Here is a 277724-nt window from a genome sequence, read left to right as displayed (position 1 = left end):
CATCTCTTCGGGCAGCAGCAGCCAGGTGGGGAAGAGCTTCAGCACCAGGAACTCGCGGCACGCCGGGCACAGGCTCTCGTAGTACAGGCTCAGCTCCACGGGCGCGGCCGCGGGGCGCGGGAGGCGGGGGCAGCGGCTCTCCACCTGCACACGGGAGGGTTTCGGGGTGCACGGGGGGGTAATGGCTGCACCCCCTTATCCCAGTAGGGATGAGGCACCGCTCCGGGATGCAGGGAAGAAGGGGGATGAGGGTGCGCAGGGCTAGGGGGAAGTGAGAGCGGCCGGGAGCTTTCGGCTGCCGCAGGATCCTGCACGGGGCTGGCACCCAGCGCTGGGGCTTTCCACCAGAACTTCCCCAAAACATTTCAGGGGAAAACAAATTTAGACCAGGATGTGCCTGGGTGGGGGCAAGGCCCAGCACCCAGTGCCAGGGGGCAGCTGCAGCCCCGTGGGGCTCACAGGGCGCTGTCACCCCCCGGCTCTCTTTGGGGCAGAATAAGCGAAAAAGCGGTTTTACACATAAAAGCAGAAGTGCCAGCGGTGGCCGGGGAGGGGCCGCGGGCAGGGTCCGGCTGGACCACCGCCGTTCCCCAGGGCTGCCGGGGAATGCCGTAGTGCCCGTGTGGCACCGGAGGCTCTGAGCATCCCTGCAGATGTGACAGCCTGTGCTCGCAGCTGGCACTCGCTCCAGGCGCGGCCCCGACCCTGTCCCCGCGTCCCTGGGCAGGCGGGAGGTGGCCCCGCGTGCCGGTGACCCTGCCCTTGTCCCCAGCCCCGGCAGCAGCGGCGGCTCTGACCTGGCAGGCGACGGCGGCGTCCCGAGAGCTGCACCAGCGGTGGGCAGGGTAATCACAGCCGGGGCCCGCGGCGAGCCCCGGGGCCACCAGGGCCACCAGCGCCAGCACAGCCAGCGGCACCGCGGGGGCCATGAGGACGCCGGGGTGACGCGGAAATGAGCCCGTCCCAGCGGGGACTTTTAAAGCCGGGCCGGGCCCGCCTCCCGCGCCCTCGCTGCCCTTCCTGCCGCCCCGGCCGCGCCTCCCGTGACGCCGCCGCCCCCCGAACGCTCCGGGCCCGAGCTGGGGCTCGATTCCCCGCGGGCTGTGACAGCCCCGGGAGCGGAAGCCAGCCCGGAGCAGCCCCGCGCGGAGCTCCCCGAGCAGGAGACGGGGCTGGCTGCCGGCACAGCCCGCGGTGGGCGCGGGGGCCGGGGCGGCTCCGGGTGCGGGACGGGGACGCAGCCCAGGACATCCCGAGTTCTATCGCAGGGCCGAGCGCGGAGGGAGCTCGTCGTTCCCCCGTTTGTAGCCGCTGTTTCCGGCCGTTTCTCAGCCCTCGTCCCGAGTGCCCCAGCCCTACAAACCCGCGGAGCACAATCCTGGCACGATGGGTCACATCCTGCACCCAGCCCAGGAACTGGGGCACAGCCCCACCACTCTCCTGCCCCCGCACAACCTCCCACAGCAATCCAGCAGCCTGGTTCATTAACTCTGTTTATTTCTTTCTTTTTTTCTTTTCTTTTTTTTTTTTTTTGGTTGTTTTTGTGGGTTTTTTCGAAGTACCGTACAAAAAAAAAATCCTCTTACAGTAACAAATACTGGGTTTACATTAGTAAACATCAACAGAAAGAGCAGAGAGCACTACTGCTGGTAACGGACAGCTCGGGGGGCAGGTTATTCTTTATTGCATATACCTAGAAACTAAAACCTCACACAGCCACCACGTCCTCTCCGAGCACAAAGCCTCCACTGGCACCTTGGGGGTTACACGGGGGAGCCTGGGGCCCCCCCAGAACAGGGACACGGAGGGACAAGCCCCAAACTGTGCCCCAGGGAGCAGGAACAGCCATGTGGCACCCACGGGACGCGGGTGTGTGGCTCGGCTGGGGGACGTGGGCGTCACAAGCAGCAAAGCACAGCCTCAAAACACGGCCGGGATCAGAACGAGCCAAAGCAGCAAAGGACAAATCACAACGAGCTTATGCCGGGGAAGCTCCGGGGTGGAAGCCCAGCCCGGGGAGAGCAGGGGAAAGCTGCTGTTCAAGGAGCTGAGTGAAGCACCGTCAGGGAAAGGCAGCCCTGGGGAAGGGCATCTTCCTCCTCGTCGTACACAGGACGTGAGCAGTGCCCTGTCAAGGACAGGCTGCCAGCGGGCAGGGAAGGCAGTGCTGCAAGAGGGGTGACTGTGACCCCCCCTTGGGCTGTGGCTGGACAGCAGGAAGGGACAGCACGGGGAGAACAACAGAAATTCAGCCAAAAGGAGAAAAACACAGGATAAAGTGAAGCTGGAATTTCCCTGGGCAGCAAAAAGCCAGGTGAGCACCAAGCGAGTGTTGACAGGTGACAGCTTCAAGCTGAGACTCTTCCAGATGCTCAGCAGGTCCTGGCATGAGCAGGGAGCAATCCCCCCAGGCAGGACTGGTCCCAAGCTCACGTTTAGGGGTGGTGGAGGAACGTGGAGCCCATGGGATGAGAGGCTGAGGATCCCATCTGCCTGCAGCCTGTCCTGTGAAGTGGGGATGTGCTGGAAGTGCAGGGACAAGCACAGGACCAGCAGAGTCCGCAGGCTGAAAAGGTGTGGAACACTATCAAAGCTTTGGAGTGCTGGTGCAGCCCCCTGGTCACTCCACAGGCCCAGGAGGCCTCTGGATAGAGCTGTGAGGACTGAGCCTCCCTGCCCCAGTCCCACGTGCCCTCATCTCTCACGTGCCCGAGTCCAAATTATTCCCTTACTCATCCCTGGCAGCTTTTCCCAAGTGATCCCCGAAACCAACCACAGCCTCTCCTGGGCTGTGCCCCCACAGCTCCCCTGAGCCACTGCCTGCACCTGAGCACCAAACACTGACAAACCAGACCCAAAAACCAGGACCCAGGGCCTGGAGAGAACATGCAGAGCAGGGAATAGGGCTGTACAGCTGAGCACAGGAGAGCTGCCACAAGCAACAGGAACGGGATGTTTGCTCCAGCAGCCCCAGCTCCAGAAGGATCTGGGGACAAGCCCAGAGCAAGGTGAGCAGCACAGCTAGCCAGGGAGGGAGGGACAGTGCAGTCCCCAATGCAGGTGGCACATGAAGGACAGGATGCAGGCACAGCATGAGCACAGAGCACCCCATGGATCCAGCAGAACCCAAGCTGCAACGGGAAACAGAAGTGCCAAAGTCCACAGCATCCACCTGCCTGTCCCAAGGAGGAGCCTCCGAGAGGGAATGAGCCACTCTGGCAAACAAAGAGGATCAAGAATGCTCTCCTCCAGCCAGGCAGCTGAGATAACCCAGGAAAGCAAATGCCACCCTGGCTTCAACTCTCAGCTCAGCTTTTAAAGCTCTTCCAGGCCCACCTGGCCTGCCCTGGGGCCCTCTGAGCTCGGACACAGCGCCCTGCCTGCAGCAGCCAGCTGTGGTGGGCAGCCCTGCCCCGGTCCCATACAGTACCCATGATTTAAGTGCTTTGCATACGTAGTTCACCATCATGCAAATACATTTCAGCATGCCCCGGGCCCCACAGACGTGTCCTCCTGCAGCAGAGAAGTCCTTCATTCCAGGGAGGGCTTGTAGTGTGCGTTGGACTCCAGCCCTCTCCTGCTTCAGCTGCAGGGCCCGGGGCTGTGGCAGCCTGGCAGCTGCTGCCCACGCTGGGGGTGGCACTGGGGGCTCAGCAAACACCAGCACCAGGGGAGCAGCTGGTCGCAAAAAGAACCATATTTACAGAGCTACAGTCAGCTTGAATGGGTTGCGTGTGCAGAGAGTCACCGAAACCGGCCGGAAACAACGAGCTGTGCATCCCACAGATCCTGCCAGGAAAACACGGGTACCAACACGGATTTCACAGCTTCGCTGGCACAACTAATGCGGGAGATTCACGGCTAAGCAGATCCTCCCTGCCCAGGCAGCAACACTCCAGAGGTGGTTATGACAAGAGGGAACGGTGGCCAGGTAGGGCACAGCACGGAGAGAAGATCTCAGCCAGGGAGTCCCACTGAGGATGAGGTTTCTCCTTCCTAAATGTGTCTCTGCATGCAAGAGCAGCACCCCTCGTACCAGACACCATCACAGCCTGCGAGGCCACCGAGGGAAGCGAGAGTGAAGGAAGCACACACTCAGTGGAGCCTCCTCCTCCTCTGCCTCCTCCGGTGCCCAGGCAGGGAACCCCTCGGTCACAGCACCGAGGAATCAAGAACCAAAGCTCTACAGTGATGCGTAGCGGGGCGACCTGCCAGCAAGAAGGGGATCTGACCTGCTTATCAGGGAAGGGGAGGGGGCTGTGCTCACCCCCAGCAATTCAATCACACATGGATCCCACCTCCTAGAGGCTGGAGCCCACTGCGAATCTACAGCCCAGCCTTTCTGTCCCATCAGCCAACACAGGTTTCAGCTACTGACCAAGAGGGACATCAGAAACGGTCACAGACATCTCAGAGGCTCTGAAGGAGCAGGAGCACAGAGACTCAACTATACAGGGTGCAAGAGTCCAGAGCCAGAAAGCAGCGCCCTGGGGAGAAGCTGAAGGCAGCTGTTGTGTTGTGCATGGGCTGCTCATCTGGCTGGTGGCTGGGAAAGGACCGGGTGAGCCAGCGTGACATTCAGGGAGTCATTGTGCTGCACCAGGGACGTGTGCTTGTAGTGCAAGACCAGGTCCTTGAGGGAGGCGTAGAGGTTGTAGGGTTCAGCAAACCCATAGCCCGTCGCCGTCTTGTAGATCACGCAGTGCTTGGTGTCACCATCCACCCTGCCAGGGAGACACAGGAGCCTGGGTCAGCAGTGGGACAGAGGAGCACAAGCAGAGCCACCAAAGCAGCATAAACACCTGGCCCTGGCAGGAGAAGCCAAGGCAGATGGGAGCTGTCACCTCCAGCATCTGGCAAGGGGAGGGTGGAGCAATGCAGGAACACAACCTGGGCCAGCCCCATCCCATCCCATCCCATCCCATCCCATCCCATCGCATCCCATCCCATCCCATCCCATCCCATCCCATCCCATCCCATCCCATCCCATCCCATCCCATCCCATCCCATCCCATCCCATGGATCCCATCCCACCCGCACAGGGATACTCACACCACGGAGCAGGCGTAGCACCCCTTCTGGCTGCTCTCCCGGATCAGGAAGGTGCCGTCCCGTTTCCCACAGAGCATCTCCTCTGCCTGCACACGGTTGATCTTCCCCACGTACCACGTCCGCTCCTCGTGGTGGGGCAGCTCCTCCTCGTCATCCATCATGGAGTACTGACTGCAATCGAGCACAGGCAGGGTCAGATTCCCTAAATTTGGGGGTGTGGCCCCCACATCTCCCCACACTGCTAGCTGCCATCGCCCATCTGGCAGGGAAGACATCCTCAGCCTCCAGGCAGGGAGCTGGGATTTGCCCACGGGCAGCACCAGCCGCACAGCCTGTGCTGCCACATCCCCCAAATCCAACAGCACGCCAGCAGGACACTCACTCCTCTGTCTCGTTCTTGATGCCCAGCCACTCGTTGATCTTCTTCTGCCGGGCACCCTTCTGCGTCAGCCACCTGGGGGAGGAGGGCAGAGCTGAGCGCGGCTGCAGCGAGCCCCGGGCGCGGCCATCACCAGAGGGCAGCAGCCGCCGCTGCCGGGGACGGCCGAGCCCCGAGGCCGCGCTGCGGGAGCGGCTCCTGCCCACAGCGGGCTGCGAGCCGGTCCGACGAGCCCCGGAGCCCCGGGGGAGGCAGCCGGCTGGCTCCCGGGCCGCGCTGCAGGGGCACTACGTACACCAAGTACTGGTCCCGCAGCTTGCGCAGCTGCATCAGGTCTGGCTTGAGGCTGTTCATGCGCTTGTCGATCTCCCGGTTCTCCGAGGCTTGTTTCTTCAGGTCCTGCTCCAGCTTCATCTTGCTGTCGTGGATCTCTGTGATGCGGGACTTGAGCTTCTCTGAGTTCATGAGGATCCTGGGAGAAAGGGGGGGCGGTTGAGGCTGTGAGCCAGAGTGGGGGAGGCGGAGGAGGCAGCCTGCCAGCTCCAGCCCACAGCATGCTGCTGGAGAGACAAGGAGTCCACGTGCCTCGGCTCTGTGCTGAGCCAGGAGGATCCTTGCAGCCCCTGGGGCCCTTCTCCAGGCAGGGCAGGCCACCACCACCCCCATCCTCACCGTTGCACCTCCTTCTCGTTGCCCTCCCTCCGGAAGCGCTCGATGTACTCCTTGCTGCACTTCTCCTGTGTCTGACACTGCTCCTCAAAGATCTTGATCGTCTCATTGAAGGCCTCGATTGCCGTCCTCTTCATCTGCAGCTCCTGGGGACAAGGGAGGGGAAAGCTGAGGAACATTTCTGCACATTTGCATCCCCTCTTTCAATTTCCCCAAAGCAGTTCTCTCCTTGCTGCAGGCAAAATATCCCCCTCTTCAAAGCCCTTCCTCCAAGGACTCCCTGTCCATGAGCTGACAAATGAGGCAACAGGTGCCCCATCTCTGGTCTCCCCTGTGCACAGCAGGGTGGCTGCCAGCACTCAGGGGTGACAGAGCAGCCCTTGGGGGCCTCAGGCAGCCCGTGGGGAAGGCAGTGCCCACATACCTGGGACGTACGCGTGTACTCCTCATAGAGCAGGTCGTACTCCCAGCTCTTGTCCTGGTACTGCTGGTGATAAACCTTCAGCTGCTCCCCCACAGCTTCCACGCTGTCCTCCTTCACCACCTGGTCCTGCCATAGGCACAGCCTCAGTCAGGACCTGCTCCAGCTGGTCCCACAAAACCCCACAACAAAACATTCCGGCACACAGGGAGAGGGATGGGACATTGTCATCTACCAAAGGGGCAGGGATGGATGAACAAATGGGACATGCTTGCCAGCCATGGCCCTGCAGCACAGGCCTCACCTGCTGGTACTTGGAGATGGGGTAGAGCAGCCTGGTGTCCAGCTTGGCGTTGTACTGGGCGAGTGACTCGTGCCGGTAGTGGGTGATGAGCTCCACCACCGAGCCAAAGGTCAGGGGCTCCGAGAAGCCGTACTTGCCTTCCCGATGGAAGATCTTGATCAGCTTGTTATTGCCTCCCTTCCTGTAGTGCAGGGGAGAGGAGAGGGCACTTAGCACCACCACAGCACCCAGCCAGAGATCCTGGTATCCCTGCAGCTGGCAGCACAGGGACGTGTCCCAAGAGGCCCCTGAGGCTCCCAGGGGATCCCAAAGCCCTACCTGAGCGTGAGCGTGTATTCCCCCTGGATCTTGCTGGAGGCATCACGCACCAAGAAGGTCCCATCTGGTGTGTCCCGGAGCTTCTCATTCACCTCCTCCCTGTGAGGAACAGGATTGTCAGGATTGTCACAGCCCGGGAGGTGGCCCCAAGGCTCACCTGATGAGACAGGGCACCCCAGGTGTGAGCTGCCAGTCACCCCCTTACCGAGAAATGTCCCCCCAGTACCACTCGGCGTCCTGCAAGGGCGCGTTGTTCCCGTTGGCCAGGCTGGCTGCGCTGGGCTTCGACTTCGGCGGTTTGGGAGGCAGGGCTGTGAGAGGAGGAGGGATGAAACAGGGTGAGCCCAAATCCCAGCTCCTCGCTGGCAATGCCTCTGAGTGCTGAGTCCCCCACCCTGCAGTGACTGGCTCAGGAAGGGCCCTTGGCCACCACGTTTCCTGGAGCTGCTCCAGGCACATCTCCAGCAGCTGAACACCTTGAGCCGGCCTCCAGGCTATCAAAACACCCTCGGCAACCCAATCATGGGGGCAGAGAGTCCACACCCACAAATGCCTGTGCCTCAGGCCCCAAGGAAGGGGTATCTCAGTACCTGGAGGCAATTGTTCTGGCTCCAGCTCCTTCGTCTGCAGAAGTGTCTCCAGAAACAGCACAGAGAAGTCAGGGCTCAGCTCTGGGCTGCAGGGAGAGAAGGGACAAGTTAAGAACAGCAGTTGTGGGGTACAACATGGCACTGCTGCCACATCCCCTGGGATCAGCTGGTTCACCCCAGCTGCTAGACCAGGCTGTCAGGGCAGCAAGGGCTCTGTCCCGGCTCTGAGTCCCACCTCTGTGTGCTGCCAGCAGTTTAATTCCACGTGCAGCCCAGCAGGGGCTGGACTCCTTGACCTGGCAGGCACAGTGGCCGGAGCTGGGAACACTGCTGGGACCAAAAGCCTGACGTACCTGGCGCCAGGCAGCCGGAGGAGAAGGGGGCCGAAGATCTCTCCCAGGGCCCGAGGGTGGAGGCTGTTGCTCTCGGCCTGCTGCGATACCTTCCCCAGATGCCGGAGCAGGAACTGCAGGGTGAGCGTGTTCTGGAGCGGGACCGCAGGCGACTCCAGGGCCAGCAGCAGCTGCTTCCGGCAATTCTCTGGCTGGGGGATCTCTGGGGAGAGAAGAAGACACGAGGGAAGAGCTGGGACAGCCGGCACCACTCTCCACGCTCCGGCTGCGTCACAGCACAGGAGCGCTGTCAGCAGCGCCAGGCCCCACAGGGACAGGGCTTATTTTAACATCCCACATGTGTCCACCCCACCCAGCCACCCATTCCCAAGGCAGCCAGGGAGGCCCTTACCCTGCAGGATGCGAAGGATATCTCCATGCACTGACACTGGCACCACGGGGGAGGGCAGGTCCTGCAGGTAACCTCGCAGTGCCTCGCCCAGGGAGTGCACATCCAGGGGCTCCAGGTCACCCAGGGTCCAATCTGTCAGGGCACAGATTTCCCATGGGAGGGTGGACACAGCACTGGGCACCCAGCTGGCAGCTCTGGTGCTGCCAACACCCATCCCAGAAACCATCACACAGCAGCGAGCTATCATGAGAGCTCACCAGCACCACGAGGGAGCTCAGGCAGCCCTCAGGCAGCTCATGTGACAGAGGATGTGCACCCCAGAAATAATCTGGCTCTGGGAACCCCAGCAGTTCCCCTTGGGAGGGGGAAGAGGTCATTCTGGGTACCCACAACCTTTGCCCTGAGCCCCAACACAAGAATTCTGGGCAGGCATAGCTCAGGTGAGAGTTTTGCTCCCCGCTGCCAGCAAGAGTCAAGCACAGACTGAACAGCCACACACTGAACCCGACAGAGCAAACACCCCCCTCGAACACAGGATTTTGGGAAGCACAAAAAGCCTGTCCCAAGAGCACAGCCTGACAGCACTGTGTGGTTGGGGTTTGCAGGAACGTCTGCGGGAGGGGACTCGCCAGCGTGGTGCCGGATGAGGCCCCAGGCCAGCTGAGAGGCAGACAGCTCCCAGGGCTCGCCAGCAGAAAAATCGGCTGCAGCCACCAAGCTGAGCTCAAAGATCCTCCCCTGCTTATTAGTGGCATGACAGAGCCAGAGAAGCCTCCACCAGCCCATCAGCAGAGCACCCCAAAGACAGCAGGGGACAAGCACAGGGGTTCTCCTGTTTGCCTGGGTGTCTCTGAGCCAGCACCACATCCCTTTGTTGCCCCCCACGGATGGTGCCAGGGATCCCCCCTGTCCCATCCCTTCCACGCAGGACAAGGACGTGTTGGGATAGGGACAGCCCAGCCCCAGAGGCAGCGTGCTGGGAGTCAGGAACTGCCGGGGACAGGCGAGCCTGGCCTGGATTGCATTACTGCTGGCGCTGTCACATCCACTAATCTCCTCCATCTGAGCCGATTCGCCTCCACCGCGCGGAGCTGGTTCTTACCGGTTCTCAGCGCCTGCCTCAGTTCGGAGCCAGATGTCCTGTACAACATCTCGCTGTCCAACCCTGCAGAAGGGGGGACACTGCTGTCAGCTCCAGCACAGGCACTGTTTCGGTGCCAGCTGGGCCACGGTTGTGGCGTGGCCAGGCCTGGACGGTGTCCAAGCCAACCCCCTGCTGCAGCCCCCCTGGCCCCCAGGACACCCTGTGCAGTGGCCCCATTTCTCCACCACGGCACAGATCCAGGCTGGAAGCGCTTCCCAAACCCCAGCACCCACCCAGTGCATGCAGGTACCCAACTCAAACACCCTCACAAGCCTCAGCAGCTCAACCCAGGAAGAGACATGAGAGCAGCTGTGTCCTGCGTGTCCCACAGAGCTCAGGTCTCGCTGTGGGGTTTTGGGGTGTATCAGCATCCCCAGAGCTCAGCATTGCCCCCTTACCTTTCTTCTCAATAGCTTCCACCAGCTTCACCAGGAGCGGCGGAGCAATCTCGGGAGGGCTGAACTGCTCCTGCAAGTCCGGGAGAGGAGACCCTGGGGCAGAGGGAGGGAGAGAAGGGCTCAGCACCAGCTCAGCCTTCAGCAGCTGAACTGGGCCAGGGCACAACCCAGGCAACTCCCAGCAGGAGCAAGGAAAGCCGTGGCCCCCGCTGTGAGGCTGTGATCCAGGCAAACACAGCATGCAGCCTGCAAGGAACCTGCCCAGGAGCCAGCCCAGCACTTGTTGAGCTCCAGCCCTGACTGGGTGTGCACAGGGTGATATCTACTGCTCTGTGCAGAGGCCTGGAGACAGAGCCCACCCCCCTAGGGACCCGTGCCCCCCGGGCAGGCAGCACAGGGGTTACCAGGGCTCCTGGAGCTCAGGGCTGGGTCCCTGCCCAGCACAGGGGCTGCGTAGGGCTGGCAGCGGAGCGGGGCCAGGGAGCTCGCTCTGCTCGTCGTGGTGAGCTGTGATTAATCCAGCGATTCAGACAGAACGCCATGTCAGCAAATTCCTGCCCTTGATTGCTCGTTTAACATGGAAACCGGCCCTGTGCCTCCCCCTCCCCGTGAGCCCACAGCCTCTGTGCAAGCTGCTACAGGGCACAGACAGCCCGTGGCACGGGACCAGGGTCCCCCCATTCCTGGGGGATCTGCAGCCCCATGTCAGGTGGTATTTCATTGCCACTTCCAGAAAATCTTGAGGTTCTGGCTGCAGGCACCCCCCTCCCCTGTGCATGCCGGGGCAGGAGCACACAGGCCTGGCTGAGGAGCTGCCAGCAGGAGGTTTGCCGAAGGACGAGCGGTGCCAGGCTCCATCCCGCTTCCAAAGGAGCACCAGCCGGAGCAGGAGGTTCCTCCAGGCCGGCCCACAGCACCTGGCAGACCCTGGGGAGCCCGCAGTGGGTGAGGACACCCAGCACACTCCACTCTGCAGAGGCAGAGCCAAGAGGCTGCTCCCGGTTGCGAAACAGCTCCGTTGTCATGGATCTGACCCGAACTCGCCTGGTGTGGTCTCACCACAAGGCGCAGCAAGCTGGAACTGCGCACCCAGCTCAGCCTCCTGCACCCACGGCCTCGAGGGGAGACACAACAGCCATGGGAAGGGAAGCACACGGGTCAGGCACCCAGCAGCTCTGCAAAGGCCTGTGCTGCTGGGAGGGGGGGACAATCCCCCACTGGAGCGAGCTCCTGGGCAGGGGAAGGGGCCCAGCGTGGTGCGGGTCGGTGTGGGGAAGCTGCAGGCAAGCTTCCAGGCTGGCAGCTCCCTGCCTGACCCTTGGGAAGGACTGAAGGGAGAGTAAATACTGGCGCTGCCCACGTGGCCCGGCCGGGAATGTGCTGCTTCAGCAGGCAGCAGCTTGTCTTTTTTTGTCAGGCACAGAGCGGGAGCCAGCAGCAACTCCTGAGCCTGCCGGGCCTCCGGGCCGGGCTGCCGCGAACAAGGCTGCTCACAGCACGGCCCGGGCAGCTGCGGAAATATTCCCGAGCCGCATTTTCCGCTCGTGTTCTCTGCGGAAGGCAAACACCAGCAGCTCGTAAATCCACTGGCAGAACGCGCCGGGGCTCGCTGCTCCGCGGGGCCGGCCCCGCTGCCGGGACAGCTGTGGCGCTGGCCCTGCTCCACGAGTGACACTGAGGGGCTAAGGGGTCCCTGCCAGCCGGGGCAGGACCTGGGAAGCAGGGAAGGAGCTTCGTGGGGCTGCCAGGAGACGGTTCTGCACCTCCTAAAGTGCACACCATGAAGAAATAAGACAGGCTTGGCTCGAATTCGGTTTTTCCATTGCAAAAATGTGTCTCCCCAGCAGAATACAGAAATAAAGTATCACAGAATATCCTGAGCTGGAAGGGAACCACAAGGATCTTCAAGTCCAGCTCTTAAGTGAATGGCCCATACAGGGATCAAACCTGCAGGCTGAGTGCAAAATGGCTCTGGGAGTTTGAACTGCCTCCCTGCAGGCCCTGCCTATACTCTGAGTGGAGGTTGGCTCTGGGGATTGCCCCACAGGGGACAGGGACAGGGTTGGCACTGCTCTCATGCACCCTGGTACCCCACCCTTCATCCCTGGGCATGATGCAGAGAGGCTGGCTTTTGTTTCCTTCCCAAATTTGTCTTTGCTGTGTTTCAGGAGCTTTGGCACGTATCTTGTTCCACCTCCCAGAGACCCCACTAGTGGCTTTGACCATCCAGACACGTCTCCACCAAGCCCCCTTGAGAAGAGGAGAGAGCCGAGGAGGGCAGAAATCCAGCCCCCGAGGGAGCACCATGCAGACAAGGCCAGCACATCCAGCACAGAGCACATCCCAGGCTCCTGAGAGGAGCAGCTTTCTTGGAAAGGCAGGTTGCAAGCGGATGACTCAGGTCAGGCTCTCCTGCCAACCCAAACGCACGCAGGGCCCGGCCGCATTCCCACCCTGCGGAGATGTTTCCTGGGGCCGCCCCTCCGGCTTCGGGAGCAGCAGGCAGCTGCAGGGAGCTGCACCAGCCCCACAACCCCGGTTTCGTAAGACCCCAGAGGTGTTTTCACACAGCCAGAAGCATCTGCTGGGGTAGCCGTGGCTCCCAGGCAGAGAGGGATGGGGAGGACGCAGCCCTGCCAGCTGGGAGCGTTCCCTGGCACTCTCCAGCTCCTGCTGCTGACCCCGCTCCTCCCAGGCACACCAGCACGAGATCTTCTGTAAGGCATGGGAAGGCCAAGTATGGCTGTCACCCCCCAGAGGATCACAGAATGGTTCGGATTGAAGGAACCTTAAAAGATCACCCAGTTAAAACCCCCCTGCCTTGTGCAGGGACATGCTCCACTAGATCAGGTTGCTCCAAACCCCATCCAGCTTGACCTGGAACACTTCCAGGGATGGGGCAGCCACAGCTGCTCTGGGAAACCTGTGCCAGGGCCTCACCACCCTCACAGTCAGGAATTTCTTCATAACATCTAATCTAAATCTCTCCCTCTTTTAATTTAAAACTTCCCCCTTGTCCTATCACTATCTGCCTGTATAAGAAGCCTCTCTCTATTTTATATAAGCTCCCTTAAAGTACTGGAAGGCCACAATAAGGTCACCCAGAGCCTTCTCTTCTCCAGGTGAGCACCCCCAGCTCTTTCAGCCTGGCTCCAGAGCAGAGGGGCTCCAGCCCTAGAAGCATTTCTGTGGCTCCCCTGGATTCACTCTAACAGGCCCACATCTTTCATGCCTTGTCCAGACCCAGATTCAGCACTGCAGGTGGGGGTCTCACAAAGGAAGAGTAGAAAGGGGAAACCCGGGGGCTGCTGAGCCCTGGCTACAGGGTTTATGTGCCTGCGAGCTAAATAAACAGGCTAAAAGCAGGCAGCTGCCACGGCTCCACAGGCAGGGCTGAGGCACGTTGGCTCTCCCGGGCCGGGTCCGTGCCAAGGCCAGGCGGGCTGGGAGGCAGCTGCAGGTGCAGGACAGCCCATGCCCAGCCCCAGGGTGGCTGCCTGGGCCCAGCGAGGGCTCTGCGACCCACGGGGTGGGCTGGCTGCCAGGCAGACAAGCAATTAGCTCCAGTTCTCAGAAGCACTCTTTTAGACCCTGACTTTTCTCCTCTTGCCCAGAGACAAGTAATTGTGTCTCTCAGCAGGGCTGAGCAGCTCTTGGCAGGGAGCACTGCCCCAGGCGCTGCAGGGGCGGGGAGGTGGTGGTTGGGAGAGGTCAGGACTTATCCTGAAGGGAGGGAGCCTGGCAAAACTCAGTGGAGCAGGGAGAGGGACCATGGGGATCCTGGCTGGTTGCGGAACAGAGGAGGAGAAGGATCTTGGAGATGTAAGAGTGGGACAAAGCTTGCCCCAGGAAGCTCTGCTGAGCAGATTGACAAGCTGGAGGAACAAAGTGCCTTCCTCTGGGCCGGGCTGGCTTTTGGTTGCGACTCAACTGTACGGCTGCTGCTGGGGCAAGCCAGTGCTGCCGAGCTGAGGGCTTCACCGCTGTCCTATGAAGCCAGTCACACACTCTCATCTGTCACACAGCAAGACTGTGGAGGTGTCCCAGGGCAACAGGGCACACAGCAGGGCTTACCTTGTTCCAGAGCCTCGGGCAGCCGGCAGCCGCTGGCCCCCGGTGTGGCAGGCAGGGGTCTCTGCACTCGGGGCCGATGTGAAGGGACAGCAATTTTCACTGGCCCCACATACTCCACGTAGGTGCCAGGAAAGTCCCCCTTCTGCTTGGTGCGCTCGTTGACACCCAGGATCCACCCGATCTGATTGGGGGTCTGCTCATCTCCATCTTTGAAGCCCAAGGCTTGCAGGGCCCCCTTGCTCACGACCAGGATGTCCCCGGGCAGCAGGTCAATGTCCTCCTCGCGCTCCTTGCGGTAGGGGTAGAGCGCGCGGTACTGGAAGCCGTCGGTGCTGCCCATCCTCTCTGCTGGGGGAGAAGGGCTCTGAAGGGTGAGGCAGCACGTTCCAGGTGGGAGAGGAGGGCCCTCAGAGGCAGCTCTCCCCCATCAGCACTCTGAACTGTCTCTGTGTGAAACGGCACCCCAGGAGCCTGGTCTGGGTGCCCAGGAGCGCTTAGGTGCAGCCCCTTTTCCTCAGCTTGAAACCACGATTCAACCAAATTATGGAGCAAAGGGAGAAGGAGACGAACATAATCCAGCACTGGTGAGCGGGCATGCAGCAAAGAAACCCAAGATCAGGGTCTGCTTCACCAAAAAAGCCAGTCTCTTGGAGTCTGGGGAGGAAAAGCACAGTAGGCCTCCAGCCTGGAACAGCGTGGCACGCTATGTTCCCCTTTCCAGTGCCTGCAAAGAGAAGAAGAATTGTCACTTCACAGTCAGGCACCCCACACCCTCCCAACACACCAACATTCAAACCAGGGGTTCACCTGAGAGAGGCAGGACTTGTTTCTCTCCCACCTAGCAGCTGATGCTGAGCCCTGGTTCCAAGCAGGGCATGCTAATCCCGATTTACACTCCCAAAAGCAAGTGAGGAGCCAGTGGCTGCGGGCAGGAATGCTACCTCCTCTCTGCTACAGCCAGGCACCAGCTCTGCATCTTAAAGAGGTTCACCCCTGCTTCTTCAGCTTACCCTCCTCGCAGCACTCATGCAAACAAGGAGACAACAAGTGGGACAAAACAGCCTTTATGCAGGATAACTTTTGCATACAGAAAAGGGTGACCCTGCACCCACCAGCTGCAGGCCCTGAATAGGAGCAGAACAAACAGATTTAACCTTCCCTTGTTAAATCGATTAAATTTCACGGTTCACCTTTACATCTTGCCATGCAATCCCCCACAAAGGCATTTTCTGAAGGGAGCTGCCCACAAATGTAGGTTAACCACGCTCTCAGCAAAAGGCTTTCGAGATGCGCTGCCATTCCCACAGAACAGCACTTCAAAGCCTTGCTCTGAGCAAAAAGTCAATTTTTGAACTTTTCAAAAGCAGCAGCAGCATCAAGTGCAGGCACAGGTTCTTTTCGCAGAGATGGAGGCAAAAGGAGTTAAAATAATCTTTAGAAGACTTCAAGTCTACTTAGAGCTCCTAACTGCCTTTCAGCTATTCAGAGAGAAATTGAATATGCTGCCTGCCCTGCCCAGAAATCCACCAAAAAGAATAAACCTGGGTTATAACATGTTGCTGAAGAGATGTACGAGCTGGGACATTCCCACCAGCCAGGCACGTCCTCTTTTCCCATCCCCTCCTGGCTGCACAGGCCAGTTTTCCACTTCCCTCAGGCAAATCCCAGAGTTCTGCTTCCCGCAGAAATGGCGTGCGGCCGAGGACCGGACCTACAAGGCACCGGGGCAGCCAGAACCCAGCCTTCCCAGGGACACCCTGGGCCTGCTCAAATGCTGCAGGTCCTGTTAAAGGCTTGAGCTGCTCTGGCCCAGAAACCACCAAACCCAGCTCAAACTCTTGAGTCTCATCTGAAAACTATTACCGAGCAGCAAGGTGCTTCTCAGGGCTGTGGGAGCCCGGGCAGAGGGAGGCGAGGAGGCAAAGGGAGCCAGGACACCCTTCCCAGAGGAGTCAGTGAACAACCAAGCATGGCACGAAGCCAGGGCTGCTCTGTCTGCTGGTTGGACTCTGTGATAGGCACCAACGGTGGTGATCTGCAGGATTTCAAAATAACCCTTCCGGGCCAGTAACACTTCACAGTTCATATCAGCTACAAATCCCTCTTTCCTCCTGCACGTGGTATATCACCCCTGCACGTGTCACCACATCTGCACGTGCTGCCACAAAGTCTGGGATCGGGGTGAGTCCCCCGAGAGCAGCCAGCCCCACCTCTCAGCCAGGCTCCCCAGCCCAGCACCAGGGCTCCTTCCCTTGACAAGGACAAAAGGCACAAAGAGGCCATGGCACAGGAAACCTGTGCAGCAGCCAGAGCCCGCACCGCCTGCCTGAGCTCGGGCAGGCGTCCCAGCCGGGCTGTCTTTGCCATGAATGAACAGGCACTGCCCGCGGGGAGGTGAGGCACTTGCGGCCAGAGGCGGGTGGGGAACAGGATTGAGCCTGATCCAACTTGCTGGAGAGCTTCTCCAGAACTCCAGGAGCAACACCAGACTGCAGAATTCATGGAGAGACCCTACGGAGGTTTCTGATGTTCACAGGGGAAGCAGCACAACCCGGCCGCTGTGAAAGCTCCCACCACGCTGGGATAGTGGCTGCAGGGAGCTCGCAGCAGAGCCCGCATTTCCCCAATCCAACCAGCCCCAGCCAGGAAAATATTACTTCATAATCCAGAGCATAAAGAGAGATTTATGACCAGGCTCACTGGCTGCCCCTCTGAGTGCTGCCTGTCAGGGTCCCCCAGAGCGGAGTCGCCGTGCCGGGGGCACTGTCTGAATGCCAAGGGCCCGAGTGGCCGCTGCCCGGCACGGCGCTGCCAGCTCCCCCTCCTCCCGGGGAGGACAGACCCCAGAGTGGCTCCTCCCGGGGAGGACAGACTCCAGAGTGCACCCAAAGGCAGCAGAGCCCAACCCCAGCAGGGTCGACGCTCCCCCACAGGCACCCCCCCAGCTTCCACCCGCAGATCCCAGCCCCAACTCCAGGCGTCTCCGACAAGCCGGTGCAGCTGAAGAGGCTGGAAGGACAAAACGCTCAGGCCTGGCAAACTTGTTCAGTAGCTTTTAAAAGCAGATCTGCGTGGAGGGGTGGGAAGAGGAGAGTGACTCTGGAGCACCGAGTCTCCAAAGAGCAGGTCCCGCAGCTTCTTCCAACCGACTCCTTCCACAACCTTCTTCCCTGGGGTGGGAACGCAGGCACAGCTCCGTGCCACCGCACTCTCCACGCCCCAGTGGGTCACTGAACACGTGAAAAATCCAGAGAACTCAGAGCCAGGCTATTCCTGGAGAAGCCTCACCTGCTTTCCCCACACTCGGCTCAGGTGGGCACTGAGTGCTCATGAACATGAGTGAGGAGCCCCCCAGGAGACCAAATCCTCATGGCTAATGCCAGCACCGTCCTCTCCAGGGGCAACAGTTGTCCTCTGTCCCGCCACGGACCCGGCCAGAGGCTTCCCTGGCTGAGCTGCAGGAAGGCTCTGCACCCTCGGAGAGCAGCTGGCAGAGTCTCAGGGGATTGGGAACACGCACTTCCCAAAGCCCTGGAACAGCTCTTTGGAGGGAAGGCAGCACCGAGAGGCCGGGACACGCTCGAGCCTGTCGGCTGGAAGCACACCTCCGAGCAGGAGAGAGGCAGCACCTGGCCAAAAGATTTCTGCTGGGCCCAGCTCCAGGTTTGCTCAGCTCTCAGAGAGGAACCTCGTGTGTCTGTGCTGGCGAGCACTTGCTTAGGCTGCTCTGAAAATCCCATGCATCAGACAGCTAAATACCTTTGGTAAATCTATCTCAGCGCCCAGAAACAATCCCGCGATTCATTAACTGCTGTCAATACTTTCTTTGTTTAATACATTGGTTTGAAACAAAAAACACATTACAAGTCTTTTTGTCTGTGCCCGGCACATAAATAAAAGCATCTTAACGTTTTAAATGTGGTTCCTGTGCTTCTTAACCCAGTTCCAAATGCAGTTCAAAGTGCAGCTTGACTTGAAGCGAGACTGAGTTACTCTCCTTCCAGAGAGGGGAAAGAATGCATAAAAATATTTAAAAGAAGGATATGCTCACAACAGTATACGCAGCTCCAACATCTCCAAGTTACATCAGATCCTCAGCGAGCAAAACAAACACCATATCAAGTTTGAACTGCAAGTTACAGACAAAAAGAACAAACTTTTCCTTTAATAAAAAGAGAAAATAGAACAATGCAATGATGGATGGCAATAAAAATGGACAGGGAATTGCCTGCCACGGTGACATCTGCTGCTGCATCACATCCTTCTGACCCATGCAGCCAGGGCAGCTCTGATGGCCTCAGCTCCTGAAGCTGGCAATGGCAAGCACATCACGGGTCACCCTGTGCCCACCAGTACCCACAACACCGAGCGGCAGAGAGGGCAAGAGCTTGGCAACCCCTGATTTATAGTCAGGACAAACAGCACAGCAAATCCCTGTGCTCCCAGGCGGCTTTCCGGGCCCGCTGCCTCCCCAGCAGGAACAATGACTGGAGAAACGTCTGGCGAGGCCGGAGCCATGAGCCAGGCTGTGGAAGAGGCAGCAGTGCCACGAGGAGCTGTGGGGGAAGGAGCCGGGAGAGCCTGCAGGGAGCTGGGGCGGGCGGGAAGCGGAGCTGGACACGCTCCAGCAGCTGCCCCTGGGGAAGCGGCCAGCGGGGCAGGGAGAGCTGGAGCCCGGGCTGGCCACGGCGCTGCCAAGCCAGCTGGTATTTCCTTCCAAACAGGGAAAAGCTGCAGGGGAGGAGGGGAGCTATGCCTGAGCCGTGCCCCAGCCAGGCACGGGACAGCCAAGGCCGTTTTCACCTCTTCTTTTCCCCAGAAATGCTTCCCAGCCAGGCGGCAGCAGCTCCCCAGGAGCAGCAGCTCCTGCCCACAGCCACAAGCCACCCTTTGCCAGGGACACAGAGCATCTCCTGCTCATGCCTGAGTTTCGTTAAATATTTTGCTTTATTCGCCAAAGCCCGAGGAAGTGAAGGAATATCTGAAATATTTCACTTGAAAAGGTCAATGTTATGATTAGCAGGGACACGAGGAGCTGAATAAATCAGGGTGACCAACACCTTCCTCACTTTTGGGAGACCACTGGAGGTCCCAGAGACCTCCTGCTCAAAGGCTGGACGGCGTGAGAGCACCTCAGGCAGTCTGCACACCTACTCCAAGACTTCTCATACTGTCCAGAGGCTTCTCCTGACACTGAACTTCCTTGCTCCAGCTGAAGCTTGTTCTTTTTTAACCACCTCATAAACTTTCTCCTCCTGCCTACAAGACCTTTTTACGTGGCCAGAGACTTTTATTTGCTGGCAGTGGGCAGAGAAGGACCCAGCACCCAACACCAGCCCCATCACCTCACTCCAGGCTGCTCTTACACCATCCCCCACACAGCAAGAACACTCTAATTCCATTTTAGGAGCATTTATGGAGCTGGCTTTAGGGATATAGAAACCCAGGAGCTGTATTTTGGCAAAAAAATTACAGTTCTAAAAAAAACCTGAGTACATGAAAAAAAAAAACAAAAAAACCAACTGCTCTTGCTAACTTATCTGCTTAAAATCACATTCCCCGGGGTATTTGGAATTTATATGATTTATTAGCAGCTCTGCACAGCTCAGCAATCACATGAAGTAACCGACGAGGTAAGAAGCACCCAAGTTAATAGACCAGCATGATTTGGGTATCGGTGAGAGAGCCAAGACCTTCCAACTTGAGAAATCCACCATCCCTTCCTCTGTCTGCTTTTCATCTTCCATTACCCAGCTACTTTAGCTCCAAGCTGCGGCTCCAGAGATTCCCAGAGGAATTAAAAGAGCCCTCGATATTATAAATACTCTTTTTCATTGTAAACACACCCCGGCACTCAGAGCTCTGACACGGCTCCAAACTGGCTCCGCAAACCACTCTGCTCCTCGCCACATTCCAGCTGAGCCGCGCTCTCCCTTCCAACCCAGCGCCTTTGTCCAAGCGAGACCCAACTGCAGGCAGAGAGGATTTTCCTGTGTGCTCAAATCCTCGTTCCAGCGAGGTGGGAACGCTGGGTTTTGGGGCAGAGATCAGCTTTAGGAGGAACGAGGCCCTGCCACGAACCACGCGGGCAGATGGAAGCACGAGCTGCCCACGTCAAAGAGACTCACCAAAGAAACCAAACCGTGCCTTGGACTTTCCCACATGGTGGAAGGCTAGAGCAGAGCCCAGTCCAGCCTCGGGGACACACCAGCCCTTGGCATGTCAGGGAAGGGTGGGGGAATGGCCAGGAAAGCAGTGATTTAGGCTATATTTACTCAGCTGTCTCCATTCTCTGCTCTCACAGAGAAAGTCACAGGGCCAGTTCCCCAGCGGCTCCAAGAGCTGCTTGGGAAATCAAAGCCGTGCATTAATGGGAGGAGAGGCAGCCTCGGCTCCATTGAAAGGCAACGCTGGGGCAACTCCAGCTCTTCACAGCTCGCATTTCTCGACAGCTTTGCCCGCTGGCTTTATCCCCCACCGATCACAGACCCCCAGTTTAGGAGGTACACGACCATAGGAACCTTCCTCCTCAGATCACAGACCCCCAGTTTAGGAGGTACACGACCATAGGAACCTTCCTCCTCAGGGGACTGAGAAAACCCCAAGAAGAGAAGAAATGCAATGGCCAACCTCCCTGGTTAGCAGTGGGGGGCTCAGGCCAGAGGCAGGGCTCAGGGGATGCCCTGCAAAGCCACCCCTGGGCTGAACTCGGTACATCCCTGGGGCACCAGCTCCAGCCTGGGAACTGCTGGGTCCCAACTGCCCCGGGCAGGGGGAACAGAGCCGGCACCCACGGGAGCCCCAGGACTCTCGGGGATGGGAATGGACCGTGCTGGGGGATCCCTGCACTGTCACCTCTGTGGGGACAGTGGCACGGGGGGCATCTGTGATGGCACTGCTGGGCTGCAGACAGCACGGAGGGATCGGGGCCACAGCCCCGGCAATGGGGGACAGGGACAGCTCGGGGGAAATGGGGGGTACAGCCCCGGCAATGGGGGACAGGAACAGCGCGGGGGAAATGGGGGGGCACAGCCCCGGCAATGGGGGGACAGGAACAGCGCGGGGGAAATGGGGGGGCACAGCCCCGGCAATGGGGGGGACACAGAGACTGCCCTGGGGGGGACAGGGAGGCATAGCCCCCGCATCACGGCGAAGCCACACGGCAGTGGCAGTGTCCTGGCAGTGGGACAACCTGCGTCGGGTGTCCCGGGGGGTCCGCGGACATCGTCGAGGCTGCCCCGTGAGGGACAGCGCCAAGCCCCGGGGCGCCTCACGCTGAGGGGGTCCCGACGCCCACCCTGGGCCTGGTTCTGATCCGGGCCCGCTCTCCCCGATCCCGATGCCCCCGATCCCGATGGCCCCGGGCCCGATCCCGCCGCTCCCGGCCCCACCGCACCTCTCCGCCGGCCCCATCCGCCGCCGCTCGCCTCCAGCCCGCTGCTGCCTCCGGCCCGGCGCAGCCTCGGACAGGCCCGAGCGCCGCCGGAACGGCCCGAACCCGCCCCGGAAACAGCCGACAGCAGACGAGAGAGAACGGAACTGCCCGAATCTATCCCGGAAATAACCGAGAGCAGACGACAGAGGACGGAGCTGACCGAAGACTCTGGCTCCGCCCCTCCCCTGGCCCGATCGCTATCGGGGCCCCGCCCCTTGCGCGAGGCTCTCCGGAAGGAGCCGAGGGGGCCCGGGGGGAGCGCGCGGCGGCGCCCCCTGGTGGCGAGTGGAGCAGGCAACACATCGGGCACCGGGATTGAACCGGGATTGAACCGGGATTGAACCGGGACTGAACCGGGATTGAACGGGGATTGAACCGGGATTGAACCGGGACTGAACGGGGATTGAACCGGGATTGAACGGGGATTGAACCGGGATTGAACCGGGATTGAACGGGGATTGAACCGGGATGGCACCGAGATTCTACCGGGATTGAACGGGGATTGAAAGGGGATTGAACCGAGATTGTACCGGGATTGAACAGGGATTCTACCGAGATTCTACTGGGATTGAACCGGAATTGCACCGAGATTGAACTGGGATTGAACCGGGATTGCACCGGGAACGGGGCACAGCACCGGCACTGCCCAGGCACTGAACATGGGCGCTGCACCGGGACTGCGCCGGGCACGAGGCACCGGGCACGGCATGGGGACAGAGCGTGGGGCATGGATTTGGAAACGGGGCATAGATTTGGGAATGGGGCATAGATTTGGGAATGGGGCATGGATTTGGGAACGGGGCATGGATTTGGGAATGGGGCATGGATTTGGGAACGGGGCATGGATTTGGGAATGGGGCATACCTGGAGTGGGGCAGGGCACCAAGCATGGGGCACTACCCTGGGCACAGGTCACTGGGGTGTGGGACCCTGCTCCGGGCACCAGCACCACGCCGAGCACTCACACCGGGACCCAGCCAGAGCCAGGGTGGGCACCGGCCACCCCGGTGCCACTGCAGGGCCACCTCCCCATCCCCTCCCACCCGTGCTGGCACCTCCCGCAACCCGTTCACCCCTTGCCATCGCCCCCGGAGCGGGCACTCGCTGCCCTGCACGCTCCAGTGCCACCGGACACCACACTCAGCGCAAGGGACAATTTTAATCCAACATAAAACTTCCCGAAGGTACGAACAGAGCCGGGCACCGGGCAGGAAGACACAGTCCCCTTGGCTTTAAAGACATTTCCCATTTAAAAAAATCCTCCTCCCACCCTATCCACGCCGCCGGTGCGCAGCCAAGCCCCCCCATGCCACCGTGCCAGTGGGCAGGGGGTGCCCGGTGTCTCCCCAAAACCCCGCTGCCTTTCCAAGACCTTCATACAGAGAGTGGAGGGAGAAGCAAAGGAAACGCGGAGCAGCTCTGGTTGCTCGTTTTTGGGGGGGGGTTTAACAGCACCAGTTGAACGGGAGAAGCGGGATACGGAGCCTGGCACAAACCACACGTGCACAAAAGAATCCAACACGCAGCCCAAAAATCCACCGGGGGTACGGCGGTACCTGATGGCAGCGGGGTTGGCCAACCAGGGATGTCCCCCTGTCACCACCACGGCACCAAACCACGGCGGGGGGGGAAGCCAGAACATGCATCAACAAATGGAAACGTTTATAGCCCAGAAAACGGTAGAAATGGGGGAGAAAGGCTGGGCTGAGCTGTGGTTAGTTGGAGAAAGAGCAACGAGGGGGGAAAGAAAGGGGTGAAATTCCCAAATTACAAGTGAAGCCACACAGGTGCTTGCTGGGTTGGGGAGATTTTAAAAAAAAAAAGATAAATTGGGATTTTTTAGGTGTCTGTGCACTGACCAACCAACACCACGAGATTTTGTCGGTTTTCTGAAAGGGCAAAAACTGATCCTAAAAATCCCATTAATATTCCCATCTGGAGAATGTCTCAGTTTTCCCCACCTGGAAGGGCCAATGGAGCCAGGTGGCTATAAAATCTCCAAATAAAACAATTAAACCCTTTTTATATCTCCTATAAACTTATAAAGTGATCCATATGCTCATCATCTGATGATCCCAATGCAAGGAATATCCCCCCCTCTGGATCCCAGCCTGGAGCACCAGCATTTCAGGGATGTTGCTGTGGATTTGGGGTTTTGTTTTAATTTTAAATATTAGAATTATGGGGTTCTTAGGAGATCTGGGGTGTTTCCAGCTAGAATTGAAGTTTAAAAGTAGGGAAAAGCGAGTGGGTTAGAAAACAGTGGGCTGGGAGCTGGGAGACGCATGGGAAAGGCTGGGACTCCCAGAGCTGGGTTGGCCCCTGCGACAGTCCTGCACTGCCCGTTTAGCTTATAAAAAGTAATAAATTAATTAAGGAATATTTGCATCGAGTCCTTTCTGTACACAGAGGTTGGGGCCCAGCTGGGGAAACGCCGCTGCCAGAAAAGCTCCTGCGTCTCTATAAAAATATGAGCATCTTTCAGGGAGTACAAAAAGCCTTCCAGGGGGGCGAAGTGCCGGGGCACAGCCGGCCCGGCCAGGGTCCAGAGTGGCTCCGGGGACATTTTTCTCATGGATTTGCCGCACAGGACAAGGTGCTGGGGAGGCACTGGGATGCCGCAGGGAGCCCGAACCATCCCTGGTGCCGGCGTGGGGCTCAGGCGTGCTTGGCCCCGCTCCACGCGCCCCGGGGAGCCGGGAGATGAGCGCCCGTCGGCTCCTGGCCCTGCGCTGGCACCTGCCAGTGGCCGGGTGATCCCTGCCCGCAGTTCCGCTGCTGCTGGGAGCCACGGTCCCGGTGCTCACACCCATCCCACCACGGCAAGGAGATGCTGCTGCTTGGCTGCTCCGTGCTGCCGATGGGGTAGGAGCCCTGGCATTCCCACTCGGCCACCGCCGGCTCCTGCTCGTCGCTCTCCGAGCCCTGCACCGCGATCTGCGGCACCGTGCCGGGCTTCGGCTTCGGCGGCGGCTCCGCGCCGCCCTGGGCGGCCGTGCCCTGCCCTTCCTCGCTCTTGCCACCATCTTCGCTTCCTGCCGCCGTCTCCTGCTCGTCAAAACTCACTTCTTGAACCGCCTCTTGCTTCTTGAAGGAGTCCCTGCGCTCCGACAGGTTCAGGCGCCGCATCACCACCATCTCCTGGTCCCGGTCGTGGCGCTCCGCCAGGCGGGAGCTGCCGGGGTGGTAGCCGTGCTCCCCGGGGTAGGGCAGCGCGTCGCCCTCCGCGATGGCCTCCCCATCCAGCGTGGACATCTCCAGCCCCAGCTTGCGGCCGCCGCCCGTTTTCTTCTCGGCCAGGATGGTGACGATCTTCTCGGCCGACTGCACGCGCTTGAGCAGGGGGGAGCGGGGGCAGTCGGCGCTGCGGGGCCGCGAGCTCTGCCGCACGATGGTGGGGGGGGACAGGGTCTTGCCCTGGAAGGAATGGGGGGTTTTGGGGTACCCGGGGAGCGGAGACGGGGAGCGCTGGGGGGAAGGCGGGCGCTGGGCCGAGGAAGGGGTGCAGGCCAGGGGCGAGGGGGGGATGCTGCTGGTGGATTTGCGACGTCCCACTTTGTAGCGCGGCCCACCCAGTTTGGGGGCCAGCCCGTGCAGGGAGCTGGGGCGCACGTGGCCGGCGGGTGACGTTGGGGTGCTGGAGGAGGGAGAGGTGCTCTGAGGGGACACAGCATCTGCCGTACAAAGAGAAAAGGTCACTGTAGGGGTGGAGGGACACGGCCTCCCCAAGGGACACGCAGCATCCTGCCCTGCCCCGAGCCAATATCCCCCCCTGGGGTACCTGAGGGCAGGTCGGGAGCGGGGCTGCGGCACGGCGTCGTGGGACCTGGGGACAGGCTGTGCGTGGGGGACTCCGGGAGGCTCTCGCTGGAGGACAGCGAGTGATGGAGACCGGAGGAGAAGCTGCGGCTGGTGTGCAGGACCGACGACTGCTTGGAGATCTTCTTGAACAGGGATTTTCTCCTACTGGGGGGACAGGAACAACTTTGGCTTCTCCTTAAAGCTGTTAGTCTCAAGTCTGCTGACCTTGTGGCAGCAGGACTTGACCCCATTGGACATCCCAGTATGGCAGATCCAGAGCATCCAACCCAGTGCAGGCAGGACCAGACCCCACTGGACATCCCAGTATGGCAGAGCATTCTCCCACACACTCTGGGACAAAATGCCATTTTATCCCGGTTTTACCTACCTGTCTTGGCCATCCCTTTTCCTGCTCTTTTTACTCCTCCGTGCCATCCTTGTCTTGGAGCTGTTTTTCCTTGCAGGACCGATTTTAATGGAGGTGTTTTCCAGGGCAGTGGTCCGCAGGGCCACTTTATTCCCACTCTGGGGGATGGAAAACAAATCTTTGCAGCGCCAGATCTGAGGCAGCTCCTGCCTCAGCTGCCAGCAAAGGCAATGCCAGGGAGCTGCTGAATTGATGTCCTAGGAGAGCAGAGTGGCTGTGGCCACCCACCTTCAGCAGCAGCTCCACAACGTCCCGATGGACCAAACCCAGCACGGACTCTCCGTTCACGTGTGTGATGAGATCTCCTGCCCTCAGCCCAGCCTCCTGCGCAGGGCTCCCCTCCTCCACGCTCTGCAACCCAAACAGAGAGGTTTTACTTGGATGCAAGCTTCCTCCTGGGGTTTCCCACTGGGAAAGGCACCACTAGACCCCAGGGCACGTACCCAGACCATGTGGTGGACGGTGTAGACGTCGCTGTCGCCCATGTAGACGCGGATGGCTCGCAGGGTGAAGCCGTACTTCTTCCCCGAGCTGTGGATGATGATGGGCGGCCGCAGGCTGGCGATGGCCAGCGAGGAGTCTCGGCTCGGGGAGGAGTCCCGGGAAGAGGGGTTGGACGAGAGGGAGTGAGGGGAGATGGGACTCATCAGGGCGCTGCCACCGAAGTCATCTGCAAGCAGAAGGAGCCACCTCAGTCCGGCAAAACTGCGTGACAGTGGCCATCCAGCAGGGTAAATCACACAGCACGCTGACCTGAGGTGATGATGAGGGACAGGGCTGAGACGGAGGCAGATTTGGGCACACGGCTGCCCAGGGAGGCTCTCTGCCTCTCCGGCACATCCTTCTGGGTGCTCAGCCGACGGCCCCCGCTCGGCTCCAGGCTCCGGGGAGTCGAGTTCTTGGTGCCGGTGCTGTTGCTCCGCAGGCGGATGCGGTTCAGGCTGACCAGATCGGCTGCACAGACGGGAAGAAAGAGAGTTTGGGGATGTGGGGAAGCCACCCCGTGCCATGCAGGACCCTGGCTGTCCCCAGAGAACCCCACAATGGCGCCCAGAGCCCACGCACCGGATAACGCCGACTGCTTCACCGCGCCGCCAGTCCCCGCGTCCGAGTCTCCCACCACAAACTTGGGTCTCTCTGGCTTGGATGCCACACAAGGGCTCTCATCCTCCGAGGAGAAGGCAAACTTGGGCATGGTGTCCAGGCTGAGGGTGCTGGGCAGCGCCGTGGGGCTGTGGCTCCGCTCGTGCCGGGAGGTGTACGGCGTGGAGCTGCCGGACGTCCAGGAGCGGAGGCTGCGTGGGAAGAGCAGGAGGGCTCAGGACAACGCAAGGCGGGCAAGGCAGATGGCACTGAGCCACTGCAGCATCCCCAGGGCACGTCCCACGGACCCCTCAGAAATAACAGAAACCCTTCAGTGCCATCACAAACCCGTGATGTCAGCACAAATCCTTGGTCCCGGCACAAACCCTCAGTGCTGGTGCAAACTCTTGGTCCTGACACAAACCCTCAGTGCTGGTGCAAACTCTTGGTCCTGACACAAACCCTCAGGGCTGGCACAAGCCCTGGGCGCTGGCAAGAGCCCACACCAGCAGTGCAGCCCCCCTGACCACGCACCGGGGCTCAGTGCCCGCTGGCCGGCTCCTGTCCTCGTCTCCCGAGTGCCGGTCCCAGCGCTCCTCTTTGTCATCGCAGTGACTCCGGTCAGAGGAGGAGAGGCTCAGGGTGGAGTTGACCGCCAGGAATTCTGAGCTGCTGTACACCTGAGAAGGAGAGGAGCCATCAGCAAGGAGCAGAAATTTGGGAGTTTGGGTGCTGTGGTGTCAGCCAGGACAGCGATGCTCAGCACAGCCACGCTGTTTGTGGTGCCAAAGCATTCTGGATGCTGCAGGAGGGGCTGGAGCACCTTGCTGAAGCGGTGGGAGCAGGAGGAGAACTGCCCGATCTCCACCGACGATTCCTCGTCGTTGGTTTCCTCATCCTCCGAATCCAGGTGACGATACCTCTCGGAGCGAGCTGAAAGCCAGAGCCAGAGGGGAAGGGATGTCACCCTGCCTGCAGCACCCCACATCCTGCCTGCAGCAGGGCCAGGTGGGACCTACACCCAAAGGGTGACAGCCCAGCCCCAAATCCCAGGGGAGTTCTGGGGGAGGAAGCAGGTAAGGGTGAGCAGCCTGCAAAGAGGGTTGTATTTGTTTTGTGACTTGGCTTGTAAAGCGACCAGCTTCACCCAGGAGATTTTCATCCCCCACGTGAGCATCCAAAGTGCAGCTGGGATAATGGATTGGCAGAGGTGGAAGAGGGATGGATTTGGCCTCACTGTCAAAGTAGCTGGTGTCATCCTCCGACTCCAGCTGGGGGATGAACTCAGCCTTCTGCCGCAGCAGCCCGTTCCAGTCCAGATGGAGGAAGAAGGAATGGTGCTTCACCTCATGTGCACCTCCTGCCAGGCAGAGAAACCCATGTCAGGGGCATGGGGCAGCATCCAGGGCGCTCCCACTCCCACCCCAAAGAGCACAGTCTCCTCCACACAGAGCAAACAGCTTAAAAAAGATGGACAGGAGCCCTGTGCAGCCTTCCTGGGGAGAGCCCCAAGCAAGAGACCTCCTCTGAGCACCCTCAGCATGGTAGGACATGCTTTGGACTCATAGCCACACCAATTTGTTGGGAATCAAGGTGCCAGGTCGGCCCCTGAGGGGGCTGATGTGCTTACCAGTGCCCAGGCGCTCGAGGGGACACTGCCTCAGCAACCGTGTGATCAGGTCCTGGGCATCTGCAGGGAGAGCCTCGTCCCCTTCTGGCCACATAATTTCATCTGCAAGGAAAAAGGAAAAGGGGGTTGGGGTGGCTGAAAGGGTTTGGTCACTTCTGGGCAACAGGAAAGTCACTCGGGAGCTGCAGCAGGGGAAGGGCCCTCCCAAAGTGGGAAGTCAAAGCTTGAGGAGCCTCCTCACTGTTCAGCGAGGGTGACAGGAAGGAATGGAGCTCCCCACGTGTTAAAGGAGGAGCCTTGGCTGCTGGGAACACAGACTGTCCCTGGCACTCACCGCTGATGACCTGCCCGAAGAGCTCCTCGGGGGTGTCTCCGAAGAAGGGGACGCAGCCCACCAGGAACTCGTAGAGGATGATGCCCATGGCCCACCAGTCCACGGGCTTCCCGTAGCCCTGGATGAGGATGACTTCGGGGGCAATGTACTCCGGAGTGCCACACACCTGCGTGGGAAGCAGGGGCTGACACCTCTGCGGTGACCTTTGCAACAAATCCCGAGGTTATCTGGGCCCCCCGTGACGGCAGGTCAGCCACGTGGAGCACGTACCTGCTTGTCCATGAACTCCCGCGTGTCCTTCTCCATGTGCCCTTCGTAGAGGTTCGTGGTCATGTTCATCAGGCCAATCTTTGACAGACCAAAGTCTGTCAGCTTTATGTGGCCCATGGAGGTGATGAGCAAACTGCAAGAGAAGACACACACCCCACAGTGCTGCTGTTTGCTTCTGGGGAGACCTGAGATGGACCAGCCACACCCCAGGGCCTCTGGTCCTGATGCAACAGCACAGAACCAGTCTCTGGGGAACAAAACCCATTCTGCCCTTCCCTCTTGGCTTTCCCTTCCCCATTCAAAGCCCCACCCTTGCTCAGACCTGACCCACACCCTCACTTGTCAGGTTTGAGGTCCCGGTGGACGATGCCGTAGTTGTGGAGATACTCCAGTGCAAGAACGGTCTCAGCAAAGTACATCTTGGCCATGTCGACGGGCAGCGGGCCCATGTTCTTCAGCAGCGTGGCACAATCCCCCCCTGTGGGAACACGGGGGGCTCAGGGGAGGCAGCGAGGTCAGCAGGACCAGCAGGCTCCAGCCAGCCCCTCTGAGCAGCTGATCCCCAGGCATAGGGCACAAAGGCTCCCCTAGGTGACCACGGTCACCACCTTCATCAAGGAGATCAGGATCACAAGATCATCTCCTTGTGCTTCCCTCTGCTCCCTGGAGCAAAGCAGGGCGGGAGATGTCCAGGTTGTGTCCTTGATGCTCAGGCGTTGATATCCTCCCCTCCTCCCTGCACCGTCCAGCCCCGAGTCCTGCTCTCACCTTCCACGTACTCCATGACCATGCAGAGGTGTCGCTTGGTCTCGAAGGAGCAGAACATGCTGACCACGAAGGGGTTCTCAGCGAAGGTCAGGATGTCCCTCTCCACGAACACCTGCTGGATCTGGTTCCTCAGGATAAGGTTCTGCTTGTTGATTTTCTTCAGGGCGAAGCGCTGCCGCGTCTCCCTGTGCCTTACCAGGTACACGGCCCTGGAGGAACGGCTGGACCTCAACACAAGTCCTCCAGCCACCAGCACTGACCATCCCACACCGTGGGGCATGGACAAAGAAGGGCTCTGGACTCCTTTACAGATGGAAACAACTGATAGGAGCTCCCCAACTCACCCGTAAGCCCCATTGCTGATCAGCTTGATGGTCTCGAAGTCCCCCTCGCAGGGTTTCCTCCGCGGGACGGGGACTGAAGGCTGGCTCTGAGGAACACACAGGGTTTAAATGAAGCAGGAATTCACCCAGCACCATCATGTTCCACCTCCAAAAGCTTCTTTCTGCCAGAGCCCTCTCCAGTCACACACCCCAAACCGGAAGCCCGAGATGCTCTGCAGATCAAGAGCCCACTCTGAGCTCTGTCCACTCAAGAAGCCAAATGAGGGCCTGTGAAATCTTCCCCTCGAATACATCAATCACCCTTGGGGACAATCCAAAATGAACAGCTCCCAGCCTAGGACAGCTGCAAGGAGTTCTGGTGTGGGGTGAGGTGGGAGGAAGCTGGAGGCAGCAGGTGGGACAGGCAGGTAGGACCACACTCACCTCACAGGTGTCATCGTTCTCTGGTGTGATGGTGTTCCCACTGTCAAAGTGATCCATCTGCCCCATTTCTGCAGATGACAGGGATGGCTTTCACTTTCCCCATGCTCAACACCCACCAAAATCACCCCCTGTCCAACCACTCTCCCCCCAAACTCAGAGACCCCGCGGGGATTTGGCCACATGCTTTGCTCGAGCTGTCGTATGGAGAAATTCAGGTCATGACGTTAAGAGGTTCAACATGAGGTTAAACATTTATATAATTCTTTTTTTTTTTTTCTATAGTCATTCCTGCGTTCTCCAGGGATTATGATTTCCCCCCCAGGGCCATGGATTAAGTGTTTTTGAGCTTAATCTGCTTTGCTGAACGTGTTGGAAGCAATAATAAGGGATGTGGGGCTGGCCAGAAGGACTTGGCCATCGTCCTGGTCCTGCTGTGACCTCCCTGCCATGACACCAGCTCAGCCCTGCAGGGCTCCCTGACACCTCCCAGTGCTCAGTTGTGATCACCAGTGGCCAATTTGGGAGTCCACATCCTGCTGCAGACCTCAGAGCCCCCAGCCCAAGTGCTTCCCTACCCTCCAGTGGGTCCTTGACGAGCCCCAGTTGGCTGATGATGTATCGGGGAATATCAGTCTTTATTCCCTGCCCAACTTTGGCATGTCCTTCTGCAGCTTCCAGGAGATGGTAAAACTCCTCTGGGTCGAACTCCTGGATGGGGAAAACCAAGCACAGTTGAGGAGAGAGATTTTGCAAAGTTAAACTTTTCCTCTAAGCCTTGCAGGTGACACCTGTAACTGGGGACAGGCCCCCGATGCACCGTTCCCCCATCATTCCCCAGGTCAAGGGGGATGGAAAAAAAAATGTAGCCCTGTGAGTTGGCCTTGGAAGGAAAACTAAGGGAGATGAAAATTTCATCAGGAACCCCAGCACAAGGTCACTGCTTTAGAAATTCAGCAAATCAACCAAAAAAGATAAAAAAACCTGAAAACCAGAGAGTCACAGAATGGTTTGGGCTGGAAGGAAACTTAAAGATAATCTCATTCCAACACTCTGCCATGGGCAGGGACAGCTTCCACCGTCCCAGGCTGCTTCAAGCCCCACCCAACCTGGCCCTGGACACTTCCAGGGATCCAGGGGCATCCTGGAGGCTTTGCCTCCTCTCTGGGCTGGCACAGACCATGAAAGACAAGACAGGAGCTTCCACGTCTTACCAGGCACTCCAGAAGTCGGGCAGGCCGGGAGATGATGATCAGCAGCTTCCTCACCAGCTGATCAATGAACTTCACTTCCTCGCTCTCAGAACGCTCCTGAGCCTGTTGGGAATGGAGACAGAAGCCAGGTGTCTCTTGGTGGCCTCACAAGGTGGCACCAGGCAGGGAACTGCCCCGTACTCACGTCTCGGAGCATCTTCTCCAGTTTCTCCTGCAGCTCCATGAAGTAGCGGGAGGTGATGAGAGCTCCCTGGGACTTGGCCAGGCAGTCTCGGGCCAGCTCGATGATCTGGTGGTGGATGAAGCCCAGCACCCCATCAGCCAGGGGCAGGGTGCTGCTCGGGGAGAAGTTTGTGATGGTGTCCTGCAGCCGCTCCTCCATCTGGGCTGTGGCCTGCAAGGCAGAGTGGATGGTGATGGCCAGGAACACACGTCCCCATGCCATGGCTTTGGCCAGCCAGGATCTCATCCTACATCCTGGACTGGGTTTGGCCAGCCAGGACCTCAACCCACCACCTCCTGCACTGGTTTTTATCAGTCAGGGTCTCATCCCACCACCTCCTGTACTGGTTTTTATCAGTCAGGATCTCATCCTACCACCTTCTGCACTGGTTTTTATCAGTCAGGATCTCATCCTACCACCTTCTGCACTGGTTTTTAACAGTCAGGATCTCATCCTACCACCTTCTGCACTGGTTTTTACCAGCCAGGATCTCAACCCACCACCTCCTGCACTGGGTTTTACCAGTCAGGATCTCATCCTACCACCTCCTGCACTGGTTTTTACCAGTCAGGATCTCATCCTACCACCTCCTGCATTCGATTTGACCATCCACGATCTCATCCTACCTCCTGCACTGGGTTTGACCATCCAGAATCTCATCCCACCACCTCCTGCAGCCCAAATATCCACATCTATATCAAGGCTCCCCCCGGGAACCAGCTTCCAACAGATTGCAAAAGCTCCACCAAAGTCTCCAAAGACCTCTGCCTGCTTGTGTGACAGGGCACTTGTGTGGATAACAAACCACAGGTCTGTTGTGTCTCCAGTGTCCCCAACACCCCCCAATGATCTACCCATGCATTCCATACTCCCACAGGGAGGAGAAGGCGCTGCCAGGATGCCATGGAGGCACCAACACGCTCATCCCCCAAGTCCTGGCCCTTACCTTGGGGAACCTCTCCTTGTAGACATGGTTCATCATCACCACCTCATTATCAAACGTTCCGCTCGTCCGTCCAGGGCTGCAGAGGGAGGAGAAGGGCGGCGTTACGAGGGTCAAGGCGTCCACAACTGTGCAAATAGCCACGACACCTGGAGAGCAATTTGGTCCCTCCTCCTAACGCCTGGTTCCAAGTGGTTCAAACTCATCCAAGTGGAGCCACCAGCCCTGGGCCAGCACTCCCAGCAGCATCCCAGACACTGGAGGTGCCTGGGATGTGGTCTAGGGAGGCTTAACCCAGGCCCCCAAATGCAAGTCACTTGGAAATCCAGAACTGAGGGGTTTTGGATGTTCCATCATCTACCCAGCTTTGAAGAACGAGCTCATCTTTCCCTTCCTCGGGATTCCACAATTTCTTGCCATCGTTGCCATTTTTGCAGCTCACCAGCAAACAAAAAATGCAACCAAACCTCGTGGTGGACACAGCAACCTTCATTAAACACAGTTTTCCTCCTTCCCTCACCCAACACTGCCCCTCTCAGGGCTCTGCTTGGTGATCCCGTTATGCAAAGCAAGTTGCAGGAGCAGCCAGCAACTCATTAACCACTATAAAATAATAAACGTTGTGATTAAAACCAGCCCCAGCTCTGCCCCAGTCTTTGCTGTGCAGAACTGGCATCTCCTTGGTGAAAATCTCACCACCTACAAACCCCTGTCAGATAATTAATCTGATTTTAATGAAATTTCAGCCAGCAACACACAAGGCTGTGGTTCTGCCTCTGGTAGCAAAGAGGGTCAGAGATTTTTCAGAGGGAAAAGAGGATTTAACCAAAACATCCCCGGCAAAAAGCACGAGCCTCTGGTGCTGGGCAATGTGGGGGGCTCAGCAAGGTGGAGCTCAGCAGGTACAACTGAGGGTCAGCTCACACAACGCTATGGCCACTGGCTCAATGCCTTCTCCAAATTTTCCTCTCTCCAGCCCACAAATGCCCAGTGCATTTGTCTTAGGTTGGAAACGGGGGTCTGTGTTCTGTTGCCATCTGTCAGAGCTGGGGCAGTTCTCTCTGTCCATGGGGCAGTTTTCTTTATCTCTCCCACAGCCAACCCTCCCTCCAGGAGATCTCTGCTGTCCATGGCCACTGAGTGTCCCTGCATGGCTGATCAAATTCCATCATCCATGGGGAGATGCTCTGCCCAGGGCAGGAGCCAAGCATTCCCACCTGGATCCAATCTGAGCCTGGAACAGCACAGCAGCCTTTGCCACTGCATTGCCAGAGGAGCAGCTTTCTCCTGCCCTGCATTCCCACAGGAGCAGCTTTCTCCTGCCCTGCATTCCCAGAGGAGCAGCTTTCTCCTGCCCTGCATTCCCAGAGGAATTCCAGGCCCATCTCCAGCAGCCCTGGAGCTTCAGAGGAAAACTCCCCCCTTGTGCAGGATCCCTGCTCCAGCAGAAGCACAGTTGGCCCTGCAGGAGGGCTGAGCCACCATGGAATGGCACTGCTGCCACCCCCCTGACACACAGGGGGTCAGGGCCTGTTCTGACTCTGGCAGTGCTTCGGGTTTTTTTGTTTTTGTTTGTTTGTACTATTGCATTTGTATTTTTAGTTTTCCTAGTAAAGAACTGCTATTCCTATTCCCATATCCTTGCCTGAGAGCCCCTTAATTTCAAAATTCTAATAATTCAGAGGGAGGGGGTTTACATTTTCCATTTCAGGGGAGGCTCCTGCCTTCCTCAAGCAACCACCTGTCTTTCCAAACCAGGACAGCATTGTCTGGGAGCTCGCTCCCACCTGAGGCTGCGGGATCGGGGGCGCAGGCAGGGCGAGTGCCTGCCCTCCTCGTCCGTGACGCTCTCCGTACTGCGGAAATGCTTAGAAAGGAAATGCAGCTCGTCGGCGGTGGGCTGGTACGGCAGCTGGTGCAGGCGCTCCTGGGAGGATGAAGATGACTGGGGAGAGAGAGAGGGATGAAGGAGATCAGTGACGGGGCCGTGCCTCCCGGCGGTGAGCGAGCCCGTGAGGGAATTATCCTCTTAGGAGGCTGGAAACACTGGCAGGCAGCATGGGGTGGGCTTGGGAGTGTGAAATGTGGACAGGAGCAGACTGGGGAGGTCTGCACTGCTCACTGCCAGCCCAAAATCCCCCATTCTCCCACTCAGTTCAGCTCCACTGAGCCCCATCCCTTGTAACTCCAGCATCCCAGGACGCTCAGTCCTGTCACACCCAGGGATGCTGTAACCCCAGAGATGCTCTGATGTCCTGGGATGCTGTAACCCCAGGAATACTGTAACCCTAGGACACAATAACTCCCAGGGGTGCTGTAACTCCCAGGGATGCTGTGATGTCATGGGATGCTGTAACTCCCAGGGATGCATTAACCCCAGGGATGCTGTAACCCCAGGGATGCTGTGATGTCATGGGATGCTCTAACTCCCAGGGATGCTGTAAATCCCAGGGATGCTGTAACTCCCAGGGATGCTCCGATGCCCAGGGATGCTGTAACTGCCAGGAACACTGTAACCCTAGGACACAGTAACTCCCAGGGATGCTGTAACCCCAGGGATGAAGTTAACCCAGAGATGCTCTGATGGGACACTGTAACCCCCAGGGGTGCTGCAAGCCCACAGCCAAGCCTTATGACTTTCTTAAAAGCTCATTTGGGAAGCAGGGTGCAGCTAAAGCACATGGCCCTTTAGAGCCCAGCACCATGGAGCTTGGGAGGCATTCCACCAAAAATCAGGGGGTTTAGGATCTTATCATCTGCAACCATGAGAAAGCAAATGTTACCGAGACCGTGGAGCTGGGGGTGTTGGTCCCATAGCCAGAGGAGGGTAACGAAGCCAGTGACCACCTTCTGCCATCAGCCCTGCCAGTGCAAACACAGCAATCACACCCAGGGGAAAAACCCAACAGCTAAATGCAAATCAACAACATCAGAGCCAAAAGCTGGGCAACAGGACACAGGCGTGGCTTGAGGAATAAAGCCCTGAAACCCCTTTCCAGAATGGACTGAAATGGGGTGAAAGAAGGGGTTTGCAGGTGAGGGGGGCTGTTGCAGGGACAGTGGCAGGCAGCAGGGTCACTGCAAAGGGACAGAGCTGGGGCTCTATTGAATCCATTTCACACAGGGCAAAACAAAAAAAAAAAAAGCCTGCAAGAGTCTGATTTTTAATTAGAGCAAAATTCAGCCTGCTGGGAGTTTTCTTGGTGAGAAACTGGGATTCCCAAAGACTCATCCTGAGACAGCAGGCGCCGGGGAGCAGAGCCTGGCCATAAACAGGAAGGGAACTGCTCATACGCAGGCCAATGCTTCCTCCTGGGGATGTGTCCAAGGGATGGGGACACGTCCAGGTCAAGACAAGGCCCTTCACCTCCCACTGCCATTTCCCTTGTGGGGTCAAGGACAGCAGGAGCTGGCAGGGAGCCACATCCAGCTCCAGCACTCGCAAACTCCTGACCCCACAGCCTGGCTGCTCCCTCTGTTACAAGTGTGCAAACCCCCCGGGAGCCTCGGGCTTGTTTCCACGCGAGGATCGATGGGTTAAAATCAGCCACCCGCCCTCCAGGGGTGCAATTAATTAATTAGTTAAACAGGGCATGGGCCGGGGAGGGGATGCAGCAAAATCTGCCTCTGTGGGGACCTGGATGAGCATCCATCCCTGGACATCTTCTGAAAACCCATCAGGAGTCTGAGATGGGGCTGAACACACGGCCAGGGGTGGTGTGATGGGAACAGAGACATTTCTGGTCCCAGGGCTGCAGGGAGCCCAGTTCTGGTGCAAAATTCCCCACACAGGGATGCAAACAGAGAATCACAGAGTCCCAGATGGGCTTGCATTGGAAAGGACCTCAAAGACCCAGTCCCACTCCCTGCCATGTGCAGACACCTTCCCCTTCACCAGGTTGCTCCAAGTCCTGTCCAGCTTGGCCTTGAACACTTAGAAAAAAAGGTCCCTGATGATGTGGAGCAAACACCCCCCCAAAATGCAGCCCATGCCCTTCCCTGGTACTTGCCTGTCAGTCCGAGGAGCATGGCTGGGGTGTTGGGAGGAACCAGTCATGGCAGAGGAAACACCACCAGGCCAGAAAGCAGGCAGAAGAAAAGCAAAAATAAAAGCAAAACAAGTCACTTGAGATCAACAGAACAGTTCCCTGGAGGGGGAATGACCTTTACAAGTGAATATTTGCTGCTCTGGGGCTGGGGTTGCGAGCTCACCTGCGAGCGAAGGGGAAGTTGATGGAGGTGCTGGCAGAGAAGTTCCGTGGGCTGTCCAAGGGACTGCTCCCAGCTGCAGGGAGAAAGGGGGAAAATTCATCCCAAAACCCACCCCAGTACAATGTCCAGAGTGCTTCGGGCTGCTCCTTCAAGGGAAAGTGTTTCAGGCACTTCCCAACCTATTTCTCCCCTGGAGGAGGCACCTGGAGCCAGTCCACTGCTGCTAACAGGGTGCTGAAGCCCTGCAAAATATTTGGGTAATTTTGGGAGATGCTGAACCATCCACTGGGATAATCCCTTACCTGTTGGCACGGAGAGGGGGGAGAGAGGCCGTGAGAGGGTCGGAGAGGGGGTGCCCACCACTAAACTCTTCCTGTTGCTGCTTCGGCAACTGGGGAAGAAAGAGAGGGAATTAATTTAGGGAATCCACAACAGCCAGAGCTGGATAGGCTCAGGCACATAAATATCTGCTTGCACATGAATTCCTGTGCCAGGGAACACGGCTGCTGTCACCCCACTGATTACAGATCTCCTGCCACAGGGAAGATCCATTCCCCAGCCCAGCACTGCTGGAGATGGGCAGACAGGGCTATTTTTAACAAAGAACTGTCCCAGCAAAGTCCCACTTCTGGTTTTGGCTCGCTGGAGAGGTCAGAGGCAGGAGGCCCCTTGGGCAATAGCCCCAGCAGGAATAGAAAAAGGGATGTAAAAGGAGGAAGCAGTGGAGATGCGAAGCAGCCACAACCTGACCTGCTCCAGTGCATGGAAAATGCCCCCAGTTCCTATAAATCTCCCTGCCCTTGGTGGTCCCCATGTCACAGCAGAGAGGACAGTCCCAACCCCCTGAGACTGCAGTGTCACCAGGAATTTGTGGGAATTTTGCCCCAGCTGGGCTGTGCTCTGTCTGGCAGCAGGAGGGAGCCACGTGCACCAGCACCAGGTGAAAAGCAGCACCAGCACCCTGACACCCCAAAATTCCCCAAAAATCCCATCCTGGTGCCACAGCCCAGCATCCCACAGAACACCTCTGCAAGGCCACATCCACAAGTGCTGGATCTTCACATCCCCATCTCCACTCCCACCCTCCCAGCTCACAAGGCTTCCATCCTCACAGGAATTTTGGTTTTCCTTTCCTTTCAGCCCTGAGTCCAAGGCTGCTTTGCAAGAGTGGCTCAGCCTCAAAAATTCCCGCTGCTGCTCCCCACTCCTGTCGTACCCCACTCCCACATTTCAACCCCGTTTAAAACACCATGGGCTCAGTTGAGTTCTCCCTCACTCTGCCAAGAGGAAACTGCAGATATCCACGGCACAGAGCAGAGGCTCAGGCACGAGGACAGCCCTCCCCTTCCCCTGTTTCCGCTTCCTCAGGCTGCAGATTCCGCAGAGACACCGAGTTTCCTCACCGAGCTGGGAACAGGAACCCACACAGATGCTACCAATGAAAGGACAGCTTTCAACATCACACCACGGTCACGAACACCCACAGCACCCAGGGGGTGAGCTGGAAGAGAAGGGATTCTCCACGGATCCCGAAAACAGAGGGAAGTGGCAGATGTGGCATCCAGGGTGTAAAGGACAGTGACTCACAACAGGTACCTCCAGGTGGGTGTACAAGACACTGATGGACAGCCAAGGTGCAGTCAGAGCTGCACACATGTGGACAGAGCTCCAGATCCATGGACTGAGCTCTACATGCATGGACAGAGCTCCAGACACATGGACAGAGCTCCAGATACATGGACAGAGCTTTACACAGATGGACAGAGCTGCACACATGTGGACAGAGCTCCAGACACATGGACAGAGTTTTACACAGATGGACAGAGCTGCACACATGTGGACAGAGCTCCAGACACATGGACAGAGCTCTGTCCATGCATGGACACAGCTGCACACACATGGACAGAGCTCTGTACAGATGGAGAGAGCTCCAGATCCATGGACAGAGCTCTACACAGATGGACAGAGCTGCACACACATGGACAGAGCTCCAGACACATGGACAGAGCTCCAGATCCATGGACAGAGCTCTACATGCATGGACAGAGCTGCACACATATGGACAGAGCTCCAGACACATGGACAGAGCTGCACACACATGAAGAAAGCTGCACACACATGAAGAAAGCTGTACACGCATGGACAGAGCTGCACACACATGGACAGAGCTACACACACACGGACAGAGCTGCACACCCGACATCCAGCACCCCTCACTTCCCTTTGGCATCTCTCCCCTTCGGGGCTCCTCCTGCTCTGGTTTTAGTGGAGCTCAGACCAGGAGCCCCCACTCTTTTGAAGGTCTCTGCCACCAGGGAAGCTGCTTGGGGCCCCCCAAACCCCTCCTCTGCACCTCCCTGCATCCTGGATGCGGGGTCTCTGGGTGTCCCCCAGGACAGTCATCCTGTGTGTCTGAGCTCACCTGGAGCTGCGGTGACCCTGGAGGGCTGAGGTTCCCTCTCAGCACCTGGGCTGAGCCCGATGTTGGGGGGAGACAGAAACCTTCCCTTCCCTGACCATCTGCCCCTTCCTGGAATCACAGAACCCCAGAATGGTTGGGGTTGGGAAGGAACTTTAAGATCACTTCATCCTGCCATGGGCACGGATGCCTGCCACCATCCCAGGTTACTCCAAGCCCTGTCCAGCCTGGCCTTGGGCACTGCCAGGGATCCAGGGGCAGCCCCAGCTGCTCTGGGCACCCTGTGCCAGGGCCTCACTGCCCTCCCAGGGAACAATTCCTGCCCAACACCCAACACCCCATCTAACCCTACTCTCTTTCCTGCCTCCAGTGTTTGATTTTCTCACATAAACACAGGCTTGAACCCCAAGCAGAGCTGCAAACTCTCAGCCAGAACCCACAGCCTCGGCTGCTGCCAGCCCCGTGCGCCGGATGGGAAACTGAGGCAGCGTGAGCAGCCCTGCCCCGGCACCGCAGCGGCGCAGGAAGAGGTTGGGGAGCCAGGAGGGCTGCAGAGAGCTGCCAGCTCTGACACCGCTCCCCTGGCAGCCCTGCCACAGGGACCACCTCTGTGTCCTGCAGAGGGGACAGCCCAGGCTCTCACCTCTCCTCCCTCGCTTTCATTTTGGAAGTGAAAACAAACCTTTAGTGAAGCAAGTTGCAGTAACGGTGCCACAGAGCGAGGCCGAGGTTTCCTGTTTCCGCGCTCCACCCTCGCTCCCACAACCATCTTGCGCCACTGCGACCCCCCTGCGCCTGACACATCATCTCCAGCTGCTTCCCATCCTTCCCGCACGGAAACCTCGGGCTAGAAACCAGCTCCAGGGCACAGACAGCTGCCGAGCCCCATGGCAGGCACCGGGGCCGCTGCCCGCTCTGCCTCCATCGCCTAATTGCACGTTTGTACCAAAAATGGAGTGGAAAATCGCTGTCAGCAGCTCCCGCGCTGCTCGGGCTGAGGCTGCCTTGGCCGTGGCGCTGCTGCCGCCATCCAGAACTCGTTTCAAGGGATATGGAAAGCGTGTGACAGCCTGCGTGACCCCAAAGCCTGGAGCAAAATTGTGTGTCAGCCTTCGGGAGGGGGAACTGGCACCGCAGCAGCACCCGGCCTCGGCACGGGATGTCCAGGGGCAGGAGCTGGAGCAGAACCTGGCAGCTCCACTGAAGCCCAGAGTGTCCTGAAGTTGGAAGGGATCCACAAGGATCATCGAGTCCAACTCCTGGCCCTGCACGCTGGGCCTGAGAGCGTTGTCCCAGCACTCCTTGAGCTGGGGCTGGGTACCGTGAGCAGCTCCCGGGGAGCTCCCAGGATGCGGCTGCACGGCACGACGCTCCCCTGGCAGACGGCTCTGCCAGGATCCGGGCGAGCAGGGATGGGTGGCTCGGGGCCAGGGCTGTGGAACACCGAGGGCCAGGCAGGGAAGAGCACAAAGGGGCTGCAGGTCCCGCTGCTCTCCCACAGGATCCGTCCCTAAATCTTGCCAGGACATCCGAGCGCCGTGGGGCAGATGCCAGCGTGGTGCTGGGCACTGCAGGCAGGTGAATCCCAGGAGGAAAAGAGCAGGTTTGGGACAAAGTGGGTGCGGGGTGGAGGGAGCAGGGCGGGGTGGGACGGTGATAAGGGAGCAGGCACAATCTCAAAGGGCAGAGCAGGCGGCTCCGCTCCTGCTGCGTGACTGAGAGCACGTGTCTGTGCTCCCAGCTCCCTTCCCTGCTGGCTCCATATCCCCCAACAGCTCCAATGCGCCTGGAGATTTGGGGAAGTGCCATGGATCACCACATCCTGGGAAAAAAAATTGCTTTCCAGTGGGATAAATTCATGTTTAACTTTGAAACCCGCTGAACCAAGCAGCTGCATCCCAAGTTTCTTCATGACATGTGTCCTCCATGACTTGTGACAGCACGGAACTCAGCTGCCCCCAGGGATGGGGCTGGGACAGGGCTGGAATGGGGCTGGGATGAGGACCAGGGTCTGGACAGTGAAATGCAACACGCTGCCTGGCACAGACCCCGCCACACCCTCATCCCACCCCAGCCTAAAGCACTGTGGGTGCTCCTATGAACCCACCCTGGAGCACCAAGCAACACATCAGGCACCTCCCAAGAGCAAAATCCTAAATCCTCAAAGGGAATCACAGGGTAACAAGTTGCGAATAGACTTATTTATTTCTTTGCACTGCAAAAAAAGCCTCAAGAACCTGCCCAGCACCCTGGGGTGCGTCCCTGCACGTCCCTGCTCCGCGGGTTCCCGGTGGTGGGTAGGAAATTGTACCTGTTAGGTTTGCTGGGCTGTGTTCCTGTGCTGTTTGAGGTGTGAACAGCCATCCATGGAGAAGGAGAACCCTGTCAGCATCGAACCACCGCCTCCTCTGCCCTGCACTGGCCATCTCCACATCCCCCACGGGAAATTAGGATCCCTCCAACCTCTTAATCCCACTAAATAACATCATATGCTTTCTGTTAAATAGGCCAGACCAGTCCTCACCGTGGATTCTAGGAATACCAATGAAAGAAGAGCAAATCCTCTGCCCTTCACGAGAATTACAGCCTCATCACGCTCAGCTGGAGACAGATGACTGCCTAGATCATCTTTCCAATTACACATCTCCCCCAGACCCCCCCGGCTTGGCCACCCCAGATTGGAAAACCCCATCCAACGTCTTTTCTTAATTATTAAAGGCCCTCCTTGCCCATCCTCCTGCTCTGGGAGCGGGAATTCCCACAACCCAGGTGAGCCTTCCCAGGCTGGGATGGGATGGATACCTTTGCTAAGCAACCGTGTTGCTTTGTGCCAGCTCACACTGACACTGAGAGACAGCAACAATGGGAATCTCTCTGCTCTGCCTCCGCACCCATTAAACACCTCAGTCACACAAAGCCCTGCCAGGGTTTGATGCCTGGGCCAGCTACAGCACCCCAAACCTGCTGGAGGGAGGTCCCAGCCTCCACCACCCACACCCGGGGGGCTCAGCAGATGTTCTGCACCTCCTGTCCCCCTCCTTGGGGACGTGTCCCACCAGCCTGCCTGGGTCAGGCCTGGCCTTGCAGCTGGAGAGGCAGGGCAGCCCCACTGCACCCCATTTATGCACCCCCCAGCCCTGCTAACAAAGAGGGTGGGAGTTCTGGCCCCTTCCCACCCCTCCAGGCACCCTGGGGATCCTCACTGGCTCAGGCCATGTGCCACATGGGATCTATCCCATCAGCAGTGTCCACCTTGGCTCAGGGGGTCACAAGGGTGTGTGTCCCCCCCTCTAACACGTAAGACACCCCTGCCAAACCCACACACACCAAGGACAGGTACAGAGCACCCCAAAACATCCCCTAATGCCCTGGAATGCTAAACCCCACATCCCCTGTGGCACTGGGGTCCCAACCAACCCACCCAACGCTGCACAGCCCACCCCACCCCGCCACACTCGGCATCTGGAGGGTGCCCCAAAAAGATGCAGCTGTGGTGCATAGCCCCTCCAAATCCCCCAGACTGAGACTCCCCCAAAAACCACACGCCCTAGTGCACAGCCCCCCCACATCACACAGCCTGGCGCCCACCTCCCCATGCATTGCTGCCCCTCCCAAACCAAGCATCCCACGATGCACACAGACCCCCCAAACCACACACCCCATTGTGCCTCCCAGGTGCCAAAACGCCACCCCAAACCCCACACTCCAGACCACACGTTCTGGACCCCCAAAAACCCACACCCAGGGAGCCCCCGCCGTGTAAGGACCCCCAAACCCACACACCACGTGTGCAAAGACACATCCCCCCACCCAGTCACGCACAGCGCTGCCCACCGCCCGTGCACGGTGGCGTGTCCTGTCACCCCCAAACCACGCACCCCGATCATCCCCGCTGAACCCCCCCAAACCACGCACCCCGATCACCCCCGCTGAACCCCCCCAAACCCCCCAAACCACGCACCCTGCTGCATTCCCCGGTGAACCCCCCAAACCACACACCCCGATCACCCCCGCTGACCCCCCCAAACCACGGACCCCGATCACCCCCGCTGACCCCCCCAAACCACACACCCCGATCATCCCCGCTGACCCCCCCCCCCAAACCACGCACCCCGCTCCCCACCCCGAGCCCCTCCCGCCGGTGCCCCCGGTGCCGGTGGCGGTCGCCGGTACCTCTTGGAGCGCTGGAGGAGGGCGCCGGCCGCCCGCTGGCCCCGGTAACCGGGCGGGGCGGCTCCCCAGCAGCTCGGGTCCGACATCGCGGCCCGGCCGCGTCCTCCGGCACCCAGCGGCTGCCCCGGCACCGAGCGGCGCCCCCGGGACCGTGCGGGGCCGCGCCGGGGGCCCGGAGCGGGGCCGGGAGCGGGGCCGGGAGCGGGGCCGGGAGCGGGGCCGCGCTCCCGCCGCCTCCCGCCGCCTCCCGCCGCCGCCGCCTCCCGCTGCCGCCCGCCCCTTCCCGCCCGGCGGCGACGGGGTTACCATGGGAACGGGCAGCGCCCCGAAACGGGGTCGGGGTTTCCATGGAGATGGGGGGATCACCCCCAAAAGGACAGGAAGTGGGGGCGGGGGGGTTACCACGGAAAGGAGGCAGCGGCACAAAACGGGGTCGGGGTTACGGTAGGGATGGGGCATCGCCCCAAAATAAGGTCAGGGTTGGCCTGGAGGTCGGGCAGCACCCCAAGAGGAGATCGGGATTGCCATAGAGGCAGGGCAGCACCCCAAAATGGGGTCAGGGTTAGCCCAGAGATGGGGCAGCACCCCAAAATGGGCTTCAGGTTACCATAGAGGCAGGGCAGCACCCCAAAATGGGGTCAGGTTTGAATCATGGAGATTCAACAACTGCTACTGATGCCTGCCAGGGGCACAAACATCAGCCCCTAAGTCAGCAGGGGCAGCCCCAAAGCCTGGGGCTTCCTGGGAGCCTTCTGCCAGCCATGGGGTGTGTCCTCTGAGGGCACCCACAGAGTCCTGGCAACCTCCTGCCCACAGTGACTTTCCCATTCAGCCGGGGAGATCCCAGCTCAGAGCCAGTGACACCCACCCTCCTGCGTGGTGGCACACCAGGGCCACCAGAACCTCCCGAGCTGTGTGGGATGGCGCTGCCACACTCACTGGGCCAGTGCCACAGCCAGAAATCCTGGTCCGGCTGGGTTGGGCAGGGCTTCAGCACCTTTCCCCTTAGCTCCTGCCCAGCAGCCATGAGACACCAGCACAGGCTGCCTGTCCTCGTCCACATCCTCATCCCCTTCCTTGTCACCATCAGCATCCCAAAAACTCCCTCCTCAAGGCCTCAGCTGAGCACTCACAAGGCCACGCTGGTTTTCCCACACGCTGCTGTCACCATGGGCCAAGCGGTGGCCAGGCAGGGCTGGCAGAGAGTGCCAGCAGGCAGGGCCCCGTGTGCAGGCAGGGCACAGGCAGGGCACAGGCAGGGTCCCCAGGCACAGGCAGGGCGCAGGCAGGGCCCCGTGTGCAGGCAGGGCACAGGGAGGGCACAGGCAGGGCACAGGCAGGGCACGGGCAGGGCCCCGTGTGCAGGCAGGGCACAGGCAGGGCACAGGCAGGGTCCCCAGGCACAGGCAGGGCACAGGCAGGGCACAGGCAGGGTCCCCAGGCACAGGCAGGGCACAGGCAGGGCCCCGTGTGCAGGCAGGGCACAGGGAGGGCACAGGCAGGGCACAGGCAGGGCACAGGCAGGGCACAGGCAGGGCACAGGGAGGGCACGGGCAGGGCACAGGCAGGGCCCCCCGGGCACAGGCAGGGCACAGGCAGAGCACAGGCAGGGCCCCGTGTGCAGGCAGGGCACAGGCAGGGCACAGACAGGGCACAGGCAGGGCACGGGCAGGGCCCCGTGTGAAGGCAGGGCACAGGCAGGGCACAGGCAGGGCGCAGGCAGGGCACAGGCAGGGCACAGGCAGAGCACAGGCAGGGCTCAGACAGGGCACAGGCAGCCCCGGGCTCCTGCCCTCCTGCCCACAAACGGCTCTGCCTGTTGCTGAGCAGCGGCTGAGCCGCCACCGGCTCCCGCTCTGCCGCCACCAGCTGCTCTCCCCGGCAGAGGGACAGACGGACGGTGGCACTGGGTGCTGGGCAGGTGCAGCTTGGTGCCGCGGGTGCCACGAGGCACAGGGCGGGCTGTGACCGCTGGTGCCAGCACAGCTGGTGCACCTTGTCCCCAGGGCAGAGCGCAGCTGGCACAGGGCACAGGGCCCGGCCACCGCCTCCAGCGGCGGGGCACCACAAGGGGCTTGGGGCACCACAAGGGGCTTGGGGCACCACAAGGGGCTTGTGATATTCTGGGGGAGGGTAGAGGGGGGAGTAGAGGGGAGAACTCAGCCCCCTGGAGCAGCCCCTCCTCACCTTCAACCCACAGCAGAGCAGAAAAGGTGACAAAGGAGGTGCCACCCCCAGTCCCACCCTGCTCTATTACAGTGCCCTGCTCCATTCTCGAAGTCCCCCTTCACAGCAGGGGTGCTCAGAGCCTGAGCTTGAGCGGCTGTCACAATGTCCCCACTGGGGCTCCCCAGGACGGACCAGTCAAACAGAACAAAGCCAGCAGCACAGCCAGGCTGGTTTTGGGGTGTGCAGGGGTTGGCACAGACCCCAGCCACATCACTCCGTGTGTCCCACCAGAGACAGTCGTGCCCTTTTGGGGTGCCCCAGGACATCCCTGGTGGAGGGGACCCACCTGTCTGTCCCCATCTCCACCTCTCCCCCCTCATTCCCTGGAGCAGGCGGCCACGGTTCCCAGGGAGGGTTTGGGGGGTCTTACCTCCAGGGGTGCAGGGTTAGTAAGGGGCTGCAGGGGCTGCAGGGGCTGCAGGGGCTCAGCAGCGTCGGGCTCTGGCTGCTCGGAGACAAGCTGCAAGGCAAGACGTGCCGGGCGGTGTCAGCGGCTGATGGATGGCGCCGGTGGCCCCTCGGTGGCACCGCGCTCTGGGGCTGGAGGGGGCCGGGGGCCCAGAGCGGAGGGCTCAGGGGCTGGGGGGGTCAGGCGAGGAACGTGAGGCAGAGCTGGAGGGGAGCGCAGAGGACAGCGGGGACACTGCAGGGTCTGCTGTGGCTGGGAAAGACGGCGGGTGGTCTGGCGCTGCCGCGGGGGCTGTCCCCGGCAGGGTCCGGGGCTGCGACTGCAGGAGGAAGGACCGGGACCTGCGGCCCGGGGGTGGGCACGCAGCGGGACGGGAGTGGAGCGGGATGGGGCACGCGTCGGGACAGGGGAGCAGCGGGAGGGGGATGGCCCAGGGTCCTGCCGCCCTCCCCCGGGGCCGGTACCAACGCGCCCCGCCTCGGCTCCGACTCACTCCAAGGTCAGCGAGGGGATCTTCAGCCTGTCCCGACGCGACTTCATGCCGCCGCCGCCGCCGCCGCCCCGCTCCGCTCCCGCCGCACCGGCGGCCCCCGCGCTGGGCGGCTCCCGCGGGCGGGCGGCACCGGCGGCCCCGACGGGGATCCCTGCTCGGCCCGCCGGGCCCGGGCCCGCCCCCCGGCACGGCACGGCACGGCACGGCACGGCACGGCACGGCACGGCACGGCAGCCCCCGGCCCCCCGCGCACTCGACCCGGCCCGCCCGGTCCAGCGGCGGCCCCGATCCGGAGCGCACCCGGGATGTGCCGCTGCTGAGGCACCGCAATGCCGGCACAGCCCCGGTGCAGCCCCGGTACAGCCCCGGTACAGCCCCGGTGCACCCCTAACCGTGCCGGTATGGCTGCAGTGCATCCCAAACACCGCCCCGGTGCTCCTGCCGTGCATCCCCGGCACAGCCCCGGTACAAACACCCAGGGCAGCTCTGCAGCAGCCCCCCACCACACCCCATTGTACCCCAGTACACCCCAGGACTACTCAGAACACCCCAACACACCTCAATACACCCCAGTGTACCCCAGTACTGCTTAGAACACCTCAACACACCCCATTGTACCCCAGTACACCCCAGGACTGCTCAGAACACTCCAACACACCCCAGTGTACCCCAGTATTGCTTAGAACACCCCAGTACACCCCAGTACACTCTAATCATGCTTAGAACCCCAGCACACCTACAGCAGAGCACAAACACCCAGTACACCCCAGTTAACCCCAGCACATCCCAGTACACCCCAGCACATCCCAGTACACCCCAGCAGACCCCAGTTAACCCCAGCACATCCCAGTACACCCCTGCACATCCCAGTACACCCCAGCAGATGCACAATCAGGTCCCTCCAGTGCCAGAAAACATGATGATGCCACTCCAGATTTGGGAACAAGCCCTGGTGCCATTCAACAGCCATCCTTGCTGCCACCCCCGGCGGCAGTGCTGTGTCCCCAGGTGTGGCCCTCCCGGTGACACCCACTCCTGCCCTGGGTGGCCCAGCTCGGGGACTTACGCTCTTCCTCGGCGCGGCAGGCTCAGCTCCTTCTGCAACAAGACAAGCACGAGGTGGGGTCAGAGTGTGGCCCTGGGACTCGGGGGTGCCACCTGCCACTCCTGCCAGCCCCACCCACACACCTGGCAGCACCCCCACTGCCACACCCAGCTGTCACCGCAGGATCGACCCCTGCTCACAGCGCCCAGGGTGAGGGTGACCAATCACCCACCCCAGCCAGCACAAGGGGACATCTCCCAGTGTCCCAGGGCTGCTGGTCCCACGGCCAGACCCAGGAGCGATGGCACGAGGGCGGTGCAGTGGGAGCAGCACCCATGTGCCCAGCTGGAGCATGGCCACAGGATGGTGGCTTCCCCCTGTCCCCCACCTCGTCCCCCCGGCCCGGGAGTGGGAAGCAGCCAGCAGCCCATAGGTTATTTATTTTTCCAGCCTCTGGGAATGTTTCTTGTGAGAACTGTTTGCTCACAGGTGGTGCAAAGGGCCAAAGGGCAGCTGGGGACAGGAACCCATGCCAGTGCCATCTTCCTGGTGTGCTGGGCACCATCCAGCTCCAGCACTGCCCTGGTCGCCACCGTGTGCCACCTGTCACCCCACAGAGTGCCACAGATTCCGCCAGCACACTGTGAGTGGCACAACATGGACAGGCTGATGTGCGTCCTGGCACACCATGGGATGCAGGGACATGTGGCAGCTGCAGGTGCTGGTTAATGCCCCGTCATTGCCCTGATCCTCTGCCCACTGGTCCTGTACCCCTGAGCAGCCCAGACCCATTTTTGGCACAGGCACAGAGCTCCCTGCGGGCTGGAGCTGCTGCCACCCCTGTGGGGGGCCCCAGCAGCATCCATCCACCCCCCAAACCCCGGGGTGGCCATGCCCCATCCTGCTGCCCACGCCACGCAGCCCCTGTGGAAATCCCGGGATTGGGGCGCGCTGCAACGCAGTGATGCAGCAGCATCGCCATGGCAACGGGTGACATCATGCCTGGGTGCACAGGGACTCGGCAGCCCCGGGGCCCACGGGTGCACGTCTGCCCCGGGCTGGCATGGGACGTGTCTGTGGGTGCGGGGACAGGGGACAGGGCAGGGCTGCGGGTGTCCCTGTGCACCCAGCACAGGCTGACCCCGGGCCCGGGCAGGGCGAGGGGATGCGGGGTCCTTACACGGAGCGGGAGCCCCCAGCACCCTCAGCCAGCCCTGCTGTCACCCAGCCTGATCCCCAGCCACACCTGGAGCTGTGCCACTGGCCACCAGCCCCTGTGCAGGGCAGGGGGGGGGGTCACGCTGGGGGTTTTACTGCTCAGATGTGTGCAGGTGGAACAGTGGGACAGAGGACTGTCCCCCGTGCTCACCCACACCCATCTACGGGTGCCAGTGCTCACAGAACCCAATACCCTTCACTGCCAGGGGCTCTCTGGCCACTCTGTGTCCCCAGGGACACCCAGAGCATCCCCCGATGGCCCTGAGGACCCCTGTGGGGCTAGTGTCACAGAGCCAGCACCCATGGGGTGCCTGACACACCAGCACTGTCCAGCACTGTGCCTGTCCCTTCAGCAGGTCCCAGTGGGAGCCGGGATTAACCATCAGCTGATCCTGTGAGGACAGCATTAGGGACAGCACCGAGGATGGCATCAGGGACAGCAGTAGGGATGGCATTGGGACAGCATCGGAGATGGCATTGGGACAGCATTGGAGATGGCATTGCAGCTCAGCACTTTGGGATTAAGTCCCTGGTGGGAGCCCCTTCCCACCCCTCCTGCCACGGGCATGTGGGCACTCAGCCGGGTCCCGCGGCTCTGCCCTTCCCGGGACTGCCAGGAACGACACCCAGAGCCCCGAAGCCCATGGCCATGGCTCCGTCCATCGCATCCGCGGGGAGGCGGCTCCCGCACAGGGCTCCCTCCCGGGCTGAGCGTGCAGCGGAGCGCAGCTGCCCGCGGAGCTGCCAGCTCGGATGAAGGCAGCGCCGTGCCATCCTCCAACCGTGCCGACAGCTCCGCCCGGGCCCCCCGGATACTGCAGATGGGGATGGAGGCGTCAGTTCAGCCGGAAAATCCGGCTCAGCACTCAGCTCTGCCAGCCGGGGGGTCCCCGGTCATCACCCCCCCGAGCGTGGCAGCGAGCGCCGGGGTTCCTGCGGGAGCGGCCGCAGGGTGGGCAGGAGGATGAGTGTCCCTCTGCCTAAGGCACGCCAGGCAAGACAGGGGCTCAGAGAGGGGCTGGCACAGCGGCTCGGCACGAACCGGCTTCGGGAGCTGGGCTGGAGGGACCACGGTGCTCCCACGGGAGCCCCCACACGGCTGGGTACCCCCCGCCGACATCCCATGGCATGGCTGGGGCTCAGACCCTGTCAGGCTCCCCGCTGGGTGCCCGGCTCCTGTCCCACCTGTCCCACACTGCTCACACGCAGCACCCACCTCTGGCCCCCTCAGCACCCACCTGGCACCCACAGCCCCCACCTCTCACACCCCCACGCGAGCCCCCCGCTCCCGCACGCAGCACCCGCTCCTCGCACACTCCCGCAGAGCACCCAACTCCCACCCGCAGCACCCACCTCTCGCACACGCAGAGCACCCCCCTCTCACCCGCAGCACCCACCTCTCGCACACGCAGCACCCGCTTCACACGCACCCAGAGCACCCACAGCTCCCCTCCAGCGCCCACCCTCTGCACACCCACCCCCGGAGCGCCCACCTCCCAACTTACAGCACCCACCCCTCGCAGAGCCGCATCCGGAACACCCACCTGTCACCCCCGGCACCCACCTCCCACCCGGAGCACCCACCTCTCACTCGCAGCGCCCACCTCTCACCCCCAGCGCCCGCCCCCCGCGCCCCCGCAGCGCCCACCCCTCGCAGACCCGCACCCCCAGCCCAGGCTCCCCGGAGCGGGCTCCCCGCGCTCCCTGCCGCCCCCGCCCCGCCGGCCTGCGCTGCCGGTGCCCGGTGCTCACCTGGAGGCCCCGGCGCCGCAGGATGCTGGGCTCGTCCATCCCGCCGCGCCGCCGCCGCCGCCGCCTCCCGCTGCGCCCGCTCCGCCCGGTGCGCCCGGTCCGCCCCGCCGGTGCGCCCGGGGCGCCGCCCAGCGGCCCCGCCGCGTCACCGGACGCGCATCAGCACCGAGCCCGGGGCTGGCACGGCGCGGCTCGGGGCTGGCACAGCATGGGGCTGGCATAGCATGGGGCTGGCAAGGCACAGCTCGGGGCTGGCACGGCACAGCTCGGGGCTGGCACGGCACGGCATGGGGATGACATGGCATGGGGCTGGCGTGGCACGGGGCTGGCACGGCACAGCTCGGGGCTGGCACGGCACTCGGCTGGCATGGCACGGCACTCGGCTGACATGGCATGGGGCTGGCATGGCACGGGGCTGGCACGGCACAGCTCGGGGCTGGCACGGCACTCGGCTGGCATGGCACGGCACTCGGCTGACATGGCATGGGGCTGGCGTGGCACGGGGCTGGCACGGCACAGCTCGGGGCTGGCACGGCACTCGGCTGGCATGGCACGGCACTCGGCTGACATGGCATGGGGCTGGCATGGCACGGGACTGGCACAGCATAGGGCCGGCACGGCACCGCATGGGGCTGGCATGGCATGGGGCTGGTGTGGCATGGCATGGCATGGCATGGCATGGCATGGGGCTGGCATGGCATGGCATGGGACTGGCGTGGCACAGGGCTGGCACAGCACAGCATGGGGGTGGCACGGCATGGCTTGAGGCTGGCACAGCACGGGGCTGACATGGCATGGGGCTGGCATGGCACGGGACTGGCACAGCATAGGGCCGGCATGGCACCGCATGGGGCTGGCATGGCATGGGGCTGGCATGGCATGGCATGGGGCTGGTGTGGCACGGGGCTGGCATGGCATGGCATGGCATGGCATGGGGCTGGCATGGCATGGCATGGGACTGGCGTGGCACAGGGCTGGCACAGCACAGCATGGGGGTGGCACGGCATGGCTTGAGGCTGGCACAGCACGGGGCTGACATGGCATGGGGCTGGCGTGGCATGGGACTGGTGCGACATAGGGCTGGCACGGCACAGAACTGGCATGGCATGGCACTGACACAACATGGGGCTGGCACAACACAGCATGCGGCTAACATGGCATGGGACTGGCACAGCATGGGGCTGGCACGGCCTGGGCATGGCACAGCAGAAGGCTGGCATGGCCTGGGGATGGCACAACATGCCATGAGACCCACATGGCACAGGGCTGGAATGACACAGCACAACATCAGATAGGAAGGCCTGAGGCTGACATGGCATGGGGCTGAAATGGCATGAGGCTGGCACAACATGGGCCTGGCACGGCATATAGCACGGGGCTGGCATGGCATGGGGCTGGCATGGCACGGCAGGGTGTGGGCAGACAGGGCATGGTACATTCTGGGTTTGGCACAGGCTGCCTGCCTCAGTACAGGCCAGAGTGGCACAGTCTGGCATGGCATGGCACAGTATAGCACATCATGGGGCATGGGACAGCCCAGGCCTGGCACAGTCCTTCTGGCTTGACACAGACCAACACAACAGCTCTGGCACACACATAGGCTGGCACAGTGTGCCTAGCATGGTACAGCCCAGCATGGCACGGCCTGGGGCTGGCACAGCAGGGGTGGGGTTGGGAGCTTGGTGTGGTCCAGCCCAGGTCTGGTCGCCACAGAGCAGCACAGAGCGTGTGCCTGGGGCAGCACTGCCCAGTACAGCCCAGCATGGCATGGCACAGCATGGTCCAGCATGGCACAGCCCAGTCCAGCCCAGTCCTGCTCTCTGCTGTGGCACAGCAAAGCCCAGCACGGTCCAGTCTGGCACGGCACGGCTGGGTGTGTACCCCCACCCCGGGCAGGACAGGGGGACACACAGGGAGGGCACACGGAGGTGCCAGGGGACTCTCTGTGCCCCCAGCCCGGCCATGCCCACGCTGTCCCAGCACAGGGACACTCCCGCCACCGCCGCCCTCCGGCCCCGAGCGAGGGCCACACAAGGGGCCGCTTTCTGCGGGAACAAGGGCACTCTGTGCGCGGCCCTCGGTGCCACCCGGCTCCACCGTCCCGGGTCACCCGCCCCGTCACACGGCTCTGGCGTCCCGGTGCCACCGCGCTCTCCTGCCTCACTGGGGCTTTGTTCTCGCGGCGCACGGAAGGAGAGCTCTGGGGACAAACACAACAGATCCCCCCCCAAAAAAAAAATAAACAGAGAACTCCAACCTGGAGATTCACCCCGTCACGGGCAGAGCACCAGAAACACGCTGTGTGGGGAAAAAAAAAAAAAAAAAAAAAAAAAAAAAAAAAAAAAAAAAAAAAAAAAAAAAAAAGGAAAAAAAAAAAAAACCAACCAAAACCCCAAGAGTCCTCTCTGGCTGTTTCGCTTACCTGGCGCTTCTGCCGTGCCGGGGCACGTGGTGCGGCCGGGACATGCGGGGCGGCCGCAGGGCAGGGCCGGCCTCATCCCGGCAGCCGTGCCGGCAAAAAAGGGGGATATTTTGGTCTCTTTCTCTTTTGGTTTTGGTAAAAGTGGGGCATGCACTCACGTCTAGGGCTCTGCTCCGCCTGGGAACGGCACGCTCTCAGCAGAAGAGGAAACCCCAAGCGCGGGAAGCTGCGCTGAGCACCGGGGCTGCCGCCACGCCCGAGAGGGGCACCGAGGGGTGCGGGGGGATCGGGCAGCCGGGCCGGGCGGCGGAGCCCCGGATCCGGGGGACAGCCCGGGTGGGCCATGCTGCGCTGGCTGCTGGCGGCGCTGGCGGCGCTGGCGGCGGGCGGTAAGTGCTCCTGCGGTGCTGGGAGATGAGAGATAACTTCAGAAGACTTTCAATGAATGATTCGGGGGCGATAAGACCTGGGGAGCTCCCGGAGAGAGATGGAGATACTCACCCAAAACCACAGGGACGGAGTTAAGATGGTGAATCCCCGCTGGCAGCGGGCAGGAGCCGGGGCGAGCGGCACCGGCATCAGCGGGAAGGGGGAACACGGGGGGCTTGGGGTGACAATCGCTGGTGCCGCTGCTCTGATTCCCCATTTGAGCAACATGGCAAGCAGGCAACAGCCACACCACCGCTCCCCCCATGCACGCGATGGAGTTGGGATGCAGGAGCTCCCAGCCACTGCCCTGTCCCGCAGGCACCCGGGCAGCCCACGACGTCTCCTGCTGGAAGAAATGCGACACCTCCAGGCTTTTCTACTGCTCCTGGCAGCCCCTCGGCCCCGCCGGCAACACCTCCTACACCCTGAACCTCTGGTGAGTTGGGCAGCGCGGCGGGGAGGGGAAGCCCATGGGATGAGTCCCGGGTGCCACCCTGTGCCCGCTCCCTCCCCAGCTTTGAGAAGCGCAGCCTGTGCCGCTGGTTTAAGGCCGGCACGGCGACCAGCTACAGCCTCTTGGGTAGCCAAGTGTACATCTTCGACAACACCACGGCCTGGGTGGAGGCACGCTGGGGGGACCAAGTCCGCAGGACCCCCAACCACACCTTTCACCTCAACAAGGCTGGTGAGTGCCCCAGGGACCGGGCTGGCAGCCAGCACCGGCACTGAAAACTGCCAGACCACCCAAAACTGCCTCATCCTTCCAGTCAAACTGGATCCTCCTACTGGGATGTCCTTCTCCAAGGCCGGCAGCCAGCTGAGGGTGCGGGTGCCACAGCCACAGTGCAAGGGCCTGGAGCAGCCACCACAGCACGAGGCTCGCGTCTGGAGGCTGGGAGACAGTGGCTGGACACAGGTAAAAATGCTGTTTGCTGGAGCTGGCAGTGACTGACAGCACAGTCAGGAGCATCACAGCAGCCCAGGGAGTGTGGAGGCTCAGTGATGCCACTGTCCCCCCCCAAACCCGGCTGCGTCCCATCTGTTTTCCTGGGTTATCAGCTCTGCCTTGTCCTCTGGCCATGGGATCCTGCTGCTGCCCATAACAGGATTCTTAGGGATTACACAGACAAAACCCCAGATTATAGTAATGACGACAGTGGATCAAATCCAGATGCTTGTCCCCAGTGAAGTGTCACAGCTGGGGACCCCTCATCCCTCTCAGCTGCTGCCAGGAGGGTCCCAGGATTCCACCTTGTCGCCTGCACTGTTTGGCTCTCCCAGCCCCTGGGGTGTTTGGGGATCACAGGGCAGCACTGATGTCCCAGTAAAATACTGGTTTTACTGGGAGGGTGTCTCCATGCCTGGTTCTCTCTGCAGGTGACATGTGAGACAGTGATGGTGACAGCTGCAGAAAACTCAGGTTGGTTTATCCTGTGGGTTACTGGGGACAAGCATCTCCTGCGGGTGTTACCCACCCAGCAGCCTGTGATGGCCAAAAGCTGGGGAAAAGAGGGGTCACTCCCAGCTGACCCTGCCGCCCCTCCCTAGTGACCTGTGCCCTGGGGGACAATGGCACCTTCGTGGTCCAGCTCCGGCACAAGCCTCCCCACTGGAGCAGCTCCTGGAGTGACTGGAGCAGCAACACCTCTGAGGGTGAGGAAGAGGAGAGGAGCCTGCTGAGCTCCCAACAGCTCCCAAAAATATTGGTGGCTCAGTGAGGCCTGTTCCTCCTGCAGAAATCCTGAGGAGGCCGGTGCTGAGCCATCAACTGGGCAAACTGGGGAGAGACGGGCAGCGGGTGCTGAGGCTGAGCTGGCAGGTACAGCGGCATCTCTGGGGCCTTCCTGGCTGTCCCCCACCATCTCACCCCCCGAGTCACCCCCTTTTCCTCCCCAGCCAGTCCTCAAGGAGCAAAAGAATGTCACCTACAAGGTCAACATGTTGGCGTGTGGCTGTGCAGAGCCAGAGGAGCACACGGTGGTGCTGGGCGGGGAGGTGACAGAGCACAACATCCCCCTGTCCGGGGCGGAATACGAAATCCTGCTGACCGCCGTCAATGCCGCGGGGCGGGGGCCGGGGCAGCGGCTCCGTGTGCCGGCAGAGCAGCGCGCAGGTACCGGCCCCTCTAGAAATGCCGAGCTCCCCCGGCAGCCCTCAGGGCGTTATTTTTTTCCAGCTGCCTCTAAAATCCGCCGTTTCACCCCAGATCTCAGCTTCAAGGAGATCAGCGTGGCCGGCAGCACCGTGACTGCGCGGTGGGAAGCGCCGGTGCCCGGCGATGCCTTCTGCTTCGAGCAGCAGACCCTGCCAGAGCCTCCGAAACAGGGAGTCTGCATCCAGCGGGAATTCCCTGCCAACAGCACCCACGTGGAGAGAGGCGAGGGAGCGCCCCAAGACCCCGCTGTCCCCCCAGCCGGGGTCAGAGGGTCTAAGCAGCGGCCGCGGTTCCTCCCCAGGAGCGCTGGGAGCGCCGGGCTGTCACCGCCTCGCCGTGCACGGCAGGGACGAGGAGCGCGGCTGGGCCACCTTCGCCCTGGGGCACCGCTACGCCGGCAACGGTGCGTGAGCGAGCGCGGAGCATCCGAGCACGGAGCATCCCAGAAGGGAGCATCCGAGCGCGGAGCATCCCAGAAGGGAGCATCCGAGCGCGGAGCATCCCAGCGCGGAGCATCCCAGCACGGAGCACCCGCACCCGGCTGCGCTCCAGAAGGGGCAATGGTGAAATCATCCCTCGGGTTTTTGCGTGCAGATTCGCTGGATGTGCCCTTCAACATCAGCATCGGGGATGGCGCGGCTGTGCTCCGCTGGGAGCCGTCCCCACGGGCCGCCTGTCCCGGCGCGCTGGCCAAGTACCTCATCTGCCACGTGGCCGAGGGGGACAACGTGACCTGTGAGTGGGACCCTGCGACGCCGTGGGGCAGGAGGAGGGTGCCAGCCTGCCCCACATTCGGTTTTGTTTGCCCAGACAGTGAAGTGGATGCCACGGCATCGAACTACACCCTCCGAAACCTCCAGCCTGGCACGGGCTACAGGGTGGGTGTTTGGGAGGTGACAGAGGACAGCGAGAGGACCTGCAGGGCTTGGTGGCCCTTCCAGACCAAGGCGCTGGGTAATGGCTGAGACCCCGTGGCCTCCCCACTCCCCGCGGGGTGCTCTCTCCACCGTGTGCTCGTCCTCACCCCAAAACGTCTCCTGTGTCCCCGTTGGGGCAGGAATGCCACCACCCAGCCATGTCTACCCTCAGGTCCCCAGGGAGCACCGTGGAGAGGCAACCTGAGCTACCTGGGCATCTGGCTTGGTCTCCCCGCTGCAGCTGCCATCTACCACCTGAGCAAAAGGAGGTGACAGAGTCCCCTCGTGCCCAAAGCCGCTCCGGCCACCCCCCCATTACTCACCCCCTCACCAACCATTCCCTCCCCAGGGCTCGCCGCCTCCTCTTCCCACCCCTTCCCAAGCCCGTGGGCACCAAAGCCATCCAGTTCTCGGCCGGCGAGATGAGCCAGGTGAGGTGGAAGGTGCAGGAGGGGGCAGATCCCACATCCCCAAACGCCCATGCACAGCCCTGGCACGGGATGTTCCACCCCAAACCCACCCAACCCCTAGGGCCAGCCCCGGACAGGCCTCCTGGAGCCCTCGGAGAGGTTCAGCCCGGCCGAGCTGCTGCTGACGGAGCCGAATCCCAGCGAGGAGACGACTGACACGGGCGGCCAGACTGCGGTGCCACACCCGGACGTGTCGCAGCCCGGCCCCGCGCTGGAAAAGCCGGCGGCACTGGTGATGTCCCCGGCGGGCTGTGGGGAGGAGCTGCCCTTCGCCTACCGCAGGCAGGAGATGCTGATCCCGGTGGGATCTCCACCCTCCGGCAGCACCGGCTGCACCGGGCACCCACCCGGAGAGGAGGAGGAGGAAGAGGAGGAGGAAGAGGAGGGAAGGCAGGGGCTGCATCAGCCGCTGGTCCCCATTGCCCTGCTCATCTCCGACAAGCCCATCATCATCAGGGATGAGGGAGGATGGGATCCCCCGCCGGAGAAGTCGGTGCCGCAGCCATCGGCGGGCTGGAGCGGCGGGGGTGGGCACGGGGCGTCCCCCGGAATGCCGAGTGTCTGTGTGGGACGCTGAGTGCCCAGTCCGTGGCTGGCACCGGCACTTTCAGGGGGGTTTCTGGTTCCCAGGGCACGGAAGGCGATGCCTCTGGGTGCGGCATTGCACCGGGACAGGTTTTGGCCAAGGAATTTCCAGGGTCAACCTCTCGCCGGTGATAAAACCCCAGCAAGGGCGGCTGCAGGGTCTGGCCAGGACCGAGGGTGTTTCCATGCCTGGAACTGGGAGGAGAGGCAGAACTTCATCCCAGCCGGCTGCTACCTCTGGAACCAGTATCCTGGTGGGGATGCAAAAAAGCCCCAGGACTAAACACCAGCTACCTGCAAAAACAACAACAACAAAAACCAGAAAAAAAAAATAAACACAAACATTAAAAAATTAAAATAACTGCACAAAGCAGCAGGGCTCAGATGGTTTTTCCTCGCCTGAACCGAGCAGATTGCAGCAAGGATTTAGAGCCGAGGTTCAATCCACGGGGCTGGGGAGGACACAGCCAGGCAGCCGGGACGGGGGTGATCCATGGGGGCCCCCCCAGCCCCTTCTCGTGGGGCCACGCCGCCGCCTCGGGCCTTATCTGGGACAGAACAGGAGATGAAAAGCGATGTGTGGTTTTCTGTGCCTGGTGCGGCGGTGTTTACTTGCTGAGAGGGCAAAAAAAACCCTTAAAAACCTAAAAGCTACGTGGGTTTAGTAACACGGGGAAATCCAGGTGCACAGCCGCGGTGTCTGAGCCACTGACACTCGGCCTCCTCGCTGCTGCTCTCGGCTCCACTCGTGTTTCGCAAAGTATTTCGCTCAAATTGCGCTGAGAGCAGCGGCACCCACGGGCGGAAACCGCGGCGATGCCGAGCGGAGACAGCGCCCGGGGCGGCTCCTCCGGCCGGACCTCGGCCAGGGACGGCTGCGCTCGGCTTTGCGGCCGTGCCCAGCGGCCCGGGGATGAGGCGGCGGCGGGGCTGCCGCTCCCATGCCTGGGGGTCTCATCCAGATGGGACCCCCATCACCATGCCACCATCGCAGTGCCACCAGCGCAGTGCCACCAGCCCCGTGCCACCAGCCCCGTGCCACCAGCGCCGTGCCAGCAGCCCCGTGCCACCAGCGCCGTGCCACCATCGCCGCGCCACCAGCCCCGTGCCACCAGCCCCGTGCCACCAGCGCCGTGCCACCATCGCCGCGCCACCAGTGCCGCGCCACCAGCGCAGTGCCACCAGCGCAGTGCCACCATCGCCGTGCCCCCAGCGCCGTGCCACCAGCGCAGTGCCACCAGCCCCGTGCCACCAGCCCCGTGCCACCATCGCCGTGCCACCATCGCCGCGCCCCCAGCGCCGTGCCACCATCGCAGCGCCACCAGCGCCGTGCCACCAGCCCCGTGCCACCAGCCCTGTGCCACCAGCGCAGCGCCACCAGCCCCGTGCCACCAGCCCCGTGCCCCCAGCGCCGCGCCACCAGCCCCGTGCCACCATCGCCGTGCCACCATTGCCGCGCCACCAGCCCCGCGCCACCGCTGCCCGGCCCCGCGCGTCCAGCCCGGCTCAGCTGCTGGCGGAGCCACGAGGTGGCACCAGCCCCACGTCCCCACGGCGATTCCCAACCTCCTGGCTGAGCAAAGCCATCGCTCCCTCCCTGCGTGCGGCAGGAGGCTGGGGCAGGCCCCTGGGCCTCTCCAGCCCCCCAAATCCCTGGCGATCGGCTGGAGGGGCATGATCTGGCATCCTGCCGGAGAGCCCGGGGACTCATTTGGAAACCAGTCCTGTGAAATTCAAACTAATTAGCAAGTCCTGAGCTGCTCTCTAGCACTAATTGGCAAGCCTGGCTTGATTAGTTTTCCCCGGCACGTCCCTGGCTCCACATGGCACCCTGTTCCTGGCAGGGCACTGGCCAGCTTGGGACACTTGTGGGGAAAAATGCACAGGGCCGCTGGTGGGGACAGAGCCACTGGTGGCTTCTCTCAGAAGCCCGGCTCAGAGATCAAATTTAGGGATTTTGTTGGGATTTGGGCGATGCCAGGCTACTCTTCAGAGCACACCAGGCTCATGTGGAGGAAGTATCTGGTTACAGGCACAGAGGCACGCTCAGGTTTCAGCCCCAGCCCCTGTTTACAGACGGTTTTGGGGGTCAGAGTGAAGAGAGAAAGAGCTGAGGGTCACTGGAAGCTCAGCACGCTCGGGTGGCAGCAGTAAACACACGGCCAGGCTCAGGGCCAGCAATGCCAGTTAATCATTCCAGCCCATGGAACGAGTTCACAGCAGGACAGCCAGGCCTGGCCACTGCATGAAAACACCCTGGGCAGGAGGGGACACGAGACCCCACTCACAGGGTCACTCCCCAGGGATCCATCCCATCCATGGTGCCACTCACATCCCCTCTGACACCTCCAGGGATGGCCCTGTCCCCACCAGCATTTTTCCCCACAAGTGTCCCAAGCTGGCCAGTGTCCTGCCAGGAACACGGTGCCATGTGGAGCCACGGACGTGCCAGGGAAAACTAATCAAGCCAGGCTTGCTAATTAGTGCTAGAGAGCAGCTCAGGACTTGCTAATTAGTTTAAATTTCACAGGACTGGTTTCCAAATGAGTCCCCAGGCGCCACACTGAGCTTGGTGACCCAAGGCCAGCTTTTGCAGGCAGGATGTGACTTTGCCTGCTCCTCTATCCCAGCACAGCACCCAGACGTGCCACAGGGCATTGGTTAGGCCTGGCAAGAGCCACTGCCACCCACAGCCAGGGGACAGCTCATTACACCCAGCAGGGGACTCATTACACCAAGGGGGGACTCCTTCCAGGACAGCTCTGGGATAAGCAGCCAAAATCCATCCCAGCAGGGAAGACAGAAGTCAGCCCAGTGCCATTGCAATGCATCAACCCCAAAGTCACTCCATGGGGTCCCCTGTTCACACCCAACAGAGCCAGCACTGCCCACACACCACTGGTGACAATGTCATTTGCTGGCACAAGCACCCCTGCCCTAAAAGGGAAAAACCCCTTTTCTCCCTGCTCCCACAGGGTCCCTGTGCTGTGTCCCCAAAAGCAAATGGCACTGGGGACGTGCACACAGATTGACCTGGCTCCGTTTGCTCCTGCAGAGTGGAAACTCAGCACTGCATCCCAAGGAAGCAGGTGGGGCAGCCTGGGGATTTGCTCTTGGCTCCCTGATTTTATAGAATCACAGGATCATTAAGGTTGGAAAAGCCCTCTGAGGTCATCGAGTCCAACTACTGATCCAGCACTGCCCAGCCCACCATTTACCCACTTCCCCAAGTGCCACAGCCACACAGCTTTTAAATCCCCCCAGGGCTGGTGACTCCACCACTGCCCAGGGCAGCCTGTGCCAGTGCTTGACAACCATTTCCATGAAGAAATTTTTCCTAATATCCAGCCTAAACCTTCCCTGGTGTGACTTGAAGCCATTTCCTCTTGATTTTGGGGGATGTGATCTCAGAGATAGAACACAAAACAGCCAGAGGGGTTTGCTGAGGCCCCATCAACATCAGCTCTTGGGGATCTGAGCCTTCCTGGAAGGAGAGCTCCATCCCTGCAGGCCCAGACTGATATTTTAACACCAGATTAAGTTGTTTTGCTCCCAGGTTGAGAAGTCTAACCTGTTTTCCAGCCTCGGGGAAACAGCCCTGTGGAGCCACAGCCTGGCTTGAACAGGGGCAGAGGAGAAGGTCACAACCCTGCAACCCCCTCCCTCATTCATCCATCCCTTTCCCAGCCCCTTCCCTCATCCATACATCCCTCTCCCAACCCTTTCCCTGTACCCAGCAGCATTTCCTGCTTCCCGAACCCCATCCTGGAGAAGTGCTGATGCCAGGGAGAAGTTTGAGCCCAGCCTGCCCACCAGCCATGGCCGGGGGCAGGATTATTTGCCGGGCAAAAAGCCATCGCTGCCACCACCTCCACAATGCCACCCGCTGCCAGGCAGATTAGGTGACTTAATCCCTAAGCAAACAAACTGATCCCTGGGATTTTTTTTTTAATTATTTTATTTTAAGCAGAATTCAAAGGCTGCAGACAGCTCATCTCATCCGCCCCCCAAGCTCTGCAAAGCCCCCCTGGGCAGGATATCCAGCCCTGTGGTAGGAAACCTCTGCTGCTGGGGAATTTGGGCTTTTCCTGCCTAAAAAAATGCTTCTGGGATTCTTCTCCCCCTCAAAGAAAAAAAAACCCAAGCATTGCTGGTACAGGCACCCCTGCGGGGAAGGGGCTGCAGGGCCCACAGCTGGACAGATGGACACATGTGGACAGAGAGCCGCCGGCCGCAGCTGGGCTCAGCTTGTTTTGAAAGTCACGGGGGTTTCAGCGGCGGCGTTTTGCAACCGTTCGGTGTCACAACAACAACAACAACTCGGTTCTGCTTCGCAAACAGGCCCCGGGGCCGCCCCGGCTCTTTCCTGCTCACGTCAGCTGCAGCAGCCTCACCCGAGCCGCGGCTATTTCCAAACGCGGCCACGGAAAAGGACTTGAAGCAGCAGCGAAAGTGAATATTCCATCTTCCCCCCCAGCCGGAGGGGCTCGGAGCTGCCCTCGGGGCGGCACTGGGATCACTGAACACCCCGGCGGGATGCTGCGAGCCCCAGCATGCCAGCCGGGAGAAGTGGTTAAAAACCATCTTCTCCTCCCTGCCCGGCGCGGCCGCCCATGGCAGGAAGCGTTTTCTTCCCTGCAGTTTCAATGCTCTCGGATGGCTGCTCGCAGCCCCAGGGCCAGCTCAGCCCCTGGCACGGCCGGAGCTTTCCAGGCTTTGGCAGCCGCAAAGCGACAGCTATTGAATTACGGGATATTTTTTTTTTCGTTTTGTTTTTTATTTCAGCGGAAACTTTGCAATAATAGTAAAAGAAATCATAAACTCAGGGTGCCAGGAGGCGGGCGGCCGCCTCCGTGCGCTGCCCCGGTATCGGGTGATCGGGAAGGGGAGGACGCTGCGCCCTTATCGGCACACGCGTTCCCTGCCCCCTTGGCAGCGGGGCCGGCCGGAGGTTTCGCAGCACAAACATATTTTGCTCAAGCAGACGGCCAGAGTTGAGCTAAGGACAACTCGATAACCAGAGAGCCCCCCCAAAAATCGCCTTTTGCAGCAGTCTCCCCCATCTGTCTCATCCCAGCGAGCCGCCCAGCCCGGCTTTGCGGAGATAAACACAGGACCAAGAGCAACCCCCCTTCTCGCAGATCCGCTCCCAGGGTGTTTACCAGCTCTTTGCAGTCAGATTCGCTCTCCCTCATTTTTTTTTTCACACACCAAAACCGCCGGGAAAGCGGAGGGAACCGGCTGGAGCCCCTCCGGGTCCGTCCGTCCCCAGCGGCACTGCCCGGCGCAGCCACCTCCAACCGGCCCGGACCCCCCGGGCTATCGCTGCTCCATCGCGGGCCGGGATGCGGCGGCATTTACACAGCTGCTCAGCAAGAAAATCCCTCTCCCTGCTCGCATAACCCCTCGCATTGAGAGATAACCGCCTTGAGGTGGCTGGGAAATGGGGAGGGGGCTCATTGCAGGCTGCTGGAGATGTGTGGGCATCCCTGCGAGCGGGTTGGACCCTTCTCCCCCAAACCGAGCTTGGGCTGAGGTGGTTTTTTGTTTGTTGTTGAAATCAGCTCAAATTTGCTGCTTCTTGCGGGTGATGGGGAAGAATAAAGGAGCACAAAACGGTTTCTGAAGAGTTTGAGGTTGGGGCGTGGGAGGAAGGATCAGAGGCGTGGGGTTTGACAAGGCTGCCCCCGTCACTGCTGAGGTGACAGGGAGCAGTGAGGGTGACAGCCCCGCACTCCTGGCCTCTCAGCTGGGGACAGCCGTGTCCCCACTGACACCCAGAGCAGTGAGTCTGGTGCCCCTGGTGCCACACGCCACACGGACAGGGTTTTATCTGCGGGGTCAGGGCAGGGATGTCACCGTGCCACATCCCCCTGGACATGGTGGGGGATGTCACCGTGCCACATCCACCTGGACATGGTGGGGGATGTCACCGTGCCACATCCACCTGGGCACAGCAGGGAATGTCACCGTGCCACATCCACCTGGGCACAGCAGGGAATGTCACCGTGCCACATCCACCTGGGCACAGCAGGGAATGTCACCGTGCCACATCCACCTGGGTACGGCGTGGGGTGTCACCGTGCCACATCCATCTGGACACGGTGGGGGATGTCACTGTGCCACATCCAGCTGGGCACAGCAGGGAATGTCACCGTGCCACGTCCCCCCGGGCATGGCAACCCACCCGGGGCTGCACGGGGACTTCTCTCCGGTTTGTGAAGCGGCGCCTGGGAGTGACGGCAGCCGCAGCCGGGGTGTGGAGCGGCGCCGGGAGCAAAGTCCATGGTGCCACATCCCTGGCACAGGGCACGGCCGTGCCACCCGCGCGTGGCGTGGGAGCCGTGTCCCGTCCCCAGCCGTGCGGGCGCTGTCCCCGAGCTCCCTGTTTGTGTGCCAACACATCACGTGCCGCCGCTGGATGATCCCGGAGGGGGGGATTTTTTTTTTCCTTTAAGTGTTGTTGTTGTTTTGGTTTTTTTTTAACAAAGCCAAAATATTTGCGTCCCCACGGGGACGGCTCTGGGTCACTGAGCATGGAACGCCGCACTGGGGTCCCGGCAGGAGAGGGGACACCCGGCTCCGTGGGGAGGGTCCGGTGCCGGCAGCTCCGTCCCTGGCACGGTCCCCAGTGTTTATACATAGACATGTTTGTGCGCGGCACCGGCCCCTTCCTCGCTCCCAAACAACTGGAGGAAAGTCAAAAAGTCACAAAAATTTTCCATTGCCCGAGGGAGGGAGGGAGCGAGGAGTGACTGCGCAAGGGGCCGGGCAGTGCCAACAGCGAGGGACCCCAAATGAGGGGTCAGACCCAAAAAAGCAAGGGGTTGGTTTTGATAAAGTGAATAAAAGTGGCGGTTTGCTGTAAAGACAACACCGGCAGCACCGGCCACCGTCGGGGTTTGTGGAGTGTCCCGGTGATGTCACCATGCTGCTGGCACGATGCTCACAGGGGACGGGACGTGTGGCACATGCAACACGGCCACTCGGCCGCTCCAGACCCCGTTTTTTGGCATTAAAAAACCGGTTTGAAATAAAAAAAAAATCCTGCGGTTTCTCTGCAGTTTTTCCCCGCAGCCGGAGGGCCTCTCTGCCCGCACCAGGCTGGGGAAAAGCTGCGATTCCTGTCGAGCCGGCGGGAAAAGCCCCGGCGCAAGGATGCGGGGACTTTGCCTGCGGTTTCCGTGGGCGGGAGCAGCTCCGGCAAACAGCGGCTGAGTCAGCGGGCGGAGGGCGGCCGCGATGCCGCCCCGGCATGTCGGGGTGCGCGGCTGCTTCCCGGAGCCCTGGCAGAGCCCTGCCGCATGAAGGGGAGCCTCTGAGTCCCCGACCCCAAAGATGCTGCCAGGGCCGAGCCGTGCCGTCCTCAGCCCTGTGTTTCTGCAGCGCCGGAGGCTGGAGCGAACCCAAAGCAAGGCCTGGTGCTGCTGGGGTCTGTGCGAGTCCCGGCGGTGCTCAGGGACCCCGTAACCCGGGCTGGGCAGGTCCCAGTGCTCCTGAGCCTCCTGCTGCTCCGCAGGGTGCGAGTGCTGTCAGCCCGGCATCCCTGATGCTGAATTCGGGCAGGGCCTGAACTCCGACCCCAGCGCAGGGACGGAGGGGGCATTCCACGTCAGCCAAAATCTAGATTTATCATCACCGCGCGAACAGACCAGCCCCCGGTGGGTGCCCCTCGGCAGGTTCTGGGGTGAGCTGCACCCCGCAGGGCTCAGCCCAGCCGCGATGGGGGAAGGCGGTGCTTGTTTTGGGAGCTGGACGGGAGCCCGGGCCGGAGGCAGCGGCGCAGCTAATCCCGGCCCTCGCAGGGCTGCGCCGGCCGCGGCACATTCTGTCCCTGCCAGCGCCGGGACGGCCACCGGCTTCGCGTGTCACCGTCCCCGCGGCACGGCCGCGCTGGCCCCCGCCACCGACCCCCCGCCACCGGACAGCAGCCTCAGCTGCAGGCTGGGCCACCGTGATGGCACCGAGCATCGTCCGGGCACGGGCAGGGCTGGGGGAAGGGGGAGCCCCCCAAATGCTGCAGGATCGCGGTGTCTCCGCGCCCCGCAGAGCCGTGAGCTGCACTGGGGAGGGGATTCCCAGCAGACGCAAAGCGGTCCCACAATTTTGGGACTGAAAGGCAAAAATGACAGGGTAGAGGAGCAGAGCAGGGGCGGGGGGTGGGTTTCCGTGCCCCTCGTAAGGAGCGGGTTCTGACGGATGGTCTGGGCAGCATTTTCCAGCGCACGCACGGGGCCAAGAGCTATAAATAATCCCGGCACTGTAATTGCATCACGCGCCTCCCGGCCGGGGTCGGGGCTCGGCGCTGCCGCGCAGGGCACGGGGCCGCTGCGGCTCAGCAGCCCCCCGGGGAGCCCCAGCCCCCCAGGCCAATACAGCTGGACCAGCCCGGGCTGTTCAATCAGGACTTTGGAGCCGGGGCAGATAAACAACAGAAGGTTGGAGGGAGCACCGGCAGCGCTGCCAGCAGTTGTGAAAGCGCTGCCTGGAAGGGTCTGCACCGTGCCCTGGCTCCAAATGTCCAGACGAGGTATTTTTAGCCCCTCCAGGGTTCAGGATTCAGGAGTGCAGCCCTTTCCTGGCGGGAGCCCCGGCTTGGCCATGGCCCCCCAACCTCGCTGCGCTACTGCCCGACTGTACGAGAAAAACCTGGAGGCGTTGACAAGAATCCCTGCCGGAGAGATCGCTGCCACAGGGCACCGGGAGCGCTGCCCACCGGCGTTGGGTTCCCCGGGCCGGCGTGGTGGCCTGTCCCCGTCACCGTGTGACGCAGTTTCACAGAAAGACGCAGCAGGACAGACACGGGGGGCTGGGCGCTCGCCTCCCCCCCGGGCCGGGGAGTAAACAAACAGCCCCTTGTGCAGCCGGGGCAGATGATCCGGGGCTGACCAGCAGCCCCCGGCCAGCCCCGCTGATGGCACAGAATGGCTCCCTTGTGGCAGGCTGGAGCTGGCTGGGATCAGCCTGGTCACAGGGCTGCCTTCGGGGCCATCTTCACCTGCGGGGTGCAGCGCTGTGCTTCATGTCCCCTTTGATGTCACCAAGAAAGCCCCAAGAGGCCGCAGCACACCGGGCACCGCTGCTGCTGCTGCCAGAGGCAGATCCAGACACGATCCCCCCAAACGGGGATGCAAATTCCCTGCGAGGCTGGTTAATCCTCCCCCGGGAAAAATTAATCAGAGCACCAGGGATGCCAAATAAAAAGCAGATTTGAATAAAGGTTGCAGGAGCACCAGGTTCTCACAGGCAAACACAGGAACAAGTTCTCTGCTCTGGCCCAGGGCAGGAGCACGTGCTCTGATGCAGCTGCGGGGCTGAGCAGCTCAGCAAACAAAAAAAAATAAATAAAAGTGGGGGGGGAAATCACATTCCAGTGGCAGTGTTTTTACGCAGCACAATCTGTGGAAGAGAAAACTAAAGCCCTGATTCAAACCCTGCCTTGCATGCACCAAGATCTGCCCTGCCCAGCGGAGATGTGGAGCACAGAAATGCTGTGAAAAACCAAATTCCAGCCCAAGGAAGCAGGTGAAGGAGCCTCCCTGCTCTTCTCACACAGCAGCAGCTCCCAGCCAGCACAGCAGGGAGCTGATCCCAACCCTCCTTGGGACTGGCTGAGCCAATGCAGGAGTGTCCCAGCTCCCAGCTGGACCTGCTGGGTCCCTGCCAGGCTTCCAGGACGGAGGAGAATGTGTCTGTCCTCCCGGAGCCTGGACATAAACAGGAAGCAAGTGTGGAAAAATACAACAGGTTTGCTCATAGCTCTACATCCCAGGTAAGGGGAAAAGTGCCCAAACTGCCCAGATGTGGAGGAGCTGGAGGCTCAAGGGAACAAACCTGTGGGGAGCAGTGCTGGCTGAGTGACCCAGTTAATCCCAGTGCAGGACTGGGCACAGGGTGGAGCTGGGTGCCTGCAGGGCAATCAAGAGAAAGCAGGGAGCATTCCCAAATCCCAACAGCCACAGCATGGCTCTAGACAACGGGAAGCAGAAAGAGGAACAGAATACTATCCAGGCAACAGTTTGGTTGAAAGATTTTATTTCAGACAAAAAATTCCCCACCAAAAAGTTGTACAAAAAGAGTAGAGACAAAGAGTGGTCATTACAAAAGTGTTCACAGATAGAAAAGACTCAACTGAGCAACCCCAGCACAGAGCCCAAGGCACGCTGGCATTGGTTGTGCACGGCCAGGGATTGTCTCAGTGAGGGAATGCAAAGGTCCTCAGCCCCCAAACTCTGCTCAGGTCCTCCTGCAGTGAGCAGGATCAGCCCCTGGCTCCTGACCACAACATCCAGCTCACTCTTCCCACACTGGTTCCCACCCAGTGAGCACAGGTCGCTGCTGTGTCCTCACCCCACCAGGGCCTCCAACACCTCAAGAACACCCAGCCTTGAAGGATTCATCCCAACTCCACACTTCCCACCAGCACCTGTGGCCACCACCAGCCTTACACTGGGCCTCCCTCTCTCCTCCTTGGCCACCAGACACAGCCCCAGCCCCCTGTGCTGGTACCACAGTTTGAGGGTTGGTTTCAGCCCCATCTTGGGGGAGGCACCAGCACACTGTGCAGGTTTGGTGCTGACACTCACAAACCAGCTTTCCTGTTCTTAGTAAATGGCACCAAAACACTGCCACAGATCGTAAATTCATCCCCCAAGTCCTTGTATCAGCCCTTGGAGGCCTTTAGAGTTTGGTTAAGTGGCTCAAACCATTCCCCCCGCAGGTACCCACAGGCTGTGGCTGAGCCCTGTTTCATCCAGCCAGGAAGGGACCTTTCACTGCCTTGGGGACCTGCAGTCCTGGTGAGCCACAGGCAAAGGGCTGCACCTGCATCGCCCCGGGGCCCAACCCTGAGCACCATCCAAACAAACACTCTCCAGTAATCCTGAGAAACGCCTCCAAGCTCCTGTTTTCCACACCAGGAGCTGACAGAAGTTTTCAGAGCGCAGCACTGCAGGCAAGGGGAGAGCAATCTGGGCTCGAATTCCCTGTTCTAACCCCAAAATCCCAGGGCAGTTCTGAACCCTGCGTGTCCTGCCTGGCTCCGCACCTCCAGCCCCTCGTGTTCTCCTACCCGTGCTGGGGCCACGGCACCGCGCTGGCTCTGGGCACGGGGACAGTCACGACAGGAGTGGCCGAGAGCTGTGAGCAGGGTCGGGGTCTCACGTGCCCGTTTCCAGACCCCAGTGCTGTGAGGCTGCAAGCTGCCATCCCCAGGGATCGTCACGCTGCCACGCGCAGCCGGTGCGCCTCTCTCAGCAGGTCATGCAGCGCGGGCGGATGCTGTCTGGCGTGGGGTTTGGATCCACCTGCAGAGACAAGGCCACAGTCAAAAACCTCAGCAGTGGCACGTGCCAGCCTCCAGCAGCCTCCCAGCCCAGCGGGATGAATCACCTCTGAGTAGAGTGGAGGTGGTCGGAAGCGGAATTCCTGGATGTAGGCGAAGAAGGGACCCTCCAGGATGTCCCCGAGCTCGCTGCGGCACGGAGGAGCCAGGCTCTGCTCGGCCTCTGGGCTGGACACGACTGCTGAGTACTCAGGGGGGGCTGCAGAGAAAGGAGAACCATCAGGGAATAGCAAACACTCTCCATAAATGCACGCAGGTAAAAGGGCTTCAAACCCACTATTTCCCAAAGCCTCTCAGTTCCCTGAGGAAGGAACCCAGGAGATTCAGCACCACAACCAAAAAATTAGGTTAAGAAAAAGCAAAACTGGCCCAGTTGAGAACTTTGTGTCTCACTCTCCTGACCAGGGGGTTTACCCCAGGGAGAAGGAGCTGCTCACCCTCCAGCTGCTCCGGGATGGTGCTGAGCCAGTCCAGGTTGACGCTGTACTGGCTGCTGACGCTGGAGGTGCGGCTCCCAAAGGGATGCAGCGGGATGGTCCCGATGACAAGAGGCAGTTCAAGGAGCAGCTTGGACGTCCCAGGAATATCCACACAAACCTGCCGAGACAGAGAGCAGCAGGGAAGCTCAGCTCGGTGGTGTTTTCCCAGTCTGGAGGGGCAGGTATCTCCCCTGAGCTGGGCAGGAGGGGATTCCTGCAGAGCTCCCTCACCTTCAGGGAGTATTCCACCTGGATGATGCGGCACTGGAGGATGGACGGCCCCACGGGCGGGATCTTCAGCGCCCGGCCGTGCCACACCTCCCTCTTCCCGGCCGGAATGGGGTCCCCAGTGATGCTGGTCACCACCGACTTCTTCTGCTTCTTGGTGCCCCGGGCAATGAAGGTCTGGGTCTGGATGATGGCGGCCTTGGGCACCACAGCCCGGCTCGTGCAGTTGTCGATCTCGGCAAAGATGGGGATGACCTCACCTGCCAAAACAGACATACACACGCTGGAGGAGGGGAGGCAGAGCGCAGTCCTGCCTCCAGGAATTGCTGCACTGGCAACCAAGGGTTGGCCACGCTGTCTGACAGGGCAGGCACGAGGGTTCATCCAGCAGGAGCGTCCCAAGGATGCTGCCCGCATCAGCTGCACACACTAAAGCTCTCTGATTTCCTGCCAGCTCACAGTGATCCAAACCCCTTCCTCTGGTCTCACTGAGGGTCAAGGGTCCCAGCACCTGGTCTCACCTGGGGTGTAGCCTTTTCGGTCAATCTTGGCAGTCACAGACACTTGGCCACGGTTGCAGTACCAGGCACGAGCCAGTTTCTCCTTAGCACCCGCCTGGGGAGCCTGGAGAAAGGGAAATATTTAGGCTATTTAGTAACTAAGGATGAAACTCACAGCAATCACCTCCCTGGCACCAAGAACCTGCCAGGGAGCATCAGCAACTTCTCAGGTATCTGATGCAAGAAGCTGTTGCAATGCATTAAAGTTTCCAAAACCAAAGAGGCACAGCTGACCTCTGCCCAGCCCAGGTAATGCTGGAGGGCACAAGCTGCAGGGGGGAAATATTCCCTCTGGAAACCAGGCCTGCATTGTAGTGCTGAAGGGGAGGCAGACACCTTCCCCGTGGGCTTCCTTGGGTAAATTTTGGATGCCAGAGCCCTGGGATGGAGCAGAGGGAGCTCACCAGCAGTGCAGGGGTGTTTATGTCGATGGGTTCAATCACAGTGAACTCCTTCTTTGCTTTCTTCACTGTTGACCAGGGTCTGTGCAGCTTGGCCTTCACCCAGTAGCGCACACTGCCGTGCTTCCCCTCAAAGGAGGTGGCCAGGGTCCTGGGCATGAGCAACAAACAATTTTAGAAGGGTTTTGCTCAAAAACTCATTTTCAAGATGTCTTCTCCCCCCAAAAATGCCAACTTACTCTGGAAGCTGGAAGGTGAAGGGGAACTCGTGCTTTCCTGCCTGCAGGACAGTGGCCTCGCCATTGTCTGTGGGCAAAACAGACAGAGGAGGATTAGCTCCCTCCTACAGAACCTCCCCAGGCAGGTCACAGAGGTGTGCAGCACCCAGCAAGGAGCAGCACGAGGGCACAGCAGTTTCTGCCAGGGCTGAGCTGCAGCAGCTGTGACACAAGAGCTGGGCACTGTCTGCATTCCATGTGTCTGCAGACAGGCACAGCCCAGGGGCACCTCCTGGAAGAGCCGGGCAGCTTCCCCAGGTGGGCTCTGCTTCAGCCTGCAGCCACATCGCTCCACAGCTTTGGAGGAAGAGCCCAAGATGCCCAGCCAGAGGGAGAGTGGCCAGCCAAGCCCCCATGCCCCTCAAGAGCTTGTACCCCAGGGCTGAAGGGTTCATTAAGGCCAACCCCTGCTGCTCAAAACAAGCTCCCGAACTCCCACAGTTTTCCAACGCTGCTTCCCTGCCAGGAATAGCTCAGAGAAAAGGAGGACTATTGTCCCCAGCCGAGGTGCCCTGCACAGCAGCAGCGTCCAGCTGAGCACGCCAAGATTTCGGGGTGCACCCAGAACACAAAGTGTCCGCAGGGACCTCCACAGCCGATTCCCAGAGCGCTCAGTCCCTAAGGCACCCAGATTCCAGCTTGTAGGTGTGCCATGCCCTCAGCAGCCAAGCTGTCCCCGGCACCCAGATTCCTGCAGTTTCGGGGCACCAGCATCAGTGCTTACCCACAGGCACCCCGATTCCAGCCGGCTGGGGTGTCTGGAGCACCCAAGAGCCCAGGCTGCCCCACAGCCGCCCGGGGGTGCCCGGAGCCCCCACCCGAGCGGGGGGCGCCGCACGCCGGGGTTCGCCCTGGGGCAGGGGATGCCGTACCTGGCGGTGCCATCAGCGTGTCGCGGTGGCTCAGAAACTCCACCTGGTCGCTGTAGCTCTGCGTGTAGGCGGTGCTGGAGCCGGCGCTGCGGGACTCGGTCCAGTGGACGCGGGCGGCGCCCATGGCCCTCAGGCGCAGCGCCCCGAGCCGCGCGGCCGCCGCCAGCTCCAGCACCACGCGGCCCGACACCGCCTGCCCGGGGCTGAAGGCGGCCGGGCCGTCCCGCTCCGCGCCCTCCAGCACGATCGAGAAGCGTTTGAGGCGATCGAAAATCATGGCGCTGCTCGGCCCCAACCGGCGCGATGCGGCTCAGCCCGGCTGGGCTCGGCTGAGCCCGGCTTTTAGCGGCCGCCGCGGCCGGGGGCGGCCCCGGCGGGGCGGGACGGGCCGGGACGGGCCGGCCCCGCCGGGCTCTGCAAAACAAGGCAGGGAGCATGTGCGGATCGGCCCCTCGGCACGGAGCGGCTGGCCCCGGCTGCCCGGGGGGGTTGGACCGTGCGGTGCCGGGTCCGGTCCCAGCCGGGTTCCCCGACTTGTCCCGGGGCCGCACCGAGACACCGCCGCGGAGCCGGGGGCCGGGCAGGGGGTGAGCACTGCTCGGGGGGAGACTCCCTGTCTGCTGCCCGGCTGTTCAGTGACCCCCCAAGACTCCCTGCAGCTCCCATGCTTGCCCCAAGCCCTTCTCTAGCTTCTGTACTTGCCCCACAAATTTTCCTACCAGCTCCATCTTTGCCCCCCGCCAATTTCCCCTCCAACTCAATCCTCGCCCCCCCAAAACTCCCTTCCAGCTCCTATTTTAGACCACCAAAATCCCCTTCCAGCTCCCATCCTTGCCTCTCAAACTCCTTTCCATCTCCTCCCTCAAAATCCCCCGTCCTTGTCCATCAAAATCCCCGTCCTTGACCTCCAAGCCCTCCTTTAATTTCTATCCTTGCCCCCTAAATTTTCCCTGCTGCTCCATCCTTGTCCCCCAAATCTCCTTTCCAGCTCCCATCCTTGCTCCTCAAGCTCCCTCAAGCTTCTATCCTTGCCCCCCAAAATCCCCATCCTTTATCCCTAAAATCCCCATCCTTGCCCCTCAAGCTCCCTCAAGCTTCTATCCTTGCTCCCCAAAATCCCCATCCTTCCTCCCCAAAATCCCCATCCTTGTCCCTCAAACTCCCCCTGCAGCTCCAATCCTGACATCCCAGCCCATCTTCATCCAGAATCTCCATTCCCAGGGTCACAGCCGTGGGTTGTGGCAAGAGGGGATTCCTCACTCCTTCCAATGCCCCCAGGCCAGAGCCGAGGGCCACACCCCACACTGACCCACATCCTTCCCTCCCCAAGAGCCATTCCCAGGGCTCGGAACCGGCCACAGCTGGATCTGGGCTCCTGACACACACGCGGGGATGTCTGGGACATCACTCAGTTCTAAGAAATCAAGAACTGGCTGGGGTTCAGCTTGTGCAACGACAGGGTGAGCAATCCTCTTCCCTGTGCTTGTTAACCAGGCGAGCGCCAGTTTTCCACCAGATCCTGCTGGGATCGGTGTCCCAAACCCAGTGACAAATCCCACCTGCACGGACAGGAGGAGCCCAGGGACTCGCTCCATGCCAGCTGCTCCGCTGGGGTGAAAGTGTGGAAACTGGGAACTGGTGATTCCATCAACATCAGCAGCACCCCAAGATGTTGTAAAAGGGAGGGGAAAGGAATCTGTGCCCCCCAAAAGGGTTTAATAAGCCTTAGAAACTTCCACTTTGGTGATGACTGTCATGTTTGTGGAGCACCAGAGCCCTGCACCCCCAGCAGGGGCGGGGGATAAGACAGAACAGGCATTAAAACGTTACTCAGCATTTGGCTGCCTGAGTTTCGGGGATTTTTGAGTTGCTCCCAGCCATGCCGGGCAGGACCTGCTGTGCTGAACTCAGCTGATCACAGCCACTAAAAAATGAAGCTGGGCTGAAGCCTGGCACTGCTTTAGCTGTTTCCAAGGCCGGACTGGAATTGTCTGTCTCCCTCCCCAGGGGAAGGGGACTGTGGTTTATTTTATGTGCACGGCCATTTGCTGCCACGGGCAAACATGAATCATAGCAAAAGCTCAGAGGGAGAGGGAAAGGAGGAAGGAAGGCACGTCACAGCACGAGTGAACTGGTGACACCGGCTCTGGGAAGGCGCCTGGTGTCCCTGCAGTGACATGAGAGGGGGGGGAGGCTCTTGAGAGGGGCTGGAGCCTTGGCCGGGCCCCTCTCTTTGCTTGGCATCCTGCTCCTCCTCCTCCCGGCACACACCCCTGGGCCGTGACTCAGCCCTCGCCCACGGGATGCGGATCCCTGCAAACCAAACCCAACCAAACCAAACCGAACCAAACCACACCAAACCTCCCTCCCGTGGCAGCGCACGCGATGCCCTCGGCTGTGCCACGTGGGGAGGGAGGACAACCCCTCTGGGACCCCTCTGGGACCCCTCTGGGACACCCAGAGAGGGTCTCTCCCCTCTCCTGCCATCCCCAGGTGGGGAGCACAGCCGAGGGCTTTCCTTTCAGGATGGGCCCTGGGTGCCCAAGGCAAGCCCAGCCAGGCCGGGCACAGCACTCAGGGCACCATCTCCAACTCTTCAGCCCCATCTAGAGTCTGGCCAGGCTGGAGCCGCTCCCAGCAGGAGCTGACACCCTGCCCGGCTCATGGGGGGCTGCGCCTTCCCTGACCCGCTGCTGCGACCTGGTGGCTTCTCCCCGCCGAGCCCGGAGCCACACGAGGAACGCTGGAGAGAAGGGAATGCAGCAGGTAAACAGGTGAGGCAGCAGCCCAGTATGGGGGTGAGATGGGACAACGCAGAGCTTGGCACAAGCATGTGCCCCCAGGCTGAGGAACCAGCCCCATCCCTGCCAGATTTGGGACTGCTGTGTATGGACAAGGATTAACGTGCTGATTGAGGCCGCCCCACAAAGGAAGGAGAGCCCTGATGCCATAACTCTCCTGGATGGCTTCATGAAAATAAAATGGCTTCTGGATGTTTGCCTCTCACCAGGGCAGGAACTACACTTTGGGAAGTGCTGCAGGATCCTCGGAGAAAAAAGGTCACTGCACAACAATTATTTATGTTTCCTATCCTCCCATCATCTCACGCAGAAGAGTCCAGGGCTCTCCTTGTGCTGCCTTTGCCCATTAACCCCCTGTCTTGTCCTCTCCTCCTGCTCCCTCTCTCAGATGATTACACAACACACGTTTAAAGGCCCTGCCTGAACATCCTTCTTGCACACTTTTTCCTTGTCTCTCAGCACAGCACCCCAGTGCCAGCACTCACCACCCTGCCAGGAAACTGCAGATAAACTCAGCTGAGGGGAGAGCAGAAGGGAGGGCGCTTATCTGTGCCTGGCTTCCCTCCTCTGCACTGCCTTGTTACCATGACAAAACCTGCATTTTTAAAACACCACGCAGACACAGCTGATCTCGTGGAGAAGCAACAAGAAAGGAGCAGTCACAGGGACTGACTGTCGGATGGTGGCACGTTTCTCACCAGCTGACATCAGGAAGGCCCTCACGCTGCTGTTGGGGACAGAACAGGGGACATCAGGATCCAAGCAGGACACCCCCTCTGTGCTGTTCATTCCTGTAAAACGCCCCGGTGATCACACGTGTCCGTGTCCCTCTCACAAGGCAGAAAAGGAGCCTGTGTACGGACAGAGACAATAAAATCCAAGTTCTGGTGAGGCTCTCTGCCCTCCAGGCAGTCCCTGTGCAGTCAGGCTCTGCTCTCTGCTCAGCACTCCCTGTGCAGTCAGGGAGGGCCAGGAACCATCAGCTCCGAGCTGCAGGTGTGCAGGGTGCCTGTGAGGCCGAGCAGCTCCTGCAATTCCTGCAGCCCTGGGCCAAGTGCCCTTCCCCAGATGGCTCCGGGGGCTCCTGGAGCACACAGTCCCAGCAGCAGAATCCAAACGTGCTGGCAGCAGCTCGTGGCTTCCCTGCAGACATTCCCTGCAGGGATAAGGGGGGATAAAACTCACCCTGTCATCTCACAGCTAATGGGACACGGACCAAGTACTGCATGACCAAGAGCTCAGGACCTTCACTTCAGGGCAAGGGCTTAATTGTGATTTGGACACTTTGTAGAGGTCCCACTGCCAAGGGGACATCCTTAGGCACAGCATGGAAGAGCTGCTGCCAAAAGACAGAAACTCCAGAGCAGTGCAGGTGTTTGGAGCAGATGGCAGGGCACAGTTGTCCAGAAATAGAGAAAATTACCTTCCCAGTACAGTCCAGAGACAGGAAAACCTCCAGGAAGCCAATTCAGGTCCTCTTTCCATCCCGCCAGTTTATTCCTGCAATGTCTACATTTGCCAGATTGGGCTGGCACCACTCTCTGGGTTGCACTTGGCCACTGACACATTGAAATGCCCTCAGCGTAACTCCTACAGCCATCTCCAGGGCAGGGCAACCAGGCCACAGGTAGTAACAATGCCATGAGAAACAGGGAAAGGAGGAGGAGAGGAATGGCTGTGACACTGTTATTGGAGGGGAGGATAAAAGACATGCATGTTCCTAAGAAAAGCCAGAGTTAATGAGTGGATGGATGGTTGAGACATCCCATATCCCTCAGCTCTGGATCATTTCATCCCAAGCACACAAAGAATGGCTTGTGGCATGCAAGTGGCTTGTCCTTTTGCAGCAGATCTAAGCAACGTGCCAGCTGGGCACGCGGTCCCAGCATCAGGGACCTGAAAACAAACATTGGCTGAAGCACTAAGTGCTCTTTCCACACTTGTGAACAGACACTCGTGTTTGCTCTTCCCTGTGCAAACACAACAAAAGCCACAAATCCCTGGTGGCTCCCCAGCCCTGGCTTTGCCGGCAGCCTCCTGGAAACCAGCAGCAGAGAGAGAAAGCCTCGGCCAGGGTGAGAAGAGGGGCAAACAGCCCTGTGTGGGGCAGCAGCACCCACAAGGGCAGAGTATCCTCTGAAGGGACACCTGCAGCCTGAAGGGTCCCAACCCAACACCCTGGCACACAGACCCATCCAAGACCCACCCAAGAGGGTTCCAATCCCCTGTCCCGGCACACAGACCCATCCAAGAGGGTTCCAATCCCACACCCTGGCACACAGACCCATCCAAGAGGGTTCCAATCCCACACCCTGGCACACAGACCTACCCAAGAGGGTTCCAATCCCACACCCTAGAACACACACCCATCCAAGGCAGTTCCAGTCCATGCCCTGGCACACAGACCCATCCAAGGCAGTTCCAGTCCCATGCCCTGGCACACAGACCCATCCAAGGCAGTTCCAGTTCCCATACCCTGGCACACAAACCCATCCAAGGCAGTTCTAGTCCATGCCCTGGCACACAGACCCATCCAAGGCAGTTCCAGTCCCATGCCCTGGCACACAGACCCATCCAAGGCAGTTCCAGTCCCATACCCTGGCACACAGACCCATCCAAGGCAGTTCCAGTCCCATACCCTGGCACACAGACCCATCCAAGGCAGTTCCAGTCCATACTCTGGCACACAGACCCATCCAAGGCAGTTCCAGTCCCATGCCCTGGCACACAGACCCATCTAAGGCAGTTCCAGTCCATGCCCTGGCACACAGACCCATCCAAGGCAGTTCCAGTCCATACCCTGGCACACAGACCCACCCAAGGGGATCCCAACCCCACAGCCCGGCTCATACACGGTCCCTGTTCCCCGGCCTTACCGGAGATGAGCTGCCGGCGGCGGTACAGGAAGGTCTGGTAGGCTGTGTAGTCCCGGTAGACGATGTTGAGGCCGATGCTGTGGCTCTCCAGCCAGTGCACGGTGGCCAGGCCCCGGGCACACACCTCCAGCGCCCGCACCCGCAGCGGCCCGCGCAGCTCCAGCTGCACCCGGCCGCGCAGCAGCTGCCCGCCGCCATGGGCCGCGCCGCGCTCCAGCCGCACCGCCAGCCTCCGCACCCGCCCCGGCGGCTGCATGCCTGCTGCCCACGCCGCCCCGCAGCTCCAGGAGGCTGGGGCCCGCCTGGAGCTTTCCAGGGAAAGGAGCAACGGCGAAGGCTACACCAAAATGCCTGAATTTATCGCGGTTCCTGGCTGGCCCCACCCTGCAGGCCTTCCCGGGGGTTGGACCGAGCCCCTGTTTTGCAGCGACGCTTCAGCGCCGGCCTCGTGTGCGTGAGGCTGAGGATGTCCCGTGGTGACGAGGGACATGTTTTTAAACTGAAAAAAAAACCGTGCCTCCATCTTATCTCTGAGTCACAGACACCGGCGACGTGACACCGGGACGTGCTGGTGGCGGCGCTGGCAGGGAGGGGTGACACTGGCAGATGTCACACAGCGGGCAGTCACTGAAAGCCGGCTTGGCCTTCCTGCTTCAGGCACTCCTGGGGCACTGCTGGAATGGGACGGGAGCTCAGAAAGCACAGGGCCTCACTCCAAAAACCGGCTTTGCTTTCCGTGTCTGAAGTTGCACTAAAATCCACGTGAAAAGGAATGTGAATAATCACAGGGACTCCCAGCAACAGCTCTCCCAGCCAGCTGGTGCCTCCAAGGGTGATTCCAGCACTTATCCCCGTGGCTGTTCCTGCAGCGGCACAGGTGGCAATGCCACCTCAGGGTCACATCAAAGTAATGGGGCAGAGCTGGAGCAGATGCCAGTCCCTGTTACTCCACCAAATGTTGCAACTGAGGTGTTTGACTGGAGGTGTTTAACAACGTGCTGGCATGAGGGACTGATGGGAGTGCCTGTGTGCACTTGGAAGATGTGAGTGCACGGCTCCTTTGAAGCACGTGTGGAGCAGAGATTGTCTCATTCCTGAAAAATAAAGAGTCAAATCCATAAAGGAAAGCACGAGGCTCGTGGGCCCAGGCACTGCTCACACACAGAGTGAAGCAGTTGTGAAACTTCACTGGCCCCGTGCTCACAGGGTCCTGAGGAGTCAAAGCCATGTGCATGAAAAGGCTGAGAAGAGCTTCTCAAGTGGCAGCCGTGCCACCCTGCTCGCTCAGCCCCCAGGGGAGAGGGCTGGCCAGCCCCCGCTGATCCCTCTGGAACACACCTCGATCCCAAACAGAGTTAGTGCAAGCTCAGCAGTCAGGAAGCCCATGTGAGTGACCAGCTCAACAAAAACACAGGGCTCACCTCTAGGAAAACAGCCTGCTCATCACAAGCTGGCCAGGGCTGCCTCGCTGTCCTACTGTTCACTGACCTTTGGTTGCAGGCCTTGACACCAAAATCCAAACAGATAATAAGGGAATATCCCATCCCCCACGCAGCCCCGGCGGTGCCTCTCGCTCTGTTTGATCTCCTCTGTGCCTCCCCCTACCCCACCTGCTCCATTCCACCCCGGGGCCTGCCCAGAGGCTCTCCGTGGGTCCTGCCATGCTGAGGGATGTGGCACCCACGCCTTTGGGCTAATCTCCTTGTGTTTATTCTTGCTGTCACAACACCTCCTTGTGTCCTCATTCAATCTGAGAAATAGATGTTCCCTGTGACAACACACAGCCGGGCCAAGAGCAGAGCACAGGGATGGCTCTGAGATCCCACGCCGTGTAGGCAGCTCAGAGTGCGTCAGCAGTCGCTGGAGGAGGGAGGACATCACCTTCCTCTGGGGACAGGGCCCTTCCAGGGTCCCCATGGGGACACGGCTCCCTTAGGAGTTTGCCTTTTGGATTTCAGTGGGCTTGTGGGCTGGGGTGTGAACTCGCCTCTCTGCTCGGCCCTGCAGAGGTTCTGTGCCCTCCTGGGCAGCCCCGGGATGAGCATTTCATCTGAGGAGACAAAACAGCTCTCAGCTCACTGGGATGGGGCTGAGAAAGGGGCAGGTGGCACCACTGAGCCTGGCAGCCCCAAGATCTGAGTGTTGTTACCTACAGGGTCACCCCACCCGGGCAGCTGCAGCATCCTCTGTCTGCGGTACCTGGCAGATGCTCAGATTCTGTGCAGGTGGTGCAGAGGCGTTTACCCTGCCTGGACACCTCCAGCCATGACAATTATCCTCCTCTGACCCTCTGTGGGGGACTTCAGTCACCTTCTACCTCCCTCCAATGCTCCCTGGATTAGGGATTTGGTTGCCTATCCTTCCTCTCCCTTCAAAATATTTCTCATCTACGACTCTGCTCCCACCTGAGGCTGGAGCAGACAGGGTTTGGTGCTCACTGGTCCACCTCAAGTAGCTCAGGAGCACACTCCAAGGAGAGTTCAAGGGAGGCTGGAGCTTTTCTGGGTATAAACCCACTTCCCCTGTGGTTAATCCAAGCCCATTAAGGCTGGGCCTGCTGTGGCACGTCTTTGGGTGCCCCTTTACAGCTTGTGTGGCACCAGCATGGCTGGCGTGGTTCTGACAGAACTTTCATCTGCTGACAGATGGGATCAAAATAAAAATTAAATTGGAGGCAGTAAATGAGGAGGCAGCACCAGGAAAGCTCTGCAGTCACAGATACCTGTGTGCATTTCCCCTGATGACAGGAAAAGGCCAGCTCTGCCGTCAGCACTTTGCTCAAAACCCTCGCCCAAACAGAAAACAACTCTCAGGGTGAGGAGGCAAATGAAGAAATTCACATGGCAGTTATGGGAATATCACTCCATATGGTAGTTATGGAGCTGTTCCAGAAGTTTAGGGCCAAGGAAAAGACCAATTCAGCTATGATCTGTTCCACATTTAGCAAATTCAAATGGCTTAAACACAGATCCATGGCATGAAGGGACCTCTCTCTGAACTGCTGGACAAACAGGAGGCAGCGTCAGAGGAGGATTTTCTTAATGCCTTCCATGACCAGCTCTAACCACATCCCTTCCTGAGGTTGCATAAGCCCAGCTTTTGATCAAAATCCTTTCCTTCCTCCCAAAAATAAATGTAAAACAACTTTTAAAAACAAACGTAGCGATGAAGAAAGATCAAGACACTGCTTCACGTCCCAGAAATAATTCATTTTATTCATTTTACGTAATGAAGTAGCAAAGGGATTGACAGCAGATTGCAGTGAGGTGAGTCACGAGACTGTGGGACAAGGATGTGGTGCATCAGGTGAGATAACTGCAGCACCGGAGGATACAGCAAGTGTGGAACAACCAGAATCACTGAAGATCCCAAGTGGGAAGGGACCCACAAGGATCTCAAGTCCAGCAGCAAAAGCTTGGCTGGGAGTGCCTCTGCTTAGTGCTATGAACCCGTTTGATAAAATCAGATTGATTTACCCCAAGGATGATTTACTCAGAAGGTTCTTCCCCCTGAGGGTGCGGGGAACAGCCCCAAGGCTGCCAGAGCTCCAGGAGCTCGCAGGGATGCTCAGGGTGGGGTTGTTGGGGTGGCTGTGCAGGGACAGGAGTTGGACTGATCATCCTTGAGGATGATCCCCTTCCCACTCAGGATATTCTGGGATTCTGTGATACTCAGCTGTAAAAATATCCAAGTAGTTCTTAAAGCTTTAATTAGCAGCAGTGTGAGTGGGACTCTGTGCCCAGCCTCTGGACCCACTGGAGCCCAGAGGAAGCGGGTGGGATCCACGTGCTGAGTACGGAAGGTGTAGGAGGATGGAGAGACATTTCTGTCTCCACACAGAATGTTCCACTCCTGCCTCCCGGGGCCTGGGAGGTCTCTACCGGTGGCACAGGGGAAGATCTCCCTGTCTCCAGGTGATGTGGAGATCTGTGTGCATGTGAACTCAGGAACCGTCGGGGCACAACGGGGACCGCCGTCCGCAGGGGCCTCTTCAAGTTGGGTTTCCCAGATTTCTGAACCAACCCCGGCCCGGCCCAGCGGGTGGAACGGGGAAACTGGGGGTGAGAAGAGGGCTGGTGGAGGATTCGCCGGAGGGCTGCGGAGGCCGTGAGGGGCACGGAGAGCGGGACCAGCCCCGGTCGGGCACCGGCCCCGGGCAGGGCCCGGCTGGGCCGCGGGGCAGCCAGGCCGCGTTGCCATGGCGACAGCCCCGCCTCCTTCCCGCCGTGCCCCGCGTCCGCACGTGACTTCACACCCGGAAGTGTTGCCATGGCGGCGGGCGCGCTCTGGGGGCTCGTGGCCGCGCTGGAGACGCACCGGGGCCGCGACCGGGCGGTGAGTGAGGAGGGGGCTCCGAGCCCGTCGGTACCGGGCGGTGAGCGAGGAGGGGGCTCCGAGCCCTCCGGTACCGGGCGGTGAGCGAGGAGGGGGCTCCGAGCCCGCCGGTACCGGGCGGTGAGCGAGGAGAGGGCTCCGAGCCCTTCGGTACCGGGCGGTGAGCGAGGAGGGGGCTCCGAGCCCGCCGGTACCGGGCGGTGAGCGAGGAGGGGGCTCCGAGCCCGCCGGTACCGGGCGGTGAGCGAGGAGGGGGCTCCGAGCCCGCCGGTACCGGGCGGTGAACGACGGGACCCGACTCTGCTGTAGCGACCCATCCTTAAGGGGAAGGAAGCACCTGAGGGATTCGTGAGTGCTCGGTGGTGGAAAGGAACGACAAAGGGCGGAGGGGACACAAAAATCCGAGTTTTAGCGGTAAATGACGGGATGGAACCGGGAATGGGAGTCCCGGAGCACAGGGCAGTGGGGTTTGGGTAAAGGGAAGAGAAGTTGATGAGGGAGAGGTGAATTAAAGGAAGAAGAGGAGAGAGAGAAAGAGGGAGAAAAAGAGAGGACAAAGGGAGGGAAAAGATCCCCAGCCCCGGCTCCAGCCCCGGCTCCCGGGCTGCGCTGAGCGGGCCGTGCCCGCAGGTCCGGGCGCTGTCCTACGGCTGCCAGCTGGCGGGGGCAGCGCTGCCCGGCCCCGGGGGGCTGCCCGGGGGGCTCCTGGCCGCCTCCGCCCAGCTCAGCTCCTGCCGCACCGCCCTGCGCCTCTTCGACGACCTGGCCATGCTCCGGCACAGCTGCAGCTACGGGCTGGGCCCCGAGGTGAGCGCGGCCCCGGGCAGCCCCCGCGGCCCCGGGCAGCCCCCCGGCTCCGGGCAGCCCCCGGCTCCAGGCAGCCCCCCCGGCTCCGTGCCCCATGTGCCGCTCTGTGCCCTCCCCGCAGGGCGAGGACGCGCTGGTGCGGGGGCTCTCGGTGCTCTGCAACGTGGCCAACCAGCTCTACTACCCCTGCGAGCACCTGGCGTGGGCCGCGGATGTCGGCATCGTCCGCGCCGCCTCGCAGAAGTGGTGGACGCGCAGCACGGCGCTGTGGGGCTGTGCCCTGCTCCTGGGCATCCTGCGGTACGGCCGGGATGGGCACGGGGATGGTCCTGCCCTGGCAGCGGGGTACGACAGGGCCGGGGAGGTGTTCTTCCTCGCTGGAGCTGTTAGTGCAAGAGGGGAAAAAAAAAAAAAACACCTCCTTCGGTTTGGTGCTGTTGGAGAAATAACTCTGTTCTTTTCAGATCCCTGAGAATCTTGTTCCAGTTAAGAAGAAAACTGAGCCAGCACAAGTGGTATGGTTTCCCTCCGTGGCTGTAGAGCTGATCATGTAATCCCAGACTGGTTGGGTTGGAAGGGACCTTAAAGCCCATCCAGTGCCACCCCTGCCATGGCAGGGACACCTTCCACTGGCCCAGGCTGCTCCAAGCCCTGTCCACCCTGGCCTTGGGCACTGCCAGGGATCCAGGGGCAGCCCCAGCTGCTCTGGGAATTCCATCCCAGCCCCTCCCCACCCTGCCAGGGAACAATTCCAGCCCAATATCCCATCCAGCTCTGCCCTCTGGCAGTGGAAGCCATTCCCTATGTCCTGTCCCTGCATGCCCTTTTCCAAAGTCCCTCTCCATCCTTCCTGTAACTCACCCACACCTGTCAGTTCTCATCTGTAGCCATCACAGCTCTGAGGACATGCTGGACTGATGTGGGAAATGGATTTGTAGGGAATTCTCAAAGTTTGACAGAAGGCTCAAAGTTTGACAGAAGGCTCACCCAGTGTGCATCTGTGTGCAAACCTTGAGATAAGAAATGCTGACTTAGAAATGCCATGGGATAGGACAGACATTGCTGAGAGAGAAATGGAACCAGAAACAAGTTTCAAAGGATGGTTTTTTAAATAAGACTGGGTGCTTTAGAGAAACAGAACTGTGAAAGATGCATTGTGGTGGGACCCACGAGGGGTAATTTTAGATGATTGGCTTTAAGGGATTTACAGCACGGTGTGGCTAAAGCTGACAGGCCAAGAAACACTTAAAATGTATTGCAATTAGGAAATAGTTAACTTCTGATGGGGATGGTGTGAATTATAACATCTGTATTGTCTCACCCTTCTCATGAGACTGAAAATGGAATAAAAGTTGTTAAAACAGCTCTCAGTTGCCCCATCTCTGGGTCAGAAAAGGATTGAATCTGACAGACTGTCACTAACACCACCTTTTCTTCCAGCAGCACTTCACCTCAGAGGCAGCAGAAGCTGAGAGCCCAGGTGAAGGCTGAACTTCTGAGCATCCTCATGGACACAGCAGATCTCTCCAACGCAATCCATTGGCTGCCTCCAGGATTCCTCTGGGCAGGAAGGTTCCCTCCATGGCTAGTGGGACTCCTGGGGACCATCTCCTCCCTGATTGGAATCTACCAGGCATCGAGAGGAGCAAATTCTGAAGCTGCCTAAGCCAGAACTGAGCTTCACAAGCCCAGTTTTCACATGGTAAAAGTGCCTTTAGTGAGGCAGGGTGTATTTTAACTTTCCTGGGTCGATGATTGTCCTTCCAAATATCCCATAATTGGGACTGGAATCCAGATGCCTGTTGCAGAGGGGATTGTTTGCAGCTGATCATTCTTATCACTCTTCATCAGAGAAATAATTCAGATGAATCATCTGAAAATCAAGAATCTCCTACAATGGGTAAAACTGAGGGGGAAAGGGTTGCCTCCATCTGTCCCACAAGATAAATGCAACCTCCCAGTGTTTTGTGCCACTTAAAGGAGCACAGTGGCCACGGTTCTGTCTCAGAGAACTGGAAAGGGATGGATCCTGGGGGCTCACACTCTGGGCTCGGGGCTGCACCTGAGCCAGGATGGAACCCCTGTCCTGGGAGCTCTCCAGGTGTTTGGGCTTTGGGCTCAGACAGGAGGCAGCAGGGGTGTTGTTTGTGACCCTGTGTTTCCTCAAGGTGAGAGGGAAATTCCAGGGAATTGCCGCTGGAAGCAGCGTGGACCTTCCTCAGCTGCCTTGCCCGTTTAAGGAGAAATGTTGGGAGTGGAGACTTCCCCCAGAGCTGAGGCTGCAGCTGTGCCTTTGTGGAATGCCACCGGGTGGAGCTCTTCCACCAGGCTCCGGCAGCCGCCAACGGAACTTTTGTTTTTATTAAAAAGAAGAAAAAAAAAAAAAAAAAAAAAAAAGCAGGAAATTTATTAATCACCTTTCAAAGGAGCAGTCAAACCAGTGCCGAGGTGGGGTTTGCACTTACAGTTCTGGGCGTTGCCAACAATAAAGGACACAAATGCTTCAAAGGTGGCCTCGAGTGATCATTCCTCCTGATAACAGGGAGAAGTTCTTCATCGTTGGTTCTGGAAAGCTCCAAAGCATTAGTGCTGTGTGAGCTGCAGCTGCACATGTGTCACCAGCCTTCCTCCTGCTGCAGCAATTGCCAGCCCCTGCCCGCCTGCCATGGAAATGCATCCTTTGAACAGAGTTCTGCTTACTCTGCGTGTCCCTGCCCCCAGCACGGCACAGGCTGCACTTCCAGGAGCTTTGACCTTGCTTTGTGGGGTTGTTTTTGGCCTGGACGCGGGGAGCTGTGTCCTGCCTGTGTTCAAAGAGCAGAGGGAGGCCTGGATACTCTTTACCCTTTGCCCTGTCCTCGGTGTTTATCTGGATCACCCTGCAGTGTCCTGAGCGTGTGGCTGCGCTGGGGATTTGCTGCCAGACTGGCAGGATTTGGTACAACTCAGGGCTCACCTAGAGGAGTAAGGTTTATTCTCTTGTTTATTCTCTCCTTTCCTCAGTCCTGTGCCTGAACAGGGGCAGCACCCGAGTCCTCTGGTCCTGTCACCCACTGTGGTGGCTCCTCCTGCTGTTCAGTGGTTTTAATATTAAATCAGATTTCTTTTGTGTTGTTAACCCCGTTGAGTCATTCCTCCAGGACTCACTGTACTGCTCAGCACAGGACAATACTTTCAGCTATTCATATACTATAGTATGAATACTAATTCTATACAGGACAAATGGAGCTCTGCCAATTTAAAAAAACAAATCAAGAAACTTTGCATAACCTCTGATGCCCAATTAATAAGCATCTTAACCATGCATTAATTTTAATGTAGAGAAAAGAAACTGTAAACTGCTCTAAGTGCATTTGCTTCATCAATTCCTCAACAAATGACCTTAATTTGCAGCTGGTAAAACTGGAACGCGCAGAGATAAATGAAAATTGGGTGATTCAGAATTTCTGGAATTTGTATTTCTTTCTTGAGGTGGTTTTGATCCCTGCTGCCACACCGTGTTTAAACACCTGTGGTGGCTGCTGCTGCCTCTCCAGAGCAGCACTCGCTCACTTTTAGCACAAGGACTGGTGCAGGCAGACCCGATCCTCCCAAAACTTGGTGGTTTTCTCCTCTTTTCTGATGTGGCCTCTGAGAGAGGCGACAGTTCCTTCCCTTGGCCAGGAAAGCAGCCTGCCCCGCTGTCGGTGGTGCCCATGACGGGCCGGGCTCCACGCTCTGAGGGGGGCTCCGAGCAGAAAACACTTGCAGAGCAGGGCTGGCCGGTTCGGCCGCGATTGTCTTTGTCAGCAGCCTTTGTCAGCAGCCGGGATCCAAAGGCCGCGGGCAGGCGCTGCCGGTCCCAGCGCGGCTGCCCCGTTTATGGCCCTTTATGGCGGCGTGGCTCCGTCCGCAGAGCTCGGCAGCCCCACATCCCCCCTCCCGGCCCCGTGGCGCGGCCGGGCCCGGGCCGTGCCGCGATGCTGGGGCCGGGGGACAGCGGGGGACACCCGGGGACAGCGGGGGACGCGGCGGGACCCCCGCGCACGTGGGGAGGGGACACGGCCACGCCGCCCGCGGGCAGGGCGCGGGCAACGCGCGGCGCATGCGCGCGGCCGGCCCCGCCTGCCATTCACAAAGGGAGAGAGCCGCGCGCCGCGGCCGCTGATTGGCTGTGGGGCGGGAGGGGGCGGGGCCGGCGCGGGGCGGCCACGCGGCGGCGGCGGCGGCGGGGCGGCGGCAGAGCCGGAGCGGAGCGGGACCGGGCACGGAACCGGGCACGGGATAGCGGGCAGCGGGCACAGAACTGGGTACGGGAACCGGGCACGAGATAACGGGGACCGGGTACGGAACCGGGTATGGGATAGTGGGGACCGGGCGGGACCGGGCACGGAACCGGGCACGGAACCGGGTACGGGATAGCGGGGACCGGGCACAGAACTGGGTACGGGATAGCGGGTACCGTGTGGGACCGGGTACGGCGCTGGGTATGGAACCGGGTGCGGACCTGGATACGGGACCGGGTGCGGGATAGCGGCGACCGTGCGGGACCGAGTAAAGAACCGGGCGCGGGACCGGGTACGAAACCGGGCGCGGGATAACGGGGACACTGCGGAACCGGGTACGGCATAGGGGAGACCGTGCGGGACAGCTGGACCAGGTGTGGGACCCGGGGGCAGGTGCGGGACCAGCTGAGGAACCGCGGGGCCGGGCAGAATAACCGAGCCAGGTGCGGGACAGCGGAGCCGGGTGCGGGACCTCTGAGCCGGGTGCGGGACCGCGGGGCGGGCTGGGCGCGGGCATCACCGGGAGCGCTCATCTCCCCCTGCCCGGTACTACGTGAGGCCCGGCGGAGTCGTGCGCTGCACGGGTGTTTGGCCCGGGAGCTCCCGGTGCCCGTTTCAGTCGGTGCCCCGTGGCTGACCGGTGCTCCCGGTGCCCGTTTCTGTCGATGCCCCGTGGCTGACCGGTGCTCCCGGTGCCCGTTTCGGTCGGTGCCCCCGGCTGCGGGACGGCCGCACCGCGCTCCCGTTACCGGCCGGTGCCGCGCTCCTCCCGGCGGCCGCCGTCCCGCCGCAGCCCCGGCCGTGCCGTGCCGGGCCCGGGCTGCCCGTGCTGACTCGCCGGTTTTGCCTCGCAGAGCAGCCTCAGCACTATGTCCGTCAGCAGCCACGAGAACCGGAAATCCCGCTCGAGCTCCGGCTCCATGAACATCCACCTCTTCCACAAACCGGGCCACGCCGACAGCCTCCTCACCCAACTGAACCTGCTCCGCCAGCAGAACCTCTTCACCGACGTGGTGCTGCGGGCGGGGAACCGGAGCTTCCCCTGCCACCGCGCCGTCCTGGCCGCCTGCAGCCGCTACTTCAACGCCATGTTCAGCGGGGGCCTGAAGGAGAGCAGAGATGGCGAGGTCAACTTCCACGACTCGGTGCACCCCGAGGTGCTGGAGCTGCTGCTGGACTACGCTTACTCAGCCCGGGTGCTGATCAACGAGGAGAACGCCGAGTCCCTGCTGGAGGCCGGGGACATGCTGCAGTTCCAGGATATCCGGGACGCTTCGGCTGACTTTCTGGAGAAGAATCTCTACCCTGGGAATTGCCTGAACATGCTGCTGCTGTCCGATGCCCACTGCTGCGAGCGGCTGCTGGAGCTGTCCTGGAGGATGGCCTTGGCCAACTTCACCTCGCTCTGCAAGACCGAAGATTTCCTCCGGCTGCCCAAAGACAAGCTGCTGGAGCTGGTGGAGAGCGAGGAGCTGGAGGTAGAGGACGAGACGCTGGTCTATGAAGCCGTTATGGGCTGGATCCGCTACGATTTGCCCCGGCGCCACGAAGTTCTGCCCGAGCTGCTGCGCTCCGTCCGCCTGGCCCTGCTGCCCGAGTCCTACCTGCGGAAGCAGGTGGCCTGCGAGAAGCTGGTGACCAGCCACAAGCTGGGGGAGGAGATCGTGGCCGACGCCGTGCGCTGCAAAATGAAGATCCTGCAGAACGACGGCCTGGTGACGGGGTGCTGCGCCCGGCCCCGCAAGGTCAGCCAGGCCCTGCTGCTGCTCGGGGGCCAGACCTTCATGTGCGACAAGATTTACATGCTGGACCAGAAAACCAGCGAGATCATCCCTCGTGCCGACATCCCCAGCCCCCGCAAGGAGTGCAGCGCCTGCGCCATCGGCTGCAAGGTCTACATCACCGGCGGCAAGGGCTCCGAGAACGGCGCTTCCAGGGACGTCTGGGTGTACGACACCCTCCACGACGAGTGGGCCAAAGCCGCTCCCATGCTGGTGGCGCGGTTTGGCCACGGCTCCGCCGAGCTGGACCACTGCCTGTACGTGGTGGGGGGTCACACGGCCATGAGCGGGGCCTTCCCGGCCTCTCCCTCCGTGTCCCTCAAGCAGGTGGAGCACTATGACCCTCAGCTGGACAAGTGGTCGCTGGTGGCTCCTCTCCGGGAAGGCGTGAGCAACGCCGCCGTGGTGGGAGCCAAGATGAAGCTGTTTGTTTTCGGGGGCACCAGCGCCAACCAGAACAAGCTGCCCAAGGTGCAGTGCTTCGACCCCTGCCAGAACCGCTGGACGGTGCCCACCAGCTGCCCCCAGCCCTGGCGCTACACGGCCGCCGCCGTGGTGGGCAGCCACGTCATCGTCATCGGCGGGGACACGGAGTTCTCCGCCAGCTCCGCTTACCGCTTCCACAGCGACACCTTCCAGTGGTCCAGGTTTGGGGATGTCACGGCCAAGTGCATCAGCTGCCGCGCTGTCACCTCAGGGAACAGGCTCTACGTGGTGGGGGGCTACTGCGGGGCTCAGCGCTGCAAAACCCTGGACTGCTACGACCCCTCGTCCGACACGTGGAGCAGCGTCACCACGGTGCCCTACTCCCTCATCCCCACCGCCTTCGTCAGCACCTGGAAGTACCTGTCAGCCTGAGCGTGGCCAGGCACCTGGAAGGTAAATAGCTGTTGGTCGAGCAGAGCTCCTCTGTATGGGGTTAAAACTTGAGGGGCACGTGGTTCTGGACTGGAGTTGTCCTAAAGAACAGCTTTGTGTGTCAGCTCCAAAACTTCAGGCTGGGAGTGTGGGATCTGAAAGCCCTGCAGGAGAGAGAAGGTCTCTCTAGGTGCTGAAACGCCGCAGGGAGGAGATCAGTAGAAATAACAAGACTCTTAACCTGGCATCTTGGCCCGTGCAAAGATTTTGGGGAATGCCGTGTGCGGGGATTGGGTGTCGTGCCTGGGTCAGGAGGCTGGAGGAGCTGATGTTTGTGCAGGCAGGCTGTCTGCAGGAGCTGGGACAGACCCGCTGGTGCCACCGGCTCCGGCTGCTGCTTTTAGCACGGCCTCCTCCTCCTGGTGCCACGCTTAATCTGCCAGTGGCACCCAAATGTCTTGTGGGACGCCAGGGCTGTGAGCTGGTGCCAGAACAAGATTATAGCTGGGATTTAGTCCCAGAATGGTGGGTAATTGCATTTATAAGACAAGCCTTGTCTATGTATAAACACAGGGTTTCTCTGCTTCTAATTATTCCCTGGTGTCCCTTTCATGCCATTGCTTTTCTGCTACACAGAGATTGACTTTCAACATTTGCAACTGGAATTAAATCTTTCTAAAGGCTTTTGGCAGAAACTATGCCAGTGAATCACAGACCCTGCAGGGTTTTCCTTTTCTCCTTGCAAGAGTCGTGCTGTCTAAATGAAATTATTTACTGTAATAAAATATCCAGTGATACCTTTAGAAAATTCCTGGCTGTAGAGGGGAATCGGCAGGCATTGCTGGGATTTCTCTGGGATTTGAGGCCTGAGGAGAGGGGTTGGGGTTGCTGTGCCCTGGTCTCACAGTACTCTGCTCTGCACCACAGGCTTCACACCTGATTTTGCCAAGTGCCTCCCTTGACTGAGGATCCAGATGGAACACACGGGCAGCAGGAGCACCTCCTCCCACCTGGCGACTCCGTGAGCTGGCTGCCATCAGCACCAGCAGGGCTCAAGGCAACTCGGTTTTGGCTTTGAATTGCTTCTGCAAATCCAAACCCTTGGTCAGGCCAGGGAGGGGACAGGCACGGAGGGACCTCCTTGGGCTGGCAGCTTGTGCTGTCCCTTGAGACAGCAAAAGGTTTCCAAGTGTTCTCCTAACCTGTGTGATCTCAGAGCAGGAACCAGAGGGAGTATTTTGGTTTCGGTGATGCTAGAAAGGAGAAAGGACACTCCTGAGCAGCTGCAGGACTGCACTGCTGGGACTCACAGCACCCAAGCAGTAGCCTGGAATGTCAGAACATGTGACAGTACTTTGCCCAAGGGCTAGTTCTGCACATTTATTTCTTTTTTATACAGCAGTTTTGTGTGTTTATTACTCAGCCTGGAGCTGCTTCAATAAATCTGAATAAAATCCACCGTGTCCCTTGCCTGTTCTGTGTGCTTAAGGTGCAGGTTTTCCCAGCCCACACTGCAGACCGTGTTTAGTAGAACAGTGAGGAGCATTCCCTGCTGCAGTCCAAATCCAGGGCTCAGATCTTCCTGTGTCTTTGTGACTTGGGACTGAGGAAAGCTCAGATCTCACACTACCTTCTAGCTTTGAAGGAGACACAAATCTCTCCACAACTTCAAAGATTAAAGTATTCTCTGCCCTTTCCTGGTCACTCTCTACAGAGTGGGGTTTCCTCACTATCCTAAAGAATGGGAGAAGGTGCTGCCCCTTCTGTCCCAAAGGGCTGTGTGCTCCAGGAGGCAGTGCCTGGGAAAGAAAAGCTCTGCTAAGGGGAGGAGGTGAGACAGGAACCAGCATGGTCAGAGGAAACAGGCACCAAAGGTACAACCAACTGTCTCACCACAGAAGCATGGTTTGGGTGTGATCCATTATTTCAGAATTAAATAAATCAATGTCACAACTCTTCCGAGCTGCTTGCACAGGCAAGAGCTGGCAGGATGGGAAGGAAGGGAGCTGCCCTGCTGCTGGGGGCTGGAGCAGATGCATCAGCTTCATTTCCACCCCTTTTCTGATTCTTTTGCCATTTTCAGCCCCCAGGCTGGGCCTTTTCTCCTGGCCCCTCGTGCCTCCTCTCCATCGCTCCAACAGGAGCTTGTCAGGCTGCAGGGAGAGGAGCCCACAACCCACCTGGAGCACACAGGCAGCACCAGGGACACAGACTCATTTCGATGAGAAAAGGCTGTAAGATCATGGGATCCAACCATCCAGCAGCTCCCAGCTTGGCTGTGCCTTGCAGGAGGGGAAAATCACAGCGCAGGACTCCGCTGGAGTGTCTCCAGCCCTGTTATCCAGCCAGGAGCTGCCTCACCTTTGTTACATCTCCAGCTACTCCTGAGGGCTGGACAGAGTCCGAGCGTGCTCAGCGAGCCGGAGGAGCGGAGCTTTCTTTCATTCATGGCCGTTCGAGCAGCAGCAGCAGCTGTTCTGTTTATGCTGCCAAGCAATGAACGCTGGCTCCCCGCCACATCCGCCTCCCGCTCCGGGCATGGAGCAGCCTCCAGCGGCACGGATCCGTCTGCCTGGGCGTCATCTGAGCCAGGCTCGGCTCTTCTCAGCTGGGGGAGCGAGCCCCAGCTCTGCTGCTGCTGTTCCCTCCTTTCAGTCCAGCCCCTTCTCGGGGAAAACCCTCCAAGCGCTCCCGGGCTGGGCTGCCCCGCCGAGCCTCCTGCTGCGGGCAGCAAAGCCAGCCCGGGCTGCACGGCTTCGGTTCATCCTCCTTCCCCTGGCGGAGAGCCCCGTCCTGTCCCTCCAGCTCCACCTCCTCCCGGCAGGAACCAGCTCCCAGCTCCCGGAGTACCCTGGGGAAAACGAGGGAGCTTCACTGGTGCGTGCCTGAGTCGTCCCACCAGACCTGTTTCCCCAGTTTGACATTTCCATGCGTGGATCTGCTTCAGTGCCAGCTGAGCTGGAGGTGAATTCGGTTTAGAGGTGGATTTGGTTGCTGGGTAGAAATCCTCGTGAATTAACAGAATTCATTTGGACTATCAGCATACCTCAAACCTAGACCTCTCCTAGCTCAGATCCCCACTTTGTGTCTGCACCTCCAGCTGCAGGAGTTGGACCCCAGCCCAAAGCCACACCTGGAAGATGTGATGCCACAAGGGCATTACTAGGCTCAAAGGCAAGACAGTCCAAGTGGGACATCACTGTCCCATGGGATGTTCCTCTTCTCACACAAAGCTTAGAAGCCACCACAGCCAGAGAAGTTTGGGATCACACTGACCCACCTCCCTCCTGGCCACCAGACAGACAGACAGACAGGGCTGATTTTAAGGGAGTTGCTGCCTGGGTTTGTAGGTGCCTCCTGCTGCCAGAGCACCAGGACAGCATTGTGGCCTTTCTCCCTTCCAAGCACAGCAGTGGCTGAGAAATTCCCCTTCCTGGTTAAGATGGGATATGGATCATGGAAATGTTCTGCAGCACACCCACCTCACATCTAGCAAGGAACTGTCACAATGATCATTCATGGCAGCCCAGGAAAAACAAAATTTTAATTACACACAGTGTGGTTTTGTTCATGACTTCCAGTGTTCCAGAAAGGAAAAGAGACATCGCACACCTGAAATTCCCTGGCAGATCTGCATTTCATGTGTAGTCATCTGGGAATGCTTCAGGTCTAGCAAGACACTGTGCTCCACACAGAGAAATGCCAGCAGCTGCTGCTCTGACACTGGGAGAGGCACATCCACACTGTGCTGTCAGCAAGGAGTTTTCATGGTCCTGTGCACAGGGAATCATGGATTGGTTTGGGTTGGAAGGGCCCTCAAAGCCCATCCAGTGCCAGCCCTGCCATGGCAGGGACACCTTCCACTGTCCCAGGCTGCTCCAAGCCCTGTCCAGCCTGGCCTTGGGCACTGCCAGGGATCCAGGGGCAGCCCCAGCTGCTCTGGGCACCCTGTGCCAGGGCCTGCCCACCCTGCCAGGGGACAATTCCTGCCCAATATCCATCTAACGCTGCCCTTCTTCAGCTTAAAGCCATTCCCTGTGTCCTGTCCCTCCAGGCCTTTGTGCAGAGTCAAGGAGCCCCAAACAGGTGATGCTGCCCTGCCTGAGCCTCCAGTGCCTGGGACAGTCCCAGAGCTGGGCACCCTGTGACCCTGACCTCCAGCTCCAGGAGGGTTTGGCTTTTATCCTCTGCCAGATCCCACGGGCACAGCAGCAGCAAACAATGCAGGACAGGCCCCACATCCCTCATCTGCTGAGCCTTGGGCTGGCCCCATCGCTGGGGTGAGAAATGAAACCGGATTTGAGTCACAGGGCCGAGGAAAGGGAAAGGCAGCAAGCAGCACATTCCCACTGCTGGAGCACACTGTGGAGCCAACATCCTTTGTGCATGTTTGTCCTCGAGCATCTGGCTCACAGATGAATCCCAGATGCACGTATGGGAACCATCAGCCTTGTCTCAGCCACATGAAAGAGGAAGGTTTAGCATAAAGCTGGTCATTGCCGATGGCCTCGGCATGATTCATCCACAGAAAGAATGTGGTTTGGGTTTCGGGTTAATTAGCTACAGATTGGAGAGGGAGACAAGGCAGGGCGGAGCTGCTGGAATATCGGTGCGAGCGAGTTAGCAGCTCTGAAGGCACCGCCAGTGTGTCCTGAAGTCACACCCTGCCTGAAATCACACCCTCCGTGTGTCACACAGGAGTGACAGCCTTACCAGTGCCACTGCCAGGCAAGGTGTTTGCAATCCCCAAGGAATGTCTGCCTTGCTGTTGTGGCAAAAACTGAACACAGCAACACCTACACACCTTTGAACACGGATGGCTGCAGCAGCACCAAACTTCTAACACATGCAAATTCTGCCCAGGATTTAAACTTGCCTCTGCTGAGCTCTGGGCTGCTGCAGCTGGGCAGTTCCCAGTGGGAATCTGTGCCTCAGGGATCCCTCCTGGCCATGTTAACCCTGGATCTCCCTGATCCAGGCTCTTCTCGTCTTCCTGGAAACAATACCTACAGGTCTGACGTGAAAACAGCTGCACAAGAGCCAAGTGCAGCTCCTCTTAGCTTCTCTCCTAGACTCTCCCTCTCTGCAGTCCCCCACAAAACCACTTTGATTCCACTTCTTGCTGCCAAAAAGTATTTAGAAATGGCCACGGAGTGGCTGGCCTTGCTGTGGTGGCACAGACACGAGGTCTGGAAGCACAGAGGCAGTGACTGATCTCCAGCGGGCACTGTGGCTCAGCTCCCAGGAGCTGCACAGATGGAAGAAATATTTTCCTAAAAAGAGCACAAGCAAAAGCTTCTACACACACTCACTTTGAGACGTCATTCTCTCACATGACAGCCTGTTAGCTCCCATAAAGACCAAATTTTAAACACTGGTCTGTCTAGAAGTCTTTGATTATTTATGCATGTGGAAAAGTAGAAAAAATTTTGTTTTTCCAGTGAAGTTCCAGTTTGCGTCACAAGCCAGATGTCACATGCACTTCAGAGGCTGACAAATGCTGGCTTGTTTTACTGCCTCCTGCACACGAGGGCCCAGGGACCCCCAAAGCTGCTTTGATAAGCCCCAAAGGCAGTGACAGGCAGACCACAGCGCTGGCACTGCCACCAACCCCGGCTCAGGGTTTTCTCAGCCCTGGCTGCAGTGCAGGGTGCTGCCGGTTAACCCCTCCCTCCTCCTCGAGAGCGCCAATCCAAGGCCCGGTTCTCCCCTTGTCTCCCTGGTTTCGCATCTGTTCTGCTCTCTAGAAACGATTGGAGGTTGCAGCTCTTGGATTCGCTTGCCAGCTGTGCCACCAGAGGGGATTTCACCAGGAAACTCAGGCTGCTGCAGCGCTGGGAAGAGCAGCCCCAGGCAGAGGCGATGGGATGTGCTGGCAGCAAGGGCTGCCAAACTGGCACGAGCACTAGGCAGAAAGTTTCTATTTTTGTTATCCTTGTTCCAAGTGGGAACCGATACTGCCTGGGACAGAGCCAGGCATGTCTCAGGCTGGCACCATGCAAAGCACCTCCACGCTAATGTAAGCAACTTAACCAAGTTCTCTCTCTCTCTCTCCAGCAGGGTTCAGATGTTTGGGAGCAGCTGATCTTTCCCTCAGGTGTTCACCTCACTGCCAAGGGCTGCAGCCATTTGTGTTTCTGCACTGAATAGCTCCTGTGCTCTGTCCTCTCCTTTGGAAAAACGTCACAGTTTTGTTCCTGTGGCACATTATTTCTGTCCGGGGTGGAAAATGAGAAGCATGTGAGAAGTGGCAGCTGCTTTGATCTTCATTCAAACAGAAAACAATAAATAATTATACAGATATAAAGGCAGACGGTTTTTAAATGTTCTTTTTTTTATTGCTAGAAGTTGGTTTCAGTCCTATTGCAGCTCTGAAATCCTTCAGTGGAGAAACATTGCAATCATTGTAAAAATCATCATTTGGTGTGCTAAGATCATGTTTACAATTAATCAAGAGTGCACAATTCAACAGAATATTAACATTTAACCATCAACTTTACAAATAAAATAAAGACTACAAAGATGTTGCTACTGCAGTATCAACAGTAAAGGAAATATTTACAATGTTTACACCCTAACGAAAAAACAAAACCAAACTCTTCCCCAACAAAATGGTCAATTTAACCATGGACCATGATTATTTATTAAATCTTTACAGTGCAAGGTGGGCCTAGAAACCAGACCTAAGACTAAAGAGTGTCAAGAGAGTTCACAGCTCTGAGTGAGATGCACGCAGTTATGCCAACAGGATCTACACCCATGAGAGATCTCCTTCCGGCTACAGACAGAAATGGAATTTGAAATCAACTTTTCTAAAGTGCTCCAATTTCTTTCAGTACAAAAATATAAAAAACTGATTTATAAACATGGCACAAATGTTATGAACCAGAGCTCACACGTGCTGTTTGAAGAGGAACGTGCTGATGGAGGATGATGAAGTCGCCAGTGGTTACGAAGATGTTGGGTCTGGTCTCGAAGAGAGAGCAGGGGAAAGGCTTTGCTTTGCCTACAGCACTTGTGTAACCTGGCATGCAGATCTGTTTCCTGGTAAATGTGAGAACTGCTGGGGAAGACAACAAAATCTCCAAACTCCCTTGCATGGGGGGCACAACACACAGGGACTCCACTGAGCAGCACCGGGGAGCCTCGGCTCCCATTCCGCAGAGTTAGAAGTAAAATGAAATAAGTATTTTTAACCCTTTCCTAGTTTAAGTTTCGACTCTCATTGTAAATGCAAATGACAAACACCAAGCTCCATGTATGCAGAATCATCTGACCACTACTCAGAAAGACTAAACTGCCTGCAAATTATTTAGAATGACTCCTAGCTGTGCAGGAAGGCGAGTACCTGGATGAGCAAGCGTCTCTAGGAACACCAATTCTTCTGCCTCACGCTGGGGGATGATCAGCGATCTCAATTCGTGGGACATGCCACAGCTACAATCCACAGACAGCACAGTTAAAAACTAGGGAAGCATCCACAACACACACAGGGCAGCTGTGCTCAGCACTAGTGGCCATGGAGGCATCCTCAGCCTGGAACACGGAACCTCCACGTTCCAGATGGGAAGAGGAAGAGGAAGCCTCCTTAACAGCAGAGTTCAAATTGAAATCAGAACCACAGGAACAGCCTCTACATTGCAACATCACAATATTGAAGGACAAACATGCTGATAATTTTAAGGCTGTGACACCAAGCGAACAGGGCGGCAGTTCAAAGCTCGTGCTGGCATTTCCTCCACACCCCAGCTCAGAAAGAAGCCAAAAGGCACCTGGGAGGCAGGGAATTTTGAACTGTCTAATCCTCAGAAATCACTTAAAAGGAAAGTTTTAGCTGAAGTGATCAAAAAGTCCAATAGGAAGGATGTAACTCAGAATCAATAGCAGGTTACTTAGCCCAGGACACAGCAGTACTTTGCAAACTAATTCACCTAGAAGAGTTCTTTATCTAGGAAGAAGATTTGAGTGAAGAGTCCAAAACCAGTTCACTCAGCTGGAGTGGTTTGTTAACAATTTCACAGATTCGGTTTTGCACAAGTGAAGAGACCCATGATCCATTTAAAGACAGTCATATTCATTTAAAGAAAATAATTCACTTGCTTCCCTCAGCCTTCCACGGATCCCCTGCCCACACTGGCAGCAACGAGCTATCACAGCACCTGCTAATTCCCAAACCTTCTCCAGGCTGACCCAAGTGACAGAAGACACCTCTCTGCTCAGGGTGCAAACAGGTTTCACAAAGGCAGCTGCAGCCAGACACGTGCACTGAGGACAGAATGACTTCTAAGGTCATTTCTCAGCTACAGACTGAAGACCCATATTCCAAGGAGCTTTTGGGGTTTGAGCCAACAGCCTGGTCTGTCACAGGCCTGGGTCCATGTGTTAACAGCCAAAACTTATTTCAAGCACTGCTGACAAGAAGTATTCGAAAAGTTAATGTTAAAGATAAAACATTAAAATAAATAGGGCCTCACTGCAGACTTCATTTTGCACATGTCACTGTTCTATATTCAAATTTATCCATTGCACAGAAGGAAGCAGCCAATGAGCTGCTCCAGCCCTTCCAACACTCCCTCCCATACTTTTGGACAGGCACAAAATAAACCTAAATAAATGTTTCCAAAATTTGCTTCCAAGCACCCAAACTGACATCCCTTTTTGGCTGAGGTGATTTACTCCACTAATGCAACTTAGCCTTGGGCTAGAACTCCTAAAAACCTGGTAATTTAAGGCAGTGAGGGCATCGAGTTTTCACTAGGAGTGGCCCAAACCACAGCACGATGGAGAGAACATCCTGTGCATTCCTGCTGCTTCCCTGTCTGCTTCCAGGGGAGATTACAGGGGGCCAGAGTCTGCACATTACCCAGCAGAAGAATCAGTGCCAGTCCTACAGAGCTGCTGGATCCCACACTGCTGCACGGATCAGGAGTTACACTGATTGTAGGAATTCCCCTCCATTCCAAAATAACTTTTTGGAATGCAAAAACTGAATATGGAGTGGAACTCTGCTCTAATCACCAAAGACACGGTATCCCAAAACCCTCAAATCACCAGTGGAGCAGTCGCGCTGTTTCCTGCTGACAATCACTCCAGGTTCTGCAATGCTGCTGATTTACCAAGCAGTCCTTTGGTATTAAAGCCAAGAGTGTGCAATCTCACTTGCTGGGGGCTGGGGGAGCATCCCCAGTCTGGTCATGAGCCATTCAGTTTGGAGTTTGCTCTCACTGAACTCAGTGCCACTGCCTCAGGTTTGTACCAGCACCGCTCAGCTAAGAAAAAGACCCTTAAATCCAAGAGCTGTTCCAGCAGGAATGCTCATCCCCTAAGTCCCTATTCAGTAGTTTGTAGCTTATCTTTCCCCCTTCTTCAATTTCTTCTCTGAAGGCAATAACCCAAATTATCACCACTTGAAAATATAAACTGCTGCTGTTTTCTGCTGAAAATTGATAAAGTTTCTTGCACGGTAACTACTGAAATAATTTTTAAACTCTCAAGCAAAGAGAAGTTATGGCCTTAAAGACATCACTAACATCACACAGGGCCTAATCACAGGGACAGCTCAGTGATTTCAGGAGACTGGCAAACACCACTGGATCCACTGCCATGAGACTGGATGGAGAACTGACGAGACCTTCCATCCACTGCTGCTAAAATCACTTTAAATCAGTTAAAAGTATTTTTAAAAGCTATTATCAATCATGTCCTGAAAGGTATTAATCCAGGATTTTAAGCTTTGAGATCCTGATTCCTTTTATTCTGTAACAATACCCCTAAACAATCTCTCCTGTGCATCATTATCTGACCAGTCACACTCAACACACAGCAGAACACACATCCTTGGGTGAGGGTGGGAAAAGAATCCGGGACACAGAGTGAAAAACACAACACAAAATGACTGTGCAAATTACTACAAAGGGAAATAATGCCTTTTTGAGCAGAACACTTAATGTCACCACCATTCCATGATCAAGAACTGACCCATTTCACAAGAGGTATCAAAGCTGGTTTAGCTGAAAGCAGCTAAACACAGGTTTAGCTAAGAATTTTTTTTAATTATAATTATTTTTAATTCTAAAACCAAACAGGTCTTATTCCCTTCATTCCTAACACGATGCTGCAGAGAAGTCTCTGCAGTAACAGCAGCTTTGATATCTTCTGGTACTGGGAGTAAAGTCCCAACAAATTAACAGACAAACAAAGGATGCAGAAAACAGGATTAAACAAGACAATAAATTACTGCATTCGAACACTTCTTAGACATGTCTTCAGCAAAGAACAAAATCCAAGTCTCTAAGTTCGTTCTGAACCAACTCAGGAGTTTGCCTGGGAACCTGTACTGCTGTCCCCAACAGGGAGACAGGGTCCCAGTGACGCTGGTGGCCAATGAAATGTGCATTCAGTCCAACTCTTCATCATCATTGTGAATTGTCACACGTCCAACCCTTCTTCTCCACAAGCAGGTGGAGCTCCTGCCCCTTGAAGACGCTGTCAGAAGCTCACCTTACCTTCTCTTCCACTGTACCTGGCCACAGGGCTTGTGCCACAGGGTTCACAGTGCCTGGCACACCTGGCTGGGAGGGGACTGGCTTGCTGTCACCTGGTTACCAACACACAACCCATTACTGACCTGGACCTGGGAAAACAGATTTAAAAATTTGCAGCCATTTTGGGGCCTACTACTAAAACTTTTTACATAAAAATCTGGGTGGTTCAACATCACCAATAACAATTTACAAGATGGTGCCCATGAACAGTTACATTCTCCAAAAAGAGTACATTACAATAAATGTCAGAATTTGAACATGCTCTGAATTGATACAGCCATGCCATGTGTCAACACGCTGGAGAATTTAAAAGCAAATTGTTACTACTGTGCCCTCATTCTGAGCTGCTGGCAGAGAAGCCAACAAAGCAGGACAGTAATCCTGGTCTGGTCCTTGCTTTGTAGTAACTGGGCAGGGATCAGAAGACATCCACGTCGGGTCTCCATCACCGTGCACACTGGGGCCTGAGTTCTTGAAACAGTGTGTCAGGTGATTCATCTTCACATGCAAACAATTAGAAGAAAATGACATCTTCTTTGCTGGTATCATCTTGCACATTCAAGAGACTGGGCTGAGAGGGCACCAGGGGCTGAACCTGAACGTTATTGGGCTTGAAGAGAGTTGCTGAGGCAGATGAAAGTGCTTCTGGCTGAGCATCTGTAGGGCCATACAGTTCTAGAGGGAAAAAATGGAAGAAGACACATTCATGACAGTGCAGAGAGAGCCTGAGGCACTTCCATGGACAGGCAAGTTGGCCAAGGCATACCTGGCTGGAATGCAGTGGTCTGGCTGCTTGGGAGGGAGGGGCTCGCTGACCGCCTGCCTCTCAGGACAGCCTCCTCTCGTCCAGCAAGCCTGGGGGGAAGCAGCTGCTTCTGATCAACAGAGGCTGAAGAAAATATTTCATAAATTAGTGTTTGAGGCAGCAGCACTTCACAAATGTCACTGCTTCATGCTGGGGCCACTGCACTGACACATTTACACACCCAAGAAAGCTGCAAAACCACAAAGAGCTGGTCCTACTTAAATTTTCTCTTCAGCTATTTAAACTATGAATACTCTTCTTGAGACTTCTAGTTCAGTTACTGGCAGACCCTGACAATCTCAGATTTAAAATCCAGAATCACCAAGCACAGCAGAGAGAGAAAAAAACCTTTGTCTGTAGAATTCAAATAGCAAATGGCCATTTGTGCTACTTCTAACACGCAGAGCTGTGATGAACTTTTGTCTCTGCTCTCCATCTGTCTCACAGCTGCTCAGCAGCACAGCCCACTGATTCTGGTGTTACAGCCTCCCAGTTTCTTAGTTTCAACAAAGAAAGCAGTTCATGAAATAGCTATTCTGGATCTAAAGAACTTCTCTCTTTCAGTACACATTCCTTACATGTCACAAAACCCAAATTCAATACACAGCATTTTGCCTCTGGTACAGAAAGTTTTGTTCCGTTTTATTCTAAGATCAACACATGGGCATAACAAGCATGAAGCCCACTAATGCTCACAAGAGAATAGAGACCAATATATTAGTGGTTTATACCTTTCATATAAATTACAGAAAAACACCATTAAGTCCATTTCCACTGCAGAGACCATTATGTAAGAGCTATTAGAAATAAACTGGGGAGATGTGGCATTAGAACTTCGTATTACCAGCATTTGGTATGCAGGGTAAGAGGATACAGGCTGCATTTATGTGCAAAACCATAAGCAAGTTTGCAAAGGCACTAAACTTTATGCACGACAGAGACAGATGTTTCTGCAATGTGCCAAAACCACTCCGCCTGAGCCTTCTCTCTGTCAGGTTTGGCCCCGAGTCCTCTGTGGCAGTGCAGAGTGATGGACAAGCTTGCCAAGACTGAATCTGGCACAATGCTAAAAAGATAATTTTGTAACTTAAAATTACAGGCCATTCCCCTAAGCTGGCAGTGGGGCTACTTTAAGTGGTAGAAATAAAATGGTTTTTAGTGTGTCTGTCATTGGCAAAGATCACTACTCCAGTACCCAGCAGTTAGAAGCAGAAATTACACCAGGACAGGGTGACTGCATTTTTACTTGCTTCTATTCGTGACAAAATTAGCCCCTTTCAACTCTACAACACACACAGCATCTCAATTTTGGCCTGGAGATCTGTATTTAATGACTGACTGGTGCTAAGAAAAGCCCTGCATTCGATGTCACTACAACTCTGGACAGACAGCAAGAAAAGGCTAAGCCAGCCTCAAAACATTTGACTCTTGCACAACAGCTTCCTTTCTTTTTTTTTCCTTTTTTTTAAATTTTTTTTTTTTATTTTGCTCTTTTTCTTTCTTTTTCTTTAACATTACAGTTAGGCAAGAAGATTTTACATCCAGGTTTACAACTTCTCACCACCATTCTGCTGGGCTGGAATACACAACTCTGTTTTCAGCATTATCCCTTTGGGTTATATTTCCAATTCAAATAGTATAGACATGGAACTCCTAACAGGATTTTAGGAGGTTAAGAGATTTTAACTGCAGCAAACACACTAATAACTTGTAGCATATTAATTTCTGGGTTTCATACAGAGGTTCAACTGCAGGGTTCTGTCTCCCTGTGATCCTGGTGGAGCTCAGAAACGCATTTAAACGGACTTAAAACCACACATACCTGAACTGTCTGTCCTATGAGATGCTTTGCTCTTGCCACCTTTCTCCTTGCTTCCTTTTGTGAAGGTGGCCAGCTTGGTGGGGATCTGCTGCTGGACTGCAGCTGGTTTCTGGATCTGGTTGGTTGCACTCAGGAGATGAATTGGCACTTCGTTCTTGAGCGAGGGCCGGTTCTCCAGGGTGGCGCTGTCCCTGCGCGCCAGCTCCGGCCGCTCCAGGTACTCCAGCCCGGCCACCGAGCTCACTCTCACTGAGGACTTGGAGCAAGCTGCAGATGGTTCCACCCCTTCTCCGTTGAAGCTGATGGAATGACTGATCATCTGGCTCTGCAAGAGGAAAAAGGCGCTCTAAGTCAAACAGGGATTTTCAGCCTCTCCAGCATGAGGAGGAGAGACCATCCCCAGCCCCAAGGGCACGAAGCTCTTCCTAGTGCAAAGCAGAACAGGGCAGACAGAGCCTAAAGGCTCCTGGGGAACAGAAAGAAGGGCAAGGTGTAAGTCCTTGGACACTGAAAAGAACACCAGCAGCTCCAAACTGCTTAACAGTGCACCTAGGAAAGAGCAGACTGCACGGGATGGTGACAGAGCAGAGAGAAAGCAGGACTTTCAGAATGTTTCAATGAACCAATTCAATCGGACTTCCAAATTTCTGTTTAAAGCACAAGAAATGCTTTTTGAAAACAACCATACAAAATGCTGTTGACGTAGCACAGCTTCTGCAATCATTTGCCTACAAGTTCCTGAATTTGAAAACTACTCAGTCAGCCACAACTGAAAATAACTTATTCTTTATTTCTATCTTTTTAAAATATATTCTCATTGCCAGACATCTGGGTGGAATTTCACAGACATTGGGAAACTGCCAAGCTCTGATCTCTCTGAGAGTAGCCATCACCAGCTACTTCAGGTGATGGTTCGAGGAGCCCAGCAAAAGGCAAAAACAGGCTAGTACTGCAGCAAGTGCAACCTTCATCCAGAAGCAAGCAGGTTAACAGGAATAAAACCGAGAAAACCAATCCCTCACCTGGCCCATTTCTGGGGAGAAGGTGCCCGACACCGTGTTCTGCTTCTTCAGCTTCTTTTGCTGATCCAGGCGCTCCCTCTCCTTCTCCACAGCTCTCTGGGCTTCCCTCAGCCTCTCCAGGTCGTGCTGGTAGGCCTCCCTCTGCCTCTCCAGCTCTTCCCTCTCCTGGCTCAGCCTCTCCCGCAGCTGCCGCATCTCCTCGGCGCTCTCCTGCAGCTGCGCTTCCTTGAGCGCAAATTCCCTCTGCTGCCGGCTCCTCTCCCGCTCCAGGCGCTGCTGCTCCAGCTTCAGCTGGCTCTGGAGTTTCTGGACGTTCATCAGCTCTTCCCTCTGCTTTTCGAAGTTGCGCTGCTTCTCCTGCTCCAGCAGCAGATTCCCCCGGGTGGACTGCAGCCGGTACTGCTTCTCCCGGTCTGCCATGGTGGCTCGCTGCACCTCGATGTAGCTGTCCTGCTGAGATATCACAGCCTGGAGGGGATAAAGAGCAGCATGAGGCAGCCAGGTTCAAAAACCAGGCACAGCTAAACAGGAGACAACAGCATCTAGTAGGTGAGGTTACAGAGTCTTTTTCTTCCAGAGCATATCTTAATTCCAGCTCCTACAGCCCATGGTGATTGACATGACATTGAAGATGGCCAAGCAAATAAATTATGCTTATGTGTGTCTAACTGGTTATTTCCTGCACCTAGAACTGTTACTCTGAATCAAACCAGTCAAAATATTGCTGACTACAAGGTAACAGTAAAAACAACTAATTCATACACACTTGTACAAACAATGAGCACAGAGAGCAGACAGAGCTCAAAGCAGGAAAATAATTAAGTGAGCAGGAAAAAGGAAATAATTGCTTAAGACAATAGCTCTAACACTTCCTCCAAAATACCAGGCACAGTTTCCTTGAATTTCAGGACTAAATTCTGCACTTCACTCCAGCTTTAAGAGATAAGGTAGCTCCTCTCCACACCTGCATAAATTTTATTACATCTAGTGCTTAACAAATCTCTTGGATAGTAAATAGTGGTTTACCTGAAGACTGAAGAGCAACTGCAACAGCGTCTGTATCCTATGGACAAGCTGAAGAGGAGGAGAAAACATTAGGCACTTGAGCAGAACTCTGTTTTGAGGCTTTAGATTTTTAAAATTTTTTTTAGCAGTGAAAATAATCCATGGTATCTATACAAAAAGATACACAATGGAAGCATGGCCACCAAAGTACTCTAGCATAGCAAAAGCCAATATGCAGGCACAAGGAATTTCAGTTTATTATCCTTGTGCTGATGTGAATCAGTGCCCAGCAAATCTCCCTGGGATTCCACAGAGACATCTTCATCATCTCTTCACCTGAACTCTTTAACCATCACTTCCTCCCGTGCCCCAGCACTGAATCACTGCACAGGTACAGACCTCCCAGGGAATCAGAGGCAAGTTTGGCCAGTGAGCTCTTAATGTGCTGGGTTCCACAGACATTACAAACACTGAGTTTTGGAGGTGGTTTGGTTTGATTTTACATGCTATTATTACACTATGGCTATTTGCCACTGGATTTCTTCCCAGCAGAAATAACATACCTGAGACTCCACGGTGGGCTGAACACCACTGCTGTCATCCAGCCTCGTCCCATCACTCTGTAAGGGAGACAAAACCAACATTCGTGCTAGGGACACTTGCTGGGCACTGGCAGTGCTGCCAGAAAGGGCTGGGATTGCTCCCATGCACTGAAGGACATACATCAAAAATACTGAGTTTGTAAGTTCACTGCTGTTTCAGTTCATAAACTGAAACAGCAGTGTGGTGATTAAAGCCTGTGTTAATGGGACAGCGTCAAACGAGCAAATGGAAAGCTGAATTATCTTGCCTCTCAAGTGCTGAGCTACCAAGTTGCCCCACAAAACATCCTTATTAGAGTCAAGTAATTTTACAGACAAAGCTGCTCCAGTCCAGCCCTGCCAGCTATAACAACTTTATCTTTGTGAGGTTTGTTCTGCACCACTGTCACGATGAGAAACACAAGGAAAAGCATTTAAATCCCTCATAAGCTCAACATACAGTTTGAGATCCTTCTTCTGCATCAGAAGAGGGGTCATGGAGTTGCACATTTGAACTCAGTGCAGGGCCTCTCCAGTCCCAGTGCCTCTGGTCACCACCACTGTTCTTCCTGCCACCTGAAAGAGGAGAGGAGTATGAGGAGCTCACACCAGCGCATGGCCTGGGATAACTCAGTGAGTGCCAGAACAAGCAGAAAAACATGGTGACTTTGAACCTAAATGCAACTGCATGGCTTCTCCATGCTGATCCCAAGTGGAAGATCAGGCAACAGTGACACACAGGGCTGCTCAGAAAAGTGTAAAAACTTGAGAAGACCGGGTTAAGATAAATAGGGAGGGTAAGTTCAAATTACGTTACACTATTTTAAGTGAAGCAACCACAATGTCTGCATGAAAATAATCAGCTCCCAGAATTGCAAGTTCACGACATGGAATACTGGTCAGCAGGAATATTGCAGTCAGTGCAGCACCACTGTGAGTGTGGAAGGAGGTAAGGGGAGATGCACCCCCTCTTGTAAAAAAGTACATGACAGCTGTATGGAGCCTTTCAGAGACATCAGAAAATGTTCTAGAGATTAACAACCAGTGAAATAAGGGCCATCCACTTTTTCAATTAATGCATGAAGCAAAAATGAAGATAAATAGTATCTGGTCTTTCCTCTTATTTCATTAATTAACTGATAAATCATCTGTGTCAAAAGAACAATTTATACTATCTAAGGATTCAGCAAACCTCTAGTGACTGTGCAGATACAAAGTGGAAAAAGGTGCTCATGACACAATGAAAGCAGACAGCTGAACTCAAATTTTCTAGGTTTTCAGGCCAGGCTTATGTTTTTTGAACAAAATTAAAGTTCTGCGTGGAATTGTGGTAATTATAAAGAATGGGTTGCAGTAATGCCCTTAGCATAACACTGAGAGCCCTACTCTGCTCTCTAGTGTTGGTATCAGGAGCAAAGGATCCAGCATGCTGGAGATTTGCTCTGATCTTCCTTTTCAGAGCCTGGTGAAGCTTCCTTGTATGAGAGCCTCAATTCCTTGTTCTTATTCTCTGTACAGTAATCACAGTAAAAAGATCAGAAAAAATTCTGAGTGTTCCCTTTCTTACTTTTACTTGAAATTGAGGGACTACTGTCATATCCTCCAAAGGTCTCTGCTCTCCGGGGGTGTCCTGAGCCCTCCTCAGGCTGACAGGATGCACTGCCAAAGTGAGTGAAGATAAAGTCCTGGAGATTTTCAGCTGGGGAAGAGGAGAACATGTCATGTAAACAGCCATGTCTATGCAGCAATACAAGTTATCATGCTAATGAGTCCACTGTAAGTGCAGGCAATCTGAGATGTCCTCCAGTACAGATGAATTTTCCTTTGTGAGTAGCTCTGCATGACAGGCTCTTCATATGAACATGAGCTCTTCCTTAATTGCAAGTTAAGATTATCAGGCCTTGAATGTTTGTTTTTTCTTTTTTTTTTTCAGCTCTTCCTTAATTGCAAGTTAAGGTTATCAGGCCTCAAGTGTTTGTTTTTTCTTTTTTTTTTTATCCTTTAAATAGAAACTCTGTTTGGGCTTATTTTCTTTCTAAACATACTATCTTTAGACAGGCTGTTTTTAACAGATAGCCCTCCTATAATATTACATTTCAGGACTGTGTGTTACTAGAGCACTGTTACCCTTTCTGAACAGACTCGTCCTAAGATTCCGCTGGTTGATCCTTAAAAATAAAACAATCCAAGCTGTGCAGGTCTTCTACCTAAACCCAGAAATGCACTTCACCTTTCCTTGCAGACTGGTTCTGAGAATGAGGAAGTCCAAACCGTGTTACATAAAAGCATTATGTTATTACAGGATGATTTTCAGGGCCTGTACTTAGATCCTGGGTGCTTATCCCCACCCCAGCACCTGAGTGAATGCCCACACATTCCCACATTCCATTCACCTTCAGTCACTGCAGACTTCAGAATTGCCTCTCCTTGCAGATTCTCTGAGATATCCCCCCGAAGAAGCAGCCGGGCTCGGGATCCTTGGGAATGGTCTTCAAAGCCATTCACCTCAGACATTTCCAGATAAATCTGTTGCTTCTCAGTGAGACTTTGCAGAATCAGGTCATCTTTCATGTTCAAACGCTCTGAAGGAAGAAACAAATTCAGTCCTGCCTTCCCTGTCACTGTCACAGGACCGTGTTCAATGTGGGAGATTATCTTTGATTTTATGGCCAGAGCATCAAACACAGAGATATAATTAACAGTTAAGGAGAAAACTTATGGAGCAGACAAAGCTTATTAGACTTCTTTAGCCACTATTTCTACAGAATCTTACACCACCTTGAAAGACATATGAAGGAGAAACTTGATCTTGATAAAGAATTAGGCAGCCATAAATCACAAATAATGCTGAGAAGCAGCTTGTAGAATATATAAGTAAGTCATTACCTTGAAAATCTCTTAACTTTGCAGCTCTTGCTTCAGCCAGCCTCCTCTCTGCTTCAGGTTCATTAAATGTACCTCCTTCCTCATCAGGACAGCTGTCCAAAGGGAAAGACAGATTTATGTTTGATTTGCACCTGAGATAATTTAAAACCATCTCAGGATTCAACTTCAAGCTTTTGCCTCAGTTGTGGTTTATCCTGGTTGTCAATCTTCCTCTCTTTTCCAAAGCCCTGTTGCATTTGACATCAGTGAGCCTTTTTTTTTTTTAAATAAAAGCAAGATAAAGTCTTTGACTAGTTTTTATTTCATCTTTATCAGTGTTTTTTTCCCAATGAACACAAACAGAATTGCACACTGAAGTATTACAAAGAAAGTTTGTGGAGAGTCAAATAGATTTTAAAGATAAATTTACTCCTGTGAGTAGAAGACAAGCAAGAAATCAGGCTCCTGCTTTTCCCTGTCCCTTACCTCTCCACAGCCCTGCGGATGTGTGCCATCCAGGAATTCCTCTCCTCTTTGGAGCTGGTGTGAATTTCATACATTTCTGGTCCTTTTAAGGAAGCACTAATTAAGAACATTGCCTTTTCCTCATTAGCAACCTCTCTCACAATCAATTTTTGCAGTGAGATAACTGGTGGCTTAGAGTCCTGTAAAATAAAATACAGTGCATTAGATGTGTTCTTTAGGAATTGTGATTCCTAGCTGCTCCCCTTCCTGTTTATCCAGAGCCACCAGGAGCTGTGACATCATGAAATAACTCTGACCTTTTGACATGACACTTCTGATGTTGTCATTTGAGCAATGAAAACACGGAATGCATAACATGCATGTCAGAAACAAGAGCTCTTGATACCTGCTTGAACATCAAAGCCTGTGTCAATGTAAAGATTCCCACTGAGCCCCAGGAGTCAAGAACAGGCTCAAAAAATTTTGCTCAAAAAGAGGCAACCCCAAAATTTGAAAAAGAAAACAAAAACCTTAGTGGCACATTGTGAAGTGAAAGGAGAGAACAGGAGGAAGTGTTAGAGATTTTAAGTTGGCTACAAAAGAAATAAAACAGAGGTGTTGGAGGGCATCAGGCCCTGATAAAAATGATCCCAGGTGACAGGTAGTGTATTGTATAATGAGGATTAACTGGATTAGCTGTCAGCCTTCGCAGTGAAAACACATTTCCAGGAGGGATATTAGTTACTAAAAACCTGTCTGGGCTTCCTACAGCATAGCTCCAACATATGCAGCCTAGAAAGTTCCTTCCCAGGACAAAGCAGCTCTTTGTGACTGCTGAACCTTCACAGAATAATCTAGAGGCATGCTAAGAGAACTGAAGTGTGAAGCAAACACCAGGAACACCAGCTTCTGCCAGCTTCTCTGAGCAGCTGTACTGCAATTCCAGCCACAAACAGAGGTCACTGGAAAAACAGAATCACTGAGCGGATCCATTTGCTCCCTCACTTGATTTATTTATGGAGAACTGATATTAAATTTCAAATGAACTGTATACATACAGAGATGCAAAAAAAATGGTCAGACTCTAAGTGTAGAGCACGTTTCCAGAGGGAAAAAAAAATCCACCACACAGCACCCTGTTCTGTGCATTAGGAGAAGGGTAATTGAAAAGCAGTTGTTTGTACAGCCCTGAGGTCACCAAAATAGCTTTTGCCATTAGAATTCAGCTCTAATGTTAATGTCTTGAAAAAAAAATACATCCAAGAAAACAATTACATAAAAGAATTTCTCTGTTACAGGTTCTACAACAGCCATCAGTGAACTAGATCAGGACAAAATGTACAAATAACTTCTCTGAGGACACCTGTGGAAACACCCTAGAAAAGCAAGTGAATTCACTGAATATTCTGGAGTGCTGCAGTAATCTGCAGCATCTGCATTTAGTGCTTATTCCATGTATTTCAGGAAAGTTCTCTGCTCCTAGTAAGTCTCAGGGCACGAAGACCACAGTGACCATGTCCTCAACTGAGATGGCAGATTCTTTCCCTGCACACTGAACAGAAGCAGGATTTATCTGCAAGTTTTTCAAAGCACAGTTCTAGCACGTGCAATGTCCACGGCATTGTGTACAAAATCTCAGCCTAACAAAGTTCACTGAAAGGGAAATTCAGAGCACAAGAAGAGGACCAGTGAAAACCATGGGAGATGTGGCAGCTGCAACTGGCCAATGCAAGGAAATACTGATTTGCACTGGGAGAGTGGGGAAAGGATTCAACAAGTACCTGAACTGCTTCAGAAAAAGTGATTCCATAATACCTGGCTGGTTTATTCACTTAATTTTCTTCCTGAACCTCCTATAACAAGTATCTAACATCCCTAATTGTGTTTCTTCTGTAGTTACTGTCACTTTCATAAAGTCCTCTAAGTGCATGTATTAAATAAAGAGAACAATACCTACCACGGATGCAAACGTGTATTTTTGGTCCTTTTCTTGTAAGAGCAACAGTACATCAGTGAGCAGGACTGCCAGAATATCTACAGTAACAAGAGAGACAAAAAAGGGAAAGAAAGTGGTATTTCAAAGCAGAAAGACCAGTCCAGACTCAAAAATCACTTAACTTATATTTCCTGCAGGCCAGGGAATAGCATGCTGTTACTGCCTTCCGCTTGGGCTGGCCCAGCCAGGCTGCACCACGCAGCACCAGCTGATTTAAACAGAGCCCATTTAAAGCTTCACACCCACACACAAATCCTACACATGGACTCCAGCACTCCAGAGGGAACACATCTCTCTCACCAGCAGATTCTTCTGGAACTGCAGCCTCTCAGGGCCCACCTACTCCTGGCTTCACTTTCTGTGCCACTGAAGCTTCTCCTTGAACACTTGAGCAATGAAGCTGCTCAAATATTCCCTGATGGCCACTGCTTTGATTTTCTGGCAAATGCAGAATGAAGTGTCACGCGGCTGACATGACACAGGTTTTGCAAAGTGTGAAGCAGAGCTCGCACAAGATAATGCCTTTCCACAGGAGACTAAGTCAGGATGACTCAAAGCTTTGTCATCCATCTGAAGACTTCCCTCTTGAATTGGGAAGCAGACCAGCAAGATAATAAGCAAGCAACATAAGGAACTTATCATGCACCATTACAGAGATGCTTATTGGACAAGCCAAGAATAGAACAAGTGCTATTTCCTCCAATATCCTATTAAACAAGCAGGTTATTGTCATCTTATTTTATACCCAATCGATCAGTAATAAACAGTTACTAAAAAAAAACCCCAACATAAATCTTGTTTCCCAGTTGTGTTTTTGCCCTTGCTGGTGCTGTACCTTTGAGCCGCCCTGATGCAGCTTTCCAGTACAGCATCCCATCCAGGAGGAGCCGCCTCTGGCCCATGTCATCCTTCCTGAACAAAAGCCCATTCTTGCATTTCCCAGATGATTTCAGCTCCATTTTGTGCATGATCTCCTTGAGTCGCTGCCCCTTCTCGCACTCGTTTACCATGGCATCTACATGGGTGATGGTGTCCTTAATGAAACCAAGGGCCTGGGTCAGCTCTTCGTAATCTCTAGTTCCAGCTAAGGGAAAAGAGAAGCAGTCAGCCACATTTTCAACTCTGGAATACAAGACACGAGCCATCCAAGTGTATTTTAGCATACTGGACACCTAACAGTATTTTCTAAGAAAAAAAAAATTATTATTTAAAATTTTATTTTTGTTTTATTATTTAAAATGTTATTTTTATTTTACTATAAAATTTTATTTTATTGTATGAAAATTTTTATTTATTTTGAAATAAAATATAATAACCCAAAGCTCTGAAAAGCTGAACTAACAGGTTTAACTACTATGGGTTTGTGGCTGCAGACTTTAAATGCTTCTCATCTCCTCTGAGGAGAGGCTGGGAGAATTGGGATTGTTCAGCCTGGAGAAGAGAAATTTCAGAGTGATCTAAGTGTGGCCTGAAGGTAGCCTACAGGAAAGATGGAGAGAGAGTCTTTAACAAGGGCCTGGAGTGACAGGACAAGGGGGATTGGCTTTAAGCTGAAGAAGGGCAGGGTTAGATGGGATACTGGGAAGAAATTCCCCACTGTGCAGGGGGTAGAATGAGATGAACTTCAAGATCCCTTCCAACCCAAACCATTCTGTGATTCTCTTGACCCTCTGAGGTGAGACTGATCTGGCATCATCAGCCAACAGAGAAGTGAGCAAGCAGGTAACAGCCTGTCTGAGGTGAAAACATGCAAAACATGGCAGAAAAAGGACCAACAGACAACTGTGAGGCTGCCAGGAACCATCCCACCTTCTGTGTTCTGAATGATCCGCTCCACCAGGACGGGGTACTTGGTGATGCGCTGGGTGACCAGGAGGATGCACTCCTGAACACCCAACCTCCTCACGATGGAACAGTTCCCAATTTTCTAGAAAACAAGAGAAACTCGTCACACCCACTGTGCGGGGTGCTCTTCCAACTCCCTCTCCACTCACATGCCTTCTGCCCCAAAACACTTCTGCACATTAGACACAGCGCCATGAAATTAGCTGCACTCTTCTACTAAAGCAAAACTCCTGATAGCATTCAAAAAATTGCCTTTATTACTGGAAAGTATCTTAGGTACTGTTTTCAACTACTGTTAACTAAATGTGGAGTCAATTAGGGAAACTTCCAGATCTGAACTGTCTGACTGCCTGTTGCTAACTGATCACACTTTATAACAGGGCCAAACCTTAAATACATAGAAAAGTTCAGTGGTTTTAAAACCAGACTCAACCACCCACCAGTCAAATTAGATCACTGATGAAGGAATTAAGTGTTTATTTTACCACTGTATGCTCCCCAATAGCCTGACCTACAGAAACACATTCCTGTTTAGAAAGGGAGGACTGTAAAGCACCAGCTCATCTGACTGCAGGTACAGCACACACCTGGCAGCTGGAGAACACAGTACCAAGATCTTTCTCCACAAGGACTGAAGCTGCATGTTTTTAAACCCTGCTCACTCATTTAGCTCCTTGGAAGTGAAGGGCTCTCACTTTAAAGGCGCCTGGCTAAGACAAGCTGTAAGTACAGAGCTAAGCTGGAAAGTTCACAGGGTATCACTTACTGGTGACTGGAAAATGAGAATATTTAGGCCTCTGCAAAGCCACCTGAGATTCAGGTTACAGCTTCCACTTGGGCTGTGTCTCTTCAGCCCTTCCTATTAACTGCACGTTAGAGTGTGCAGCAAACCACCCTGGAGCCAATCTTCTGGCTTTGGAAAGATGATGGCGTGAGCAAAACCTGACTTAGAGTCCATGCTTTTTCTACAGCAGCTCATCAACAGCATTCATCATTGATTTAATTTATTAACAAACCAATTTATCCTGATGGCCACACAGCAGGACAGAGCCCTGAACTGAACAAATACTCTATTCCCCAGTCCTGGGTGCTCTCAAGAGCCTGCCTCAAATGTAACACTTCCTAATTGTGGTTTTGGCTCCAAGTAGCTCAAAAGATCTAAAATACAAGAAGCTCACAACCCACTAAATAATGAGAATATGCCTTTAACCCTGCTCATTCACATTTGAGGGATGTTCAAGTACAAAACAAAGCTCAAAGCAGTGAAGTATATTTTGCATAGTCAGAATAGGAGACTTCTGGTTACTGTTTACCTTTATTAAGTTTTGGAACTTCTTATTGCTTTGGAGCAGGTCTTTGTAATGGCTAACAGCTTCATTGTGTCCACAACAGAACACACCATATTTTTCTTTCATTCTCTCCCCATTTTCACCTGAAAACTAATTGGAAATAAAAGAATGAAAGAGATGAATCATTCAGAGTAAACCTACATCCACTATAAACTCCAGGTCTAACATGGTTTCTAAAACATTTCTCCTGTATTTCAATTTCTTCTGTACCAGAAATGAGACATATATGCAGTGTGACATGTGAGGGCTTGGAATACCAAAAGATAACCAAATATTAAATTATGGTTGTAATTATGAGAATTTTTAAAATGATTTCTGGACCTCTGCACTTAAAAAGTCTGTGAACTGTAAAAGTTGAAGTGCAAAAAAAAATGGTCATGATATATGATAGAAATTGTTGCATCCACTCCATGCCAGAATGGTGCTAAAGCTGCCATGAGTTCAAAGGATCCTGACTGTATTTTTAAAAGATCAGAATGAAGAAGTTTGGCTTTATCTGAAGGATAGCCAAGTCTGGAATGGACACTAGGAATATGTTACTTTACTCTTGGAATAGATGAAAAATAAACCAAACAAGTCACATATCCCACAAGGTATATATGTGCATGCCCAAAGAACATTTGATGACCATTTCATGTTATTTGTGACTGATATATTCCTGGGAGTCATGCTCCCACATTAACTGGGAAGAGCACCATAAACCCAGGATGAAATCAAGCTTTGCATCACACAACTTTACCCTCACAGGTAGCTTTTTAGGAAGCTTTACAGTGCAAACATCATTGGTAGGATTTAATTCACACCTGTTTGACCAAGAGGTCTCCAATGTTCTGGATGATATAATTTCGGTCACTGCCTTCTTCCAAGGATTCCTTTCGTCTCTCCTTCAGCTGGAGCAGGAATTGCCCGTGCATCTCCAGCAGCTCATCCACACAGGGAAAGAGCTTGTTGATGACTGCATTTGTGAACTGCAGCTCCTCTCTCATGGCTTTGGAGTACACCTTCAGCATTATTTTCAGTGTCCTAACGTGGTGCATTTCAGTCTGCATTAGTTCTGGGCAAGGCAAAATACAGAAATAAAATCAGAAGTCATTTATACGCTGTGCAGTGAGCAGGGAGACACAAGAGCAGGCTCTGAAAGCCACAAGCATCTTCTCCACTACAGTCTTTGCATCACTCATGTGAAGCTCTTAAATTTGCCTTGCTAATGTCCCAACCCAGCAGTGACTGACCCTACTTATTTAAGGACATCTCCCAGTGGCAGTTGGGCTGTTCCCTAATTGTACAGCTGGGCTTTGCTGCTTACAGAGCCCTGCTGAAACCCAAGGGATGCTTAAAGGCATTCACACAAGGAATTACACACATTAATGCAGGTAACAGACTCGAAAACCTTCACTCAGTTTTAGTTTTCAAGCATGAGTCAAAATGGGAACCAACAAAAATGATTTCTGCTTTGTGTCACAACGGTGGCGCTATGAAATAGAAAAAGTTTTAAGAATAACAAATACTCTTACCATAAATGACATCTTGCCTTTTTATAACGTCTTTCCTTTGCCTTTTTGCATAAGGCTGTTCCACTGCAACACTCCAAGACTCTGCCTCAAACTCATGAGCATCTGTTTCTATCTCACTCCGGAGGGACACAGAATATGCATCTAGACCAAAAGCACATTCAATTTCAATTATTATTAAACTATTTCTCACCATATCCCTGTTTACCATCAGTAACAACAACAAGAGGAAAAACACCTCGGTGCTGCTTTCAAACCCACGGGAGAAGTTGCATAACAATCCTGAAAAGCACAGAAATTCCATACCTTCCAGAAAAATGGAGTCTGCTGTTGAAGGTGCAAGCGAGATAACGTCATCTGCAGTCTGCTTAAATTTTACAAAGCCTGAATCCCCTTCATCCATGTCTCCTGAAATTAGCCTAAATGGCCAAAGAAATTAGACCAGAACAATTAAAATAAAATTTTAAAAATCCAACTTCTTCAACAAGCATCTTCCCTAAACTGTAGTGCAATTATCTTGCAATAAATAAATAAAAGATATCACTGCACTCTTTAAGCAGTTAAATTAATTTAGCAACTCCAACGCTGAAATACTGCAGTTTAATTAGAGCAGCATGAGCAAAGCTTGTAACTTCTGGTATGACAGTTTACAAGGACATCACCTGGTGACAAGCCACAGCCAGTTCAGAGTACAAAGGGCACTTTCACTGGGAAGGGAGTATAACTGGGGCACATCAAAAGTAAATAGCTACTTAAAACAGCAGATAGCCTTGAGTTTGCCTGCTATTTTAATGAAGGTATTCAGCAATTTAAAACACTGCTGCCTCCTACACCAGCCAGCACCAGCCCAACCTAGAATAGCTGAACTCAGACAAGATCACTGAATTTCACAGCAGCTCTCAAGACAAATACATCCATGAAAACCATAATCTAGACAGAAACACTCCAATACTGCATTATTTTACACAATGTCTTTTGTGACGCAGGACAGAGGGACTAAAGACAAAAAAAAAAAAAAAGCATTGGTCAGGGAAAAAACTTTCAGAATTAAAAGCTCAATAAAACTCCTTTGAGCTTGAAAACACAAGGTGAGTTCTTGCTTTTATTCTCACACTGGGGAGGTGGGGGGCACGTGAAGCCAGTGGATTAGAAGAGAAGCATTTTACTCACCCAAATTTATTAACAGCTCCAGCAGTGCTCAGTGAAGGCTGGGAATGTCCTCTTTGGGCGATAGTCATCCCGAGGTTCCGGGACAGTGCTGGGGTGCCATCCGCTCCCAGGAGAAGACTTCGGGGCTGCTCCTTCAGAGAAGTGGCTAAAGAGGCAAAAATGGAATTGGTGCTCAGAAAATGAGGCGTGCACTGCAGCTCGCCTGCTCTCAGCCCTCGCTCGGAATGCGGACGGAGAACTGACAGGATCTTGGATGTCAGGAGCTCGTTGTCCAAAAAAACATTCTCATTCCATTTTCTTGAAAAGGAACCACAAAAAGACAGCTCGGGGTGAGCTGGAATCGCATTGCTTCTGCCGCTGCTTTTTGAATTTGTATTCCCCATGCTCACCACTGGCTGCCCTCAGACCTGGCACAGTAAAGTGGCCCCAGAGATGCTCTGTTTTTATACTACCTGTGATCCTTCTAGAAATGTAAAGCTGCCACTTAACTTACTGTATTGGCTAAATCAGCAGGTCTGAAGTGCAGGAAATTGGTCCCTACTGTGCCCATTTAGTGTGGAAATTGCAAAGTATCTTCTCCTTTAGTAAAACACCAGAACCTACACACAATTATTCACACCCCACCGTATAAGGGCACAGAACATTTCATGGCAAACAAGAAAAATCAGAGATCGCAGAAAAAAACCCCACAAGTTCTTTGCAATGCTTACTGCTCACAGCAATTTATATCTGCATGCACACACACTGCACATAACAGATACCTGAGCTAAATTTAATTTTAATAGTGCAGCTTTTTAATGCTTTTTAAATCTAGACAGACTGTGAACTGGAAAGATATTTGAAACTTTAATCACTATTACACAATATGTGGAAGCCTGTAATAGACTTATAAAAAATGGATACAATTATTTAGTACTAATGTCTGTAATAAATGGTAAGGAACGGGAGACAAAATACATTCTTTTAAAAAAGGAACTTCAGGGAAGTCAAAGACGAAGACTCAGCCAGACAATCTTTAGAATTGATCCTTCACAAGGTCTGTGGCTGCCCTTTTTCAAAGAGCTTTTAAGGACATGGGAGTGGGATCTCACAGATCCCTGAAGCCAGGGCTCTGTCACTGCAGGGACAGACCCAGCTCCTCTCCCAGTCCCGTGTCCAGGAGGCTGCTCCAGGACCAGGGGCTGCTGCTGCAGCAGTTCAAGGGGGTCTCCAGTTCCCAGATAAGGCTTATGCATCACTTTTCTAGTAAAAACACTCGTGTCCACCCAGCCCTAAAAGTTCCCCTTTTTCAGCCTGCCCTCCTTAGTGTACCTTCATTGGTAATTCTCTCTCCCACTTCTTCCTTGTCACTGAAGCACAGTTAAATCAAGGTATTTGTGGTTCATGTCATGAAACAGGTTTTTCCACATTTTTTCATATCCCTGCTCTATACCTGCTTCTCCCTCATTTCATCTTCATTGACAGAAGAATTGTTTTGGGGCTGCAGGAGAGGTCTCATCAATGACATTTAATAGGAATTATATCACCACATCTTTTCCTGCTGGAAATACTTTTCCCAAAACCAGTTTGGGTTTGAAACCTCCTACACACACAGTACGTTGTCAGTCTACAACAAACGGTAAACTGAGTCCTTTCCATCCCCTCCAGCCCCAAAAGGAGACTAATTAAATACCTGAAAGATTTGTCCAGTCAGATTTCTTAAACAAAGGCTTAATAACCAATGTCCCTGTGTTTCCATTTGGGAAAGTATTGAAATTATTTGCCATCAAGTCCTCTTTCTGTGCTCCACAAGCCAGGAACAAAAAGTTCTGTTACACAAGGACAGGCCAGACCTAATAATCTCCAGAGGCAAAACAAGGGGACAGGGATGGGGACACACAACACAGTTTATACCTCTCTTAAAATGAATTTTTCTGTTACATTGAGACAATATCTTTGGGGTTTTTTGCTGGGCACTGCAGTCTGCAGGGTTATGCTGTGGCTAACAACATACAATACCCAGGCTATTAGCTGTTCCTTTAATTTCCAGCTTCTGCTTTTGTCTAAGGAAAATGAGGAAAAGGAAAATGAGTACTGTCTGCCTAGCAGAGCCTGCACAGCCCACAAGCCATTTTCTGAGTTCAATTAGCACTGTCTGCACACTGCTGTGCCCCACATCGATCGCTGCTCCCCTCACACAGACCAGCCCTACAGACAACTTCTCCCATTTTCATCAGCCCTCGCTTCCTATTTTAGCCTCTGCACTTTCTCCTAAATGCACAGACCCATTCTGGGTAATGCAAACAGCCACTTATCTCTTACAACAATTATCCCCCGCGCTGCCTCTTGGGAAGAATCACTTAATGAAGAGGACACCTTGCAATGCAAATGGCACCTGAAAACACCCAGAGTGATGCTCAGAGAGCCAAGTCAGCTGTGTTTGACACTCACCTCCTCTATTAATGCAGACCTTGTAACATCTTGTAAAATTAAAATGCCATTTAATACACCTGTGACTGGGATGGTCTTTTCCAGGAGCAAAAAGATATCTCAAAGCCTATGCTGCAGTACAGATGCTCTTTCTTCTTGGTTTTTTTTTTTCCTCCCAGATTCTTTTTCCTCATTTTGTTTCAACAAAGATTTATGTTTAGACCATTAGTGCTAGCTTGTCTTAGAGATTTCTAGCAACCACTAGCTGCAGGCAAGTTTTAAATAGACAATTATGAAAATCTGATGTAAAACAAAGTTCACAGTTCTAGTCTTTTCAGAGGCCAGAGAATAGACAATCAATGAAAAACGAGCTTATTGATCCCTTTTCACCATGATATTTTGAGGTTACACAGCAAGAAGGTATAAAGAAAAATAAAAAGATAAAAAGATAAAAACACACAGGAGATTGCTAGGAGCCTCTAAGCCATTCCCAATAGAAAAAAAAATGAAACCGTCTTATTAAAAGAGACCTTCTCTATACTTCAATAACACACCGTGTATGGCCTTTAAAACATATTAAAGAAAAAAAATGCAATTGAACAGATAAGCCTTGAGCACAGAAATCATTCTTTAGTACAAACCTGGGGAAATGCACTGGGGCGAACTTTGTGGAGATCCAGAAGGTCTGTGCTGCAAATCTTTCTGCTATAGGAAAAAAATACAATATTCTTACACATCCAGACCAAACTTTCAGTCCAAAATAAATCAGATTTTTCCCATCCTATAGCATTAACTGTAAGTGAAGATGTTCACTGAGAATATAAAAGATTTAACACAATAACAGCTTTGATTTTTTCATGTGTCAGATGAATGACATAGAGACATTAACACTTTGTATTAAATTCTACAAAGTATAAATCAGGCTGAAATAGAACCAAAACTGACACTACAGCTGAATTAAAGCTATGATAATTAATTAATGAGATGAAAGCAACCCCTCCATGTTGATAGCCTTCACTTTGCTGTAGTTTATTTCCCAGCAATACTGATTAAACTAATCCAGCCACTTTCAACCAAAATTCAGACTGTCCATTTCAAACTGCATTTTTGGTAATCTTTGCTAAACTTTGTCCTTCTCGCAACATTAGGATATTAAAAACCATTGAGATACAAGTTATCAAAGATGCAAAGAAATCAAATAATACAGTCTGTAACAAATGGCTTTTGGGCAGCTTCCCTTTGGGGTTCCCATTTCTGACTGAATTCCTCACCCCATTTTGTGCCACCACTCCCTCTCTGCTCTCTTCAGGAGTGGTCTGTCAGGGCTGATTCAAGCATGAAGTTTTGGGTGGTGGTGAAGAGTGGAAATGAAAGCATCAGAGCAAGTGAAGTTTTCATTTTAAAAGGAAAATTCACAATGCCCCGAGATGTTTAAAATTATGTATCAAAACCTCCACAAGAACATTTCTGCCCTCAGAAGAGTTACATTCTATATCAGCAATGGCTGAACACATTTCCTCTAACCTCTAATTGCTCAGCTCTGAGCTGCTCTGCTCTCTCTTTTCCCCCCTCACAGTACTCCCTAATCTGCTATCAGTCTCTGAAACCATCAGCACTTGCAGGTTAAAACAAACTAAAACTCCCTCAAGTATTATTAGTTATAAGGAGGAGGAAATGATTTTCAAAACCAATACCAGAACAAAAAAACCCAACAGATAGACATCTATGTGAAACAACCTGTGACCTTACATGCAATCACAGGCACCATGGTGACAGAGAGAAAAAAATCAACAGCATAGCAAGACCAAATTCATCACAGTTCCCAAATGAAATCACTTATTCTGCATTTTCCAGCTTAGAAATAAAATGCAACTGTAACAACCAAATTCCCCTCCACCGTTCATGCGCTCCCATCAGCTTTGAGATGGCACAACCTTCAAAGGCACCACATAATTCAATTATGTTCCCCAAAAAGTTTGAGGACTCTTAGGGTTAGTCACAGTTCTGGGATACAGGCTAAGGAATTTACAGGATAGCAGTAAAATGTTTCACTTTAATTTCCCTCCACACACTGTCATTAATTACTATAATAACAAGTTAATAACTACTCAATGCCTCGAAGACGTAAGGCAAGATCCTGTACTATGTAAATAAACCACTGACATAAATTAAACTTATCACGTCAAGCCTTGTTATTATAAAAGAACAAACATTAAAGCCCACCTTGGGTCTGATGCTGCTGCATTCAGTCAGCAAACTCTTGCAGTTCTTGTGGACATTCACTGCACAATCTGAAATGCACGCACACACAAAAAAGTCTTAATTATTCTTCTTTTCTGTCTAGGGAAAGGAATAATGGCACACAGAGGATTGTAATTTTGGAAGAGGTGCAGAGTAAGCTCAGGTGCTGTGGCAAGCATCCTTGTGGTGCATGCTCTGGTCTTGATTTTATACCAAACCCGTGAGTTTTTCAGTAGGACTGCACCACTGAGTGCAATTCACACGTGCAGGAGCCCAGAGCCACTCTGGAATGCAAGAGCAGCTTTCTGCCCCACCTCCACTCAGTGGAGCACAGCTTTGCTCATCTTGGCAAAGGCCATTTCCATGTCTCTCCATCCAGAGCTGATACCAATCAAGGGGGCAGCAATTCTTTGGCTCCACAGGAATAGCTGCCTTTCTGCACGGACTATTGCTGGGAGCTGCAGTAACGACAGTAAATTAAAGATCAAAACACCCTCCAGAGTCATCAGAGCGCTACCAGCACCATGGCATCACCACCCTTCCAGCTGCACAAAGGAATTGTCCCCAGATACAGGAACCAAAGCAGCCCTCTCACCCAAAAGCCATAAAACTATTATTACTAGTAGAATAAAATCCAATCTCCTTTTTTTTTTCCCCTCCTGATAACTACTTATTGAGAAAACAGGAAGGGAAACTGATAGTGCTAAATATTTTCTGCAGCCTTTCTGCCCATCTATAAAACAAGCTTTCATCAAAAGCAAAGCAGGACACCAACAACTCAGTAAAGGAGACCAGGATTTGCCTTTTGCCAGACACGCCTGGTAAAACAGAAAGAGAACAAAACTGGAAAGATGAACACCATATCTGCTAGAGAAAAGCCAGTTTATGTTTAAAGCAAAGAGGAAAAACTATTTAAGGTCCCTTCAGAACCACCCCCGCCTGGCGCCAGGACTGGGGAATCTGCTTTAAGACTCCTGGCTAACCTAGAGAGATGCTCACTTGTGTTTTCCATAATTTCAGCAAAAGCCAGAGAACAGGACCAAAATTTTTACTTGGCTTTAAACACAAATAAATTAATAAAGATATAAAAACAACACTGAAAGAAAGACTGAGTGCACAGACCTGCAAGATGCTCACATGTTCTACAACTTCCCCAAGTGTGGGAAATGAAGGGCAGAGCTCTGCTCCCAAGTGCCTGCCACACACACAAAAAAACCTCCACAAAAACTACCACCTCCCACAACTTCTCTTATTTGGGATATTCCTACTGCTACCACACCCCACGCCACAAACCAAAAGGCACCACATCTAATTTCAAATGTATGTGCCTCTGCAAATGCACGAGATACATGTATCAAAATTATCACTTATTTAAACTGTAGAGAAAAACAAATATATTCATTATTTCAGCAATGATAAGGCCTCCACCTACCATGAGGGAATGAAGAGCTTGTAAAAAGACATGCCTCAACAACAAACAAGTAGCTGACAATGGAAATCCCTTTTCTCCTGAGACAAAGAAACGAACTGTAGGACAAAAATCACCACACAAAAGGAAATAGAGAAAATTCTCCATGACGTCAGGCTGGGTTGGCTTCAAGAGCTGCCCACAGATGGGTTCCCTTCAGGGCAGAACAGGCAGCCCCATGGATGCCCGAGGTTCCTACAGCCACTGCCTTCCCACACGGTCCTGAAATCCACAGAACTCATCCAGAATTCTGTGATATAATCATCTAGAAACATCAAATTTCAACTAGATATTAACATTCCCCAACATTTACCTGTTTTCAGTGATCACATTCAGTAATTCTTTTCCTATCAATGATTAGTAGGACCAATTCCACTTGAAAAGCTCGGGTTCCTTGTTAAGGTAATTGTAAAAGGGATCTCACTTAAAAACATATTTGAATTTTAAAATCATGCCCTTGCTCTGTTACAGATAACAGCTTGTGGCACTCTCAGTAGGCATTTTTCACTTAATCAGCTGACATATCTAACAGTGCTGTGTATGACTTCCCTCCACTGCTGAAAGGTTCTTTACACAACAGTGGAGAACATACTAGAAAACAGGAAAATGCCACAGAAAAGCCGCAGGAAACTGCAGCTGAATCCAAGGACCTGATTCTCCCTGAGACTATGTGAAATGCATTTACCTAATGGTTTCAAAGTGGCATTATTTTTGCCCACATAAGAGAAATCTGAAACCTGCCAGAAGACTGTTTTATAAGCATACTTCATTTTCTAAAACATGCTCCAACTTCCTCTATCCAACATTTCTGCAGTGCTGAAGGGAGGCCACTCTAATTCAGGATGAGAAGGAGCTTCTGAATACCAGTGGCTGTGGTCTCCTTTTTATATATGGAAGATTTCTGCATTTATTATTATTATTACTTTGCATTCTTATTAAGCCTCTCTGAAAATGGTATCAGAGAACTGCAGGGGTGAAAAAAACAGCAAAGAGAAGAATGAGGGACATGAGGGACAGGGGACAGCAAAGAAGGGACAGGAACCTGCACACATGGAGGCTGATGTCTAAGAGCAGAGATACACATGAAGGCTTGTTTACAGGTTAGAGAAATAACTGATCTCAGGTGTACAGAAATACCAGATTTCGATCTTTTCCAGTCATCCAGAGTAAAGCAGCATCAGTAAACTCAAACTGACAAAAAAAAATTGTTTTTGCATTTACCATCAGTAGAATTCCGTCTCATTCAGATCAAGAATTTGGGAAGGTTCAAAAAAAAAATTAAAAAAATTAAAAAGAACAGTTCTGTCAGCAAGCTCTTCCCAAACTGGAGAGGCACAGAAGATATTCCAGAGAAAGGCAAAGATAAAAACAGAGGACTGCAGCCAGGCTCTTCCTTGTCTTCTCCTCCCTCAATCACTCACTGAACAGCAAGAAGATGAATTTGGCAGGGAAAAACAGACCCTCCAAATGATTTCATCTTGCTACAGACTGTGCAGAAGGGCTGCAGCTCCGGCCAGTGCTGCCAGCACCAAAGTGCCAACACACCGAGAAGGTCCAAGGATTTGGGTCACCCTGACTGGATGGGGACAGGAGCACCACTGCAGCTGAGGGTACCGGAGCACTGGAACCACACAGCGTGGAAACTCAGCAAACCCACCAGGCTTGTTCCTGGGCTTTAATCAGCAGGTTTGGAATTATGGCTGAGAATTTTGGGAGCATCCCATTATCCCAGATCTGCTTACTACAGCGACTGTCACTCACTTGAAGCATCTTGCAGGGGCCTGTGCCAAAGATGACCTAATGACTGACTAAAGCAAGGACCAACCAGAAAAGAAATATTTAAGACTAAAAGGCTCATAAACATCAGAAAAGATCCTGTTCATGGCTGAGGGTAACGAACTTATAACGTGGTATAATAAAAAACATTTCCCTTATTAATGAGATGTTTTCCCAATGGCTCACAGAAAGTAATTTACAGCCCAGGAGCATTTTATTGGACATCCATTACAACACCCAAAAGCATAACCCTGTTCACAGTAGGAGAGGGCAACAAGCCTGGCTGGAAAGGGGCAGGCAAATACATTTCTTTCCCCCAGCTGGAATATCTTCCCGGGGATCAGACACTGCCAATGTCCTATAAATGTCTTCCAGAATTGGATTCCAGGACAAATCTCTGACTCATCAGACATTATGAGCACTATGACCCTGACCTTTGGTCTAGAACGGTACTGCCCAATAAAATAACTCTTAACAGACCATTTGCAAACAACAACTCACAGACAAAAATGCTGTGATTAATCTAAAATTCAACTATTGACTTTCTTTATCTCAAAGATTATTTTTTAAATGACAGATTAAAAACAAACCACTTTAAAGCAGCTAAGGTCAAACAGGGACAGACTTTAACAGTGCTTCTAATGATATAAGGAGTTCAAGGATATTCACCACCTATGAAATCCAACCAGATGAAAAGAGCCAAGGACAAAACAGCTTCCTTGTGAAATTAGTAATTTTAATATTTCATTCCTCTTTTTAACTGTCCAATGCTTCGGGGATCAAAAAGAATCTCTTCCCTCCCTCCTCACCCTTACACCACACAGGGAACTCCTCCCTCTTGAACTGACAAAGGAAACAACCCTCATATGAATGATTAACACTGAACATAAACTCTGCATTTATAAACAGAGATGCACAACACAACGGCCAAGAAACATCTCAAACCACCACAGCATTCCAGAAAAAGCAGAGTGACTGTGATAAAACTTCTCAGGAAAGAGGAGGAGTTTCAGTGGAACACGAGGAAGTTTCTGCATTGGGTAAATCCAGGTCAGGTACCCTGAGGAACTCGGAGCAGATTTAACTTTGTCCTAGTGGCTCCAGTGGTCGGTGTTTACTTGTTTTCTCACTTGTCTAATTACGCAGAGGCAGAAACCAAAAACTGGAAGGGTACAGGAAGATGAGATACTTCACATTCTGAAACAGAGACAGTCCATGCCAGAGAGCAACAGCACTAAATTATCAAGTTTCAGCCTCCCTGTTAGAGCACTCCTCTTTGTCTCCAAAACAACCTATAATTACTTGCTCACTGTATCTGGCTTTATTGTCAAAATATCAGTTGGATGAAGCAGAGAGAGGGGTTCTGTGATTCCCAACGGTACAAATTCTGGTGGCCACAGGGTTTTCTTTAGGCACAGAAACACATAAACAAACGATACTTCTGGTTTTTAAACACTGCCGAGTAAAATCTGCATGTTATCCTAAAAGAAAGAGGAGTCTCAATTCAATTGTCTCACGCTGAACCCTTCCCCCAGTCTACGCTACAGAACTGAAGCAGCAACTATGACAATCATAAAAGGTATTTAAAATATTTCATAGGTAAACAGTAGGTGGAACTACAACACACAATGTCCGATGGCTCCTGTCTGAGAGCCATGTATCACAGGCTTCTTTTATTTTACTGTGCCAAAGAGAAACCATTACTTTTATAAAATTAAACAAAAAGGGCCAAATAAAAAAAGCCTGCCATAAAACTCTCTTAAGAAAAGCAACTAAGAAGCAGCCCTTTTTTCTCTTAGTGACACACCAAATCTTCAAATAATATTAAGAAATTATGCTTATTTATTAGAGCAGCAAAACCAAACATAGCACCAGAAACATTCAGCAAGCTGTTTGTTCGAATCACTGCCCGTTTCCCTGCTCCTCCTCCAAAATCCATCACCACTCCTAGCTCCTGCTGGCATTTCCTTTCAGCACACAAAAGCTAAGCTGATACCATCTCCCGCTCCTCTCCCCAAGGAGCCAGAGATGTGGAATATTTAAAATGGGTCAGTCTTCGCAATTGTGGACGAACGAAGTTTTCAGCACTTTTCCCCTAACGCATTTAAGGTCTCTTCAGGCAAATCCCAGACTTTTCTCGCTGCTGCAGCACCAGTACACACAACGTGTGTAATAACCGAGAGGACGAGGTGCGGGATATAACGATCACAAGGATGCTCAGACTCAAGCTGTGGCATAAAGAGAGCCGGTTTCACACAGGCTACGGCCGCTCGCCTCCCTACCGCACACAGCAACATTTTTCACTCCTTCCGCAGCCCTCGAAAGAGATTTCTACTATAAACACTGCATTTTTCAAGCTGCGTCCCGTCCCTGAAGCCCTGAGCTGCACAGGTCGGTACTGCTGTAAACCTGCGGGACTGGGACAAAGCGAAGATCAAGCCATGCCCCGGCCAAACGCCGGGAGCCCCTGGAGCCGTCTGAGCCCCCGCTGCCCGCACAGGGACCGGGGCCGGGCGGTCCCCGCGCCGCGGCCCCGGAGAGGGGGAGCCGGTGCTCGGGGGCTCGCTAGGGCCGGGGGAGCGGAGCCAGGGGCCGGCGGGCGCGCTGACAGCCCGGTCTCTTACCGGACTCCCCGGGGAGCCGCCGGTTCCCTCTCGGTCCCGGGAGCCACCGCCACAGCAACAGGAAACGCCCCCGTGTCCCGGAAGGAAAAATGGGAATGAGGGTGCGCCTGCGCGGCGCGGCACGGCCGGGCAGGGTCCCGGCCCCTCAGGGACAGCGCAGGGACAGCCTGGGGCCGTGCCTTCCCCTCAGGGAGCGCACACGGACACCTTTAGCCCGCGCTTTCCCCTCGGGGACAGCACCCGCAGCCCGCACGTTCCTCTCAGGGAGGGCACACGGACACCCTTCACCCGTGTTTTCCTCTCAGGAAGGGCACACGGACACCCTTCACCCGTGTTTTCCTCTGAGGGAGGGCACACGGACGCCCTTCACCCGTGTTTTCCTCTCAGGGAGGGCACACGGACGCCCTTCACCCGTGTTTTCCTCTCAGGGAGGGCACACGGACGCCCTTCACCCGTGTTTTCCTCTCAGGGAGGGCACACGGACACCCTTCACCCGTGTTTTCCTCTCAGGAAGGGCACACGGACACCCTTCACCCGTGTTTTCCTCTGAGGGAGGGCACACGGACACCCTTAATCCGTGTTTTCCTCTCAGGGAGGGCACACGGACACCCTTCACTCATGTTTTCCTCTCAGGGAGGGCACACGGACACCCTTCACCCGTGTTTTCCTCTCAGGGAGGGCACACGGACACCCTTAATCCGTGTTTTCCTCTCAGGGAGGGCACACGGACACCCTTCACCCGTGTTTTCCTCTTAGGAAGGGCACACGGACGCCCTTAATCCGTGTTTTCCTCTCAGGGAGGGCACACGGATACCCTTAATCCGTGTTTTCCTCTTAGGAAGGGCACACGGACGCCCTTAACCTGCACTTTTCCCTCAAGGAAGGCACTGGCCATCCATATCCCGCTCTTAGCCCTCAGGGAGGGCATGAGCATCCTTAGCCCACAATTTTCTCTCAAGGAGGGCACACAGACATCTGTGTTTTCCCTTCAGGGTCGCCATGAGCACCCGCAGCCTATGCCTACTCCCCAGGGAGAGCACACGGCCACCCTTAGCCTGCTCCTTTCTTCGGGAAGTGCACAGCCCTGACCCACGCTTTTCCCTCAGGGAGGATACACGGCCACCCTTAGCTTGCGTTTTCCTTCGGGAAGGGTAGGACTACCCACAGCCTCCGCCTTCCATGAGGGAGGGCATTCCTCAGGGTAGAGCAGGGCCCTCCATGCCATCCTTTGACCCCCTCGTTCCCCGCATTTAGGAGACAGCCATTCCAGCTGCTCCTGCCCCTCAAAGAGGGCAGAGCCTCTCACAGCTCTTGCTTTCCCCTCAGGGAAGGCACATGTCTCCCTTGACCTGCCCTTTTCCCTCATGGAGGGCATGCAGTCCTTCCAGCCCCGTGCTTTCCATCAGGGGAAGGAGAGACACCCACAACCCACACTTTCCTTCAGGGAGAGCACATGGCCACCCATAGCCTGCTCCTTTCTCCTGCAGAGAGGGTACAGGGCTCCCAACACATCTCCCTCACAGAGGGCATGAGCATCCTCAGCCTGTGCTTCATCCTCAGGGAGGGCACACGACCATCCATTGCCTGCTCCTTCCTCCTGCAAGGCCAGCATGGCCACCCATAGCCTGCGCTTTCCCTCAGGAAGGGCACAGGGCCCCCAACCTGCATGTCCCCCTCAGGGACACCATGAGCATCCTCAGCCTGCACTTTCCCCTCAGGGAGGACACACGGCTGCCCAGAACCCATGACTTCTCTGAGGGAAGACACATGGCCTCCCCCAGCCTACACTTTCCCCTCAGGGAGGGCACACGGTTCCTCCCAGACTAAGGAGGCCCTCAACAGATGGGATGTGGCACCCCAGTGATGCTGTCAGCATGGCACGTCATATGTTTTTGCACATCGCCTGCCACTTGTAATACATAATTTGTTATTAAAAGCCTGGTGGGATTTACCATCCCAACGTGCTGGAGTTTTTATGAACACCCTGCCAAGGCAAGGCTGCAGTGCCCGGAGGGTTGGCAGGTGCTGGCTTCCCTATCTGCCTCTCAACAGCCAGTGCCTGCCCAGGCCTTTGTCAGTGACCCCTGCACAGACAAATGACAAGAGGAAAGGGGAATTATCTTCCCTAGCAGGAGATCCATGCACTGACTCATAGAACCAAACTGCTTGCTGGAAAAAACACCTTTTCCCTGACACCAATAAGGTAGCACGGGGCTGCTGGAGTACTCAGTGCAGGCAGAAAAACTGGGAAGAGCTCACCACCCAACCTCCCCTCCTGATTTCACTCTGAGGATTTACAATACTGATTGAAAGTTTGTCATATTTTAAATCACACATATCCTACTTGCCTGTTGAGCTTGAATACACAATATACACGATTACAAAACAAACTTCCCTCCCAAAATCCACCCTGCAGCCTTCCTCATGCTGCTTTGAAAGAACCTGCCACTTTTTGGGCTGGAGATGTGATGAAATCCTGCCATGGGGCCAATGTGATCTCTGATTTCCACGCTGCCACCTATTTAATCAATTTTATTTTTATCTTCATCTCATAGTTGCAAGCTTTTCCGAAATGTTCCCTTTTGTGCTGCTTCTCTACAGGACTGAGTACACTGCAGTCCCAATTGTTTATTGGGGCCTGTCACCACTACAGAGAAATGATCATTACACAAAGCAGTCTGGGGGTAAACAGCTGGCTGTCACTTGGTGACTGATTAATCCTTAGGCACTTCAAACTTCGTGCTTTGCTGTAATATAAAAGTAAAGGATTGCAGATTGCCCAACTGCATCTGTCATGGAGAGAACGTGCTGTGCTTGTGCAGCCTTAGGGCATCGCCACAAAATCAGTGCAAAATCTGGCACAGCAGCCAGCTCCAAGACTCTGTAGCTTAGAGCTAGGGTTTAGATTGCAAAGAGAAGGGTACCAGCTGTCTAATCCTGTGTAATTCTGTAATAGAAAAAGATTTTTTGCTGAATGTGTCTCAGGTTGATTACTGTCCTTATGCATTTGTCAGCCCGAGTGTACAAGATCTTGAGGTTTTATCAGTGAATGGAAGGAGCAGCATTTGGAGATGTTCCAGATCAATGTACTACTGCCCAGAAAGAAAAAGAAAGTGAAAAGCAGAAAAGGAGAAGCACTGAGAAGAGGATGTACTTTGGTTTCCTTTTCTAAGCCCTCTCGAGCTGGCTGAGCCAGCTCTGTGTCAGGACGCTCAGCTCAGTCAGTGTTTCCTTTGCAACCAGCGCTGCAGCCGCTTTCACATTTGCTTCAGATCCTGCTCCCTGGGCTCAGAATCACCTTAACCCACAGCCCAACGCAGCCGCTCTGGTTTTGCCTCTGTTTATTTGGACTCCTGTCAGTAATAGTTTATTCCAAGTGGGACTACCAGTCTATTTATCACTGTCATCATGTTACAGCAGCCAAACCGTCTTTTCCCCCCCAAAATAGAAGATTTTTGGCAGCTGTGCCTCTCTACGGAAATGCAAAGTTCCAGGTTGTCTGCTGCTTTTCCGATTTCTCAGGACTCTTTGGGGGCTGTGAACAGAAATTCCAGGATAGAAAATCAAGTGATTCCTCCTTACCATAAGCCAAAACTATCCTTCACCTATTAGCTTATTGGTACTGCACTGGGGATCCAAAAGCAAAATCCTGCAGGCACAAGTGCCAAGTGAAAGGTGAATTTCACCCCAAATTTCAGGTCTAAACCAAAAGCTATTCTGGCCTCTCCTTGGCTATGGGTGGAGGATGTTTGCCTGACAAACTGCAGAAATCTGTGTCCTCTCCCTTTCTTGTTCTGAGAAAGGAAATGGTTTTCCAAACGTCTTTCACAATGTGCCTTAAATAAATCCTGGAGACCAGTTGTTACAGCAACCAGTTAGAGATCAGCCAGTGCACTGAAGCAGCCAGCAAGGGTCAGCCTAGGACAGGTGGACAGTCCAGCACAGCCTGTATTGTTCAGGAAGATTCATTAAACTGAGCACCTTCCCTTAAAGAAGAGGAGTTTGTCTGAAGCCTGCTAAACTTTGGTCACAGCTATAGGTTTCCTTGGAAGAGGATGGTCAATCTGTGACCCCCGTGGGGGCCTGGGCTCTGTCTTTCCCATGAAGTAATAGAGATTGATTCTCAGCTAAAGATGTAGAAGTCCCACCTCTACTCCAGTGCTCAAGCTCAAGAGAAGCAATCCTCCTTCCATTTGTATTCCACAGCATATCCCTGGCTCTCCTCCATGGCACAGCCTGCTTGGAGAGCTCTCCTCCTGTCAGGGCTTCCCTGGGACTCATCTAACTCTTGTTGCATAAACTCTGGAAGCATGTTTATAAGAGAGGATTAATTTAGGCACAGAACCTTCTCCACCCATGATAGCAAAGGCTTAAGAGGAGCTTTCCCATTTCCAGGTGAACAATAAACCTTGGGACTCACAGCTCATAGTTCACGTAATGGCTGAGTTTGGGTGGCCACTGCTGTTGAGATCCCTGTGACTGCAATCATTCCTCTTTGTTTTTCATCTCTACCAGGCTCCTAACTGCACATCTGTGGGGTGCAGAGACTCTCCTGAATTGCTACTCTCAGCACACAGCACAGCCTTCTTCTCCCCTGGGAGACTCTGTGTGTGTGGGGTGAGGATAGATGGGAGGAATCAGTGGGAGAGAGAAATGAGTTACCATGTACCAGGCTATCTGAGCTGCCCACTTCCTTCACAGCTCACACACATGTTTGTAGCAGAACAATGGTTTTTTGTTCAGACCTAAATGCAGAATTCCTCCTACTGTTAGTATCTCTAATAGGAAGAGCTCTCGCTCATCCAGCTCATCACAGCCGTGGAAGTTACCAGACCTTTTTGTGTCTACTGGACGAAGACTTCAGGCTTGCAATCATTCTCCCATCCTTCCTCCTCCTTCAGCTTATCCCTTTCTTTAACCACCATCTTTTCCCGTGTTTTCCACGAGCCCGTTTTGCCTTGGACCACGTGGTGGTGCTGCAGTTAAAAATACCACGGAGACAACAACAGCAACAGCAGCACCTGACCAGCGATGGGCCGAGGGCTGGCCGGGGGCCAAGGCGCGGGGATGGTCAAATGTGAGTCCACCAGGAGAAAACAAGAGGCGCTGCCAATGCCCTCACATCCTGGCAGCAGCCACGGCTCAGGCTGAGCCTGACAGAGCTGCTCACACTTCTGAAAAGTAGGCCTGCTGCTCCGGCTTCCCGGTGGCCACGGAGCTCGCTGTCCCAGAGCTCTGTCAGGGGCTAGTCAGGAGACCACACACTGCTCCGAGCTGCAGTAACGGGAGCTGCTGATATCAACTACCAGCTCAGCAGCAGCTCGCAAAGGTTTCAGCTCAGCATCATCCAAATATAGGCACTCTCAGGCCATCAGCTGTCACAGCACAAGTCCCAGCCCATCTCTCACCACAGACAGGCCATTAATTTTAACAGACATCTCAGAACTTTGCCCGATTGTTCAGCCTCAGTTCAAGACACTGCAAAGGGAACATTACAAAACAAGCTGTGCTGCCCTGCTGCCTGCGTGAGCCTGGGCAGCCAAGAGCCAAAGGAGATGTCACAGAGTCCCAAACACAAACCAGGGCCTCAGCCACCTCAGAGTTTTTCTCCTGAATGTTCACAAGACAGAACACAGAATCCTTATGGAAGGGCTGGAAAACAAGGTGAAAGTTGCCATAACTCATGTACAGTCCCTGTGTATTTGTGATGGACAAGCCATGCTGAGCCACACTCTCATTTCAACAGCTAGCTCCATCTCCAGGTCTCAGATCTCCATAGGGTTGTCCAGAGGAGAATCACTCACACTAAATGCCCTCAGAGTTCCCAAGACCATACAGAGCATGGCTCCATGCTCACGGGTATCAAGGGCTGTCTGTATATTCCCAGGTTAAGGTATTTTTGTAAAGCAGCATGCAGGACTGCAAACAGAGCCTCTGGCTGGGAGATTCCTCACACAGGAATGACAAGGCACCACTCTGCCTCCTCCCATTAAATTTCTGTTCTCTCTAAATAGCCACAAAACTTTATTTGGCTCTCTGCTTCTGACTTTTTGCTGTGATGCCTGAAAAATGCTCACTAATAGCCAGCTCTGTGCCCCTTTTCAGTTTCGCTCCAGCTACCCTGAAGGGAAAATATATTTCTCACCACACATGTCCGAGGGCAATCAGTCCCTTTATGCCCCAGAAAGGTTTTACTGACCTTAAGAGCCTCTGAGAGAGCAAGCATTGCTTGAGGGTACAGGCTAGAGAGAGAGAGAAATCCTTTTATTTCCAGAAAATTTTCTCTGCCCAGAGATAATCCCTTGGGAATTAAAACATTCTTCAGTGCCCTGAGTACCTGCCCCAAAGAGGAAGGACAGGGTTTGTCAGCCAAAGCCATGCCACTGTGGATGCAGTGGGAGTACAGAGGCCCATGCATGCTGGCACTACTTAGAGCTGAAAAGCACCAGTCTCGCCCATGCACGTCCTGGGAGGCAACATTTGACTTTTTGTTAGGTAATAAAATTTTGGATGCACTAGAAATCCCTGTGCCCATGCAAAAGGCAGATGCTGAGCTGAGACATCTCTGCGGCTGTGAAAAACAGCCTAAAAGATCCAGCTGTATTCAGGCAGATGGGATATTTGTTCAGGCAAAGCAGAACTTTGTGATAAAATAAAATTAGTAAAAGAAAAGTTGACCTAGATCCTCCTTGGGGAAAACGGGCAGGAAATGGTCAAGTGGCCAAAGAAAATGAGGATAAATTATTGCCAGGCAAGATTCAGAGATCATTTAGACTATTTGGAGAAACAACCAAGCCAGGGCAAGCAGAGTGGTGGGGTAGAATCGAGGCAGGCAGAGAAGAGAAGCAATCCAGGGGGTGGTTTAGGCAGGAGCACGGCCTGGGCGAGGGCAGGTGGGGAGCATGGGCTGGGGCAGAGCCAGGCAGTGACAGCCATACTCACTCAGGCACTGAAGACCACTTTTATTCCCAAGAGGTTTGGCACAAAGTGAGCAGCTGGTGCAACTGGAGAAAACCCCTGGCACAAGCTGGTGCCCATTGATATCTTTACACCTCTCTTTTGTCTCCTTTGTCTCTTTCTCCTTCTCTCTCTCCTTGAGTTGTTCTTTGTTCTTACCCTGGAAGGAGAGAAGAACACAGCTCAGTCACAGGCCTTGCACTGCCCACATGTTCCTTTCCCCACTGTACAAACAAGCAGAGAGCTGGTGGGCAGCAGGTACAGTGGGGTGGCAGTGTTTTTCCCAAATGCCTTCCCAAGGCTCAGGCCAGTCCCTCTAGTCTAAGTCCATTTGTGATGAAGGGCAGGACGCACTTGGCTGTCCCTGTGCAGGCTTCTCCTTCCACAAAGAGTGATCCAGGCAGTCACCCAGGCAAGGCACTCTTCTTGCTGTGCACAACAGTGCCAAGGCAGCATAAGAGCCTCCAGAACATGCCCTGGAGGAAGGAGGGCTGGAATTCAGGGATCACTCAGTCCCACGCACTACTACCACTTTAGGGGTCACAGTGCATCTGCTGACCAAGATAGAGGCCTCAGCCATCCCAAAGCAATCCAGCTAACTGTTCCCTATGATCAGATACCCTTTTCTACTTGAAGAATGTAACAATTTCTTCCACAAATTCAAAATCTCTCTCTCACCTTATCCTTCTGCCAGGATCCAGTGACTCGGCTCCGCAGGGAACTCAGACGTCGCATCACCTTTGTGCCTTTCTCTGCTTTATCGCTCTTCCCACTGTCCTCATTTCTGAAAGGAGACCAAAATACCTTAAAAAGGGGGAAATTCACTAACTAAGCCCAGCTTAGGGAGATCACTGATGAAGTTCATTGAAGCATTACTTTAGGACCCCAAGTGTGAACTTTCCATCTCCTGGAGGATCTGGTTTGGCATCAGCCATGTCACTTATTAATGAGACCCTTGCAAATAAGGAGCTGAACCTTCAAGCTATATCTGCAGGTTTTGTTCAGTGCCACACTCCTGGCTGAACCCCTGCAGACACCAGTGTCCTGCACACAGGATTATGCAGGGCAGTAGAGCTTAGATGGACAGGACTCAAAATCAGTCTGCTCTCAGAACACAAAGTGTGTGTCACCCACTGTCTCACTTACTCATTAGACAGGAACTCAAACCAAGTGAGGTTCTGCTGGGAAGAATCGCTGCCTTCTTGCACACAAGCTCTCTGCTTCACCCTGGGCAGGGAAAAGGCATCAGACACAGCAAAGAACACAAGAGCAGAACTTCTGGGTCAGCTGAAACTCTTATTTTCTGAATGGGGCAGGAGCATTTCTAGAGTTACTGAGGAGGCACATGAAACGCCCCTTTTCCTTGCAATTCTACTCTGGTTTCACTGGAATAAATCAGTCATTCTGGTACCCTGGGGATTTGCCCCTCAAGGGACCAAATGTCCTTTTCCAGGTGTGTCTTAGGCAGACCTGTGACCTCCCCACTCATCCCAAACACACTTACCCATGGTAATGTTTCAGCTCCTGAAGTACCTTCTGGACAATAAGCCTGCCAAGGATGGGGCAAAAGAGAAGCAAGGGATTAGAAAATATCCTTGTACAGACATTCTGCTCCCCACAAAGCCTCAGGTGCTGGTTTATGGCCAACTGCTCAGCTGTGGCCCAACACAGAGTGGGATCTCCTTTGCTGTTGCATCCCCAGTAGCTCAGATACACTCAAAAATCTCCCTTATCTCAAACCAGCCAGGACTGACAATACCTACACGTGGTCTGGGGACACGTGGTCCTTCTCCAGCATCTCCAGAGCAGGGGGTTCAACACCTGGAACACAAAACGCTCTCAACAGGGATCCTGGTTTGCTTTTGCAGAGCACCACCTTGCAATCTATGCAGCTGGACCCTGTTAATTGTGCTGGGCTCCCACTCTGCCTCGATTGGTGAGGAAGAAGTGCCAGGAGCAGTTAGGGAAGGAGATTCTGCTCTACATTTCTGTGAGGGAAGTGAAGGCTAGATCACTTTTCTGTGTTACTCCTCCCCTCCCCAGTGTGTATATTTGCTGCTGAGGGTCCTGCTTGCAGTAGGGGAGGAGCTGGTACCACCCCAGAGCCCTTCCCCTTGGTAGCCAGCCTCCCCTCCACTTCCCAGGCTCTGAAATCACCACATTTTTCTCTGGGGCAGTCTTCACAGGTGGGACTTGAGTAGGGAGTGACCGATGTACTGGCCAGAGGGAGGTTATGTGGCAATGTGTCACTGGGGATGGGCATGTCTGAGCTGAGACTGTGCTGCTGGCCAGGGCCAGACTCAGAACCAGCTTGGCTTTGTATTTCAGGAGCTCCTGGGACCATGTGGAAGGGAAAGCAGAGGCTGTCCACACTTCCAGAGGCTACTGCTCCAGTTTTTTATCTTCTTAATCACACCTTGAACCCGTTTAGTGGCATAAAATCTATACCAACCTTCCACAGCTGGAAGAGAAGCATTGAAACTGTGAGGTATCTGGGGGGAGGCAATGGTCTCACAGGCTGATGGGACAGACTTGGACCTCAGTCTCTTCCCGTTGCCGACACATTTCTGGGGAAGTAAAAAGTCACAGAAATCTTTTGTGCTTTCTGCACCAAGGGAGCCTCCATCACGGCTGATTCCTCACCCTTTCCCTCTTGTTTTGTCAGAGTTATGATGCAGGAGACCATTAGGCCCAGCTGTTTGTTGGCTCCAGGAAGGCTGGAGCAAGTGACACTCGTGCCTGAAGCCTTCTTAGTCACTTCTCACTTTTACTGGACGTGTAGCATCGTGATGCAATCATCCTTTTAATATTAATTGAATCTAAAAGTATTCCCCAGAGCAAAGCAGTGTGTAAGGGGTGTATGTGTCAGTGTGTGACACTGCTGTCTTCAACTACCTGACAGAGGATTAGAGAGAAGATAGGGCCAGGCTCTTCTTAGAGCTGCAGTGACAGGACAAGGGAAGGGAAATTCCAGCTAAATATATGGGAAAAGAGAGCTGTACTACAGGTAGCTCCCAGGGCCTTTATCCCACAGGATGGGGCAGTTTATCTGAAAAAGCCCATCCTTGCTGAGATTCCTGCAGACCTCCTGGTTCCACGCTGGCATTGAAGGAGTTCAGCCTGCAGCTGGCACCTGTGTGTGCTGCTTTTCTGCACCCTCAGCTTGCCCTGTTGCCCCCATGCCCAGCCCTCCACACTCACCACCTCCTGCAAGCTGGGGCTGGCCACAAGGTCTGGGTGCAGCGGCTCTATCTTCACTTTGATCACTGTGCCACCCCGGCTGCTGCTCCAGGCGCCCCGTTCCCCTTTGGGCAGCTGAAGGGACACATGAGGCTGGAGGCAGGACTGGCTCCTCTTCTCCACATCGTCCTGTTCTGGGTCACTGCCCAGCTCTGTGACATCCAGGCTGAACCTATTCAGGGGGCAGGAAGAAGCCTCAGAGCAGACCTGAGCAGACCTGGCACACTGTGCCTGGCATGGCACAGCCCCTGCAATGTCCCTGGCTGGGTGGTCCTGACAACCTCATGCAACTGGGACAAGGAGGCTCCCCACAGCAGGCACGAGGGAAAGGAAATGACAGGAAGTGTCAGCCTGGACACCAAGTCCTGAGCCTGTTAAAAACAGCTTCTCTGGCTGCCACCAGTGAGTCCCCAGTTCCCTGGTCACCCGGGATGTTTAGTGCTGGACTGCTCACACTGATCTCTTAGCAACCCCTGAGACTGTGCAGCCACCCTGGCAGCAGCCTGTCCTGCCTGCCTCAGAGCTGCTGCCCTGTCAGCTGCCATCCAGGAAAGTCCCTCTGGGCATTTAGAAGTGGCAGATGATCGCCTCACCACTGTGGCATCATGCCATAAATCCTGCTCCCACCAGGACCCAAATTTGAGGAAGGAAAAAAAAAGTTATTTTCTAGCAAATGAGGGGTGGACCAGCTCCCCCAGTGCCTCACAGTGTCCTGCACACCAAGTGCTGTTGCAGTGACAACACAGAAGCAAAATGATGGATAAAGCTCAATGGAAAATCTTAGTCTCTGCATGGGTTCTGTCTGCAGATCACTGTCACTTCGTTCCTGCTGCCACAGGCAGGCTTCAGGAAGCATTTGCTTAGAGAGCAGTGGGGTGTATTCCCCTTCCCTGGCCTCCTGCTCACACGTGCTTCATCACCCAGCGAGGAGACAGAACGTGTCCCTGACACCGACAGCCACTCCGTGCCACCGTTACTCATGTGCCTGTTACAGCATAAACTGTGAATGATCCGTGGCACATGGGACAACAATAGGTCTGAGAACCAAAGTCTGAGCTTGATAAAGGACTGCCAAGATTTCAGGCTGAGATAATTTTAGGGTACCGTATAAGGAGGAGAGATAAAAATAGTCCTTGCTGGCTTGCACCTAAATCCCAGTCAGCTGGGAGATCAATACATTTGTCAGCAGGGAAAGCATTCCTGGAGGAACCTGGAGCTCAAGGCATTCATGTGGCAGGAGCAGAGGATGGCAGGAATGCCAGGCTTGCCTCTGCTCCCAGCTAGGGCTCAGCACCGTGCTCCAAACACAACCTCCTCTGCAGCCACGTGGAGGGCAGAGGGCTGGAGCACAGCACAGTGCTTGCAGGCACAGGCCCCACCAAGCCAACTCACAGACAAGAAGAAAAAGGATTTGACAGAGCTCTCTTAATCCCTCTTTGATGGGAAAAATTCCCTTTGAGCCAGAGGATGGAGGTCATCGGAGCAACTGATGCTGTTCTAGGTTCCCTCCAGACAGAAAAGAGAGATCCTCTTCTCAGCCCCAACACCAGGAAAAGAGGGCCTTCCTACTTCCAAGGAGACATTAAAGCCTCTTGCTGCCCTAGCACTTTCACCTCCCACCCAACATGAGCAGTGGGTGTCCAGCTGCTCTGGCAGATGCTGACAGGTGAGGGAGACCACCCAGCAGCATCTGGAGCTGTGGGCAGAGTGATGCTCAGCCTCACACCTCCATTGCATTGCGTACATCAAATACCACTCACAGTCCCGCCGTACCTGCGCCTGCAGTCCACGGGTGACACGGGGCTCTCCCAGCTGTGCCTCCGGGAGGTGGACATCGATCTCACCAGTGTGGGGAAGGAATCCTGGGCCTCCTGCAGGTCCAGCTCATTGTCTGCCTCTGCAGGAGGCTCAGAAGTGCTGGTACCATCATCTGGCATGGCTGCACAGGAGCACAGGTGGCCTTTGTTCAGAAAACGACAGTCAGCCTCGCCATAACGTACTGAGCAGGAAACGGGATTGGAAAAAGCAACATCCACAGACAGTTTGCTCAGAGCCCTTGGTTTCTCTTCCAATGAGTGAAGGGCAGACACAGTCTGGGATCCTTGTTCTGGCTGTGCTGCCGAGTCTGGCACTGTTTTGGCAGTAGGCAGGCTCAGGAGTCCCAGATCTTTGTAATACTCAGTGCCGTGGAGAGCAGAGTCTGAGAGGAGATCCTCGGTGCTGCTGTGCAAGTCTGCTGCTGGCACATCCAGCTCTGTGGAAGATGAGTCCTCCTGCAAAGGCAGCACAAATCCTCTGAGAGCCTCACACTAACCCTGCAAAGGGGACGCCACCTGTGCAGAAACTGGGGTGCAGAGCAGAGCCGAGCCAGACACCCAAGTCACCCTCCTCTGCTGTCCCTCACAGCAACATAACCTTGTATTCCTTGACAATCTGGATCAGTACCACTTTCCCCCATTCCTACTCCACCACAAACCCCTCTGGATGTGGTGCTGACCACCCAGTTTGCTGCCCCTGGCCTCTGCCTTGCACGGTGGTAGCAGCAGGAAAGAGGACACTTGCCTTCTCTTCAGCCATGCTGGTGCAGAAGGAATCATCCTCAGCGATCAGGGATGGGAGGAAGCTTTTGGGGGTGGGATACTCCAAAGCAGGGCTGTGGTGGTCAGTGAATTCCCGTAAGCACGGCTTGCAGTCGGACCCTGCAAGACAGAGAAGGTCTCAGCAGGTAACCAGACATCTGTGAGGGATGGAAAACCTGCTGCACACCCACATCAGGCAGCACTGAAATGCTCCACAAGACCTCTACTCCTTCCCAGACAGGCTGTGCCAGGCAATCTCCAGACCACAGCAGCCTTGATCCTGTAGGAGCCTGGTGCAGGGATTTCATGCCAGCAGAAGCCTCATCCCTGCAGCATGTGCAAGGGGACAGACCAGGCTTGCACTGTCCCAGCCAGACCCTCATAGGGTGTCCTATGCTGCAGAAGCTTTTTCCACAGTTAAAGAATTAAGCACATTTTGGTGTCTGTTATTGGCATTATGGACCTTTGAATCAGAAATGTAGGAATAAAAATTGTCGTTTTATTTTCATCCATGAGAAATAAAGGACTCCTGGGTGGGTGGGTAATAAAGGATACTGGGAGGCAAATTGGTGGCTCCAGACAACCCTGAATATGCAGAGCAATACCAGAAGCCCATAATTCTCCTGGTTCTGGATCACTCCTTTGGATTTTCCCCAGGCGAGGAGTGTGAACCTGAGTGTCCATATTCCATCTGATAACTCACTGAGAAACAAACCAAGGTCTGGATGTGTTTGTGGTACAAGAGATGGTCCAGCTGACTGAAGCACATTCCTGTGGAGCGAGACACACTGTAAACCTTAGCCACAATCCCTGGACCATTGCATTACTCATGGAGGCTTTTTATTCCTTTGAGACACACACAGCTGAGGCAAAGGGCTGAGGCAAAGGGAAAAAAGCCAGGCTGTTGGCTGAAGCACTGTGGTGGATCTCTGAAGATGCAGAGAACAACAGCAAGAGACTGTAAGCAGCCGTATCTATCCAATGGGAAAAACCAGCAGGAAACTGCTAGAAACCCGTCACATTCCAGGAAAATCAAGCATAAAAACATTAATGTAAGGAAGACATTGTTAAAAAACACACTTTTGGAAAGCCTGCATCCTGCTGTGGATTATAAAGCTGCACGATTCAGCCAGGAATTGCATGGTGCCAACTAAAAACAGGCAGCAAACGTGAGGGAGAGTTTGGAGGTTTGTTCCTTGGATCCCACTGCACACTGCAGATGCCAGATTTTCTGTTTTAAGGAGCATTTGGTATGTTCAAATGTGTGTGATGGTTTCAAGTGAAGGACTATAAATAATATAGAAAGAAAACACTTCTGAAAGCACTATTTTAATTAAGGGGCTTCTAGCTACAAGACCAGGGAAAATTTGAAACAGGCTTTCTAGCAAGGCTGTAAAATTTACTTCACATGACATTTTTAATGAATAGACCAATTCTTGCCCAGGGATGTCCCTGAGCTGCATCTGCAACTGGCAGAGATTTAGCAAGCTATTAAACATCACCTTTTGCTTTCTTCAGTGCACCTGGATTCAGCTTGGAATCAAAAATCAGCATTTTGAAGTGAGTGCACCCTTGAACCAGCACAGATTTTGGCATGAACTTGTAGGAAACAGCAGCCAAAGCTCTCAGCGGGCAGTGAAAACCACTGAAGCCTCCAAACAGGCTGGGATAATGGCTAAGGTAGAATGGACTCATGGGGAGCAACCAGGAGGTGGGGAGCATCCCAGGAACCCAGGACAGAGGGTGCTTCCCCTCATACAAATCCAAGGAAGGAAGAGAAAGGGGATGTCCTGCTCTCGCCATCCCTTCAGCAGTGAACTACCCACAGGGAGAGCAGCAAAGCCCTGGGAGGCAGCGGGAACTGACAAGGGCTGTGGCCTGACAGAGGCCAGAGCCCTGGACTGAAGGTTTAACTAAAACAAGGAGCTTTTTCCTCCCAAGCAGTGTCCAGCCATCCCGCCAAAGCTACTCTGGGCCTGCACCAAGCTCCATGCAGCCCTAAAGTGGATCCCTGGAACAGAGTCAGCTCCTCAGAGGCCTGGAAAATATTCCCTGAGCTCTGCCTGTGCCATGCAGGGCTCAGGATTTGGCCAAGGCATAGGCTGCAGTCAACAGACCCGGTCCAGACCCACCAAAGGACTTAAATCCTCCTCGGAGGCTTCAGACACTCGGTTCAACACGCGATAAATCAGAGGCGCCGCGAGCCCGGGGTCGGGGCAGCGGCGCATGGGCGGCTGCCCTGGGGACACCATTTTAGGCAATGTGTGAGCACCAGCCACGGCACGACCGGGCTCCCTCTTCAGAGCCTGGGCTGGCACCGGGCATGGAGCAGGCACTTGGGCAAGGGGGTGATGGAGAAAAATGGCATGGGGAAAAATGCCTTCAGGCGTTGGGTTGTGGGATGGTGGGTGAGGAGGTTTGAGCATGGAGCACTCATAGGAAGAGGCAGGGCTGGGGGGCTGTGAACATCCCCATATCAATGATCAAGGTGGTCACCAATGTGTCAGCAAGTCTGGCAAACACTGGAGCACCTTGAGTCTCCCGTACTCTGCCCTCGAGCCTGTCTGGAAGGACCCAGGCTCCGGCATGGTGGCAAGGGGACAGGGAATCTTGGCCCCCCAGACTCTGGCAGACAGCAGCAGTCACCTTTCCTCAGCTGAAGCTGGAGATGGGATAACAAAATGACACTTTCAAGAACAAATGCTGTTTGCTTTAGGCGAACATTAAGCAGATTAGGTATTGCAGTTGCTTAATTCGTCTCTGGCTGGAAACCATAAAAGGTTATTGCTGCAGGGAGCAGCCTCCTCAGAGGAATTCCCAGAGCAGAGCTGGAGAGGAAGCATCGCTTGCTGGGCTGGGATGGTTCCTGCACTTTGCCAGAGCTTCCCACGGGTGAAACATGATGACTCTGGGCTGCCGTGTGGGGAGGAAGGAAGCAGTGACAGGCATCCACGGCATGTGACAGTCTAGGATGGTCTCAGGGGGTTTGATGCTGTGGGGACAGCAGGATCAGCTGGCTGAGCTGCTCTGGCTCAAGGAAGAAGGCTTCTTGCTGTTCTAACCATGCCCAAGGCCACTGGGATCCCAACAGAGATTTTCATAATTCCAATTCAGACCTCTGGTCAAACCCTCCCTCCTATAGCTGGCTGTGCTGATTTCCCTCAGACAGGCTGGTCACTGGAGCTGCACCCACAAGTGTCACAACAGGTGACAGCACCAGAGCAGCCAGCATTGGAACAAGCCCTGCCAGCAGTGTCCCATCTTCACCTGCCTGTCCCTTGGCCTGGTGCAGGATGCTGCATGTCCCCCTGTGACCCTGGAGCCAGGCTGGCGCTGGGAGGGGACACATTGGAAGAAAACATGGATGTGAGCTCTAGCCACACCAGTCACATCCTCCAACATCAAACACTGTCTGCATTCCCACTGGGGAAAGACCACACCAAACACGGCAGGACAAAGGCACTGGGCAGTTCTGCACCATGAAACAATCCCAGGAGGAAGGAAAGACAAGAACGTCCGGGCATTTCCCAGCAGTCAGGGACAGAGACTGTTGGGAAACCATGGAGAGCATCACAGACATGAAAGAAAAATTATTCCATCTTCCCCTGACCCACCCCAGCCCTCCTGGCCCTGCACCAGCTGCCCTTCATGTATCTTGTTGCAGGGTGTGCAGAGCTATAGGGAAAAAACCTCTGGAAAGCAAGTGCTGAACTCCCTGTGCCAAGATGGGCTGAAGTGCAGCTCCTCGCCTGGCATGGGCCCCTCCTGGCCAGCCCTGGCAGCGGTGGGGATTGGCTCTGGGCAGGAGCAGGGGAAGATAAGCTGTCCCACACTGTAACACACTGTACAGAGCCACTGCCTTATCACCACGCTGCTGGGGCCGGGCTCTTGGGCACGGAGGGCAGAGGAGCCGGGAGCTGGGGCTGTTCCCTGCTGTCTCTCAGCTGAAGGGTCTCAGCAGGGCTGAAGGGGTTTGCAGCCCCTCTGATTTCCTCCAGGTCGCTGTGCAGGTTCCTGCAGTGGCTCCAGGGGGTACTGAGGGAAGGCCCACATGGACCAGTGAGTGCCACACTACAGAATATCAGTGTAGGAGAGGGGCTGAGTGAGACCCGAGGCATTTTGTGCCCAGGCACAAGCCCCAACAGGACAAACTGCTCTGCAAGCACCTGCTGAAAGGAGCTGGCTGCACCCAGGCCATCTGCAAAGCAGTCAGTGCTTGGGAGCACCGTGAGGCTGATTCATTTGTTAGTGAAATCAGCCCACCCGAGTCTTCCCAGCCAGCCCATAGCCCCCCAGCAGGCATGGCTGGAGTAGGGTGCCCAGCTGGGGCTTGGGGCTCACCACACATCAGAGCCTGCAGGACCCCCTGCATCCTGCTCTGAATTAACCTTCCCCCAGCTGTTCAGTTTGGATCTTGGTCTCCTGCACATCGACACCAGAAGAGAACTGGGAGGGAAATAAGGAAGAAGAAAGAGGAGCAGGAGCTCTGATGCTGCAGGTAAAGGTACCCAAAAGCATCAGCCTGAAGGCAGTGTTTGCTCATAAGGACACAAGTGTCTGGCTCCTCCAGGACTGCAAATGTCCTGCTTTCTGGGGCTCTCACTTCCCTCTTTCCAAGTCACGGCACTGCATGCAGAAATGAGGCCAGTTGACACCAGTTGCTGCCATTTCCCACCCCTGCTGCTGGACACAGTGAAGCCCAGCCAGGGCCACCCAAACCGCCAGGGCTCCGCACACAGGGGCTCTGCTCATCAGCCCTCACTGAAAGACTGAAGGAATCTTTTCCCCCACATCTGCTCAAACACCAAACTCTGGCCAGGCAGCATGCAGAGACAGCTGTCTGCAAGCACCGGGACATCCAGCTCACTGCCAGCCACGAAACAAACTTATTACAAAACCAAAAGGCTGATATTTAACCCATTACCCAGCTCCTGGAGGCAATTATATGCCTTTAAAAGAAGATTAAATGAAAGGAAAAATGTTAACCACCATTTAAGGCAGAGTCCCGTGCAGGGAGAAGCAGGGGACTCCTCAAAACAAGCTCTGCCCGGGCCCCCGGGGTTCTTTGGTACCTGCTCACTCCAGGACAAGCTGTCCCTGCCACAGCCCAGCTCCCGCCACACGCTCAGCCCGCTGTCCCCACAGGCCATTACCTCGCTTAAAGGACCATCTCTTCTTCCAGCGCTTGGAAAACGATGGCCAGGAGTGGTTGAGCAGCGAGTCTGACATTTGGGAGCCCCGTGCAAGGTACAGCCCCGAGCAGGAGACGCCGGCACGGAGCACAGCGGAGCTCAGCGCGCTCTAAGGCAGCGCTGCAGGCTGCAGCCCAGGGGCTGCCAAGGGGGGAGTGGAGAAGCCAAGTGTTTTGTCAGAAGTATCAGCTGATGGAAGCTGTAGCCAGAGAGACATTCCTGGTCCCTGGCATTCCCACCTGTGTGGCAGGTCAGTGACTTCCTGCAGCTGGGCCTGGGGATTAGTGGCCTCGGAGCACACACAGCCCCTGAGTGCTGCTGGAGGCTTGCAGACAGAAACAGAAAACAAGCTGTTAACACACCACAGCCCTCTGCCAAAACCTCCCTGCTCCATTCATGGCTGTGAGCATGACAGACACTTTGTGAGCACTTTCAGGCACTTCTCCCCTGGTTAAGAGTCACCTTCACCTTCAGTGAAGGGTCAGAGTTGATACTGACAAGGCTTGGTGTCTTTACAAGACATTTATGAAGGCTCACTATTTACACTTTTTTCTCATTTTCAAGTGCTGTGGCAGAGCCTCTGCAAGGAACTGCAAGACACCCTGTCCAGCCACAACATCAACATCATCCTGCAGCTCACAGGAAGTCCCAGTCCCCTTGCAAGGGCATTTCTCCAAGCCCTCCTCATCCCTCACACACAGGTAGGCAGGTGGGAGCAATCTCAGACTGCCCTCAGAGACCCAACTCCCTACCCTCCGAGCCCATTGCTCCCAGTTGGCACCAGTCCCACATCCCAGTCTCCAAACTTCGCTCCCAACCCCTCAATTGGGCTGAAGAAGCCAGGTTTTACCCCAGTGCAGCTGCTGGGCACTGGGGCCAGACCAAAACTCCTCCCTGCTGTTCAGCCCATGCCTGTGGCCTTGCTGAGCAGAGCCCAGCCATTTTGGGAATGACCACTGGTACCTTCACAGCTTGAAGCCCAGGTTGGGCTGGTGATGCCCAAAAGCAGGTGTCAAAAAGCATTTTTCTTGCCTGGCTACAAACCCTAAAGTGTCACCTGCCCAGTACAGCCCTGTCAACATCCCCTCTGCTTCCATCTCCCTGATAACACTGGGGAACAGCCCTGGAGTGGGCAGTCCAGAGTGGAATTTGGGGGTCCAAGAGGGGCATGGACCCCTCTTGTGCACAGCCCATACCCTGCTGTGGGCAGCGCCAGGGTGTCTTTGCAAACATTCAGCTGTGGCACAGCAGCAGCAGGAGCCAAGAGCAGCAGCCAAAAGGTGCCCAGCACTGCCCAGAGCCCACCATGATGGCACCTGGGGGTTAAATCCTGACCTCATCTCCTCCTCTTCACTCACAGCAGAGCAAAACCCCGTGTAGGCTGAGCCTCCCCAGCCCATGTTTTGCACTGAAGCTCGTGCAGGAGGAAGGCTGCACCAAACCCAGCACTGGGACTTTTTGGCTTCAAGACAAGCTGCTTCCTCACAAGGCCTTGAGGAAGGTGAGTGACAACCCCGCTGTTGTGGGATGGAGCTTGTGCAGAGAGCCACTTACCCTGAGGGCTGCAGGCATCTGTGTGGTGGGTTCCTCATGCACGATCCTCACATCTGACAGCCGTGGCTTCTTCTCCAGCTGCTGGAGCAGAGCGAGAAGCGAAGCCTCACGGGGGAAGCAGCGGCCATGAGGGCGGTTTGCTCACGGGGGCCGCTGGCTCAGCCCTCTCACCGCTTCCCCTTTCCGACGGCACAAACAAACCCACCTCTCCCATGCTGCAGTTCCCACCGCCGTGCCCCAGCGCTGCTCGCTCCCACCCTCGCAGGGGTCTGCGCTCTGGAAGGGTCCAGCAAAGCCACCAGGAGGGCTGTGGACCCTGAGGCAGCTGGTGCAGGGTCCCTGGCAGCCCTGAAGTCACGATGGCTGCGAGGAGCAACTACTGAGGCAACAGCTTCCTGTTCCCTTCGGGGAAAAGCCGCTGTGTGTGCCCTGAGAACCCCGCAACCCAGCCCAGCCCGTGGGCTCCTTCTACCATGGCTCATTAGCCTCCTACACATGGCTCCTCTTAACGAGTCTTTGCTGTCATGGTTTGACCTTGTGGAGCAACAGGGACCTCGAAGCCCAGCAGGTCTGTCTTATGCAGGGTGAAGTGATAGCACAGCACAGCAATGCCTGTACTGACCATATTCACCTGTACAGGAGAGAGACAAAGACTTCAGCTCCAGGGCAGTGCCCCTGCCCTGCCCTTGGCCAGCAGACAGAGCCCCCGGCATGTCCAGGCCTGGGTTTGTTGGCACAGCCATTCCTTCCTTCCCAACAAGCCCCGTGGGCTGAGGCACACACGCTCCTCATCCCAGAGCCCCGAGCACTCATCAGCCCCAGCCAAACCCTAATCAGAACAAGAACCACTCACACTCCAATTACTCAGAGACCGCAGTTTTGGCAGCATTTAGAATAGCAATTACCCTGTGCTCCAGGAAACCACAAGAGCAAAGAGGAATTAAGGTTTAATTTCTCTGAAGTCCACAAGAGCTCGATGAGCATCAGAGATCAGGGCAGCTCCTAAACACCAGGCAGCTGCTCTTGCTGATGAGATGGTGAGTTGTCCTTGGCTCAAACAAGGACAAGCTCTTTCCCTCCTGCCACGTGTCTGACACGGTTTGGGGGGTGCCAAAGCTGAGCTGTGCAGGCAGCCTGGAAGAGTGACGAGGGATAAAGCCATGAGGACAGTCCGAGCCTCAGCAGCCTCCCCACAGCATCCCAGAGAGCCCAGTGGGAAGCAAACCTCCTGGGACAGCAAGTTCAAGTTTTGTGGCTTTGTTTATTTTTGCATTTTAGGATCCCCAGAGAACAAGCCTGTGCCAGAAGAAACAACTCCGAAACATCTTAAAATACCAGTTTGTTTATGATCATTCTCACAGTGAGAGAATTCTGGATAGGCTTAGAAAAAAATGGCACTAGTGGGGCCTTGAGTGCTGTGTCCAGTTCTGGGCCTCTCACTGGAGAAAGACATGGAGGGGCTGGAGGGTGTCCAGAGGAAGGAACGGAGCTGGGGAAGGGCTGGAGAGTCAGTCCTGTGAGGGAGCTGGAAAGGGGCTCAGCCTGGAGAAAAAGAGGCTCGAGGGGATCTTCGGGCTCTGCACAACTCCCTGACAGGAGGGGCAGCCCTCACCTCGCTGGTGCAGCCCATCAGGAGGGAAATCTTGGCTCTGGCAAAACAAAACCAAGTTTAAGTTAGAAACACCCCCAGAGGGGCCTGGGTGGGAGAGGAGGCTCCTGGGGCACACCCAGTTACAGCAGCTTCACCACAGGACAGGGGTGGGGCTGATCCTCTGCCTTTGATGCTTTAAAACCGGCAGTGAGGAGTCTGTTCCCTCCGAGAACACCTGCTCCATGCCCAGGAAATAACAAATTACATCGCAGAGCCACAGCTCGCCATGCTGCAGAAGGAATCCTGGCACCAAAGATCACCCGATGGCCTCAGAGGCATCACCCAGAGCCCTGAGGTGAGGATAGGGATCACCAGAGCCATCAGGTGGAGGAGTTCCACTGGATTCACACTACAAGCCTACAGCTGAGCTGTGGGTTTTGGTTTTTTCCTTAACACCATTTATTTTGCAACTTATTCCAAGGTCAAAATTACTGCTTTCTCCACAGCAAAGCAGCCTTCAGTGCTGCACAGACAGCAGACACAAAATGAACAGTTATTCTTGGATAATTTATTCAGAATTTTAATATAAACAGTTAATTGTTCAATATTCCGACACACAGCAAGAATTTTTTTTACTATTCAAAGATTTTCTGTACATGTCACTGCTTGGCTCTTAGATATGAAAACACTGAAAAAATAAATCAAGGGGGAAGGCTTTTCTCTTTTTTTTCCTTTCTTAAAAAAAATCATGGCACATTTGATCCTTTATTTCAAACAAGAGGTATCTGCAGTACTATTTGTATTCTGGAACCTTAGATATGCAGAGGGACAGGTGGGAGCAGCAAGAATGAACTGGGAAAAAAAATAAAAACCCCAAGACTTCACAGAACATCACCTAACATGTAACTGAAACCATCTGTGGTTTATTTAAGTGAAGCAGAGAGCGTTTGCTTTGGGCTGTGTTGGATGAAGCTGATGTCCAGTTCCCCCATCCGTGAGGGTCCTCAAATACAAACCAGTTTTGATACTCCAAGAATAAAATCATTCCCCTAACTAAAGCAAAAGGTAATGCTTTTCCTGCTCAAATAACACTCTACCTCTGCAGATTTAGAAGCGGCCTTTCTAAAATTCTCCATCAGTTTTCATGGGACTCAGTTACGGGAAAAGACTTGGAAATGGGGATGGTGGAAGCGTTGAAATGCTGCTGGGAGAGTCTGGATTTACAGAGTTTTGGTGTTGAGTCCAGCTCAGAGCTCTCAGGTGAAGAGCCCTCAGCTCAAGATTTACTGGTGCCGCTGGGACGGACCAGGGGATGGGCTCAGCTAAGCAAGAGCCCGTATTTAGGCTTCTCTGTAGCTGCCAGGACTATTCCAGGTCCTCCCAGCCACCAGACCCTGTTCCCAAGAGATCCTTCTGGGCTGAGAAAGGAAACTATTTAACATCACCAGTTGGAACACCGGAGTGGGAACAAAACCACTACCAGGAACAGAACTTCTGGCTGATGGCAAATCTGTTGGCAAAAAAGTAACAACACCATAGGAGTTAATACTAACTTTATTATACAATATTTAAAAAGTCATTTCTCTACCTGTCCCCTTACAGCTTGCATTGTGCTGCAGTGAATTTGCCCAAACTGCAAGAATAAGTGCTTCCTTCTGAGAAGGACAAGCAAATTCATTTTAAAAAGAAATACACATTTAATGACAGCAGATTTGCTAAAAACAGTTAACTTTAGAGTTGCTTTTCAACAGTCAGGTTCCTCCAAAAGTCAGCTGGATGACTGGCTTCACTCTTGTGATGCTCCTAACGAGGCTGAACACATCAGGGCTTTACACCGACACTCACGGACAGAATCCAAGCAGAGGGAACACAGAGCCAAGCAGAAGGTAATAAAAAGGCCAAATTCCATTAAGTTCATACAAATACCAAACTAATCTTACGTTGAATTTCACGAAGTAACTATTTCTTGATTCCAACCCATTCAGCAGTTCCTTTCCCTGGACCACAGGACACTCCGAGGGGCGGCGGCTCTTTGGGCAGGGCCGGGGTTCCTGCGAGCCCCCGGCTCCGACAGGATCACAGGGTTCATCTGCAGTTCTGAGCTCCCTCCAGGCTCTGAGCCCATCCCACACGGATCACGGGAGCACCTGGCACAGCCTTGACAGTAAGGTTTTATGGCACAAAGATATTTCACGTTCTGGCTTGTAAAACAAGGTTCCAGTCTTGGTAGCAGGAAGGACCTGGGACACCTCAGGGTCCGTCTTCGTGTCACAGTGGCTTTGAGAGGGAACTCGACTGCCTCCCTCCCTCCCTCCTCTAAAGCAGAGGCTCAGCACCCTTCTCCCTCCTGTCATTTCCTATTTGTCTTCAGCACAGTCAGCTCAGTAACACAAGAAGCAACTTTTGAGATTTTTTTTTTCCAAAGAGATACCAACACTATAGCCAACAGACTAAAATTAAGCAAAGTGTCCCATCGCTATAATACAAATTTAGGAGGAAAGAGATAAACTACCCATAAATTAAGAGTACCCTTTAGCAACCTAAAAGCAGCCTCTTCATACCCACACAGCTGCTTTACCATCATCGCTGCAGCGTGGTCTAGTTCCCATCACCTTTCCCAACCCAGTGCTGGCACAGAGTTTATGTCTGAGCTCTTCTATTTTACAACACAATAGAGTATTTACAAGCAGCCAAGACAGACACGTTCCTAACCCAGCAGCCAAGCTTTGCAGTGCTGTGCTGGTCTGCCAGAGAGGTTCCAGATTGGCAAGAGCCGTTCAGGAAGTGGCAATCGAGTTTAATGTGGAAACCTTTCTGAGAAACCTCTCCAGCCTCGCACTTCAGACGTTTTCTTAGTGAAAGCTCAGCAGAGCTCAGCTTCTTGCTCCTCCTGATTCACCAGAGTGAATTCACCAGGCTACGTGGTGGTGCCAGACTGTGCCCAGGAGGCTCCAGCTGCTCCTGGACAGGCTGAGGGGTCTGTGCTGCTGCCCCGTGCTGCTAGCGGGGCATTCTCTGCCCACAAAGGGCAGGAGCCAATCCTCCAACAAACACCTGTGCAAGAAAAGAAAGAGCTTCCCAATGCTGGCTGCCCTCCTCCAGCCATCCCACCTGCTCTCCTGCACCAGTGTTTGGTTCCTCCTAAGCAGCAGCAGGAGCAGCAAGCGTGGAGCTTCCACTGCAGCTGGGGAATTCTGCCCCATAAGGATGTGGCCGGAGCAAAGAGCAGCAGCTCCCCCAAGGAAGGCTCAGCACAGCACCCCTGCCCAGGCTGGGGTCCCTGGCAGCACCCCAGAGGTTTCAATAGCACTTGAGTCTCCACTTGCAGGAATTCTCTGAGCAGGAATCAGCGAGATCCGAGTGAGGCATTCGGGCATCCCTGGGGCGAGGATCTTCCAGCAGCAGAGACCAAAGTGTCGGCTGTGAGCCAAGGAAGGATTTTCTAGCAGTGAGAGCTGGGCTTTGCGGGTGATGTTCATTTATTCTTCCTAATTCTACAGCTGAATGTGATCTGTAGCAGCCACGAGCAGCAACCACTAGTGTTATTTGTTTTACAGAGTAGAAACACGATACCCTCCCCACTGGTACCACGCCTTCCCTCCCCCTGGGCACAAGGTAGGAAGGATGAGTAACCTTCACACAGTGCTGGGGACAAACAACTGCTCCGTTTGGTGCAGGGTGAAGGTGACACTGAGCCGTGGGAGGGGACTGCCTGTCCATGGAGCAGCACACGCTCCCTGGCTCAGCCATCCGAGTGTTCAAACCATGTGTACTCACAGGGCCAACCAGTATCAACCATGGGGAAAAGCCAGACCCAATACAAGGTTCCAATGTTCCTTCAGGTAAAAGTTCTTCTATTCCCACAGTTACGATCGCTGCCTTTGGAAATGGTATCAAAGCAAGGGTGTGCTGGGAAAGGTTTGTTTCAGGAGGTCACTGGCAGGACCTTGGGTCACCTGTGCACAGCGAGAAAAGCAGTGACCAAGCCACCCCAATGCAACCCCAACAGCAAGGGCTGGTCCCAGTCCCTGCTCCATGGTGGCACATGCTGATCCAGGAGGAAGCAGCCTGCTCCTTTTAGGTCATGAGTTCACTAAAGTCCAAACATTTTTTTTTCTTTTTTCTTTTTTTTTTTTTTAATCACAACAGAACTAAGGGATGAGATCAGATCCAAATTTGTAAATGGGTTCATTGGCCACTACTGTTCAGATTAGGGATCAACAGTGATGGGCCATTCTCCTTCCCATTCCCTTCATGAATGGTCCCTGGTATTGGAATCAGCTGATACTGATTTTCCCTGATCCACAATAGGTTCAGACCAGAATATTTAAACAGGTTTAGAGGTGTGTAGTATTAAAAAATATCCTTAAGAAACACTGAGGTAGACTGCACCAGAACAGGACAAAAATAATCCCACCACATCCACCTGCCAAGATTTTGCTGATACAAATTTACATGTTCCGTGTGTTTAAGAAAACTAATTGTTTGTTGCTTTTTTTTTTTTACAGTGTTTTATATATTAAAATAAATAAAAAATTCTAATAAGAAAAACTTCTCTTCCTTAGAAAAGTGTGAGAATATGTCTTCTTTCCTGCAGTGTAGTACAGAGCTGCTAAACAGTTACAACTTTGTAAAGCAGAAGAAATGTAAACGAGGCCTTTTGAAATCCAAAGGTTCTCACCCATGTCTGGACTGTGTTTTCCACCCAAATTTGTGGAGCAACCTGTACCCTCCACCTGGGCCAAACCCAACAGCCTCCAGCAGCAAAGGGCCCAACAGCTCCTGGTGCTGCCCAGAGTCTGCTGTCCCCCCTTTTACAACTCTGGAAGTGCTGTTTTGGCCAGAAGCAGCTGGGGGCAGAGGTTCCCAGCACCAGCTGCATCCCCGGGTGTGGGCTCAGAGAGCTCTTCCCCATGGACTGCAGCCCCTCTGCCTCGCTCACAGCAGCAGCACTGCCCGGGCTGGAGGCACAGCCCAGCCCAGCCTTCTGCCCTCCCGAGCCAGGGCACCTCGCCTTCTCCTGGCAGAGAGCACAGAACAGATCGTGGACTTCTCCAGGAGGAGAAGTGAAGGACTGAGCATCTCTCCCTGCTGTTCAAGCACCTCCTGCATGCCACGGGCCTGTGACATTCATCATCTTCCTTCCCTGCTCCCGCCAACTCCTGGCTGAGTTTCACCATTACTCTCCAGCATCAGGTGCCCATCAGCTCTGTCTCTGCAAACGCAGCACGACAAAGCACAGTCCCGACGGCGAGCGCCGACAGCCGGGGAGTTCTGCAGTGGGAATCTCGGGGAACACAAGGCTGGAGGCCTGGGAGCAGCAGAGAGGCAGCAAACCACGGTCACCTCCGGCGTGCAGAGCCCAGAGTTTTGTGCTTCTCCTCTTCAGCGTCCCTTCCTCAGCTCCAGCTCGTGCTCGTCCTCTCTCGCCGGCTGCATCTGCGGCACGGAAGGCAAAGCGAGGGACACGGGGCAGAGGAGGAGCAGGACTCGAGGCCAGGATGTTCTGTGTCCTTCAGCTCCCAACACCCAAGATGGGGCTTCGACTGGAGCCAGCTGACTGTGTTGTATAAATCATGAAACTATTACAAAGCCTTGTCAAGTATGAACTGAACATGTGCTTCATCGCTCCTGCAAGGCTAAAATTAGTTCATTCTGAAATCTTTGGACCACTTTAAGACCAAACAATCCCCCAAAACTCTCCCCGCCCCAAAAGGATCATAAACAGTCAATAATTTATATGAAGTTAAAATTTAAACTAAAGACATCTTTAAATATGTTACAACAAACAATATATATACTCAATGCTGTAAGGACAGAAAACTCCGTGTCTCAGGTCAGGGGACTCCTACTTCGTTTGGTCTTGAAAGTACCCACAAATCTCAGAGTTCTGCTCATTTAGCTCCCAGCAAGTTCTCCTCATTTGTTAATGAGAGAAAACCTGCTCTCAAGAGTCCTCAGTATAAAAATAATCTGTTTAGGATTCAGTCCCTCCAGGGAAATGGGGAAAAAAGATAAGTACACACTTCCAAGAAGAGGAAAGCTCCTGTGAGAACAGAGAATCATAGTGTATGCTGAGTTGGAAAGGACCCACCAGGATCATCAAATCCAACTCCTGGCCCTGTGCAGGACACCCCGAGAATCCCACCATGTGCCTGAAAGCGCTGTAAGTTGTGTACAAAACCAGAAGTTCTCTTTTGCTATAGGGTACACCCCACATGTTGATACTGCACACACGCACACACACGCCCACGCACGCACCCTGGGGGTTTCACCCCTTGAAAACAAAGTATGAAAGCAGCAGCTATTGGTCAATCTGAGGATCTGACTGATGTGCTGAATCCTTCAGCTGTAGTGGAGAGGCTGCCTGAAAGCCTGGAATTCTACTGGAAATCTCTTGTTCCGCGCTGCTGGGCTGGAGCTCAGGCACCAGAGAACTTCACGTCTTCTGCTGGCAAACGCGGATGCTTCTCCTTCAGTTGAACTCACACGGTCGCTTCCTGTTGTGAAACCATGGTTACAGAAGGGACAGCAGCCATGGAAACCTCTTCCATTTATGTTCACAGATAAGTCCACTGACAACCAGTCAACTTGGCAAAAAAAAAAAAAAAAAAATTAATCGTAAGATGATTAAAAATCTGAAGAGTTTGTAGATGTGTGTCATACACTGTGGCAGCAATAACAAGAGTCCTGAGATTTGTGGAGGGGGGGAAAAAAGCAGACACAACCCTTGGGCCAAACAGGAAGTGTTAGGAAGGGCTTGACCTGGGCATGGAGAGAATCCGCCCATTTTTCTTGCCACCGTTCATGTGAGTGTAAGGGATGTGCTCCTCGTAGTTGCCCTTGAGGGCCATGGAGGGTCCATTGTCCCTCCCCAGCGCTTTGTCCCTCTGGGAGTACGAGGAGGGGTCGAGGGGAATGCTCTCCATGTTCTCGAAGTCCATCTCGTACTCCTCCGTCTCCAGAGGTTTGTTCTCCTCGCTGTAGAAGAAGGAGACCTCGTGGAAGCTGGGGTGCAAGTCCTCCTTCAGCATCTCGATGATCTCAATGAAGGTGGGGCGCATCTTCGGGTTGTACTGCCAGCACATCTGCATCAGGCTGTGCCTGCAGCAGCACAGAGCACAGTCAGGGGCAGCAGAAACAATCCCGCGTGCAGAGCAAGGCTGGCACCCGTGGCACACCCCCCACCACCCACACTATGCCTCTGACTCCCCAGGTTGCTTGTTCTCTTTCCAGCCTCCACATCTGCCTGTAGATCCTGACACTCCTTTTTCTCTGTTTCTGTCTAGATTGAGAATTCCTTCCGATTCCTTCAATTGTTCTTAACTTGGCTGCTGAAGGAAACAGGGCTGTGGTTCACAGACTCTGTGTGTGTGTGTGTGCACACGCACTTACAGCCAGGTCATCCTTTTTTAATTAATTCCCTTTTAATTTTAACTCAGCCTGAAAGATAACAAAGCTCCTAATACTTCAAGGAAAATGGGAGGCTGGGCAGAGGACAGAGGTCCTGTAAACATCCCACCCAAAAGAAAGGCTGCAGCAAGAGGTCACATGTTATCAGACACCATGGAGAAAGAACTCACAAATACAAATAGAGTCTCAAACTGGAGTTTCTAACTGGCCATCAGACAAATGTCCAGCACAGCAGGCTCTTTTCATAGGGATACTCACAAAAGATGTTTATTTTATGACTCTGGAAGTGCTGTTTTGGCCAGAAGCAGCTGGGGGAAGAGGCTACCAGAACCAGAGAGTTACCATCTGTGCTCCCTTTTCCAGCCAGAGCTGCTTTCCCTCACAATTGCTCCAGTGTGACTCCTCACACAGAATCCCAGGATCACTGAGGTTGGAAAAGACCTCCCAAGATCATCAACCTTTCATCCACCCCCACCTTGTCCCCAGCCCAGAGCACTGAGTGCCACATCCAGGCCTTCCTTGGATACCTCCAGGGATTGGGACTCCAAACCTCCCTGGGCAGCCCCTTCCTTGGATCACTAAGGATACTTTGGTGGAATTCCTGTGGGAGGTGCCTCACTAAAGTCTGTTTTTGTCCTCCCCAGTCAAGGAGGGTTAAGAGGTGCCCCAGGCCAGGCCATGTTTGTGGGCCACACTTCAGGCAAAGAGTGCAGCTGGACTGGCTGTCCCTGCTTGCCCACTTACAGCCTCTCGGGGCAGTTGTCTGGCTGATCCAGGTATCCTCCATCCATGACAAACTTTAGCACCTGCTCGTTGGAGAGTCCCTGGTATGGCTGCTCTGCCAAGCTGCTTATTTCCCAAAGGACAACACCAAATGACCTAAGGGAGAGAGAAAGCTCCTGGTGAGAACAAAACCTCCTGGAGCCCTCCCAGTGACAGAGTTATTTTGGAAAAGGCACACTTCTAAAGAAGGACTATATTTTTATGGAAGTGTTTCAAAACAACGCCTTTGTTTTGTCTGTACTCTGAGCAAGTCAGTTTAAACTATGTGTGCTAAAACAAGGAGCTCCTGAGCTGGAATCCGTCTGGGATTGCAGAGGACAACTTACCACACGTCGGAGTAGGTGGTGAACACCCCATCCTTCAGCGACTCCGGGGCCATCCAGCGCACGGGCAGCAGCCCTTTGCCCCCCTTGCGGTAATAATCCGTCTCGTAGATGTCCCTGGTCATCCCAAAGTCTGAGGGAAGCAATTGGGATGTGTTAAATGCCTCTCCCTCCATCCTGCTTTTCCTGTGCAGCATGTCCAGATGGATGTTGCCTTCCACTGCCAAAGCCCAGCCTGCAGTCATCTGTCACCTCGTGATTAATGTTCAAAACATTTCCCTTTTCCTGCATTTTTTCTATGGAGTCACAACAGAGACTCCAGAGTTAAATTTTTTGGTGACAGCTTCTATTCTAAACATTATTTTATTCATCCTCTGTAAGTAAAACAGAACTCCCTTTGTCTGAAATCCCACTGCCCTGGCTTTAACTCCAGAGAGCTTTGAAAAATCACTACACTGTGGGGTTCCAGGTTATTTTTAAATGCTGTATTTACTTATTACTAAAAGGGTTTGGGTTAAAAACTGGGTTAAATTACTTTTAAAAGCCACCTGACACAATGATAGGATTATCAGCACTGGGTTTGTTGTACCCAACTCCTTCTTTGTCTTAATTCTCATGGAAGCAAAGACCAGTGAGACAAACCCAGGCAGTTTAGGCTGGAAAGGTAACGAACTTTTAGGACAGAGGTTTGGAAATAGAGAATGTGAGAAAAGCTTCTCTGGCTCTACAGGAGATGCTGTTCTTACTGAAGTCCACACAATTCTGTCACAGGGAAGAAACAGAGGGAAGTGCTGCAATTTCACAAAGGCAGGCAGCGAGAATCACCCGTGTTTGACGCATTGGTTTCATCAACTTGCTTTTACAACAAACACGCTGCACAGAACCATCTCCTGATCACAGAATGGCCAGGGTTGGAAGGGACCAGCAGCACCTACCCCCGATTTTCACAGTGAAGTCCTCTGCCACCATGCAGTTGCGAGCTGCCAGGTCCCTGTGCACGAACTTCTTGGCGTTCAGGTAGGCCATGCCGTCGGCGATCTCCGCGGCCATCTGGATCATCTCCCTCAGCGTCGGGGGCGGCCGCCCGGGGTTATTCTGCCAGGAAAAATCACAGTCACAGAAAGGTTTGGGTTAGGTGTGACCTTAAACACCATCCAGTTCCCATCATCCAGGGAACCCTGCTCCAACCTTCCAACCTGGCCTTGGACACTTCCAGCTTCTCTGCGCAACCCGTGCCAGGCCCTGCCCGCCCTCACAGCCAAGAATGTCTTCCCAGAATCACATCAAATCTACCCTTTTTCAGCTTAAGGCCACTACATAAAAAAGTAGGAAACTCCCAATCAAGTCACTGTTCCACAACAGACTCCCTCTCTCCTGTCTTTACCTCAGCTTCAGGCCTCAAAGAGCGCAGGTAACTTTTCAGATCCCCGTGTGCCATCAGCTCCATGACCACCAGAGTAGGCTGTCCCTTGGAGACCACTCCGAGGAGGCGAACCTGGAAAAGAAGTGAGACATTCCCTCGAGGCTGTGTCCAAACAGAGCTGAGAACAGCCCCACAAGGCCTTGTCAGGCTGAGAGGTTTAAAAAGAGCGGCCGTGACAGGACTTGGGCAGAACGGGTTCTGTGGAATCCAGCAGGGAGAGATCCCAGCTCTGACGGATCAGCTGCCTCTGCTGCTCTGGCCAGCTGAGGGTCGGGCTCTGAAGGCACTGGAGAGCTGTGTGCTGAGGCACCCACACTTACCACATGATGGCAGCTGAAGCCTTTCATCACAGAGGCCTCGTTGAGGAACTCGATGCGCTCGCGCAGGCTGGCCGACTCGTTCACCGTCTTCACGGCCACGCGCGTCTCGGGCTCTCCCTTCACGATGTCCTTGGCGATGCCCTCGTACACCATCCCGAAGGAGCCCTGGCCCAGCTCCCTCAGCAGGGTGATCTTGTCCCGTGGCACCTCCCACTCGTCAGGGACATAAACTGTTGGGCACAGGGGAACATTCTGAGCTGAGCGTCTTCTGAAAGACGTTCCAGCAGCAGCTTTGGGTAGTGCTGCCACACTGCAGGGGAATTCACCACTGAATTCACACTGCAGGGGGGTGAATTCTACAAAAGGACCATAAAACCCCACAAGGACAACTCCAAGCCCATCCTGCTGCACTGGCTGCACGATTACACAAGAAAGAAGCCCTGGTTGCTCTCACCATCACTGGCACTGATGTACTCGGGGTTGGAGGATGCATACAGGGGTCCTGTTGGTCCCTCGGTTTGTCTGGAAGAGACAGAAATTCCTGAGCACTCTGCAGCCTCTGACACCCTCGAGGTGAGGGCAGTTTGATCAATCCCTGTTGGATGCACTAGATAGTTATAACCCACAGATCTTTCAAATCCCCAAAGCATGCAGCAAATAAACTGTCCCCATATGGCACAAACTATTTCCTGCACTTACATTAATTCTGCAATCACTATGGAAATTAGAAACTAAACAAAAACTGACTCCCCACAAAGCAGCCAAACTTTTGGATATAAGTTTTGGTGTTTCTGGTGAAAACAAGAGTAAACTGCACTCACCTCTTTTTCACAAGCACATAAGCAGCTCCAATAATTCCAGCAATTATTATGGCAAAAATAATAGGAACAATGATAACAGCAATATTTGGCTGAGCATTCACTAGGAGAGAAAGAGAGAGTTGGAGGTATTATACAAGTCCAAAATAAATTTCTTTTCCTCATTAAAATCTCCCCCTTCAATAAATTGGAGCAAATACAAAACCAGAGGCTATTTCACATCAAAATGTCGGGCTGGTCAGAATGAGGACTAATAAACAAAAGCCATGTGTTTCCAAGTAATTTCAGGTTCTTGACAACCCATGTATTTGGTAAATATTTAGTGACTCCCTGCTTGCTACACCCCATCCTCCAGAAATAACCCGAGTTTCTGTCAGGGATTAAAAGCCAAAAATAAAATGAACTCACAATAATCAGCCACGTAGAAGTAGGTGGGCTCTGTCCAGGAGCCGTTCCCAGCCAGGGAGGTGGCCCGGATCCGCACGCTGTAGTTGCCAGGCTGCAGCCCCCGCAGCTTGCAGCCACTCTCGCTGGCAAAGTGCTTGCGGGACACGCAGAAATGGGCCTCCTGTGGGGACAGGGCTGTGCCAGGGTCATCCTGCAGCACCCGGGGCTCCCTGACAGCTCCTGGGGGCTCCTGCAGCGCCCAGAGCTCCCTGACAGCTCCTGGGGGTTCCTGTAACACCCAGAGTTCCCCGAGAGCTCCCCAGGATTCTGAAGCACCCAGGGCTCCCTGACATCTCCTCGAGGCTTCTGTAACACCCAGAGTTCCCTGAGAGCTCCCCAGGACTCCTGCAGCATGCAGGGCTCTCTGAGAGCTCTCTGATGGCTCCCTGGGGCTCCTGCAGCACCTCCCCAGCTGGCAAACACACACCCCAGGGCTCTCAGTCTGCTCCAGGTTAGTGGTTTGTGCTGGATTTGTGCTTTGCAAGGCAGTAGGTCAGGTTACAGAGAGCAAGTGCCATGTGCTGCTCTGGCTCTCAGCACTGACACTGGGCCTGCACTGATGAGTGCCACTGTCCCTGTGGCACTGACACCAACCCTGTCCCCATAGCACTGAAACCAGCCCTGTCCCTGTGGCACTGACACCAGCCCTGTCCCCACGGCACTGACACCAACCCTGTCCCCTGGCACTGACACCAACCCTGTCCTTGTGGCACTGACACCAGCCCTGTCCCCTTGGCACTGACACCAACCCTGTCCCCTGGCACTGACACCAACCCTGTCCCGTGGCACTGACACCAGCCCTGTTCCCCTGGCACTGACACCAACCCTGTCCCCGTGGCACTGACACCAGCCCTGTCCCCATGGCACTGACACCAACCCTGTCCCCTGGCACTGACACCAGCCCTGTCCCTGTGGCACTGACACCAGCCCTGTCCCCTGGCACTGACACCAACCCTGTCCCTGTGGCACTGACACCAGCCCTGTCCCCCTGGCACTGACACTGATGCCATCCCAGACTTCCAGAGGGGACAAATTCACCAGTGAAGTTTTGTACTCCTTTAGTTCCGCACCAGGAAACCCGACTGGTCAGGGCACTGTATGCACAAGGACTGTCAGATCCTAAAGAGCCTGGGCTCCCAGGGGCAGCCACTTCTCCAAAGGTGCTGTGACAGCAGAAGCTCCCACCAAAGGTGCTGTGACAGCAGAAGCTCTCACCTCGGTCTCCCCAAGCCGCCCGTAGTTCACCTCGTAGAGCACGATGAGGCCGTTGGGCTCCTTTGGCTCCTGCCACTTCAGATGCACAGTGTTCTTCTCCACCAGCTCATGGGACACTGGGCCAACGATGTCATCAGCCTTAGCTAGAACCAAGTTCAAGATCACGTTTAGTTTCATGTCTTTGGGCAAAATTCACACCTGCCAGTACCTCATCCATCCTCCTTTCCCACCGGACACAGGGACTGCCCCTGTCTTACGTATTGCAGCTGCCTCCCGTGGGAAAAGCAGCATTTTGGGAGCAGCCACCAAGGCACGGCAGGGCTCAGGGACAGAATCACCTTCTGGCATGGTCCTGGCGCTGACATAAGCTGCCACGCTGCAGCGGGACTCCTGGGCATCGTGGTTGCAGGCGTGCAGCTCGATGCGGTACCCGGTGAAGTGGCGCAGCCCCGAGATCACCAGGGACTCCTTGGACAGCACCTTCTCAAAAGGCTTCTGCTCCTCTGCACCCTCAGCTGCTGCTGAATTGTTGGGGGAGGATGGGATGGTGGGTAACACCACGGTGGCGTTTGCCACCGAGCCGAGGTCTCTTCGTCTTCTTGATGGCCTGTTAGACAACACGGGTCACCACGTTAGTGTCACAGTCACTGTCAACACACCCAGCTGGAAAGGAAGGGTCCAAATGGGAGAGCTCAGAGTGCCACTGAAAACTCAGAACGCAAATCTTTGCTGCCAAACTGAACTTTCCACTGCCACCTCTGACTACCAGGCCATGGCCAGCACCAGCCCCAACAGGGATTTGCTCTGACAGGTCTCTGCCACCTTCCCTGCTTCCCTCTGCCTTCCCTGGTGCTGTTTCTCCTCCTACAGCAAAAGGCACCAGCCAGAAAGCAGAGTTTGAGATGTCCTGATATTTGCAATGCAACAAAGAAATTCAGGATTTTTTTTTTAGACCAAGACATGCATCTTTACAAAATTCTGTATCCCCCAGACTCTTCTCCCTGCACAACTGCACACAGGGAGATAAAATAAAAATAAACCAATCCAAGCTTCAAGTATTTGCTTGAGAATTCAAGTTCCCCTGGGTCTCTCAGCTGAGTCTAACTTTACCAGGTTGCCTCTCAGATGCCTCAGGCGGGGTTGCAATGCTTGGAGCTCAGCCCCCAGCCTGGAGCTGCAGCCTCGAGCACACCAGGTCACACCACGGCCCCACTCGGTGACCTCAGATGTGCCACATGTCCCAAGTGTCACTAACTTGCATTTATAAAGCAAAAGGCCACTCTCCCAGCTCTCTGGAATACATTTGCCACTCTCACCCCTAAGGCTGAACCTTGATGGATACACAAAGCATTTTAACCTTTTCCCAAGAGATCAAATCTATTAAGTCCTTTTCAAGGCATGCATTTAGAACTCATTATTCTGATTACATATTCACTGTGTGGTTTTGTTAACCAAATGCTGCTCCTCAGGTGATTGCACTTCAGTCTGAAAATGTGATTTTTTCACTTGCAAAACCAGCACCTGCACTGTGACCATGTCACCTTCCCTGTCTGCACCCGAGGACCACCAGCCAGCTTTAATGTCAGGTTTTGTCACCAAATAAACGGAATAAATACACCAGAATTAAGAAGCATTGAAAAATTTCATTTTCTTGACAAGGAAAAAAAAAAAAAAAGAAGAAGAAGGGATCAGTACCAAACCAAAAGTGCTCAATCTAACACTTTTATGTGCTGCCACGGGGAATTCCAGGTCGGGAACTAACCAAGGTGGTGAATCAGTAACTGTATTCAGTTACACAAAAGGAATTAATGCCAGTTGAAATCCAGACCATGTATTTTAAGGGGGTGATGATCTTTTTGTGTGTGTGTGCATATGTGTGCAGCTATTAAAGGGTACAAAGAGTGACCTGATCTGAACCCACACTTGAGGCATCTCCAGGCTCTAAAAATGTAACAAGCTGTTGAAGCAAATCTTTGCTGCTGAACTGAACTTTCCACTGCCACCTCTGACTACCAGGCCACGGCCAGCCCCAGCCCCAACAGGGATTTGCTCTGACAGGTCTCTGCCACCTTCCCTGCTTCCCTCTGCCTTCCCTGGTGCAATTGTCCCCTTACAGCAAAAGGCACCAGCCAGAAAGCAGAGTTTGAGATGTCCTCAAACTCAACACTGGGCTGCACACGACACAACACAAATATTCAGAGTTGTCATCATCACAGAATGGTTTGGGTTGGAGGGACCTCAAAGCCCATCCAGTGCCACCCCTGCCATGGCAGGGACACCTTCCACTGTGCCAGGCTGCTCCCAGCCCTGTCCAGCCTGGCCTTGGGCACTGCCAGGGATCCAGGGGCAGCCCCAGCTGCTCTGGGCACCCTGTGCCAGGGCCTGCCCACCCTCCCAGCCAGGAATTCCTTCCTGCAGAATATTCATCCACCTGATGACAAATAAGGATGGCAAACAGCAGGTTCAGCAAGCACATTCCAGTTTTAAGTTTTCTCTTTCTTAATTACTAATTAACTCCTTTTGGAGCTGCTGCTCCCTCAGCCTGTGTGGTGCTGTGAGCAGTGTCCCCTCAGGATGGGGCAGAGTTCAGGAACCCAGCTCTGGGTCATGCCACCTCCCTCCTTGGGAAGGATTCCTTATGGTCAAACAGGACCTGCTTTGCATAAAAGCAAAGCTACACCCTCTGTTTATCCTGGGTGAATTCAGCTGATCCTCGTGTTCAAGGGAATTTTGTTTTTCACAAGTAAAACAGTAATTTGACCACTGATGCAACACAGAGTAAAATGCATGAATTCCTTCCTTCTCAAGTCACAGTAAGTTAAGAAAAGCTTTTGAAGCTGTAAATCCCCAATCTTCCCATATTTATTATCCTGGATTTGCAGCAATTTTCTTGCCAAATTCTCTGTATTTTCAAACATCTGATTCTTCTCAGAGTTGTTCCAGTGTAATTTGCATTGAGGCCGTCTCAGCAGCTCCAAGGAGCTCCCTGTGAAACCCTCAGGTCCAGGTTCCTCCTGTCCTCACAGGTGACCAGGGGGTGTGAGGGGGCTGGAAGTGACACCTCAGCACACACAGTATGGCCTGTGCTGGGGGATTCCAAAAATGCCTCTGGTACATTAAGCCAAACTCCACAGCCCTGAAACTCCCCTGGGTCAGCTGGCCTGGCCAAAGCATTTTAGATTTGCCTGTACAATTAACTGAATTGGGAAACACAGGGAGAAACAATCATTTTTAAAGTGAGTCATTCCTCAGATCTTCCTCCCCAAGAATATTGGGAATGGCACAAATGTGTGTGACAAAGGACAGAGACAGAGAACAGGGGCTGCTCCTGCTCTTGCTGCAGTGGTGATGGAGGAATGACACCCTGAAGAGCAGCCACTGAGCTCCCCTCTGCCTCTCAGGACTTTTTCTGAATCTTTCCCTGCTTCCCACAGAATCATGGAGGGCTGAGGCTGGAGGGCACCTCTGGGGATTGTCTGATCCCAGCCCCTGGCCCAAAGCAGGGGCAGCTGGAGCAGGTGGCTCAGGACCACGCTGGACTCTCCATGGATGGAGACTCCACACACCCATCCCTGGGCAGCCTGTGCCAGGGTGGGGCCAGCCCTGAGGTCCAATCTGTGCAGAACCCCTCCAAAATGAGAGCAAATAACCCAGGAAAGAAGAAAGAAAGCATCAGCCTCTGATGGCCACTTTGTTCAGCCCCAAAGGGGACCTGGAGTGAGACACTGCCAGCTCTGCCTGAGCAGAGGAACATTCCTGAACTTCTAGTTTGGCTTTTTGTCACTGCCAGAGAAAACTGAGCCCCAGGAGGTGTGACAGTGGCTCCTGGAGTGGGTAATCAACATGCCCAGGGGGAAGGAACTGTGATTTCCAGAGGGTGAGATCAGCCCTGCACTAAGGCTGGATCCTGCCCAGGGATCAGATCACTGGAACAGGGCAGGAGGGGAGAAATGGCACATGGAAAACAAGAAGATATCAGGGAGAAAGTGCTGTGATTCTGCTCCCCTGGCATCTCCTGTTCCCTGCTGGCCTCATCCCTGAGATTCCTCCCGTGACTGGCAAGCTCCTGCTCTCCAGGAGAGGCCACACAGCACCTCAGGAGAGGTCACTGAACTCTGAGAAGCCACAAAAAAAGCACCTGAAGTAAACCACACTCCCTGCTCCCTGCCAGGCTCTGTGAGCAGGTCATAGCACAGTATTCACAGGAAAAAGAATTCTGATTTATGTGCTGACAGCCTGGAGCCTGCCAGGGAAGACAAGCAGGGCACGTGGCAGCAGGGAGGCCTCTTCACCACTGGCTTGTTTTAGAGGATTAGTTGGCCATGGGATGTGGGGATTTCTTCCTCAGGAGGCTGACAAGGTGGCACATCCTGGTGATTGCTTTCTTCCTAAAATACATACCCCAGAAACTGGCCTGAGAAGCATCCTGGGCTGGCTGCACAATAAAATTGGGGTCACGAAAAAAAAATTAAAAATAAAAAAAGAAATCAGACTGTCAGAAGTGTCTGCCTGCATCAGGAGGAGTTTGGCTTTTGCATATGGCTTGGTTCTCCTCTGCTTTGGAATATGTCACGTCCTGGCATCCTCTGGCACACTGGAGCTCATCCTGATGGGCACCAACAGCCAGGGAACAGCAAAAGGAGGGGCTCTGCCCAAGCTTCCAGGGCAGGGAACCCCAGGGATGCCTAACAGGGAAAGTGCTCAGTGCAGTGACCCAGCTTTTGTCAGGCAGCTGCAAAGGCAGGTTTGTTGGCTGAGGGCAGCAAGCAGAGAATAAATTTAGAGCACAAAAGGCACGAGAGGGAAGAGGGTAAATCACCACAGATTCTACCCTGCTCCCCAGCACTTCCTCCCCAGGCTGCAGATGAAGTGTGAAGACATTCAACACCACTTAATGTGACACCAAGTGTGCCACTGCAAACAGGACATTCACCACCCACAGCACTCACATTCCTCATGGTATTGGAGGTATTTCCCACACTAAGTGAAGGGAGACCACAAATACCACGCTGAAGGACGAGGCTGTGGCCTGGTAAACTGCCCTTCTCCTTTCTTTTCAACTCAATGAAAAACTTGACCACAAAATTTCAAGACAGGAAAAGAAAATCGCTATTTTTGGCATCATCTGATGCCAGATGAGCTGCAGGCTGTTTGTTAAGGATTCTCACTTTATTCCTGAGCTGAGGAGAATTCAGGGACAGGAAATGAAAGCAGGAGCTTCCCAATCTGCAGGAAGATCTGTGCTAGGAGCTCTGCTCTCTCCATTCCAACACCCATATCCAGCTGGACTAGACAGGCTCATGGAAACCTGGCAATGTGGCTGTGTCCAACCTGGCATTTTTATTTAATCCTCAATTACATGTCCCAGCCCCTGACCCCTGGACAGCCCTGTTTGATGTTCTCACCTGGGCACAAAAACCTCGTTGTGGAGATAATTCTCGAAGGTCTTGCGGAAAGCAGACTCCTCCAGCTCCTTCTGGATCTGAGAGTCTGTTTTAGGACAGGAGCAACATTCCCCACTGACATCCTCAGCTTCACTCTGATTATACTTCTGGGGGTCTTCAGATTCAAAAGGAGGAGACCACGTCCTTGAGGGCAGCTTTAATCCTAGGGACAAAACAGTTTTAGTGTCACTTGGGCCTGTCTTGGCAGAAGATGTTTGATCCTACAAAAAGATCCCAAACCAGTGTACACAGGATTCATGGCACATTTGGGCATCCCATATTTCACATCCAGGGCTGAGCAGTTCTCTCTTTTCTGACAGGCCTTTAATTCAAAAATCCTGTTTTTGAAATGGAGTTTGGATGCTGTTTTATCCCAGTTCAGGTAACACAGAGTAGCAGGTGAGATTCTGGAAGTCCTCAGTGCAATTCTGTGTTCTCAAGGAATTCCAAACCAGGCACCAGCTGCCTTCAAAAATGAACTTGGCCCTGAACTCCACCAGCACCCAAATTTTTAACTTTACTATCTCCATAGCTGCTATTAAACTCACAATTCAGTTTAAAAGGAGTAAGGGCAGAAGGGAGATTCTCCAATGGAAAAAACATGTGATTACTTTGTAAAAAACATTTTTACCTTGGCAGTAGCACCTAATGTAACAGAACAGGGAGGGAAAAGCTGATTCCAGAAAAACAGTCCTGAATCCAGCAGAACTGGGCCCCCAGAGCACCTCCAAGGCAAAAACCCCAGAGCACCAAACCCCAGGCAGTTCTGGGAGAGACTGAGGGAAAGGCCTGGAGGGAGAAGCACCCACTCACCTTTCAGGCAGTAATCGAGTTCATAGAGCTCACTGTCCTCTGCCTGCTGCTGCCAGTACACCAGGTAGTGGGTGATGTTCCCGTTGGGCTCCGAGGGAGGCTTCCACTTGAGGATGATTTGGGATGAGGAGTTGGAGACAGATATGGGATCTAACGGGACCGACGGAACTGCGGGGGTGGGCAAGAGACAGAGGTCACTGCACTGCCCTCAGAGCCTGGCAGAGCAGGCACCAGCACAGGCAAATTTCCATTTCTATGGCACTCAAGCATTCCCTGGCACCCAGCAGGCTCCTCCAGGCTGGGCTGGATCATCCTGGAGGTGTCTTCCAGCCTTATCTTAACGAGGCCACACAAACTGGGCAGAGGAGGTGCCCATCAGCACCATCTGGAATCACACCCCTGGGTTAGGAATTCCCTCCTACCAAAGCAGGGCAGTGGGAAGTTTCTTGGATAATTCCTACCAAAGCAGGGCAGTGGGAAGTTTCCTGGCTAACCCCCAGGCAGACTTAGTTAGGGCTGGTTTTAGCCCAGGAGGGTGCTGCACTGACCCGTGGCGTTGGTCTGCACGTAGATGATCTCGCTCTTGGCGCCGTACGTCCGCCGCTCGTCGGAGAAGGTGACCAGGGTTTTCACAAACACTGCATACTGTGTCCAGGGCTTCAGGCCCCTCAGGAGCCAGCCTGGCTGGGCCTGGGCTTTGGGCTCGTTTGAGCGTGGTGGGGGGTCAACATCCACAACTGTCCAGCTGTTGGAGCCACAGGCGTCCTGGCCATCAAACTCCGTCACGTTCTGGTAGGGACTTGAGGAAAGAGAAGGCTCCAATTAACAGAATCCTCAATTAGGCTCTTAAAAACATTTCTAAAGACACACTGGAAGTTATCACCCTTTACCCTTCAGAGAAAGTAAAATTATCTCATTGTATTTATTCTGAAAGGGAGGCACTGGGAGCTTTGTCACCTGGGCCTCCAACAGCATCACAGAGCAGGATCTGTTCCACACATGACCCCAACAACTAAATCCAGACTGATTATTGTGAACTTTATGAAAATCAGCTTGGTTACCTTGATTCTGAAAGAATCTTTCCCACCTCAAAGGGGATAAAACCCTCAGCATTCCACAGAGATAGTGGGGAGATGAGAAACTCCATGGTTCGAATATGTATGTCTAGAACAGCAGGAATAACTAAAGTTTGGATTGTTCTTAAATGAGGAATTGTGACTGTGCACAACTCAGGGATCTTAATGAACACTTTTACAGAAGGGTGTCCCTGGAGACTGTAGTGTTGGAGCCACAAAATCAGAGACTAAACAGCTTTGCCTACAGCAAAAGCATCCAGCAGGTCTAACATCCACCTCTGAATGCCAGCTGCTGCCGGTGGCAGCCCAGCAAGGCCACTGCTGTGTGACCTGAGGGGGTCACTTACGCCTCCTTGTAGAACAGCATAAACCCCAGGAGGTCACGGAAATCGGGGGGCCAGTAGGGCTCCCACTTCAGCAGGATCTTGTCATGAGAAGTCCTAATGGAAGAAAATTTCAGCAGTTCGTTTTCACCTGCAACAAGTGAGAAGTGACAACAGTTTTATTGATGCTGAAAAGTGAAGTGTTTTCTTTTTAATTATCTTAGAATTTTAAGATAAATGTGAGGATGCTGGCACTGAGAAGAGCTGCCCAGTAAAACCTTATCTTCCTTGGCAGCCATTCCTACCTCTAATCAGTGGCTGGTATCGATGCCCTCCTAAGGTTAAATTTTTCTACGATTTCATGAAAATGACTCTGTAGAAGAGTTGAACTAAATTCTGAAGAGTGAGAAATCTACAGGCAACACATTTCACAGTTTACGATGATCTGCACAGCTGAACCCAGCAATATGGTTTGTGCAGGAGGCAAGAGGCCACAGAAACGAAGCAGAAGAATTTCCAGCCTTGCCCAGGAGTAGTGAGGTCCCTCTGCAAACAGGAGGGTGTTTGCAGGAGGATGGAGCTCAAGGGACATGGTATGACATGTTTCGTGCCCCCAGCCCAAGTGGCTCTGACTGAATTTGCTATTTCTGCAGTAGCTGCAACAGGAGGAAGAACATTTATTTCACTGGCACCACATCCAGAACAAACAGGGGCGCTTTTTTTCCCCTTTCTATTTTTTTTTTTTTTTAGTAAACAGGATGCTGCCAATGTGAAAGCTGAGCTTGAAATGTAAAAGCAAACAAAAAGCCAAACAACCTGGCAAGCTGTGGTTTGAGGTGGGGGTGGCACAGACACCAGCTCAGCAGGGTGAGGGTAAAGCTGGCAAAGAGAAATGTACTGTCTCCTCCAGCTGCCTTCACACCAAACACCAGCCCAGGAGCCACAGGCAGAGCTGGATCTACCCAAATTCAGGTTCACCCCAATGTGGGAAGAGTTTTTCAGTGTCCCACGGGAGGAGATGAACTTTATAGACAGCTGATTCCTTGTGCTCCTTCCCTCTGCCCAGGCTGGAGCTGTGGTGCCCCAGAGGCTCCGTGTGTGTTTTTCACTGGTCCTGCCAGTTTTCAGGTCACAGCCATTGCATTCCCCTCTCCCACTGTGCTGGCCCGGCTGCCTGTGTTGATATGTGGGAAACCAGACCAGGAAACTGAGTCAACTGAAAGATCTTCACTTTTTAGGTCTGTTCACAAACAGCTACATCAACGAGGGGCAACGAGGACAGGAGCAGAGATCACAAAATCCTGGAATGTTCCAGGTGGAAAAGGACCTTGGGCTCTTCTGGCAGTGCTGTCCCCAAAAGCAGAGGGACAGTGAAGCCACAGGATGACCCAAGCTGCCCTGCAGGTTGTGAGCCAGGATCTGAAATCCCAGTTCAGTCAATGCTGGGCTTTTTGGTGGCAATACCTGGCCAAGCATCTCCCAGATCACAACACAACCCATGGATGGGTCACTGCCTCTGTCCCCATGTCCTTCACAGAATCTCCTGAGTTCCAAGGGGCCCATGACCACCTGCACGTGCTCCTGTTCCTGTGTGCAGGTGAATCTCTGTGGGCTGGGAATGAATCAGAGCAGAGAGATGCCACCAGCTCAGAACAAAGCTGGGTTTTTCCTGCTTCTGATTACTTCCACAACAGAGCCCTGGTACAAACAGGGAAAGGAGACTGTTGGTGGCACAGAGAGGGAACAAACAGCAGGACTGGGGGTGCAGAAGGACTGCATTTATTGCAGTATTGCTGCCAAAATAAGTGTCTGCAGAACCCCATCTTCAGCAGCACAACTTCAAAGCCCACCCTGTGCTGTTTGCTGACACAAGAGCTGTCTGATCATCGCTCCTGAAGAAAGCTGTTGGGTAAAAAACCTCAGAGAGGCATTGCAAAAATTGTTGGAAAATTTTCCCTGCCTGTTGTCATGGCAATTGCCTCACGTGGCTGCAGGGATGGGTGGAAATCCTGTTTCTCCTGTGCTTATTCCATGTTGCCTCATGACATGGGAAAAGCAGATTATGACTATTAATCAGGTACTCAGCAGTAACACAAAGTCCCAGCCTGGGCCAAGGTTACACTGTGCTAAACTCTTCAAAAAGACACAATAAATACACTCCCAACCCCAAAAACCTCCCAGGGTTTTGTGGGACCAAGGGTACCAGAGGGAGATCCCGTGGGGACTTTTACTCGTGGCACAGTGACAGTGAGTGCACAGGCAAGAAGCACATCTCCTTCTTTACCAAAGGGATGAAAAGGGATGAAAAGGGATGAAAAGGGATGAAAAGCATCCTGGGCTGGGCTGGGAGAAAGCGGAGCATGAGGAGAGCGAGGCAGAGGGAGAGGAAAGGGAAGCAAGGCTGTGTAATGAGACTCTTACACGAGGCCTGATCCCCATTGGTTTTCAGGGCTATGTCATTCCTCTCCTGACGCCCCTTAGTCCCAGAGATCTCTTCCATCTTGTGGATTTCTGACAAGCACAGCTTGGGGTTGTAATGGAAGAAGAGTTTGCCCCGTGCAATAGTGAGGTTGTGTTTGCTCCAGTCCCAGAGCTGGCGAAGATTCTGGTTGTCCAAGGCATAAAAAGAGTAATTCCTGAAAGCAGAAGAATGAAAACATGGGTTGGGAAGGATGCATGAAAAACTCTTTTTGCACTAATCCAGGCACCAAAGAAAGCTGAATGTAAATGGTCTGCCCTGGTAGGGCACAAGCCACGGGCAGAGGAACATTTAAAAATAACTTGGGAATTGTTTCCCAATACAAATCACCCTGATAGAACTGGCACTCCTTGTACTTCAAAGCATTCAAATAAAGCACCTTTGAGAGAACTCACCCAGCTTCGAGTGTCTCTCCTCTGATCAGATGGAGCTTCCGAAAAAAGGAAAGAGAAACCAAGGCGTAAGAGCGGCGGATTTTTAGGTAACCTGAGATTTCTTCTATCAAGCCAAGGTTTGCTTCCAGCTCAGCTGCTATGTTATCTACGGAGAGGAAAACATTGGGAAGAGTTTTCTCAGAGAGAAACACCCACATTTTACATGAATATTAAACAATTAACATGAATATGAAACAATTAGAGCCCCAACATTAATATTTAACAATATTAATGATTGCATTTGCTGAGACCCTCGTGGCAAGGGGGAATGATGAATCTGACTCCATGTTCTCAGAAGGCTAATTGATTATTTTATGATACTATATTATATTAAAGAATACTAAACTAAACTATACTAAAGAATACAGAAAGGATACTTACTGAATGCTAAAAAGATAATAATGAAAACTCGTGACTCTCTCCAGAGTCTGACACAGCTTGGCCCTGACTGGCCAAAGAGTGAAAACAACCCACAGCAGAAACCAATGAAACAATCACCTGTGGGTAAACAATCCCCAACCACATTCCACATGAGCACAACACAGGAGAAGCAAATGAGATAAGAATTGTTTTCCTTTTCTCTGAGGCTTCTCAGCTTCCCAGGAGAAAAATCCTGGGCGAAGGGATTTTTCCAGAGAATGTGAACGCGACAATTAATAAACATTAATATTTAATTTTTTATGTTAATTCAGGACAACTCGCAAAAATCAATTAACAAAAAACGCGGAATGAAAGCTTTTGCTTTGTGCTGGTTTCTCAGTAAGGCTGAGGGTGGTCAGAGCCGGGGGGGTGGGTTTCCCTGGCTGCCAGCCCCTGCTCCCACTGCCCAGCCGTGCCCACTCACTTCCCCCGCGGATGTTGATGACCAGGCTGCCGTTCACCACGGTGCAGCCCCGCAGCTCCTGCGCCGACGTCACCGAGTCGATGGTCTTCTCCTTGCCAAAGTCACACACCTTGGGGCAGGGCCCCGCGCAGGGCGTGCAGTGCAGGCTGCAAAACAGCACAGGAGGGGCGCGGGGTCAGGCAGGACGGCCCCAGCTGTGCTCGACAGCTGAGTGATCAATCTGAAGTGATGATACGCTGTGGGGTTTGCTTTTTAGGAACTCCAAAGAGAGGCACAGAATCCTGGAATGGTTTGGGTTGGAAGGGATCTTAAAGCCATCCCATTCCAACCCCTTTCCACACCTTACACTGGACCAGGTTGCTCCAAGCCCCATCCAACCTGGCCTTGAAAAAACTGCTGATAAATTTAAATGGGTCTTAAATTGTCACTTCCAGGCTTCAAACGTGAATCATTCCATCCCTCCCTACAAAACAAAATGAATTATTGTGAAGAAGCAACTGGCCACGATGCTGCTCAGTACTCTCCATCCCAGGGCTTTCAAGATAACAAATCCCAGCCCAGTATTCATCTCAAAATCATTAACCAAACATGTAATTGATGAGTGGAGAGCTGGCCCTGCATCTGGGAATCCTCTGATTGAGGACTGCACACATTGTTGCTTTAAAAAAAGGCAAGAATGTGCTTTGTGCTCTGGGGAAATACTGCTTAAATAGCACGAGCTGATGGCTCGCCCTGGTCACACCACCAGAAGAATGTGTTCCCAAGCAGTTCAGAGAAAGAAATGCTCTAGGAAAAGCAGGGAGCAGAGCTGTGAGGTCCCACTGGCAGCAGCCTGCAACAGCACAGGGGAGGCCACGGGGCTGTTGCACAAGCAGCACAGCTACTTTGGGGGCTGCTCGTTGGTTCTTTGGAAAAGCAAAACAGGAAATGGCATAAAAAGTCCTGTTAAGAGTGAATTCCCTGAAATTATTATGGCAGGAGCAAATACATGCAAGCACAAAGTGACCAATATTCATAGGAAATCTGACTCACCACAAAACAGAATGGTAATGCAGGACAAACAACCAAGTTTTCAGTGATAAACAGCTCAGCACCATAAATTATTTAATTCCTTTGTCAAAACCCCCTGGGAATAGACAGAATGGCTGTTCCCTGCTTTGATTCGTGCTACACTTGTTTGTTACATTGTGCATTTATGTCTGGCACAGCTTGAACCTGCTCAATCAAAGTAATTACAGGGATGAGGGACTGATATTCTGAGAACGAGCACTCCGAGGACGCTGCGCTCTCTTCATTAGCCACGGCCTCTCCCTGCTGTGCTTTTCCAGCCCGGCTCCCTGGCCTGAGGCTGCTCCAGAGGGGAGGGAAGCAGGGCTGCTCAAGCCTCTCCACTGCCCACCTCCCTCCTCCCACGCCGTTACAGCTTGTGGATGCTCTTCCTTGTCCTCTCTCCATCTTCCTTCCCCACTTTTTCCAAACTTCACAGGAAGCAAGGGAACAATCAACTACCAGCCCACGGCAGGGAGAGCTTTTAATGGCTTGAATTAGCAAGGTATTAGTTTGTAAATCATATTAAAGCAGACCAGGTGATTGCTCCAACATCAGAAACTCCTCCTATGTGGATGCTATGGGACAGAGAAACGACAAGCGTTTCTCACAGCGGCTTGTGAGAATTTTTAGGGAGTTGTAAGGATGTGATAACTTGTTAAGTATAAACAATCTGCAGGTGGTGTTTTTCTGCTTTGTCTGTCTGTTCTTCTCGAGGATGGTGTATGAGGAAGATGTTTGTGTTAGTTAGCCAATCAAACAGAATCTATCCTATCCCTCTACAAAAACCGCACGGTTCTCTTGAATAAAGACTTCCTTGCTCTTTCTACAATTCTGCCTCCCACCTGTTCCTGTGTTATCCTCAGCGCAAGAGCGACACTCCTGGTCTTGACACAGCACTCAAACTGCGTATCCAAGGAGGAGAAAATCCCACCCAGCCCCAGTTTTATCCCTGCAGCCCAGGTACTCACTTGCTGGAGTTCATGATGTATCCCGAGGGGCACTCGTGCACGCACTCGTTGTTGTGGATGACATGGCAGCCCGACTCGCGGGCGTTCTTGCACTTGTTGTGCAGCTCCTGGCAGAAGCTGAAGGTGACGCAGCGCCAGCCCTCGAAGCGGTAGTGCCCAGGGGGACAGTTCTCCACACACCTCCCGTCCAGGTAGAAGTTGCGGCAGGCCACGCACTTGCCGGGGTCGTTGGGCTCCGTGCAGTCCCCCAGGCACTCGCTGTGGCAGCACTGCCCGTCCGCCGTGCAGCCCTGGGACTTGCAGGCAGGGGGACAGACTGGGGAAAACACCAGAGGCAGGTGAGTGTCACAGAGAGCCCGGCCACGTGTGACCTGAGAGATTACAGAGCTGACACCTGGTCCTGCCTGTCCTGGGAGCTTCCTGTGCGAAGGAGCAGCCATGGAGCATCTCCTCATCTCCACATGTCAGGGTAAATTCTGCCCCATCTCCACTTGGCAGAGCAAATTCTGCCTCATCTCCAGCTCTCAGGGTAAATTCTGCCCCATCTCCACTTGGCAGAGCAAATTCTGCCTCATCTCCACCTCTCAGTGTAAATTCTGCCCCATCTCCACTTGGCAGAGCAAATTCTGCCTCATCTCCAACTTTCAGTGTAAATTCTGCCTCATCTCCAGCTCTCAGTGTAAATTCTGCCTCATCTCCATCTTTCAGTGTAAATTCTGCCTCATCTCCAGCTCTCAGTGTAAATTCTGCCTCATCTCCATCTTTCAGTGTAAATTCTGCCTCATCTCCAGCTCTCAGTGTAAATTCTGCCTCATCTCCATCTTTCACTGCAAAATCTGCCTAATTTTCACTTGTCAGTGTAAATTCTGCCTCATCTCCACTTGTCAGAGTAAATTCTGCCTCATTTCAACCTTTCACTGCAAATTCTGCCTCATCTCCAGCTTTCAGTGCAAATTCTGCCTCATTTTCACCTGTCAGTGTAAATTCTGCCTCATCTCCACCTTTCTGTGTAAATTCCACATTTTAGGAATGTTTTTGAGGAGTCTTACCATTCATCCTCACAACTCATCAATGCTCATCTTCAAAAGAAAACTGAGCTTTCCTGCTCCCTCAGTCAGGCAAAGAGCCTCCAGGAGAGCCTTGGTGGCTCTGGTGTCATTTCTGAAGCTCAAGAGTGATGAGAACTCCACACCAAGAGCTTCCCAGCCTGGCACAGCCAGTTTCAGCCAGAAAATTCTTGTTTCTCAGTTTGAAAAACTGAAGTTTCCTACAGTAGTATTGCAAATAACTCGTGTCCAACAGCACTTTTACACAACCTTCCATCTTAATCAGGATTTGCTTCCCATCTGTCTATCACCCTGTCCCTGGTTTCCTGGAGGAAGCCCTGGCACCAACACGAGCTCCTCAGTGGCTCTCCAAACAAGTCCACAAAGAAGGGCACCCACGAGTGTTATTGCTTGAGGTTTTTATGGTTTTATTTTTAATTACTCATTACTTAGCACCCCACAACACCTTTAACGAGCGGTTTGGGCTTTGAACTCCAAACCAAGTGGAACAAACACCGTGAGTAGCTCGGGGAGGAGCAGGAGGGCAGGATGAACAGAGCCAGGGAAGCTGCAGGGGGAAGGTCAGTCCTGCCCCTCAGCATCTCCACGCTCACTCTGAGAGATTCAAACGAGGCTGAAACGATCAAACCCAATTCTGTAACTCAGAACACGCCAAGAGCTTCATGTCAGGAAAGAGAACAGAGCTGAAATCAGCACTCCAAGAGCCAACACCAAGCAGGGCTTCAGAAGCTGGAAGGGCTTTAGATGAGGGACAGGGAGCTGGATTTATCCTCAGAGCCTTTGAGATGCAGCTGTGAATTGCCAAGATGCGGATCAAGACACCCCCTGTCCTCACCAAACCAGAGTGTTGTCTGAGGGAACACCTGAGCAGCTCCTGATGTCCTGCCTGAGCCCCCTTGGTGAAGAGAGACAGCAGTAATTCTGAATTAACACCATCTGCCTCAACATTTCCCCGGCTTTCTGTCCAACACTCAGTGTCCAGGCAGGAGGGGCTTTATGAATTTATTTATTATTTATTTTATCCTGACCCAGCAATGTCCAGAGGTGAAATATTATCTCTAAATTCTGGTCAAGGCACCTGAGCAGACCAACAGTGGAATGTGGTCAAGTTTTACCCAGCCAAAGGAGCAGCATGTGGGAGCCACAGCACAACACGTTGGGATGATCCAACCCCCAGCTGTGTCAGGAAGAAAATCCCCCTCTGGCCCATGTCAGGAGATTGCAGAATTAAGTGTGTTAAAGCTGTTAATGCCATTCTTGCAATAAGCAGGACTAGATGAGGTAGTAAAGATGAGCAACCTCTGGTCTGCTCCAGCCTGATAAATCCCTTGAAGAAATATGAAATGGATAACGCTGAAATTCTACCACAAGGACAATTTAATCTCAAATATCTTACTGCTTCCATGTTAGGCCTTCCATGCAGGTGTTTTCTCTGTGCATCACTCATCCATTACAAAAAGCACAGGAATGTGCTTCAAATAATTTCCTTTCCAACTTTTTGCCCTTTTCTAGCAACAAGTCTTATTTTGTGAACCTGTCACAAGCAGTACTTGATTGAAATGCAATAGCCAAATAGCAGCAACCTGCAGCTAACACCTTGCATTAGACTCAGTATCAAATGGGAAGCTTGCTTTAAGGGCCAGGTTATACATGGATTTTTAAATGGTTACACACAGATGAGCACAGTCTAGCAACAGGTGTCCTGCCTGCAGTTTATTAGAAATATTTGTAACAGAAAATTCCAGAATTTAGTCCAAAGCACTATCAAACGGACTAATTCCAGCCTGGAATATCAAGGTTTGTGAGCAGGGGGAAAGCCTGGGCTGTTTCTCCCACACCTGCCCTGAGACAGAGATGTCCTGCAAGGAATCCTGCTCTGGTTGTTTTCCCCCTGGAGTGGGGTCAGCTTCCAGCTGGGAAGCAAAGCACTGAAGCAAATGCAGGAATGGTTTGTGGGAGCTGGAGGAAGAGTGCTGCCAGCACAATTCCCACTGTTCCTCACCAGCACTTCCTCACTAAGGGAATTTTCCCCTGCCTCTTTCATGCTCAAGAACTACAAAGTTTAAAGTATCCAAAAGACAGCATTTGTTTTCCAAGGAGCAGGCAGGTAAGTGGGGAAAGCCAGCCCTCATGCAAAGCACCCGGTGACACATGGCACCTACTTAACATTCTGTCACACAATATTTTTATTTAATTTGTTATGGAAACTAATCTTCAAAGCCCTGTGCTTATTTACACATTTTGAACTCAGCTGCAAGTATTCACAGGGCAGAAACCGCCTGGAGTCCCCACTCCAAAGGTTTTCAGAAGATACAATTAAACTATTTTTAAACCGTTCTTAACGTTTCTCTTTTTCCTGTTCCGCCAGCTTTTGAGGTCTCCAAGACAGCTCAAAGAAAGCAAAGCACCCAAGGCAACAGCTCTTTTTCCATTAAGCACTCAAGACCAGAAATTCAATCACCATTTTGTGCAAATCCTCATTACCCAAGATCCTGAACAGATGTCATGACATTATCAAAGTCTGCATGCTAGAGAGCACCTCAAGTCGTGTAAAACCTCTCCAGAGTATCTTCACTACAGCTTCTTACAACTGTTACTCCAGGTTATGTCACCCAGATGGGCCAGAAACGCAGGTTTTGTTTGGGTTTTTGCTGCCACGTTGTGCCTTCACTGCAGGTCAACACTGGATAGGTTTGTGCACCTCATTACCCTTCCCCACCGAGGTCTGCAGCTCCCAATAGTTGCCACGGCATGCAGAGATTTGCCTTTTTGCACAGAAAGATTGGCTCCCCAGGGAATGATCCTGGTCCCAGAGCTCCAGGAGCATTTGGGCATCGCTCCCAAGGATGCTCAGGGTGGGATTTTTGGGGTGTTTGTACTCGAGGATCTTTGTGGGTCCCTCCCAACTCGGGACATTCTGTGACTCTAAGGTGGCTTTTGGGAGCTCTGGCAGGTGGGGAGGCTCAGGAGAGGTTCAGACTCGACATCCACAGCCCCCAGCCTCTGGCTAAGGCTGTGGGAGACTTTGGACAACTGGCACAGGGAAAAAATCAGCTCCCCCCATTCTTCAAGAAAGTCCAAAGGGAACTCCACAAGCCCAAGCAAGGGGACAAAGGAACAGCTGTTCTGGGTAGGGGCAGAAGCCACCACGCTGCACCACAAAAACTGCTATGGGGCCATGGACCAGCACAAACCTGCCCAGCACAGCCACGACACCTCCTCACATCTGGAGGAACTGGGTGTTTAAAACCCCTGTCCCAAAGCTGCCCAAGACTACAACACCTCCTCACCACATCTGGAGGAACTGGGTGTTTAAAACCCCTGTCCCAAAGCTGCCCAAGAGCCTGACATGAACAAAGCCGAGGAGAAACGCAGCGACACGAGGGGCTCCAACCTGTCCTTCCAGGAGCCAATAAATATTTAACTCGCTGCTAGCGTGGCTCCCAAGACGGAGGGAACAATGCCTTTCCCAAACCTCTCTGATTAGAGATTCAAACAGACATTTCTTGGTGCTGCTGGGGCCCAGCTGGGGGGGACAGGCGGCCGTGGAGTCAGCGCAAAGGAATTTCCACCTCCGGATCGCTCAGTGTTTCACCACTTCCCCGTGCTCCAGGTGGAAACAGCCCTCACTGAGACTGTAAACACATTCCCGAGCCAGCACAGGTAACCAGGTATTTAACAGGCAACTCAATTAAGCGTTAAGCTGTTAAAAACTTCGTGTTTGGTCCTTTTTCTTGTTTTCTCTTAATAAAATGGTGAGTTGTCCGAAAAAGAGGGGAAAAACATTCAGGATAAATGTTGCTGTTCCTTTGGGATTCTCTGCCACTGGGTGGGTTTTCATAGCAACATCCTGGGTGAGCTGAACTGGGTGTTCACACAGGTTTGGGTTGGGTAAGAGGAACACGGTTCATTAAGGACAAATTCTCAACCACACACACGAACATCAAGATGCTGTACGTGTGCCGTCCAGGCACCACAAGGGTTTGGGACTGATTTGTTGTGAATGTAGGTGAATTTTTTAGAGGGCAATAACAAGCCCTGCATGTGTGGATGGGGGTCAGTGGAGGCAACCGGGGCCACCGTGGGTGTCCGGTGTCCAGCGGCCGAGCTGGCCAAACTCTCCTCGCACCACCAGCTCCTCTCCCCTGGCTCACACAAACTCTATTTTGATGGCAGACAAGGCAATTAGGAGGCTCCAGATCCAACGGAGTCCAGGACACAAAACAACTGCGGCAGGAGAACCGCCCTCAACCTCAGCCAATGCATTTGCTGCCTGCGCAGGGGAGGCATCCAAGCCAACCGCCCGCTATCTGCACAAGGCAAACAGCCTTAACCCTGCCAGCTCCCCAGCCAGCCCTGGCCTCCCACCACCACCCCAAACACCACCAGCCCCATGCAATTTAATGCCATTTAATGCAACTGAAGGGCTGCCGTGGCTTTTGTGGTGTTTAATTGGCACGGGGTGTTTGTAAGCTGGAGGGGAAGGCAGGAGGGAGCCAGCACTAAGGTGGTGTTGCCACGGCTGAAAATGGCTTTTTTTGGCTGAAAATGGCATTTTTTGGCTGAAAAGGGCTTGTTTTGGCCGTGCCACAGCTGCCCTGGTGCCAGGGCTGGGCTGGTGCCATGTTAGATGATGGGCACACACACGGAACCCAAAGGCAGAGCCCCACAGGAACAGGACTGCAGTGCCCTGCACGCCCCCGTGGCTTTTCTTCCCCTCTTACTGTAAATGGCTGCGAGATGTGACATACAAATGTATCCCCACACACACAGAGTCCTGCTTGAGTTACAGCTGCAGAGGGAACTGTAATTTCATTTCCTAACGGTACAGTCCGCAGCAATGGGTTCTCGTGGTTCTAAACAAAAACAAAACCAACAAGGAAAGGGAAAAAAAAACCAAAAAGGAAACCCAAGGACTAATCACCCCCGGCAGTAACTACTCAGTGTGTTGCAAGCATGTGATCTTAATTTAGTACTACAGAGCCTGGGCTTGCTTCCTGCTGCAAGTGCTGAGCAGCATCGCTGCTATGGAAAACCATATGGGTCTCACTCCTTAGAAAATCATGTATGAAATCCTGTTGTACTTACACAGTATTTTTTACTCAATAGCTTTTGCTCCTTCACTCATTCTTTTCCAGTCAAGAAGACCCCTAATTCAGGCAGCTGTTACGTGCCATTTGTCCAGTAAACGTAATTTTTATCCCTAAACCCATTTTTAAATTTTTCACTCATGATCATCTACTTTCTTGTGAGCATTTATTTGATCTGAACACATCAAGACAACACCTAATCCCAGTGCATTAATGTATCATAAGGCTGAAAACAGCGATTAAATTAAACAAAACTGTGTGTCTGGTGAAGACTAAGTAAAAAATAAATCTAAAACCCACAGCAGAGTGGGTGGGCAGAGGATTGCTGCAAGAAAACCAGTGCACTGCAAACCCCACTGCATTGTGGCTTATTCCTTCAATTATTTCTTCATGTCACAGAGGCCAAAGAGGCAGGAACCTAAACCCCAAAGCAGCAGAAACGTGCCTGGGACGGACAGGGCTGGGGAGCTCCAGTGGACTGTAAAAAGCACAAGGACTTTTGATCGCCTTGGTGACAAACAACAGCAGCTCCCCCAGCCCTTCCTGAGCCTACAAAATAAATGGAGTAACTAGAAGAACACCAAAAATAGGAAGCTAACGCGGTGATACCAAAATCCTGCCGGCAACGCCCGGCAGTGGTCAAGCAAAATTCAGGAAATAATCACGAGATGTTCAAGCAAATTTGATGTCACTTCTCCCCAGAGCTGAGCTGCTCTAACAACACTCATCCCTTCCTTTTCCCCAAAGACAGCCAAGGAACAACCCTTCCAAAAGGCATCGACTCAAGGGCTGTAACCCACAACAAAGGGCTGCAGCTCTCAGCACCAGCTCGGGAAGGAGCAAGTGCCAAATAAATCCCAGATTTTACAATCAGCACTAAAATAAAGTGTTATTTATAAAATAAGATATTACAGTACATAATGCCGTGACCCCTCTGAACTGCGAGCTGGGAACGTTAGGAGGTCTGTATTTACACAGGAACAGATAAAATTAACTGCAGGTGCCTCCCTTCCCATGGACAGTGACTTCCAAAAACAACACACTTACTACAACGTCAAGGAAACTCTTCCCATTGACATTTCTCAGGACAACATTACACCTCTTATCTCATCTATCAGTAAGGACAAGGGAAAAAAAAAAAACTGTTTCTCCTCCCAAGCCTTCCACAAATTACGTGCTCAACTGGAGCTACACGGAATGTCTCAGATATTCCAACCCGGGGTTCGGCCGCTTCCCGCCAGGAACAGATGAAGCCCACGGGGATGCTGGACCTGTGAGGATCAGCAAATGTGAGTTTAGACAAGATAAAAGAGTTTGGAGCCGTGCGCCTCCTTGTCCTGCCATGATAGTGGAAGAAGTTGTTGAATGGCGATATGGGAAAGGTTGAGCTCGGTTGTTTACAGAGGAAAGGGGCAGATAACAGGAGAACTCTCCAGAAACAGCTCCTCTGTGCCAACCTTCTGCTGTTTAAACTGAGGAGTCATTCATTATCTTCTGCACTACACCTGCTGGCGGGGCATTTCTCTGGAAATACGTATTCACTCCTGTGTGAGTTATGAGAAGCAATATGGGAAACGTGGTAAGAGGAGCTCGCACATATACAAACACACACATTTTGCTTGTATAATATATAAAATATATGTAAGTCATCTCAATATGGTGAAGCCTGGAGGAGTCATCAACCTCAATGGGCCCACGATGCCTTTGGTCACTCGTTCTTCATCTTCTCAGGAAGTGACAACCTTTGCAAACGAGCTTCTCCAGCTCCACACCAAGGCACAAGACACGGCCCAGCCGTGCAAAGTCCTGTGCAAATTCAGATTTCATGGGTGGAGACTGACAGCCCAATATCATCACTTATTTTTGGAGACTGGACTTCTTGGGCTACAAACCTCAGCTATGGAAGGCCCTCATCCTCCACTGAACTCTCATGGCAGGCTCTGACTTTCATGGATTTTTTAGATCTTTCTGTTTCTCTCCCTTGAAGGTTTCCACTCCTGCTCTCCTCTGTCACCCCAACTATTTACACAGAGAGCGGGATGTTTCCCACCCAAGTATCCCTAATATTGCCCAGACAGAACAAAGATCAAAGAAACATTTTCCTTTTGTGCATTTCAAGCAGTGGTGTTCACACCATGGCTGCAAACCCATCGTGAACTGGACTTACAGAGCAAAGCACCTCACACTGAAAGAAAAAAGAATTAATAAAGAAATTAAAACTCAAGACTAGGTCTGTCTTCATTCTCCTGGCACCTTTCAATTGAGCTGATTCCCCATGCAGGTACAAACAACTTGCAGAAATCAAGCAAAGCTGTTGGCAATTGAGCCCCAACTACCAAAACACAGAGTTTGATTTGAAAACACAGCAGCAACTGTTAAAGGTGGGACAAGTGTCACAAAGTGCACACCAGGATAGCGACCAGAAGCTGTAAATACTTTACCCAGTGTCTACAACAGTGCTGTTGTGCCATTCTCTGGCAAGCAGGTCAAGCCTGCTCCTTGTACTTTGTGTTCGAAATTACATGGGAGCTTAGTGTGAGGGATCAGAAATAACCACCCACCTCTGCTTGGCAGCTGGGTTTTTTTAATATGCCAGCCCAAAACTGACACCACATCTTCAGGCAAAATATTGTATTTCATTCTGTACAGCAGAAGAGATGACTTGTAATTTAGACCAAGACCAGAATCTTTAACGTTAATTTGGGGCATTTCCCTGTAAAGCTTTGATTGTAATTTTACTCACAACGATAAGGTTGTTTTTTTTGTTGTTGTTATGGTTTGTTAAATATCAATCTTTATTGCAACCCAAGGATTTGGTGTTATCATCCAACGGTTGATGCCACCTGGGAGCCTCATGAAAGCTTCCAGTTAATATTTAACTATTTATTACTCTCCAATGTACAGCATCTTGTAAACATCCCTGTTCACTTTAACCTGCTCCTGCCAAACCTGCTCACCCACTGCAACCCCAAAGCACAGGAGAGTGGTCCAGGCATGTTCTAAAAATAAGTGATGGTCCTTGTGGACCCCTTCCAGTTCAGGATATTCCATGATTCTATGATTCTAGGAGCTGATATGAAACAGAGACAAATGGAGACACACACAAGGACTTGGTGATGGCTTAAGAGCAAGGTCCATCTGATTTTTCCAAACACTGGTTAGTACTTTTACCTACAAAGCCCGTCCTGAAAATGAGGAGCGATGACAGGATCAGGGCACGAGGCAAAACGTCCAAGCTCTGCTTTCTGCAGAGATAAGGGAGGGACGAGACTCCTTCCCTCAAGGCCACGGGGAAGGATGTTGTAGTAAACAAGGCATGAAAGAACGAAAGCTATGCTGCCACGTGGGGATGAGGAAAGATGGAATTTTAGATACGTTATATAAACGTAATCCCAACACAGAAAACAACAAATCTACACCAAACCAGAGTTTCCAGCAGAAATGGAGCTGTCCATAAGTGAGAAAGGCAATGGAATGGGCGGAAGTGTAAGATTAACCACAAGGAGATTATGCTGATAACTAATGATCCACACAGAAATGTCAGGCAGAGGTTAAGATTTTAATCTGGGCAGATTTCACGGCGCAGTCATGACTTGTAAACATCGACACTGAAACCAAATTTGTGTTTGTGGGTGACGAGACTGAAAACAAACAGAGAGGGAAAAGGAAGGGGATCACTCCAGATCCTCTTTTCTTGCTCCAGATCCCCCTTCCTGCCTCACATTCCAGAGAGGATGAGGAGAGAGAGAAAGGCAAAGCATCACCTGAAGGCCAGGTGTGCAAAGAAAGGGAAGCAGAGTTAGCTGGCTTTACAAAAAAGATTTTTTTTTTTAATTTTTAAATTACCATGGTGCACAAACTGCTCAGTGCACTGAGCACGCTGCCCAAAGCCAGGCTCCCCAGGAGCACTGACACATCCATCCTGCACTGATTCCCTCCACACTGTACTGTGCCTCCATACACTCTACAGGTGTCACTTCAGCTTCCCCTGAGCCTACAGTAATTCCTTCCAAAGCAATATCTGAACTGTGGAAAGGAGAAAGGATGCAGTATCTTGTTAGCCAGTATCAAATCCATCAATTCTGTACAAAATTGTCTCAACTCCTCGAGTTGTGGCCTCCTCAGCTCCTGCCCATTCCTCTGCACACCCTCCCCTGTTTGCCCAAAGCTCTACACACGCTTGCCACAGTTTATTTCGAGGCATAAGAATTTCCTTAGCAGGACTGAAATAGATACTGTTTGCCTGCAGAGCCAAGCAATGTGCAATGTATTTTTATTTACTACTCGCCCTCGTCATCCTTGGCATACCAGCAATGCCCATTTTCAAGTAATTCACTGTATACAAATGTGGCACTGCACAAATTATCCAGCTTGGCTCTTCCCAGATATCCACTGGCTTAACAGCTTCTCCTTACAAACACACAGATCCCTGGAGTTTTTTGTGACTGTGCCACATCCCTCTGCTGCTCTAACCCAGATGCCAAATGAGAAATGATAAAAATGACCAAAAGTCATACAAACACAACCCTGAGGAAACCAAACGACTGGAGATGAGTACAAAAACCATTAACTTCATTGCACAAGCCACCCTTGGAGGCCATTAATCTATCTCTCCTTGTAAATTACGCAAGAGAAAGTTGTAATCTGAAGGCATTTAATGCCAAACTAGTTGTGCCATCTCAACAAGGCCAACAACAGGGGAACTGAATCATCCAAAGCTACCCTGAACTTGGGAGATCCTGGACTCTCAATCCTCCTTCTACAACAGCTGATGGCTCCAACTGTCAATGGTCAGAACTGTGAAAATTCTGCTTTATTTCACACCATGGGAAGCTCTTAAAATAAAACTGATTTTTTTTTGCCTGTCACTGAGGTCACAGGGAAGTGCAGGAGTAGTGAAAATCCCATTATCCATGCTGGGCCACTGGGAGGAACAGGATCTGCTGACATCCCCCACCCCTGCAGGCGTGTGCCACGGTGCTAAAAACCTTCACTTTATCAGCACAGGACTCAGACACGGTCTAATCACCAGCTGCCATCAGCATTGTCCACTGCAGAGCAATTAGGATTATTCAGAGCTCTCTAATTGATGCCACAGCCACACACCTGCAGATCCCTCATGGGGTAGCTACTGGGGAAAATGACCTTACAATGGAGAGAGCCCTCTGGGGAAAAAAAAATGACATAAATCAGCATTACCAAACAAGAAAAAGAGATGGGACACTCCTCTACAAGCAACCTGAAGCCCTATCAGTTTCTCCAGGGACAAAGGGTCTTTTTCTTCACCAAACTCCAGAGGTTTTGAGTCTCAGCTCGGAGCTGCTGGCACTGGAATCAATCTGCCAATGGAAGGGAGCCCAAGGAGTTTTGGAGATGCCACCCAGTCCATCCACCTGTCCAAGGCCACCTCAAATACTCTACCTAAGACATTTCTGTTGGTTGGTTGTATAAATCTATACTAAAGTTAAACTTTGCCTCAAATCCCTTCCTGCACTGTCCAGCTGCAGTTTATGGAGGTCACAAAGCGAGGCACAAAACCTGCCAGTGCCAGGAGGAGACTGGCAGCACCCCAGTGCACATCCAGCACTCAACCCTCTGCAGAACACCCAGAACAAAGCAAAACCCTTGGTTCCAGCTGATTGCTGGGTCCTGCTCAGCCTCCTCCAGCACCAGAACAAGGCGTGGATTTGAACCAGAGCCACTCCAAATCAAGCTCTGGGCGGACAGACACACAGCAGAGAGAGTCACTGGCAAATCTGAGCACTGAGAGACCCACAGTGCCTTTGAAAAACACAATCTGAAGTTCTTTTTGTTATCACAGATTAGAGCATGTGGAAAAACAACTCTTCCCTGGTGCTGATGAGCACAGAGCATCACGAGGCTGCTCCTCCTTTGGCCGCCGGAGCCATGCAAAACACGGGGACGTTTTTCTTATCACACCCACCAAATTCACACACTGTACAGGCCCAAAGAAGAACATTTCTTATTTCCCAGAACAAAAACTGACACTCCATGCAGATACCCAGTTCGAATGGACTGGCTTTGTGGACTAGAAACTCGATATCCAAGCACTGAGAGAGCAGTCAAACACTACACAAATTATTTAAGCAGCTCTGGAGATAAGGTTATTGGAGTGTAGAGGAGAAGCCTAAGGAAGATCTACACATGGCATTTATTTTGCTGATTCAATAATTGTAGAGATGCTGATGAGGTGAGAAGTTTTTTCATATAAAGCACCAGTTTCTACATAAATTGCTTTATCCTTAAGTCTCCAGGTAAGACTGTCCTCTATGCTACTCTCCCCTTGCCAGAAAGAGAGTGCTCAGATCCCCAGAGCCTAAAATCCACAGAACTGAATGAACAGAGAAACAGTTTATTGAGCTTTAAAGGCTTCCCTTCAAGTACTGTTTTAAAACAAAAGCCTTATTCCTTTAAGCCCTGTTAAGGCTCCACTGGGCGAGACTTTCAGACACTCAGACATCACCCTGAGGAGCTCCATTTCCTCTCTGGCTTTTGGGAGCTTTTGAGGGGTACTTAGAGGGAGCTCTTGGACTCCTCCATCCCAAACTGAAGCTGTGTAAACACATCAGCCTGACTTCAGAAGGATGACATTCAGAAAAGACCGAAGACCAGAAAAAAACAGTCCTGTTCATTTCATTAAATCACTGCTCGGTGTTTGCACTACCCAGAGAATATAATTGGATTGTCTTTGCAGAAAAGACAAGAAGAACATTTGTCTGATACTCAAATTTTAATGAATCTTTTCATTGCTCATGAAGTATTAAAATCCTTGCAGTCCCGTAACGCAACATGGATGTGCTCAATGAAGGTGCAAATGGAAACAGAAAAATGCTTTGTTACCCTGTGATGTCTGTGGAATTGCACACGCCTTACTCCTGGGAAACCAACACACAGGGATAAGGCTCCCTGCACAACTCCTGAGATTTTCTAATCAAGCCCACCTTCAAGTGCAAACATTCTTTATGTACTTTATCAATCACAAAACGCTGCTGATACCACAGAGTTTGTCTGCAGCCTCTGTGTGAGGGATTTCCCAGTGCCCAGGTCAGTGCAATAGCTGGAATTTGGCTTTTTAGCTGCAGGTTGCTGAGTGAACTCTCAGTTCCTGCAGATATTTAAGAGCAAACAGCTCAGAACTGACCTTGTCTCACTCTCGTTATCGGAAGCGACACTGCCAAGTTCAGCAGCTCTGCCACAGACCCCAAATAATCCATCCCTGCTACACCCAGTGTCACACTCGGGGTCTTCACATCCACGGGGGAAAATCAACCAGCAAACAGCCCCATTTCGTGTCATCAAAGTGCTGTGTGAGAGCATCACACCCCAGCACCCAACCCCTGCCACTTCACAGGGAAGGAGTCTCTGCTCCTGCCCCTCTGGAACGCTGTGGAGAGCCCAAGCTCCTGCCCTGGGACCCCTGCTCATGGGGTTAGAGCCTTGCCGTGCAGTAATGCTGTGTGCTCTCAGCATAATGCAACTCCCACAGCTACAAAACCAGAGAAAAACATCAAAAATTGGGCTGGAAATTACAGTTTCACAACTCCAAACCTGCCTGCTCCCTTCCCTTCCTCACACCCTAGAGTCCAACAGGCTTTGTTTTGATGAACACGCTGGGACCAACCTCCTCCCTCCCTGCCCCAGACAATTCACATTTTAAAAGCCACTAAATGAGGAATTGTGCCCAGGGGTCAGAGCAGAGTGAGCTGAGAGGAGCACGAGGGAGCAGCAAGGCAGAACCGCAGCGTCGCTGCTCAGCTCGCAGGTGTTTTCTCTGCCCTCTGACAAACCTGCTCCCTTAACTCTGACTTAAAACCATCAGTCTTGTGCTGTAAGCTGAGCTCAGGCTCAGCTCATTACATCAAGGCCCTGAAATTCCAGTGTGGCCACACACCAGCACTGATCCTGTGGGAGTCCGCAGTGACCAGAGCTCGATGTGTGCAGCTCCAGAAGCCTCCACACTGCACTGAGAACAGACTAAAAAGACCTTGTAATTCATACACTCTTCATCAGACCAGTCTTGATAAATACCTGCCACCCTCTAATGCCTATGAATGAGGCATAATTCCTGAGAAGGGTCACAATTCCTGACAGTTCACCCATCCAGCACCTGCCAGTGCATCAGCAACTGCAGAGTGGGAGCTGAGCTCTGCAGAAGCTGAAACTGCCTGAGTTACAATTCCAGTGGAGCAGCAGCTCTTGGCATCCTTGGAAAAGGGCACCTCTGACCTGATACACTAAATTAAAATCACATTTCTCTTTCTGGAGTGCACCAAAACCATGCACACCCTGAGTTCTTTTGAAACATGCTGAAGAGAATTAACCCCAACTTCCTGCTGAATGCTATTCTGACTGGACTTTCTTTCCAACCCTTTTGCGGGATTTCCTTCTAAACATCATCTTCCTCAGAGCCTTCACCCCTCAAGGTGCCCAGGAGGCAGGGAAATAAACACCATCTCAAATTAAGGAATTCCTACGGAGGGTACAGAAGCTCCTTCTTAGTACAGAGCATCCAATTCCAGCTATAAAACTTTCTGGACAAGAACAGGAGCCGAGCGTCCTGCCCTGTTTTGTCAGTTTAAACCCAGATTCACAAGGAATCCAGGCTCTTCACACGAAACCATTAAAGCACTCAGCCAGCACTGAAGCACTGCAGGAGCCAAAGCTGATTCTCTGTTTGTTTTACATGTCACAAGGCAAAAGGAAAGCCAGGCCGACAACCTGCAGCGACGTCAGCCCGTGCCCCCAGTACCCTCATCCAAACCACTGAGATAAAGACAAGGCAATGGCTGGGATCCATATCTCCCTGCACACTTATGCAATGGCACACAAAAACCGGGCTCAAAGCAGAACTGGAATGACTACAGGCTCGTCCCAAGCAGGCAATCCCAGCCAAGACCCCCACAACTTCCCCTGACCCAACGTTTTTTTCTTTCCCACCTACCAACAGCCTTAATAAAGCAGCATAAACATCCCAGCAAGTTCATTCACATCCCTCAGAGGGAATTTGCAGACAATTATAGGATATAATTGGGAAGCCTAATCATTGAACTTGTACCCAACTATTGTTACAAGCTGAGAGGAGGGTGAGTGTTGCTTCCTTCATGACAGGGCTGGTTATTCCCCAGCTCTGTAATTAATCAAAAGGTCCTGAAATCCTCAACCTTTCAGTTAGAAACAACCTTTGTGCTGGTCACACCTGGGGGGGTTTTGACCTTTTTTTTTGTGTTTTATTTTGGGGTTTTTGTGTTTTGTTGGGATTTTTTTTAAGCACAGCAATTATTTACACAGGCAATCCCTGTCAAATCCAATTCCTGATAGGAAAAGATGTTTCAGAGAGCTTTGCCAAGTGACATATTTCAGTTGGTCTGCTCACACACTCTGAATGCTCTTCTTTGTACAGACCCAGCAGTTCACAAACTCTTCACAGCCTTGAACAACAAAGATTTCCAGTCCCTTCCCTGTAAAATCAGAGACTGTTGTCCCATCACACAGCTTACATTTATTCTGCTCATTTTGCCTAAATCTGGGAAGCAGCATCTGAATAGCACACGATTTAGAATACTTTTACAATTAATGAAAAGATTTAAAATGCAGAATTTCATTGCCCTGCCTCCATGAAGGAGGTGCAAAGGAAAGAAAACACAGAATATACAAGCACCCTGAACATCAGCAGGATTTGCTCTGAATGAAGCACAGCTCCTCCTCCCTGAGCAAACACATCACACCAGGTGAACCATTTCCTGCTCTCCCATTCATGCATTACCAACACATGTTAACTCTGTCACTCACTATTATTATTATTATTATTATTATTATTATTATTATTATTATTATTATTATTATTATTATTTTATTTTTACATTCTCTGACTTCCCCCTTGCACACCCAGAGAGCAGCATTTTCCAAAGAATGTCTCTGCCAGAGGTCTCCTGGATTTTATCTAACAAGGGGCAGTGCAGGTTCCATTGTTTAAGCAAAAAAAGGTAACTTGGAACTGTTGTTGAAGGGGAAGAGTTCTACCTGAAGCACCCTTGGAACCCCCAAGGAGCCAACACCAGGGTCAGACAGAGATTTAAGAACACCTTGAGTATCCTCAGTGCTGAACCACAGCATGTAAGGCACTGAACTCCTCTCAGCCTCCTCAAGGGCCCAGACACCAACCCAAAGAACAAGTGTTTTTGGGAGAGGCTAAGGGTGAAAGAATTAAAATAGCAGCTTGAAGCAAACAAGGTGAAAACTTTCCCAGTTTTTCCTGTATCAGCAGCAATATACCTCATTCTCCTCGTCAAAAACCTTTGCCTTGACAAGATTTTTGTACAGGAACTCAGACCTCTCAACTATGGGGAGGAATTCTCTGTGTATTTACATTTCTAAAGATGACGTGGGTCAGACAGTTCCTTCTGAAGTGCTGGTTGGGAACTGGGGCAGGAGCAGGAAATCTTCACTTCCCACCCAAATTTAAGTAAAGGTGCAGCAGTGAAGAACCTGATGAAACATCAGCTCAGCTGCACCTGTGGGGATTTCTCAGCAAGTTGAGACCCTTTGTATTGAAATCCTACAGCCTTGCATCACCCAAGCTCAGTGCAGAAAAGCTGCTCCAGTTTTACCCCAGTTTTGTTTGGTGTTTCCAAAGGAGCACATCCTTAAACAGCCATTTATGGGAGGGATTGTTTCCACCCCTTCTCCCCCAACTCCGGGCTGTATCACAACCCCCAAGCACCATAAATCTCTTAACCACTCTTAATAAGCTCAAGTGAATTAGTTTAGGATGTCTCAGCGTTGGCAAAGTGTCACCACTGCCCCAGCTATGGGCCCTCAATAAAACTGAGGCTTGGCAGGGTCAGCACAGACACCCCAGTGAGATTATCCGGTGTCAGTTCCCATCTGGCATTTGTCAGAGCAAGGGAAAAGAAAGAAAGGCAGCCCTTATCAGATCTCCAAATAAAAGGAGCACTTCCACTTCATGTAGTAGCAACTGGAAAAATTTCCTTTGTGTTTGAAGCTTTAAAAATATCTTTGCCCTTGAGGTTGGCTGAGTCTGCTCAGTGCTTCGAGACCCCTTTCCCATACAAAGGTAATAAAACCAAGCTCATGGTTACAGAAATTCCCAGCACATACAAATTACAGGAAGCTGTTGCTAAGTAATATTTCTACCTAAGTAAACATCACAAAGCGTTTCCCACACACACCTCTGAACTTTGTTATTCAAACCTGCCTTGAAGAAGTTCAGAGTTGCAGAATTTCTGCTGGCACTGGTCTGGCTGAGAGTGCTCAGTGCTGTTTCACAGCAGTTGAAAGACATTTCAGGCTGAGCAGTGTTTTTCTCAGGGCTTTGTTGTGCTGCTTGCACTTGGGAACAAAGCAACTCCTCAGTTCCTTACCTGTCCCTTATCTGTCCCAGAATTTTCCCCAGATAAATCACAGGGAAATTAAAGAGAGATCCTGTTGCATCCCTTTGTCTCTAGACAAAGTTCCTGTTTCCCAACATGATAGAAAAAAATAATAATAAAATACCCTGATTTGGAAGAGAGCCACAAGGATCATTGAGTCCAGCTCCTGGCTCTGCACAGGACAACCCCAAAAATCCCACTCAAAACCAGAAAAAACATTATTATTTTCATGTAGAACTTTTCTTTAGCAGCTCTTTGCATGTCAATTATTCCACGCTGTCATCCTTTCCATCTGCTGCTTTACGTCCTCTTCAATGGACACAAACTGATCTACTTTCCACAAAGTCAATATTTTGCCACAAATTCTAAACTGCACTAATGGAGAAACAACTTTTGTTTTTATCATAAAAAAAAAAATGAGATAATAGATAGAAAATCTACTGACAGATCTGAAATGGCCCACACTGATAATAACTCAAATTTCCTGGTAGCAAGAAGCCCCAAGATGAAGCAGGTAACAGATTCCTACAAAAGCAACAGATTCCTACAAGAGAACCTGAATTCTATCTTGCCTTCTAATGAATGAAGCTCACAGAATTATAGAATTACTCTCAGGATGGTTTGGGCTGGAAGGGACCTTAAAACCCATCCAGTGCCACCCCTGCCATGGCAGGGACACCTTGCACTGTCCCAGGCTGCTCCAAGCCCTGTCCAGCCTGGCCTTGGGCACTGCCAGGGATGCAGGGGCAGCCCCAGCTGCTCTGGGCACCCTGTGCCAGGGCCTGCCCACCCTCTGAGTAGAGAATTTCTCCCTAACATCTGGCCTAAATATTTCCTCTTCCAGTTTAAAACCATTCCCCCTTTTCCTATCACTACTTGGCCCTGTAAGAACTATTTCAGATATCCATCCTTATATCCCAGGAATGTGGCCCTTCAGTGTTCACCAAGGGACTGTCTGATATTGCAGATAATTTTGTTGGTAACTTTTATTTGGCCATTCCACTTTTCCTTCCTATTGCTTTACTCCACTTCCACATGACCCGGCGTGCAATAAAAGGCTGAACCAGCCTTTATAATTAAGACTGTCAAACTCATCAGCCTGCTCCAAGTTCTGTATGGACACAGCAGCCTGACTGCAGGCAGAATTGGCAGGAAATCCTATTTCAGAGGGAATTGTTCCTTCCGCAAGAGGAGTGACAGACATATAGAAAAAAAAAAAAAAAGTGGAAAAAATGCGAAATATGAAAATCATGTTTGGCAGATCCAGACCGAGGGCTAGGACGTGGCATTTCCAGCATTTTTGTTGTCTGCATTCTTCAGCAAAGACGCTCTCTGCAGTGCAGGACCAAGAAGTACATTTTGATGGCAATAAAATAACTGTGTATGTGAAAAAAAAACCCTGTTAAAAATGTCAGTGAAGAGGTACAAAACCCCCAGAACAGGAACAGCACTTGGCTGCCATAAACAGCATCAGGCTAGACCCAAATTCCAAACAGACTACACATTTCCCTCCCTGCCTACCCAAAATATAACATGAGTTGGCCTTAACTGAACTGACTTGGTTTTCACACCAACATGAGTGATTTAGGAGAGAAAAAAAAAAAGAAGAAAACTCTGAGGAAGCACATCCCAAGAGATCTCAATCCATGGTGCATCCACCCACACATCCCTGCACTCAGACACAGAATCCTCAATTCTGCCACTGGTTTTTCCAAGGGTGCAGCTGCCCACAAATGATTTCAGCTCCTCCCCACTGGTTTCACCCCCAACCTTTGCTCCAGTGTCTGTAAGAAGATCCTTTACTTTGTTGTCCTGAACACTGTTATCACCAACTGAAAAAAAAAATAAAATTCCAGGCTGGAATTGTAGCTGCGGGGATGATTCAGAGGCTTGGATTTGTGCCTTGGAGATAATTCCACGCTATAACTGAAAAGTTAGTTTTGGAGTCAGCTGGGATATTTGCGCTGATTAAATAAAGGAATAATTAAATAAAGGAGGGATAACATGGAGCAACCACAGAGAGCTGGCAGGGGAAGGGCAGGGAATGGTGTGGAAGAGATGGGGAACACCAGGACCCCACTCCAGCCCCAACTTTGCCACTTCCCACACACACAAGACCTTTCAGAGAATCCCAGAGTCCTCAGGGCTGGAAGAGACCTTTAAGATCAAGTCCAACCCTCAGCACCACCACTGTGCTCATCCCTAACCCCTGCCCCCAAGTGCCACATCCTCCCTGAGCACCTCCAGGGATGGGGACTCCAACACTTCCAGTGCTTCACAGCCTTCTCCATGAAGTTTTCCCCAATATCCCATTTAAACCTCCCCTGGAGCAACCTGAGGCCATTTCCTCTCATCCTGTCCCTTACCCCTGGCAGAAGAGACCAATCCCCACCTGGCTGTCCCCTCCTGTCAGGGAGTTCATTTTCCAGCCTTCCCACAGGTGCTCTCCCAAATTTCTTGCCCATTTCCTAATATTTTCCAGCGAGACTCCAAGCCTAGCAAGCTGGAAAAGCCGGTCAGCTTGGGACTTGTCTCTGTCAATTGACACCCACTCTGTAAAATCAAAACAATCAATATTTACATATCCTTGAAGGGTTTTTCCCAGTCCCAGGGCAGCAGTTTAGACAGCAACAACTTCCCATCCAGAGATGCAAAAAAATAAATTAAAAAAAAAAAAACCAGAACCAGGAGATTCTACACCAAGTTTCATTAAACAAACCAGGAGTACAAATAACCCGGGTTAAAAACTCCACACAAAACCAAACTTCCCTCTGAAAATGATACCGAAATTGCTGCACTTCACTCTGGTTAGAAGATAAAGAGAAAAAATTAAAGAGAATACACTTAAATCCAGAGAGCCAGGAGACTTGAGCACAGCATTAGCTGCTGAAGATTCCCAGATTAGCTGCAGAAACACAGAGGGAAACATTCCATGACATTAATACCCTGGGTACTGGGTATTGTAGGAAATTTAGGACTTTTGAACAACTAGTATGATCAAGTAGAAGCTGTTTATTGTTTCCATTAGACTTTTATAGATTTTATAAACTGCTAAGTACACATTTTTTGATTGGTGTTTTTGTTTTGTTCACTTGGTTTTTGTTTGTATTTTTTGGAGTATATGACTGGTTATAGTTTAGGTGCTTTACAGTTTTCTGCTAACTAGTTTTTGTGGTCTTGGTATTCAGTTTCTCAGCCTCTTCTTTCTTAATTTAGCACAATTTTTGTTCTAATAGCTTTGACCAATTCTTGAGGCTTTGACAACAAACTTAGAAGCAGGCTGGCTGGTGCACACTGTGCACCCGTGCAAATACACTGCAGCAACTGGGAGCTGCTGTGAGGCTCTTCAGGCTAAGGAAAGCCAAAATACGATTCACACAAGCTTTTAATAATCTTGACAAAACAATTACACATGCTAAGGATACATTAGGGCTGGCAGGAGAACAGAGAGGCAGCGATTGCGCCGGCAGGTTCGCTAAATAAATGTCACTTAATCTCCACCACTGGCGTGTGCTCAGAGTCTAAAGGCTACTCACAAACACACAAAAAAGGTCTAAAAAACCTCTCAGGCTGTCAAAACAACTGCAGAAGCACAGAGGCAGGTGTCACAAGGCACGAGATCACACAGATCCCAGCCTGTGCAAAACAGCGGCCACCAAAAAACTAAAGTCCAAATCCCAGCGTTCAAAACAAGATAAGCCCAGCTTGTCAAGTGGTTTGGGAAGTGCATTCCAGTCACTGCCCAAATATTCAGGAGCATGGCTTCCCTACTGTTCCTTCTGCAAGGGACACACAAAACCAGAGCATCTGTGTATAGTGCCTTTTGAAACCATTTTCTGATTGAAATCTCAGTGTCTGGGTCAAACAGACTGAGCTGGGGCAGGTACTGGACAGGTGCCCTCCAACAAACTCTTGCATCAGAGGCTCAGGAACTCAGATTTCTGTCCCAATGGTAAAATATTATCATTATTTCTCCAGGTTTCATGGAAATAGGCAGTTTTTTAAAGAAGAGGAAACCATCCCTTCCAGTCTGCTGCAAGACAGCCCCAGAAAATTCACAGGAATTTTGGGGCATTATGTTCTAGGCACTAAAAAAGTGCCAATTAGACCTTTACCCTTATGAAACAGCAGAAAATATAGCACATGAAATGCATAAGAAACCAGGTTTCAGTGCTGATGTAACTGCATACCTGAAAGTTTATAAATAAAATGCTTTACAATCTTATTTTTCATTTTAAAAAAGGAACACACGTACACACTTGCATCTTCTTGCTCCTACCCTGTTATTCTGGCCACAAAAAATAACCACTTTCTTTAAAAGGAAGCTGGACAATTTTGGGGTGAGGACTAGCAGAGGGGAAACCACATTAATTGCATTAGTTTGTGCGTACTGGTAGGAATTCCTCCTCAAATTTGGCACTTAGCACTCAGAGCTGCCCTTTAAAGCTTGGCAAGAATTTCTCTCCAGCCCACAAGTTTCCTAATTTCGTCTCAGGACACACTGGTTCGTTTGGATGCACGACCTCCAGAAAGGCAGACAACCCTAAATGTGTCACTCTCACCTCAATTCACTTTGCTCCCCGTCAAGTCAGATTTAACATAAATCAAAGCCAATATATAATTAAAGCTAAGCTTAAGGTCAGTTCCAAGTTTGGAAAAAACCAAATCTGTATGAAATTAAAAGCAACTCTAAAACATTTGAGGGAAGACTGGGGTGGCAACAGCAGCGAGCTTTTTGAACACAGCTTCTGCCCTGAACCAAAGGCCCAGGCTCAAAGCTCTGTTATTTCACCCTCTACCCCATCCAGGTCCTCTCTTCTCCTTCTCCCTTCCCCTTCAGGTCTTGCTTGGCTTCCAGCTTCTTCTCTGTGCAAATGCTGCTCACTCATCCCCAGATCTGACACCTTTTTATGGCGGGAAGGTTTTGGTAAAGATGGAATTCCACCTTTTCAGAATGGGGTTTATTCCACTTAGACTTTTCCCCACTGTTGTGCTTCCACCTGCTGAAGCTTCTCAGTCAGTCAGGACTTTCATTCCCTCCCCAAACCCCAATAAAGACACTTGGAGTACCAACTGTTATCCAAGACACTCACAGTCCATTAAAATGGTGAGCTCTGGGCAGTTCCTGGCTCTGCAGAAGAACCAAACACAGAATTCTGGATGCCTTACAAACACAGGTGAAAGAACCGCTCAAACCCATCCCAAAGGTTTTCTCTTCATCTTCTAAGGCCAATTTTCAGCCCTGCTTTTAGGAATCTGTGCTCACAGGTAGCAATCAGCAGGCACCTGTCAGGCCTCCAAGAATCCCAGAGTGGTTTGGGTTGGAAGGGACCCCAAAGTCCATCCAGTGCCACCCCTGCCATGGCAGGGACACCTTGCACTGTCCCAGGCTGCTCCAAGCCCTGTCCAGCCTGGCCTTGGGCACTGCCAGGGATCCAGGGGCAGCCCCAGCTGCTCTGGGCACCCTGTGCCAGGTGCAGGTCCTCACAGGTCCTGACAGGTCAAAATTTGACAGCAGAGCCCCAGCTGAGACCCCTCACCGTGCACTCACCTCTCTGGCAGCGATCGTGCGTCCAGCAGCGCTCGATGAAAATCCCGTTTATCACCGTGGGGGGACAGTTGCTCTTCCCTTTCACAGTGCCTGGGCACACATCTCCACACTCTTCTTTGTCATCCTTGTTGGCCACAATGTAATTGTCTTCTACAGAATCCAAAATCCTGGACCAGTCGATGGTGGACAGGTAGCAGAGCTCGTTGTTCTTCTCAATGCGCACGGCGCCCCGGGTGATGTTCATCAGGTTGTAGAGGCCAATTTCCTTCAGGTGAACCATCTCAAAGATCACCAGGGCGTAGTTGAAGAACAGGTGAGTCCCTCTGATCACAGTGAGGTTGGGGAAGAGGCCCTTCAAGCTCTCCAGGCCATAGACACGGAACAGCAGCAGGTAGTCTGTGATCATGGTCAGCTTGGGGAAGCTGAGCTCGCGGAAATCTTCGGGCTTGGTTTTGAACATCAGCAGGATCTGCAAGTGGCCCTCGATCACAGTGCAGTTCTCCAGCATGTTCAGCCTGGTCAGGTTGTTGCGGATGTCCATGCTCCTGCAAACTGGGGAGGCAAAGGACAATTCATTTATTTAACAGCAGGGTCATTGCTGGAGTTTTCCAAACTCTCCGTTTCGTCCAACCGCACCGAGCTCTGCTGGGGACTTGTGGCCTCTCAGCAAGGCAAGGCTTCAAGTGTTAAGAAATACACTGTGGGGAACATTCCCTGGTATAAGGTTACAAAACAAGAGTATTTCATCATTTTTTCTGCCATCTTGAGTGCCTGCCTGTTGCCTCTATCACGACTGCAGTGGTAACACCAGGGCTGGGACATCACAGAGGGAAGAGATGTCTGGGCTGTTTTCTTCAGGTCGCTGCCAGCAACACACCTACCTGGTCTCAGATTGTGCAACCGATGCCAGGGGATTAGAGGGAGTCATTTAGAATGGTTGCAGGGAGGGGAAGATAGGAAAGAATAATGGCCAGAGATGGTAGTGCTTGGGAAGAGAGCAGAAAAACCTGGAAATGCACAGGAGCACAGCCCACGCTCCTGCCCAGACTCTGCTGACAGGAGTCATTTACTACATTAGTAATTTTTGCCCTGAGCATTCTTTTCAGATGAGGTGTTGGGGCTTTTTTGGTGATTATTTTCTCAAGGGTGCAAGTCTCCCTCTCTTGACTATCTGGGCAGTTTCTTTCACAGAACCAGTAACCAAAGAACTGGCAAAGTGAACAAATGCATGAAACATAAATTAGAAGGTAAACTGAATAACAGGAATCCAGGCACGCAAAAGGAAAAAGTTTGAATAGGGAAATATTTTTTTAACTCTAAGCACAGGTAAGAAATCAAGAAGGAAGTCTGCAGCCCCACGCCTCTACAGCACAACAAAACTCCCTGTGACAACCCCTTTGAAACCAACTTCAGAGAAACATCAACCAGACCTTAATGTTCAAATCCAAGTGGATTCTTCCTGAATTTTTCCTTTTTGAAGACTGCATCCACTCAAAGGATTCTCTCTTTTTGTCTACAGCTGGGCCAGTGTCTTCCCTCCCCACTTAAGAACAAAAAGCACAGGCTCTTTCCTCTTTTTGTCACTATATGTACAGTTCAGCAGCTATAAAACCACCACATCACAGCTCCAAGGGATCACCCAGCCTTACAAAACTGATGGGGACACAAACATTTCAGAGTTAGGATTGTCTGACTCCTCATGGTTTAACACAGGGGTTAAAACCAAATTCTATGCAAATATCTTGATAATTATTCAAAAAATTTTCTCCACTGACTGCAAGAAAAAAAAAATTGGCAAGACTAATATGGGATTTGAAGCAATGCTATTGCCCAATGGGATTTTTTTGGCACTATATCCAAGTAATTTCATAAATTGCTTTCTGGAAGAAAAAAGCCAATGCACACGGTGCCTCAAGGATTAAGGATGTACTTGGAAAAAGTGGGAAAAGGAACCTGATGACCAGCCAGCAACAATTCTCTGCCCCAAACTGTACTGCTGCACATCCCAACCTGGGATAAAAGACCTGGGAGAGCAAGAGAGTCAGCTTAAATGCTCCAGATATTTATTTGCAATAAATAACATTGGTATTTCCAAAGAAGCAAGTGCATGGCAGGTCAGGTCAGTGAAAGGAGAAGTAACAGAGGGACACGTAAGAAATTGAAAGACTGAATTCAACTGAAGTCACCAGTGCAGCTAAAATTACCAGATAAATTCAAAATGCAACATCTTGGTTCTTATTTATTCTTGGTTCTCATTATTGTGGGGCACACAGCAGTGTTGGGGTGGTACCCACCACCAGCTGCTGCCCCACGGGATAATGTCCTGCCTGCTGGAATGGACAGCTGACCTTAAGGAAAAGGAAAGGTCAAAAAATACAGACCAGGAATGACTTGTGAGAGTCAGAGCTCCAGGCTATTGCTGTGGCTGAAGGCCACGAGATGCATGAATGCCCTGAGCACAATTGCCTGTGTCTTTCATCATTTTGGGCAGAATGAGGTGAGTCACCAGGGGCTGGACACAAGCCCTGCACCCACACTGCCCCTGCCCAGCTCCCTGGTCAGGGCACCTTGAGCAGGCCTGGGGAGATCTGCAGTGAGGTATGGCCAGGAAAAGCCCTCCCAGTGCTGTGGCTGCATTTTCAGGCTGTGGAAATCTTCCTTTTGTGCAGCAACAGAGCTAAGAGCTGGGTGTGGAGGAGCTACCCCCGGTGGGCAGCCCAGTGCCCGAGGGTGGGTGCCCAGCAGTGAGGAAACTCAAGGTCCTGGATGGCAGAGGAACAGATCCACAGCCAGCAAGGAACCTGAGAGGATGATCTGAATCTCAGAATGGATTGGGAAGGACCTCAAAGCCCATCCAGTGCCACCCCTGCCATGGCAGGGACACCTTCCACTGTCCCAGGCTGCTCCAAGCCCTGTCCAGCCTGGCCTTGGGCACTGCCAGGGATGCAGGGGCAGCCCCAGCTGCTCTGGGCACCCTGTGCCAGGGCCTGCCCACCCTGCCAGGGAACAATTCCTGCCCAAGATCCCATCCAGCCCTGCCCTCTGGCACTGGGAGCCACTCCTGGCCACTGCAGCCCTGGAGTTCCCAGCTCCCACCCCTCTCCTCCAGCACTCCAAACCAGTTAAATCCCCCTGCTCCTGAACCTTTCAAGCTCCTGGAGATCACCACTAACAGGAGCCATGCTGCTTCTGGTCCAAACAACCCAAAAGCTGCTCCAAGATCTTCCAACCTCCACAAAAAACTCAACCATCTGAGCACCCCCACAGGTCCAAACCTTGCTCACTTCCAGCTCTCCCCATCCTGACCCACATTCCCCACTGGAGGCTGCAGAAAAGGTGACCAAAGGCTAACAACTCCAAATATTTTGAAAAGATGTGTTAAGGAACAAAGGTTAGCTAAAGGTGAATCTAAAAAGAAATGAGTGATGCTTTTGAAGAATCAAAAATATAGATTTACCAGAGCTGGAAGTACAACAGCCATGGTTCATCAGCTGCTTTTCCCCACATTTAAAGAATAAACACACCTAATTATTTTCCAGGTTCTACTTCAATTTAGTTTTTAAGTGATAAATGGTATCTAAGCTCCTTGTTTTTAACACCTCAAAGATCAAAGAGAATAATAAGGAATTAAGAACATCTGAAACAAAATGGGCTTTTTAGTTGGAGGTTTCTCCATCTTTTCACGCCTTTGAATTTTCAGCAGTTTATATCTCCTGTTCATGCAGTAGCAGCTTAAGTCACCCCATAAATTTATTGTTTCCAAGACAACAAGAAGCAGTTTTAAGCAAAGTAATAAGTGTTTTTCCACAGCTTCTCTCGATAGTATTTCTTCTGCAGGGACAGGGGAATTAATCAACCATTCAGTAGGAAGGCAAGGCAGGTTTGATCCCAGAAGAAGGAGAGCAAAGTTGAGCCATCAATTATAACACAGACAACCTGGTTTCAAAAAACACATAAATCAGCTTTCAGGGAAATAAAAAAAAATCACAAATTGATTCTCCAGTGGTAGGCCCAAAGCTGCTCCTCTGCAAACTACTGGCAAAACCCCCACTACACATAAATTCCTAAATTTCAGCAGAAACAGCACAGCTCTGAGCTGCCAGAGGAAGCACAGCTCCATCCCTGCTACCAAGCTACTCACTCAAAAAATTACTAAATCATCCTACACATGTTCCACCAGCCCCCCCAGAAAACCAAGCTGAAGCCACGCTCTTTAAAAAACAAACAAACAAACAAATCCCAAGATGCCAAAGCCTCTTGGACAAACTGGTTTGGTAACAACCTTCGAGTCCTGAATGAAGAAACCAGATCTGATGCCAGAGGTTAAGTTTTCAAGATAGAGTCTAACCAGGGGAATAGCTGGAACTTAAACCTTGTTTATAGTAAATCATGTGGATACCAAACCTTAATGATTCACTGCTTCAGAGCTCTGGCCTTTAACAATCAAGATCAGGGTAATCTGGCACAGAAGGATCACAAATCATTTGAGGTAACTATTGGTTAATTCTGCTTTTTTTTTGTAGTCTTTGCTGCCTACTGAATAAACAAACTACTGCAAAAAAAAAGTACACTTGCTTGGGTTGGGTCAAAAGCATTGCAATTCTACATAAAGCTGATTTTTAGAAGTGGCTTTAGGAGACTGGGAAAAGGGCTTTTGGGTGTTTCTTGGGATTTTGGGTGTTTCTTGGGATTTTTTTGTTCTTTTTAGGGTGTTTGGGATTAACTGCTGAGACAGGAAAACATCCTGGTACCAGGTTAGAGGGAAGGACTGTGTTAGAGGGAAGGACAGCTCCTAGCTCACTGCAGCAATTGTTTAATACACATAAAACCCATCTAATTGTGAAATTTGGATTTTTAAGCTTCAGTTCTGCACCTCAAATACCTGGATATGGACTCCAGAATGAGCTCCTGTAAACCCCCAAGCCTCAGGGAACATCTCAAGTGCCCGATACCTCTCACCACCCAAGGTGAGGGCAAACCCCTCAAATTCTGCCCTTTAAAGCCTGGTTTGGGCTGTCTTTATGCTCCCCTCATTTGGTTCAAAACCCAAACTGCAAACAGGACTTGTCCTGCCCCGTTCCCAAGCAGAGATAACCAGTGCAGGAGCACAGCACCCCGGGAGCACTCGGGGTAACAGGGGGGGCCCTGCTGGAGCTGACACACCTGAGGATCCTCCCTGCTCCCAAGGCAGCAGGAACAGGTTCTACACCTTGCCCATATCAACATCATTGGTATTCCACAAGGCACTCACCCCAAAACTGACCTCCAGAAAGCTCTGGGGTTTCACACCGTTCAGAGACAGCCACTGTGCTGCCTCTCCCCCAAAAAAGGGACAGGACACGCTGGGGCCTGGGTTTGGTACAGCCCTGCCTTCTGCACTCACTTTTCCTTCTTTATTCTCCTACTTTCCTTTATTTCTACTTTTATTCTCATAAAAAATTTCATTCTAGACTGAGTCTCTCAATAATAAAAAATTAACACAGGCTTGAGGTGGGACAAGGGAACAGTTTCTTAATGAGTTTACGAGCACAAAAATATCTGTATCAGCCAGATATGATACTAACTAAGAAGCAACCTACTTTAGAAGTGTGTTACTACAGCAATTCACAGGGAAATTTGTCCCACAGGATGACTTGGGCATAGATCTCTCAACTGCATTCCCAACTCTCACATCAGCAGCAGGTACTGGAGCACGTGTGCAGCTCCCAAATTTAGGGGAAGAGTTCAGAAGGGAGGGAAGAGCATTCCAAACACCCAGGGCTGCATTGATCAGTTTTCTGTTAACCAGAAATGGAGCCCAAAGGAAGCTGCTCCATTAGCAGATGCCTAAAACTAGGTGAGGTAAATCCCACCCCAAATACCAGAGCTAATGAACTGACAGGCATGAGTCATGTGCGAGATTTATTTCAAGAAGTTGCATTATGTTTACACAGTCATTAAAAAAAAATACACAAAACTGTCTTTCTTCCCAAAACAAGATATATGGATCTTCATTTTATGCACAAGTCAGGCCTTCTTTCCTTAACCCTTTCTTCTTCTCCTCTCAGTAATTCCTGAACTCAGCAACTTCCTTTAGCCACAGCAGGAGAGGAGGAGTGCTCTCACATGAATATTGTGCCCTCACAAGAAGTATTCCTAAAATATTTAGGAAAAGGGGATGGTGTGAGGAGGAGAAACTCATAATCTGGATGTAAACGTAAACTTTACCATGCACCCCATTTTCCACCTCCATCTACCTGCTGCTTGCCCCCAACTCTGCCTAAAGGCACCAAAGGGGAGAGGAATTCACAGGGCACAAGGAAAACCATGGATGGAGGGAGTTTTGTTCCCGGAGAGCCTGTCTGTGGGAACACAGGGCACAGATCTCCAAGAAGGCTGCCTCCATCAGACCCGTTGCTCAGGGAACAACTTGTTTGCTCATTCAGTTCTCGTAGGTGCATTTCCCCCCCTGGGTTTTTGTTTCTGTTTTCCATCCCCACCGTGGTGCTCTGTAACCTCACCATTCCCAGAAAGCTGAGCCAAGCCCCCAGAAAATAGAATCAAACACCACAGCACCTGAAAACCTTTCAAATCAGGTTCAGTCATCAGAACCCTGATGGCCCAAACTGTCTGTAGAATACCTCATCAAGTATTTGCATGGTAAAATGGACACGGAAATGTTCCAGCCCACACGCTGCTTTGCTGTCTTGTGCCCCTGTTCCCCCATCCATGAACTCAAGAATACATTTTCCTACCACGCTGTAACACAGCAAAGATTAGGGAGTTTAGAACATAAACACGCTTGAACCCCAAAAAGCAAATATGATTTAAATAAATAACCAAATCACAGGCTGCGCCGTGGCAGTAATAATAGTGTTTTCAAATTAGGAACTGCTGGACTCCAGTTGCACACGTATTTATTTATTATTAGTGCTATATGTCAACTGCCTTTTCCATCTCTGTTGGAGGCGGGCAGGTTTGCCCACAGCAGCTGGGGCTGACCCTCCCAAGGTAACACAGTGTCACCGGCCGCTTGTGAGGTTTCAAAGGTGTGAGGGAAGAAACTGGGTTATTTTTGAAATATGGGACTTGCCCTATTGCTGGAAAAAGAGGCTGTCTTACAGGAACATCCTGCTTTATTCCCTGAATCCCATACACATCCCAATAATGTCCATCACTGTATTGTGTGTACTTGAGCTGATTCTCTTGCTCTTGCCTTTTCTGATGGGAAAGCCAACAGGCAGATTGCCTATGGGAGACATGACCCACAGATCCAGTTAGCTGTCTTTAAATAAGTATTTTCCTTTTGTCAAAAAAATTTGTAAGAGTCACCCAAAATTAAAGAACCTCTCATTAAAAGGATTTCCTGAGCAAGTTTATTTAATGTAGCCCATCAAAACAGCTCGTAAGGCTAAACCTCGAGCCAGCCGTGGGTTTAACAAGCTTGTGACCTCCAACACAACATCTTTATTCCCGTCTTGTATTTTACAAGCCCCTGTGTACACACAGAGCCTCCCCCCGGAGCTCTCCCATCTTAATACCTGTGGATTTGGCACACTACCTAAAAGTGGTTAAAGACAAAACCTCCGCGTCTGGCCACACTAAACCCTCCTGAAACCGGAGCCGGTTCTGAGGCAGCCGAGGAGCGGCGGGGGCACCGGGCTGGGGAGGGGACCGGGAAGGGCACCGGGGAAGGGATCAGAGAAAGGAGCCGAGAAGGGAGCGGGGAAAAGACAGAGGAGGGTAGCCAGGAAGGGACCCGGGAAAGGAACCGGGAAAGTGACATGGGAAGAGACCTGGGAAAGGGACACGGGACAGGACCTGGGAAAGAGACACGGGAAAGAACCGGGGAAGGGACACGGGAGTGGATCGGGAGAGGGGAGCCAGGGAAGGGGCCGGAGAGGGGTCTCAGAACGGGACCGGGGAGAGGACCGAGGAAGAGACCCTGGCAGGGGCCGGGGAGGGGACTGGGTAGTGGACCCGGGGAGGAATCGGGGAAGGGACGCGGGAAGGCACGGCACAAGTGCCCGTGGAAGGAGCCGGGGAGCGGCACCGGAGAGGGGCCCGTGCCCTTCCCCGCGCCTGCCCCGGGCGCGGCCCCCGCTGACCCCGGCCCAGCGCCCGCCCGCCCGCGCGGGGCCCCGCGGGCCGGGACGCGCCGGGGCGGCCGCTGCCGTCCCCGCGGCTGTGCCCGCTCCAATCTCGGCCGCCGCCGGGCCCTCCCCGCCGGCCCCGGGCCGGGGGTGAAGGTGACCCGGGAGCGCTCCGGGCCGCGGCCGCGCTGCCCGCGGGCCCCGCGCAGGTACAAAGGGCACGGCGGGGCCGGGCCCGCGCCGCCGCCGCCGCCGCCGCCCCCAACCCTCCCGGCCGGGCCCCGACTCACTCTCGCCGCGGCCGCGGCCGCACCAGGCTCCCAGCACCACGGCCACGGCCAGCGCCGCCGCCGCCGCCGCCGCTCTCGGTCCCATCCCGCGCCGCTGCCGCGGCCGCCGCCGCCCGGCGCGAATCAGAGCCCGCGGGGCGGGCGCGGGGGCCGGGCCCGGCCGAGCATCGCCGGTGGAGCCCCCGCGGAGCCCCTTTATAGCGCCGGGCCCCTCCCTGCCCGCGATGTCGGCCCCGGCCCGGCGGCCCCTTCCAGCGCAGGCCGGGCTGGCGGCGGCGCCCCGGCCAGTAAACAAGGGGCTGCCCCCGTCAGCTGCGAGCCGAGCGGGGCGGCCGCAAGAGGCGGCGCGGAGCGCGGGCACGGGACGGGACGGGCCGGGGGAGGAGCAGCGGCCGCGGCGGCATCCAGCCACCCTTCATCGTCCACCCGTCATCCATCCGTCCGTCCAAACAGCCATCTGTCCGTCCGTCCTTCTGTCCGTCCGCCCGCCCACCCATCCAGGCCGCCTGTGAGCCCTGCTGGCGCTGCCCGAGGAGCCGCTGTGGCCTCGGTAGCGTTCGGCGAGTGAAACGCAGGAGCTGAGCAGCCTCACCTCGCTGTGGGTTCACATGGAAGGAGAGTAGGGTTAGGCTAGAGATTAGGGAAAAGATTTTTACTGGGAGGATGGGCAGGCCCTGGCACAGGGTGCCCAGAGCAGCTGGGGCTGCCCCTGGATCCCTGGCAGTGCCCAAGGCCAGGCTGGACAAGGCTTGGAGCAGCCTGGGACAGTGGAAGGTGTCCCTGCCATGGCAGAACGAGATGGTCCCCAAGGTCCCTTCCAACCCAAACCATTCTGGGATTCTGTCTCACTGTCCCCAGAGCTGACAGCCCAGGCTGAGAGCAGGGCTGCTGCCCTGGCTGTGCCCGTGTCCCTCCTCTCGGGAAGAATGAATTGCCACAGAGCTGGACAGAGCTTGGGATGAGGATACTGTCTACCACTTCCACTGCTTTCAGTATCACAGAACCCAAAGAGCCATTGCAGATTTCTGGTTCTTTTTCCAGTAGGATTCACCATTTGGTGCCTTTTTTAATCATCTCTGCTCTGCACTCGCACTAAGCCATGACAGTACGTTTCCAGGCAACTTCCAGTAATTTTATCTGGCTCTTGCTTTCAGCCATTTCTGCCAGACAAATAAGTTTTAAATTGCTGGGGGAAAAAAGCCTTTTTTAATTCAAAAATGCTTGGCAAATAGACATTCTTTAAAATTTTTATCCCACCATCTTTAGCTTACAACAGATCTCTCACTTCTGCCTGACATTAGGAGCCCCTGGGCAGGCCAATGGTGACCGGCAGGTCACTGTGCCTCAGTCCCTTTGTCTGGACACTGAATTGCACTATGAGTTTACCCTATTTAAAATACTTTGCATTGCTTTTCCAGGTAAAGAATCACTGCAGTTGTCCCAGGGACACGACAGAGTGTGAATGAGGGGAGGGCTGGTCAGTGGAATCGTGGCTCTGCTGCTGTGATTCAGCCCCTGACGTTGTTTGAGGTTTCCCTGTTGGACAGGGTAAGGCTGGCGGCCTGATTCGACCAGCATAAGCAGGATTAGCTGGGATGGTACCTGTGCTACAATAACTACATCTTGGCATTTGCAGACTATTTAAATGCTGAGATGAAAGGCTCTGCTTAAGTGGGGATGCTTTGTCTGTCATCAGCACAGCAGATGTGAGTCTGCACAGCACAGGAGCTGTTGATTCAGCCCATTGGTGCATCAGAGCCGTAGTCATGGGAAGGCATTTCCCCCATTTCAGTCCTTTTTTCCCAAATCCATGCTGGTGCCTCGAGCTGGCAAGTGCAGAGAGACTCGGAACTCCACTCATTCTGGACTGCTTCAGGAAGTAAGGGCAGTTAAGGAATGGAAATAAACAAAGAAGTATGTGTTCTCTGTTTGCAAATTAACCTGCTTTATGACTGTAGACTTTGCATAAAACAGACAGAGCCAAACATCACCTGGACAGCTCGGGCTGTGTGGAATTTATACTGTGACTGCAACAGCAACCTGCTCTTGCTTACTCACTTATGTTCTCATTGCCTTTCATGTAATAATGATATCAGCTTACACATTGGCACATGAGGATTAAAGGCTACAGATTTATTATCTTTCCTTAAAATACTATTTTTAGTTTCTAATTACTGATTAAGAACATCAGGGTGCAACCTTTCCAGCATCTTTCCCATACATTCACTGCTACATATTCATCATGCTACAGTGCACTTGGTTTGCAATCAGATAAACCAACAGGAGCAATGTGGGCGCTTAGAAACTAAGCCAACACCTGCTTACTCTTTTTTTTTTTTTTTTCCTAATAGCTGCAATGCAGGCTCTTATTTTATTCCTGATTCTAGAAGCTACTAAAATCACCAGTTTGATATATTGACTATTGGCAACAGTCACATTTCTTTCTCTCCACTACAGATGTTTTATGGGTTAGTTAAAATAACTTGGAAATAAGCAGGGATAAGTGCTATGAACTGTGACAATCACAGGCCATGGGGGTTCAGATCTGAATCCTCCTGAGAAAATGAGACTTGCAATAGAGTGTATTCATCTGCTTGACCCTACAAAGACTTTTTTGTTTTAGTTTGATCCATTCCTTACTTAAATGACAGAATGGTTTGGGTTGGAAGGGGCCTGAGAGACCATCCCATCCCACCCCTGCCATGGGCAGGGACACCTTCCACTGTCCCAGGCTGCTCCAAGCCCTGTCCAGCCTGGCCTTGGGCACTGCCAGGGATCCAGGGGCAGCCCCAGCTGCTCTGGGCACCCTGTGCCAGGGCCTGCCCACCCTGCCAGGGAACAATTCCTGCCCAAGATCCCATCCAGCCCTTTCCTCTGGCAGTGGGAAGCCATTCCCTGTGTCCTGTCCCTCCATCCCTTGTCCAAAGTCTACTGCTCTGTCCTACAGATGCCTCCACATCAAACCAACCTAAGAGTTCCAAGTTCCTGTCAGATCCCTCCTGCAGATCAATGCTGCTCAGAACTGAAGCCCCTGGAAGCCCATCCCTGCAGCAGGAGCCACGTTTGCACAAACAGGTAGGGACAATGACTTTGTAAAGCAGCTTGAATGTTGACAACCTCCAACTGTCACAAGTGCCTGTGGAGAGAGAACCCAGCTCAGCTCCCAGCCACCAACACGTGGAGCTGCTGAGAGCATCACACCTTGAGAACCAACACATTTTTTTCTCTATACATTGGAACACATGGGTGGGCTTTTAGCTGTGTGTCTTTAGCTGTACAATTTAAAGTTCCTCATTAATTAACCAGCCTGGGAATAGTCAAGGAACACAAACTTTGTGCCCAAAAGGAGCTTTGGAGCAGCTGACTCACCAAGAAGGTTCATTGGTACCAATTTTGTTTTAAGAACTAAACTGCTTGAAAACCAGTTCAGGAGCCAAAGCCACACAGCAGCCTGGAGGATGAGCTGAGGTCAGAATTCCCACTTTCTGCTCCACCAGTTCACTTTGGCCTTCTCTTAACAAGTTGCAACTGCCTGGGTGAAGAGTTACCCCATGGCTGGGGTTGCTCTGTTTTATTGATTTGCCAGGCACTCTTTCCTGCTCACACATTTCTCACCAGGCAATTTGCACGCTATGCAGCCTCCTGCCCTTTGAAGATGCAGCAGAGCTGCTGTTGAAGCCAACAACAGCCAAGTCTCTGCATCACTGGCAGGATGTTGCTGCGAAGTTTTACGCGATTGACTTCTCAGTGACTAAACCTAATGCTGAGAGCACAGGAGAGCCGACCTTGGAAAATTATCTCATCCTGTTTAGAGTCACACAAAACCCTTGGCCAAATCTCTTAATATAAAGTATTTCACGTCATGGATTGACAGAGTTCCTTTCTTACCCTTCCTTCCGTCCACACCAAATCCGATAAGTGACTTCTCTCAGTGAGAAGGCTCAGAGGATGGAGATCCGGTCACTTTGTGTGCTAAGGACAGAAGTCTCAGCTTTTTACTGTTGAAACAGGAAACACTGTCAGATCCTTCTGGAGAATTCTATTGTTACATGAGCAAATACAAATTTTGGCCAGGGTGAAAATGGCAGAGGGCATCTCTCTGCTACATGCAGGTCAAAGACCCTGGAGATGATGGAAGCAAATTCCAGCTCTTCATGGCCAACTGCAGCACTGCCTTGTTTTAGCTTTTTTTTTTTTTGTCCAGTTTCTGGTTTTGTGCAGTTTGATTTCTGTGTGTCACAGAGGCAGATGCAATATTCAACTTATTTTTAATTCTTTGTAAGAATATTTTTGTTCTAATTCAGCATCAAAGTTTTCAACTTGAAAAAACCAAAGTACTGTCAGCGTTCCCAACCTGGGTCTGGCGAGCAGGGCCCCGATGTGAGACAGCCAGACAGATGTGGCCTTCAGCCCCCGAGCCTCCTCACCCTCCATCCTCCATCCTTCCCTACAGCTTCTCAGGCTCACCTCAGGCAGCCCCAGGCGTGTTTTGCACAACCTGCTGCCAGACTCCCTGCTCTCCATCAGCCACCACGTGCAGGGCAGCGGCCACAGCCGTGTCACTGCCCCCTGCACGGCCACGCTGGGTTCCAGCCCAGCCACCAGCTACACCAGTTCTGATCCACAGCTCACCCCCAGCACCTCCTTCCTAGGTTATTTCTTGACACTAATGCCTGTTTTTGTTGATCCAGAGTCTAACTGGGAGGGAGCACTGGTGCTCTGGGCAGCACCAGGGGCTCCCAAACCCTGGCTCTGTGCTCCGCGCTGCTCAGGGTTTGCGTTTTGGACGAGTCAGAACTCCCAGTTCCCGTTTGATAACCGGTTTGTTCTGTCGCTGGGAGACACGCCCTCCCTCTGTAAATGTTACAAATCAGGCGTATCTGATCCATTATTCACTAACTGCTGCTGCTTCCCAGTTCCAGCTCCTATTAGAGGGAGCGCTGATGCCAGAAATGTCACGGTGGCATCATGTGACAGGTGGTATTGATTTAGTGCCGTTGGGTTTAATGTCACTCCCGTTCAGTGGGACACACGGCAAGTGCACACGGATTCCCAGCAGTGGGGCAGGTCAGGACAGGAGCTCACAGCCAGCACCATGCCAGGCCCTGGGACTTGGGAATTACATTGGGACTTCTGCTGCAGACTGTGACATTTGAGTATCTGCTCCGAGCTGCTCTAGCGCTGCCATTGCAGTTTCTGTGATTCACAGAATCATGGAATGGTTTAGGTTGGATCTTAAAAGCCCATCCCATCCCACCCCCTGCCATGGCAGGAACACCTTCCACGATCCCAGGTTGCTCCAAGCCCCGTCCAGCCTGACCTGGAGTACTTCCAGCAATGGGGCAGCCCCAGCTGCTCTGGGCAGCCTGTGCCAGGGCCTCCCCACCCTCACAGGGAAGAATTTCTTTCGTGAAAGAAACTAAATCGTAACTATAAATCACGAGAGTCAATTCTGAAGTTTCATGGCAGGTTTACAGCAGACAATGAGAAGGGAGGTGACACTGGGTGTCACACAGGGAACAGTCAGGAGCAGAACCCTGCTCTGCCCACTCCCTCCTTTCCACTCTTCATAGGATATTCCCTTCTGGCAGAATAGCTGCTCCCAGCCTCTCAAGTCTGATGCACAAAGTGCAAAGAAAACCCAAGGAAGCACATGCCCAAAACCTGACTGCCCAACCACAGGAGCCATTGCACCCAGCGTTCTGCTCCTGCCATTCCTGCACCAACAGCCAGTGAAGGATCCTCCCAGCACATCCCGTCAGTGATGAGGACACTGCTAAACACCGAGCATTGTAACACACGGAGCCTCTGCCACCAAGGGTGTTTGCCAGAAAAGCTCAGACTGACCCAGAGTCGCTGCTGCTGCCAGACTCTGAATCGCTGCATCCACTGGCCTGACGTGACCCAAGCTCCAAAAGGGCTTTGGTTTAATTTTCCTTGCTCTCTCAAAGCAGGTAGTCTGCCAAGAAGCCAAGCAAGGCCCAGCCCTGTGCCTGATAAACATCTCCCCATCTGGATTTCCCAAGCTTTTGGGAAAGTTAAGCAACTCTCACAGAAGGCCATTTCTATACATATTCTATCCATATTATTCTGTGGAGAGCTGCACAGAGCCCTGTGCCACAAAATGGAGCTGAGGGCTGGAGCAGCAGAGCATCCACCACCCCCCACAGGTCAGTCAAAAATAAAAACTGTCATTCATCTGGGAAATGTCACAAAGCCCTGAGTCATTGTTTATTCTAAATAGCACCAGCTCCCATCTTCAAAGTGGTGTTGAATGACTCCAATTGCTAAATGAACTCGAGAAGAGCAAAGACAACAACCCAGCCTTTGTGTGCAGGGCAGTGGATCCGTTGGGTTGGGAGAAGAAGGGAACGTTTTTCCACCTGGGAGAGAAGCTCCGGGAAGCAGAAGCTCAGTGCTCAACGGCTGCTGGAGATAACAGAAAGTGATACAGGGTTCACTCCTGGCCGTTCATTCACAATAACAAACACCCATGAAATGTCAATGGGCAAAAGTTAAGTGGTTTCTGAACTCACTCCATGCAGGCTTCTGTGTAAAGCAGTATCTGTGACTTGGAAGGGTGGATGTTTTCTTGGAGACAAGCTATCACTAGCAGCTCCCTTTCATGTCGTTCCAATCAAAAATTTCCTAATTTATGAGTGCCAAAAAGTTATAGGCAACTTCACTTTGCTGATAGCAAAAGTCAATTTTAAACTTGTCTGCAGTGATGCACCAAATCTTTTGTAATCTAGGAAAAAATTTATTTCAAGTAATAAAGAGGACAGTGTTATGGACGATGAAACATTAATGTTGCGTCCTAAAATCTCACACACAAAAACCATTCCAGCATCACATTCAGCCTCTAAGAGAAGAGCTTGGCACTGAAATGCCTGCAGGGAAAGCAGTGAACAATCAGAATTGAAAAATAATTTGGTGACACAGCATTGACTAATGAAGCACAGTGAAATGTCAAACATTACACACAGATGAAGGAAAACAACTGGGAAAAGTAGAAATGTCCATAAATTGATTGCTACAACTACAAATTTCTCTAAATTCAAGGTAAATAAAACAGGAGTATGTCACAGGTATCTGAGTAGCTGGAATTAAAAGCTGTACCTCATAATATAATTATTCATTTGATAATCCATAAGTGAGTGGAATACTACATTGCAAACATCATGGTAATTGAACAGAAATATTTTGTGTAAAAAATGTTAACAGCCTTCGTTACCAGAGATGGGAAATGGGAAATGTCACATTTCTGTACAGAAGAGAGCACAGCTCTGACACAGAGCCTGGTGCTCTGGGATGTGCTCAAAGCAAAGCTGGATGTTCCTAAGAACCCAATTGTGACAAGCAGCTCTTCCACCATCATTCCCTGTCCTGGGGCTGTTGGGATCAGCACCCCATGGTTTGGTTCCAGACTGAAGCACAGGCAGGGTCACCTGCTGCCCCTCATCTCCTCCATGGGACACACCTGAACACTGACCAGCAGGATGCAGAAGGGTTTGCTTTCAGCTTATCACAAGCACCTACAGAGACTCTCAGGCTGTCACACAAACCCTGCTTTACTACAGTCTCCAAGTTTTTCTAGTAGCAGCAGTGTTTTAAAAATACGAGTTTCTTTTTTTTCTGTTTTTAGTGAATTCTTACGACAACGCTTAACAGAAATAATTTGCTCAAAAAGAAAGGCTGAATATTTTTTTTAATTATTATTTCTGTCTTGAAGACACCACCTTCCTTTGCCCTCATCTTCCAGCACAAGCATGTTTGCACAGGTGAGGCACTGTGTGTACAGTTCGAAGGTGGCAGGGTCACGGTGTTTCCTTCATGCAACGGCATCAACACCACAATGAGAAGTGAGAACCTTTGCACACACAAAAGGGAGGAAAACACTGCACAGAAAGCAGCTCCAGTCCTGTAGTAATCTAACCTGGAGAAGATGGTGAAGTCTGAAGTCCCAAAAATCCATCTGGGCAAAAGGTGAGCCTGAGAAAAGTTTTACCTGTTGATACTCTGAATCTGAGCCAAGCCAGCACCTGAACAGCAGAATGCTCTTTCTACACCTGCAGCTGTGTATGTACAGAACTGAAATTAAATATCCTGTTGGCAGCAAGCTCCTAGGTCAGTACAGAAAAGCTGTGAAGACGGGAAAGAGTGGAAGACTTCAACTGTTATTTAAATTTGTATTGACTAAACGCCTTTTAGGAGTCATAACATTTGTCACAAACACATTAAAAATGACTGTATTTATCCACTAAAGAACTTGTTAGCAGCTCAGTGTAAATTCTCATCCTAACCTCAGCTCTCCCTGAAGGAGGCAACAAGAGTCACCAAGTAAACAAGTATGCAAGTATGCAAAGCCTTCCTCAGGCAACCCTCCACTGCCTGCACAGGGAGGAAATGCAAGGTAGGCCTTGCACAGCCTCTTTAAGGGCACTGACTGTGACAGTTCTCACACCAGCTGAGCTTTCCCACTGCACTTCAGGCAGCTTTAAATAAAATGAAACAGAATCATTTCAGTTTGGGGAAAATCCTGATGAAGAGAATCATGCTGATGAATATAAAACAAACTACAATTAGCATTATCCACAGCAGCCAGTTGACAGATTTCTTGGCGTGCTGTTCCAGGCGGTCGGATTCGTCCTTGAGCTTCTCGAAGTTCTGGTCTGCCATCCTGAGGGAGTGTGACAGTGTCTGTGGAGCAAAGAGAGCAAACAGGGTCAGCCTCACAGCTGGCACGTCTGGCAGCTTCCTCCAACAGAGAAAAGGTTCAGCTGCAGGCAGGTGTTGCCCCCACTCTGATCCCACCTGGAATCAAGCTACAGGATTTCACACATCACCACTGGAACCATGTGGGTTGCAAACCTGAGGGGGCACAGCTCAACATGCACTACCTGGTTGTCCTGTTTGATCACGTTCTGGGCAGCCAGAGTGTTGTTTTTGAGGCTGCGAGCCAAGCTGAGCATTTCCTCAGCCAGCTTCTCCTGCATGTCCTGGTGATGCTGCAGCACAGCATCCAGCTCCACTGCCGACTGCTTCTCATCTGATGTGAGGCCTCTGCAAGAGCACGAGGGGGAAAAAAAGGCATTTACATTTCCTTGTGGGTCGATCTCACAAGTTTTCCCCAGGTTTTACATTTACAAGACAACAAGGCCCATTGAGTCAACTGAAGCCATTGTATTTTGGTCTCTATAAGTAGACCCAATTTAAAGCATATCAGGGATTTAAAGGTCATTGGGAAAACAGTTCCCAAAACACTGAGCAATGGAATGAGTAATTTTGACTTACTTTCGCTTCCTTATGTTCAACTCCTCAGAATCTGGAAAAATAAAAAAAGTGCTCAGCATGTTATAAATTCCCATGCAATCACAGGCTGAAAAAACAAGTCTCCTGTAAGATATTTTTGGATATCCAAATCCTACTTAGCCTCTACCCCAAGGAACATGGGTGTCAAATACCTACCTGCTTTCTGCAGGGAAAAGAGGACAACCAACATCAAAAGAGGGGAAAAACCCCAGCTGAATCACATCCCTGAGGGCAGGGTTTCAGCCCATGTGTCTCAGTGTTCTTTCAGGACACGTTAGATTGGCCCAGCTCCAGCCGCTCTAACGGTAGCCATGGAAACCTCAAATTAATTCCTCCCAGTTCCCTACGTGAATAACATGGCTGTGTATTCCAGAGGAACTGAACAACACCTACTCAAAGCACCCAGGATCACATGGTTTGCTCAGAGCAGAAGGGAACAGGCACAAAATAAATTGCCCCTGCTAATTCTGTAATTAGAATGTCTGTTTCTGCATGAATGCTACAAAAAGAGCTTCCTGCAAGTCCCTGCCACCATTGATAACAACATTTCTGCTTTCATCTGTCAGGGTTTTTGGTTTAGTTTGTTTTTAAAATCTGTTGTCTTGAAAAGAAGTGAGGCACTAAATTAAAAGTACACTTTGGGAAATCCTGAACACCTGACCTCCCTCTTCCCTTCCCTGTAATATACAGTTAGAGGAGCCAACAGATTGAACTTACCATCAGTAGCCAGGGGGTCCTGGGAGGAGAAAGAGAACCAAAACAGCAGATTACAAAGGGCCAGTGATAAAGGACAGCCCTGCAGGCCTGGCAGAGTGCCTGTGCCCAGGATTTAGAGATAAAGAGGTGCCTCCCCACCCAGCCTGGGACACCTGTGAGACACAGCCACCCGAGGCAGCTGAACAAAGCAGGACAATCTGTAGAGCAGCAGCACTGAATGTACCGTGCCAAGCAGCTCGCTCCTCATCTGGCCCGTGCAGCGCGCCTTGGTCTGCAGGTGGACGGTTTTGGTGGCCGGGGTCCTCTCCTTGGCTGTCGTCGGGGTGCGCCCAGGGGCCAGGAACTGGTTTGCCAGAGCCTTTTCTGTTGAAGAAGACTGGGAGTGGGAAAAAGCAGGGAGCAGTCATGGATACGACGCTCTGCAGTGTGAGGCAGGCTGGGGTGTGACCCACATGGATGGGGGTGCAATCCCACAGCTGCTTCCCAACAGGGAAGTCAGCCTGAACAGCAGCACTGACTGCACCTCACTGACTAAACCCAGCTTGCTAGCATTTCACAGCTCTCCAGGTGCACCTGGGAGCATCCCAGAGAGGTGTCAGGCCTGAGGGACAGCACCTGCCCTTGCATCTCACAGCAAAGGAGTGAGAAAGATGAACCCAACATACGCTTTGCTTTTGAAGTTTCATACAATACCTCCTTTTAACAAAATATGAATCCAATAGATTTATTCAGGCTCTCACAAGGAGTGCCTAATAAGATTTTAACAACTGTTATTTTGAGATGGAAGGTAAAAGTAAGCATAGGAACCAGGCAATAGGTGAATATAAACACAGAATACTGGAATCTGTTTAAACTGAACTACTAGATCTTACCAATTTTTCGGCTTCTAGGAGTCCCTTTAGGAAGTCCACTTTACGAGAGTATTCATTCAGCAGTTCAGGGGCTGGCTTGCTATTGGAATGGAAACATAACAATATCAAAACCAAAAGTTATCAGCATTTTCTAGTGTTATGCTTTCCAAATGAAATAATTTAAAAAACCCACGTTTTTTTAAAGATGCAGAAATAGCCTCAGGTTGGGAATATACTTGCAACCCTCTGTAAATCACCTTTCCCAAGGCAGGGAGGGCTCAAGGATATGTATTTCCACAGGGAAGCACACACTGCCGTGGTGTTTGTGGGCTATGGCTGACTTACAGGTAAGAGATTATTGAATCACAGTGTTATTAATGTTGGAAAAGACCTCCAAGATCACCACACCCAACCTTCGACTGAATTCCCCCATTCCCACTAAACCATATTGCAAAGTGCCACATCTGCTCTCTTTTTGAACACTTCCAGGGATGGTGACTCCATCACTTCTCTGGGCAGCCCTTTCCAGTGTTTTACGACTTTTACTGAAGGAATTTTTCCTGGTATCCAGCCTAAACCTCCCCTGGCACACCCTGAAACACAAACCCGCAACCAGGGGCACCCAGGGGCTCAGGGCGCTCACCTGGACTGCTTCTTCAGCTCCCGGAGCATGTCCTCCAGAGCAGCCACATACTGAGGGCAAAAACAAGATTTTAAGCGACAGCATTAAGGACAAATCCTCTGTCTGGCAAAGGCTGTGGGTTTGACACCACAGCGCTCCCGTCTCGGTTACTGAGGGGCCGGACGCGGTGCTGCGGGGCAGAGGGGCGGGAGGGGCGCGGCGGCCTCACCTTCTCCAGCCGCCACTCCTCGGGGTCCCGCCGCTCCGCCGCCAGCGCCTCGCACCGGCTCAGGAGCCGCACCAAGTTCAGCTCCAGCCGCGTCGCGGCCATGGCGGCACCGGAACTCGCCTCAGCGCCGGGCGCCATCTTGGGGCGGGGCGCGGGGAGGGGCGGGAAGCGCCGGGCGGACCGTGACCGCCCCGGTTTATTTAAAAAACCCAAAAACCTCCCCCAAATGACCCCAAACCCAAGGCTTGCACACGGGCGCAGAGGCAGCTGCGGCTCGGGGCAGCGCTGAGGCCGAGCTGAGCTCTTCCCTCACTCCGACATAATGCAGCGCCGTGAGGGGGCCGGGGCATGGCGGCGGCTCCAAGGCGCTGCTGTGGGATCGCAGCTCGCCCTCAGGTGTGTCCCCGCACAGAGGTGAGGCGGCTCGCACAGCACACCCAGCATGGCAGCTCCCCTTTGCTCCAGGAGCACCACAATCCTCCCCTGTGACACCACAGACGCGTTAGTGCTTCCCTTTCCCCCGTTCTTCATCAGTACTTCATAAAAACAGTAACCCGAGTAAAGGCTTCCTTCGGAATAAATTGCTTGTTAGACGGACATTGATCAACTACCACATGTATTTATTAAAAGTGCAAAGTTTTAATAAACGTTTTTATACATATTGTTCCAAGTCAAGGCTATTACCACATTGACAGTTCTGTAAACCGTAGAGAAAATGGTCATAAAATCATACAAAATATTAAGGCAACACACATTGACCTAAACTTGCTGTTGGTCCCATGAGTCCATGGTAAGGCGAATAGAAAAGGCACAGCAGCGGAATGAGGGGGCTTTTTCCTGTACACGCAATCCATATATTTTATTCAACATGAGGCTTTACTTTCTCTGCAAGGTTTTAATTTAAAGTGGAGATTATTTGCATTGAACAACCTTGCTTAACCCTTACAGTACTGTACATTTATGGGCTGCCTTCCCCGCAGCCACTTAAAAGACCATGAACAAGTTCACAGCCTTCAAAGGGTTAAAGCCAAAGCTGTGGTCAACTTCAAGAAGAGTCCAGAGAGCTGAAGAATTTCACTTCTCCACACAGGGAATGTGAGAGTAAGGGTCCGAGAACCTGCGTTTGAGTTTTGCTGTGGGTTCGTATTCGTCCCCGAGTTCCTGAGCGTGGGCCAGTGCAGACCCTTGTGCAATGTACACCGAGTGGATGCTGTCAGTCCGCCTCGCTGGCTGCTCCCTCCGCTGCACCCTCTGACACTCTTCCTTAGCGAAAGCCTCGTCCTGGTATTCTGTACATTTGAACATCCCGGGAGGAAGTTTTATGTTTGCTGTTGGCATCACTGGAGTTCGACGGGGCACTTTAATCTTGGACAGTGTTAAGGAGTATCTGCGCCTTGAAGCCAGGGATGCAGAGTAAGGATTTGAAGAGGTTTGCGGGAGAGAAGGCACTTTGCAAATGGCTTTGGCAGGCACGCTGGAGCTCTGAGCACTGCAGTGTAATCCAATAATTGCTTTAAAGAAAGAAGATACTTAGAGACTGATAGCAGACCTAAAATGTAACTTAATACGAGCCACTGTGACCAGATAATGTTTGGTCACTTGGCTGTATGCAGTGAAAGATGTAGAATAAAAAAAAGCACTTACTACCTTAATACTGACCTTCGGTATCCACCCGGCCTGGTTTGTCCTCCAGCAGGCTCTCTGTGCTTGCAGAGGTCTCCGAGTCCACGTTTTCCTCATCAGAGCCTCGCTGGTCGAGCTCAGGTAAGCGGTAAGTGATGTCCTCCCTGCATCAAACACAGGCTGCAGCACCTCTGACACAAGCACTTCCTGCAGCTCATGTTCAGAGGTAAAGCATGTAGTCATTAACTATTAATGCTCATGGTGTTTTCTCTCAGCTGGTGCTTTGTATTTTCCTTTTCTCCCCTGTCAAGGCCTTACAGAACAGAGTTAGATTCTTTTGGACAAAAGGTATCCTGCTTTACTACCTGTGTTGCCTCCAAGTGCAAAGGGCATGGCCTGACCAGGTAAAGAGGGACTTACTTTTCTTCTTTTATTGACTGTATGCGATCGATGAGAATCTCCTTCTCCCGGCTGTTGGCTTCAGAAACGTCCTCCTCTTCGTGCACCGAGTCCAGCTCTGAGGTGCCACTGTCATTTCCTTTGACCTGAGAGCTTTTACTCTGCAAGACAGATTCACATTAACACTTGTAGGTCACAGGCAGCTACACCCATCTGCAGGTTTCAGAGTGGAAGACAAATGAGTGGGTCAAAGGAGAGCCTGAAGGAATTGATGAAGAGCTGTTAGTTATCCACAAATGTTTCAAAAAGTAAGAAAATTTCCTAGGCACCTGATATCCAGGATTTTGTTACCTTTTTTTGATCTGTGAGGCTCAGCTTAGTTTTAGTATTCACTTAATGAATAATATTATTACATCCAATGTAAGTTACAGACAGTGTTTATAAAATATCAGGTGATGACAGAACAGCCCAGCAGCCCTGCATGCAGTCTGAGGAGGAAGTTGCACCAGTACATGCAGTCCTGATTGTTCACAAGAGTGTTTAAAACTGAGTTACAACCCATGTAAGTATTTTAGTCATGCAAGAGTACCGTAAGAAAAACCCATGCACTGGAGCCAGGCAGTTGTACATACCAGCTTCCCCTCGTAAGGGGAAGAGAACCCAAGTTTTATAGGCCAGAGCTAGAGAAAAATGGAGACCAAATTCACTATATGCAGCCTCTGATCAGAGACAGTTTGGTTTGTATTAATCAGTACAACAAAAACAAAGAGTAAGTGTATTTTCCCTCCTAGAATGCAGCATATTTTTGCACACCAGCCATCTCTGGAGTGAAGGAACTCTTTTGCCATATCAGACACTCAATCTTAGTTCCACAGACAGAAATTCATAGGAATAGATTCTGACCAGTACAAAAGCAGATTCCCACCCCTGCACCCTTCATTTATCAGAGCTTCAGTGCAGCTGTTTATTTAGCTTCTACCTACAGCTTTGGGCAGTTGTTTTTTTCCAGCTGATTTTTGACTGACTGAATGGATGGACAGGAGAAGCAGCACTCCCTCCCCAAGAAGTTGGTGTTTTATTTCAACACTTACCGTGTTCTGCCGAAGCAACGAGAGCCGTCGGAAGGCAAAGCTCTCTGCTGCTTCCAGCTGATTGATTTCTTCCATTTTTATCTTGTACTTCCTTATCTGCTCCTTTATGAGCATCTCTACACACCTGTGAGAAAGGAAAGTTCTTACTGAGCTGCCCCATACCATGAAGGTTCTGAAACAGCCATGCTGGGATGGGATGCTGCTCCTGGCCTGGAGGTGTTTGTCACACACGTGGCTGGAGTGTGACCACAGTGTCCCAGCCCATCCCTCACAGCAGCACTGCATGGTAACAGGGTGAAGAGTCCAACATAGCAGGCACAACAGGACAGGTAATGGTGACAGGTGTTCCTCCTGGGACCACCAGAGCCTCCCATGCTGGCTGTACACAGTGATGAGCACACAGACATTGTCACAGCTGCCAACAGCTCCTGCTGCTTCTACCTGTTGTCCCTGTGCTGGCACAGGCTGGCAGAGACACAACGAGCCTGCAACTGCCCTTGTCCACCTCTGTGGCCCCAGGGGTCAGTTAGAAGTTACAAAAAGCTGTCATTTTTCAAACTGTTTTCATTGGAGGCAGAAGCAAGGCCAGCCACGCAGTGGGGATGGTGAGGGGCTCTCACAGCCAGAGTTACTGGAGGGTGAGGAGAACAGAGAGGGTCAAGGACAGAACCTTCTTCAATTCAAAGAACAATGCAGAAGAGATCACTGGGGGTTCTAAGTATGAAAGAGGCAGCTTAATTCTATATAATATTGTTTATTATGCCTTGTATCTCAGCAAAATAGATAATTAGGCTACAAGCCCCCCAAAAAATAGATTACCTTGATGTAAAACACAAACCTGATAGTTAAACCAGAAGAGATCACTGGGGGTTCTAAGTATGAAAGAGGCAGCTTAATTCTATATAATATTGTTTATTATGCCTTGTATCTCAGCAAAATAGATAATTAGGCTACAAGCCCCCCAAAAAATAGATTACCTTGATGTAAAACACAAACCTGATAGTTAAGACTTATAGATCATCCCACTTTATGCTTAGTGAAATGGAGACAGGTGGAAGGTCTGAGGGTGTATGAATTGGCAGCACTGGCAGAGCTAGAATTCAACAACTCTTGAACCTCAGCTTCTCAGCTTGATATGAATAAAGTTGTAAAAAATACAGGTAGTGGTGCTGACCTTCCATCCCATTCCAAAACACTGCTTCTCAGCAGACTGCCAAAACTTACATGGTTGTTTTTGAGACATCCTTCATGCTGGTCAGGGGGTCAGAGGTATCAGGACAGCGCAAGAGGCACGGAGCAAACACGATGGCCAAGGCGTTGGGGGACATGCGGTTCACATCTTCTATCAAAGCCACTCTGAAAGTCAACATCCAGGAAAAGAGATTTTAACCTTGCTAGAATACAAACACCCTGCTCACACCTTGCCAGAGTTCCCAAATGACATGTAAGGAGGCCTCTTGGACGCTCATATGTACAGCAGTCCAAAGAAGCTTTACAACTATTTCATACCTATGAAGTAGACAACATTTCATGTATCAAAGGATCAGGAAGTCACTCAGGCTAAGCTAGTCTGGTAGCTTCTTAAAAGCATGTCTGGTGATTCAACATCTTCTCTTCAAAAATCCCTTTTGCCCATGTTCAGAGGGCTGCCTGGAAAGTCCCCAGGTTCCTTGGGTAAGAGTAGCCCCTTTACCAGCACCATTTATCCCTGCTCCTGGGACTTGCCTATGTTCATCCTCAGTTCACTACAAGCCCCTCTGGCTAAATCCTGGTGCTCGGATGATTCACCAAGGCTTCGAGCTCTACCATGCCTTTAAAGTTGTTCTTACCTGGTTGATCCAAATACACCAGGTGTAGAAGTAACCACACACCTGTTCATGGGCACAACTACCAGCTTCAATTCTTTAATTTCTAAATCAGCAGCACAATACCCACACTGACACTGAAGGTGTCTAACACTTTAGAAGGCTTCCAAGCAGCATTCAGAAACACAGTTTCTCTACAAATGAAGAAATTAAGCTCATTACTTGACAAGATGGAAGATGAGTCGTTCCAAAGTATTATGATTTGCTTGTGGGAGCTGCTCCAGGACACTGTAAATGGCACAGAGTTGCTCCTGTTTCTCTGGCAGTTCTGCACAAAGGGAGAAAACAAAAGATATTAATTGCTGTGCAAGGCTAGTGGAAAGCTTAAAATTCCTAAATTCTGATAAGTCTTACTGTCGTTTCATTTAGCAACTATTATAACTGAACATTTAAGTACCCCTCATGGCACTGCAATTATCCTGCATTTTCAGGTGCTGCTGCTGTTAGCAATCATCAAGTGACACACTAAGAGCTCCAACACTATCCAGGGTGCCTTAATCCCACTGAAGTTAAAAGAATCTAGGTATTTAAAGTATCTCTATATCCAGATCTGGTTCAGAATAACTGGAAAAAAAAGCCCTGCCTGAAAGGAAACTTATTGACATGCTTCAGTTTTTAGAAAGAGCAGCTGTGACACATTAGAAATAAAAAAAAAGAATCCTGAAGCAAAATCAAGTAAGCTAGAGGAGAAATTCCCTGAGAAGTGTTTTATGTAAAATGTCTAAAATCATTATTGTAAGTGCACTGGAAGGGGCTGTTTAGTCAGCATGAAGCATCTTAAGAATTTCTTTTCCAAGAACACAATGAGTTAAAGCACAAATGTTTGAAAAATGGTTTTTAAACCTACCTACAGCTCTGAGAAAATCATTGTACTGTGCTGAGGTCATCAGTGGGTCTGGCAATTCCCTCAGCCACTGCTTAAGGATCCCTGTGATGGTGTGAATAGGGTAATTCTCCAGTTTCACTGAGTTTGGGTCTGAAAAGAAATGTTTTATTTAGAGTCATTCATTCCTTTGATGCACACAATGAGACCCCATAGAAATAAGATTAGAAACATTCCTGTTTCTAATGTCCTGTTCACAGAATCCAAATAGCAATTCAGAAGTTAAAAATAGGCAGAAGATAATAATTTAAAGGTACTAAACAGCTTTTGGCAGCCAACAAAAATAATACAGCCTACACAGTCAGCAAAAAGGTGTTTTTAAACACTAGGAAGTGACAGATACTTTCAGATAGAAGGGAATTGCAGGGAAAACTGATATCATGCAAAGGGTAGACAACACTGCTGGACCTTCTTGCAGCAACTGCTTCAGCTCCTTCATCCGATTTGCTGATCCTGATTTCCTGTAGATGCCTTCTGTGTAGAGCCCGTGCATCTCCACGTACTCCAGCAGCTTCTCCATGACCACGGGCACCGAGTTCCTCTCGCTGGTCAGGGCGCTCACGCACACCCCGAAGTGCCGCGGCTCCGCGTCCTGCTCGCCCTGGGGGTGACACAGCTGTGACCCCACTGCCCATTCCCCTTCCCCAGCCAGGCAGTGCCGTGGCTTCCTGCTACAACTGCCTCATGCTTCCAGAAACTACAGCTGAGTGTTTGATCCTGCCTTGGATCACAAGGCAGATTTGCTGAGCTGCAGCAATAGAGCCTTTATGGTTCACACTGCAGGATTTCTTCATCAGTTTGGCCAACACTGCACACACACTCTGTGAGAAGGGTTCCTAAATTAGCTCAAGCATCACCTCCTAGGAGAATGCCCTGTTTCTGCAAATGCAGGGTCCCTCTCTGACTGAGGAAGGAACTGTTTAAGCAATTTTAATTCAGTGCCTGGACATTCACTGTTCATTTACTGAGAAATAAAAGCAGCATTTTGCATGCACCACTTCTGGTACCACAGAACCCCATCCCAGATCCACAGGCCTTACCTTTTTCCCACAAGAGGTACAGCTGCTCTGGATTTTGGACATGCACTTCTTGTGACAAGTCAGCTTGCAAACTAGAGAAAGGAGCAATTGTTACAAGCATCTAAATCACACTGAAACTCTTTGCACCCTGAATTACCCACTTTCTATATGGCCTGTTCACCCAGGCCCACGTGCAGCAGCCAGAGCTACAGGCAGTCTGCACACCTGAGGTGTGCTACTCACCACTGCACAGACAGGCCTTCTCCATGGGCCAGATGTAGGAGGAGCAGTGCTCACACGACTGCCGGATGCTCACTTGGTAGTTTGTGAACACGTGGCCATTGTGCTCTTCAATCTGGTGAGAGACAGCAAGGAACCAGTGAACTCTTCTTACCTTTTAAAAATTATTATTTTTTTAATAAAACCATCTACCCTATGTCACGCTTCCACCATTTATTTTACAATTATAGCTAAAATCTTTCACCCTGAAACCACATTTCATCCCATTTTAAGGAACTTAGGTTTGCTGGAACATTTCATAATTGACTTGCTGCCTTGAAGTTTATCAGTAAAGAGCTGTAGTTTTGTTATTAATATTTAGTAGTTGCTTTCTTTTAAACAGCCCATGCTTGAAAAAGCCTTTAAAAGAAGCTACAGACAAGCAAGAAAATGCTTGAGTATCACCTATCACTGCATGAGAAAGATCTCTGCTTTGTGAAAACTGGTTTCATATTGTCACATCTTCATAAAAGAGGTAAGTGAATGAGCATGCAAAACAAACCAGAACATCAGTACAAAATCAAGCTCTTCAAAGGGTGTTTGTGTTCTGTGAGTGCACCTGAGGACTTGGATTATTGCAGAAAGAAAGCACTTACTGCACGATCTTGTTTCCGTTTCTTCTTCTGGGCTTTGGTTTGCTGCAACGGGAAACAAAACTGGCCTTAGTGTTTGAAATTCAGACATCCCATTCCTTTTTTTTCCCCCTTATTGAGTTTCCCAGACTTTACTTCACCTCCAGACATTCGAGACACTATCCTGCAGCTTCAGCTTGGTTTGAGGGTTGTCTGAGCTCACACTATCAACTTCCTAAAAACCAACTGAGCTCACTGCCTGATGACAAAGCAACTCCATCTCTCAAACCTCCAGAGAACTCCTATGTTTTCACCAAAGAAAATGCACACTTTCAGATTCCAAAAATATGAAGTTAAAAAAATAACAATTCCATAAATGTGTATCAGCAATCAGAATTTGTTACACACATGATGTGTGTATGGCAAGTGTTTCCCAAATAATAAAGAATGTCATGGAAAAGGTTTTTGAGGTAACACAGGTCTCCTATGTTAAGAGAGCAACAGTGTTTCACCATGCCATAAACCAGCAACAGAGTAACTTTCATACCTTGGGCTGCTCAGATTCCTCTTTCTTTGTATAGCCTCTGATGAATTCATCCAGAAGGGATAGAAAGAGATTCAAAACCAGCTTGACTTCTTTCTCTTCCCTTTTTTTGGCCAGGTTTGTAACTAGGAGCTGGTAATTTTCCACCAGATCTTTATAGCCAACATGGATTTGTCCGTTCTAAAGAAGGAAAAATACTTGTCAGACATTCCTTTTTGATACTGTTGAGACAGTTTCATATTTTCATGTACTTAAGTTCAGAGGTGAAAAAGCACAGCCATGATCAAAGTCAAAGATAACAGCCCATGACAGAAACAAGTTAACACACTCCCCTCCTGCACTGTCCAACAGCACTTGGCTGACACAAGGCAGTGTCAGAAGAATATTGGAAAAGCTGTTGGCTCCTCTCTTCAGCTTTAGGAGGCTGAAGAGAGCAAAATCCATCCATTTCTAAAAATAAATTTATGGCTGAGTGAATGAGCAAAGGAAAACAAAGCAGGCTGCTTGAGATTACAGCAGAACTGTAAAATGAGTCTAACATTCAGCTCTGAATTCCATGCTGAGAATTGCTGAACTGCTTTGTTGAAGAGCTGCAGGCCAAGCCTTTAACCTGCACACTCAACTCATTTATTGCCTGCCAACTTTCCTTTATTGAGACTTACTACTTACAGGAGCAGAGTACATGGTCTTGATGTTTCCTCTGAACTTCTCTGTGGCTTCAAAAAACAAACATTCAACACCAGACTTCTGGGAGCGTAAGTCATTGATCTAGGAAAAAAATACATCTGCATCAGATTTTGTTAAAAAAGAACATCTGAACAGAGTTAAGCTTCAGTGGCTGGGCTTAGTCATTTGTGACCATTCCAATTATTTAAAACAACATTTTTTAATGCACTGTGCTGATGATACAAAACAGTAGTGTTGGATAGCTGGGCTTTACAGAACTCTCTATTAACAACTCTCGCTTTTTTTTTTAATACGAGTTTTGCTGCCCACTCATTTGTAAACAAAGAACTAACATGAATGCCCTGTACTGTATTTAATGCAATATTATGCATTCAGTGACTTGAGGAAAAGAACAGAAAGGGCCCTAATGGGACCTAACTCAGTCAAACCATCCAATTAATTCCCTTTTGCTTTAGATTATAACACAAACTTGCACCTAGACCAGCAGACTTTAAAATTCTACACAAACAGTGAACAAAGGCTTGAATTTCCTCATGGCTGGGAGCCTTTCACCTTGTTTAGGAGGAACTCATCCAGGTGTTTCAGCTCATTGGCGTTTGCAATCTCCCGGACCATGGACGCGCGCCAGTTCTGGGACACGCTCGAGATCTTGCTGATCTTGATGGTTCTGTTCTTCTTGGCTTTGCTGCTCTCCTTCCCGGCCTGGGGGCGGCCTGGCTGCCCCGAAGAACCTGCCAAAGAAAGGGATCTGTACGTTCAAGCAGGGCGAGGGAATTCTGCAGCATTTGTTCCCTCTCAGAAAAGACGCACTGTGCTGAGGGTTAAACCACCAAACTCACCTTCTGAAACTTTCTGGGTTCCTCCTGTGTCTGTAAAGAGGACACAAGACACCAGGGAGAGGCCGTCTCCTTCCTCAATCACATCAGAACTCTCCTTTGCAATTTTCTTGTCTGGCTTTTTCCCCAAAAGTCTACGCAAAGGGCTTTTGAAAGCAGACCTGAATACAAAAGCAGATACAAGTCGGTCCCATTAGTAAGGGAAGCTGGCTCTGCCACAAGAACAGGCTCTTAACAATAACCCACAACAGGATTCACAACTATGGGGAACATTTAAGGCCCAACCTGCAGAAAAACTGAGCAGCACAAAAAAAGGAAAGACAATGTGAACACATTCCTGGACTTTCTGGTATTTACAAGATCAGAGCTCTACCTTCAGCACACACAGACAACACCTCACATATCCAAAACATCACTTCTGGCTCAGGAAGTCTCTGGGCTGCAGAATGCCAGAGGCTGCAGCAGGCCAGGGAAGCAGCATTACATGCTTGCTGGGCTCTTCAGCTTTTCTCTTGGTGTTGTATTACACTACATGAACCTTTAATCCCAGCTGTAAGTTGGTTCTTATTTTAAAAAGAACCAGTTCACAGAAAGAGTTATGCAAGCAGAGAATCTGTTCCTCAGCAGGCTCAGATATCATGCTCAGAGCAACATGAAGCAGCAACACAGCCAGTCGTGTAGCTGATGCCAGCTTGTGCCTCTGCACAATCACAGTCTCAAGGTGCCCAACTCAAGTACCAATGGGAAATCTCTTTTTTTTTCCATTTTCTGAAAGACAGCCAGTCACACACAAAAGCCATACTTGGCATCCCCTTGCTGACTCGCTGGCTGAGCAGCAACAGCCGTGTCCGAGGTAGGGAAGTGGTCACTGGGCCTCTTCTGCACAGGGTATTTCTTGTTGCCTTTTTCTTCTTCAATTGGATCTGGTGACTGCTACAGGAGAGAGGAGGGGTCAAAAACTGCATTTTGAGTGACATAGATTCTTCAAATGGTTTAAAAGCTAAAATGGTTAAGTTTGCTTCCTCAGTACAAAACACTTTACCCAATAGATAACAGCTTCCTAATACAAGAGCCAAGTATATGTAATGCTTTGATCAAGGATCCATTTATTAGAAAATAGGTTTTCAAATTACTGTATAATATTTCCTGATGATTGTTTTTACGTGGGTATCAAGCAAAAAGAAAATCAACCTGAAGGAACACAGACACACTACAGACAATTACTCACCAATCTTTAATATTTACTAACAATTATAATTAAGTATGAATATGCACAATAGCATCAATACCTGGTTCATGGCAACAGTCTGGGCCAATGTCGAGAGGTCACTTAATGAAGCTGAACTCCCCTTCTTCCTGTAGTAAGATAAGTTTCAGAATATATATTTTAATGAAGTCTGTGGCCTCTTCACATCTTTTAAATAACCCACATATCAACACTACATCTGAGTCAGCCCTTGCAATTTACTTTTAAGTGCAAAATGTACTGGAGAAGTAAAAAAGCATGGGAATGTCAGATTTCCTACCATATCAGAGGGATGATGCTTGCAAGCTGCAGGTCACTAAAACTTTGTTTTCAATGGGTAAAAGACACATGAAAATAAACTCCAGACACTATTTCAACTAATGCCCTGACTCCTCCTTTTAATACAGCCAGGCAGGCTTTGCAGCTTTTGTGAACTTCTGAAAACATTCTGCCCATACAGATTCACTGCAGGACTGGGAGCCAAGGAAAAGCAGGAGTTGTTCCCAACTCCACGTGCTCCCATAACATGGCCCAAAGGTACAGACTCTCAGGAGTTCTCCATTGATTTTTAAACATTACAGATATCTGTTTTCTGTGAAGTAAAAAAAAGAAACTGCCCTTACTCTAGCTGATCCTGAGGAGACTTATCCACACGTATCCTTCCATCCAGAGACTGACTCAGCACATCATTCTGGCCAGCATCAGACTGCCTCTTTCCTTTCCACTTCTCTCTCTTATACTTCAGCTTCTCTGGGTCATCCACGTATCTCTGGATTGCAGAAGTGGGGCTGTCCAGGTCTTTGGTTGCCCTCTGCCGCCTGTTTCTATCTGCCCAGCAGTCAGCAGGGCCCTGAAAGCTGCCAGTAGCAGACAGTGTGTTATGAACATTCAGTGCAAGATCTGTTGGCCTTTCAGGGCAGGTGAAGCTTTGACTGCCTTTTATTTGGTTATTTTGATTCCGCTGTGTTTTCGTTCTATCAGCTGCCGTGTCCTCTGCATCTGATCCAGGTGGTTGCTCAGGAGCAGAGCCACTTTCTTTTATCTCACTTGAGGGTGGAATGTCTGAAAGAGTTTTTTCTTCACTTGGACTTTTCTCTTCCTCACTGCTTCCCTGAAGGACATTATCTTCTTGTGCTGTGGATTTCTCTGGCTCTGGAGCAGCTTCCAGGGCCTCTTCAGAAACAGTTTGTTCCTCGTGGCACAATGCAGATGGTCCTTCAAAGGACAGGAGCACATGCTTGTTCTGCAAGTCATTGTGTTCCAGCCCCCTCTGCCGACGGGACTCCCGCTTCTCCCGGCTGTTGGTCACTCTCTCCGAGCCCTCCACCGTTTGCTTCTGGGGTAACGTGGCTTTCTCAGATGAGCTCAGGCTTTCAGCTTGTTCATTCTGAGCTTGATCTTCATCCTCAACAGCTTGATCTGTCTCTGACTCGTGTTTCACAGGTAGCTCATCTCTTGCTGGCTCACTCTGCTCATCCTTGCTTGTATCTTCATCTATGTCGTGTGTCTTGCTCGTATCTTGCTCTTTGTCTTCATCTTCCTGCACTTCTCTCTGCTCTTCTTTAGCTTTCTGCCTTTCTAGAACCATTTTCTGGTATCTGTTAAGAATTTTTAATATGAAAACACAAATCCTTAGTGCCCAGGGGTCAAAAAAAACCCACCAACTGCTTAAATGCAGCCCAAATACCAATACAGACCCAAACTACACATCCAGTGTACCAAAAACTACATCCAGTGTACCCAAACTACACACACATGCAGTCCCAGTGGGACTGCAGGGAGCTGTCTGCTTGTCAGGACTGGCAGCACCAGGGCAGCTGAGCTGAATAAAGCTCAAGTCCTGAGCACTTATCCAGTGTCCATACTCCACTGACCACTTGATCCTGACTGAAATATCACATGGCAGTAACTCCCTTAAAGTTCATACAATCCCAGAATGGTTTGGCTTGGGAGGGACCTTGAAGATCATCTCATTCCCATCCCCCTCGCCATGGGGATGGGACACCTTCCACTATTCCAGGGTGTTCCAAACCCAACCTGGCCTTGGACACTTCCAGGGGCAGCCACAACTTCCTTGGGCAACGATTTACCAAGTTGTTGACTAAGTCACCCCACCACACAAACTGAGCTTGGCAGGTGAAGCCAGGTGATTAAATGGATGTTTTCATGCCACCTTGCTCCTTCCCCTTTACCTCTTCCGTTGCAGGTGCCCCCTGACCAGGGCCTGCAGGAGACAAAGTCTCCTCCTGAGCTGCAGGAAGCGTTTCCGCTGCCGGTGCCGCCTCCAGGCCGCCTGGATCTCCACGGCAGCGTTGTTCCTCTGCAGAGCCATCCTGACACAGCGGGAGCGCCAGCACGCCTGCAAAGGGACATTTCTGAAGTGAGGAGGGCTGCCTCAAGGTGGGCAGTGTTCCATGACAGAGTTTGTTTGTTTGTTGTTAGGAAAATAACAACAGTTACTGACAGTTGGCAGGTCTCAAAGATACCTGTAAAACAACGGCTGCCTGCCGCATCCTGAGAAAGCGTCTCCTTTCCAAAACCATCCTGAGCCAGCTCTGAAGCAGGATGATTTTCCTGATCACTTCTTTGTGTAGTGTATCCTGTAGTATCTGCCGTTCAGCCTCTTTCATAAAAACCTGTTCAGTTAAAGAAAAGTCCATCAAGAAGCAGTTAACAGGAGCCCTTCAGCCCCCACTGGAGCTATAATAAGACAACAGATAAGGTGCTGGTGGTAATGGCTTGGTACCACTGCACCAAACCTTACTGGCTGACAGCTTGCCCAGAAGATAAAAATCCTTTTAAATTTCAGAGTTTGGATTCTAAAACTCACACCTGTCCTTACAGCCTTCAACTCACAGAACCCTTCTAAAATGTAAGCTTTGATCTGTTTGACAAATGCCAATAGCAATGATTTCCCAAACTATCTATATAACAGGGATTTGGACTGTAGTCAAGAAACCAGCTTGGCATCAAAACCAAGGGGTCAAGTGTAACATCTGTGTCACCACTTGCAAGAGTTAAAACAGACAATTTAGGTATAAAAAGCAGAGAACTTGTAAATGAACTGCACTGAATTTTGCAGTGTACAGCAGTTTTTCTTACTGCCTTACAGAAAGTTTCACAGACCTTGGTCTTCCCTATTTGATAGTAGTTTTCATTCAGTTTTAGTTTATTCAAATAAGCACAAATGTCTTCCTTGGAGGCTTTGGCATTTTTGGGCAGTAACACCTGAAACTGGTCGATGAATTCCTGTAAAAAGCAGAGACAGCAAGAGACCAAAGTTAGAAGGCAACTCCCAAGTTTGGAGTTTTAGTTCTAAAATAAAAATCTATTTAAGACACTTAAGCTACAAGGATCTGAAAATACTCACCTCTCAATACAAACCGAGCTATTTTTCCATCTAAAATGCAGGCTACACTCAGCCTCGTGTTAACGGGAATGATCACCTGGATTTGATCTCTAAACCTACACAGAATTTTTTACAGAAAACTAGTTCCCACATTAGACAGCACTGTGCAGCACTGACTGCACTCTGAATGTTTTCCTTCACACGACCAGGAAGAATTTACTGGCAGATGACCCACAACAGTTGAACTATGACTTTTTACCATGCAGGCTCTCTCAAAACTATAGTGCATTCTTACAGCTCAGCCCAAGTGGTCATGAAAAGACACACAAGACGTGTTTTCTGCAGAGAACAGATATTCCTGAAAGCACAACCCTCTTCCAGCTCCCGCTGTACCTGGAATGTGTATTTGGCACTGTAGCCAGACCTCCTGATCCGCACAGTTTCCAGCATGCCCGTGTACCGTAACTGCTGCAGCACCAAGCTCTCATCAAAGAGCATCTCCTTCTGGAAAAGACAGCAGGAAACAGCCAGTGAGAGCCTGAGGAGCCCAGCTGCTGTCGTAGGGACAGCACACTTCCTTCCACACCTTGGCTACCTTTCAGCTGCACACAGAGTGGTAGTGAACAAGCAGAAATAGAGATTCCAAGCTCAAGCCCTGGACCTCAGCACACAGCTCAGCTCTGAGGCAGCCTCACCTTCTCTGCATTGGAGCGGATGCAGCGGATGAAGAATGGCTCAGCTCTGCCCAGTGTCTCCAGCAACTTGTTAAGTGAAGTCTGAAATGAAACAGTCACAGAAGTTTTTCTTCAGGTATCAGCATTTTGAGTGGTGTTTGGCAGCAGGATAGCTTCTGCCTCAGGAATCAGGTTGTTTCAGGTCTCATGGCTATACAAAATCCAAACAGATTCTCCCATATTGCTCAGCACATCCCTGTATTTGATATTTGCTTTTAGCTTTTCTCAAGAGAATTTAAAGCAGGGTTTGAACATGCTCTCACAGTAGCACTAGATCTGCATACAAGAATGATCAGTACAGAGAACTGACACATTTCATGGCATAAATGGCATCTCAAAATGTACTCGACTTTATTCAAGCAATAAACCCTACTTCAAATAAACCTCAAGAACAAAACCCACTTGGTTTTCCAAGCAAGACCAGCCTAGATCAGCCCAGGAGGGCCTGTTCCCTGAGGTGTATCACCTACCTGGAACTGGGCACTTATGCTGGGGGGTTTCTTCTTCTTGTGCAAGTGCAAAAGGGACTTTGTAGTCCGATCATGCAGAGTCATGCTCATGATGAGCTTCAGAGATTTGGAATCCAGCAAGTTCTACAAAAAAGTTTTCATAATCAACAAAGTGCAAGTCTTTCAACTAAAAGGGAAATATTTTGTCTGAAATGAGTCAGAATGAAACCAGTTACCCAGAGTTCCACATTCAATGGGATGTAATATTTCATGATTATTTCTATTTTGGGACAAAACACTTCTTAAGAGTGAAACTGTTCCACTGCCCTGTCCCCCAAGAGTGTAAGGTGAACAAGGAGAATCACATAATCACTGCATTTTCCTTCCCTAACTTGGAAGTGACTTTATATACTTATGGTATCTTCACAGCTGTCTAATTAAACAATTCTTATTAAAGTGAACATTCACCTATTTTTTAGCTTGTCAGGATAAATAACACAGCTTTCCTACACTATAAAACAGTACTGAAGTGAGTTCTGTCAATCAAAATGAAATTCACAGTGCAAAAAAGCCCATACCCAAGAGAAATCTAAATTTTCTGATTACCTTGGGAATGATCTGCTTTTGCTTGACACCTCTACTTTTCCTGTGAAAATATTAAAGATAAATTAAGAAAAAAAATGCACATAATTTTTTATTATTTCAGCAAGCCATAAGTTGGTGCAATTTATGAGGCAAGGTAAAGGCAGAAAAAAATGAGCACAACAGCACCAGGGTGTGTTCATGCATGTCTCTTACAAGTGATCAATGCAAGAAATGCAAATTGCTCTGCAAAAAGAACAATTTATTTTTCTTAAATAAACTCTGTAGGTATTGGAAGCTTTCAAAAGTGAAACATCACCTCTGAAGTTAAAGCCATTCAAAACTGCATTGCTGGACAGGCTACTCTAGAGTTATTCTCTTTAGCAACTGGATGGTCATCTAACTCATTATAACACAAGGCACTAGCAAATAAAAGTACTCAATTCTGAAGTTACAGCTGCTGGCACTTTTACAGAAGCTCTGTGAAAGCAGCCAGCTGCTCCCAGGAGGACAATGCACATCCCAGCACCAGGAGCTCTGGGATGTCTGAGCAGGACACACACCTCAGGCACAGCTCTCATCCACACGCAGAAGGTGAAGAAGTGCAAGCTCTCAGAAAGAAGGCTGCAGTTCACATCCTGCTGGTTCCAAGCATGTTAACTCTGTGATATAGGGCAGGTTCCTGCTCTGAGCCACCCAGTTCACATTTACTTATTAGACAGCAGAGCACAGAACTGCAGATGTAAAGACTCTAAACCCAGGAATGCATCCAGCACCAGCACCCTGAATTTCAGGAAACATTTGTCACACCTTGTGGGAGATCTCACTATCGAATATTTTGCAACAACAAGCTCATATTAGATACTTGGGGCTTTTAAAGCAAGTTCACATGAGAAGTAGGTTTAACTTTCAACTAATGCAATGAAGCAACAAGGTGTTCTCTACAGCCTATTTGCAGAAGGGATGTTTTATTTTTAGTTGTCTTGTTTAGTGTTTTTCAAAAGACAAATTTGGGACAAGCATCATTTTTAGGGACTGGAGTAACTGCCTGGTTCTCGTTGCACTTTCAAAGCAATACCCAGAGCACTCACAGGAGGTGGGAGCGGTGTTGAAGCTGACTGAGGGACCGAAGCAGCTCACAGGGATCATCACCCTGCCAGGGCAGTCCTTTAATACTGGCGATGATTTGTTCATGCATGTCTCTAAAATGATCCACAGCAAAACACAGGTGGCAAACAGAGATACACAGCCGTGAGAGAGGGGGGAAAAAAGGAGTTAAAACCCCAGAAGGTTCCATCACCAAGTGTGCTCCAAAATGCAGCAGGTCAATCCCAGGCTACTTTTTCCTAAACATGAATGATTTTCATGACAAGTCAGCACTTTCTATTCCATCAGTGCTATAAAATTTAATTGCCAGAGTCTCATACTCAATGTATTCTCTGATTCTACGTTTTAAGGTAAGTTCTTGAGCCATCAATTCAGAAAATGGAGGGAAATGTAACAAAATGCACTTAATGGGCAGGTAACCCTTCTGGTTAAGCCAAGGAACCTTTTCAAGTAGATATAAGCTTCTTTATAACCAAGAGTAAACATTTTTATAGAGAAATTTGACTACTCAAATGAGGCCACTTAAACAGGCTTACATCAGAAAAGTAAGTTATAAACAAACTGTTAGAGGGATACTTGAAGAAATTTTGGGTTTCATTTCCATTTAAAACTTATTCACATTTAGCTCTTCAAAGTAAGCCTGGGATGGTCCTTAATTCATGGCACGTTCCATTCTTCAAGCATGCACTGTGCTCTTGTGAAGTGCTGTGTTCTGGCACAGAACTTACCTTCTTTACTCTCCAGAGAGGCACAAACCAAAAATAACAGAAGTGTAAGAATCACTTCTGACTCTTAGGTGCTCTCCTCATTCTGAGCTGCTCACAGAGGCAGCAACATTATTACACAGGGTTGTGGCTTCCCTGGGTACCTCAGAACTTTTCTGAATATCAAGATCTAAGATATCCCAAGGCAACAGATCTGGTAAGCTGTGACCAATCCTTTCACACAAATTGGATATTTAGTTCTTTGTTTCCCCAAGTGACAGAGGCTGTCCAGGATGCAGTAATTAGGAAGCAGCATGAAGTCACTACTTTCAGTGCTCTGTGGCTTCACCATCACCCAGAGCACACTGAGAAAGTCACTGTGTCCTGGAAATGTGCCTCCCTAGCCTGGGAGTTCAGGCCTTTTGCTACTTACTTCTTGTTCTCACAAAAAGAAATGATGTCTTGAAAAGCATTTATATCGAAATCCTCAGAACAATCAAATGAGAAATCGAGCACTGAGAGGCTGCAAAAGGAACATGTACAAAGCCTAAATATCCATGGAAAGGCAAATCTCCCTACAGAGATACAGTTCTGTAAGACTGCCTCTGCCCCCTTCAGTGACCCAGACTTGCAGCAGAGGAGCACACAATGCTAAAAGCTGCACACAGCAACCACAGAGAACTGAAAAACCCAGTGGTAAATGGAACTGAGGCTGTCCCCAACATGTGGTGGCATTGGGTCTTACATAAAATAAGCTAGATGTTGTTTTGATGGTATTAAAAAGGCCAAAGCAAACAGGACAGAAGAAATAAAGCGTGCTTTCCTTGTGGAAAGATCTAGTTGAGATTTGATCTATGAAAATCCAGCTCAGCAATTCAGCTGTTCCCATAGGGGTTAAGGATGTGTTTCTCACCGATAAACTTTTTCTACCGGCGTATTCGATCTCTGGAGTTCTCCAAGGGGAACTCTGGGTCCTTGACGTACCACTCCTGTTAGGAAATAGCCAAAAGACTGCATTTTGACAAAGATATGAGCAGGCAAAAAACCCCAAACAAACCACCAACTTTAGCAAGCACAGTATCTATCCAAGGGCCTGGAGCTTTTATCCAGTCCTTTATCAAGCTACAGTACTTTGCTGCTCAAACTCCCTTCTACTAGAAAGGAAATTGCAGCTGCTCAAATTTAGTCATTTATCCTGAATACTCACTCGAAATTTCACAGAAGCTTAAGAAGATCAAAACCACTGATAAGATGAGAATAGTGATAAGAAGAGAATACCAGAACTACCACCCTCAACCTCCACAAACAGGACTTCAGTCTGTCCCAGTCTGCAGGAAATGCTGCAGAGAAGGAAAGGTGAATGACCTCAAGTAAGAACAGTGACAATCTCCTCCATTATTAATATTAAACCATTTCCACACTCAGTTTGCCTTCAGCACCAAAGATGGTGTCTGGTTGATGAAGTTTTGCCACAAACTCATTTTGCCAGCAGAGCAATTGTAGAATATTAAGCATTTTCAGAGCAGTTTTCTGTGCCATATCTGCACATTCCCAGCCCTACCTGCACTTTCCTGAGCCCTACCTGCAGTTTCCCATTCTGTACCTGCACTTTCCAGTGCCCTACCTGCTGTTCCCTAACCCCACCTGCTGTCTCCTGTTCCATCCCTGCCGTTTTCTGAGCCATACATGCACTTCCCCATGCCTTACCTGCACTTTTTGAGCCCTACCTGCCGTTTCCCATTCCACACCTGCAGTTTCCCAGCTCTACCAGCACCTTCTCGTGCCCTACCTGCTGTTTTCTGTTCCATCCCTGCCCTTCCCCAGCCCCACCTGCCATTCCCTGGTCCATCCCTGCAGTTTCCTGGTCCACCCCTCCCGCTCCCCAGCCCCACCTGCCGTTCCCTGGTCCATCCCTGCCCTTCCCTGATCCATCTCTGCCACTCCCCAGCCCCACCTGCCGTTCCCTGGTCCATCCCTGCCCTTCCCTGGTCCATCTCTGCCACTCCTCAGCCCCACCTGCCGTTCCCTGGTCCATCCCTGCCCTTCCCTGGTCCATCTCTGCCACTCCCCAGCCCCACCTGCCACTCCCCGGTCCATCCCTACCTTCCCCCAGCCCCACCTGCCGTTCCCTGGTCCATCCCTGCCCTTCCCTGGTCCATCTCTGCCACTCCCCAGCCCCACCTGCCACTCCCCGGTCCATCCCTACCTTCCCCCAGCCCCACCTGCCGTTCCCCGGTCCATCCCCGTCGCTCCCGGTCCACCCCCGCCGTTCCCCGGTCCACCCCCGCTGCTCCCCGGTCCAGCCCCGCCGCTCCCCAGCCCCACCTGCCGTTTTCTGTGCCCTGTCGCGGCCGGCCTGGGCGAACACGGCCATGGCACGGATGGCCGCCCGCAGCACGGCCCAGCGGAACACGGCCACCGGGTCCATCCCGATCAGCTCCCGCACGAAGGCGCTGTCGCTGCTGCGCAGCAGAGCCACGATGTCGGGTCTCATGTAATCCATGTTCTTCTCCCTGAAGTCCTGCAAAACAGGCACATGGAACCACAATATCTCAGAAAAGCTCCCTGGTTTGTTTATTCAGAACAATAGGGGAGGGTTACCGTCCAGTCTACACCACCACCCAAAAAACAAACCCAAAGAACTCTGAGAACCTTTCTGATCCAGCCCATTCCCAGGACATTTTCTACATCCTGACAAACCCCTAGAAAGACAAGGAGATTTTTTTTTGTGCCCATCAGATCTACCACGTACTTTGATCTGGTACTTCACTTTGCCAGCAAAGTGGCGAATGATAAAAGCAGGTTCCATCACTGGGGTTCCAACAAAAAACTTGTTCTCCTCATGCTGCTGTTTGAATTTTGCCAGCAGAGTTTGGTTGGTGGCGTGTGGAAAACTGGGGATACAAGACAAAAGAGGTCAGCTATTTCTCAAATACAGGTATGTTTATTAGGGTGACAGAATGAACACTTATTGTTGCCTGTGGAAAGTATTAATTGTCCAAGATCTCTACACCTGCTTTGAATTTTAAAGGTGGGCTCAGTTTCTGGATCCCAACCAAGCAGCTCCACACACAGCAGAACATCCTGAGGTTTCAAGTGTACTTCAATGTTTCCTCCCACTTCAGCAGCCGAATTTAGTTTGCACCACATTAACTATTTATCACACTTGCTAGTCAATGCTCTAAAGACTTCCTGACATGCAGTTTACTTGAACTGCAGTTCCATGGTAAGCCACAAACACGGAAGTTCCTAAATTTGCATAAGCCAAAGTTCAATTTTAGCATCAATGTATTTTACCACCATACTGGAGTCATTAGAAGCAAACCCCAGTGTAAATCATAGTCATAAATAACCCTTTGCTTCCCACAACATTCCTCTCCTTTTTGCAGCGCTGTATTTCTGTTCCCTTTCACAGTCCTTCCCTCCTCCCTACCACATATGTTTTTGCAGATGTTTGTTGCTTACTTGCTTTCTTCATCCAGCAGATAGAAGAGGCCAGTGGGCTTCTTGCTGATTAAGTGAATGCAGGCCACATTATCAGTATAGTCAATATTGTGCCAAGTGATCCCTTCACTCTTATATTCCTCCTGTGTGGCTCAAGAAAATTCCCTTGTCAGTACAGTGCCCTGACCTTTGATGTCCTGTGGTTTAAGTGCTTAAAACACAGCCTTGGACAGCTACAGCAAGTGGAGTTTGTTAGTTCAGGCAGCAGAGACAAAAATAAGGAGAATTTATAAATAAGAACAGAAGAACAGGCACAGTGGCACAGATCAAAGGTCCTCAGGCACGTCACTCAGCAGGGTCTGTTTGGGGTAAAACTATTTCAAAACCAAAGCTGTGAAAGGAATGTTCTGTGCATTGCCTTCCCAGCAGTCAGCAGCCTAGGACCCTGGAGTCAGACAGGACATCCTCAGCACTCCAGCAAAACTGGGCACACATAGAGGAGTTCAAGTCTATTTGCTCTTCCATAGCTTTTGTAATATGGGAAATGAGAGTAGTTAAATATCAAGTTCTAGAATTTTCATATTGCACAGTCAGAGAAAATAACAAGTTTCAAAACACGCAGTTAAGGCCTACACAAGATCAGCACCAGAACTTCCCTCAGGAAGCAATGGATACTGCTTAGGCTCAGAACATTTGGAGCTCCCTGACAAGAGAACACGAAGCTCTTCTGCTGAAGTGACAATCCCTCAAATGCTTGACAAGACAAGCTTCCCACTAGAAGACACAGAAGCAAAACACTAGATTTTCTTAATGTTGTAAATACCCACCAGAAAAAGCTAATGATAAGGTAATAAAGTAAAAAAATGATAAAGTAAAAATAAGAATCACACAGCAAATGAAATAAGTTTTATGTTTAACAAAGGACAAAGAGCACCTCTCACGGTCTAGATGATGATGATAAATGAATTATTTTTAAGTAGGTGGAATTCAGTCTGCCCAACACAGTGCACACCGTGTTACAGAACTGAAATGCCATTTTCCACAGACAAAAAAGCCTTTATTTAAAAAGATATAGAGATCTCCCTGAGGGCCCTCAGGCTGCAAGAGATACAGGAAATGGGTCATTCAAGGATTAAGCTTATTTGGAAAAATGGCATTAGGAAAAAAAAAAGAAGACAATGTAACTATTTACTCTGGCCAGCCTGGATAGCCAATTCTGCCCTAAGTTACAAAACAGGGACCTCAACATCGTGTTTACACACAAAGTTTGGATGTTAGGTAATTTTATTTTCTTTAAAATGCTTGCCTAAAGTTGTTGACAAAGTACCACATACTAGAGAACGACTCCTTTCAGCAGTGACCTGAGAACCACACTTCTGCACAAAGCAGGAAAAAAAACCAAGTCTGGAGCAAACCAAACCCCCTCCAAAACCCAGCCCAGGTACAGGATCTGCTGGCTCCTGCAGCACTCAGAGTGTCTGTCAGATGACACCACCTGCAAACCAGTCAATCAGCACATGCCAGTAACACCAGGATTGCAGAACCACTGCCAGGATCACAGCTGTATCCCCTAAATGCACTTGGGTGGGAGAAGCAGCAAAGACTGGGTATTAAATACTTACAGGCTGATAAAAGTAAGAGAAGCTGTTTGCCAACCATTTAAACAAAACCACCAAAATCCAACCCCTCACCCACAGACTTCCAATACCAAAGTTCACAGTTTTAGCTGACTTCTGTCTGGGATCACCTGAATGTTATCTTAGTTTTTGCAGTTAAGCAGAAATTTAGTGCCAGCCCTCTGAAGAAAGACCCCATTAGTACAAGAACAAGCAATAGCAAAAGAAGAAACTGTAAAAGTAAAGACTTGGAGAAATATTCAAGCAATTATGCCATGGGGTTTTGCAGAGTAAAAGCTAAGTTTGCATAATAAACAAACACTTGATAAAAACAGGTTTCCCTTCAGCCACTCTCGTTTCTTACCTGCTCCAATTTGAAAATGTGCTGATTGAAATAATACTGAAGTTGCTCGTTTGCATAATTTATACAGAACTGCTCAAAACTGTTGGTTTCAAAATCTTCAAATCCAAAAATATCAAGTACACCAATGGACAGACACTAAAAGAAGATGTGGAAATCTAGTTACCAATCTGTCATACAGTGCCTGAACCCCCAGCAGATAAACAGTCCAGAAAGCACTGCAGTCTGTGCTGAAAGATTTTAAATATTTAATAGTTCTGCCGACTGTGAAAACAGACATGACTAAATATTACCAGGAAATTTACCACGGGCTTGAGAAGTATCAAAATTCATCCCAGATATCAATATATCATATCTAGGATTCACTGTTAGGTCCAAACACACAACTGCCTCCAAAGGCTTGGTTTTGTGAGGGACTTACAGTAACAGATTCCTCCATGTCCTTCTTGTTGAGGAGTGCATGATTGATTCGCAGAACAATCCAATCAAACAGAGCACTGTACAAGGACTTGGCCATGGAATCACGAGCTGTTATTGCCTGCAGATCAAACAATCTTCAGAACTTTGTTTAAAAAAATAATAATTTCTGTTTCAAACCAGTGTCACTCACAGGTTACAACCCCAGCAGATATAAATAAAACCACAATTTGCCTTTAATCCAAACTTCTAACTTTCCAACCATCCCTTACAAAATGTGAAAGTGTACCATAAAAGCTTTTTTAATCCAAAAAAAGCAAGTTTCAGTTATTTAAAATCACTCTACAAGTGCTTTTTACTCACCTCATTGAGACTATATGGCAAAATAAGCTTATCATTAGCAGTCACAGTTTTTCTTTTTGTTAGCACTTCCACCAGGATTTCCCGTTTAACCTTCAAAACAAGAGAGAACAAGAGCTGCTGTCACCATCAAGCTCCTGAAAGAGTTATTTGACTGCAGCAGTGGACATGCAACTTTAAAGCTCTTTGACAACAACCACATTTATCATCCATCAGTAGCTTTACAAGTCCTACAACTTGTTTAAATGATCGTGTTTACATTCATTCAGATGTTTCCCTGTGGTGGCAAAGAACACACCTACACTGAATCTATTCCTGCTCATCTCTGTGATAGGAGAGTCAACAGATTCTATTTCCATGCTGTAGGTTATATTCCATCTCTAACCCCAATAATCTCACTAATTTCATGTTTCCCCTCCCACAAGATGAATTTCGTGGATCACAAAGGAGATTTAGATCCAGCAATTGGGATATCTGAGCGAAATGCTGAGATAGAACATGACAAACAGCTGTATCACACATTAATGCTAAAGAGAAATACTCTACTTTCAACAGCTGGGAAAGAATGTCCAACACTTCAGGAGGTCCCACGTCCAACCCTTCATCCCGACCTGTGGCTTTCTTCTTGTATGTGACATTGCCCAAATAAAGAATAGCTGACAGTATTGAAAAGATCCTAAGGAGGAAAAATTGAATTATGTCAGAATTTTTGTTAAGAGAGTTCATTATGACAGGTTAGCAGACCTATTTCTACCTCAAGAATTAGTCTGTGGGCTCTCAAACACTCAGCTCTCCTCGTTCCCTACAGAATTACTTGGATCCTAACTGCTCATTGCAAGCCATGAGCAATAACTGCCAGTAAGAAAAGCTAACAGAATTGCACTTACTGTTTCTTTGTTGCTGAAAGGAAGCCAACCATCTCCATGGCTTGCTTTAATCTCTCAAATTCATGTCGGAGATCTTCCCCATCTTCAATTTTCAAGTTATGCTGCAAAGAGAAATAAAAAAAAAAAAAAAAAAAAGGCAAAGAGTGAAACCCAAACATCACAAAAAGCCCAGCACAATCTATTCTCCTTCCTTTCATCTTTGACCAACAGACAGACAACCCTTATCAATGCACTGGTAAATCACAGATTACCTGGTTGAGGTAGAAATAATCTTCAGGTTGCTTGAGGTGAAATTCTTTACGCTCTTCCTCATTGACTCCAAGTAGCAAATAATAAAAGACATGGTAGTTCCTGCAAAGTCAATGCATTTCTCTCATGAAAATATAGTGGATTTTCTTTTATTCTGTATAATTCAGATGCTCTTAAACTGCTGAATTGATGTTAACTCTCTTGGAAACTCTATTTCTCTCTTACCTTTCATCTTTTTCTTGAGAAACCAGACGAGATTTTTCAAGCAGGTATTTTTCAACCACAGCCCTGAGGAGCCACAGAAAGTGAAATAAGCATGAGGGCAAAAAGAAAAGACCTCAAAAAACATCAGACAGCAACTGCCAAGAGAGGTCAAATAATGAGATCTGCACTAGAATGTGCAAGAGAAGAGCTCAGACACTACTTTAAATCTAAACCAAGAATTTCAGTAGGCTCTACATTGTGACTGGAACAAAGAAATATCCAAGGAACACCTCTCTGCAGTGCTTGGGTTTAGTGCAGATAACTTAAAACAGGCAGACCAAGCAAGGGAAGTGCTGATGAAAATTGCCACGAGGAACAAGAGCCATAGAGTGGTAACAATGTGCTATTCTGAATGATTAACACATAAATGACAAGGCATGCCAAGGCAAGACCCCAGAAATATCCCAGATATCTGCCTGATTCTCATCCCAATAAATCTGCTGGATTTCTGTGCCAGTGAAGACATCAGAAGGGAAGCCAGCTAGCCAGCAAACCCCTTACAGGGTGACAAAGTAACCTAAATAAAAATTCCAAGTCCTTGACAAAGGATACAATGATTGAGGACAAAGTTTGAGCACCTTTTCCTCAGGCTGAAGACAAAACAAGTGTGTTCAAATTGTACCAATCTCCTGAGCTAGTGTGACTGAGTCTGAAAATATGTTAAATTTGTTCAGAATAACACTCAAGGCACATGTGGCACAGAGTTCCCAGTCGCTCAAGTTATTGCAAATGAGAAGAAATCCAAAGAAAAGAAACACTGGAGCATCAAGGTCAGGGATTGCTCATGACACTCCACAGTCCCTCAGAACCAGCAAATGTAGACATTAAATATCTCATGTTTTAAGACCTTCAGATACAAGCACACACATTTGGTTAAGTAATTTTATAGCTTTCTTTCTCTCTCTAGCTGATGTTTAAACTGTTTCTTTAAAATGGCTTCCTCAAATCTATTTCACTTCTCTCCACTCCTCTTAAAAATTCAGATCTTCTGTTTTTAAATGCAAAATGGAGAGGGCAGGGGGTGTTATGCAAAAGCCTTCATTTACCATGAAGGCAAAGATAAAGCAGCAGATCCTTAACATGAGCAAGCTGCACAGCAAAGTCAGAATGTTGAGCATCACCTGACAATTCCACACAGCTCAGTTCACAGAATTTTCATCTCCACAGCACCAAGCTATTTTCATATGAGCAGAGCCTCAACAAGGCAGCATTTTATGTCCAACAGAGGCTTCCCAGTTCCTAAAAGCACAGAGATCACCCCAGAACCAGCTCACCCTGTACTTACCCCCGGACAATACCATTCTCTAAATAGTTGACTTGAATGAACTTCCCAAAACGACTGGAGTTATTGTTATGTGCTGTTTTTGCATTTCCAAATGCCTGCAATAAAGCAAAACGAGTTAATTTTCAATCAAACTAAATACGTCAACGCACAGCTTCCCCAGCTCTTCTGTTCATTGTTCAGATTCCTGTTGGCTTTCAGAATAAATCAGAATATTGGGGGAATTACAGCACATAAACAGCAAAAAGGCAGCCTAGGAAGCCCCCATGCCCCTCACAGAACTGTATGTGTCCATTATCTCACCCCTGCAGTAATATTGGTGGGACTGAGAGAAGGGAATAACTCTTTTAGATATTTTCAGGAGTACAGCACAGGTAACCACAGGTAGAGAGTATAAATCAGCCTCAAGCAATAACAATTAGGATGTCAGAGAAGACATTCAGCAGGGTGAAACAGCACAACCACAGTGAAATCACCTCTTCCATACAAAAGTCACAAACCACATCCCATTCCCCCATGTATTGCTGCCACTGAAAAAAAAATCCCATTAAACACAGCTTTTCTTCAAGAGAGACAGGACATTAATATCTAATTTAAAAAGTTAGCTCAGGAATTTTCAAAGTTGTGTATTCAAAAAAACAGGAAAAGGACAAACAGAAAATTTTGGTTTACAGAACAACTCACAGGGCAGCTACTCTGCTGCACAACACTGAAAAATGGAGTTTTATGATGAGGTGCTAGGAAAGGAAAAATAGATATGGCACAAACCCTAACGATGCATTTCTAATTCTTCTAGCAGATCATGAGTCCTCTGACAGCTGCTAAGACACACATAACACAAAATCCTCTGCATGAGCCACACTTCAGAACTACAGAGGAAGCTTATTACATGTAAAAGTCCAGAACCATTAGTTACTGGGAATGTCTTTATCAACTCTTAACCATGCGTTCCAAGGGGAAGTATTGTGCCCAGTGGTGGCCCCTCAGTTCAGGAGGGACGTTGAGATGCTTGAGTGTGTCCAAAGGAGCAACGAGGCTGCTGAGGGGCTTGGAACACAAGCCGTGTGAAGAAAAACTGAGGCAGCTGGGGTTGTTCAGCCTGGAGAAAAGGAGACTCAGAGGTGACCTTGTCACTCTCTGCAGCTTCCTGAAGGGTGGCTGTGCTGAGCTGGGGTCGGTCTCTTTCTCCGGGCAGCAACAGACAGAACAAGAGGACACGGTCTCGAGCTGCAGCAAGGGAGATCCAGGCTGGAATTAAGGAGGAAGTTTTTCACAGAAAGAGTGGGCAAACACTGGAATCATCTGCCCAGGGAGGTGGTGGAGTCACCATCCCTGGATGTGTTTAAAAAAAGACTGGATGTGGCACTTGGTGCCATGATCTAGTTGAGGTGTTAGAACATGGCTTGGACTCGATGATCTTAAAGGTCTCTTCCAACCTAGAAATTCTGTGACTCTGTGGAAGGGAAGCTCGTCATCCTTCCACCAGACAGCATCTAAAGAAGGAAACCTCCCCAGAATGCAATTACTGCTCGGGGTGGACTATCCCAGCATCTCCTGCCACAGATATTTCCTCTCAAAGCTCCTAGCAGTGCAGTCCTCCAGGAGGAAATCCTCCTCCCTAGCACAGCAGCCTTGTGAAACGATGTGTGCAATGATTGCACAGAGCTGTGCAATCTCTTCCTCCACACACACAGACACACTCCCTGCCACATCCGGAGCACCGCGATGTGCGAGTGCTCTGCGCCCAGCTCAGAGCTGGCTGGGAAATGGATCTGTAGAAAACCTTTAGAGCTTGAGAGAAGCTGTACAGAGTGTGTATGTGTGTGTAAATTTTGAGACAAGAAAGGTTGATTTAGAAATGTTATGGATCTGTAGAAAACCTTCAGAGCTTGAGAGAAGCTGGACAGAGTGTGTATGTGTATGTAAATTTTGAGACAAGAAAGGTTGATTTAGAAATGTTATGGATCTGTAGAAAACCTTTAGAGCTTGAGAGAAGCTGTACAGAGTGTGTATGCGTGTGTAAATTTTGAGACAAGAAAGGTTGATTTAGAAATGTTATGGATCTGTAGAAAACCTTTAGAGCTTGAGAGAAGCTGGACAGAGTGTGTATGTGTGTAAATTTTGAGATAAGAAAGGTTGATTTAGAAATGTTATGGATCTGTAGAAAACCTTTAGAGCTTGAGAGGAGCTGGACAGAGTGTGTATCTGTGTGTAAATTTTGAGACAAGAAAGGTTGATTTAGAAATGTTATGGAATAGGATAGATAGTGTTGAGAGAGAAATGGAAATAGAAGTAAGTTTTAAATGATGGTTTTGTGAAAAACATTATAGATATTTTGGAGAAACAGAATTATGAAAGATGCATTAAGAGTTATGAGGGGTAATTTTTTGAGAGTATTCAATTTTTTCTGCTCAAGAGGTTACTGATTTATTTAAATGGGCTGATTGGTTTTTTATGATAACTTCAGAGTGGTAGGTGTTGTTGTCTATTAAAAACTTACTTTTCTCTTTGCTCCTCACTGGGACAACACGTCTTTTCCTACAAATCCATTTCCCACATGTGTACACCCAGCCCTGGTGTAGGGGCTATTTCCATGGAAAACACTGGCATTATCATTATCTGTATGTTAAAAGTCTTCCCTTCTCTTCTGGTTTTGATTTTGGTTTTTTGATTTTTTTTTAAGTACCTTAAGGGTTTCAGCAGTGCTGCAGTGGAAGTTTTGGGCCATTAATTCCAGACCAGGCTCTCCAAGCTCTCCCACAAGCAGATTTCTACCACTATCTCCATTCAGAGGATCTGAAAAAACTTCCTATACACTGGGAGAATGTCCATAATTCTTCAGACAACTGTTCTTCCTGACCTAAAGGAAGAAGCTGAAGGAGCTTTTCCTGTGCAGAGTAACAGTGCTGCAGCTCCAGAAAAATCAACAGGCTCCAGTAGGGAAAGGATTTGGTTCCAGAAGTGCTCCCAGATGGCTGAAGGGACAGGATTTGGTTCCAGAAGTGCTCCCAGATGGCTGAGGCTGAGCTCCAGCTCTGGATTTCCCAAGACCACACCACACATGTCACAGTGCCAACAGCATCCCCGCTCAGATTTTTCAAAGCAAGCATTGCCCAGCCACCAATATCTCTTTGCAGCATTTTTCCACCAATGTATCACCCAGATTTCCCTTTTTTAGAGGCCATTTTGCATGCATATGCATATTAATAGAGGAATAAAATCCAGGTCAGCTCCCTGCAGTTGCCAAAGCAGCAGTGAAAGTCCTGTGACATCAGCACAGTGAATTGTCAGTAAATCAAACCCCTCTTCCTCTCCAGGACAGTGGCTCAGCTCCTGCTCTCTGCAGAACACCATCCAACTTCCCATTCTGGGCTTTGGGAAATCTGCTGCAGTGAACTTTGCCAGGCTACAGAGTAATGGACTTGCAAAATGATCCCAGAAAACATTTTTATAAAGTTTTCCAACTTCAGCCACCAGTGAACTCTCAGTTCACCAGCCACGTCCAAGAAGCCAAATCACAGTACAGCTAAATTTGCAACATTTTTTATTAATAAATATTTTTGGCATTATAGAGTTAAGAAATCCCATAACAGGCTTCCTGAAAAACTTTTCTTAGTGATTACTCATGTAAGCAATGAATACAGTTTAAAACTAAAGGCTCTTATGATCTCATGTGTCTGGTATTTAGTCAAAGCACACAGCAAATTCTTAAAAGCTGATCTAATATTAACAGTTTTTAGGAAAGTTTTCATGTACCCATTTCCTCAGAAGAGCCTTTAACATCTACAACTTTTTAAAGAACCTTCCAAGTCAGGAAATATTCTGGGTGGGTTTTTTGGTTTTTTTTTTTAGTAACATTTAACTTTAATGACTGGTACCATGTTCTTCAAAATACTTTGAAGAGCACAAAATAAATTCACAAGAAAATTTCAGCTAAAGATAACTAATCCTTTATATGAGCAAACCCCATCCACTGTTTTCCTTTGTGAGTCCATGAGAAGACAAAACCAAAAAACTAAAACGAAATCACTGCAATGCACAACACCAGCTGAATAAAACAGGGTGAGTCAAAAATAGCAGAGCCATGGTAGAAGGAATCAGAGCTGGGACAGCCTATTCTGGGAGGCAGGAAGTCATTCAACCCATCACCTTGGAATGCAAGAGCCAGAAACTGGAGCCCGACACTTATAACTCTTGCAACAGGGATAGATATAAAAGTATGCAGAAAATCACCTAATTCTCCTTTTATTTGTTAAAAAAAAACTCAAAAAAACTAAACAGCAAAACCAAAACAACAAAACCCCAACCCCCACACACATGCTCCCAGCGTGTACCTCAGGAACACAACAAAAATCTCATTTAATTGTTTCATAAGAATTGCCAAAATCTGAGAAAGCTGCTGGGAGCTTGATGTAAAGCACTCAGCTCCACGGCAGAACCAGCCCTGCACACAGACCCAGCTTCCAACGTGGAGACTCCACTTCCACCCACCAGCAGAGGAAATGACTCCTTCAGAGCTGAGCTTGGTTTGATTTAGCGGTTTAAGTGGTCCTTACAACCATGCTGTGAAGTATCCACTCACCAACAGGAAATTCAGGGTAATTTTGCAACTCCTCCTGCTGGGGGATGTCCTGGGAACTCCCATCAATCCCCCTGGCAGGACTGAATGAAGAACAAGGTGATTTTTCCCCAAGAGGTGTGTGCAGCAGGGGAAAGCGAGCAACACCACATTTCTACCAGAAAAACCAGTGCCATGCAAACAAATGGAAAAAGATGCTCCATTCCTCCTCTGATTGGGATTCTTAAAGCAAAGCCAAGCAGATAATGGCCTCAAAACAAGCACTTTCCCTGGAACAGAGCAGGCTGCACCCACAAGGTGCACATGCAGGCTTTTGATGCCTCAGGTTTGAGTTTTTCTATGTTTCAGATTCTGTGCTGCTTTAGTGGGTGGGTCTGGGCTTCACATGAGGGGATGCTGAGCTCTCTGCACAGAGCAGGGACACAAAACAATTCCTGCTCCAGCTGGGGACCAAGGACAAATGATCCAAATCTCAGCCCAAGAGCACAAACAGCGTGGAATGAAGAGAGAAAAACAAGGATGGGACTGCATGGGCTGGGGCTGGAATTGGACAATGAACTGCAAGATGCAAATGGAGCAGAACTGACAAAAGTGAGAGACCCCGTGAGTGGTTGTGCATTTTGTGACCATTTTGGTTCATCTTGGGTGGTTGGGCTCTTGTGCTGCCCAAGGTGGATCCATTGAGGCCTTCTAATAAATCCCTGCTTTATTCTTTAACTCTGTCTAGTCCCTGCTCTAGGTCAGCCTTCACCAGGCATCACTTTGATGGCAAATAGAAACGAAAACCAGAGCTGAAGCTCCACGGAGCTCCAGCCCATCTCATCCCAAAGGCACCAGCACAGTGGGCCTGCCATGAGGGAAACAGAACTGGCAGCAAATTGTTCTGCTCTTCTCCACAGAAGTCTAAAGCATAGAACTTGCTATGATTAAATTTTAAAAGTTTTTAAATCTGCTGAGTTCTAGAAAATCTGATCTGCCCCCACTTGATTGTGCTGCCAATAATAATTCTTCTTTAGAAGACCAATTAATAAAAGCTTCCTGTTGGAATTTCCATTTTATTTGGCCTTAATTCTTTCCAAAGACTGGTTCAGCATGATTGAGAAACCAGAATACATCCAGATGGGAATAAGCAATGATTTTCAAAATAACACATGAAGAATTATGACACCCCAAATATTTTCATCTGTCAAACTCCTCTCAGCTCCCATTTCAGAGGGAAATGAACTTCCAGCACACTCAAAAAGTAACTGAAATTCTGTAATAAACAGGACACTGAGGGTTACAACTTAACAACAGACAGCCAAGGGAAGCTCTGCTGCCAGAAAACAAAGCTCCCACCCCCTCTGTTCCCTCACCACAAGTTCCTATCCCCTAACTCAATTTTCTGCTACTTTACTAAATTAAGTGGCTGGAAGATTAAGTGAACTTTAGGTTTCCAAAATAAATTCAGAGTCTTAGATAGCATGCTGTGCATTTTATAGCTGAAACACCCAGTTAAGCCATTTTTCCCTGATGAAAGGAAAATATAAATTTATTGGAAACTTCTTCAGTGTGTATGGAAAGGTTTGTATTGTTTGAGACTATAAAATAAACGAAGGTTTGATTCATTACTCCCAATTTGACCCAAATAACAGTTCCCCAAGGTTTGATTCACCATTCCAAATTTGACTGAAATAGTTCCCAAGTGTAAATTTCTTCTTAGGATTTCAATCATAAGTAACTTTTGAACTTAGTCAATACAAGAAGGCAAAGCTTCAAGTCAGGGAAGTGTATTTTAATTATTACATTTAGAAAAGGTTGAAAACGTTAGGAGTATCTTAAAACAGAGCTTATATTTATCTTCCCACCAGTTTTAAAGAAACTGGAGATGATCTCCCTTAGCCTGGAGATAGAATTAAAACAAAGAAGAAAACAACAAACCATAATGTGAGAGCAATTCCTATATAGGAGAAGCAACTGAATGTCCATGAACTGCTAAAGACCAGCACAAAGCTCAGCTTTAGGCACCACTGTCCAGGGAACCAGGCTCACTTCCTGATCCTTCTTCTCTGGAAAGCTGCAAGCAGTGCCAAACATAATCAGAATTATTGCAATTGGTCTCTGCTTGTGAGCTCCCCTACAAGGAACCTTTTAAGCAACTCAATTGGGTGCTGGGATGGAGCAGGAAGTGTCAGAGCTGCCCCATGACCACTCTCCTCTCACAGCCCATGTGACAGCACTCGGGCTGATACCGTGGTAATTTTTAACTCCATTGTCTCAGCATCAGGGCTTTCATCTCTCAGATGTTTGACAAGGCAACATCAAGCAACATTTAACATCAAATCTTTCATGGTCCAGCTCTAACTCCATTCTTCAGGCTAGAAATTGTAATCAAGGAGCAGAAACATTAAGAATAGTTTATCTGTAAACCGTTCAGAGATTTGAACTCAGATTAATCTGCCAACTCAGAAACAGGATTCAGTAAGAAATGTTTCGGTTCCCTAAGCATGAAAAGATAAAATCATAAATCCACCTCCATAACACCCTAATTGTGCTCAACCCTCTGTGCCAGAAACAGCTGCTTTAACCCCTTGAACTTTTACACAAGGTCAGCCTACAAACAGCCCCATTTTACTTAGGTAGCAGAAAAATAAGAGATAACTAAAATGAGGAAGTTCTGACCCAGAATGCAACCCACTTCTACATCATGGAAGTTTTTAGTCAAAAACACATTTTCAACTGTGATGAAGATTCAGAATAAAACTTCAAAGTTAAACAGAGCATTCTCAAATAGTCTGGGCACACTAAAATTGTTTGTGCAAAAAAACCCCAGAAACATCCATTTAAGAAAAATTCCCTTGTAGCACTTCAGTTCCCTTCAGTAAAAACCCAAAATGAGTCACCACGGATGGATTTAGAAGTGACCAGTTTTAAGAGGAGCCTGCAGTCAGTTGAACTTCCACAAAGCAACGTAAGCTTTCTGTGCATCCCTCCCCAGGACCAAGAGTTGACTTTTTTTTTAAAATTATGCTTAGTGACTGAAATTGGGAAACAAGGAAGCTTCACTGTCAGCTGAATCAGCCCTGAGGCATCAAAACAGGAGAACTGGATTTTACCTCTTATGTTCTCAGCCTACAGGATGCACACTGAACATAAATGAACATCTATTCAATTCCAAAAGACTGTTTTCTCATGAAAAGTATTGCCAAATGCTATGGGGAAGTCTGAAGACATTGTGGTACTTAAGACAACCAGTCTTAGCACAGAGAAACACAAATATCTCTTTATGAGCATGCCCCAGCTTCACACAGCCTGTGACTCCAACAAAGTCATGAATTTTAGATCTGAGCCCAGGAATACATGCATTTGTCACTCAGCAGACAAACAGGCACACGGGACCTTAAATCTCTGCCTGGTTTGACACAGCTGTACCAGGTCTGTAGACGAGGATATGAAAGACCTAAATCTATCAAAGGCAAAGAGATCAGCTGATCAAGCAGGGCTTTCCAGTGTGACCCCTTCCTGTTTTCTGTTTAGAATTGCAAACTTGAACTCCAGCAACCAAAAAGCCTCAATTTTACTTCTTCTTTCAAGCAGCTGAAAGCAACACAAAAAAGAACTTGCATATATTCCTCATTCTTTACAGAAGAGCCTTAAGAAAAGCTTGAACTTTTTTTTATGAAGGAGTTACCACATTTGAAACTAAACCTAAAAATTACAAGAATGGTGTTGAAGCTCTTTGCTGTTGAAGATTTTGTTATGGGTGAGCACTACATCCATCCACACTTCTGGAGTTATTCCTTTAAGAGGGTAAAAGGCCTAACAGATCAGTTTAAGTTTATCCTGACATTACCTAACACAGGGCCAGCTGTACCCCCTCCTTCTCACATGTTTAGTTTTGCTTTCTGTTGGAAATGCTGTAATAATCAAAGCCAAAACAGACTCCTACTTTCTCCCCAACTCAAAATATTGCTCTCTTCCACAAACAGCCAAACAGCTGTAGAAATAACTCCCTCAAAAAGCGAGTTCAGTAAAAAGCTCACACACAAAGGCAGGATCACACCAAGTAGCTGATGTTTCAGTGGAACAATATGTATGAAAAATTTGCTTCTGATTTGATTCAAATGCCATCAAAACTTTCAGATGGAAAACACAGGTAACCTCAGCCCCACATTACTGATGTTCAGTGGTACAAAGTTAAGTGACATACAAATTACAAGCAACAGGAAGTCAAGTGAATGTGACAATGAAAATCAAATAGAAGCAGTTGGGTAGCGCTGCCAAGCTTAACTGCGGGCCAGTGACGTTGAAACCTGCACCAAGAAACAAGCCTAAACCACTGACATTTTAAGCCTAAACCAAGCAGGCGACTCGGAAGTAGCATTAAACAGCAGTTATTTGAAGTTTTAAAAAAACAATTTGCAGGGAAGGCAACTTGAACATGAATTTACCTCCAGAACTGGTCCAGCTCCCAGAATGGTTCTCTCCACACCACTGGCGTACCCTTTCTGGCTCAGTGCCGTGAGGCAGTGAATTAAGAAGTTTGTGCTTTGGGTTTTCCCAGACCCACTTTCACCTGATATAACGATGCACTGATTAACATGTTTTTTAAGCATTGTGTGATAGGCCACATCAGCAATGGCAAAAATATGAGGCTCCAACTTCCCAAGCTGATGGTTCTCATACAGCTTGACATACTTGGGGTTATAAATGGGCAGGAACTTGAAGGGGTTAATTGCAATCAGGATACTTCCTGCGTAAGTGTAGATTCTGTGCTTTAGGAAGCGGCACTTGAGATTCTCCAGGAGCGTTGTCTCGGTCAGGTTGGGCAGGTTGCAAAGGTCATCAAAGTCCTCCTGGTGCCAGGGCAGAAAACCCCTCTCCACCAAGCGCCGGGCATCCGTCTCCTTGGAGAGCAGCTGCATCTGCACGTACTTGATGGAGCCATCAGTGTTCCTCTCCTGCAGGAGGAAGTAGTACCCATCCTTCTGCGGGTGCTCGTCCTGAGCGCGCCGAGGCCAAAGCAAAACCCTGTGCACAGGAGAATCGTTGATGTCAAGTACCCATTCTTCTCCACCTGATTCTTTCACCTCCACAAGCACATAATGTTTGGAGACATCCAAGTTTAAGATGTTAATCACATCCTTGATGACATCTGATGACGTACTGTCCTTGGTCGCTGTCACTTTGCAGCAGGGAGCACTTTCTGTTGAGAGTTGGGGGTAAATCTGAAGATTATAGGCTGCCTTTGCCTGGCAAACTGCACTGTCAGCATCTTTTAAACTCATTCTGTCCCCAGATGGGCTTCAGTCTTCCACCCCTGCTTAATATGCAGTGCCCATTGTCTGAAAAAAAAAAAATTAAAAAAACAGGTGTTAAAAAGTGTGTACAACAGGTATTAGGGCAAGGTGTTATTTTCTGCAGGATGAGAATCCAGTTATTACACAGTGTGTTTGCTCTTTAATAACTTACTACCAGTGATATTATTTCTAACAGCCTGTTTGGGAAATCCTATGGAGTGGAGAGCTGCCACAGCACCCAGCCTCCTTTCACTTCTCCTTCTATTCCCATGCCACCCCTTCCTCCCTGTCATGGCCCTCCAGAATTCATCCAGCCAATGCAAAACAAACCAGGATCAATGTCCAAACTAAAACTTCCTCATTTCCCCAGGTTAGTTTTAGCCCAGATGTTTTCCTTGACCTGGTCCACATAAACATTTATCTACCCTCCCACAGAAACTCTTCCTTAAAGCTGCACCAGCAGTTTGAGGCAGAAACAGGGTTTGGTCACTTCTTAATTCAGCAGTGAGTTTAGAGCACCCTTGAGTTACGGCAGAGGATCAGTGCACGCAGAGACAAGGAAGAAGATGGTTCTGACGCTGCTGAGATCCACTTTTTTTCCCTCCTTATTTTCCCTAACTGAGCTCTTTCCATGAGAAGTACAAGACAGGTACAGGACCTACCCCACTGAGCTCTCAGGAAGCCCCCAGCTGCCTGGAGCAGGCACTGCTGTCAGCCTCCTCTAACACACCACAGGGATCTCCTCAACACGGGTCATTTACACAGCCAAGAGACTGCTCCTTCCACTTGAGAGAACCACATCCTTGCTACAGAGGAGCTGAACATGACTTTTATCTTCCATTTTAGGCAACAAAGTAAAGTCAAGTCTTATTGCCACTACTTTTCAGCAGTAAACAAGATCCTAAATAACCCACTTCATTCACAAGCCTTTGTACCCATCACATCAACTCCTTCCTCACCGGGTTCAGGAACCTCATTCACACATCTCCAAAAATCATTCATCACAATGGCTTTTTCCTCCCTTCAGCCTTGATGCAGGCCAGACAGTACCTCCAGCCTACCACCATCCTCAGAAGCCAGCCTCTTCCTCACTGCCAAGTTAAAAGTCTCCAGACTCTGTTACATCTGTGCCTTCACCAGTGATTTTCCTCTCATCTGCAGTTTGGTGGCCCCAGGTCACCAGGACTAAGTCTGTCCATGCTGCTTTAGCTCCACAGCTCCTTGCTTATCAAGGGGTACTAAAGGAGAAGGATAATGAAGTACCCCTTTGTTTCAGCAGTCTGTAAAACTTCATACTGAGAATAGCAGTTCAATTTTTGTTTCAAGAACAAAGTGTTCTAATTATACACTGACATGCCAAATACATTTTAAAAAAAGAGGAAAGAGGCAGAGAAATGCCAAAGAAGTTACTTTTTGCCACTAAACAACTGCACAGGAACTTGCACAAGGCCACAGAGAGTAATCATTTCAAATTAAAATCAGTAGAGCTGGAGGCTTTTAGCTGCCACTTCCAGTGCAAGTAATGAATCACTTCACAAAACATATGACCTAGCTGTGGCTCATGAACAGCCTCTGAGGAGGGAGCTGTGCTTCAGGGACTCTGCACAGACAGCTTACAGCAGACACTGCCACACAAGCGGGATCATTTGTAGTGGCTACTCATCAAAAGGAAGGCTGAATAAGCCACAGATGGCAAGACTAACCACAATACATCTCTGATCAAACTGTATGATCCACCCAAAAATGTTTTTCCTCATTAAATGTCATTCCCTGTTCATTAAGGAGGACTGGTTCCAAGAACCAGGCCATACAAAGGCTGCAGCAGTGAGCTCCAAGTGCCCTCTCCATTTCCTGTAAGTGCCACTGATCACTAAAGAAGTCTGAAGCACCTCTGAATTAAGCGAGTGTTAAGCATTCTTATAAAAGCTCAAACCTTGACACAAAGCAGAATGTACAGCAGACTGCTGCTCATGGGCAAGATCCACCTGAGCACAGACAGAAAAACAGAACAGTGACCATTTTCCTCTGCAGCTACTCAGCCAGTTGAAGGGACACAGCCTTTTGCAGACTTCCTTTTTCCACTCCCCAGCAAGGAGTTTCAGACACACAGTCTGCTCAGTTAGAGGAAGTCCCTCAGTCAACACTGCAGCCACAAACAGCTCCCTGAAAAACCTTGCAGCAGCCTTTTGCCAGCACAGAAGAGCTGAACCTCAGTGCTGACCTGTGACTTTACCAACACACATTTCCTAACCTTTGTCTCATGTCAGCCACCAAAATCTGGGACATTGCTCAAGATCCCAGCTCACGCTTCCCAAAGGGGAAATCAGAGTGCAGATGCCACTTCTCAACAAGTGACAAACCCAAGGCCAGTAGGGTCTGCCCAAGTGTGTACAACTGGAAAATTCAATTTTTCCCTCTGAGACTGCCCAGATATTGCAGAGGTCTGAGGAAAACCTGCTGGTCCCCTACTACTTGTGATTTACTTAGAAAGGATATGAAATTTATTTGATGACAGTACTGCTCTGAAAGAGACAGACCTCTGGCTACCCACTAAACAATTTTTCAAGCCACAAATTAGAACATAAAAGCAAAAGAGCATTCACTGGACAGATCATAAATCGGTTACCTAATGAGTCCCAGTATTCAACTAAGGACAGGTGTCTTCAAGCAATTGGAGGGCGAGTTCCTAGTGAAGCTGGGTTGCTGGCATTAAAGTAAACATTTTCATGATGGTTCTAAAAAAAACAAAAGAGTTACTGATAAATAACATAGCACAGATGGAGAAGGCAGCAAGTGAACAAGAAGTTAAATCAATTATATAGTTTAGTAATATAGGAGCAAGAAAACAACTGGTTAACAAATTCCTGCTGAGTTTACAGATATATAAAACTTCAACTTTATCCAAGAACCAATCTGTATCAGAGGGATGGAAGGGGAGCTCTCCTGAAATAGGTTTGAAAGCACAGCAAGGAATTCTTTGAACATGGTTACCATAGCCCCACAAGTATGACAGTGAATGCAATCTCCAGATAAACATAAATTAATATTTCGTTAGGCAGCCATATCACCCTTGTACCCAGAAGATACAGGACGAACACAGCATCTAGAACAAATGCAAATTTCAATTAAGGAGCTGAGGGCAGCAACAAGAAGAACAAACCCAAATCTGTTAGAAAATACCCCCCTCACAGGCAAACACCCTGCAAGCTTTGTCTGCAAGGAGCACACAGAGGACACTGTTATCAGGGCAGCCCTTGCACGGGACCTGCAGTTGGGTACAACCACCAGGCTGGAGGACAAAGCCACAGCACAGGGCAGAGGCTGGAACTCACAGCTAAACAAACCCAGGCAAACACGAGACATAAACATCAGCAGAAGGTTAAACTGCACTGCAAAAACTGAACTGACACCAATGAGGCCTGGCTGCCAAACCTCTTTTTAGAAAATCAGCCAGCCCCCAGTAACCAAGTTAATTAGAAGAGTTAATTAGGTACCACCCTCTTGTTTATGTCAAGAACAGTCTGAAAAGAGGATTGCAACTATTCCTTCTCATTTTATGATGTCCAATTTTTTAGACAATCTTAAGCAATTGAAATATTTTTTTCAGTGTGATTTGTGCTCATCATGGAAGCACAAGTCAGAATTCAGGTGCAGAGAATACTGGAAGTAAAAGAAGAAATACAAGAAAGAAAGTAATACTGAAACCATGCACATCAGCAGGCAAACCCTGCAGCCCAACCACCACTGCCGGGCTCTGTCTGGAGGTGGAAATTCTGCAGTTACCTCAAGTTCTTTCAATACCTTTTCTTATAAGGAATCCCTTTGCAATATATGGAAGAGGAAAAAAAATCTGTAAGTCTACTTTTTGCTCAGACAATTTTAGTAACAAAACAAAAAAAAAAAAAATCCGACTCTAGATGGTAATTTTGATGGTATTTTGTAAGGTTTTTCTAGACTTCTTGAAGCCAATTAATTTTTTAATAGGCATTAAAGCCAACAGTGGCCACTTGGTAACAGAGTGGAACTCCAGCAGAGAGTTTTGCCCCAGTCAGTGCAGGGTATCTCTTTAGTTTAAATAAGGCCATAATTTGAAGCCACATATTTAGTCAATGAATCATGGTGAAGCTAAAAAGGGAAAGCTACCATTACAGCAAAATTGTTGAGGATGAACTGTATAATATTCCAGTTCATCACATTTTCATGTGCATTTCCACTGCTGCATTCCTCAAAGGGAAAGATTCCAGCTTCTCCCACTGCTCACCAAGCAATTCTCAACACAAAAGTGGAAATGTGCCACAGGTACTTGACCTCTGATATTCTTAAACACCAGAACTGCCAGTGACCATCCCCAAAAAAGGCCAATCTGCCCAGTCAAATTGAAAACATTTAGCAATTTCAAAAATATTCAGCTATTTCCGACCTTGATTTCCAAAGCAAGGGATTTCCAGCAAATCAGGCTACAGAGACACTTTAAAATTTCCACAATTAACAGGAAAGGTAAAGATCCTTGTCCTACCTCATGTCATAAGCACAGGTGCTGTTAATTGAGCATAATTGATATTAATTTTTTTCAGTATTCCAGGCATTTGTAGATGACCTGAAAATCACTTCAGGTTCTAGTCACACTTCAATATTTTCCTTGGTTATAAAAAATTCAGCTGGACTAAACAACTTTAGATCCTTGCTTTTCTTTAACTAAAAGCTCTTGGATTTTCTGCTCCAAAAGGAGGAGTTCTGAATGGACCACACAAAAATTACAACACATTTACACATTACAGAGTTACTACTCTTTGCAATCAACCCTGCAGGGAAGTTACTGCCCCAGAGTGCCTGACAAAGGAGAAGCTGGGCTGCAATGCAGTGTAACACAGGAAAAAGTCAAAGAAATCATTTTGGTACAGGCAGTTCCTTCTCAGTTACCTGGGGCCCTGATCCCAATCCCCACCCTAAACCAGCCCTGATGCAGCCTCCACTTCCTCGGAATGACTCAAATGCACAATCTCACCTCAAAACACAGACATCTTATCAGGCTTTACAGCGAAGTTACATGGTGTTACCTTATAAAAGTGTGATGTCACAGAGTTACAGATGCACATGAGAGCATGATTCAGAAAATGTGGCCCAGTTGAGGAGTCAAGGCAAAGCAACTGAAAGGCTCAGAGGTAAAGAATGCAAGCCAAAAGAACTTTGGGGGCCATTCTACCACCTTTTGTAGTTTTCTTAATTTTTTCCTTAACAGCACTACAGCTGTCAACAAAGGAAATAAAAGTTTCACTGCTCTAATGTTGCATTTACACCGATGAGAAATTTTTTGAAGAAACTTTAGGCTGAACTTCTGTGTGAACAGAATGTACACATGTCCAAAACAGCTTTAAAAACACTTTTATTGTTTAGTATCAATGGTCTTTATAGAAAGGGCAGATTTTTCTGGAATCTGCATTGAGTTTCATTCGGTAATCAGAGACACACAACACAATAAAGCCTTGATAAAAGCAACTCCACAAGCCACGCTTAAGTCACTTGATACACCAAGAAAACACAATATTCTACAGACAAAACCTTTGAATTTTCATTTTGGGAAATAAAGACATTCCTATCCTTCCTATTAGAAAAATAAACCCTTATCAGCATCTCGGGCTTTGCTTCTCCTTGATATTAGCATAAACAGACCTTGTTTCTTAGAAATGTGATAAACACCTTCAGCCTTCAAACTCCCAAAAAACCACTGAGCCAAAACATTTTGTTGAATCAGAGTCTTTCACTCTTTTCCTTGACTGTTGCGATAGCCAATACTGTTGCATTTTTTAGGAATTCTTTCTTTTAAAAAGGCCTAGGATATGCAAATCCTGCCCTTTGACCTTGGAGCTGAGGAAAGGCCATATTTAGCCTCAGTGTGCATGTGAGTCAAACATGTTATTCATGCACAGGATTATTCAAGAGGTCTGATGTTTGAATCACTATGGGTCAGAAAACTGCACAGAGTATTCCTTCCTAAGCGAACCTCCTTTAAATCTTTCATCAGCTGCATTTACTCTCCCTAAATTATTCAGTTCCACGGGCGTTTTGGGTTCCACAAAAAGCCCAGGCCTGGGAGTCCTCCCACTGGGAATGGACAGTTTGTGCAGGCAGCTGTCACTGCAGGAGCTGCAACATTCAACTTGTGAAAAAGCTTTTTGTTGAGACAAACGTTCAAGCACAGTAACAAACAAACAAACAAACAAGTCCCAAACTGTACAGTTCTACAAAACACTTTGCATTACTGCAGTAACTCCTGAGTTTTATGTGAATAATTAAGGATTAAAGATTGAGGAACTGGCCTCGGATGCATCATCCTGAAAAGCACAATGTTACTGGACTTCAGATGTAGGGCAGGCAGAAAACCCCAAAGCAGTGCAAAGACAAAAAAACCCAAGATGAACTATTTTCTAAAAAAAGCCACAATGAATCTCGGAGCTAACATAAATATGCATTAAAAGCTCCCAAAGCTGCTTCCCCTACATTAAATGGATTTGTTCCTGACAAGATCCTGAGTTAAAGACACCCAGGGCTCACTAAAACTTGCTGGGTGTGACACCAACATCCTAAACCGGAATGCAAGGTTGCCCCACGCTGTTACTTTAGGGCAAGTTCTTCAGCCCTGGATTCCAGCTAACAGGGCTGAAATCAAAGAGCTCCTAATTACCCATGACAAACTTATTTGCAAACAGCTTGGCAGACGCACCGATACCGATCCACCTCTAGGAGCACCGTGGGAGGATGCTGATGACATCTTTGAAAGGCTAATTGCATCTGCCAGGAGCTTGAGATCATCTCCAGCCCTTTGCTCCACTGCCACCCTTTTCCAGAAGGTGAAATCAAAGAATGCTGAGCTCGTTTGCATCCAAAGTGCTTCTCGCTTTCCACTAACGCGAATTGCAAATAAAGCTGGGCAAGAGTTTTGCCAAAAAGCTTACAGAGTAACAGAAAACAAAGCTAAAATGATACTGGGAATTCATCAGGATCGCACACACCTGTATCAGACCGAGGGCCAGAATTGTCATGAGTCAGGATAGTCTGATACTTTTAGTCTAGAAACATGTAACAAAGGCTGTTCCTAGCTTGCTAAAGTTTTGTTTCCCAGAGATTGCAAAACTAAGCTTGCCAAAAAGACAGAGCACTATCGACATCCACACAGCAAGAGGCAGGAGGATTCAAGCGGGCAATGACGGTCATCACGATAAAGCACGATCTCAGCACAGCAGCAGCACCAGCTGTCAAGAGCTGCTCAAAACTAACACAAAGAAACCAAAGAACCCTGAGAGTTTTAACGATTTTTTAAAGATCGTGAGATATGTGTCTGAAAGATTACAGGCTGTTCATACCGAGAGTCAGAGACATCACAGAACACTGAAAAATCACAAGCAGGGGACGGAAAAAACCGGGAGCTGGAAGCAACACTGTGCCCTGCTCAGCGGGCAGGCTCTGCCCGAGAGCCGGGAGGCACAGCCGGACTCAGACACTTCCCTTCCCCTGGGCACCGCCAGCTCCTCGGGCACGGCTGACACAAAGTCAGTCAGCGTCTGCCCGTGCCCGGCACAGCCCCGGCCCGAGCACACCCGAGCTCCTCAGGGATTCCCGGGGAACCGCTCCGGCCCCAAGCTCCTGAGGGCGGCTACCCCGGCCTGGGAGTGACCCCCCGCCAGCCCCTCAGAGCCGACCCTCCCACGCTCCCTCACATCTGCCCCGAGGCACCGACCCTCACCGATCCCCTCAGGGCCGACCCCCGCACGCCCCCTCAGAGCTGCCCCAGCCCACAGCGATCGGTGCGAGACCCGGGCGCTGCGAGGCACGGCCACCGCAGCGCTGGGCAGCCCGTGGCGAAGGAGGGGGAGGTTAGCGGAGCAGGGGGAAGAGGAGCGCGGCCGCGTTACCTGCGCCGGTGTCGAAGCGCGGCCCCGTTACCTGCGCCCGTGTCGAAGCGCGGCCCCGTTACCTGCGCCCGTGTCGAAGCGCGGCCCCGCCGCCGCCACAGGCCCCGCGCGCGCCACTTCCGGGTGGGGGGGGGCGGGGCGCGCCCATTCAGCGCCGCGCTCGCTCTGCGCATGCGCCGCCCCTCGGCAGGGCCGGGGAGGGGAGCGGAGTGGCAGCACCGCCTGAGGGGGCCGTGGGGACACGGGTTCGAGCCCCGATCCCGCTTCTCGCGCTCGCCGCCTCTCCCGGCGCGGGTGGGCGGCAGCAGCCAGGTGCTGTCTTTCTGTCTGTCTGTCTGTCTGTGGCAGCGGGGGTGGATTCTTGTCAAAACCAAGAACCCCGGAGTCCTGCTGGGCCGGGAGCGTCCCCGCCCGCAGCTGCGGGGGTTGTGGGGTGGCTGGTACTTGGTGTATCAGAGCACTGGGGCACTGTGGATCACAGAGTCACAGAATTGCTTGGGTTGGAAGGGACGTCTGGAGATCACTCAGTCCAACCCCTGTCTCCACCTGGAACAGATGACACAGGAACGCGTCCCTCTAGAGAGGGAAACTCCACATCCTCCCTGGGCAGCTGTTCCAGTCCCCGGCCCCTCTCAACGTAAAGTTCTTCCTCATGTTGGGGGGTTTGTCTTGTGTTTTAGTTTGCGCCCATTACTCCTCGTCCTGTCACTGAGCACCACTGAGCAGTGGCACCATCCCCTGGACACCCCTTGAAGATATTTATATACTTGGATAGGATCGATGGGATCCTCTCTCAGCCCTCTCTTCTCTGAACTATCCAGGCCCAGCTCCCACAGTCTCTCCTCATCCCAAAGATGCTTCAGACCTCTTATCGTCTTTGTGGCCTCCACTGGATTCTCTCCAGTAGCCCCTTGCCTTTCTTGCACTGAGGAGCCCAGAACAGATTTCACCACCTAAAGCTGCCTCCCACCAAAGGCCTGAGGCAAGGAGCACTTTGAGAGCCAGCCGTGCTGCAGGAGTAGGCAGACCCTCCTTTATGGCTTTATTTCGGAGCAGCGCAGCCGAGCTCCGGGACCCGGGCTCCTTTCATTCCTCCGCGCCGCCAGGGGGCGCTCAGCGGCCCCTCACCGCTCCCGCCTCGGCGCGCGCATGCGCGGTGATTCAAACGCGATGGCGGCTGCGGCCGCTCGGGGCTGAGGGGAGCGATCCGCGCCCGGCCCCTCGCCCGCCCGCCGCTGCCTCGGCGCGATGTCCTCGGCGGGCAGCGGTACGGCGGCGGCCGGACAAACGCCTAAAGCTAAGCGGAAAGGTAACGTGGGGTGAGGGCGGACCCGCGCTGGCTGAGGCGGGAGCCCGGCCCGGCCGAGGGGGATCCGACCTGAGGCGGGGCGCCCCGAGGTGGGCCCGGCTGAGCTCTCTGTGCTCTCTTTCAGGAGGGAGAATCGTGCAGTCTCGCTACCTGCAGTTCGATAAGAACCACAGCAAGAAGGCGCCGAGACAGCCGAGCTCAGGCGTCGCTCAGCGGAAGGCAGAAAAGGTGTGAGGGGTTGCTTGGACGTGTGGCAGTGAGGAGAAAAAAAAAAAACAAACCCAAAACAAAAACCAAACAACAACAAAACAACCAACCAAAAACAAAAACAAAACGGGGGGAAACCGCCTGTGCTGGGGTTATGAGGGAGTTGTGGAGTGCTGTTAGGTGGGAGCTTGGGACTCTGCTCTTGTGACTTGCAAAGAAGCAGGGTCCCCTGGGATTTAGTTGTGCATTGTCAGCATTTAAGTTGAAGGTAAGATATTGCTGATTATGTTCTGTCTTAGCTGTTTTCTTTATTTTCAGGATGCTTCGTCAAGTTCCTCTTCATCAAATAGTTCTCTGCCAGCTTCTAGAACTAAAGCAAGATTGGTTGTCTCTCAGAAAGATGAAACTTCTGCTAGTAGGTTTTACCAGTGTTTAAAAGTTATTATTTTGTATTTCCAGCCTATGAAACTCTTAACAACTCTAGGGTATTGATATTTTGTATTATTTGCATTACTGCCAGTTCTTATTTGTGTGCATAGGAAATTAAGAAACTTGATGTGGGACTAAGAGAAATCAGGTCCTGGCTCTGGAATTGAGTGGTTGGGTCTTTCCTGCCTTCTGCCCAAGGCTTTGAATGGTTCTTTTCCTGTGCCCTCACCATTACTCTGCTTTTTTTAATTGATCTTTCTGTTAAACCAAATGTGAGTGACTGAAAATCTCTGTCTGCAAAACCGTCCATTTTTATTTCTTTTGTTATTACTAATGGTTCCTGTCTGGTATTACTGATAGCCCTGGGTTGTCTCCACAGATATCCAGTTATTAAAAGAGATTATCCCCTTGTTTTCTGTGAGCTGGCACCCAAAGGGTCTCACTTTGTGGGGTCATTAGAGAGTGAGCTTTGGCCGTAATGATTTTCCATTCTGGCCACAATGCCAGTTGGAAACTTTCTTAGGAGGTTCAAGAAAAATAAGTTTTTAAGGCTGTTCGTTAGAAAACAGGTGCTGATTAGACACTGCTGGGAAGAGAGTGTTTCTGATGAGCTCGGGAGGAGCCTTGTTCCGGTGCAGTTCATCAGGGGGCATTTCTCGGGTCGTTGTGGGGTGTGAGGGGAGGGATGGAACCAGATCATCTTCCCAGGGCTTCTACAGCCTGGCATTGTGAACTTGTGCTGAGCCTCATGCTTGTAGTTCTAATTCTTCTGGCCTGATAACAGCTTCTTTCTGCAGGTGTTGACCTCAGCTCATTGAATCAGGGTGGTTTTGAGAAGGGTGACTTGCAGTCCACTTTATTAGATGAAGGGAAAATGAAGCTACCAGACCTTGATATTTCTGATATTAAGGGTAAGTTTCCATTCATATGCAATTTCTGGGTTTTTTTTTTCATTTTTAATGTATGTGCTTAAACTTGGGGATAAGAAATTGTTGTAATCTTGTATATTCACAAAAGGATTTTAAGCAGAGGTACTAATACCTTTGGAGTGTAAATTACACCCTTGTTTTGTGGTATCTTTTGGGTGCTCTGTTTTTGTTTCAAGTCAAAAAGTATAGAATAAAGTAAAAAATTAAAGTACTCTTGAGTCTGTTCCTATAACAGGTGGGTGTCAGCCCTTCTGAAAAGTGGCTCACATTCGTTTGTCACTTAAAGCTAGATGATCCATGGCTGCTCATGAGTCTTACCAGAGCCTGAAACAGAGCACAGATCTTTCTTGCTGGTGCTCACAATCATTTTGAAATTATCTCTGCCTTTAAAGAAGCTGGTGGTCCATTGACCCACCCTATAGACCTCGACAGAAGAGCAGCACACTAACTTTGCCATTGTGTTTCAGATAAAAGTGACCCCAAGAAGAGCTCTTACTCAGAATCTGGTTCAGAAGAGGATTCAGAGACAAAGAAAATGAGTGAAGAGACTGATGAGGTGAGTCTCTCTGCTTACACTGGTAAGCATATTTATTTTGAAATGAAGACTTTCTGTTTATCTTTAATCTGAATTACAGCTGAGGTCCTGGCAGGATCTAAAGCCTCCTTGCAGAAGTCAGTGCTGGCAGTGGTCAGTGTGTTGATCTGATACCTGGACACTGACCAGAGCTTTCCTTCCATCACTCGTGCTAAAGAATGTGTTCCAATTATTGCATCTCCTCAGGTGGATTCTTCTTGCATCCCTGCCCAAACTCCTTAATTATATCACATTATCTTTAAGTATTTCCTGGCGTTTTTGTTCTGAGAACAAACACTGATTCAATCTAATATAAAGGGCCTTATTTGGGGATCTCATTCAGTGTAGCACTGGAACTTCAAATTCTCTACCAGAATAATGAAAATCTGCTGAAAATATTATAAAAGGTGGTGGAACAAAGAGATGGAATAAATGAACACGAGTGTTTAAAAAACGAACTTCTCTCATTGAGCTGCCTGTTGGCAGTGATGATTCCAGGCATGAATTGGACTGTTGGTAATTAATCTGGTAATTAATTTGACCTCTGAAAAAACCAGTTGTTTAAATACCAAGCTTGATGTAGAATATTCTTTTCTTTTCTGAAGGAAACCGATTCATGTGATCTGATGGCAGAACTGGAATCTGAGACACTACTTTTAACTTTCCTAAGAATAAAGGTGAGAGTTGGTCAAAGATTTGGTGTTTCAGATAGAACTTGATCTTGAGGAATTGTTTAATTTCTTAAATGCTTCCTGACCTGTCAAAGTTGGGTTTTGTGACTGTATAGGTTTATCATTTGTAGAACCATAAAACTTGCTATGACAGCTCTTAGAGTGGATTCAGTGCCAGTTTACCAAGCTAGTGCTCATTCTTAGCAGTTAGGGGGAGGCAGAAGTTTTGGGAAAAATGTGAGTGTGTCTGGAGTTGAAGGGTGTGGCAGTGACTTTATTCCCTCAGTGCTCTGTGTGTGTATTTTCCTTTACAAAAAGAAGCAGGGGTGGGGCGAGAGTCTTGAGAGGGTTTTTAACTCTGAGTTTCTGTGCCTACTGTGTGAGGTCTCCTCTTCATTAACTGAAACTCTTTGGTTTGGTCTGAGGCTTGCATTTTTTTATTCAGAATATGTTAATTGCTCAGATGTAGCATTGCTTTAATTGTGAATATTTTTGGGATGTAATAGACAGAAAAAAAGGTTGCCAAGATGGAGGAAAAAGCAGAAAAAAATTTGCTAATGTTGTGTGAAGAGAAGCGGAGACAACAGGAGAAGCTCTGGGAGCTGAAACGTGAAATTCTGCTCGAGGAGAGAGAGCAGAAGCTCAGTGAAACGTTGGACAAACAGGTAAGTTTTAATTAAAACTTCTCTGATAGTTACACAAACTCGTTTATGAAGTATTCCTTTATCCAGGGGAGATTTCTCTGTTTCTGTGGCCTGCAGGGGTACAATTGTATACATCTTAAAGGAAACAAATATCTCCTTCCTGTTGAGGTCTGCAGCACCTTTGTCACTGTTGAGTTCCCTGTGGACAGGCAGGAAGGAGAAGCTGGAGCTCTTGGGCCGGGGCAGAGATTGCAGTGGCTGCCAGGGTGGGTCTGGGTGATGCCCAGGAGGTGAAAGTACCCAAAACCACAGAACATCCCACACTTAGGCAGCTCCAGCTATGGCCAGAGCTGGGATGCCACCCCTTTGAGAGAAGTGAACATCTTCTATTGTTTATTTGTGTTAGCCACAAGTAGTTCTGGCCTAATTGTAAGAAGACAGGTTTCTAATGAATAATTAATGTTCGAATAATGAATTTTCAAAACGGAATCTCTTTGCTTTTTAACAAATACACGTTGCAAAAATGGAACAAGGCTTCTGGAGAACACGCCTGTTAATTACAGCCAAAGGATCTGATATAAAACCCTCTGCTGGCTGTGTTGCCAATATCTCTGAGCTACAGAAACAAGGGAACTGGTACTGCAGACATAGAGGAAAACATAATCAACAGCTTGATAGGATTATTGTACCACAGACTTCTGGAATTCCTGTCAATAAGCATTTCAGAGTCGTATTTGGTTTCATCATAAAGTATTTTTTTGTAGTGAGCCAGGTGTGTAATTACAGAAGATGTGCTTTTGGAGAAGTGTTGTTCAGTGTGTCTCTTTCAGATAGAAGTGCTGTCTCCCCTCGTTGCTGTCTGTGAACAGTTTAAAGAGCAATACAAAAGCTTTGCAGCTTCCCTGGATGCTACAAGACACGAATTGCCCATAAAGAACATTCACATAGAAGGAGATAAGCAAACCTACCTTGGTATGAAAATCTGATTTATCAAATTTGCTTTCAGTTTTAGTGGGTTTATGCTAAAAAAGGCTTCTCACATTGTTACTGCTACATCTGCCACTGGAGGAACTGTGTGTGCTCTTAGAGCCTGTGTGGACACTGGGCTGCAGCAATGATCACATGTTGTGCTGTGTGTAATTCTTGCCTCTGTTTAACCATTAACTACACAGTTTTTTATCTTGCAGCAGAGAAGAAATGAACATTTTAAGTTAGCTCAGTCATATGCACCTTCTCTAGCAGGTTTCTGTGTATTTTAACTGTATTCATGGCATTCCTCACCCTTTGTTTTTCTCCTGTGTAAACAAGTTGTAGGAATGCTCTGATCTTTCTTGTTTCTGTGTTTGAGGGACAGAGTCACCTGAGCAGACTTGCTCATGTTTCTTGCAGAACTGGAGCTTAAATATTATTGTGTGCTGTCTTGAATCCGAGAATATTTAATAAATCAGTCCATGCATTTTGTATTGAAATCTGGACAAAAAAGTTACGTTTTTAAACTGCTGGTCTGCAAAAAACGAGATTCTTAAATCATTTACAGTTATCTTGCACTTTAAGACAAATGCAAAGTATTTATTGAAGAGCTTAGAATTCTTGTGAGAAGACTAGAAAGGAATAGGTGCATTTTTTTGTTTGGGAATGTTGAAGGAAATGGCTGAGTAAATTTCATGGAGGGGGGACTGCCAACAGCAATACGTGAAACTGGCCAGGGAACTTTGGGTGTCTAAAACTTGTTTTTTTCTCTTACATTTCTCTTAAAAATCTTTGACATACTCTAAATGAGAGCTTGATGAGCAATTTTAATAGCCTGTTGCTGGTGCTAGTCACAACAGTGAAAAACAATTTGGCTTTCACAGTTTCATGGTGTTTTTGTGAAAGCTGAACAATATTTTTTTTTGTAAGCTAGTTCACCTGTCTCTGGGTTACTCCAGCTGTTAATATCTTGTATTAACCGATGCCACTCTCATTTTTAATAATGCCTTTAACTTCTCATCTTCCAGATGAACTGGGAAAGCAATTAATGATCACACAGGAGCTTCTGACAGAAGTTATGCCAAACCACTCAGAGGATAGTGCAAAAGCACTTGGTGCACTGAAGGAGCTTCAAGAAGTGTCTCAGCAACTGAGTAAAGGGCTTCAAAGGTATCACAACAATTGAGTGGAAAGACTTGTTGAGTAAATATTTGGAGGAAAATCTGTAGCCCTTGCCAGAATATATCCAGAACTCAGACTAGAGGAGAGTTAACTGAGTGTTTGGTAGCACCAAGTGTAATTCTCTTTGTAGCAGTCATCTGTATTTCTGTCCCTGCCCTGCCTGCAGTCACAGTAGGGGGTTTGGGGTTGGGTTTGTACTCCAGGTGAGCCACCTCAGTGTGCCATTTCTCTGACACTTGAGCTGAGAATTTCACTGAGCAAGAATAGACCTGGCAAGTTTAGGTATGTAGGAGTGGAGAAACCCAGGAGACAGAAAAGTGAGCTGCAAACTGTCTTAAATAACAACCCTGCAAATGTGTCATCCTTGAGAAGGCACAAGGAGCACAGAGAAGGGTTTTCTCCTCTACTGTTGTGACAACAAATGCAAAGCATCCCTGGGAGGATGAAGAAGAGATAAAGCATGACTAATGTCCTTCCCTTCCTTCATTGCCCCAGAAGAGATTAGAGTTAAAATCTTTGAAGATTAATAGATCATTAAGCCACTCATCTCCCCCTCCTGCAAACCGCCCCATCTCTCCTCCTAGTTCTTACTTTTGAGAAGAAAATTCACATTTTACATTTGTTTTTTTCTGGTGGGGCCATAGTAGGAGAAAGATGGAGATGTCCAGGCATGTAGTCTTTGGGCTAAAGCAGAGTTATTGTCCTTCAGAGTCACTGATTTAGCTTCATGTGTTCCAGGAGCTTCACAGATGTGCAGAACCTGTCCTTTGAAGCCAGTAAAGAAGTTTCTCTGCATAACCAATACTTGTGTGAAGAGAAGCATGGAGTAGATGTTGTGAAACGCTGGTATTTCAATTGACTTTGTATTGTTTTACTACTGGGTAGGTACTAACTCAAAGCCAGCAGACTTCTTATCCTTTGACTTCTGGTGTGGACATACAACTTACCCAGTTTTTCAGTGAAGCCAGCAGCAGGGCTGCTCACTGATGCAGGAATTGGAGAGTTATTCTGCAGGCTGTCCCACAGGGAGACATCATTGCTTGCTTTTAATGGGGATTTCTGTGACAGGTTTTCCATTCCTTTCTGCCCTGACAGAACTGAAAGGTAAAGGATAAAAAGTGCTATTCCTGACAAATCTGACCTGTGTGGTAATTACAGCTTGAGCATTGGTTGCTCACTGAAGAACTTCTGCTGAACTCTGATTTGTCCCATATTTGTGGATGTGCTGGGTGGGTATGAAGCACTTGCTTGGAAGGAGCCTGGTCACTTTAAACAAGGGAGAAGTTTTGGGAACTTCTCACTTCTTCTTTGCCTAATTGCCTTGTAAATAAATTATTGAAATTACAAATGCTTTTGTATAAACATGACTCATCTTTAAGGATTTTATTGTTTTTAATAATAAAGACTATTCTCCACTGCTCTATCAGTACCTTCAAGTTTGAGTATGTTCACTGATCTCCTGCAGCAGCTTTTGTTTCCATCTGGCCTTCCTGAGGGCTCATATGCACAGTCCGGTGATGCACTTGTACACACCAAGTGTCCCAGGGGTCAGCCATGAGCACCCCAGGTGCTGAGGCCAAAGGATTGGGAATGGGGAAAGAAACCACAAACCTGCTCACTGAGTGCATGTGCTGTGCTAGGGACATCCAAGCCACATCTGGCATGTATCTTTCTCTGGAAGACGTGCTGTAACCTGTATTTTTTAACCTGTGGAACCTCATTCTGTGATGATTTTTTCACATTTCTAGCTTAAGCTGTGTCTATAAGGCTTTTTGGCCTACTCCTAAGATACCTGGAGTATTATCCTTGCACTCCCTCAGGTGCTGTTCAGGCTTTCTTCCTGGAACACTGAAGGTCTAACTAGATTCTTTTCTCCTTTTATTAAAATTCAGGAGTAAATTAAGTAACTGGATTGTTCAGACCCTCCTTGTCAGCGTCCTTTCTTTTTAGCAGCAGCTTCTCTGTGAACCAGTGTTATTTCAGGATATCCATCTGTTATTTCTTTTTGCTCACAATCTGCACCTAGCAGTTCACCTGTGTGGCTGCAGTCCAGCACATCAGCACTGTGGGTGGGTGCAGCTGCATTAAACTCTGGGGCAGGACCATGAGCTGCATCCCTGAATTTGGCCACTGGATGGGGAACTTGGCCCAGCAAAGTCAGCTGGGCTGTAAATGTGTGGGTCAGGAGCTGCTTTGCTGCTGATAACAGGCTCAGATCCGTTTGCAGCCCAGATGAAAAAAGAGTTGAGGATTTGGGGTGTAGGGAGGGGACAAAGAAAACCTGGGCATTTCCAGAGTAGAAGCCCCACCCCAGAGGAGCCTGGGCAGCTCGGCTATAATCAAGATGCTGCCTAGAGACAAGCTGCCACCTGTGCCAACTGGGGCTGCTTTGACAGTGCCCATGGAGCTCTGCAAACTGAGACCAGGAACGTGGGCTGGTGAGTTTTGTTTTCTGGGCCAGAAGCCTTTTCAGTAGCAGGTAGGCCCTCGGCCCTTAGGGGCCGGCTGGCAGCTGGATTTCTGCGAATCTGAAGATGCCGCCCAGGGAAAGGCTGCCACCTGTGCCAACTCGGGCTGCTTTGAGAGTGCCCATGGAGCTCTGCAAACTGAGACCAGGAACGTGGCGTGGTGAGTTTTGTTTTCCAGGGCAGAAGCCTTTGTCATACCTGGTAGGCCGTCGGCCCTTGGGGGCCGGCTGCCTGCTGGATCTCCGCGAATCTGAAGATGCAGCCCAGGGACAAGCTGCCACCTGTGCCAACTCGGGCTGCTTTGAGAGTGCCCATGGAGCTCTGCAAACTGAGACCAGGAGGATGAGGTGGTGAGTTTTGTTTCCCCGGCGAGAAGCCTGCACACTACATGGGTGGCTCTTTTGCCAGCAAGGCATGGCTTTCTGCTGGATTTTGTGCTGGTTGGTTTTTGTGGATGGAGATGTGGGTAGAAAGGTTCCAACATGATGAAACCAGTTTGGATTATTGATGAGCTTTGTGTCCTTTCGTCTTTGACCTCTTTATGTTCAGTGTTTCAATTCTGAGACTGAAAGTTGGGAAGCGTCATCTTTAATAAGAGGAGGGAGGAATGAAATTGAAATCAATACTGTAGAGTCTTGATTATAACGTCTCTGCACAGGCATATCAGAATGTCTTTCCTGGGATTCCTTAATGGTACCTCCTCACTGATGATCTGATAAACTATTTTTCTTTTAAGAAGTACTTAAATTTAAACCCATCCTTTGCAGTCAAGCAACTTTCTTCCCTTGAGATACTATTGGATGTGTATACCTACACCCAAATGTTACTCGAGCAACAGCCAGCAATGCAGATTTTCCCTCTGCAAAGCAGTGGAATGTTGCCGGTTCTGCCCCCGGGGAGGTCCTTGCTGTGAGCACAATCAAAGGCTGTAAATCTTGCGGGGGCAGCAGTTCAGCCCCGCTGCTGCAGGCGGCACTCGCTGCACTCTTATCCTCCCACGAGGCAAAGGGGAGTCCTGGGGCTGAAGCCAAACTGCTGCTACACAATTCTGTGCCCGGGGATGCGCGCTCATTGTTTCAGAAGAATCGGAGGCATTAATTTCAGCATTCTGGCCATTCTTTAAACGGATCACTTGTGTAATTCTTTGTACAAATGGTACAACAAGTGTTAGCTAAAAGCAGCTCGGCCTCTCCAGGAAAGTGTTTTAAACTAGATTGAACTGAGACATTTTCTTCTTGATTTTCACCAGAGTTCTTTCTAAGTGGTCCTGTTTTGGCTCTTTGCAGAAGTGTTTAAGGCTCCTCCACCTTGAAATAGCCACAGAATTGGCTGCTGTCATTTAGCACTCTACAAACAACAACAACAAAGAACTGCAGAATCACTGGAGCAGGAGCTAAACAGATGTGACACCACTTATTTTGTATTTTCCACTTATTTTCTGACAATGTCACATGCTCTAAATCAGTTGGAATCCTAAACAAATTAAGGGCTCTTTTTATTCAGATTATGTGTCTTTTCTTCCCCTGGGGAATTAACGATGTTCTCCTTACTGTAACTTTTGTTTTGTTTGAACTTGTGCAGTACTTTTTACCCATTTATTCATCTTTTAGGCCAGAAGTTCTTCTTGACCAGTTGTTAACATTCCTGTGTGCTAAGGTGCTTTATTGAGGGAGGGGATTTTTTTTCCTTCCTCCACAAACTGAAAGCAGTTGTGAATTGAGCCAGGTGGATGCCTGGGAGGAAGGGGGAGCCCAGAAATGGAAGTATTTGTCCCTTGCAAAACTCCTGGTTGTCTAAGAAGAGATTGGCAAAGCTTTTAGGCTGGGTTTGCCCTGCAGCTTGCCCTGCTTGGGGCTGGTGTGTCTGGGGGAGCTGTGGCCACATTCTCCTCTGTGCCAGACCCTGACCACCAGCTCGGGAGGGCTGAGTCAAGGCATTTTTTTGCTGTAATTCCTGTGCTCCCTGCAATGGGGGCTCCGGGGTCAAGGTGAGGCAGGGTCCCTCCTGCCCAGGCTGCTCTAGGGTGAAGCTGCAACTCTGGAAATGCCCCAGGTTCCTTTGTCCCCTCCCCACACCCCAAATCCTCAACTCTTTGTTCACATGGGCTACAAATGGAGCTGAGCCTGTGCTCATCAACAGCAAAGCAGCTCATGACCCCAGCAGATGTTTTTTGCATTTTAGGCTAATGAGAACTTATTGGATTACTGCAGTCTTCCCTGCCTCGGAGTAAATACCACTTTGTTGGAGATCCGGAAATTCATCCTGAATATGATAAACAAACTGCTGGCTGGGCTGGGATTGCCAGGACATGAAAAGAGTTCCAGAGCGGCAGAAGATCTAACAGCTCTGAAATGCACCACTGAGCCACACCAATTAAGAGCATTTGCAGTGATTATGTGAGCATTCCTGTTCAACTCACAGAAATTATTTTAGGTTGTTTCTTCCGCTGCATTTGTGTGTGGTCTGTACAGCAAGCACAAGGTTTGCAGAGTGGGCTCAAATCCCTCCGATCAGCTTCTTTTTAAAATATTTCTGTGATAATGTACATGCAAAATCTGAGTTTGCTGCTAATTCAAGGTCTTAAATTTTCTATCTTATGGTTGCCCCTTCACATATAACTAATTTTTAATTTATATGGACAGTGTATGTTTGGAGGTGGCCTGTAGGATATAAAAACTTAATCCCTTCATTTAGTATCTCTTGCATATGGGAGCTGGCTCTACTGTTCAGACAGACTATACACAAATTGTATTTCAGCAGTCATGTAGGAGCTGAGAAGAGAATTGGGAAATTATTTCTGACTTAACATCTGAATGACAGCCCCCTCTGATAAGCACAGTGCTCTTACTTCTAAATCATTCAAAATCCTCCATTTGAATGCTTTCCCAGTACTATTTCTGTCACTTTGTCAGGAATTAAAATGTTATATTACTGTGAAAGATCAGAATCTCCTGCTCTATAGATGAATAATAACCATTTTGCCAGAACTATTTAATTATTATGTTCTCAATATCATTATCCTGTTATATGCTACTTAGATTACAGTCTTAGTTGAAAAGTGCTCTCTAATTATCCTTTCCTTATAATTTCTTCTAGAGATGTTTGTATTCCTGGGGGGCAGGATCAGTCTGGTTTCTGCCACTCTGTCTGGACTGATGTAGTCTCTGTTAAACCATTTTCCTCAGTGCTGGGGAGGTGCAGGAGTGTGGCAAAGCCTGGGACACTTTGCAGTTATCAGTTTCTGCGTTTGCTATCTCTGTTTGTCTGTCACAGAAACATGAAGGGAGAACAAAACTCAAAGTTAAAGAATAGGTGTGGCTTTTTTACCATGAATATAATGCTGTAAAAATTAACTAAGGCCTTGTTCTTGTCTGGTGCTGTGTAATGACTGAAATGAATGTTTTCCCACTCGGAAAAGGGGAGAAATTATTCTGAAAATGGATGACTTTTTTATTTTTCATCCACCTACTGAAATCTAGTGTGAGCAGGACTTAACACAAAACTCAATTATTAATAGCCTTGGGTTTAGTACAGTATCTTTTATGCACAATTTACATGTATTAAAATCTTTAAGCAAGTGAGAATTTTACATCTTTGGATCTGATCATCTGAGTGACAAGTCAGTGACAGCACTCATGCTGAGGCAGCAAGGGCTAATTATTGATGGCTTGGTCCTACCACTTGTTTCCTGTGAGTTGTCTGACTGAGTTCAATCTGGGGGGAAAAGCAGAAGGATTCCCAGCTGTGAGTGGCAGTACTTGGAAATTATTGTTTTTTGCTTGACAAATCCCTGTCTGATAATTTTCACATTGCACAGTTTTTTTTTTATGAGGTATTTGGGACATGGGGGAGGATTCCTTCTCCTGCAGAGTAACGATGAGAAGTGATCAGGGTGTGAATTAGATCCAGTCAGAACCAATACAGATGTATTCACACCTTGTTCCTAAACCCCTGTCCCTCCCTCACCTTTCTGCCACCAGCATGGCCAACACCAATCCCCCACATGCTCCCAAGTGCCTGAGATTCCTGAGACTTTATGAGGAGCAGAATTACGTTTTCTGTAAACGAAATAAAAATCTGAGCTATGCACAGTGCAAGCGGGTGGGTGAATATGGCCCATAGATCTGACTGATGAATAGTTTTTATACATGAGCAGTTCTTACAGAACTTCCTTTTAACTCCTAACCATTACCAGATGTGGGTTGCAGGCGGCTGCTGGAATTCCAACACCTGTTGCATCACACTGAATGGGATTCATTTTGGCAAGCACAGAAAATTCCATTTCAGTAAGTAAATAGTTTGAAATTATATCTAAAGCCTCCTTTTTTTTTTTTTTTTTTTCAGACCAAGTTGATTCCAGCCTTATTTACAGGATTGCACATACCTTCATAATTAGAAGATGGTTTGCAGTCTTCAGAGGCTGCAATTGCCAGAGATTTCTTGTAGTCAGTAAATATCAAATGGAAAATCTTCAATTTAGGAGAAAACTCTCCTTTAAAAGAATGAGCAATTCAAAAGGGCCGTATTCCACATAAGGGTGATTTCTCTCTGTGCTTTTTGAGATGTAGAAATGCACATTTGTGTGTTACTCTGAAGGTGATGGAGCTCCATTTTAGAACGGCACTTTGCTGCCTGCATCAATCCATTGCTGAATCCTGTTGCTTGCTCAAAGTCCTTACCCAGAGCTTTCCTGTGGTTGCAGGCTGGGTGTTTAGTGGCGTTTTGTGGTTTTTTTGGTACATTCCCCATAGATCTCATGTACAAGTCTGTAATGAGCCATTTATGGTTTGCTCTAGAAAGGTATGGATTGAGTGTAGAGCTAATTAATGAATTAACATTTTTGAAAGCATGGTGCTGTTTCAGCCCAAACATACCTGATCTCTGCCATGCCATGAGGACAGCAAAGGTGCTTCATTTTCATTTTGCCTCCTTTTATCTTTAAACAAAGGATCCAACATCCCCTGAAGTGTCACCATGAGGAGAGGCTGGATCAGTAAGGCTGCTCTGCAGACAGGGAAGCACTGAGGCAGGCAGGGTCTGGGTTTTTGTAGCTGAGAATAGGAAGAAACTGGAAAACAATTTGGAGTTACCAGACTTTTCTTTGCTTGTTTCAGTTTGTCTCAAAAAAATCCCCAAACAAACAAAACCTAAACCATTCCACTTAAATGTACTTTCTAATAAGTTCCTTCTCATTGTTCCTAGCTCATCATTTCCTTGGGAAGTGACCCCTCTCCTTCTGAAGTTTCATCTTGTCTAATTTGTCAAAAAGGGTTTGTTCTTTTTCTAGGTTTGTTCTGCCTCTCCACAAAAAAATGAGACAGTGCTGGTTTAGGATAGATTAAAGTAGAAAAATGTAGCCACTTCTCACAGTGTTAGCCATTATTCAAGATAATCTGAATTTATCAAAAAGCTATTGAGTTAGTGACTTTACTTTTAAGAGAAGACATCAAAATGAGCATCAGTTTCACACATGATAAAAATCTAAGCACTATTTGTGTTTATAAGCCAGGTGTATTGGGGGGAAAATATGATTCAAACTACCTACACTGAGGGTTTTCATTTATTGCTGGGGCAAGAATTCCCCTCTGAAGCCCTGGTGTGCCTGGGATTTCTCTGGCAGGGATCAGAGGAATCATTCCTTGATATCTCTGTGTAGAGGGAGATGGCATTTGTTCTGTCACCTCGGCTCTCTGCTGTCGCCTTGGGTTTGCTTTTCCCGGTTTGGGTGAGCTCTGCTCTGGGCTGCAGCTCTTCCTCAGGCTGGTGCAGTGAGGGCTCCCTCTCCTGTCCCAAGCCCCTGGAACTGCGGGACAGAGGGATGGAGAGGGACAGATGAGGGCCTGGGGAGCGAGGAGGATGGAGGGGCATCAGTGCTGGCACTGGAATTTGGGTTGGAAAAGCAGTTCCCGGGCAGCGCTCCGCGGAGTCCTG

The 277724-nt window shown here is 51.1% G+C and overlaps 12 protein-coding genes across 45 annotated transcripts in view; 4 read left to right on the top strand and 8 right to left on the bottom strand.

Moving 5' to 3' along the window:
• IFI30 (IFI30 lysosomal thiol reductase) overlaps nt 1-1266 on the bottom strand; it is a 2207-nt gene extending 941 nt beyond the window's left edge. The window contains 3 exon segments of the mRNA XM_038163770.1: nt 1-144; nt 798-945; nt 947-1266. The exon segment at nt 1-144 is cut by the window's left edge and continues 36 nt beyond it. Of these exon segments, the coding sequence (XP_038019698.1) occupies nt 1-144; nt 798-945; nt 947-1251 (597 nt within the window). The 5' untranslated portion in view covers nt 1252-1266.
• A 200-nt stretch (nt 1267-1466) lies between these two features.
• On the bottom strand, nt 1467-21646 carry PIK3R2 (phosphoinositide-3-kinase regulatory subunit 2). The gene is made up of 16 exons (XM_038163769.1): nt 21490-21646; nt 14094-14817; nt 10020-10112; nt 9580-9642; nt 8478-8609; nt 8087-8288; nt 7734-7819; nt 7349-7454; nt 7144-7242; nt 6826-7006; nt 6525-6650; nt 6104-6246; nt 5727-5903; nt 5435-5506; nt 5053-5223; nt 1467-4724 (listed from the first exon to the last, which is right to left on the bottom strand). The coding sequence occupies exons 2-16, from the start codon at nt 14431-14433 to the stop codon at nt 4532-4534; spliced, it is 2184 nt and encodes a 727-aa protein (XP_038019697.1). The 5' UTR covers nt 14434-14817; nt 21490-21646; the 3' UTR covers nt 1467-4531.
• Nucleotides 21647-22666: 1020 nt separating this feature from the next.
• Nucleotides 22667-51058, bottom strand: MAST3 (microtubule associated serine/threonine kinase 3). 10 transcript variants are annotated; one of them, XM_038163761.1, is made up of 29 exons: nt 50936-51057; nt 47987-48018; nt 46389-46478; nt 37500-37588; nt 37198-37270; nt 36996-37016; nt 35769-35847; nt 34773-34930; nt 32989-33064; nt 32004-32213; nt 31820-31921; nt 31184-31316; nt 30609-30676; nt 30186-30271; nt 29842-30050; nt 29413-29551; nt 29074-29206; nt 28804-28969; nt 28470-28571; nt 28077-28199; nt 27663-27772; nt 27374-27519; nt 26822-27051; nt 26510-26710; nt 26200-26426; nt 25985-26107; nt 25718-25854; nt 25310-25494; nt 22667-25202 (listed from the first exon to the last, which is right to left on the bottom strand). In XM_038163761.1, exons 1-29 carry the CDS (start codon nt 50972-50974, stop codon nt 24187-24189), a joined length of 4503 nt encoding a protein of 1500 aa, XP_038019689.1. In that variant the 5' UTR covers nt 50975-51057; the 3' UTR covers nt 22667-24186. The 10 variants fall into 10 exon arrangements, with proteins under 10 accessions (XP_038019689.1, XP_038019693.1, XP_038019687.1 ...); XM_038163765.1 differs by lacking the exon at nt 46389-46478 and having other exon boundaries at nt 50936-51058; XM_038163759.1 differs by lacking the exons at nt 46389-46478; nt 50936-51057 and adding an exon at nt 48198-48317.
• A 2273-nt stretch (nt 51059-53331) lies between these two features.
• IL12RB1 (interleukin 12 receptor subunit beta 1) lies at nt 53332-58279 on the top strand. Of its 4 annotated transcripts, XM_038164163.1 has the most exons (14): nt 53332-53746; nt 54105-54222; nt 54302-54471; nt 54554-54702; nt 55164-55206; nt 55335-55439; nt 55523-55605; nt 55683-56163; nt 56243-56344; nt 56536-56676; nt 56752-56895; nt 57031-57127; nt 57208-57289; nt 57390-58279. In XM_038164163.1, the coding sequence occupies exons 1-14, from the start codon at nt 53701-53703 to the stop codon at nt 57903-57905; spliced, it is 2277 nt and encodes a 758-aa protein (XP_038020091.1). In that variant the 5' UTR covers nt 53332-53700; the 3' UTR covers nt 57906-58279. The 4 variants fall into 4 exon arrangements, with proteins under 4 accessions (XP_038020091.1, XP_038020090.1, XP_038020089.1 ...); XM_038164162.1 differs by having other exon boundaries at nt 53332-54222; XM_038164161.1 differs by having other exon boundaries at nt 53332-54702; nt 55683-55899; nt 55993-56163.
• A 9652-nt stretch (nt 58280-67931) lies between these two features.
• ARRDC2 (arrestin domain containing 2) lies at nt 67932-78208 on the bottom strand. 2 transcript variants are annotated; one of them, XM_038163993.1, is made up of 8 exons: nt 77753-78208; nt 71165-71231; nt 70929-71076; nt 70486-70588; nt 69968-70224; nt 69695-69854; nt 69305-69456; nt 67932-69219 (listed from the first exon to the last, which is right to left on the bottom strand). In XM_038163993.1, the coding sequence occupies exons 1-8, from the start codon at nt 78006-78008 to the stop codon at nt 69166-69168; spliced, it is 1197 nt and encodes a 398-aa protein (XP_038019921.1). In that variant the 5' UTR covers nt 78009-78208; the 3' UTR covers nt 67932-69165. The 2 variants fall into 2 exon arrangements, with proteins under 2 accessions (XP_038019921.1, XP_038019920.1); XM_038163992.1 differs by lacking the exon at nt 77753-78208 and adding an exon at nt 72076-72457.
• A 3757-nt stretch (nt 78209-81965) lies between these two features.
• Nucleotides 81966-85402, top strand: PEX11G (peroxisomal biogenesis factor 11 gamma). 5 transcript variants are annotated; one of them, XM_038164136.1, is made up of 6 exons: nt 81966-82087; nt 82718-82894; nt 83016-83239; nt 83359-83409; nt 84335-84596; nt 85063-85402. In XM_038164136.1, exons 1-5 carry the CDS (start codon nt 82022-82024, stop codon nt 84558-84560), a joined length of 744 nt encoding a protein of 247 aa, XP_038020064.1. In that variant the 5' UTR covers nt 81966-82021; the 3' UTR covers nt 84561-84596; nt 85063-85402. The 5 variants fall into 5 exon arrangements, with proteins under 5 accessions (XP_038020064.1, XP_038020067.1, XP_038020066.1 ...); XM_038164139.1 differs by having other exon boundaries at nt 83016-83194; nt 84338-85402; XM_038164138.1 differs by having other exon boundaries at nt 83016-83194; nt 84335-85402.
• Nucleotides 85403-87111: 1709 nt separating this feature from the next.
• On the top strand, nt 87112-92254 carry LOC119712644 (ectoderm-neural cortex protein 1-like). 4 transcript variants are annotated; one of them, XM_038164143.1, is made up of 3 exons: nt 87112-87183; nt 88014-89819; nt 90726-92252. In XM_038164143.1, the coding sequence occupies exon 2, from the start codon at nt 88029-88031 to the stop codon at nt 89796-89798; it is 1770 nt and encodes a 589-aa protein (XP_038020071.1). In that variant the 5' UTR covers nt 87112-87183; nt 88014-88028; the 3' UTR covers nt 89799-89819; nt 90726-92252. The 4 variants fall into 4 exon arrangements, with proteins under 4 accessions (XP_038020071.1, XP_038020073.1, XP_038020072.1 ...); XM_038164145.1 differs by having other exon boundaries at nt 87118-87183; nt 88019-89819; nt 90726-92254; XM_038164144.1 differs by having other exon boundaries at nt 87122-87217; nt 90726-92254.
• Nucleotides 92255-96113: 3859 nt separating this feature from the next.
• ARHGEF18 (Rho/Rac guanine nucleotide exchange factor 18) lies at nt 96114-147242 on the bottom strand. 6 transcript variants are annotated; one of them, XM_038163805.1, is made up of 32 exons: nt 147024-147206; nt 146819-146896; nt 140056-140192; nt 139267-139766; nt 137455-137665; nt 136706-136820; nt 136017-136074; nt 135758-135802; nt 135400-135480; nt 134932-135037; nt 134239-134413; nt 121411-121478; nt 119829-119892; nt 116779-116923; nt 115915-116027; nt 115612-115752; nt 114901-115151; nt 114062-114187; nt 112713-112830; nt 111739-111987; nt 110865-110941; nt 108929-109107; nt 108464-108555; nt 107971-108159; nt 107145-107276; nt 106038-106153; nt 105560-105616; nt 105018-105065; nt 103992-104459; nt 102970-103294; nt 101109-101231; nt 96114-101017 (listed from the first exon to the last, which is right to left on the bottom strand). In XM_038163805.1, exons 3-32 carry the CDS (start codon nt 140068-140070, stop codon nt 100857-100859), a joined length of 4548 nt encoding a protein of 1515 aa, XP_038019733.1. In that variant the 5' UTR covers nt 140071-140192; nt 146819-146896; nt 147024-147206; the 3' UTR covers nt 96114-100856. The 6 variants fall into 6 exon arrangements, with proteins under 6 accessions (XP_038019733.1, XP_038019734.1, XP_038019731.1 ...); XM_038163806.1 differs by lacking the exon at nt 146819-146896 and having other exon boundaries at nt 147024-147242; XM_038163803.1 differs by lacking the exons at nt 146819-146896; nt 147024-147206 and adding an exon at nt 145226-146803.
• A 1720-nt stretch (nt 147243-148962) lies between these two features.
• INSR (insulin receptor) lies at nt 148963-206434 on the bottom strand. The gene is made up of 21 exons (XM_038163691.1): nt 206064-206434; nt 197702-198253; nt 174583-174898; nt 172565-172710; nt 171682-171826; nt 171229-171443; nt 168832-168958; nt 167957-168207; nt 167409-167576; nt 166557-166758; nt 161490-161758; nt 161152-161294; nt 159898-160057; nt 159493-159592; nt 159126-159193; nt 158672-158901; nt 158313-158423; nt 157864-158023; nt 156932-157061; nt 156567-156701; nt 148963-155513 (listed from the first exon to the last, which is right to left on the bottom strand). Exons 1-21 carry the CDS (start codon nt 206146-206148, stop codon nt 155159-155161), a joined length of 4068 nt encoding a protein of 1355 aa, XP_038019619.1. The 5' UTR covers nt 206149-206434; the 3' UTR covers nt 148963-155158.
• A 6368-nt stretch (nt 206435-212802) lies between these two features.
• USE1 (unconventional SNARE in the ER 1) lies at nt 212803-217937 on the bottom strand. Its single transcript, XM_038164092.1, has 8 exons — nt 217795-217937; nt 217587-217636; nt 216965-217043; nt 216316-216468; nt 216093-216111; nt 215358-215388; nt 214964-215126; nt 212803-214763 (listed from the first exon to the last, which is right to left on the bottom strand). Exons 1-8 carry the CDS (start codon nt 217930-217932, stop codon nt 214581-214583), a joined length of 816 nt encoding a protein of 271 aa, XP_038020020.1. The 5' UTR covers nt 217933-217937; the 3' UTR covers nt 212803-214580.
• A 462-nt stretch (nt 217938-218399) lies between these two features.
• Nucleotides 218400-262480, bottom strand: MYO9B (myosin IXB). Of its 9 annotated transcripts, none has more exons than XM_038163864.1 (43): nt 262412-262480; nt 257128-257236; nt 253653-254546; nt 244647-244741; nt 243323-243385; nt 243100-243199; nt 242849-242949; nt 242508-242637; nt 241965-242054; nt 241606-241722; nt 241188-241322; nt 239229-239350; nt 238516-238657; nt 238089-238284; nt 236677-236752; nt 236197-236286; nt 235044-235154; nt 233977-234016; nt 233392-233514; nt 232883-232963; nt 232581-232691; nt 231965-232087; nt 231325-231474; nt 231031-231197; nt 229462-230436; nt 228882-228948; nt 228395-228525; nt 227596-227753; nt 227309-227487; nt 226739-226837; nt 226073-226249; nt 225550-225591; nt 224918-225029; nt 224696-224766; nt 224064-224256; nt 223620-223748; nt 222935-223040; nt 222132-222263; nt 220908-221031; nt 220449-220496; nt 219838-219977; nt 219454-219581; nt 218400-219305 (listed from the first exon to the last, which is right to left on the bottom strand). In XM_038163864.1, exons 3-43 carry the CDS (start codon nt 254487-254489, stop codon nt 218869-218871), a joined length of 6648 nt encoding a protein of 2215 aa, XP_038019792.1. In that variant the 5' UTR covers nt 254490-254546; nt 257128-257236; nt 262412-262480; the 3' UTR covers nt 218400-218868. The 9 variants fall into 9 exon arrangements, with proteins under 9 accessions (XP_038019792.1, XP_038019793.1, XP_038019795.1 ...); XM_038163869.1 differs by having other exon boundaries at nt 219165-219305; nt 219442-219581; XM_038163871.1 differs by having other exon boundaries at nt 219168-219305; nt 219439-219581.
• A 1089-nt stretch (nt 262481-263569) lies between these two features.
• On the top strand, nt 263570-270745 carry HAUS8 (HAUS augmin like complex subunit 8). Its single transcript, XM_038164149.1, has 10 exons — nt 263570-263720; nt 263845-263948; nt 264246-264342; nt 265154-265267; nt 265753-265841; nt 266465-266536; nt 267037-267195; nt 268005-268146; nt 269172-269313; nt 270064-270745. The coding sequence occupies exons 1-10, from the start codon at nt 263660-263662 to the stop codon at nt 270182-270184; spliced, it is 1101 nt and encodes a 366-aa protein (XP_038020077.1). The 5' UTR covers nt 263570-263659; the 3' UTR covers nt 270185-270745.
• Nucleotides 270746-277724: the final 6979 nt, after the last annotated feature.

Source organism: Motacilla alba, chromosome 28 (genome assembly GCF_015832195.1).
Source record: "Motacilla alba alba isolate MOTALB_02 chromosome 28, Motacilla_alba_V1.0_pri, whole genome shotgun sequence".
NCBI classification, from domain to species: Eukaryota; Metazoa; Chordata; class Aves; order Passeriformes; family Motacillidae; genus Motacilla; species Motacilla alba.
Note: the sequence above shows the minus strand (reverse complement) of the source record. Positions and strands in the feature narration are given on the sequence as shown.

Excerpts from the sequence above, each read along its gene's own strand:
- PIK3R2 (XM_038163769.1), bottom strand. The coding sequence starts at position 14,433 with ATGGGCAGCACCGACGGCTTCCAGTACCGCGCGCTCTACCCCTACCGC. Across the intron at positions 8,610-9,579 it reads GAGGCAGGCGCTGAGAACCG|ATTGGACCCTGGGTGACCTG; the intron begins GTAAGAACCAGC and ends GTGCCCTGACAG. Across the intron at positions 5,904-6,103 it reads AACGAGAAGGAGGTGCAACG|GATCCTCATGAACTCAGAGA; the intron begins GTGAGGATGGGG and ends CCTTTCTCCCAG.
- MAST3 (XM_038163761.1), bottom strand. The coding sequence starts at position 50,974 with ATGGACGAGCCCAGCATCCTGCGGCGCCGGGGCCTCCAG. Across the intron at positions 37,017-37,197 it reads AACTTCCCCTTCGCTCGCAG|CCATGCTCCTCGGACTGACA; the intron begins GTGAGCTCGCAA and ends CCAACACCCCAG. Across the intron at positions 27,052-27,373 it reads CCAGCGGGCACTGAGCCCCG|CCTCCGCTCCTGGACGTCCG; the intron begins GTGCGTGGTCAG and ends CTTCCCACGCAG.
- IL12RB1 (XM_038164159.1), top strand. The coding sequence starts at position 53,845 with ATGGAGATACTCACCCAAAACCACAGGGACGGAGTTAAGATGGTGAAT. Across the intron at positions 55,207-55,334 it reads GACAGCTGCAGAAAACTCAG|TGACCTGTGCCCTGGGGGAC; the intron begins GTTGGTTTATCC and ends GCCCCTCCCTAG. Across the intron at positions 56,345-56,535 it reads GCACCGCTACGCCGGCAACG|ATTCGCTGGATGTGCCCTTC; the intron begins GTGCGTGAGCGA and ends TTTTGCGTGCAG.
- ARRDC2 (XM_038163992.1), bottom strand. The coding sequence starts at position 72,352 with ATGATTTTCGATCGCCTCAAACGCTTCTCGATCGTGCTGGAGGGCGCG. Across the intron at positions 71,077-71,164 it reads TTCACCTTCCAGCTTCCAGA|GACCCTGGCCACCTCCTTTG; the intron begins GTAAGTTGGCAT and ends GCTCATGCCCAG. Across the intron at positions 69,457-69,694 it reads CATCCCGGAGCAGCTGGAGG|CCCCCCCTGAGTACTCAGCA; the intron begins GTGAGCAGCTCC and ends CTTTCTCTGCAG.
- PEX11G (XM_038164136.1), top strand. The coding sequence starts at position 82,022 with ATGGCGGCGGGCGCGCTCTGGGGGCTCGTGGCCGCGCTGGAGACGCAC. Across the intron at positions 82,088-82,717 it reads ACCGGGGCCGCGACCGGGCG|GTCCGGGCGCTGTCCTACGG; the intron begins GTGAGTGAGGAG and ends CCGTGCCCGCAG. Across the intron at positions 83,240-83,358 it reads GGTCCTGCCCTGGCAGCGGG|ATCCCTGAGAATCTTGTTCC; the intron begins GTACGACAGGGC and ends TGTTCTTTTCAG.
- LOC119712644 (XM_038164145.1), top strand. The coding sequence starts at position 88,029 with ATGTCCGTCAGCAGCCACGAGAACCGGAAATCCCGCTCGAGCTCCGGC.
- ARHGEF18 (XM_038163803.1), bottom strand. The coding sequence starts at position 145,301 with ATGTCAGACTCGCTGCTCAACCACTCCTGGCCATCGTTTTCCAAGCGC. Across the intron at positions 140,193-145,225 it reads GAGATGGTCCTTTAAGCGAG|GGTCCGACTGCAAGCCGTGC; the intron begins GTAATGGCCTGT and ends TCTGTCTTGCAG. Across the intron at positions 105,066-105,559 it reads AGCCCACCGTGGAGTCTCAG|CTTGTCCATAGGATACAGAC; the intron begins GTATGTTATTTC and ends CCTCCTCTTCAG.
- INSR (XM_038163691.1), bottom strand. The coding sequence starts at position 206,148 with ATGGGACCGAGAGCGGCGGCGGCGGCGGCGGCGCTGGCCGTGGCCGTG. Across the intron at positions 172,711-174,582 it reads TACATCATGAACTCCAGCAA|CCTGCACTGCACGCCCTGCG; the intron begins GTGAGTACCTGG and ends GCTGTTTTGCAG. Across the intron at positions 171,827-172,564 it reads CATCAACATCCGCGGGGGAA|ATAACATAGCAGCTGAGCTG; the intron begins GTGAGTGGGCAC and ends TCCTCTCCGTAG.
- USE1 (XM_038164092.1), bottom strand. The coding sequence starts at position 217,932 with ATGGCGCCCGGCGCTGAGGCGAGTTCCGGTGCCGCCATGGCCGCGACG. Across the intron at positions 217,637-217,794 it reads AGGAGTGGCGGCTGGAGAAG|TATGTGGCTGCTCTGGAGGA; the intron begins GTGAGGCCGCCG and ends TTTTGCCCTCAG. Across the intron at positions 214,764-214,963 it reads TGATCAAACAGGACAACCAG|ACACTGTCACACTCCCTCAG; the intron begins GTAGTGCATGTT and ends TTTGCTCCACAG.
- MYO9B (XM_038163864.1), bottom strand. The coding sequence starts at position 254,489 with ATGAGTTTAAAAGATGCTGACAGTGCAGTTTGCCAGGCAAAGGCAGCC. Across the intron at positions 238,658-239,228 it reads CTGCTGGATGAAGAAAGCAA|TTTTCCACACGCCACCAACC; the intron begins GTAAGCAACAAA and ends TTGTATCCCCAG. Across the intron at positions 226,250-226,738 it reads AGACCATGTACTCTGCTCCT|AACGGACAAATCCATGTTGG; the intron begins GTAAGTAGTAAG and ends TTCCTTCTTTAG.
- HAUS8 (XM_038164149.1), top strand. The coding sequence starts at position 263,660 with ATGTCCTCGGCGGGCAGCGGTACGGCGGCGGCCGGACAAACGCCTAAA. Across the intron at positions 265,268-265,752 it reads TGATATTTCTGATATTAAGG|ATAAAAGTGACCCCAAGAAG; the intron begins GTAAGTTTCCAT and ends ATTGTGTTTCAG. Across the intron at positions 267,196-268,004 it reads GTGAAACGTTGGACAAACAG|ATAGAAGTGCTGTCTCCCCT; the intron begins GTAAGTTTTAAT and ends TGTCTCTTTCAG.